This window comes from Eublepharis macularius, chromosome 3 (assembly GCF_028583425.1).
Source record: "Eublepharis macularius isolate TG4126 chromosome 3, MPM_Emac_v1.0, whole genome shotgun sequence".
NCBI lineage: Eukaryota > Metazoa > Chordata > Lepidosauria > Squamata > Eublepharidae > Eublepharis > Eublepharis macularius.
In genome coordinates this window covers 93,986,766-94,275,123 of record NC_072792.1, presented here as the reverse complement: position 1 = coordinate 94,275,123, position 288,358 = coordinate 93,986,766, and the positions used below count along the sequence as shown (strand labels likewise).

The 288,358-nt window shown below is 43.8% G+C and overlaps 2 protein-coding genes across 3 annotated transcripts; one reads left to right on the top strand and one right to left on the bottom strand.

Annotated features, from left to right (window-relative positions):
• The first annotated feature begins 41,835 nt into the window (after nucleotides 1-41,835).
• On the top strand, nucleotides 41,836-73,656 carry KCNJ15 (potassium inwardly rectifying channel subfamily J member 15). The gene is made up of 3 exons (XM_054973961.1): nucleotides 41,836-41,944; nucleotides 42,047-42,111; nucleotides 71,498-73,656. The coding sequence occupies exon 3, from the start codon at nucleotides 71,514-71,516 to the stop codon at nucleotides 72,636-72,638; it is 1,125 nt and encodes a 374-aa protein (XP_054829936.1). The 5' UTR covers nucleotides 41,836-41,944; nucleotides 42,047-42,111; nucleotides 71,498-71,513; the 3' UTR covers nucleotides 72,639-73,656.
• A 39,165-nt stretch (nucleotides 73,657-112,821) lies between these two features.
• Nucleotides 112,822-243,212, bottom strand: ERG (ETS transcription factor ERG). 2 transcript variants are annotated; one of them, XM_054974344.1, is made up of 10 exons: nucleotides 243,140-243,212; nucleotides 180,151-180,368; nucleotides 136,806-136,957; nucleotides 132,821-133,024; nucleotides 132,020-132,100; nucleotides 127,949-128,020; nucleotides 123,605-123,673; nucleotides 121,038-121,094; nucleotides 116,671-116,718; nucleotides 112,822-114,770 (listed from the first exon to the last, which is right to left on the bottom strand). In XM_054974344.1, the coding sequence occupies exons 1-10, from the start codon at nucleotides 243,155-243,157 to the stop codon at nucleotides 114,250-114,252; spliced, it is 1,440 nt and encodes a 479-aa protein (XP_054830319.1). In that variant the 5' UTR covers nucleotides 243,158-243,212; the 3' UTR covers nucleotides 112,822-114,249. The 2 variants fall into 2 exon arrangements, with proteins under 2 accessions (XP_054830319.1, XP_054830320.1); XM_054974345.1 differs by lacking the exon at nucleotides 132,020-132,100.
• Nucleotides 243,213-288,358: the final 45,146 nt, after the last annotated feature.

The window sequence follows — 288,358 nt, the reverse complement described above, 5'->3', positions numbered from 1 at the left end:
AAAATGGTGCACCATTTCCGCATCATGAAATAATGCAGAAGGGACACCACTGGACATATTGGGGAAACTTACATGTAATTTATGGAGTAAATGTATTTCCCCAAACAGCACCCCACTGGGTGAGAACTGAGAAGAGCCTGCAATTTACATATCATTGTGTTACATATGACACAGGATGGGGATCTCAGACCCAATCTGTGAATTCTTTAGTGTGTGAACAGACAGACTGAAACTACATTCATCTGATCCTTCTAATAGTAAAGTGGCTGATCTCTGCTATGACCATGAAGGCAGTAAAAGAAAGCCACTAGCTTCCAAGGCCCTCACATTTGAAGAATTCCCCAGGCATAGTGAAAAATATGGTTTTGTGAATTATCCCAAAGGGGGGGGGGACTTCCATCCCTTCTCCTTAAGATTCCCCTCCTCTTCTTGTGTTACATAATAATGGCTTTCTGTGTCATCCCCCTCCCCTCCGAGTCATGTTTTGGTGACAGTGGCTTTTGTTGGACCATAGACAAGTTCATCAGAATTAGAAAAAACAATCAGCACAGTAGGGCCAAGCTACAAGTGACGAATGACACTTGAACAGCAAATGGATTGAGTGGAGTGCAAGTGGAGGGCAAGTGAACAGGGAGAAATACACTTGCTGTTCAAGTGTCATTCATCACTCGTAGCTTGGCCCATAGAGGGAGCTGGAAAGCAGTGTTCTGGAGCCAATTGTGGTTGCTCTTGCATATTTTATCAAAGAATTCTCAGCTTCAGAAACAAGCAATATACTTGGACTTGGCAATGATGGAACCAAAGGAAACAGGTATGGTGTGACTTTCTTTCAATCAGTGATTGAACTACAGGGTTGGTGGTAGTCCTCCTTGACCTTTTCCTGATGGCCTCTTTAACCACTGTTTTTAAAAAGCTATAGGCATTAAATTTGCCCCTCACGCTAGCTATATTCAAGCCTTCCCCCACAATGGTCTGGACTAGGGATGTGCAGTTCAGGTTAATGAAACCCGAATAAAACCCGAACCAACCCTGCAATCCGAATCAGCATTTTCCGAATCAGACAACCACCCCCTGACACCCCCACCACCTACAGAGAAGGCTGGCCAGCCTGCCCCATTGTTCCCAATGTTGAGCTGAACCAACCTCACATCAAAGAAGGAAGGACACAAACAATGATTCAAGTTTAAAAAAACTTTATTTTCTCACTTTTAAAGTACAACAGGTCAACAAATCATGTCAAATCACACTAATTGTCCCCCACACAAAAAGATTACACAATTCACTACACATCAAAGAATCTGGCCAGCCTTCTCTGTAAGTGGTGGGGGTGTCAGGGGGTGGTTGTCTGTGTGTCAGGTCAGGTGCTCTTTCCCAGGGACAAGTTGGCACTCAGAAGTTTGCCCACCATTGTGGCACCCCCTGGGCTGTGCAGAATTGCCCAGGGAAAGAGAGTTTATAAGTTCCCAAAGGGGGAGGGCTGGCCAGCCTGTTCCTGGGGTTATGGGGCTGCTGGGGGTGGATTTGGGTCTGTGTGTGGCAGCTGGGGGGGAATTGGGTTTGTGTGGGGCAGTAGGGGGTGGACTTTGGGGGCTGAGAACACCTACTTGGGGAGGCCATGAAATGCCCCCCCAAGTGGGAGCAGGCTGAGCCTTGGTGGGGGGTGGGAGGAAAGGTGGGTTAAGGGGCCCTGAGGGTTGTGGGGCATTTTGCATGCAAAATGCCACCCTTGGCAAGACAAGCCTCCCCCAGCTGTAGGTTGTAGAGAAAAGGTCACCTACTTGGGGAGGCCATGAAATACACCCCCCCCAGGTGGGAGCAGGCTGAGCCTTGGTGGGGGGTGGGAGGAAAGGTGGGATAAGGGCCCCTGAGGGTTGGGGGGCATTTTGCATGCAAAATGCCACCCCCTAGCAAGACAAGCCTGCATGGCTGCATCTTCATTGTTTCCCCATAGGAAATAATGAAGATCAGCAGCAGCAAGCACAACTTAGGAGCTAGAGAACAGCAGCAGCAAGCTAAAGCTCTGCTCTTTTTTAGGCGAGGATAGGGGGACCTGGTTTGGGGGGCCATAACATGGCTCCCCAAAGTCTAATTGGTCTGAAACTTGGGAGATTGTTAGAGGGGAGTTAGAGGAAGGCTCCCACCAATTTTGGCTTGATTCGGTGGGAAAATGCCTCCCCCAGGCTTCAGGGAAGCCTGGGGAGGCTTTTTCCCATTGAAAAGCTTACCCAAACTCCCGAATCAAGCCGAATCGATCCCCGAATCGCTATACCCGAATCGGCTTGCCGATTTGGATATAGCTGTTCCCGAACCGGCTTCTCAATTTGGGTATACCCGAATCGGGAAAGCCAAACCACTGTGCCTTTGCACACGTCTAGTCTGGACCTCTGATCTTTTTTCTCTGTGGCTATGTGTCTGCCAGACAAGGGCTGCATGGGCCTTGCCTTTGGATTGCTTCATTTACTTAGTTGTTTCTCTTTAACTAACTGCCTACCCCTCTTCTATGCACTCGATTTGTTCATACAGATACCACTTTGCTGTAAATTGGTCTTTTGTCATACCTCAGAAATCTCAGCTGCCTTCAGTTGCACTCACACATTATGTTGTCATTGTGCTACAGCAGTCATTTAACTCCTGAATTGTCTTGTCCACACAAGAAAATCCAGCCATGAATGATTGCTATACCAGAACAATAGTGCAATATCCAGTGTTTAATAGATATAGCCATAAAGGCTATATGGACCCTGAATGGCTGAGGGAACATTCCTGCCAGGTGGAACAGCCTTACTAACTGTGTTTACCTTAAAGCTGGGACAATGTCAGGAGGACTCAAAAGAGTTCTGTCACCAAGCTCAGCACTTTTTCAAACTCCAATGGAATGAGCAGGAGAGGATGTGAGGTAGGGAGAAGGAATCCACCTCAAATGAGCTGTTAGGACGGAGTCTCACAGAGGGGAACTGAATTCTGTTTCTTTGGGCTGGAGGCCCAGATGGGAGATGAAGCAGAATTTCTGCAACAGAACAAATGCTTAGGCCAGGCTAGTATCAGCTTTGTGAAGATGCAGAATGAAAAGTGACAAATCAAAGAACAAATTCCTGAAAAATTTCCTTCTGCAAGGAGGAAAGGAGCCAGTGCAGAATAAGTTGAGACCCTGGTGAATGTTATCAGTTACAGTACAGAGACAGATTGGTGCAAAAATTTCAGTGCGTAGCAGATGCAGGGAATGGCCCATTAATAAAGGGAGCTTGTTTCGGCTGCGGATGTAGTCACAGAGAAAGGAAGGACTCTCCCCACTTCCATTTTCCCATCCAAAAACAGCCAAGAGAATATTTCCCCATTTTTGTTGCTTGTTATGTAGGATTATGGACACATATACCAGATTAGTAATGTGCTTTTAGAAGCCTAGGAAAGTTAATGCACTTTTATTATGTGTAGAGGTAACATCTTTGTTTATTTTGTAAAGAATGTGAAAATTGGCAAAATCATTGTCCCCCTTATAATCTTCAAAAGAGGGGCCATGGCTCAGTGGCAGAGCATCTGCTTGGCATGCAGAAGTCCCCAGGTTCCATTCCTGGCATCTCCAGTTAAAACGGTCAGGCAGTAGGTAATGGAAAAGTTCTCTGTCTGAGACCCCAGAGAGCTGCTGTCAGTTTGAGTAGACAGGACTGACCTTGATGGACCAATGGTCTGATTCAGCTTAAGAAACAAATATAGGAATATGTTCATGACTGTTCTTTGATCCTGATTAAATTATTCTGGTATTGGTATTGCTGGACAAAAAAAAAAAAGAATGATGGAACAGAGTTCAAATCCATGCTGTGCTATTTCTTAGCTCTCCTGCCAAACTTTTGCCAGTTGTTATTTCTTAGCTTAATTGACCTCATTTAATAATTTTATTTACTTCATTTATAACCCATTTTTCTCCCTCTATGGGGCCCTAAGTGGCTTACAACAATTCTCATCTCCATATTATCCTACAACAAGGCAGGTTAGGGTGAGAGTGTATGACTGGGTCAGGAGGATCACCCAGTGAGCTTCCATGGCAGAGGAGAGATTCAAACCTGGGTCTTCCAGATCCTAATCTGACATCCAAGCCACTACACCCTGCTGGATATATGACTTCCTGCTCTCCCTGGGGGAAAGGTCAGATTACATATTGTGGATTGGATCCTATTGTTGTGGAAATTGTTGCTCTCTGCAACCAGGGACTAGTCCACCAGCTGCTTGGGTTTGCCTCTTACCATAGGCATGTAAAGAGTGCAACCTCACTTGATCTTTCCCTAGTACTAAACTGATGTCTCTGCTGAGAATAATGTGTCAGCAGTGAGAAGGTCTTATGCGAGACTGGAAGTTCTTTATTTGTAAAGACATAATAATAATAATAATAATAATAATAATAATAATAATAATAATAATAATAATAATAATAAAAGAACAGTTGGGCAAGGCACCAGACTTGGGCCCAGCCTACTGACTACTAAAGCACTATGAAGATAGATACAGAATACAAGTTAGCATGCACAATACAACAACATTATAAGATAACTACAGAAAAGAAAACTTACCCTCCCCCCATTCCAGAGCTCTGGGACACCCCCATTGCACAGCCGCAAAGGCTAGCACTAGCCTTTGCGTGTTGGCAAGTGAAGGGTACCGAGTTCTTGTTCCATCCCTCTTTTATAGGGAAATATCAAAGACTTGCCTCATTAACGTGTTAATCAATCGCATTGTCTTTGTTCTTGAAAGACAGTTCCGTTGAAAGTCCTTCATGTAAACACAAGTCTACACATCCTTTACCTCTGTGATAGACTGCATCTTTGATATGTATTTGACTACATTGTAAATTACACAGGAATGTTCACACTTCACTGGCTGAAGATTTTAGACACCTTGTTTTCCTAAAGATAAGCTGTTTGTTGTTTACCCTTTTGGTGATTTATATGTAGAAGGCCAGAGGACCCTTAAAGAGGTCTCAAACAATTAACTTTTATGGTCTTAACTGTTTCCTGTGCAGGGGTGAGACCTTCCCAGGAACTGCGACTTTATTCTGCAGGGACAGAGCTTTTGGAAGATTTCTTTTTTCCCAAACTCTAGCTGGTTCTTTATTTCTAACATGGGCCAAAAAGGCCTGGTTCCGACCCACTAACAAAATTCTGACAACACCTATGAGGCATGATCATAAGGATGCTTATGGATGTGGAGCTTCCTTCCCTTACTAGGCCTTGTGACCTCTCAAAAGTTGGTGGTGGGCATCATGGGCAGCATACCATGGGGTTCTGGGGCTGTGGTGAAGAGGGTGAAATCACAGCTCCTTCTTCCACTGGAGATGCTTTCTCTGATACATGGCAGAGATGTTCACCAGGACATTTGCAACACTTTGGATTCAGAATTTTAAAAATTTTGAATATCTGAAGAGAGACCAACAAGATTTTAGAGTGTAAGCTTCTGAGAGTCAGAGTTCCCTTTTTCAGACACTCCTGCTGAGATCACTCTAAAATTATTACCACACTGACTCAACTGGAGTGTGGCTTTAAGATGAGTGTTTCAAAGGGGGGATTAATGAGGAAAAGAATGAACTTCGGACTAAAATGCCAAATCAAACCCGATAAATTCCAGGTTCATTCTTTTATGTTTATTGAGTCAAGGACAAAATCTTTCTTTGACTTTCCACTTCAGAGCAAGTCTATAAAGTAATTTATTTAATTCTTCTGTTGTTCTATTCTTCGTTTACAAAACAGGATTATTAAATTTCTCCAAGCAAATGCACATAGTCTGTATAGCTGATAAACTAGTTGGGATCCCGCTTTCGGGGAGGGTGGGATATAAATATAATTAATAACAACAATAATAATAATAATCTCAGTAGAGCAAGATTCTTCTGTCCCTTTTTCTATGGCTTATATAATATCTCAAGGGCAACAGGACATTAATCTTGGTTAAATCTTCTAGGTGCAACAGCGATAACAGTGCTAATAATTAATAGCCAAAGCTGTACCTTAGATTGAAATGAAATGTACTGACTGTTCTTAGGACAAATAAACAGATGATTTAACTCCTTTTGCACACTGGCAAAAGTGGCATATTTGCTTGGAAACCTACTTCTGAGAGACAAAAGTCTTCTGGAATCCGTATAAAGAATTATAGCCATGCAGCAGGCCAATGGTGAACATCAAAGAGATCTTGGATTTATTTTTGGTCACTGAATGTTGTGAAAATCCACCTTTTCTCCAAAGAAAAAACAAACAAACATAATTCTTAATCCTAATACTATTGGAATAGAGGCAACTCAGCATACTTGGATGCTGGTGGAGTGGGGTGCTATTTTCCCCTTTGCACTAGAAGCAGACGCTGTATCTGTGTGATGCCTGTTGTCTGAGCTTGAAGCTTCTCTCTGACTCTTCCTCCTCTTTCTTTGCCTCCCTCCTTGTGGCCTTGCACAAAACAAAATGATTTTGCAGACTTCTCATGTGAAAACATGCCAAAGACACACGCATGCTCTCGTATTCCCACTCAGGTAGAGCTGGATTAGCTAATCACTTGTAATAAGGAATAGCGTGATTTAGATTAGGTTTCTAGTTTTCCTCTTCTACTTTAAAAGTGCAGGTGAATGTGAATCAGCTTTAATAAAAGTAAATTTTATCTATTGCAATATATTGGCTTGAAGAGTGTTTTACCACATGCAAGTCCACACTTTCCTGACTGTGCAACTTTGCTACATCAACTAACAGCTATCCCCAATAAATAGGACTGAAGGCAGCATGGTACAACTCAATCTCGTCAGATCTCAGAAGCTAAGCCGGGTCAGTTCCTGGATGGGTGACTAGTACCAAGGAAGACTCTGCAGAGGAAGGCACTGGCAGACCCCCTCTTCTTCTCACTTGCCTTGAAAGCCCCTTGCTGGATAATTGCAACTTGATGGCACACACACACACATATGCACATCAATAAATACTCAAGACTTTAAAATACAAAGCTTATTATTACTAGAGATGGGCACGATCCCCAAAAAATTAACGATCAAGCTGATCGTGGATCGGTGCCAGCGGCGATCCCGATTTAACGACCCACACCGAGCATCTCCCGTTCCCAATCCATGGATCGTGGATCATGGATCGTGGATCGTGGAGGCAAAAGCAGAGGGGCGCCCCGCTGTTCCCAGCGATACAGGAACGGTGGGTGATGCCGGCGGCATCTGTGTTTGTGTTTGGCCGTCTGTGTTTGGCCATCAGAGCTGCCTATCAGAGTTTGAAGGGATGAGATTGGAGTGCCCATGGCTACAGAACACCCCCTTCCCCCTCCCTCCCCTGGGTGTCTTCTCCCAACTGGTGACTGCTTTGTTGCTCCGTGGTTGGAAGGAAGCCCTGCTGATCAAGGAAAGCTGGGCTTCCATTCAGGTTTCCAGGGCGACAGAAGGAGGGCAAACAGAGCTCAGGCATGCCCCTGGCTCCATTGCCAGGGGAATAGATTGCTGGAGCCTGAGTGTCTGGATCCCCGATCCAAGCCCAATTGCCCCGATCCAGGCCCCTCCTGATCGCTGGATCATTGGCCATGGACGATAACGATTCGCCGGGTCGCGATCGCCATTATCGTGGGTTTTTTTCGATCGTAATGCGGATCGTGCCCATCTCTAATTATTACATTAAGGCTGTAATTTTAATGAAAACACTATTAGTTATTTGTAGATAAAAATCTATTCATTTGTCAAGGTATTTTGTCCCACTGTATATCTCCAGAATATCCACTGGTGGTTCACATAACACCTGGTCCAGTATGGTGCTGTAACAAATTGGTAATGTTTCTAGTGTGTACACAGAGTGTTTCTGTAGTCACAGTGATGTGGCCTTTTGGACAAGCTAGTTTTAGTTTCATCATGAGTAAAATATATTCTTTCCCAGTCCATTTCCTGTCCTGCAATACTGACAAGGAGGATTCTGAAACTTCACTGCCTTTTGGTTCCTCATGCTTTGGTTCTCAAAATCAGATGCATCTTCAGTGCCAAGAGGTGTGGAATTTGCCAGGTTGTACCAGCCAGCCAGTTCTTCCTTATAACTTTTTAAAAAATCATTATAAAACTATTCACAGAACAAAGGACTCTTCAAACTATTCCTCCAGCATTGAATGGAGATTTTCCATTTCAGTTCTAGATGTCTCGTGGAGTCCTTCCTTATCTAAGAGATTAAAAGAGACACATTCATTTTTTTAATTATGTAATTTCTCATAGCTAGTGTAGTAGTATGTACATAAGCCCATGGAGTTGTTTCTATGGGTTCTGCAGGCATGCTTCTCCACACATTTAAGATACATTTAGATACCATACATCTGGGCTGATGTTTCCTCATAAACCCACTCAAACTTGTGATAGTTTCACATAACATTTCATCCTGACATAGAGATTAATCTCTTGTATTGTGCAATATGGGCACCATGTGAATTAAGCATTTTTACCTCAGTTACATTCACTAGTAAGCTATTAGATTAGCTTCCCAATGCATATATTATCTAAGGGAAAATAATACATGTATTGATTCCATGATAGAAAAGAAATATAAAAATCGTTATTTTGATAAAACACAGTTTCAGATTTCAATGATAATAATAACAACAGCATTCGATTTATATTCTGCCCTTCAGAACAACAATGCCCACTCAGAGTGGTTTACAAAGTATGTTATTTTTATTCTCACAACAATCACCCTGTGAGGTGGAAGGGGTGAGAGAGTTCCGAAAAGCTGTCACTGACCCAAGGTCACCCAGCTGGCTTCAAGCAGAGGAGTGAGGAATCAAACCCGGTTCTCTAGATTAGAGTCCTGCCGCTCTTAACCACTACACCAATCTGGCTTTTACAACTGCAATGCCCTATGGAATTGTTTGTGGAAATATCCTTGAAACTGACTGTACTAGTCTCACACTGTGTAATCCGCCTTGAGTCTCAGTGAGAAAGGCGGACTATAAATAACATAAATAAATAAAAATAAATAAATACTAATCACAGAAATTCTGAATCATGAATCCCCAAACTTGCTGATGGAAGAAGCTCCCTGCCTTTGCATTCTGCTATGGTGACACAGAGAGTAAAGCCCAAATTTGTATGTGTCTCAGTAGTTAAACTACTTGCAAAAATTGCATACACTGGTCCAGAAATTAACTGAAAATGTACATCAGTAGATGGTATAGGTATGTAGGGGGTGGGGGGAGTGTTGGAGCAAAAGATTGCCAAAAAATTTCCTCTGAAGGCAAGGAAGTTTTTTTGGTTTAATGAATTCTGCTTGCACTAGAGTTGAAGCATATTTAAAGGTATCAAAGGCAATGGAGTGAGAATACTGATGCAGTGATTAATACCTGTTGACTCCGTGCCAGGATCAAGTAATGGAGTTCTGAGACAAATTTCTTCAAGGCTGCTCTTGGTGGGAGCACACGGTACAGTCTACTACCACAGGCCCAGCTCCTTCATCCCGCATCCCCTGCTGCTGCTTTGCGGGCCAGCAGGGAAACAAACAGAGGGAACTGCAGGACTTACTGTGATGCAGTGGGCCCTTCTAGACAATGTCATGACTTCACTGATGACACAACGACTGCCAATTCCTGTATGCCTGGAAGTAACAAAATCATGTTGCCAGGTGAAGCCCTGGCATAGATATCACTAGAAGTGACATGAGCATGTTCAGGGAGATGAAGATGAAATGAACAAACCCTCTGAGGAGTGATCTCTGCTTTTTAAACTACCCTTGTCTCAGGGCCGGTTCTATAGGGGGCAGGGGGGTCGCCTCCCCCAGCACCGACAAAGAGGGGGTGCCAGGCGCTGCTGCCGGCTGGGAGCACACCCCGCAGAGCTGGTTGCAGCAGTGCTGGCGGTTGAGCGGGGGGCTGGGAGGCCGCCCGTGCACCGCCCCGGCCACCTGCCGCACCAAAGGCCATGCCCAGCCCGCAGCTGCAGCGCCCAGCCAGGAGTAAATGCTGGCAGCAGCAGCATGGGGCAACTGAGTGGGCAACCTCCCAGCCCTCCCACTCAGTTGCCCTGTGCTGCTGCCACCACCAGTGTGTGCTCTCAGCTGGGCACAATAGCTGTGGGCCAAGTGCAGCAGGCGGCCGGGGCAGCACTTGGGGCAACAGAGTGGGAAGACTGGGAGGCCAACCGCATGGCACCCCAGCTGCCTGCCACACCATTTCCACTCTTTCCTGACTATGCTCTTGCATTAACTAACTAATATCCCCAATACTGTGTAGTCTGGAAATCAGTTGCAGTTCCAGGAGAACTCCCAGCCTCACTTGGAAGTTGGTAACCCTAGTTATACAGTGGCCAGAGGTCAAGACAAGGATGTGAGAAAGTCTGTTTTAAATTTCAGCTTGTCCACTGATTGATTGGACAGATTTGGACAAATTATGCACAGTTGAGTATGTCAGGGGCAATTAAATTACACTGCATATTTACACTGCTCCATTTCCTATATCTAGAAGAGGCAACTCATGTACATGTTGGCTTCTTCTTAGCCTTAAACCTCATTTCTCTTCTGTAAATTGGGAACAATAATGGCTTGCCTCATAATAGTTATTTTTAGTTTCTGTGCAATGAGGAATGTTGGTAACATTTGCTAGGCCTCTGAGCAAGATAACACAGGTCATTTATTATATCATTCGAAACAATCAAGTCCTACCCAAACCTATTTTGAATAACTGATACAGATTTATGGTTTGAAAAAAAGTTTTGAGTTCTCAGTCCTATCAGTAACTGTTTAGCTTTCTCTTCAAATAATGTAATCATGAGGCTGTGCTGAGTTATATGAGGGAAAACAGCAATAAAAGAAAATTAAAATTTAACTTTCTCCAGAGTCTCTGCAAGAAGTTACTGAAACCACTTCTAAATGTCAAGAAACTCATCACTGCGGTTAAATTGTAAAAATGAAAATCCAGGTTTTTTGAAGGCTAAAGTACAAACACAATTTCAAAAACATTTAACAGATACTAAAAAGTGCTGTGCTTCAATATGATAAGAATGGACCTGGGGGAATTATTGCAACATTATATTAAAATTGTTCTTTACAAGGGAATATACTTTTAATGGTATAGAATGTTGTATGGCCTTTACTGAAGCCCATGCGACACTGCCCTTTGAAACACATAATTTTCACCCATTTAAAAAACACCAAATCTTAACTAGTGGGGTGTGGGAAGCAACAAGTCACAGGACAGGAAATTCCTCAAAATTGTGCCACTTTCCAGCAGAAAAAAACCCTGCCCCCCACAAGTAATTTAGAAACTAGCCATTGTTTTCCACATGCCTTGGCAGTCCATTGAAGTGACCAGATACTCCTATCTTGTTTGTTGGTGGCCTAGTTCAGCAATTTTCATTGTCCTCAGAGAGCCAGCAAGTTAAATACTAGATATAATGATGCAAAGGATACTGGAGTGGAAGCCTGAGCCCATCTTGTTGTTGGATTGAGAGACTGCATGCAGGAGTTCCTAATAGATTAGGCCCAATGCCCTTTAATATTTGGACATTTATCTGTGAGTCCCATCTGCCATGGGGATGGTAGTGCATAACTACAAATGAACAGTTAAATAGCCGAGTTGAATTCTGAACATTGTGTTTCAAATGCTTGTTAAATCAACTGACAGCCTAAACAGGAAAGGGTGGACAGCTTAAAACATAGTTATACTTTTATTTAAACTATTTTATATTGCATTATTTTGCTTAGGCTTTTTCTTCCACATAAAAAATATCCCCTCCACAGTAACTCCAATGAAAATCCAAGTATCAGTGTAAATAATTTACAATGTAGTTTAGAGCAGGATCCTAGTGGGAGCGGGGGGGGGGGGGGGGTACAAGAAAGCAAGGGGGATAGGACTGATTTTCCCATGATTTTCCAACCATTTTTCTCTCCAAAAAGAAGTGAAGGGGCATTAGCAGGAGGCTACCATTTAATTGAGGTGCTGTTAATTCCCCGTTTTTTTCCTTTGCAATTCTCTCATACTGCATATTTTGTTAAAAAAGAAAAAAACTACATGATTCACACTTTTCTCAGAATTCCTTAACTTGAGCCTATCATGGGATCATGAAGAAATGGCGTGATGCGATCAAAAGTATTGCTTTCCATAAACAGCACTACTCAAGATAGGAACATTCTGTGATATTCATTCATACTCCACAGTCCTCTTTAAACATGGAACTTATGAATAAACAAACTTTATGAAAATCAGTGAAACAGCATGCTATATCCACAGTGGGATGGGATTTTACATCCTCTCCCTAGGACAAGTACATTGCTGTCTCAGATTTCCTAAATTACATAAAGCTGTAGACAAAAGCTTGTAGGCCTGTGAAATGAGTACAGGCATGGTTACAATGTGAAACAGAACCATCTCATGAAGTGGTTGGCTACAGCTACCTTGCATGTTTTATGGAATGGGAATTAAAGTGGACCATATATTATATCCCCAAAATGTTCTTCCCTGCACACAAAAAATAAACTGGTGAACATTATCATTCTTCTCTAAATAGTATAGTGTGATATCATGGTTAAAGTGACAGACTTAAGACCTGGAAGACCAAGTTCAAATCCCTGTCCAGCACAATTCTGGGGAGGGGGAGCTGATGGAGCTGACTACTCCTTGCACTAATATATCTTGCACTTATGTTGATGTAAGCCCAAGTTACACTTGCACAGCTCTCCAGTTGCGCTCCGTCAGGCTCATATGCTGGCAGTTCCCTGTTACAACCAGCCACCAGCAGACCTTGGGCATAAACTCCTGTGCCAGCCTGGGAGTGGATGGGCCAGGGGGCTGGCTGGGATTTAATCAGCTTTCTAAGCTGCTCCATGCTGGGTAATGCCCCCCAAGCAGCAGCAGAAATCTACGCCATGCAAAAAGATGGCGTAGCCTATAGGCACCCATGCAAAGGGAAAAGTCAATCACCACTAACACCTGTGTGCCCCCCCCCCAGCTGGCCTGGAGGAATGCAGGATGCCAATCATTACAACAATTAATCCCCTCATGCCCCAACCAAGCCCCCTCCCCAGCACCCATTCATGCCCTCCCTGCATAAAACCTGGCAATGAAGCCCCTGAATTCATTAGATAGGGCATGCTGCATAGAGCTCTGTCTCAGACTAGCTCCCTGCCATGTGGACTTAGAGAACAAGGCACCACAATGGCAGGCAAACACACAGAGTGGGAACTTCACACTTATAATACTGGAGGATGGCAAAGTCCAGAATGTGCAGCTAGAATCTCTTATTGCAGTCCCTTACAAGTACCCCATCCCTGGAGGCTCGGCTTGAAGAGGCAAGAACACACTGATAGGTAAGCAGGAACTGAAGATCCTACCCCCCCCCCCTTGGCTGTCCACATCTTCCTCCCCCATTCCCCTTGCATGAGGCCAGGTACCACCTCCATAGTGCCTCTGCAATGGAGTATGGACCTCCCAGCTGTATGGCCCACATCATAGAATGGGACAGGCTTCCAGAAAAGCATACTTGGGAGAGCCCTGTGCAACCCCAGAACAGGGCTCTTTGCACACTCCCTTGACACAAAACCCTCTCCTCAGAAGCAGGGACAAGACTAGACATGGGCACGAACCACAAAAAAACAGAACCATGCAGTTCGTGGTTCATGGGGTTTCCCACGAACTCCCATGAACTGGGGCAAGTTCCTGAACCAGTTCATGGTTTGTGGTTCGTGGGGTTTAAATGCCCCTTTCTGGTTGTTTAGCAGCAGGGAAAGGGGTATTTGATCATTTAAAGGGCCCTTTCCTGCTCCTTGCAAGTGGCAGGTCCCTTTAAACTATCAGCTGGCAGGCGGTAAGGGGGGGAGTTTAAATGGCCATTTCCCTGGGGAAATGACCATTTAAATACGAACCAAACGAACTAGTAGACCAGTTCATGGAAGTTCGTGGAAACGAGCTTCCACACTGGTTCGCAAACCATGAACCGGGCTAGTTCGTGAGTTTTTTTGGTTCATATTCAGGTTCGTGCCCATCTCTAGACAAGACACAATTGTGGGTCAGGCGGCTGGGAGCTGCCTCTCTGTACTCCCTTGATAAAATGGACAAGCAACCCTGGAACTCATTTCCTTGCAGAATCCGAGCCCAATGCACTAGTAGATTGGTCTAGACTCCCAAAGTTGTATTTTGCTGCAGTTTCAGCAGTTGCCTTGTGGCAGTCTACAGCAGTAGTGGAATTGTGACTCTGAAGAACTGGAATGATTGCTTTAGATTTTGCTGCAACTCATCAGGAAGAGTCAGGTGGAACTAGGTACTGAGAAGATACTGTTACTGTGTCTACATGGAAAGCACTTCAGTACAGTCAAAAGCACTTATCTTCCATGGATAAATCATATGTAGTACTTCTTATCAGCACACATACAAGCAGTGAAACAGAAGCATCAGCAATCATAACATGTAACAATTCATGTTCATTTTGCTTATTTTTTTCTAATACAGAAAGTGTTTCTGCCCAGGAAAATAACTTTACAAGTGGCTATCAGCCAACATAGTAGCATAGTAGTTCTAAATATCATCTGAAAGTTGGAGTTTATGAAACCAGGTTGTGAATAAGATAAAGGACTTGCTCATGTCGAGTTTTTATCTTGGTTAACAATGTTCGATTTATACACCACCCTTCAGGACAACACCCACTCAGAGTTGTTTACAAAGTGTGATATTATTATTAGAAGTGGGCACGATCCAAAAAAAAATACCGATCAAGCTGATCTTGGATCTGCGCTGGCAACGACCCCATTTCACTGATCCACACCAATCAAGTCCCGTTTCCAATCTGGGATCAGGGATGCCAGAGGGGCGTCCCCCCCACACACACTTAGAGCATAGGGGGAAAAATGTTTTTAACCCGGTGACAAGCCACCTCCCCTCAGGGAGGGGACGTTCACACACACACACACACACACACACACACACACACACACACACACACACACACACACACACACACACTTAGAGCAGGGGGGAATTTTTAACCTGGTGACGAGCCGCCTCCCCTCAGGGAGGGGACGTTTTCACACACACACACACTTAAAGCAGAGGGGAAAAAAGTTTTTAACCCATCCCTGCCTCTCCAAATAGAGAGAGAGAGACACCCCGTCAACATGTTCCAGCCAGCTTTTAAAAAAAAAGCAGGGATAGAATCCTCCATTCCTCCCCACCCAATTTTAAAAGCAAGCAGCCAGTCTTCCAAAAGCATATTTTAAACAGGAAGAAAGTAAAACCAGGATCCACACGGATCCTCGCGGATCCTATGGTTTTTTAAATAGGAAAAACACAAATAAAACATCAAATCACATATCACAGCCAGGTCCACAGACTGAAATATAAAAAACACAGATCCAAAAATATTTGGTGCTGCCACGGTGAAAAAACATGAATCTGAGACATGGATCCTCATGAATTCATATGATTTTTACATTGAAACAAAACAAAAAGGCTGTCATATTTTAGATCTTTTGGTCCTGTTTGTGACATTGGACATGATCTGGGACAGTATACTGGATTTTGGGTGGCCCCATGTAAAAACCAAGAGGATCCATGAGGATCCGTGCTTTTGAACCATGTTTTTGCACCGTGGCGCTGCCACAAAGCGGTGGATGAATGATTTTTTTGGTCCCATTTGTGGATATGGACATGATCTGGGATTGTATGGTGGATTTTGGGTGGTCCCATGTAAAAATCAAGAGGATCCATGAGGATCCGTGCTTTAGAACCATGTTTTTGCACTGTGGCGCTGCCACAAAGCAGTGGATGAATGATTTTTTTTGGTCCCATTTGTGGCAATGGACATGATCTGGGATTGTATGGTGGATTTTGGGTGGTCCCATGTAAAAACCTAGAGGATCCATGCAGATCCGTGCTTTTGAACCGTATTTTTGCACTGTGGCAGTTCCACAAAGTAGTAGATGGCTGAATTTTTTGGTCCCATTTGTGGCAACAGACATGGTCTGTGATTGTGTGGTGGATTTTGGGTGGCCCCACTTAAAAATCAAGAGAATCCATGCAGATCCGTGCTTTTTTAACATGTTTTTGTGCCGTGGCAGCGCCATGGATTAGTGGATGCATGATTGTTTTGTTGCTGTCTGTAGACTAGGACATGATCTATAATATGACAGCCTTTTTGTTTTGTTTCAATATAAAAATCATATGAATTTATGAGGATCCATTTAAAAGCATCTGGATCCAGCTTTTACCCACTCCCTTTTAAACACACACACAGAGCCGTGAATGAGGTTTTCCCACAAAATACAGTGTTTTAAAAGCAGGTTAAAAACAGAGAGTGACAGACAGAAAAACAGCCATTCCTCCTACAAAGCCCCGTTTTTTTAAAAAGCAAAAAATATTTGGAGTGCCCATGGCTACAGAACACCCCCTTCCCCCTCCCTCCCCTCTCTTCTCCCAAATGGTGATGCGTTGCTGGCTGCTCTGTGGTTGGAAGAAAGCCCTGCTGATCAAGGAAAGCTGGGCTTCCATTTGCGTTTCCAGGGTGACAGAAGGAGGGCAAACACAGCTCAGGCATTCCCCTGGCTCCGTTGCCAGGGGAATAGATTGCTGGCGCCTGAGTGTCTGCAATCCCGAACAGCAACTGATCGATCCGATCAAGCCCGAACAAGCAAACCCCCGACCGCTGGATCGGTTGCTGTGGACGGCACCTATCAGCTGGGTCCTGATGGCGTGAACGCCATTATCGGGTTTTTTATCAAATTGTAATGCCGATCGTGCCCATCTCTAATTATTATCCTCATGACAATCACCCTGTGAAGTGGGTGGGGCTGAGAACTCAGAGAAGCTGTGTCTGACCCAAAGTCACCAGCTGGCTTCAAGCAGAGGAGTGGGGATTCTCACCAACAGGGAAGAACTGGTTGATGAGGTGAAAGTAGTGGGCAACCTGGGTAGTAGTGACCATGTAATTTTGGAGTTTAAGAGTAAGGGAAAGGCTGAACATAGTCAGATGTATAGGTTGAATTTGAGAAAAGCTCATTTTAACAAGTTCAAAGGCATGCTGCAAAGAAAAACTCTGAGAGAAAGGAGTTCAAGATGGGTGGGAGTTTCTTAAAAGTGAGATATTGAAGGCACAATCACAAACTATTCCAATGAGAAAGAAAAATGGGAAGTACCTAAAGAAGCCAGGTTGGCTCCATAAACAGCTTTTAAAGATCTGAAAGTTAAAAAAGACACATTTAAGAAATGGAAGGGGGCTGTATAAGCAACGGTGAATATAAACAATTTGCAACAAAGATAACCCCTGGGAGATTGTCCATCATAAGTAGGCCCATGATATGTATGTAAGTAGGCAGATGGCATGGATCAGTTTATGTAAGAGGAGAAGGAGGAGGAAGCATTTACATTTTTTTTAAATGAAAAGCTTAATTCAGTTTCAGCAATCAATTTCATTATGCCTAAGTAAGAGGCTAATTAAATCCCCCTTTCCCCTGCAGACCCTCCTCCAGTCATTCCTCAGGGTCCCTAGTTCGCTATCCCCCAGAAACAGTATTTCACGGATATCAGTGGGCTGCAGTAAAGGGGTGGGGAGGCAGCGAATTTCCATTTTGCCACTGGAAAATGTAGTCTAGATCCAACCCAAAGTATTTGTTCCTCTTTGGGGCAGACAATAATGATAACTCTTTGTGATCAGATTCAGCAAGCATACAGTAATATATGGTGACTTGCAAGAAACCCATCAGTAGGGGTATTCTTTTTTCAGTTTTGACATGTATATGTGTATTCCTTTGTCTGTACCCATGCACACAACTAAATTGAACATAAGAGGAAACATTGCAGCTTATTGAGATTTAAGAATGTATTTGTTGGCTGCTTATGCAAACTTTTGAAACAGTTTCCAACACCAGGCAATAAATGGAGTAGAGGTCTCATAGTCGAGCCCTTCAATAATTGGAACCACCACTAAAGAGTGATAGGTAATTGAACAAAACCCTAGTATATGATGTTCTTTAATCATTTTTCTTTTAAATTTTTCATTGCATCTGTCTTGCAGCTTTGATGGAGAGGGGAATCATAAAATTGAAACTGAAAAAATTGAAACTCCCTTTACATGGATTCTTAGCACATCATGGAGTAGAGGCTGCATTGCTTGATGCAGTTTTCCTTTTAAATTTTGTTTTATGTTATTTACTTCTTTGGTACCCCTCATTCTCCCCAGCAGGGCCCCAAAGCAGCTTATATCACTCTTCTCTCCATGTTATCCACAAAAAACCTGTAAGATAGGTTAGACTGAGGCTGAATCCACAGGAAGGCGCTGTCATTCCGACTGTTTCACGCTATGCCAGTAAGTGTGGATTCAGCCTGAGACGGAGTGACTGGTCCAAGGTCATCCAGCAAGCTTTCATGGCACAGTGGACATTCCAAGCCAGATCCTAGTCCAACACTCTAACCATGACACCACACAGGCTCTACAATATGTTGCTACCTCACCCTTTATTTTGAAATAGCACAATCACAGAAGACTTCTTTTTCTGAACATTTGAATTGCTGGGAAGAAGACACTTTTAAACAGTTAATTAAGGGTGGTGGTGGTGGTGGGGAGAGTAGGATATAAATTAAAGTACTGTTGTAAAATACCAAAAATGCAGCACTCCCGGCCGATGGCAACAGCCACTGTGGCTGGGGTCCACAATTTGACTCCCCAGAGGAGGATGAGGCAGTGGCACTTTCCCGCCATCCAGGCATGCTGTGAGGGGCGGAACCCAAGGCCTTATAAGGCTGCTCTGCCCCTCAGCGTCTCAGTTGTGCCTCGTGCTCGGAGCAGCAGGGAGCTTTTCTTGCTGCTCTGAGCTCCGAGGGCCATGAGACGCCGGCTCCCGCCGCCTCCGTGGTGGCTCATCAGTCCAGCTGATCAGCGATCCCTGCGTGCAGCCGCAGCTCTGGCTGCGGGGATTTCTTTTTCGCTGTGCTTGCTGCAGACACATGCCTTTGCTGTGGGCTACAGGTTCTTCCCTGGCGCGGCTTCAGCCCTACCATTCGGGTGGCAGACTGTATCCCCCCCTCCTTTACAACATTAGGGGCCGGCTGGGCACAAGCGGCTCCCAAGGCAGAGGGCATTTAATCCCCCTTGCCTCTCCTGGTGAGCAGGGTTTTGCTCCGTGGCATTTGCGTGAGTGTGGCATGTCATCCTCCCTCAGCCTGAGCCTTGCTTGTGCGGGCAGGCGGGCATCGGGGCAGTAACTGGGTGAGAGGCTAGGCTCTCACGGTGGTGTGTGTGTGTGGGGGGGTGGATTTCTGTGACAGGGCTGTTGGGCAGGCTCACCCTTAATAGCTCAGGGGGCTTTAGACAGGCAAGCCATTGGGCCCTACATATGATTTCTTCCATTATTGTGGGGTAGGGCAGTTGCTTCCCCCCCCAATTCCCTCCGGTTTTTGGTTTAGCCCCTTTTCCACTTATTCAAGGGTTATAAGGCCTTGTTGACACTATAGTTTTACCCAGGCCATCTTATTGAGGCCGGCAGCCATTTTGGCAGGTTTTCAATGGCTGTGGCTGCCGTTTTGGGATCCCTAGCTGCTTGGGTGTGTGATGGGGTACCATCAGGCCACTGCCAGATTGATTTCACTCATACAGAGTTCAAGGCCATTACATTTGCACCACCTAGGTGGCACTAATTTGTCTAGGTAGCTGTAGCACAGTGGTTAAGTGACTGACTGCTGTAACACAGTGTTAAGTGGTTTGGCTGTGAATCAGCACTCTTCTGGTTCGTGTCCCACCACTGTCATGAGCTCAGGAGGTGACCTTTGGTAAGCCACTCCTCTCAGCCCCAGCCAGCTCCCTAGCTGTGTTGTGGGAATAATAATAACACTAACTGGTTCACTGCTCTGGAGATGCGCCAATCTGTCTATAAGAGCAGTATATTAGCAGTTATTAGAGAAGCAGTATCTAAGCTCAGTTGCTCTGGTGTCCATTTCGGAAAGCCAGGGCCAACTGTGTGTGTGGTGGGTACCTGCAGGCCACTGCCTGATAGCTTTGCCCATACAGGGCTGGTGGCTATTAGATTTATTGCATCTTTCACAGGGCTGGTGGCTATTAGATTTATTGCCCCTCTCTGGGTGGCACTATTGGCTTGGGCAGCGAATATGCTGTATGTGTTCTTCAGCTGTCTATATTCCCATTTATTGGCTCTGCTGTCTGCTCGGGGCCATTAGACTATATATCACTGCTCTGGGTGGCACTAAGTTGTCTAGAAGAGCGGTATATATAAACCCAGTTATTATTGCTGGCTTGCTGAGTATTAAGCTGCAAGTATGCACATGAGCTAGCAATGCCCCCCCCCCCCCAAGATGGGAGCTGGGCCCTCTAAGGGCAAACAACCGGTGAGGAGTACTTTTCCCAATAGGCTCTAGCAGCCTTGGGGCTTACCCAGCATGATAATCTATCATGGCTGGAGGCCTTTGAATGGGTGAAGTCCAGGGAAGGTTCAGCCGTGGGGTGAACAAAGAGGAAGAGGCCTGTTCGGCTTGGTTTTGGCCTGCCTTTAATCTTGTTGTTTTGCCTTGCTTCCCTTGAGGGTCCATCGAGCCTGGTGGAGCTGGCTCAGGTGGGCTTCTGGGCAATTGGAGGTGCGGTGGCATTTGAGCAAGACCCGAAATTGCTGCCCAGGAGGGATCTGAAGTTGGCTGTGAGAGTTTTGCAACTGCTGGAAGTTCAACCAAGCAACAGAGTCAAGGTGAGTCATGGCCCCAGCAGGGGCAGATGTGGCCATGGGGTCCCTGGGGTCTGGCCACTTCCCCTGTGCCCCTAGGTACACCTCAGTCCACATACACTCAAATGGGCACTTCCATATATGACCTTCCCTACCCTGGTTCAGGGTGGGGGATGCCCAGCAGCAGGCGGGCAAAGGAACTCGGCCACAAGCCGATGGAGATGGTTGGCAGGTATGTTTGTTGCTTTATGTTTAAGGCAGTTACTGGTTGTGTTTCTCCCTAGGTACAGTTGTCGATGGGCTGGTAAGGACCCATGGACTTAGGGAGCTTGGCCTGTCAAGTCAGTCAGGGGAGACTAATGAAATTTGTTCCTTTACCCATTGTTGCAGGTTAGGGCCTTCCGCTTCTCCGCTGGTGTACCTGAGAAGCAGAGGATTCCTATGTTTACTCCATGCTTCCCCTCTGGGTGTGTGCAAGAAGTGTGGAAATGTTTTGTTTTGGGCCCATGGCCTGGTGCCTGGGTGCACATGGCTTCCCTGCCTATGGTTGCAGGGTTGAAATTTGTTGTTTTGGGCCCAAGGCTTCCCTGCCAGGTGTGTGCATGAAGTTTGGAGGTTTTGTTTTGGGCCCACGGCCTGGGTGCCTGGATGCACAGTACTTCCCTGCCTGTAGTGGTAGGAAGTTGTAGTTTGTTGTTTTGGGCCCAAAGCTTCCCCACCGGATGTGTGCAAGAAGCTTGGGCCCCGGTTTGCATTTTTTCCAAGGCTCCTGCATGTTGTGCAAGGAGATTGGAATTGGTCGAAGGGCTGGGCGGACTCCTATAGACTCCGCTTATAGAATTGGGAAATGGGGATTGCCCTCCCCCACCGTCTGCAAAGCAGGGCCACATTTCCTGACCTCTACTGAGGGGATGGAAGTAACAACAATTTGGAGGACATGCAGCAAGGGCGTGGGTGGTGTTATGCCACCTGTGGGGCGCAAAGGCCTAAGCAGAGGCTTGGCCTTACCAGTGGCAGGTTAGAAGTTGGGGGAAATGAGCAGGCCGGTGACCACCCTTGGCATAGCCCCATTGGTGGGGAATTGGGGTCTGTCAGGAGCGGCAGGCTGCTGTACAGCCCAGTTGTGAGGTCAGATGCCCTGGTGGGGATCCCCTGGACAATCCAGCCCCCCCTGCAGCTTTATGGCCAAGGGGGTGAACCACCTTGCCAGGCCAGACCAGGTCACAACCATATGATGGATGGCTCGCCCCCGGGGCAGATGGTGGATAGCCCAAACAGGTCAGAGTGGAGATCCAGGAGTGACCCCAGGGCCTGACCTGTACCACTAATTAGGCCTTTGCTGTGTTGACAGATATGTTGTTATAATTTTAATAAAGCGGCCCTTTGATTCCCAACACTTGTGTCTGCCTCTTCTTTCCAAACTGGGGCGGCGATACAAAATTTCAATTTAAAAAACATCACCATGTACACAAAAAGTTCCAGTGACATTAACCCTAAAACATCTTGCTCTCATCCAGCTATTGTTTGCACTAAAAGTAGCTGCCTTTTATCTGAGGAGATAAGGTAGGATATAACTGTTTTAAATGAATTAATAAATGAATAAAATAATTAGCAATTCAAAAGATTTAAGTGTTCTCCACAGGTGACAGCAAACACCAGGGCACAACTTGGCCCATAGCTAGAAACTGTGTAATTCGGCCCCTCCCGGCTGGCAGCCAAGGGCTTGAGGCCGGGGGCCGCATTTGCCGCTGCGGCAGAATAAGCGGCAGCTTCCCCCGGCCTCGCAGGGCCTCTTGGGAGGGGGCGGAGCTTGGCGCCCGCTCGGTGCAGCCTCGCCCCCTGCTCCACACTTGTCTCCTTGCGCTTGGCGGCCTCGGAGGGTTTTTTCCCTCCTCCAACGGGCCGTGGCCGAGTGCGCGAGAGGAGAGGAGCGGAGCGGTGCTGAGTTGCGACGAGTGCAGCTGCGGCTCCTCGGTTCGCCGTGGTTAGGCGCCTGTTCAGCCGCGTCTTCTGCGCGGCTCAGCTAGCGCGCTGAGTGTGCACCTCTGGGCTGAATTTTTTCGCGCGCGGCTGGGGGGTACTGAGTGGGCGCTTGGGTGGCCGCGTTTTTGTGGCTACGCCAATTTGCGTTGGCTGCTTGAGGCACTGCCGGCCAGGCAGCCTTCCCCCCGGGGGGCCATCGGCTTAGGGCCTGCAAGAGGCTGTGTTGCCTAGGAGGTGGAGCTGGGAGCATTTCGCCCCACTCCTTGGGAGGTTGGGTCGGGAGCACCTAGCCCCACTCCTTGTTTAGCTGGTGCCAGTTGCTGGGTTAGGGGGATCAGCAGACTTTTCACCATTGCCCCTGTCACTGGGCAGATATTGGCAGCCGTTTTAAGTTGGCAGCCATTTTAGTTTGGAGGCTGTGTTGCTGGGCAGAAATTTACCGGCTTCCTGCGTGGATTAAGTTTGCCCACAGGGGGCAGTGGTTCAGTCCTTGGCCCCTGTCGCTGGGCAGATATTGGCAGCCATTTTAATTGTGGTGGCTCTGTTGCCGGGCAGAAGGTTGGAAGCCCTTTCCTTTCACTGGCTGTAGACAGTTTCTTGTTACTTAATAGTACAGATTACTTAGAGAACCATGCCGAAAAAGGGGGCGGGTACTTCAAAAGGGAAGCAACCAGCCAAAAGGCCCCCACCCAAAAGGCCCCCCCTGCCTTGTCATCCTCCGATGAGGAGGAGAGCGCTAGTCGCCAGGCCATCCTGAACCGCATTGCAGCACTAGAACAAACACGGGGCGTGGGGGCTAGTGGCATGTCAAAGCCTAGTCGGCCTGTTAGGCGGTCCTTGGCGGCTGCTTTTCAATCTGAAGTACTCAAACGACTTTCTGCCCTTGAGGGGCCTTCTGTTTCTTCAGGTGCTGCCGGGCCTGGCACGGCAGAGACCCAAAGCAAGGAGGTTGAGCCTTCGAGTGCTGATCCTGGCTGGATGGCCGACTCTGAACCCGTGGCGGTTGTGGCTGACCCAGTGTGGGACGGTAAGTCTGCACTCACACAGCAGGGGGATGGTTGGCCTTGGGGACCTCAGACACTGGACCCTGCCCAAGTGCCGAGTGTGATGGCATCTCAGGGTGTGTGGCTAGGCCCTGCACTTAGTCAGGTTGAGTTTGGGGCGGGTCCAGCGTGGGGCAATCAGGTGTTCGGGGGTCCATATCCGCAGTCTGGTCCCGGTGCACTGGGCATCCCGGGCTTGGTAGGGCAGCCCGGCAGGCAGGGTTTTGAAGGGCAATTCATGCCTGGATGGCAGGGTTTCGAGGCTCAGTCACTGCTGGGCACATCCACTTCTTGGCCCGGCTACGCCCCCCCCAGTGGGCTCTACTTTTACTATAACCCCCTATGGACTGGTGCCTTACCGGGCGCTTCCGTTTGGAGACACTGCCCTCCCCTTGGGTGACCATCTTACGCAGGTCACTAGAGACAAGATTTTGCGGGGTGAGTTTGTCAATGTCTTCTCCCTTCTCTACAGGGAATTGGAGAAGAAAGACAAAGAGGAATTAGATGATAGGGATAAGGAGCGGATGAAACGCCGCAGGGTAGATCGGACCTGGGCCAATTGGCTACCCGGGTTCCTTATCTACGCAGGTGTCATTGTGCAGGGTCAGCCGTGGAGGGCGGCAGCTCTTTTCCAGTACCTTGATATTATCTACAAGGGGTACACTGGCTTCGTTGGTGCTGCTTGGATGCAGTACGACGAAGAGTTTAGGATGCGAGCTGCTATGAACCCTGACTTGCCATGGGACAAGATTCTGCAGCAGCTGTGGCTGCAGGTGATGGCCCCGGCTAAGGCCAATCTTACTGATCGCTCGGATAGCGGCCATTTAGTGCAGTGGTTATCCAATGCTCCCAGTTCCCGCGGGCCCGCGGGTCAGCCGGTTCAAGCACGGCTGTTGTGCTGGGAGTTCGCGAATCAGGGAACATGCACGTGGAAACCGTGCAAATACCGGCATGAATGCCCAACCTGTGGTGGTGCCCACTCCTTTAACTACTGCCCTAGGCGATATAAGGGAGGTTGGAATAAGCGTGGCGGTGGGGCCGGAGGTAATGCCCAGCATCAGGCTGGAAAAGGGCCCCAGCCCAATAAAACTGAATGAAATTAAGTTCCTCTTGGATATTTATCCCAAGCGGGAGGACGCAGCATTCTTGTTTGAGGGGTTTAAGTTTGGTTTTAGGATTCCGTTTCAGGGTCCCAGGACCCCTTTCATGGCAGCCAATCTTAGGTCAGTGGCTGGCATGGAAGGGATCGTGAGGAACAAAATTGCCAAAGAATGCGCTGAGGGCCGGGTACTGGGCCCATTTGGGGCCCCCCCAGTCCCGCGTTTGCGGGTCTCCCCCTTGGGTGTGGTGCCAAAAAAGGTGGCAGGTGAGTTCCGCCTGATTCACCACCTTTCTTACCCCAGGGGAGGATCCATCAACAATGCTATTCCTGACCACCTTTGTTCTGTGAGGTACACGTCCTTTGATCAGGCAGTCAAGGTGGTCAGGTGTTGTGGGCCGGGAGCTGAGTTGGCAAAATGTGACATTAAGTCTGCTTTTCGCCTTCTCCCGGTCCATCCTAAGGATTTTGAGCTGTTGGGTTTTTCCTTTGAGGGCCGTTTCTACATGGACAGAGCATTACCCATGGGGTGCTCGATTTCTTGTGCGGTCTTTGAACGCTTCAGCTCTTTCCTGGAGTGGGCACTGTGCCAACAGCTTCGCTGTTGGGACACTGTCCACTATTTAGATGATTACCTTTTTGTTGGCCCCCCCAGAACTGGCCAATGTGCTAGGCTCTTGGAGGGCTTTATTAATCTGGCTGCACGTCTGGGGGTCCCATTGGCTCATGAGAAGACTGAGGGCCCTGTCACGGCCATCACCTTTCTGGGCATTGAAATGGACACCGTCCATCAAACCTCCAGACTGCCACTAGAGAAGCTAGCCGACCTCAGGTTGCGGCTAGCCTCATTTAAGGAGCAGCATAGCGTATCGCTGCATGAGTTACAGCAGCTCGTAGGCCACTTAAACTTTGCTTGTAGAGTTGTGGCTCCTGGCCGGGCTTTCCTGCGGCGGCTCTGTGACGCCATGGGCAAGTTAAGGCTTCCCCATCATAGGCTCAGGATAGATGCTGGGATTAGGGAGGAACTTTTTGTTTGGGAGGAATTTTTACGGGCATTTAATGGAGTCTCTTTCTGGAGAGATAACTTCAGGCTGGAGGCAGAGTTGCAGATACACTCTGATGCCTCAGGGTCCCTCGGATTTGGGGTGTTTTTCCGTGGGCACTGGTGTGCCGAGCGGTGGCCTGCTGATTGGGTTGAACAAGGTCTCAGTCGGGACCTTACCTTCCTTGAATTTTTCCCCATTTTAGTTGCGGTATCCCTGTGGGGACGGGCCCTTGCCAATCACACCATGCACTTCTGGTGTGATAATCTGGCAGTGGTTCATGTGGTGAACTCACTCACTTCCAAGTCACGGAGGGTGATGAGGCTTGTCTGAGCTTTTACCTTTCTATGCTTGAAGCTGAATATTCTGTTCCTGGCCAAACATGTTCCTGGGTTGGAGAATGGGGTGGCAAACGCTCTGTCTCGCCTGCAGATAGAGCGATTTCATCAGCTTGCCCCAGAGGCCGACCTGATGCCCGCCCCGATGCCGCTCTGGCAGCTTGGAAGGTTGAAGCCTCCAGGGCCATCCAGCTAGCCATTGCCCCCAGCACACAGAGGTCCTATGATCGTGCGGTGAGGCAGTTTGTGGGGTTTAGGACGGAGCAGGGACTGCGACAGGTATGGCCGATCCCTGTGACGCACCTTATGCAGTTTTGTGTGCATCGTAAGGTGAGGGGCTGGCTGTAAAGTCCATTAGGGGACAGCTAGCCGCATTAGCATTTGCTAGCAAAGCCCGTGGCTTTTCAGAGGCCATGGGGGATTTCCTTCTCAAGAAAATGTTAGAGGGTTGGTCTAGGGAGGCAGTCAGATCACATGACATTAGGGAGGCTATGTCCCCAGACATCTTAAGTGGTCTTAGTGTAGTCTGGGGTTCAGTGTGCTGCTTAGGGTATGAGGCGGCTCTCTTTCATGCAGCTGCACTCACAGCCTTTTTTGGGGCCCTGAGGATAAGCGAATTGGTAGCCACCTCCATTAGGGATGGCTCTGGGAGGGCCTTAATGGCTTCTGATGTGAAGTTTGTTGGAGACAAGGTCACTTTAAGAATTAGGCGCTCCAAGACTGATCAGTTACAGCGGGGGTCTGTGATTCAGTTAGGGCCTTGTGCTGACACTGCCCGGTCGCTGCTCTGAAGCAATACATTGCACTTCGGGGCGATGACAGGGGGTTATTATTCCGTCATGAGGACGGAGCCCCCTTGACTAAGTACCAGTTCTGGACGGTTACTGGACGGGCTCTAACGCAGTTGGGACTGCAGGATGTTAAATTTGGCACCCATTCTTTCCGGATTGGGGCGGCTTCGACAGCTGCAGCCATGGGCTATCCCAGTCAGATTATACAGCAGGTGGGCAGGTGGAAGTCCAAGGCGTACCGGTCTTACATTCGTCCTCTGCCCACTGGGAAGCTCAACTGAATTGTTCTCTCTCTAGGTGCTGTGTTTCACCGCGGAAGGCTGCAGATCCTTGTGTGTGGACACAGCATGGTTTTTTGGGCTGCCCACCAAGCCAAGAGGACAACCATCGGGTCCCAGCTTGGGTTAAGTGAGTGGGCCACCATTGAGTGGCAGGGCCGACGTGGCCTGCGGTGGCCTGGGCTGCTACCTTTGCTGTTCGAGGGGAGGAGCGGTCCTCCGCCTGATATATTTGTCATTCACCTGGGTGGTAATGACCTTGGGCTTGTCAGGGGACAAGGCCTTATTTTGCAGGCACAGGCCAACTTGCAGTGGATTAGCAGGCGATGCCCTGGTGTCTTGATTATTTGGTCTGAGATACTGCAGCGCCGGGTGTGGCGTGAAGCTATGAATCCCAAAGGGATAGAGGGGGCTAGGCGCAGAGCTAATAGGGCCCTTCAGGTAGCGCTGGGGAAAGGACTGGGTATTTATCTTCCCCACCCCAGGATTAAGGCCCATTTGGCCGACCTCTACAGAGGTGATGGGGTCCACCTATCGGTGGCTGGCAACAACATATTTTTAGACGACCTAAGGCAAGGGCTGCGACTCTCTGTAAGTCACCTGTGGGGCGCAAAGGCCTGAGCAGAGGCTCGGCCTTGGCATTGGCAGGATTTAGTTGGGGGATGCTAGCGGGATGGTGAGCACCCTTGGCACATCCCCATTGGTGGGGATATTGGGGGCCTGTCAGGATCGGCTGGCATGCTTTGCGGCGGCCAGTTGAGAGGGCAGGCTGCCTGGTGGGAGCCCCTGGAAAAGTCCTGCCCTCATGCTCTGCGGCGGGGGTGCGTGGAGCTCTAAGGGGGAAACCATCCGCCAGGCCGGCCGGATCCAAGCCATGCAGTTGGATGGCTCGCACCCGGGGCAGTGGGTCTCGCCCAGACAGGTCAAGGCGGGGTCCAGGGCAGTGACCCCAGGGCTTGACCTGTACCGCTTAGGACCCTTGCCAGGTTTCCTGGGTTTAAGTTCATGTTGTTGCCATTAATAAAATTGGCCCTTTTTACCCAAGCCTTGTGTCTGCCTCTTTATTTCAACTGGGGGGGCAATAATCCTTTATGAGGAAAGCATTAGACCAAAAAAAAATATTTCTCCATTGTTACAATGCAACACCTTGCCTTCAGTCTGTGCCATGGTTTGAGATAAGTAACTGATCTCAGAAACAATATTTGTAGTAATATCTGAACACAGCAAGGTCTTTTAAAGGTGAAATGATAGTTAATTAAAAACAGCCCTTCAGATATAACTTCACCTTCCCTCCTCCCCCTCCAGCGGAAATGAATCTTGAAACTAACAGATAAGATACTCATTTTAACCTTTTTTTTAAAAAAAAAAAACCACACATACATACTTACACAATAGTATCATAACAGACTGTAACAAGCTGAAACTGATAAATACAGTTCATTATTTTTGGCATTCATGCCAATAATGACTAAAAATATTATTTACCGGATATTTTGCAGGAGCTCTTTTAGAATCACCACAGTCTATTAGGTAAACTTTGATTTTGTGATAATGCAGATGTTCTACAATCAGCTTCATGTGACCAAATATATTGCTTGGGTGCATAATTAAGAATACAAACTTAACTAATCAGATGTCTCATGCTGTTTGATTGTGTTGTTTTTATACTTTGTAATCCACTTTGGGTATCAGCAAGAAAGGTGAGCAAAAATAAAGTAAGTAAATACATAAATAATCACGGGAAGTAGTCTCTAAAGTCCTCTTGCAGTGCCATCACCATTCATTACAGAGAGGCTTGAATAGAGCTCAAAATAAAGTGGCTGCATCTGGAAGTATACTCAGATACTTTCCTCTAGAACAGGACTACAGATTTTAGCCACTGTTCCCCAAATACCTCTGCAATCATTACCAGTATCTTGCAGTCAAGGCCTTGAGGCCTTGGCCAGTTTTCACAACCTGCCAAACTCTCTGAAGCAGTTCTTTCACCTTCTTTGCATGAACTTAACTTGGAATTACTTATGTTGTCAATGGTAATGATGTGAGCTCTTAGTACTACTGTTTTAAAAATCACTTTCATACTCCTCAGTTAGGTGGCATATCTTTGAGCAACCAGTCACTCAGAATCTTAGTATCAAATGATTCTCTGTTAGCTATTCTGTTTTGGCAGCACCATTGAATACATCTGTCTAATCTACATTGTTCATGTTCCTAATCTAAATTAGTTGCTGAGAAGTGTTCATTGACTGTTCATTGACTTACTCTTCTGTCCATTTTATTTTTCTTGCTCTTCCTGGCTTAATGGAGTTCTATAGCAATGCTCATTTTTTTTGCTTAGTTTTTCTTTCAAGATTTTTTCCCATTCCACTATGGCCTTTGTAAAACTTATTTAGATCCATCTCTGTGGGTAGCTTACCAATATTTTTAATTCTTTGGGATGGATGGCCAAGTCCTGTATTATGGATGGAGTCATATTTGCAGGGCAGCACAAATCATTATCTTTTGGATCCTGGCATAGAATGTACAACCCCACTCTAAAGATAAAGATAGTTTCTCACTGTTTACCTCTCAAAGTGACTGTTTAAAGCATTTTACCAGTCTTAGGTTATGATGGCATCAACTTGAAAGGGAAACGTGAAAATTAGACAGAAAAATTAAAAATATTTAAATGCGGGTTTAAAATGAAATATTATTATTTAACAGCTGTCATTGTGTTCAAGAAAGAAGTTTATAGGACTATAGCTAGGAAGACTCCAGAGGCTTGGGATTTTTTTTCCTGCAACAGCTGTGTCCTCTGATATAGCCAGCCCATTAATTTCTCCTATTGCAATGAATGAAAGTCACTTGCTTTTGTAGGAGGAGACATATGAAATTCCTACAATTATGCCAGCAGTCATTTTGCTTGTGTTTAATAATGAAGGATGATTAATGAATACCTAATATTCAATAGAAAGACATTAGTTTGTAGTTATTGCTTTATTTATACCCCACTTTTCTCTTCAGCGGCAACTCTAAGTGGCTTACAACTTTCTTCCCTTCTCCATAAGACTTACACATCCTGCAGTTCTTAATATTATAGTTTCAATGTACTTTATAAGCCTTTAAGAATGGATGTTGCCTATTTTTATATTAGGCTTCTAATTCTATGAATGATATATGAGAAGTCTACAGGACTGAAAAATGGGTTTTGCAATAACCTGAAGCAGAAGCCCAAGTCCCTGAAGGGATTTTAATCAAACATGTATACCTTTGACTTTAGCAAGGGGAACACAGAAAACTTTACTCAAGAGGTCAATGTTTTCCAGAGTTTGGAGCCATGTAGAAATATGGGTTACAATGGAAACAATTTGGAAATCAATGTGTTATTGGATGTGCCTAGTACCTAAAACTCTAGTAATAATCTCCCTCAATTCTGATCGGCTTCTCATGAAGATTTTATTTTATTCTATAATTTATTTATTCAAATATATGAAATTTGTACAAGATCAAGCTAAATGATTGCTTCAGTGGAAGAAAAAATATTTTAAAATGGCTCTTGGGCCAGGGTATAACATCATTTCTTCTCCAGGAATCACTGGAAATTCTGTGGTTTTACCATAGAATTTCTAGTAGCCCTAGAGAGGCATGATGACATGTCCAGGTATTCCCCAGAAGTCACATCACACTTTTGCCAATGGTGCCCCCCATGTCCCCACCTTTTCATCTCCTACATCCTAGCCTTAAAGAAAAGAAAGAAGAATACGGGTAATTTTCCTGATTATATGCAGTAACAAAATCCTCTAAAAGTGATACACTCACAGGACAAGGGACATCTCATTTGGTGACGGAGATTGAAGAAGCAGTCTGATTCTTAAATTGTGATTCTTAAATTGTGATTTTTCCAAAATCACTAAATGGAGAGAGCTCCACAAGCATTGAAATTGTCTCAAAGGTTGAATATTTAACTGAGAGGGCCCGTCACATTTATGGCAAGCTTTAAAAGTCTAGCTGTCTGAAAAAAACTACGGCTTCAGAGTCTTGTTCACTTCTGGCAGCCAATGTCAAAAGTCATAATATAGGGAAAGGGGTGGGGGGAACCCGTACTCCCAGGATTCCTTTTATTGGAAATATTTTGTGACTTCATTTTAATTTTTTTAGGATGCTCAATCCCCAAGACTTTTTGCATTTCGGTAGGAGAAGATGAAAGAGAAGCTCTGTGCTTACAGAAGAAGCTTCAGAATAGGTTGAAGAAATAGGGACGTTATAGTTTGATGATAAATCCTTTCTTCCTTTCTCGGTTTCTCCTCATGCCAGTAAAACTTTTTTTAAAGGGGAGGGGACTTGGAATAGTTCACAATGCAACTATCTTCCTATTGCTAGTGTCCTCCAGTCTTGGCCTGCCTTCTAGAATCCTTGTGCTAGAATCGCACAGGGGACTTGCTGTGCAATATTGCCTCTCTCCATTTGTGTCACAGCTGTATTGAACTGAGGATTAAGGTGCCATTAATAAAAAGAAGGGATGTGGATTTTTCCTGTTCCATAATTGCCCTGTGAGTCAGCTTTGTCCTGTTTTCCATTTTACATTCCTTCCAATGCAACATGGAACATTTCTAAAATTTACCATGCTTTCAGGTGCTTTTGTTCATCTGTGTCTTTTTTGCCATCTGTGGTACCAGAGTATACACGTGTTTATACTGATGAATGAAACAGGACGTAAAGTAATCTTGGTAAGCATGATGCCATCAAGGTACCTTGTTGCATTGTTTCATCATTATACATAAACACTAGAAGGATAAAAGAAAATAAATAGAAGAATCTGTTTGTGGCATGCACAGCCATATATACAAAGTCTAGAAACAAAAGTAGGGAAAAGAGCAGATTGGTAACACAGTCCAGCTACTCTGCAATTGAGTTCAGATAATTCATGAGACTATAAAATCTGAGGGGGGAATTTGAATGAATGAGAATTTTGTAAGCATCACTGATAATATATTGTATGGGGTATCTATGTAAGTAATATTGATTTAGACCACAATTAAACCCCTACACAACCCACATAGAAACAAATAAGAGCTACACATGAACATAACATTCCTTACATTGTGCTGCTCCTATTTATTTCAAGGGAGCTTACAGAGGAGATATTCCTGGTGAATTGTAACCTTTTATGTGCAGAACCACTATAGGTTAAAAGTATATGAACATTTTTGCTCTGTTCCTTCTTCCTCTCGATTGACGGAGACAGTAGCAAGATCAGAGACTATTTTATTGGCCTGTAGAAACTTTTGCCTGATAAGAATGTATTGTTCATTCTAGTAATCCAAAGCAAAGCTATCTTTGGATATCTATGAATTACTAGCATGAGTGCTTTATCTACATAACCTCCTTAACTGTGTTTAGAGTTAGAAAAGTCAACTTCTAGATTCAAATAGCTACATTTATTTATTTATTTATATTTATTGATTCTATTTATAGCCCACTCTCCCCGTGAGTGGGCTCAGGGCAGGTTACAGCAGCGTAATATTACAAAAATAAATATTTAGATAACATTAAAACCATGGTTGTCAGTATGTATGTATGTATATTCAAAATATTACAGAATTACATTTACCAGTAATATTTTATCATTCAAACAAAACTGAATAAATAAAAGTACATATAACAGTGGTTATAATAATGGATTTATGAGGGTTAGGAATGAAGTAGAAAAAGAAGAATGAAAGGGCTTTTCTAAATGCTTGACTTACTTCTGATTTTCTTGGTAGTCAATCCACAAGCATTGGAATATGTTTGGGCACTGTTCTTTCTCATGTCTGTCCTGCTTCTGCAATTTTACAGTTGTGGAGTCACTTTATTTTCTACCTCACATGCCTTAAATAATCAGGATTTTCAAGGGAGGGTGCTGTCGTAATTAGTGACATCATTAGTGGTGTCTAGGGTTGCCAGCTCCAAGTTGGGAAATTCCTGGAGATCTGGGAGGTGAAACCTGGAGAAACCTGGAGAAAGTGGGGTTTGGGGAGGGAAAGGACCTTGGCATGGCATAATTCCATAGAACCCACCCCCAAAATAGCCATTTTCTCCAGGTGAACTGATCTCTGCGGCCTGGAGACCAGTTGTAATTCTGGGAGATCTCCAGCCACTACCTGGAGGCTGGCAACCCTAGTGGTGTCACAGCATCCCCCCCTTTTTATTTTTGGTACATGCTTATATTGATATATTGATATAATGGCTGAATTTACAAAAGATCAATAATGAATAAATACTTAGTATCTCATAAAAAAACAAGGAGGAATGAAGAGAAAGGCCATTTCCACACGCCCTTAAAGGGATGGCACACAAATGGAACACTGGCGACGTCTCCATTTGCAAAATGGATGTGGGCTGTTTGGCTTCCATTTTTTCGGTACCATTTCTGGGACCGCAGAAAGTGCATTCCCAAAAAAAGGCACCAAAAAAATCGGAAGCCAAACGGCCCGCAACCATTTTGCAAAAGATTCAAGAGAAAAAGCCATAAGCATTTGGTGAGTGGTCTGTCCCTTTAAGGGCATATGGAAATGGCCAAAAGAGTGGGGCTCCATTGACACCTGAAAGGCTGCCAGGGTGGAAGGATAGCATTCCTGGGTGGGGGGTTGTAGCTGGCTATAGGGTGGGTCGATGTGAACTGCCCCTTCCATACCTTTGCATGGGGAAAGTGAGTGAGCATGGGGAAAGTGCATGGGGAAAGTGAGTGAGCAGATCGAGGCTCAGGCTAACATTGGTAGGGTAAATAGATCTTTGTGGGGACATACCTTCTTTGTGGCTGTTGTTGGCTCAATGGAAGAAATACCTGGTTTAGGGCTGCTTCCTTCTGTCCCCTTCTCCCCCTTTCTTTTTCACCTGTAGTCTCTTTCACACACATGCTCTCACACACACATGTGAAGGCTGTGGAGTGGCAATGGGGGTCACCCCCTTTATGCCCCCTGAAAACAACGATTTTTTACTTTCGTGCATGTTTATATCAATATATAAGTTGAGGGTTTTTTTTAAAAAATAGAAAGTGAAAACACTCGTCTTCAGGACAGGGGTAATGGTTTGATGATGATAACAGTTCAACCATCAAAAACTGGGTTGGAGGTATGTGGGAGTAGGACAGACAAATAAAATCGAAAGAAACATTAGGAACTTCCATAGAAAGATCAAGGTAAAAGTGTTGTCAAAGAAACTGAGAAAAAATGGCGGGGTGGGGGGGGGTGGGGGAACTGAAGCAAAAACTAAAGGCACAAAAATGCTTGTGGAAATCAGGGGATAACAGAAGCAGTATGAGGCCAGAACCAATAACAAAAAGCCCTAGGTAAACAAAGGGTCTGGAGGAGAAAATAAGGCAGGAATCCACACTCTCTTTCTTCAGGGCTTGGGATAATTTTCAGAAGTAAATATAGTGTCCTCACAGATCTTTCACATTAAATTAGGGATATAAAATGGTAAAAACTGACCCATTAAAAGACTCTTATTTTATGAGTTCATTTTGTGATATAGCTAACAAATTCTACGGTTTCTGAGGAAATTAGAATTACACAAGAGGTTTGTCAGTTCAAAAATATGAACTTTAAAAGATGATAACAAAATGCTTTACAAGAAAAACACCCCCTCTAAAACTCTATATTAAGGAATATTTATACTGTCCATTCCAGAAATAATCAATTTTCTTCAAAAAAAACCCTGAGAATTTTTTAATGGGGCTAGCCATCTTAAACGCTTACATGAATTTATTTCTTAGTTCTTGACTTGAGTCTCTAGTATCCCTGTCTCTTGATCTCAGATATTTAGCATGTTCCAACATAGTCACAGCTTCAATGTACATAGCATAATTTCACACAGTAAATATACAACAGGTTGGATCCAGCATAAAATTTCCATTTGCACTAGAGCTCTTGAACAAGTAAAATGCAGGAAAAAGATCACATTAAGTATGTATGCTAAGTAAAACTTAGTCCCACTTGTGTTTCCACTTGCACAAGATATTATACAACCAGTCCCAGGTTTTCAGGAAATGAACCGCATAGGTTCTTCACTCTCAAAATGGCTCCCCAAGGTACTATATAGGAGAACAAGGAGATTGTTTCCCTTCATAAGGCCATTAAATAAAGCCCTGGAGTTTCTCTGCTCGTGAGTAACTTATTGACAGACCTCTACTGTGCACTAGGCTAGGACATAATGATAGGTCAGTGATATCAGAGGACAGTCCTCCAAATATGTTCCAAGTAGGGTGACTTCATGGATCAGCAGGAGATGTTGCATAAGATGTTGCATTGTGTATATGACCAAACTAGGACAAGAGAGGGGCATGTTGCTCAATCGCTTCTGTAAGCAGAAGTACACTAAGTATATTTATTTTTCCATTTGCACATCATTGGATACAAACCATTATATGTTAGTATTTGTATGAACTAGAACTGAATTAAAATGAGTAGTGTGTCTTGCTGCTAACCCTTACCTGTGGTTACCTCAAAAATTAATTTCATTTCTGAGAACTTTGGAGCTATATCATTGGAGGGCAAAAAGAGGGGGCTGTGTTATTGATCACTCTGCTCACCATCATACAAGTTAAAATATTGGTTGAAAACATAGTAGCAGGAGAAACAAAGAAGATACACAGATGGCTTATGAACTTATGAAGGATCTTCATATGCAATCAGACCATTGGTCCAAATCCAGAACTGGCAGTACTTCTTCAGGGTCTGAGGAAGAATGTTACAGAGAATGGCCTGCCTGAGGAGGTCAATAAATCTCTCACTCTGCTTTCTACAAACTATGCAAAACTGAATTATTTAGGAGAGCCTAGATTATAGGGCTATGTCATAAGAAATAGTTCAGAGAGAAGCTTTGGTAGGGACAGGGACTATATGCTACGCTATTGGGTACTGTTTGCTCTAGGGAGTTTCCATGTTGCTTAACATGTCATGTAAATTTGTTATGCATTGTTTCACAAAGATTTCATCTCTGTGCTTGACTTCATACTTTTCAAATTTTCTGCTACCTTACCCTATTGTATCTGTTACCGAATGTCCTAACTGTTTTTCATTATTGTACTTGTTCAGTGAATGTCCTAGCTGTTAATTAAATTGTATTTCACTTGCACTGTGTAATCTTCCTTGGATCTCAGTGAGAAAGGTCGACTACAAATAAATAAATTTAAAATAAATTTAAAATATAAGGACAGAACAAGGGCAAGTAAATGTTATGGTTTAATTGTACTGTAGGGTAGAGCAATATGGTGTGGTATCTACAGTGCTGGACTTAGGGTTGCCAGGCCTCCTCAACCTCCCGGCGGGGGATAGGGGCCTGGCACCTACCTTGGGGGAGCGGGGGGTGCATGCACGCAAACCGTGTGCACCCTCACGAGCACGATGACATCACTTCGGGAGTGACATCCTCACGCAGCCCCTGGGAGCACACCCAGGCTCCGCAGGGGCTCAAAACGGGCCCAATCCACACCGAAATGGGTCCATTTTGAGCCCATGCGGAGCGCAGAAGCACTCCTGCACTCTGCAGCACCTGAAAATGGGCCCATTTTGCCACAGATCAGGCCCTTTTTGAGGCGTTGTGGATCAGGAGCGCTCCTGCACTCTGCAGCGCCTCAAAACGGGCCCAATCTGTGGTAAAATGGGCCCCAAATGGGTCTGATTTTGGCCAAAACGGATCTGTTTTGAGGCGCTGTGGAGCACAGGAGCACTCCTGCACTCCACAGTGGCCCTGATCTGGGCCAAAATGGTCCCAATCCCAGTGGCTGCTGCGCACGGGAGCGCACAGTACCATGGGGGAGTGCGCACGGAAGGTGCGTGCCCCCCCCGGTTAGGTAAGCGGGGGCAGGGTGTGGGGAGTGGGGGCGGGGGATCCCTCACCCCCACCAGGGGTCTGGCATCCCTAGCTGGACTTCATCCAAGGAAGCTGAGAGTAGAGTTACTGTGATAATCATGCAGCCATTGCTGAAAACAGCAGTCCCAAACTGAATATGAAAAAAAATCCTGTCTATGTCTAATTCAATTTACTTCATGATAAATATGATACACACTTTAAATGTAAATAATGAATTAATTGTGCATAAAAAACCAACAACATGAATACACAATACAAATGAACTGAAAGAAACCCACTAGTGAATACTGGAAAACAGAAGTTGTTGATGAAAATACATAGAAATATTTTTTAAAAGAAAATAGGGGTCATTTGTTTGTAGTCACTTTCCACAGCTTTATCCAGGAGAATACAAAGTCCTCTCCATGTTACATGTTTATTGTGCAGCTCTGGTAATAAATGGGGATCTCAACAGCTGAATTATTGTTGGAGCAGTAAAATGTGCATGTAAGATGAACTCGGGCAACCTGGAGAGAAAAGAGTATCAAATGTTCAATTAGTATTGAATGAACAATCAAGTGTGCAGAGAATATCTGGATGGTGTTCAACAATAACACTGGCAAAGTGGAATTTGAAGAAGAATTTTATCAAAGCAAATTCATTTCACCTCACATGTAAATGTGTGAGATAAATATTTGCACTTGAGTCACCTCAGCACACACCCCTTCTTGCCCCTGACATCTGTAATCTTATTATACTGTCAATGCTAATGCAAATATAACATGCAACAGTTGGTAATACTACCTTCAGCGCTTTAATTGCTGTCACCCAAAGTAAATGTTAGACAAGGCATAATCTGTGGAAAATGAAAGCAGAATCCTATTTCAGTTTGAGAAGCAGAGTTGTCTTAAATGTTTATGATGTTCAGGGGTGGACTGAACTTTACGGGAAGTTTCACAGTGGTCCATTGCTCTGGAGGGCCACTGGTGGCCAGGAGCAAGCAGAACCAAACCCCATGAATTCTGCTAGTGCCTCCAGGGCTACTTGAATCAGAATATTCATCAGAAAAGCAGTTCAACTCAGCTCAGCAGTTGTCACTTCTTGTACTGCTGCCAGTTTGGGGAGGAAGCATTGGATACGCTGATGGCCCACTGTTGGTAACTTTGAGCTGAGTAGCCTCTGCAACACAGGGATCAATCAGCTTTGCTGCTCTCATTGCATGTTCATAGATCTTCCAATGGGCTTTGTAGCACACTATCAGTTTCAGTGCAAATTTTCCACCAACACCTTTCTAGGCACCTTCCAGCTCTCTTTAGATCACCGAGCTCCATGGTAAACCACAGAGCCAACTTCTATCCCAAGGGTAGGATTGGTCCGCAAGGAGCAGAGTTGTCAATAGCTTCAAGGAGCTTTGCAATCCAACCTCATATAGAACATGAGTATGGAATCCTAAAACCCCCTGGGGCATTTTGGAATCTAGAATGATCCATGAACCTTTGTGGGTGAATCATTTTAATACATCCCCCCTTTTTGTGGGGTATTGGGGCCATATTCATTTTTGGCTTGACCGACTGGGTTTTTGTTCAGCAGATGATGGTCAGACCATGGTTCAGGTTGAATCTCCAACCATGAAACAAGACTTTCCCTCAAAGATTCAGTGCAAAATATTAAGTCCAAGGCATGGCCTCTTTCACGTATAGGGCCTGTTATTATTTGAGACAGGCCCAGATTGCAAAGGAAGTTATATATTCTGAGGCTTGTCTTCATGTGGAACATTTAGCATGGATGTTGAAGTGTTCCAGAAAAATCAGTCTAGGTGTCTCCAACACCACATCAGAGAGCACCTCTGCCAACAGAAAGGATGCTTACTGGGGAGCTTGGTGGTCAGTAAACAAGCAGAATACCTAATCTGCCTTTAGTTCCCAATGAAAGGAGTATACAGTAATTTCCAGCTATGGGTTGTACAGGAAGTCTGTGGAAGGTGAAGGATGAAGAATGATAGCAATCCCTCCTCCCTTGCTACAGTTGCAAGGTTGGTGCAGGACCACATATTCAGGTGGAGTTAGTTTCTTCTTCTGGCATTGATTTCCTCTTCCTGCCGCATCCCAGTAATACATGCAGCTTTGTTCCTTATAGAGCTGGTCTTGAATAGTATTAATATAGCAGTGGGAGATGTAGTGGTCCTTGCGTTGTCAATTCAGAATGCTACAGAAGTTGAATATGCAACAAGCATCTTTTCCTGATACTGGTCACCTTTGATAAATCCCACCTCCATATCTACCAGCTTCCATCTGCATCTTTACCATGCATCCTGCAATGGATAAAGAGAGTTAAAAAGTGCACCCCCAAACCCACAGATTCACATATCCAACATGCTAGTAGCCTGAACTCAAACATCAGGTGAGGGCTATAACCATGTTGCACTGACGTGAGGATTGTCCAATAGGTGATGCTCCAGATGCTTCTTGAAACCATGTACATAACTGATGGAGCTCTTCTTCTCCTTTAGCATCCTCCACTTGGTACAGGCAATGTCTGCACTCTGGCTCCATGCCCCAGGCTAAGAGCCACAGGACAAGAGACCTTCTGATCTCACCCTTTGGCTTGTGACAAGTGGCTCACACCTTCAGGGGACAGCTCTTGCTTAAATACACACTGCCCCCCAAACATCTCTGGCAAATTATTCACAGGCTCCAATGGGACTACTCTGTATTCACGAAGTTCAACCACAGAACATTCCTCGTGCTTACACGCTGCCCCAAAAACATACCTGGCAAATGTAAAATCATAATGACTGCGATCCATACACCGCCATGCCTCCACAAAAGATACTTTCATAGATTCATGGGCTGCTCACTTTTTATTGCCCCAGCCAGGCAATGTCTCCCTGTTCTGTATTGAACCATATTCTATAGCCCCTCCCCGCAACCTTCAGTTCAGAGAGCAGTTTAGGGAGTCATAAGAGGGAAAGGGAGTCTAGAAAAAGTGTCCATGTGAAGATCTATACATGGATCAGAGCCATCACATGAAGAGTCACTTGACCTTGAAGTAAATGGCCTTAAGGCACAGACAGGAAAATCCATATTGTTCATGTGTGCAGCTCTCATTTAGACTGGAGCTATGCAGGGAGGTGGAGAACAGGTTTAACCCTGTTCCAATTCTTCATGTGGTGACCACCTTAAATTGCTGTATGTGGTGGTTGTTTCCAAGGGATGAATCATTCAGTGGATCAGGTGTTTTCTCCCACTTAACGGAAAATATTGAAAAAGAAAAGCCACCATGCACACATTTCTATAGAGGCAGCATGGAAATAGTTTTTCCATTTTTTAATCCTACATAGCTCCAGTATTCATGTGCATGATTCCACTACAAGGTGTGTTTTGGGGGTGGGGAGCCAGTCATGTACATGTTTCCCATATGATTTCTTCCCTTCCTCCGGCTGGGTGACAGACAACAAAAGTTCACATACTGGCCCCCCATCCATATGGGTCCAGTTTTCTTTCTAAAGTGCCATTTACGTTTTAGGCCTTTTCCTATTGCTACAGTGGCTAACAATGCAATCCTAAGCAGAGTCTAAGTCCATAGATTTCAATGGGCTTAGACTGGAGTAACTCTGTTTAGGATTGCACTGTAAATCTAAATGAGAAACTCAAAACTTTTCAAGGAATGAATGTGGAACATGTGTGAGTGGTGTCAATACTTTTATCTATGAGAAAGAAAAAAGGCACAGTTTACTTATATCCTCTCAAATTTAAGGCAGCTGTTTCATTTTGGCACAGGCTACATACTTAACCATAAGAGTGGCAGCAGTCCAGACCTCTGGGTTCCTATGGTTACATATTGATGACATTATTAATGACTGCTTGTTGATGCTGTTCTGGAAAGAAATAGTGTTTTGCTGACATTTCTTTCTCCTAAGAGATTTTTTTTCACATAACAAGGCATATTAAACCTCTCCCAACATGACCATTATCTGGTCCTTTAGAAAAGCCAGTACTTGCTTGACTCACCAGTCATGATATAATTTTGATTGTATGGTACATGGAGAGACACGTATCAGTGAACAAGAACCTAGCGTTTCTGAAATGTTTCCCCTTTTCTTTCTATGTTTTACTGATTTATTTCTGGAAATTCCATCAGACCCATAGTGCCTAAGGCATCCTTGGCATTAAGGCAAGACAAAGCATGCTCTCTCTGTGTACTCAGTGTTTCCTGATGTTTAATTTTGTTGTCTTGTAAATAGCAAAGGAAACGCTACACATGAGAACTCAAAAAGAAAAAAAAATTAGCTTGGAAACACTGATATTCTAGGATATCAGCTCTGATTGTGGCTATTACAGAAGCAGAACTAAACTTGATGTATATTTGTTTCCAAATGAACCTGCTACTCTGTCAATGGAAATAGGTGTTTGGCAATTTTTATCTCTCTCTCTTTTTGAAGAAAGATATTTAAGTTTATTCAAAGCCTTCTTGTCTTGTTTATTTGGGCAACAATTCTTGAAGGGACTTTGATCAAGTTTCTTCAAAGATTAACTGAAACTCTCTAAAAGTACATTGGTTTCTTTTAAAGCAGGTATTTGCTTAGCTCAATACAGGGTGTTGAATTCTATGGAATTATACAGTTTCCTGGTCTTTGCTGTAGGTTTCCTTAAGACATACTGCTGACATCACAAAGTCTCCTCTCAGATTCCTTCCCCTCCCTCTGATTTCCTCAGTCAGGTAATTCCAACTCAGTTTTACTAACTTGTTTTTGACTGACAGCGAGAACAAGAACACTTAGGGTGGGAGTGGTGGGGAAGGAGGGTTTTCAAAAGCTCACATATATACATTTCATGAAGAACACACATCTTCGAAGAAGGACCATCCAGCTTGTCATGAGAGTAACTTGAAGAAAGGAATTTGAACCTTGCTCCTTTACAGGTAAGAGGAAATTATAACAAGGAACGCATAGCTCTTTTGTGATAGTTGAAAAACTTTGTGTAGAAATTCAAAGCTTTGACTAATGATCTTAACCTTTTTAAGGTTACACAAAATACCTGGGAAGGAAAACTTGCCTTTGAGCTTCTGTCTGTGGAGAATATATAAAGGTATGTAGTGCTGATGGAAAAGCACAGACTGTACTGCTTCATTCTACTGATACGATGATACCTGGGGCATGACTGATCTTTTGATATGCTTGTGAATGGTGGTGGTGTCAAACACCAGAACTTTACTTTGCAAGTCCTTTTTCTATTATATGATTTTTGAAAGTGTTTCCAAATGTTCATTCTGCTGAAAAGGTTCTGCTGCTGCTTTTCTGATCTTTTTTTCTTTTTTTAAAAAAATCAACTTTATTTGCTCTTTTATTTAACTTGATCAGAACACTTCAAAAATCTTTATTACCTATATGTACAAGAGAATATTCTGCAAGAAGGTTTTATGGGGTGGTGGTGGTATGAAAACAGTCCTCACAAAACATGATAAATTTACTTTCTAACTTAGGAAAGCTGAGATCTGAGTTGCAATTAATTTGCTGCAATTTGATTTAGCATTATCATTATTATTCCATTTTTCAATGTATATCTTAAACAGATTTATAGCTAATATAATATCCATGTTATGCTAGTTACAGAAATCAACAAATTTAAATGTTTAATGAAGACATGCTATATTTAATTTTAATAGACTATTGATTTGCCGGGTGTTTCAATGATATTTATTTAATCCTTTTTAAAATCTCAATTTCATTTCAAATAAAATCTGATACAGATGTCTATGCTTGAATCTATTTTCATAAATTACTTGGGGGGGAAACGTATCTGAAAACAGAATGAAGTAAAATAAACACCTTCATGCACTCAGTTCCTATTGATTTCTATGGAAGGGTTAAGCATTCTTCCAATAAAATCAATTGAACTCAGATGTTTCCTGGATTATGTAATTAATTTTCACTGTTGTCTGATGGTGCCAAAACCTCACTAATTAATGGACATTTAAATATGTAAGATCATTTTGGTTATGTGCTGTGACCTGTTATTGTTATTATGAACAAGGCCTAGAGACAAATCTGTATTTGATGGCTTAGGCTCTTACAATCCAGAAATCTTACTTGATTCTAAGATCTATGTTTCTCCAATGTGTATGTAAAATGAATCCCAAATGTCCAGAACATCTTGATATTTCTAAGCTAACATATAAGAACCATCCTACATGTGCACAATGAGGTGGAAGACTTTGACCACCAAATTTTAGATATTCCCTTTTCAGCCTGCAAGTGGGAGGCAATATTTTTAAAGCTCTCCATATTAATAAGGTCTCCATCTACTAAAGCATGACATCTTGAAGAAAGGTTTGGCATTGAGCTGGGTTACTGCTCTCAGAAAGCCTTTATCCAAGGGCGAATGACTACCTGTTGTCTTCTGAAGTTATATGGTCCAGAATGCTACCACTTCAGTGTGTAGTAGAATGGCTCTTAGTGATCAAAATACAAACAAAATAATTGTTCTAGAACTGCCAAGTCAGGTGTCCTAGAATTTGTAATGGGTTAACCCAGAAATATACTGTTTCCAACCAATACATACCCACATACATGCAAGATTACACATTTTTAGGTTTGGCTGGGGTGGCAGAAGAGTCTAAGATGCAGGCTTTGCATTCAACCCTGGTTTGAACAGGTTAAAAACAAACCTTTTAAATCTGTTTAGTCAAGCAAAGAGACTATAAATGCAATAATCTTCAACTTAGAGCGGCACCAAACTTTGTTGTTGTTTGCACAGATTTTACTGATAGGGCTGTTTCTTCCTTTTATTACTTGAGAGATGTTTAACTGATATAGACAGAGACGGTCTGTAGCCTCTGGTAATAGGTAGTGAGCTAAACTCCAAAGTACCAGAATGCACCCAATTGCAAAGCCAGGGAACAGAGAAACTTAACTGTTTTGTACACTGACTCAAATAATGTGTTTTAAAACCAGTCTTTGACACCAGAAAAACCTAAGATTTTGAAATTTTTACAGTGCTTTTTAGAAATGAAACCTCTGTATTTCTAGCACAAATATGTGTGTGTTGTGTAAAGAGACAAACATTTGTTCTGTACTGACAAGTTTGTGCATTAAAGTGTTAAAATCAAACTTTCAAGTCTCATAGAATCTATGGACTGTCAAGTACTTGACAGTGCTGACCTGCTGTTCTGTACCTAACAGATTGGAATGAAAGGACACTCATGAATGAATTACTAGAGGGGAACTTTAACAGTTTGCTTAAATTAGTTTACAGATATGTTCCTGACATTGATATATGTGACGAAGCAATATCCAGGGCCAATATTTATTTATTTATCTGTTTACTTGGAGACTTATACCTTGCCCATCTGTTAAAAGTAACATTCAAGGAAACTTCCAAAATCTTAAAGCAATCCTAATTAATACAGAGAACATTTATTTATATATTTTCCTAATTTGAATGCTGTCTTTCTCCCCATTGGGGGTCCACCGTTGCTTACATCATTATCTTCTCCCCCATTTTATTTTCACAACAACCCTGTGAGATAGGTTAGGCTGGCAGTGTATGACTAGCCCAAGATCTCCTAGCAAGCAACCTGGGCGTCGCAGATCCTCATCTGACACTCTAACTGCTATATTACACAGTCTCTCCAATAATGTAGTAAAATATCTAGCAGTAAAATATACTTCATTTTAAAAAGCAAATGGTGATTTCAGTTTAGAAGTCATTAGAAGTGCAGGATAAATTCACTTGGTAACTAAAAAAGTGCCAGGTGATGGAGTTCCATAACCAGAGTACCATCACAGGAAAGGTCCTTTCTTTAGTTATCAACAAGCGAAGGGCCAGTGAAATTCTTTCCATATTGGAGGAAAAAATTTCTGGCGGCTTGTCCTAGTCAGTTATCTGGATGCTAGTTCTGAATCAGTTCAAGTTTATGAAGGATCTTCAACAGATCCCCTATATTACAGTAACCAAGCCTCGATGGTATCAGTCATATCAGTAGCAAAATCATTTTAGTCTAATATGAGGCACCGCAACTGAAGATGGCCCATCATTGCAGCCAAACATTAGCTCCAATTATATAGAATGTATGTGTGCCATCAAGTCACAACTGACTTATGGGGATCCCAACAAGAGATTTTCAAAGCAAGTGAGAAGCAGAGGTGGTTTGCCATGGCCTTCCTCTGTGGAGTCTCCCATATAAGTACCAACCCTGCTTAGCACCTGAAATGATATCAAACTATATCATGCCATTCCTCTCCCCCTACAATCAGTTTCCAGCAACTGAAATGGTAAATATAAATAAAATATTAAAAAGTGGTCGAAAAAGCAGGACTGTTGGAGGAATGCCTGGCTGCTGTACTTATATACTTTTTCTTTACCTCTCAGAGTGGTAAATAAGGTCAGTATAATTATTATCCCTCTCAATGCAACTGGGGAGCTGGGGCTGAGAGGAGGGGCTTACCCAAGGCTACTTGCAGAGCTCGTGGCAGTAGTGGGATCCAAACCAGCGGAGTGCTGATTCACAGTCCAACCACTTTACTGCTAGACTACAGCAGCTCTCTTCCATTCTTTCTCTGATCTCAGGAAAGGCAGCAAGTAAATGAGAGGAGCTTGAGCTGGGCATGATGGCAGGGTGCCTTACTACTTTACAGTGCAATCCTAAGAAGAGCTAATCCCTTCTAAGTCCATTGGAGTCAAAGGGCTTAGAAGAGAGTAATTCTACTTAAGACTGTACCGTTACTTTAGAGTCTCTAAATGTGGGGAATACAGTGACTGGACAATGACTGACCATTATGTATGCTAGATAATTCTGTACTGATGCCTAAAAAAGATTGACCACAGGTGCCCCTTGTGTTTGTCTAATATGAATCAAGTGTAATAATATGGGCACTAGTTCAATGTCTGAGTACAGTGCAGATAAATTCAATACTTTTTGGTCCCATTAGTGGCAACCAGACAGCATCAACCCAGTTGTTGCAGGGCTTGCTTGCTACCTCCCTCTCCCCTCTCCCTCCTGTTCTCACATGCAGAGTCTGATTTTAGACTTCCTGGTTTCAGAAGTCTTTATTAAACCGCCATGATGCCTGAATGCATAGGGCATAGGGGTGTAGACTTCTTCCCTTCAAACAAGTTTGTGCTCATCATGAACAAACAGAGGTTTACAGCCTCTGGTCACAAAGGCAGATGATTCTGTTGTAAGCAATGAGTTTTAACAGTGATGGTGTGTATTTATTGTTGTTGATTCATATTAGTTTTAAACATTTTAGTTATTTTTAACTACTATTATTAAACGGGTTCAATTTTTTTCTTCTATTCTTTATTTGTTTCTATTTTGTGTTTTCCACCCAACTGTGGTAACATTTTCAAGGCCTGTATCCTTGCCTAAGAGATCCAACCTGCCATATTTCATATAATCAGGATGAAAGTTCACAGCTTTATAGGCAATTAAAATTTTCACTTGCATCGCAGTCAAAGACAGACATTTGACAATGGAAGAAAACTGACACTGGGAAGAAACAGTAACACTGAGGTTCTTGTGAATTCATTCCCATCTGAAATGGGATCAGGGAGCCGTCTAGTGTTTACACAAAAAGGAGGGTAGAGCAGACAAGGCACTTTACCTTGCTATATTTTCAGTACTTTTCTTTGGGCCCAGTTCTGAGACTACTCATACCCAGTGAGTGGGTATGAGTACGGTTCCCAGTCCCCAGGTGAGACTGGGGGATCACCCACTCCCAGCCTCTGCTCCCTCCCACCGCCTCATACTTGGCCGACAGGGGGGTGGGGGGAGGTGCAGGGAACAGGTTCAGGAGCTTTGTTGTCAGACCAGGAATGAGGTCATTCCTAGCATGACCACAAAGGCTCTGGAGCTTGCGCGCAAAGCATGCACATGAGTTAAGTATCCCCCTGAGCATGTCCTCTGAAGACACGCCCCATCCTCCAGTTTGAATCCTGAGGCACCTGGCCACCCTACTGTCTGGGGCATCTATTTCCGTTCTTCTCCTGGTCTGCAGCCCTGCTTACCTGTGCCCCAGCATATTCAGGCAAAGCATTTGCCTATGTTTGGATAGCAGATGCTGCCTGTCATTGCATTTGCCTACATTCTCCCTCCTTCTGTTCTGTGATGCTGGCTACGTATTTGTCAGTGTTTATAAACAAAATGGCTGGCTACCTTTGAATAAGAACAGAATAGCAAACAAACAGGATCCATGTAGTCAGTGCTATAACAACACTTTAGAAAGAGTTTGTAGCAAGATCTGTGTGTAACTGTGCTGACTAGTAAACATCATTATCACATATTAGCTGGGTTTAGTGTTGACAACCTCCAGATGGGGGCTGGAGAACTCCTGGAATTACATCTGATTTCCAGACTACAGTGAGAAAATGGCTGCTTTGGACAGTGGATTATATAGCATTGTACTGAGATCCCTCCCTTCCCCAAGCCCCAACTTCCCTAGGCTCCACCCCCAAGACTTCAGGAATTTCCCAGCCCAGAGTTGGCAGCCCTAGCTGGGTGAGTCTCCTCTCACTCTTACTTGATTTTGTTGAACTCTAACCCAGATAGTCACGTACCACAATAACAAATGAATATTTCTTAGCATTACTGACAGTCATTAATTTCCCAGTATTGATTAGTTATAACAAGTGTATTAAGTAATTGGTGTATTCAGTTTGGGTTTGGGTTAGTAACTGTCCATGCACATTCCTGCTTAAAAGTGCTTATCTTTCTCTGGAATGTGCCATCAGTTTCAAGGCCTCCAAACCTTTTAGAATTAGACTGTGGCATGGTACTTCCCCTTCATAAATTTTACTCAGAAAGACTTGATGGATGGGTTTCTCACAAGTAATGATAAATTGCCACATTGTGGGTCAGGGAGGAATTTTCCACCTGGTCAAACTGGTTAGTGGCAACTTGATGGGTTTTGTTGTACTTTTTTTTTTTTTGCTTACCCCCAGTAGCCTAAGGCTCGGCTCATTTCCTTGAATCAGGAGGAGCTATTGCTCTTATCAGTAACTAGTTGCCATACTCTGATCTCTTTTTGCTGAGCTGATTCAAGTGATCTAGTGGGTGGGAGTACAGGATGAAAAGGAAGAGGGGGACCCAGAAGGTAAAAGGGTGAGAAAAATTACACCTATAAAAATTCTCTCCCTGTTAAACACACAGAAGCCTTGACCTCCTTTGTTCCTGATAATCATATGGTTGAACAGCCCTGATTTTGTATGCAGTGAAGTAACATTTGGGCTAGATAGAGTTTGGGTACCCTTTGCTTCCAACTTTGCTTTATGAAATATCTATCAACCACATTTTTGAAGATGATTGTTGCTTACTGTTTTTCTCATGTCTTTTAGATGATTGATACATATAAAATAATAATTTTTTAAAAATCCTCTGATGGCCACAGGTTTCTTAAACCTTTCCTGTCTCCATTTAGTTGCATTGATGCAACATTGATGAGATTTAATGATTCCCAGTACTCTAGTATTGTCAAATCAAGGTTTACATGTGGATCCCACCTCATAGTCCCACAAACAGAGGGTGTGATTTTTGCTGATTCCCTTCCACAGCAAACCCAAGCTATTCCTGAGGGCTTTCCATATCCCATTTCAGAGGACATTTGGGGCTAAAGTGGGAGGAGGTGGAGAAGTCACTCCGTGGATAGAAATCTTTCCATCCACAGAAATTTTAAGTGGGATCCAAACAATGGTGTGTAAAGGAACTATTGTGGTACTGTGTTTATCAAATTAATTCCATGAATTAAGATGTTGCAATAATTCATGGAATATTAACTACCACCCCTCTGTGCTGATTTTATTTTTAGGTTCTTTTCTAATTTTTTTTCCTGATAGCCATCATGAACCTATTACATAATTAAGGTAGTGGCAATGCTAATAAATATTCTGTTATAACAGATGTCTTAACACCATCACAGCTTCTCACCTTCCTTATGTTCTGAAAAGACAATGAAACAGATCAGTTAAAGAATTCATTTGTACTCATTGCTAAATTACAGGTGTATTGTTCTTACTTCTGACTAAAGGATAAACCTGTTCATCAGCAAAACATGTACATTGTTTAGCATAATCATTTCAGAAATCAAAGTTGGACTTTCTCAAGACTATTGACCTTTTGAGCAGAGACAAGGTAATAAACGAACAGTAATGAAGATAAGATAACAAAGAATGTAAATAAATAAGCAGCTCACACACATACAAAACCTCATTTTGCAATAGTTGTGTATGCTTGATAATGTGCGGGTTTGGAGGTTTTTTTGGAGGGGGGGACAAAATAACATTGGAAAACTTCCACAATAAATAATATCACTTAGGAATCAAGACCACACCTGTGCTCCCTGAAGGACATTGAAGGGTATATTTTAGCTTTGTTCAGGTCCATAGAGTTCTGTGGTGGCTCTTTAACACAGACATTTCTCTCTGATTTTAGGTTTTGATCACATTCCTAAAGTTAAGAACGCATTTAATTGCTTTTTTCAATGTATAGACTTGAAATGCTCAGCATCCTTGTAACACCAAATCTATCATTCAGACAATGGTTCAGAGCTCTATAGCAGACAAATTTTAACTAGTCAGGTAAAGCATATACAATGGAGTTCTTAGTGCTGATTATAGAGAGCCTCTCTACTTCTGCATATAACGCTATGTGCATAAAGGATAGCAGGACCCACTGTCCCTATCCTGGACACTCTGTTGGGTTCCCTACTTACGTGCAAATTCTGTATGCATCATCAGACCCCTAATTTTGACAGTGTTCCCATTTACTTGTCTACGATGTGAGGGGTTACCTACAGATGTTTTCTTTATTTTCTTATATTTATTTTATACCTTGCCTTTCCACATAGTTCAAGGCAGCTTACAAAATGATTTAAAAAATTCTAAATTAAAATCAAGATAAAATATTTCCCTCTTCTATTTAAAAGATGCCTGCCCTTCACATCCTCTTAAAAACCCTGGCAAACAAGAATGCCTTGCAACTCTTCCTGAATATCTCCAAAGAGGTTTGTCAGTATATGCAGATATCCAGCGGTGTGCCAGCAGGTGTGATCCCAATCCACTTTTCATGCCCACAACCATATATGTTTTGAATAATATAAACACTAATGGTGAGGCATACATTTATTATGTTGATCAGAAGAGGGCATAACTAGGCGGTTTCTATTAGCATCCATACATTGGGAGTTCAAAGAGGAAATTGTGCTACCCTTGGCAACTGTTTGCTCTGCCTCAAGAAGGTTCACCTTATGAGGAAAATTATCACTGAGGATCAGTGAATTGCTGTCTTAGAGAACTAATGGAAATGGAGTGAGGACTTGATCATTTTATTTCCCTTCAACGTTCATCAGTCACCCACACTCCAGATAACTAGTAGTAGCCGCGCACATAGATCACTACAATGTATCAGCACGACATCTGTGTCAGAAGTATTGGTATCCAGCTATTCTTGTAACCCTACAGAAACTAGAGTTTAAAGGAAATTCTCTCAGAATCTTGTGGAGTGAGACACATGGTGTGGCTTTGATGGACAGGTAAGGAAGCATCTCCAGGAATCATTCTTTTTCAGGTTCAGTGTTTTAGATTTTATACTAGGAAAGGATGGGTTAGAGCACAGTTGGACTCCTCCAGCTCTTTCCATGCGTTTATCCCTGTATTTCCATGGCACATAGACATAGATAAGCCCACAGATATACAACACAAGTAGGAATCTAGTTCTCTATAAGGAAGCTAAACAGAACTGCAATTGTACTGGTTTGTCTGTTGGAAGAGAATAGAATTGTTGCTGCTGGAGAGAGAAGCTATCCTGATTTGGGTAGCTAAGATAGGTGTTTGTCAGTTGAGCAACTCCAGGAAATCCCAACCATGCCAAGAATCAGAACATGCCGCTTATGCCAACTGGAGCATCAATGGCAATGGACCAAGTTCCTTATAATAAGCTTATTTGAAAAGCAAAATAGAAATTGCACGGACCTCTGAAAATGCAGAATGTGCCAAGCAAGACAGCAGCTTTCCCTGCCTTCCACAAAGCACTGCAATCTATTAACTTTTTTCATTAAAGAAAGGATATGAAGTGGCATCTGAAAACTATTATTTCATTATAAAATGCTCAATATTCTTCCTTATTGGGCTTTGATGTTTTCACCTCCCTCATAAAACATCAATGATTTCAAGAGCGTTTTTCACATGGGTAGTAAAATGAAATAAAGAATCATGGCATCTCCTTCTGTTTTATAACTATTTTGCTATCATGATAACTGTCTCCTTTGTTTCTTTCTACACATCATATTCAATTTCAAATGGTATTTGATTTTCATACATCAAACTTTTATATAGAGAGAGTACTTGAAGCACTTTCATGTTCCCAATTTGTAAGAACAGGTATAACAAAATTCCTCTGGAGGCCTTTCCTTCATGTTTTCCAAGAATATGCAGAAATTGAAAGGGGAGGGGGGCATTTTCCATTCATCGCATGGAGAGCAAGAAATTTGGCATACTTACCAGCCTTGAACTGGAATCTGGGTGGATCTCGGAAAAAGCACAGACTCTAGTGGAAAACATATATGGGTGTGCATGTGAAAAACATATTTTAAAGCATAAATTGACCACATACATAGATGGGTGAGAAAAATATTCAGAAGTAAATCATGGACTATTGCTAGCAGACAGTCCTGAAAATGAACAAACTTACTTATATGAAAGCATTATTGTCATTCCAATGTCTATATTTTAAGGAGGAGTGGTGCTAAAACTACACATAAGTGTTTTGCATGTTTGAGGAACCAAGTTTGTATTTCTGTACTTAAAAAGTCAAACCACATGTATGTTAAAATGTCTTTTAAAAACACTCCTTTCTCTTATGCATGATAGGATGCCTTTTAAGTGATGATATAAGAATATAAGAACAGCCCTGCTAGCTTAGACCAGTGGTGCATTTAGTCCAGCATTCTCTTTCACATAGTGGCCAACTAGTTACCCTGCAGAGCCAACAACAGGTCATAAAAGGCCAAGGCCTGCCGTTGATGTTGCCTCCTGGCACTAGTATTCAGAGGTTTACTGCCTCTGAATTTGCTGGTTTCCTTTAGTCACCATGGCTAGTAGCCACTCCATGACGTTGTACAATCCCCTTTTAAAGCCATCTATGCTTGTGGTCATCACTATACCTCACTCAATGAGTGATTAAAAGGTAGAATTGAGTAATTTTTTTGTCCATCCTAAATCTATTGCCCATCAATGTCATTGGGTGCCCCCAACTGTTAACATTATAGGAGACGGAGAAAAACTTCCCTCTATATACTGTATGCATAATTTTATAAACTACTATCATGTCCCCCTTTCACCATGTTTTTTGAAACTAAAAAGCTACAGGCTCTTCAGCCTTTCATCACAGGAAAGGTGCTCCAACCCCTTAGTCATATTCAATTGACCTTTTCCAGTTCTGCAATATCCATTTTGCGATACAGCAACCAGAACTGCACATGGCATTCCAGATGAGAACACATCATAGATCTATGCAGGGGCATTGCCATACTGGCCATTTTATTTCAGTTACTTTTCTACTAATCCCCAGAATGGAGTTGGTTTTTTTCATTGCTCCCGCACACTGAATTAACATTTCCATTGAGCCATCCGTTATGCCCCCATCATCTCTTTCAGTCTCAGTCCTAGCCAGTTCAGACCCTATCACTATATATATATTTAAAATTAGTATTTTTGTTCTAATGTGCATCATCTTACACTTACCAGCATTAAGCTTCATTTGCCACATTGCTGCCCACTCACCCAATTTAGAGAGATCTTCCTGGAGCTCTTCACAATCAGCCTTGGTTTTCACCAATCTGAATAATCTTATATCATCTGCAAACTTGGCCATTACATAGTTCATCTGCAATTCCAGATCATTTATGAACAAATTAAACAACCAGTCCCAGCACCAGTCTTTGTGGGACCCACTGTTCACTTCCCTCCATTGTTAGAATTGTCCATTTATTCCTGCTCTTTTCTTCCTGTCATTTACCCAATTTTAATCCAGAAGAGGACCCATCCTTTTAGTATGACTGCTAAGTTTATTCATAAGTAGGATGCTCAAACACCTGCTGGTTCAGCTCACATCTGGTTCACCAGTCATGAACGGGGACCTGATTTTTTTGATGATTGATATGAAAGGTCATTGATCAGTTTGCTGGTGCTAGATAAGTTGTTTCACCATATTCCTTCTAAACCATACAGTACAACTGGCTTTTTGCACATGCTTATTCTCACAATGGGAAGACTTGCCAAACAGAGGCTTCCCCAAATACAGTGATTTTGGAGATGAGGTAGGTTAGAAACTCTGCTCCACTAATCCACCCATCTTCCAATTGCTATGTTTTGTGGGACTTATTTTAAATGGATCCTCACGAAATAATAGGATTTTTACACTGCAACTAAGCAAAATTGTCATTGTACCTTAGCTCATATCTTGGTCCAGACAGCAGCATAAAAATCATAGGTCCTCATGGTCCTCATGATGTGTACATGGGATCACTCAAAATATATTGGAAGATTACATATCACATCTATGTTCACATATTGCACAATAGAAAGCCTTGATCCAGTGTGATGTACTCTCTAGGAGAGGGCTTCTGGATTTTTTTCCTCAATCACTCTGTTTGGGGAAGGTTGAAATACAACAAATTTGAGATTTGAACTCTCTGATCTCTAACTTTGCCATGTTTCAGCTTTTCCCAAACATAGCAATTGGTGGAGGGATTAGAAATCCATTCCTAGAGTGGCTTTCTAATCCACCCCTCCCCCCATAATGATGATGCCCACCAATCAGTTTGAACTAGCAGCACCTTTGTTCACACACAGCTTTGTGAAAATGCAACGCGAACCAGTTCAGCAGGCATTCCAATTTGCATCGGAGAGACACCTTTGAATACGGCATGTTCAACTGTTGAACATGTTCATTGTGAAATTTGCAATCCCTATGCTGGAGTGTTTGGTGAGACACCTCATCCAAGTCCCTTTGGAAGTCCAAGAATATACTGTTTATGGGATTACCCACACCCACATGCTTGTTCACTTTCTAAAAGAACTCCAAAAGGTTGGTGACTCGTGAATTCACTTTGCAGAAACTATGCTGATTTTTAACTCAGCAGATTTTGCTCTTCCTTATTAATTCTGTCTAATATCAGTTTCTGCTAATTTACTTAGGACAGATATTAGGCTAACTGATCTGTAATTTCCTGGTTCATTTATAGCCCCCTTTTAAAAAATCAGTGTAACATTTGCTACTCTCCAGTCCTGTTATTCAAAGACCAACGTTAACTGCAAGTTACATACAACGCTCATCTCTGCACCACTGCAGCTAGTAGCCCCTTCAAATGAGGCTGTTTGCATCATTTAATTAATATACTAAAGGTGACTTCAATGAACTACTGAAAGCAGGCAGTTTGGTTATTGATATAAGCTTTGTTATTATTTCATTCTTCATTCCACAATCAAACTCTACTAAAAAACCAGAGAACAGGCATGAGAAATAACTTGCCCATGTCCATTGGGAGCATGACTTCTTTAGACATCAGCCCCTGTTCTTGTAAATCACTTTGTGTAAAATTTCTCTGGATCTTACAATATAATGTTGAAAACTACCAACAGTAAAATGTGTAGAGCTGGTTGCCTGGATTGTGGCTGGCAGGCAAGAGCAGCTAGCAATTGCTAATTGATGCTGGAATTCCAGTAGAAAAACTGAATTGCCTCTCTGCAACAGTTGCATGTTCATTTCAGTGAAGAGACCTCCTCAGTACATATATGTATAAAAGAATAAACATACTACTCATATATGTCCATTGAAAATTGGCCATTTAGTGCATGCATGCATTCTGTACTCATATCTGAGTGCTGCCGATTCATAGACCCAAGTGAATTGTGTCTGTTAGTGACAGCTTAGTGAATACAGACTTTGCAAGGATTCCATGGGGTAACTGCATAGTTCATTCTGAATTAAGGTTTCTTGTAGTCCCATGTTAATCATACTCTCTTTTTTGAGTACTTAAGTAACATTTAACTCTATGGGTTTTTCTGTGTTGCTTAGTCTGTGTATTAAATGGAAGTAAATATTTTCATAATTTTTATTATATATCACACAATGCCCATTAAGCACAGATATGTAAACAGTGTTCAGCTTTAGGAAAATGGATATTATCTTTAAAAATGCAAGGAAAATAACAAAAAGCCATACTATGGGATCAACATGCTGTTCACTCCTTTTAAAAAGAACTATGAAACGGGTATCCTGTCCATTTAGCTGATCAGGAAAGTTCCTGGTGAGTTGATGTTCTGGAGGGTGGTAGCAAGTACAGCCAAGTCCTAATAGGCCTGTAGGCATAGCAAGAACTGCTTTAGTTTCCTCTTTTTTCATCATCATCAGTTAGGGTTGTCAGCATGAAGTTGGTAACTAGTAGGAGCCTCACCATTGGGAGAGCCCTCAACAGTGACCTAATGATGTCACTAGGGAATCCTTTGCATTCAGCCAAAACTCTATGGTTTAAATTGAATGCTAGATTGTCACTAGTGTGACACAATGATGTCACTTCTTGGCATGCCTGACCAGACTTTAACTGGGGAAAGCCTGCAATGGGGAGAGGAGGAGAGAAAGCTGCAGATGGGGAGGGTTAGGTTGGTTAGTGGGTGGGAAGGAGAAAACAAAGCAGGGTTTGCAGACTACAGCCAGCAAGCATCGCAACATTTAGGGGGCTGGGATTGGTGCACTAGTGTCATGCTGGCATGCTGATGTCACTTCCATGGAATGTTCTAGGATTTGCAAAACTCTATGGTAAACCATAGCTTTTTTGCAAATGCTAGAGCATCTCATAACATCACCTCTGATTTTCACCAAAAGTGATGCTGCCGGTAAAGATGGTCATGAACAGAAAAAAAAACTGAACATGATGTTCGTTGTTCATTGCCATCCATGAACAGAAACTCACGAACAACCATGAGCATGGCCCTGTTCATGAATATGTTCATGGTTGGCTGCTCGTGGGGGCCAGCAGGCTCTCCTCCAGCCACCATCCAAGTCAAGATCCCTACTGCACTACTTCCAGAAACCTGACCTGAGCAGGCAGCAGGAAAGGTACCAGTAATAAATAATAGCTTGGCCCAGAGCCTGGCAGCAGCCATGGAACTTGAAGAGGTAGATCCCTATCCCACCACACACAAAGAAAATTCAAGCTCCAATGCACTCTCCCTCTCTCTCAAATTGCCAACAGTAACTGTCTCTCCCTCTCCAAAGTCAGTGCTTTGTTCCCTTGTAACAAATTTGGAGCTCCTCACTTGAAAGGAAGACCTGCCTATCAAGATAAATTAGGCTTAGATTGGGGTTTCCAGGGCAACAGCAGGAATTCAAACAGAGTTCAGACAATCCCTGCCTAAGTTGCCAAGGGAATTGATTGCAGGTGCCAGACTGTTTAGCTTGACAAACAGCAACGAACAGCAAAGAACAAGGCTTGCAACGACCACTTGTTTGTTTAGAATGGGGCCTCATGAACAGCTTGTTTGCGATTCGCGAACAGCAGATTGGGCTGTTCATGGCTTTTTTTTGTTCGTATTGCTGTTCATGCCCATCTCTAGTTGTCAGTGCACACCCCATTCCTTTCCCCTATTTTCCATTGCTGATGCTTCAAGTGCCAGTGGGCAATGAACTAGGTTGCCCTGGCAATCCCAGGGTCTCAGGGAAAAGTAATCATGGAGGATGGGAAAATAAGATTCCCCTCCCCCCACAAGTCCTTGCAGGTCCCCTGCTTGTCAATATAGCTAATTCTCAATGTGGTCAAATCTGTGAATACTTAAACCCAGAGTCTGGTACCATGAACAAAGCAAGTCTTTCTACAAACCTGAAAAAGTGCCCTAGTTTTGCAGAAAAATCTGAAATCTTTAAAAATGGGGGGGGGGGGGGTGATAAAAAGCACCTGTATCATTAAGAAACAGGGCGAAGCTACAAGTGACGAATGGCACTTGAACGGCAAGTGTATTTCTCCCTGTTCACTTGCGCTCCACTCAATCCACTTGCCATTCAAGTGTCATTCGTCACTTGTAGCTTGGCCCTCAGACACCCTCAGTGGCACTTGCTAGGCAACCACAACAGTACTGCCAGGTCAAGTCTTGGTTTCTGTCAGTAAAAGGCAGGGGGATGCCCTCTTCCAGGACAGTTTTGGCCTTTGAGGGAGGATTCACTGGAGCCATGTCCAGGAGCAACCGCTGGGAGACTTACTATCACTCAAATTGTGTGACTCACCTAAGACTCACAGCTTGCTTACTACTGTTCCACAGTAGCCACCCCATGAAAACCAGTGTATTGAAGTGGTTAGAGTCTGAGGGCCAAGCTACAAGTGATGAATGACACTTGAACAGCAAGTGGATTGAGTGGAGGGCAAGTGAACAGGGAGAAATACACTTGCTGTTCAAGTGTCATTCATCACTTGTAGCTTGGCCCTCAGTGTAGGGGATGGAAGAACCAGCTTCAAATTCCCACTCTGCCATAGAAGCTCACTGGTGGGTGACCTTGGGCTAATCACATATTCTCACTGCACAGGGAGGTTGTGAGGATAAAACTGGAGAGAGAAGAATGATGTGAGTTGCTTTAGGACCCATTATGGAGAAAAGGAGGATATAAATGAAATAAATAAATAATGAATATAGCTAGAGAAGAGAGACAGATAAATTATTTGTGTTGCAAAGGAGAAAAGGAAGCTGTCCTACACAGGGCAGACAGGCCCAGTTTTTGTAAAACACACACACACACACACACCTCAATTGAGCCTCTATTGAGCCATTTTTTCCTTTGGGATAACAATATTAACTTTAACTTAAAGACCTGTTGTGAAGGTTACTGAGAATGTATAGAAAGTGATATGAACTTTTAGGGAAAATGTCAAATAAATACTAGTTATCATGATTATTATGATTTGCGGCATCACAGCAAAGATGCCACAACATTCACAACAATGAACATTACCTCTATGGCACAATTCAAGTAATCATAAACTTGTTATCAAACTTCTTATCAACAATTATAACTCTATGTACTTCAGTTTTGAAGCAAAAGCCCAATGAACTTTAACAACAGCAGCATGTAAAGATGGTAAAAGGGTAGTCTCTAACCTTTGTCCATATTATTCTTGATTCTCCTGTTTGTCTACATCCTTTAAAAATTTTAATGTAATGCTGATACAAGCAACAGCAAACGGTTATGAAAGTCAACAAAAAAATACAAATCTACCAGCCCATCAAAATTATATTCACCTCCATAATCAAGACTGCCTAACTAGAGAGTGTGACACGCTGATCTACCATGAAGAATTAATATTTTCTCTAGGTGATTTCTAAATACAAGGCTTCAGACGGCAGAAAAGATCTAGCTTTTCTGAAATGAAAATGAAATGACAATGAAAAAGACTTACCAACAAGATTATGAGTATGGAGTGTAAAGTTTTATCTTGGAATGTAAATGGACTAAACTCACCGAATAAGAGGAAAAATATTTTCCACTGGCTATTAAAACAAAAATGTGACATTGTTTGTTTGCAAGAGACCCATATTCGAAAGCAGGATGTAAAATATTTAAAATTGGGAAAATTGGGCAAGGAATTTGTAGCGGCCTCCAACAAGAAAAAAAGAGGAGTGGTGTTGTACATAAAAGAGGAGCTACAGCCAAAATTTGTAATGGAAGATGTGGAAGCCAGATTTATAGCAGTGGAATGTACCTGGGACTTAAAGAGAGTGTTGGTAGTCGGAGTTTATGCACCTAACGGTGCAAAAGAAAGCTTCTTTGAGGATTTGAGGAAGCAACTAGATGATCTTTCATACGACCAGATAATTCTTGCTGGAGACTTCAATGGAGTGACAAATTTGGAATTAGATAAAAAGACAACTACGGCACAAAAGAAAAGAGGACTATTACCAAAGCTCTTTTTTGAGTTGATACAACAGGAGACTCTAGAAGATGTATGGAGAAGAGAACATCCTAAAAGTAGACAATTTACTTTTTACTCTGCAAGGCACTGTACACTATCAAGAATTGATATGATCTGGGCCTCAAAAGACTTAGCGTTATGGACTAAGGAGGTAGAAATAATGCCAATGGTAGGCTCAGATCACAATCCAATTATGTGGAAATTAGGGAAAAGGAGAAAAAGGAAAGCATGGAGAATAAATGAGGACTTGCTACAGGAAGGAGAGAATATGGAGATGTTGAGAAGAGAGACAAAGTTCTTCATACAATACAACGTAAATAAAGAAGTACCAACTGACAAAGTTTGGGACGCTTATAAGGCGGTTATAAGGGGCATACTAATGGACTTAAATGGTAGAGCAAGAAAAAAGAAAGAGGAGAAAAGACAAGAGATCGAGGAGAAAATAAAAGCTAAAGAAATACAGTTAAAAAAGAGACCAGGGAAAAAGAAATTATATCAGGAAATTAAAATACTTCAAGAACAGTTAACAGCAATGAATAATAAAGAATTGGAGTGGAACCTTAAAAGATTGAATCAGAAAGCGTTTGAAGGTGCAAATAAACCTGGGAAGTATTTGGCATGGCAACTGAAGAAGAGAAGGGAAAAGAAAATAATAAATAAAATTTGCGAAGACAATAAAACGTATTTGGAACAGACTACCATTAGTAGAGCCTTTTACAAATTCTACGCTAAGTTGTACAATAAGAAAGAGGTAAATAAAGAGTCAATAGCGTCATATTTGGAGAAAATGAAACTTCCAGTAATTTCGGAAGCTTGGAGAAATAAACTGAACAGTGAAGTAACGGATGAGGAACTAAGCAAGGCAATACAATCTGCAAATCTAGGAAAGGCACCAGGGCCAGATGGACTTACGGCTAAATTTTATAAGACAATGGCCAATGAACTGACACCATTCCTAAAAGAGGTGATCAATGGAGTTTTAAGGGATCAAAGGATTCCGGATACCTGGAGTGAAGCGAATATATCATTGATCCCCAAAGAGGGCCAAGACTTGACTAATGTGAAAAATTATAGACCCATATCGTTACTTAACAACGATTATAAAATCTTTGCGAAGATACTGGCGGAGAGACTGAAGGGGTGGCTTTCGGAAGTTATTGAGGAGGAACAAGCAGGCTTTTTGCCAGACAGACAAATCAGAGACAATTTAAGGACAGTGATTAATGCTATTGAATATTATGATAAGCGTTGTGATAAAGAGGTTGGTTTCTTCTTTGTTGATGCTGAAAAGGCGTTTGACAATTTAAACTGGGACTTTATGTTTGCCACTATGGAAAAGCTACAATTGGGAGAAAGATTCATTAGAGCAATTAAGGAAATTTACAGAGACCAGACTGCAGCAATTGTGGTGAATGATGAAGCGACTAAGAAATTGATTATAAGTAAAGGAACAAGACAAGGTTGCCCGTTGTCTCCACTGCTGTTCATTTTGGTATTGGAGATCCTGATGATACAAATACGACAAGATGAAGAAATTCGAGGAATAAAAATAAAGGACTATTCATACAAGGTCAGAGCATTTGCGGATGACATAATGTTAATTGTAGAGGACCCATTGGAGAACATGCCAAAAGTGATAGATAAGATTAAGGAGTTTGGAGACTTGGCAGGTTTTTATATTAATAAAAAGAAGTCAAAGATATTATGTAAAAACATGACTAAGCAGAAACAACAATTGTTAACGGAAATAACGGATTGTGAAGTAACAAGTAAGGTGAAATATTTGGGAATCGAACTGACTGCTAAGAATATAGACTTATCTAAAAACAACTATGAAAAATTATGGACTCAGATAGAGAGAGATTTGATTAAATGGAACAGACTAAATTTGTCATGGTTGGGAAGGATTGCAGCAGTTAAGATGAATGTGTTACCAAGAGTAATGTTTTTGCTACAGACAATACCAATCATCAGCGATTCTAAGCAATTTGAAAAATGGCAGAGGAAAATATCAGACTTTGTATGGGCAGGCAAGAAGCCTCGAGTGAAAATGAAAGTTTTACAAGATGCAAAAGAAAGAGGCGGAATGCAACTGCCCAATCTAAGACTTTACCATGACGCAATTTGCTTGGTGTGGTTGAAAGAGTGGATGACGTTAAAGAACAAGAAACTACTAGCCCTAGAGGGATATAAAAAAATATTTGGATGGCACGCATACCTATGGCACGATAAAGTAAAGGCGAACTCGATGTTCCTGCATCACTATATACGGAGAAGTTTATATACAATCTGGAAGAAGTATAGAATCTATTTACAAGAAGGAACCCCTTTGTGGGTAGTTCCATATGAGGTGATAGATCCGAGAGCTGTTGATAATGAGCAACAATGCTTAACTTACAAAGAAATAACTAGAACTGAAGCATCTAAACTCAGAATAAAGACTCAGGAGGAACTATTACCTTATTACGATTGGTTCCAGTATAGACAGATAAGAGATTTATATAATTCGGACTCTGTAAAGGGAGGTATACGAACAGAGAATTCGGAACTAGAGCAGACCCTTCTTAAAGAGGACAAGAAAAGAATATCCAAGGTATACCAAGTACTGTTGAAATGGTATACTGAGGATGAAATAGTTAAAGTACAAATGGTGAAATGGGCCATAAACTTCAACAAAGAAATAACAATGGAGGCATGGGAATACTTGTGGAAGACTACAATGAAGACAACGATATGCACCAGCATTAAAGAGAACATTTACAAAATGATTTATCGTTGGTACATGACACCAAAGAAGATTGCGCTAGGGAATTTGAACACCTCTAATAAATGCTGGAAATGCAGGAAGCACGAGGGCTCCCTCTACCATATGTGGTGGACGTGTGAGGTAGCTAGACAGTACTGGGGGGAAATAATAAGAGAAATGAGTGAGATTTTACAATTTCAAGTAAATAAGAACCCAGAACTCCTGCTACTAAACTTGGGAATGGAGGGAATTCCAGCCCATCATAGGACGTTGATATTTTACATGACGGCAGCAGCTAGACTTTTGTATGTGCAAAAATGGAAAGTACAAGAAGTGCCAACTATTGAAGATTGGATTTACAAATTGCTGTATATGGCAGAAATGGACAAAATGACAAGAAAACTGAGAAATCTGGACCCAGGACAGTTTAACACAGACTGGGAGAAGCTGAAACAATATTTGGAGAAGAAATGGGAGGTGGGAGGAGAACTGTGGCAGTTTGAGAACTATTGAAGTATAATACATTGCAGAGGGGGGTGACTTTACCGGGGGGGAGAGGAGGTAAAAGTGAATCTCTAAGCAGCTATGTTATTAGATTGATATATATAGAATAATAAATAGAATATTGATAGAAAATAATTAATCATAAGGGTTAATTATAAGGATTGACTAACCAATAATATTTTCTTTCTGATTTTGTACAATGTACCAAACTGAATATGTTTATCTGAAGGTATATATGAGTCAAATTGATTGATATTATATATAGATGTATGATTGAAGGGAATAGAAATATTAATGTAAACAAATATAACTAAAACAGAAAGAAGAAGATAGAATGAATAATATACAGAGTATAAGTTAAGCTGGTTGATTTATATGAATGTATGGCTTATATAGTTTACGTTATACAGAAATATTTGAAAATGGAATTATGGGATAAATTGTTTATCCATTATGGAAAAAGGGACTCATAGTTAGGGTACAGAGTATTAAAAATAGTTAAAGAAGTATTGCTTAGAATAAAGGGAGAATATACATTTGTAAGATAGAGGTATATATAAAGAGTAAGGGAAAAGGGACAAAGGGTTGGAAAACTGTTGGAAGTCAACAAAAAGGGGGGGGGGAAGGGAGGGGGTTAGAAATTGGGAAATGGGAAAATTGATTGTAATGTTTAAATATTTGATTCTAACCCAATAAAAATTTTCTCAAAAAAAAAAAAAGTTCTCCCTCAAAAGCCAAAACAGCCCTGGAAAGGGCTGTGCCTACTCCTACTCCTTGAACCTTTTCCTAACAGAAACAAAGGATGGAAGGCAAGCAATACAGTTGCCTAGCAATGGCCACTGAGGGTATTTATTTTTTAAGGCTACAGGCACTCCTATTATTGGGGGGGGGGTTAGCCCTCCATTTTTCCCCTGAAGTTTCATGGGCTTTTCTCAGGTCTGTAGAAAGATGTATCTTGTCTGTCCATGGCTAGACAGAGCCATATTGAGAATTAGATATATTAATTGAGTAACTGTACCTTCATACCTTTGAGAATTCCACAGCAGTTCTTGTCAGGCCATGATAGGTCAGTGTCTTTATGTGAAGAAGCTCTGAGACGGTGGTTGTCCAGAGTAACTATTCATCATTCTTAGAGAACAAGCTGTTTGATTAAAGGAGAAACAACTATGTGTCTGATTAGACAATACGTTAAACACAAGTTGGTTGGGGGAAACACCAACCCAACATATGTTTAACATGGGACTCAGAACTAACCCTAAAAATTGTGTGTGTGGGGTGGGGTGGGGGAATGGCTCCTGAGCATGCATGCAGCAGCACAAGAGGCTTCATCTCTTCAATAGCAGAAAAAAGCCATGGGAGCAGGTTGTTTGTCTTACTGTCAGTCCCATGTGTCACCTGGGCAGAAATAGTTCCCCCCTCCCCCTCACATACACTATTGTTAAGGTGAGTGCTAGGTCACAGGTTAAATGTTAGTGGGTTGAGGTTTCCCCCAACTCAACTTGCATTTAATATATCAGCTAATCAGACCCTATGCTGAGCTGAGCAGATCAACCGGCTTAAGTGTAGCAGGGGAAAACCTTTGCATATCTGTAAATGGAAAACTCTGAAAACTCTGAAATGGAAAACTCTGAAAACACAATGCACACTTAGAGACAAAATGAGAGGCCTGGGCATGGAAAAGAGGAGAGCAGCCTCACCCTCATCCTTGACAATAAATGGGGAATGAAAGTTATATACAAAAAAAGAGTGGGGGGGGGAAGAGCTCTGCTACTCATTCATTAGAGGAATCTGTATAGGATAATGACCACCTTGGTTAGTTTCCTTCTATGTAAGTGAAATGGGGATAGGATACTTGTCTTCTGTGCAGGACTATGGCAACAATAATTAATTAGCCCTTTGAAGATGTAAAGTGATATAGGACTGAAGTGCTCAGTATTATTTTTGTAAGCACATGTAGATGATAAGATTTCTCTGTAAGCTGCAGTTTAAGTCCAGCATTTGGAAAGTTAAGCCCTTTGATGAGCTGATGTATGTATACAAATTTGCAGTCTTCAAGAGGCAGGTAATATTCACACAGCATGAACTGGAGCAAGGGTGAGGCAGGGGTGGAAAATCACTGATTTCTGCTTTGGATGTCTAGCTGTGTTAATGAAGATCCACTGTTTGAATCTGAGGAAGTTGGAAATCATAGCCCGGCAAGATAAATGCAAAAAAGTTCTGACTGTTTTATAACTCCGGAATTGTCATTCATAAAAAATATCTAAACACAGCAGGGTTGGGGAGACTCTTTGCACAAAGTGTTTGTCTCTCTTCCAATTGCATTTTTTAGAAATGCTGTTATTAAAAATTAATAGCAGATGTAGAAGTTATAACCTTCTTTATTTCAAGATGAATTTGATTCCTGTTTTTAAATTTCCAGATCAATAAGCATCAAGTAAAGTAAAGCCTGCTGGTCAGTGAACAGTAGCTGTGGCAAGCCTGTTCATGTTGAATTGATTATGGCTGTAGTCTCAAAGTTTTTACCCATAAGTAAATCTAACTGAAGTCAATGGATTTGTCTCATAACATACATGGTTTATAATCACTGGATATGTGTTGTCTCATAAACATACATGGTTTATAATAACTGGCTATGTGTTGTAAGCCTGTTGGTTTAGCTTCGTGCATTGCCTGTACATCGTTCAAGTGTAAGCATCAGACACTGTTTTTATAAGTCTCTGAGTACAAATATATGAACATTCTTTGATTGCCTTTAGAGAATGCGAATAAGTGAACTATTAAATAGCACTCCTTTCATAGTTGACTTAGGAACAGTTGGAAAATGTTTATAAAGCAGTAAGGAAGGCAGCATGTCTGTTTTAAATAAGAAGAGTATTTTAAAAGGTATTTAAAAGGATCTCAGAAAGAAAGTCCTGGGAAAGACTTTTCTCTGCCAGAGACCTTGGTGTAGACAACACTGAGCTGGATAGACCCGTGGTATGATTCAGAATAGGGTATGTTCCTATAATCATGTTCAAAATACTGAAGCTGATCATCATGCTATTGTCAAGGATCCTGCTTCAGGCACCCCCTCCATCAGGTGGATGGCTGTGCACGACAGAGTCTGCTTCATGGCAACAGTCCCTCATTAGAATGCCCTCCCTGCGGCTGCATGCCCACTGCCCAGCTTTTCTCATTTCAGACGCTGGGCTCAGGACAGTTCTGTTCACCCTGGTCTATGCTTACTGGGCTGGTTGTATTCTTGATTGCTGGTTGCTGGCTTTTAAGAAGTCTTAGAGTGTGTTACTATATGCTGTTTTAATCATTGGTTTTAATGTTTTATTATATTTCTAATGTTTTGGTTTGAAAGCACCTGTGGGTGAGAAATGTAACAGAATCAATCAAATAAGTAAAATAAGACTATAAACATGTTGTGCAGAAACTTAATTTGTAAACTGAGTCCAGTCTGCAACGCGCAGTTCACAGACACAACATAAGCAACTCAGCACACACCAATACTACATATAAATATCAGTCATTCTCTATAGTAATGAATGAAATCCTGAAGATCTGTCTCATTAGTGATTTCTTTCTTCCAAAATTCAAACAATTTGTTCTAAACGTGCTTTGTCAAAATTCTCCAACTTCATCTGGAGCCCTTAGAGTCTTTCTTTGGTTCTTTTCTTTAATGTTCTTTTTCCTGAAGGCAGGAACATCTGAGATACCCAAGTCATATTACTAGTCCTGGAGCTCCAACTCTTACACAAATAAAACACTGAGTGTTCTCCCAATGCATTAATAATGAAACTGACTTTCAATAACTAAGCAAGCCTTGGTCAATTTCATTTTCAATATACTGAGAAAGTACTTTTGAAATCCTTTGAAGCAAAATGCAATCAAGTGAGTAGCCCAGAGGGAGGTAGGGTGATTTCATGACAAAATCCTAGTATATCAGATCATCCCTAAGTCTTTCTTTGCAGCCTATCTACCCACCCAGTCAGCCAGCCAGCCAGCCAGCCAATCTTTTGGCTAAAAAGTAACATTTGAGATGTTACCAGGAATTCCAATTCTGTACATGACTTGAGGTGCAAGGATGGTGTTAATAGTTCTAATGGATAGTTCTCAATAACTCACTAAATTTCGATTCCCTACCATTCTTCAGGCCATTATTATTAGACTGGTATAAAAATGGTTGTTAATATACAGACTGCCATATATTAAATACAACATACAGTGCTCTCTCTCTCTCTCTCTCTCTCTCACACACACACACACACACACGCGCGCGCGCGCGCGCACGCACGCACACACCACATAATGGGGTTGCTAGGCCCCCATACCCTCCCAGTGGGGGGGGACACCCCCAGCACTCACCTTTTCGTTGCTCCTTGCCCACTGTGAAGCGTGAGAGCATTCTCGGTGTGGCATGGTGACATCACTCTCAGGCATGACATCATTGCCCCACTCCAGGAGTGGGGGCCTGTTTCCCCACCTTTCCCTGCTGCTGGCCAAGTGAGTGGTGGCAGGGGACAGAGGGCAGGAGCAAGTGATTCCCTGTCCCCACTGGGGAACCTGAGATCCCTAACACAGAGAGCGAAATGCACATCCCTTGCATATGGCACTTGTGGCTCACTTTGATTTTACAAACCAGGTCCATCCTCACTCAAGTCCAGCCCCTCTTTCATTGCAGGTGCCTCCCAGCTTGGTCTTGCGGAACTATGTTATTCTCTCTGCCTGTCTCACTCCTCAGTTTTCACTGAAACCTTTCCTACAAGCATATTTACTCATACCGCAGTAAGAGATGGATATGGACAGTACAGGCCCATCGTTTTCTTTCCCTCTGCTTCCCTGCAGAAGAATAAGAGATCACTTGTCAGCAAGAAAATGAGGATGATGCTAATCTGGCACAGGGAAATTTTTTCCATCTCTACACAAAATCAAGCTGGAGAATGCATTGGCCCACCATGTGTCGTTGACAATGAAAAGACTAGAAAAACGGACTGTATATTTATAGGAGTAACTGGAATATCCAATGTTACGACAGCGAATATTGGAATAAACAAAGCAGAGGTTTGGAAAGAATGCAATCTTTCATGGTTCCAGGCACAAGTCAGTCAATCTGGGAAGAAGGAGGGGGAATGAGAATTGCCTTTAAGGATAAACTCACTGTCTGCCTTAGGGTCTTTTCCTCTGGTGCAGACAGTATGGGCTACAATACTGAAACAGAGTGACTACTGACCTGATGAAGCAGATCAAGCCAGGCAACTATCTGTTCATCCGACAAGCACTGCAGAGAACAAAGGGGAAGTTCTTCATTCAAAAGAATCCAACATGAATTTCTCTGGATTGTAAAGATATGAACAACAGGAATTCAGAATCACATGAGAAGAGAAATGATGAAGGAAACAGCATGCAGGAAGTCAGGGGGAGAAATGCCAGGATCGGATGGGATCCATTCCAGGATATGACTAACTGGTACATGAATGCTCCCTAATAAAGAACACAAATGCAGAGAGGAAGGTACCAAGGACTGGTGAGATACTATTCTAATACTTATTTAATAGTGTAAGATCAAGACCCAGAAATTCTTTGCTGTGTAAAATTGACAAGAGAGGAGATGCTGCCTGGAAATATCAGTGAGAAAATGAAAGATCGCAGGAGCCAAGGAGCAATTGAAATGATGACAGCAAGGCCTGTTGTACTCATAGGTCATGTAGAGATAAGACTGACACATTAACTCTGGCTCTTTGGAAGAGATAGCTTGAAGCTGTTCCACCTAAGGAAAATTGCACTGCTTAAATCACAAATTTTCTTCAAGTTTATTCAGAGATGAATGTAGGTTGATTTGACATGCTAAAGCTCTAGAAGGCTTTGAGCCCCTCAAACTACTTCTGTGTTCCAGTTAGATCTCTTATGAATGCCTAAAAACATTTGGGGTCAAAGTTACAAAGCATGAAGGACACATCCAGTATTCTTGGTGACTGTTCCTGAGACCTGGAGCTTCCATCCATTTGTGTTCTTTTTAAATTTTTTTTAAAAAATTTACTAAAAGATAAGGGGTACAGAATATAGGGGCATGGGAAAAAGAAAATCATATTATATATCGCTAATACATTGCACCATACAATCTAATATATTTCTTCAATGTGTTCAGCAGATCAGCCACTAATTTGCAAATTTTTCCATTCGTTTTAAATAATGTCCATAAAAGTCTTCATCCTAACTAAAAGGTAGATTTCTTCAGATTTCCTCTGTATCCAGCTGTAAAATGACTCCCAAATGTCTTTATATATTGTATTGTCCATCTCTTTCAATAAACTCAACAATTTATCCATTTCAGCTGTCTCAAGAATCCTTTCAATCAGATTATCTTGAGTTGGGGTGACTGTCGTTTTCCGAATTTTCGCATATAGTATCCTGGCTGTTGTGATTATCCATTTGTGTTCTTAAGGCACAAACCTTTACTGGGTTTAATTTTTCTCTCTCTCCTCCCGAGTTTGATTCCTCACTTCTCCACTTGAAGCCAGTTGGGTAACTCTGGGTCAATCACAGAGCTCTCAGAGCTCTCTCAGCCCCACCCACCTCACAAGGTGATTGTTGTGAGGATAATTATAACACACTTTATAAATCACTCTGAGTGTGGTGGCATTAAGTTGTCCTGAAGGGCAGTATATAAATCAAATGTTGCTGTTGTTGTTATTTAAGAAATACAGATGTGGGTGAGAGTTGGGTCTGTAACTTTGACAGTTATGGATGGGAAGAGAGGAAGAACTAAGGAAAAATCTGTTCAAATTAATGGGAAAGATTTGGGGGAAATAAGGATAAAATGGGACATGGATTCCTGGTGTTTTGACAATCTTCTCTAGAGTTCAAACCATTCTTCCCAAATTATCTGCTTCTATAGAGTAATAAGATTTTGGAACACACCAGCCCCTTTCCTCGGGCTGATTCAAACTTTCCATCTTGCAAGGATTATTGTATCCAGACAGCTGGTATTTATGGGTAAAAGCTGTTACTCAAACCTAGTCTTTACCATAAATCATGTTTTGCCCCTGATCTCTGCTCCATGTTGGGTGGTGAGAAGTTTCTCACTATCCATTGCTATCTCCACATTTGTGGATAACATGATGCAAAAAGGATTGTTCCAAGCTAACTTTTCGCTTGAAGTAGCGTGCTAGGGTGCTTAGTCAGTGCACAATTCAGAGAATAAGCTGGCTGGAGCTATCTTTGCAAATACCTTTCTCTTGGAGCATTCCTCATTTGGGGGTTTACGTATGAGTAAGCAATCCAGAGTTTTTAAACAGTAGGCTGTTGTACTTGCTCTAAACCAGTTCCTGTGAGAAAACAAATGAAGGGCTCAGCCCTAGTAAAAGAACTTGTCCTATGTGTGACTCCAGACAACCCAATCCAACAATTCCTTCTGGATTTAGGGACTCCGATGGGCACATGGAGCTTCCCTCCCTTAGGGCCTTCACCTTCACATTCTATCCACACAAAAGAATTTGCTGCCTCTTCCCAGTGACTGGGTAGATACATTTGAGCATCAAACCAATGTAGACCATTGCACAGGATGTAGAAACTAAAGTAGAAGACATCACGGGAGAGTGAGGGGAATGTAATATTCAGTAACAGGCCTACTTTCTATTGCGTTGGAAAAAAACGTGTCTTTTCTTGTCCAAAGGGTGATCAGCTGTGGATCCTTTTGAGTCACCATGCCATGTATTTTCTTTCCTAATGGTTTTCCCTGCAGGAATCTACATGTTCTTACATAAGCTGCATTTCCTAATTTCTATGTCCACATGTTTAGCTTGTCTAAACAGCATTTGCAGATGGGTTGCTACCCCCACTGTTATGCTCTCCCTCTCTATTGTTCTTGTGCAGATCACTCAGGTTTTGCAATATCTTTTTCCTGTTTATTGTCTGGATATGTTGTACAGTGTATGTCTTTTGATTTGACAGTCCTACTATTTTTTTCACTCTGGAGTTTCTCAATGAAGCACTCCTTATTCTACAGTAAAGCTTAGAAGAAATTTCAGTCTTAATAGTTGTAGCTGCTGAAGGAAATAAAACTAAAAATGTCATTTACCTTCATCCTGCCAGCAGTTACTCAGTCATGGGTGTAAACATAAATATTCTTCTACTGACAAAACAGGAAAGTTACAATCATGAATAATTACATTGCTATCCTGGGCTGGCACACATCTCTACTACAACTACGTCTTTGGTTTCCAGAAATGATCTTTTAAGTAGTTACAAAGGAAAAGTATTTTTTTCCTGTGGTTCATAAAAATGAATCACTTATTAAAGCTCTCTCTTGAAGCCAAACAATGGAACAAAACAATACTAGCCGCACGAAGCAGCAGACTACAAAGGATGCAACTTTGGGAGCTTTTTTTTTTAAGAGCAGGAAGTTTTGTTATTGGAAACTCCTGTTAACTCGCTCTGGCCTTGCACTACGTAACCACTGTTTGATCCTGGAAACTGTGTCTTTTTTTGTCTTCAAGCTGACAAAGACAGTCTCCTCCCATGCTCTCTACTTTGTTTGTCCTGGATATAGACACACTTAATCTCCATCTGGACTGAACTGGGAAACACAGTAAACAAACGTGGAGAATTTTTTGGTGCAGTGTCTTCTGTGGTTGCTCAAGGCTGGGCCCAAATCCTATATTTGAGTATTTGTGAATTTTCTCCAGTTTTCCACTTTGAAAGTGGAGAGGCACATGATGTAAAAGCTTTGAAGAGTTTTCAGGTGCAAAGATTTCTTTCCCAAATGTTTCTCTGCATTTGTGAGACTGTTAGATTTCTTGACCCTTCAACGCATTTGCATGTTCAATGAAGAGCTAGAAATTATTTCCCTTGTCAAAATCACAGTCAAAATTGTTTTTTAAAAATATCTTTGCCAGCATTTTCAAGGAGGCATAAGTACAAGATTGGTTTGGAGGGACCAAGTTAAATAGATCTAGTGTTGAAAAAAGAACATTCTCCTGTGTGTCAGAACATTTGTCAGAAAAGGAGTTGCCTTGTTTCCATACATGCTATGTTTGAGAAACATTATAGTACAATGAAGAGTTGATGCAATACAATTCTTTTCTAGACTGTGAGACAGATCATTTATATTGATGCAGAAATCAGTAAGATTGTTTTCTGATAGGTACATTTCATGCTTCTGACAATTTAAAAATCTAGTTGCGTTCTGACTATATAAATGTAATCATAAGCCTTCATTTTAATGTGGAGTCTAGTTATCATGCCGGTACTAATGTTATCTTAAATAACCATTTCCCTCTCTTTTTAGGTCTGAGTCACTGACAATGGAAGCAGCACCAATCAACATGTCACAAAGCCCACTAGTGAATGGGGCCATTGGTGCTAAACTGAAGAAATGCAAACCTCGTGTGATGTCCAAAAGTGGCCACAGCAATGTCAGGATTGATAAAGTGGATGGCATTTACTTACTTTATCTTCAGGATCTGTGGACCACTGTCATTGACATGAAGTGGAGATATAAACTTACTTTGTTTGCAGCTACTTTTGTAATGACTTGGTTTCTTTTTGGAGTCATCTATTATGCCATTGCATTTCTTCATGGAGACCTGGAAGGAAGCAAATACCCACGTAAACATGTTCCCTGTGTCATGAATGTAGACTCCCTAACTGGAGCATTTCTCTTTTCTTTGGAGTCACAAACAACCATTGGTTATGGTTTTCGTTTCATCACTGAAGAGTGCCCTCATGCCATTTTCCTCTTAGTTGCTCAACTGGTCATCACAACTTTGATTGAAATCTTCATCACTGGTACCTTCCTAGCCAAAATTGCCAGACCTAAAAAGCGAGCAGAGACCATTAAATTCAGTCATTGTGCTGTCATCACCAAACACAATGGACATCTTTGCCTGGTGATCCGAGTGGCAAATATGAGAAAGAGCCTTCTGATCCAGTGCCAGCTGTCTGGAAAGCTTCTGCAGACCTATGAAACCAAAGAAGGAGAGAGGCTCCTGCTTAACCAAGCTGCTGTCAAATTCCATGTTGATTCCTCATCTGAAAGTCCCTTCTTGATTTTACCTTTGACTTTTTACCATATATTGGATGAGAACAGCCCTTTAAGAGATCTTACACCCCAGAACCTAAAAGAAAAAGATTTTGAACTTGTTGTCCTCTTGAATGCCACGGTTGAGTCAACAAGTGCAGTTTGCCAGAGCCGAACCTCATACATTCCAGAGGAGATCTTCTGGGGTTATGAGTTTATGCCTGTAATTTCTCTCTCTCAGAATGGGAAATACGTTGCAGATTTTAGTCAGTTTGAGCAGATCAGAAGTGCAGATTGCAACTTATACAGTATGGACTCTGAAAAGCAAAAACTGGAAGAGCAATATAGAAAGGAAGACCAAAGAGACAGAGAACGCAGAACAATGTTATTTCAGCAAAGCAATGTTTGAATTTTCATTCATCATTAACTTTAATAAAGTATATATTCTTCTGAAAAATGGATAGGCTGCAAAGTCTTGTCTAAACAGCCATGATGCAGAGAGTATCTCAATGCATGATGCTTACGTTTGTTTTAATTGGATGGAACTGTTTGGGCTATAAAGTGGCATAACTAAGATGGCTTTCTCTTAAGGAGTTTTGATATGTTGAACAAATGTCTCCAAATACATATTCAACGTAGTTTAGTTTTATAAGTAAGACAAAACAATTGCTTTTGAAAGGTAATCTGCAGGACTTTATTTATGTAGATTCGCATTAGTTAAGAAAATAAAAATGTGGTTCAGTCTGTGCAGAATAATAGTGAGGTTGGAAATCAGTTTTTTTTTTAAAAATCATTCTTCATTGAGAGAAAGCTGTTAGTCTGATAATAGCAGATAGACTCAAAGATGGCTCCACAGTGCAATGAGAGCTTAAGGTGGGGGGGTGACATGACCACTACTTTTATGCCAGTACAGATCTGCTTTCAAAACTTGTAAGCCTCCCAGCTGTAGAAGAGTTATCCAGAAGGATCCACCTAGATAAAATGATCCTCTCCAGAGCTAGAGTAAATGTCTGTGTTGTGTCCAAGGAATGAAGGAGCAGGTCAAAGGATGGAGGAAGATGCTACCTTTTTATGACAAAGGTGCTTGATGACCTAAGGAAAATGCCTGCCTCTAGTTCACAAGCAACTTGCTCTGCTCTCCTCCCTCACACCCCAATCAAGCATGGGAAGCAGGATCTAGCATATTTTCTTCCCTATCTGCCATCCAAGTCTGGTAGGGAAAACTACCACTCACCAGTATAACTGATCCGCTGTAAGTTAAATAATTAAAAAGATCTTGGGTGTTTTAGAGAATAGTTTGCTTTGTGGTGCTATTTTGAGTAAGCAGTCTAAGCATGGGGTTAAAAAGATTTTTTTTTAAAGTGCAACTAACAATATTTGTTTTTATGCAGTGTATATAACATTATAGTAACGTTGTAAAAGGTTACTTGCTTTGCTTTGGACCATTGTTTAATATTCCCAAATAAAGCTTTCTGAAACGTTTACAGTCAAATGTTTCACATGGCCTGTTTAATGTTTAGCTAGCCTATAAAGCAGAATGGTTTAGATTCTACTATTTAGTTGATTCATGTGGCACAGTAAGGCCAACCTTTTAACTTAATATTGTTCTACTATATTTTATTGTGTATCAGTTGCTTTTTAAAAATAAGTATCACATGTAGGCAAAGATCCATGCACACAAGGGAACATTTTAGGATGCAGCGGGGAGAAGAAGTCATGCTTCTATGCATGGAATTTAGATGGGATCCAATCCATATACTTAAGTGTTGCACCAATTTTTTTATCCACCAAAGTTTTCAAATCTAAATGTTGATGCTAGGGGACAGTATGTGACAGAAACTTCTTTGCAAGCAGTTTCCCAACTGCTCACTACTTCGAAGCTGCTTCTCTCACCAGACTGCAGTTCTACATTTTTTTTTAAAATGGGCTTCTTCCCGAAAAGTTGTTAGCCAGTCGGAACCACATACTGACCTTATATCATCATGTAGCTAATGAGATTTGGATGCCATCACCAAGCCAATCAGAGGATGGAAGAAAAGCTCCACTCTGAACAGGCTTCTTGATGATGCCACATACCTAATAAGATTTAGCTATGTGATATCATCACAAAGCCAGATCAGAGTAAGGGTTTCTTTCCCAAGCTCTGAATAGTCAAGTGTTTTCACCCTGCTTTGCAGACTCTAGGGATGTTACCAAGTTTTATGAATACATAGTTTTGATTGAAAAAGGCCGGTATCTGTGATGGGTTGACACTATCCACATAGCACTATGATGAGAACCTTGGAAGGATGCAACATAAAAGAGAGATTTAGATATTTATACTCCACTTTTCTCTCCAAAGAAGACCAAAAGAGGCTTATAACACTGCTCTCCCCTTCCCCATTTTATACTCACACCAACCTTATGAGAAAGGCTAGGCTGAAAGAGAGAGGCTGGTCCATGGTCAACCAGCAAAGTGGGTATTTAATCTGGTTTCCTCAGATCCTAGGCTTTTTCCAAACACTTGACTTATTCATGATTTTCTTAACAGTTGATCCACAAGCATTGGAATTGGTTTTGGTATGGTTCTCCCTCATGTCTGTCATCCCTCTGCATTTTTACAGTTGTGGAGACAAATTATTTTGTTCTGCACATGCCTTAAATAATCAGGATTTTCTAGATAGTTTCAGGCGGATACTACAGGTGGTCTGTGATAGAAGAGAAAGATTCTGGCCCAGTAGCACCTTAAAGACCAATTAGATTTCCAGGGTTGGGAGGCCTTACTCTCGAAAGCTCATACCATGGAAATCTAGTTGGTCTTTAAGGTGCTACTGGACCAGAACCTCGCTCTTCAGGATTTTTAAGTGAGGATGCTGTTGTCATCAGTGGCATCATGGACGATGTCATAGTACCTCCCACCCCCTTTAAAAACATTTTGTGCTTGCTTATACTGATAAAGTGCTGAATTTCTTTAAAAAGATTGAAAATGAACACATTGCCAGCCTTTGCATAGGGAAGCCACCACCCATACCTAAGCCTCCTTCTCCATGATCCAAACTGGAAAACGTCATCCAGATTGATACAGAAGCAGAGGCCAGTACAGGCAGGGCAAATTGGCCTCTGTTAAGACAGATTCCAGAGCAGCAGTAGCTATGCACTTTGTAAAATGCATTGTTTTTTCTGGCACCAGAAGTGGCTACCCACCCTCCCTTTGGCCACCAGGGTTTTTGTATTTTTTTAAAAAAACAATCTTCATTTTTATATCACTATATTAACCTACTATTGTAATAAAAGATGCAGCAGGTTCTCTGAATTCCCAGCTTTCATTTTTTAAAAATATATCTAGTCCCTTCCCTTGCAGAGATATAAGGGGAAAGGCATATCTCCACAATGGAACAGGCTAGATACTTACATTTAAAGTAAGTAAGTAAGTAAGTAAGTGGGAGTGGGCAGTACAAACAAGTAAAAAATAGACTCAAAATCAAGTTCCTGTAAAAGATCAGGGTAAAAGTGGTCCCAAAAGAAGTGGAAAAAACTGGGACAGCCCCACCCCACCCCACACACACACAAAGCAAAAACTAAAGGTGAAAAAATCATGTGGAAATCAGGAGATAAACAGAAGCAGTATGGAGCCAGAACTGACAGTAAAAGCTGTGTGGAAAACCTCCTAGTCTGACACCCACCAAGCTACAAGTGACGCCTTACACAGGTTGGACACTTGTCAGCTTCCCTCAAGTTTTGATGGGAAATGTAGGCATCCTGGTCTTGCATCTGTAATGGAGACCCAAGCTGTAAAACCAGGATGCCTACATTTCCCATCAAAACTTGAGGGAAGCTGGCACGTGTCCAACCTGTGTAAGGTGTCACTTGTAGCTTGGCTCTAAATGAACATACCTGGCTTGAGAATACAGAGAACACAGAATGATTCTGGGACTTACATTATGCCAGAAAGCTTGGCTTAACTAGTACTAGTGAGGAACTACAAAATATCCCAACATAACTCAAACATTCCCATTCTTAGACCTTGCTAAATTTAGGCCTGGTCTAGATATACAATTCGTCATGTGAGACTGCTCCCAAGTTGTACCACTTTAGGTTGCAAGTGAGTTTGAATCTTGTACATTAAAAAACATTTCACTATACATAGAAAGTTGAAATATCAGAGAAAAGAGTAGGCTAGAAGTCTTCTTTCAGTACCTACTTTTCTAAATACATGGGAAGTTCTTTAAAAAGGAAAACATTCAGTTATGTGATCAAAGTCAAACATTCCTTGAACATAGATCCAGAGGAGTTAGCCGTGTTAGTCTGTAGTAGCAAAACAGAAAAGAGTCCAGTAGCACCTTTAAGACTAACCAACTTTACTGTAGCATAAGCTTTCAAGAACCACAGTTCTCTTCGTCACATGCATCTGACGAAGAGAACGGTGGTTCTCGAATGCTTATGCTAAAGTTGGTTAGTCTTAAAGGTGCTACTGGACTCTTTTCTGTATTCCTTGAACAGTTTCACCACAAGATGAACCATGTTTCTACCAACCTTAAGATTCCGTTATCAAAATGAAACCAACTTTTGTAGCATAGTTCAAGTGTGGCAAGGATAAGTGAGTTAAATGGATTATTAAGTCAAAATATTATTAAAAACGCCCAGTCAATTTATGATAATAATGACTTTTACAGCAGCATTGTTCCTGTGTTACTTGCTGCTGGTAATAATCTATGATACATCATGGAATGAAAGAACATGATGTTCTTTTAAGTATTGTGGATGTTTTGTGTGTTCAAACTTCTGTCATAAAGTCATAAAATAGCCAGATTTTTTTTCCTGGGGAAAAAAGACATTCCCGAATCTTTGTACCCCACAATTGCCATTGCACTGGCACTTTTAGTTAACTCATTTTGATTTTTAGAGAAATAAATTAATTAAGAATTGGAATAAAAACTGGAAAAAAATACATATATCTAGTTTCTGAACAAGGTTTTTTAAAAGAAATGTTATGAAAGGATCTGGGAACAAGTGGCACATTGTACTACAACTTCAGTCTTCCAGAAGGGCAAGACAAGTCATGCCCTTCTAAGCAGCTCAATTTTTTAAAAGTCAGTGTGCAGGGGATGTTAGCTGATGAGTAACATGTTCATATTTCTTTGAATTATTAAAAGGACTATTGTGCAATGCTATTTCAGTTTTTAAATTATGCAAATGTTTTAAAGATTTTAGTTTGTAGTGATTGATAAGTACTAATGTTATCAGATACATCACTGATTAGGTTATTTCCCTCATATTTTTCTTTCCATTATTTGATGTGTTACAGTACTATGAAAATATTAAAGAAACCATGAAAATGCTCCACAGTGGAGTGCTTTGCTGATAGTCCTTTATACTGAGTTAATTTAACCTCATTTAAAATTGCAAACCCTACATATATTGTAGACCTACTTACGACTGAGTGTTCTGTTGAATTCCTGGAGGTAAAGGGGTTATAAAAATGTCTTGGAATTTGGGGCTCTTTTATACACCACAGTCTAATTTGTGCAGCAAACAGGAATCCAAACTTTTTAAACACATGAAAGAGGAAGGGTGGAGAAGTACTTTCTTTCTCTAGGAAGTTATTAAGCATGTAAGAGCCTGAGAGCCAACTGGCTCTGTTTCCTTTGCTTTCTATTCTACCACATCACCTCAGCAACCTGATCCTCAGAAAACAACAGAATACTTCATTCTAGACCTTCATCACTTTTGAAAAAGATGAGACAGAAGCATTGGGCGGGGGGGGGGGGAATCCCGATGCTGCAGTAAAATATATAGGTGCCTTTTTTCTGCAAGTATGATTTTGGAAATGTTTCCTTTACATGAGTGTTATTTCTCTACCCATGTGTACCTTCCTTGACTACCTCCCAAATGAACTTGTAAACCTCGTCAAATCTGGGAAGTGTTTTAAAAAAATGTTGTGGGAGTGTAGTGGGGAAAGTTCATTTTTTTGAAGCTGAACACACAAGGTATTGTTTAATCTCTCTGGAAAGCTTAAAAGTAATAGCATGCAACTTTCACACTAGTGTCTTAAGTATCCTGTTCTCAATATGTGAATTATTTGGGAATACATTTGAGCAGAAATGGATTATAGTTCAAAGTGTTAAATTCTTGTACTTTTGATGGTGTAATTTGCAACCTGATCTTCTCCACCATTTAGCTGCACATATGTTTAGCTGCATGTACAGTTTTAGCTTCATGATATATATTTGTGTGAGGATGTTAAAAAGCCTGTTCATAAGATCTGGGGTGGCAACTCAACCCAAAAAAACCCTGAAATGGTAAGGAGAGTCCTAAAAATTTAGAGTAACAAAAAGCATGCCTTTCCCAAATCCAGATGCAACATTAATCCCCCCTTTTTAAAATATGCACACCCTTGTTGTAGTTTTGCTTAGATTTGCATGATTAGTGAGGTTTTTTTGGAGACCTGGACCTATATTTTCCAATGAGTTCAGAACCTGTTTATAATAATAGCTGGCATTTCTAACAAAATTTGTGAATGTTCAGAGCACCTGGTGTTCATTATCTCAGTAATCCTGGCAAACATTTTGTTACAGAGGTCAGTATTTTTTATCCCCACACTGCCCATGCAGGCAACTGATAGGTCCTGGCTTGCGGACAGCTACCTGATGAGTTCATGGCCATGGTAATTCTTAGCTACTGAACTACAGTAACTCAGCTTTGCTTAGTTGTTCCCTAAACGTTAACTGATACTGCAACAAGAACTTGTGGCACCTATTTCTTTCTTAAATCTGCCCTTTGCTGTGATGCTTTCTTAGAGGTATAGTATTTCAGTCTTTTATTTTACATTATGCAACGCTTTGATGAATAGAGGAACAATTACTTAAGCATGGATTGACTTCAATGGTCCTTTTCATATGAATGAAGTGCAAACCATCAAGAGATGATGGGTCAACCATGTATCATCAATATGCATTCATGTCTTTGTCCTTTACATTATCTAAATGAGATTTTATGCTGTTTTTCTCTGCAATGGTTCTACATTGAAATCTGTAGGCTATCTCTGCACGGCATACTTTCTTTTCTGTTAGCTAAAAAGTCTGAGCATGCAGTCTTGAAATCCAGCAAGAAAAATGATATGTGCTTTGGGATGTTTATGTTCCTCTAAGGCTACCTCCAGAAGTGGAGGGATGTGACCAAGCAAAGTTCAAGCAAAGGGGAAATGATAATGCTTCATTATCTTGGGCATTGGGCCTGCTTCACATCCAGAAAAGGTCATACAGGTAAGCTCCTTGTCAGGTTTTCATCAAAGTAAATGTGTTCTGATTCTGAAACTTAAAAGGAAACAAATGTCTGAGTTATCCATGGAAAAAGGAAATGGTATGGCTGACTTGTACCTTCAGGGGCGGCGCAAGGGTTTGCGGCGCTCACGGCCGGCTGTCCGGGTGCCCCCCCATGCGCGCACACCAGCCTGCGTGATGACATCACGTGCAACATCATCACAGGAGCACGTGCGCCACCACCGGGCCAGTCGCTGCGACGGGCAGCCTCTGAGCTCTCCCGCTTGGTTGCCTGCACCGCCGCAGATGCCCGCCCGCGGCGGCTGTGCCCTAGCAGGGGCTTGAACTGACAGTGGCGGTGGCATGGGGCGGGAGGGATAGGAGGCTTCTGCTTTGTGGCATGCGCTCCCGCTCCCCGCGCCTCCTCCGGCACTCCCTCTGGCACCCCGCGCCTGAGGCCACTGCCTACCTGGCCTCAGTGGGCACGCCATCCCTGTGTACCTTCATTGTCTTTTCTCTTCTTGCAAGCAGATGCATTGTTAAAATGGATCCAGGAGCAACCTGTGTCTGTGTGAAACCATGTATCAGATACCTCTTCTCAGGATTCTGGCACTTCTCTGATGCACAGGGAGCAGCCAAATCCAGAACAGTAACAATGATGGCAACTATTCATAGAATTATACTTTTGCACATGAATGAAATCAGAAGTCCACCGACACCTTAAAAAATAACATTTATTGAAGTCTGAACATGTGACCACATTCCCTTTCTCTCTTCACCTACCTTTCCCCATCAATTCAGATGAACATCCTGTGCACCGCTGGCTATTTCTTTGCACTGTGCACTTAGCAAATATATTGTAAAGAATTTTACTCAGAAGACAGAGAGCAGGAAACTGTTATATTTACTTCCAGTTGGCACCTCTATAAGGAAATATCAGTAAAATATCAGTAAAATGCATTGTCAACAATAATGGAATGTGAATCACCTGTATAAACTAGATATCAGATACATGTTCACAGGAAATCTGTTTAGTAATATATGGAGTCCTTTATATTGTAAATACCTTTGGCCATTGGCCACAGTAACTAATGTGTACATGAGAGCTTTATAGGAATTCAAACCTGTAATATGTGCCACTGCATGTTTTTCAAATCCTCCACAAAAATCCTTTTTTCAGTACTTTCTGTTCTGATGTTGGTGCATTCTTCAGAGTAAAAATTTGACTAAAGAGCCTCATGCACAGACAGAAGTCTCATTGCACTAGAGTAATTCACTAATCTGGGCAGCAAGGGGTGGAATGAGGGACAAACTAGTGATTGCTTTCAGGGTAGGCATGTGCACTTCGGGTATCTGATTTGGAAAAAATACCCGAATCAGACCCGATTCAGAAAGATTCAGTATTTCCAAATCAGGGCCAGCATGTTGGGCCCACTTCGGAAATACCAGAGCGGGTATTTCCAAAGTGATTTGGAAGCAGCCATTTGCTGGCTGTTTGCATTTGCAAACAGCTAGCAAAGTTCTGCAGGAAGCTAAAGCTTCCCGCCCTTTCTTGGAAGAGGGGAGGGGGAAGAAGGAGTGAGTGACTTTCTACCTCCTACTCACCCCTCCCATCTAGCAAAAAAAGGCAGGAATCTTTGCTTTGCTGGCTGTTTGCATTGCAATGTTCACAATGCAATGCAATGCAAAGCAAAGCAAGCAGCTAGAGATTCCCGCCTAATTTTCAGGTTGGGAGGGGTGAGGAGGGGTGAGTGTTAGACTATAAGTACAAGGGGGAGGAGGGAGGGGATCAGGGAAGGAAGGGGGGAGTTAGGAGTGTCTAATCCCACTGCTGCATCCTCCTTCCAGCCAATGGATTCTCTGGAAGGAGATGCAGCAGGGGATTTAAATTAGAGGCTGGCCTTTGGGTCAGCTTCCATTGTGTTCCTGCTGGCTTAGAGAGAGATTGTGAGAGAGAGCCTGTTTCTCACTGTCTCTGTGTTGGCCTGCCCTACCTGGAGTGGACTTCTGCCTGTGGATCATCTGACTGACTCAGCACTGGACTTCAGGAGACTGGTAGGAGAGATTTTCTATTTAGAGGTGAGGTGGGGAGGAAGGGAAGGGAATTTAATTTGAAGCTTTTTGCTGTTTAATAACTTTATATGTTTTTGGGGGGGTGGATCCTTGTGTGTGTGCTTCTGGTGGCCTTTTGCTTTGAGTGGCTGCTGGCTGGGCCATTTGTTGTCTGTTTAAAGTGTTTTACTATGGCTTTAATTTTCCAGTGGGCCTGGGCCTTAAGGCTTTACTGGGTCAGGCCAAGGCCTTGTTTTTTCCCAGTTGTTGGGCGAGGATAGTTTTTGGATTACTATACTAACCTGCTTCCATTCTGTTCCTGGCCTAGAGAGACTCCCACTGGGGCTGCCGGCTGGCAGAGGCTCTTGTTTCCAGTTTAGCTGCAGCCTGCCACTGAGGAGAGGACTTCACCTAGGGGATTCCTGCCTGCCTGCCTGACCATTGCTGGACTGCAGGACTGGTGAGAGAGTCAGAAACTCACTGGGTTTTCTATTGGGGGGGCTTTTGCTTCTGGGTGGGGGGAAGGGAATTTAAAGTTACTGTTTGTTGAGACTTAATTTCAATTGTTGCAAGGGGAGTTAAGTGTTAGTGCTGCTGTTAGTTTAGCTGTATTTGGTTCTACTTTGGGTTTCTCAGAGTAGTTTAAATAGTGTTTTTAGAAGGTAGGCTAGTTGTAGGCCACTAGGCCTTTACTGAATATTTGCCCTCTGAACTTAATTGATACGGAACCAAGGGTAGTAAATAGGCTTCAGTAGGAAAAGAATTAGTTAGAGTTAGGGTCTGTTCAAATTATATAAATTTTATATATATATATAAATAATTATATAAATAATTCATATAAACAGGCTGCCCATTAGCTCTCCCCTGACTAGGGTTTCACTGCCCAGCCACCCTCGGAGCCAGGCAGGGCACATTAGTTGTAATAGGCTTTCCTTTGCATTGGGTTTAGGGCCAGCTTGATTCCTGAGGAGGAATTCAGCTGTTTGGTAGGTTTAGGTTCCCAAAAATAAATAGGGTTTAAAAAGATATTTAACTGACCATCTCCAGTAGTAACAGAGCCAGAAGAAACATCTATTTAGAAATAGGTAGATAGGTTTTGAAACCAAATTGTAAATGTTTGGTTCTTTAAAAAAAATTAACAACAGGTAGTTAGTGTAGGTTCAAGGAGGGGAAAGAATGGCTGATAGGAAAGCTGAGAGGGGCCCTGGGGGAAAGGCTAGAGGTAAGTCTAGAGGGGTGGAGGGGAGTGGGAAGGGGAGTGCTGTGGTTGTCCCCCATCTGAGCGGAGGAGGCCCTCCCCTGTGCTGCTGCTGTTCACCAGCCTGGCTTCTGGTGACAGGAATTTTATTTATTTATTTATTTATTTATTTATTCAATTTATATACCGCCCATCCCAGGGGCTCTGGGCGGTGGGTTCGCAAGGCCCTCTTTCCTGAGGCAGCTGCTGGAGGGCCACCCCCAACCCAGGTGTTTGAGGTGGGGACTGGCACTGTGTGGGGACCTGCTGCTGAGGCTCCCCCTCCTCCAGCAGTTGAGACCCAGCTGCTGAAAGAGGGGCAGCATGTGGTCTCTCCTGGGATGGATGTGGGACACATGACTTTTCCTGCATTGTCATCACCCCAGGGACCCAGCGGATGTTGGAGGAACTGAAGTAGGAACCCCCTGCTGGGTGGTCCTCCCCTGTTTTCTCTGAGGCCATCAGAAGGACTCTCACGGCTATGCAGGAGGATAGGGTGCTGGATGAAGAGGAAGAGACTGTGGTGGAAGAGCCCACATCTCAGCCCCTTCATCCTCAGCCATCCCCAACTGCTCAGCCGAGAGTTGGACACGGTGTGACTGGTCCGAGCATCTCACAGGAGGTGTCTGCTGAGAGGCCCGTAAGCACCTCCCCTGTGCGGCATGGGGCCCCCATTACATCCGATATCTGGAATAACTTCCAGAGAACGGAGGACCTCCAGTTTGCCCAGTTCCGGCTTTGTAGGCAGCGCATCAGTCATGGCAGGGATGTGAACCATCTCTCCATGTCTGGAATGAGGAACCACCTGAAGAGGCAACACTAGGCGGTGCTTCTTCAGGGGGAGAATTCAAGTGGCACCACATGGCTGCCAGCTAGCCAAAAGGAGGCAGGCTCCTCTGGTGCTCTCTTCCAACAGGTTCCTGTAGGGCAGGGAGGCCAAGCCTCTCTGATGGAGATGCTTGGTATGCAGGGCACTAGTGTGCCCAGGGAGGAGATCCAGAGGGTGAACAGGTGCATAACGCGCCAAATTCACCCTAGTCGATCAACTCGACTTCCAGGAGCTGCTCCAGGATCTTGCTCCCTGGTATGCAACTCCTGCTCACATGATGTTGAGCAGGGCCATGGTGCCCTCGTTTCACAGGGCTGCCCAGGACCACGTAAAGGCACAGTTGTCCTGCACTGCCAGGAGAACTGTGCACTTCACGTCCAGTATCTGGACCTGCTTTAGTGTGAAGCATTCGTTCCTCTTGCTTACTGCACACTGGTGGCAACCCGAGGACCTTCAGGGTGGGGGTGGGGTGCCCAGAGTTAGGCAGGGACAGATGGGAGACTGCTGGGCCAGCTATTGCAAGGCCTTGCTTCATGCCGAGGTTCTCAACATGTCACACATGGCAGAGAACATCGCTGACACCTTGAGGAGACAGTTGAATGACTGGATAGGCGAGGGCCCCATCACCGTGGGATGCATGATGACAGATGGTGGCAGCAACATGAGGGCAGCGGCGTGTCAGGTGAGCCACAAGTGCATTTAATGTGCAGCTCACAAGCTTCACCTAGTAGTGAAAGGCACGCTTTGGGTGAGCTCCTCCCCAGAGCCCCTGGACCCAGCAACTCGTGACTTCCAGTATCTCCTGCAGAAATGTCGGAGGCTCACGAGTCACTTCTCACACAGTGTGACATCCACTCACGAACTGCGCCAGAAGCAGGCCAGGCCAGGCGTGCCAGAGCACATCCTGATCTCTGATGTAGCCACTTGCTGGAACTCCACCTGTGCCATGCTGGAGCACTTGGTGGATCAGCAGGCCACACTCCAGGCATGACTCTCAGAGAGTGACTCTGCGAGTCAGATGGGTGAGTTCAGCCAGGAAGATTGGCTCATCATCACCCAGACAGTGGAGGTCCTGAAGCCCTTCAAGGACTTCACTGTGGTGGTCTCGTCAGACGCGGTGACCCTGGATCTGGTCATTCCTCTGGTGCACGTGCTCCAGAGTTCACCGGCCCCCTTTGTGGACTCAGATGCACCACGTGCTGACACTGTTCCGGCAGTGTGTGCACTCATGAGAAGGCTGCAGCAGGGCATAGCTGCCAGGCTAATGCCTCTCATGCAGAAGGAGTTGTACATGTTGGCGACCATGTGCGACCCATGCATTAAAGACACTTTCGCCGAGCAGGACAGGAATCTCACCCAAGCCAGACATGCCCTCTGTGCGTGGGTGAGGTGCAGGCAGGCCAAGGGGAGTGCCTGTCATCAGAGGGGATGGGTGGGGGACCCAGCCCTGTGGGTCCCTCTTGCACCCCTTCCGAGCAGGCTCCCCCCCACCACAGCCACCACCGGAATGTCCATGGAGATGGAGATGCTCTGGTGGCCCCTCAGCCCTCTGTGATCGTGAGTTACATGAGAGATGATTCGATGGAGGCAGTGGTCAGGGATTACCTTGCGGAGCCCTGCGGGTTGCTGTCCACTGATCCGCTGAGCTACTGGGCCAAGAAGGAGGCAGTCTGGCTGGACCTCTCCTTCGAGGCACAGTGGCTGCTTTCATGCCCTCCGACGAGCATGGAGAGCGAGCGCATCTTTTCCTATGTGGGCGACATTGTCAACCCACATTGCTCTCGCCTTCTTCCATGGAGAGTTGAGCAGTTGGTCTTCCTGAAGGTCAACTCTCAGCTCTTCGATTTCTCAGGAGTGGACTTCCAGAGTGAATGAGGTGAGCGCACCTTGTGGTCTGCATCCTCTGAGAGTCTAGGACCTGGGGACCCGCACCCTTCCCTACTTTAAACTTGTAGAATTAGATAAAAATGGCCAGCAGAAGGAGGGTGGGACTTAGTGGCAAAGGGAATGCACCCTGCAATTTGGCTCCCCCCCCAACAGAAAAAAATAACCCCAAACTGTCACAGACCCTGTGGGCACAAATTTATTCTGATAATTAATTACATACCCCAGAAATGTTGATTGCCTCAGGACGGAGAGACAGATTAGACAGGGACTGGTTAGGTTAGGGACTCCCAGCAAGAAACTCAGAGCTGCCAAACTTAGCTATGCTGCAGTGAGGGAGAATGTTGTTGAATGTTGTTTGCAGTTAAAAAACATTGATGTTGAAGGGGTGTAGGGGGAGTGGGGCAGGTAGGGATGGTGTGGGTGGGGGCTACTGCCAGCTGATGATGAAGGCATCCCAACACTAACTCACAGGTGTTTTCCAGTTCAGCCTGAAGCTGGCGGGGGGTGGGGGGGACCTCTGCAACCGTGCTCCGAAAATGTCATTGTGTTGTGCTTGTGGCTAGGTACTGTTCTGCTCTGTGGTGTTTCCCCACTGGCTGAACTGAGAGCCCAGCTGCAGGAAATGACAATGGTTCTGCTGGACTAAGTTGCAAGAGTTTCCCCCAGTTCAGTTTGGTTTGGGTGGAATGGATGTGTGACAGTGTGGTTTGACTTCCTTGGAGTCAACTCACTATAGTTATGTGGTGTGTGTGTGATGTTGTGCTGCTGTTGATGTATGCTGTCTCCCACCCTCAGCCCAGGAACTCCAAGAAATAACGTTTTTTTGCAAGTGATTGTGTGTGTGTTGGTGATTCTCTGATGTGAGGATAGTTGTGGTGCTACTGCCTAGGAGACGGTTGTGATATGTTGTGATGTGCCTGTCATTCTGTGTAACTTAAAGCCAAGAAATAAAATCTTTTTGCAAGTACTTCTGTGTGTGTGTTGGTGATTCTCTGATGTGAGGATAGTTGTGGTGCTACTGTCTAGGAGATTGTTGTGATGTGACACTAGTGTCGTGTGCCTTTAATACTGTAACTGAAAGCTAAAAAATATTTAAAAAATGAACTTGATTCAATGTGCGTTTGTGTTTTTCCCTGGTGTTAAGTTTGGTTCCCATCATAGGGAACAATGGGGAGTGGCTGGCCAGCCCGCTCTGGGGGGGGACTTGGGGGTGCATGTTTGTGGTTCAGGTGTGCTTTCCCAGGGACGAGCTTGCACTCAGGAGTGTGCCCTCCACTATGGCACCCCTGGCCTGTGCATAATTGCCCTGGGAAAGACAGTTTAAAAGTTTCCATCATAGGGAACAATGGGGAGTGGCTGGCTAGCCTGCTCTGGGGGTGGTGGGGAACTTGGAGGTGCATGCCTTTGGGTCTATGGGGCTGCTGGGGGGATAGATTGAAAGGGGGATTATGCCTGTGGCCATGGATGTCACATTCCATGGTTTCCTGCTGTGGGAGTCTGGATATTCCCACAACAGAAACCAATGGAGAGTAGCTGGGCAGTTACTGCAGGGGTGGTTAGTTTTTTGTGGGAGGGGGAGTTTGGTTCTGAGGGGCTGCTTGGGGTGTGTGTAGTGTAGCCATGCTGTGGCTGCGGCCATTGGCAGCCACAATCCATGTGTTTCTGCTGTGTGGAACTCTTCCCCACAGTAGAAATAAAATGGTGTGGTGGGAGAACCACTTTTGGGGTGCCATAATATGCCCCCTCCAAAGTGCTATCTCCATGAAACTTGGTAAGGGCATGGTAGGACAGGTAGGAGCAGGTCCTCTGAACATTGGGTGCATTGTGCTTGCGAAATGCCACTCCTAGCTACCTAGAAAGCCCCTTTGTTTTTCCTCATAGAGAATAATGGAGATGGTGGTACCTTCTTTGGGGGCCATAACATGCCCCCCCAAAGTCCAATCAATCTGAATCTTCGGCAGGTTGTTAGAGGAGACTTAGGAGAAGCTCCCCACCAAGTTTGGTTTGCTTCGTAAAGAAATTGCTTCCCCCAGGCTGCCAGAAAGCCGGGAGCATGTTCCCCATTGAAAACAACGACCGAATCTTTACGAAGCAAACTCTAATCTTTCTGAATTGGGTATTCCAAAGCGGCTTCCTGGTTTGGAATTCCCTTTATTCCAAATCTTTTCCCCAATTCGGGTATTCCGAATTGAGAAATCCGAATCACCCTGGCCCTGCACAACTCTAGTTGCAAGTACAAACTGGTTCCCAAACAACTGACTTCCTGTTCGATTTTTCACCCCCAGACGAGACAAAGCCAAGGACTTGTTCCCCATGCCAAGCCATTAGAGATGTCATTGGTTCAAAATTTAGCCACCAGATTGCTGATTGATAAGGATTATAGGGAACACATTTTGCTAGGATTGAAAGAATTATCCTAGTGCTAATCCATTTCCAGGCAAAATTCAACGTACATTCTAAGTATTCCTGGATTGGGTTGTACATATGAACCCAGAAGATGAACCCTTCCTCAGAAGCCCTGCTGTTCTCTCATCACTTCAGAGCATCAAAGAAAATACAATAGCCATGAAAACTACCTAAGAAATCAATCAGAGATAATCTAAGACAGACTAAACAATCTGATACTTTGACTAGCCTGGAGCAATTTAAGTATCAAAAATGCAGTCATATTTATTATGTTTAACAACCAATTCTATATTTATTTAAGCTATAACAAGGTCAAACTGAAAATACTTTCAAAGGCATGCTGGCCAATGTGTGTAGTGGGTAGAGTGTTGTACTGGGATCTAGGAGACCCAGATTCAGTATCTCACTCTGCCACAGAAAACCTGCTGAATGACCTTTGGCTACTCACAGCCTAACCTACCTACGGGTTGTGAGGATAAAAGGGAAGAGATGATGACAATAGAAACTGCTTTGGATTCCCATTGAGGAAGGTGGTATATAAATGAAGTAAAATACAAGCAAACAACTCCAGTGAGTATCCCAGAGCAAGTAAGTATAATGATGAAATATATCAAACCAATATTTTAGTCTAGTCAGTCATTCAGTTCCTCCCTACCAGTTGATCTGAAGCTGGTATTTTGGAATCATAAATGCTGAGAAACAGAAGGGTGGAACATGTAGCCAGTTCTAACTCTTGGGGACATTGAGGTAGTCTTGAACGTGACCATTAAAAGGATACAAATGCTGAACATTCATGACACAGAGTTAAGATGTCTTTGTTCAACCAAAGGGTTAAGTTTATGAAGGTGATACTGGAGAAGCAATAAAGCAACATTAAGGATGTAGTGGCCTTTAAGGATTGCTTTCTCAGGAGATGCACTTTCATTAGAGATATTGCCTTTGTGGTGCCAAGATATTCAAAACATATATATATGTTGACTGTTGGATTATCAGCTAGGCGTTTCCAGTAACCTGTGTGTGTTTGTTCAAACTCCCTGCTCATTTTTCCTTCTTTTGAACTCTCTGACACAAAGTTCAGATGCAGCAACTCCAGTGTTTCTACTAAGCAGCTGGCCAGAGAAAGTGCTGTTCCCTGAGGGCTGATGATCATCACTTCACTAAAGAGGTCTACTGAAAACTTATAACTGTTTTAAGAGACATACTTCTCGTTTTAGTAGCACAAGCCCTTCACATTTGCACAGGCACATATTTTGTACTCAGTCCACATGCCTGAGAACATCAACAACAAAGTTGAATGAGAAACTGTGACTGCCTGGTCAAAGAAGATGTATCGGACCAAGCACAAATGCTCAGGAATGGTGTCATTCATGGACCCCCTACCCCCACCTTGGGCATGAAAGGTGATGAATGAGCTGGAACTCGCCAGTTGCTTTCTTGGGAACCACATCCAGTGGGGAGACCTGTAAATTTGGGACTGGTGTGGAAGGAAACAGCTCCAGAACTCTACCCTCTACACATTCCTTAGCAATTTTAGCCCAAACCACAACCTCCAAGCCAATCACCAAACAAAGGTCGGATGACATGAAGAGGGATCTAGGTCCCTGAAATGGGATATGGAAACCAACCATGAAACCTTGCAATAAAAACTGGGAGTCAGCCTATTTGGGGTAGTGCTGTAGCATTGCCTCAAGGACCCTCAGTTTTAATCAGTTTTACTGGGCTGGGGCACTTGCCTACTTGCTGAGTGACTTCTGTCACTTGCAAGTGGTGAATGGGTGGAGATCTTTGCATATGGGGCATTCATACCCAAACATACAAGCTTTCCTGCTGCAAACCCCTTGGGAGGTAAACTCCCAGCAAAGCAGCTGCTGCTGAACCGACTGCCCTATGGAGGTGGGGTGCCAGTGCTCACAGAGGCCCTTTGCCACTACAGCTCACTGAGTTTCCACATGGCCACTAGAGCTCATGGAGGCCTGATGCACCAAATAGGCACTATCAGAAAGATCACCTGTGTTTGGCCGAGCTGGGGACATAACTTGCAGCCACAGCTAGTGGTGCACGAGCTGTGGAAGGGTAAAGGGCTGTGTGCATTCTAAACTCTTCATCGTAATGCAGCCAAGCTGCACCAATGGAATCAGAATATTCCCTGTAGATAATGTCCATATACTGAAATAGAGATGCCTCCTTCTAGGGCTGGGCCCAGGCGACCATTCCTGCATATATTAAGAAGCCAAGCAGCCAGTTAACCCATGTCTGATCAACCCTATGGCACTTAAGTCACTCTTTATCAGACTTAATTCACTCTTTATTGGACTTCAAGGGGCATGTTATGACCCCCAAAGAAGGTGCCCCTTCCACTTCCAATCTCCATTATTCCCTATGGGGAAAACTAGTGGAGATTTCTAGGAGGCTGGGGGTGGCATTTTGCAAGCAAAATGCACCAAATTAGCAGGGGAACTACTCCTGCCTGTTCTCTCAAGACCCCCCTCCCCAAAGCCCAGCACCACCAGAGCAGGCTGACCAGCCACTCCCCATTGTTCCCTGTGATGAGAACTTTTGAAATGTCTTTCCCATTGGGCACTTACGCACAGCGCAAGGATGCTACGGCTGAGGCACACTCCTGAATGCAAGATGATCCCTGGGAAAGCCCAACAGAACCAAACCACACACACACACTCCAAACCCCTAGCATCCCAGAGCAGGCTGGTCAGCCAGTCTCCATTGTTCCCTATGAGGACCAATCTTCACATCAAAGAATCACACTAACAAAAAATTAATTTAAACATATTTTATTTATTTCTTGCACACCCTCCCCACAAGTGGGCTCTGGGCGGGTAACAGCATTGTTACATTTACATTACATTAATATTAAAATACAACATACAACATATGGATTGGGCTCGATTCAGGATATTTTGACATTCCCGAATCAGCCTCAGCATTGCTGAAGCGATTTGAGAATGCTGAAGCAAAGCCTACCAAAGCACTTCAGAATACTGTGGAATGCTTCAGGTAGCACAGCAGCACTTCCCCTCTTGCCGTTCCTTTTGTGTACTTAAGCACTGCATTGGCCACAGATGTCTGTGTTAGGGAGTCTTACAGTTGCCATACGTCTAGTGGCAGTGGGCAAACTCCTACCCTCAACCTTGTTGATCTGAGCAGTGGTAGAAAAAATGGGAGGGAGACCTTTCACCTAAAAGAAGTCCCAAAGCTGTGGCCTGGCAAAGGGGGACAGAGTTTAAAGGCAGGAACATTGAAGAAATGATCAATTTAGGTTCTTTCAGTCATATATTCAAGAGTATCCACCTAGGAAAGTGAAAGTGCCTAGCACTTTAACAAGATAGCTTTAGGTACAGTTTTTGCTTCTGTAGAGCCTTGGATACAATAACACATAATGTCCCTTATACCTCTGTACTTTGATGATTCCATCTAAGAAACAGCCAAAGGACTCTGCTGATAATTGCCCTAAATAAGGCACAGCTACACTTGTAAACTTTCCTTTGCTTAATTATTTGGTTTTCTTCAGCATTTCCTCTGCTATCTAAAATTTCCCAGACGGGGGCAGGCAGGGGGAGGCAAACAAAACCATTGCTTGCTTTTTGAATGCTGATCAAGTATTTACCACTATTTGAGGCAGAGCTACCAAGCCAATGGCAACCTTCAACAATAGACAGTTGCCCTTCCCAGTTAAATATTTGTTCATTTGTGAGGACAGACAATAGTATCGTATGAAAATGGGTTTCCACCCAGACCTTGACAAAAGCATGTCTACAAAGCTACACACCACAATGTACAAAAACAAACTATTCAGAAACACCCCCCTTCTTTTCCAATCTAGCCAAAAAACCTCACCCCTTTAAAATAAATTCTCTTTGTAAAATCCATTCTAAACTGCCCTTTGATCAGAAGGTGGGTGGGCAGGCAGAGACCAGCTCTTGGAATCTTCTATTTACTAAGATCCAAGCTGCCAATATTTACTTGTTTATTTATCTGAAGTATTTAGATCTGTTCATTCACTTTGTTTACACCCTGCCTTTCTTCCCAAGGGGGACCCAATCCCACTTATACAATTAACCTCTCTCCCATTTTATTCTCACAGCAACCCTGTACAGCATCTTAGGCTAAGAATATGTGACTGTCCCAAGGTTATCCAACAAGATTCTGTGGCAGAGTAGGGATTTGAACCTGGCTCTCCCAAATCTTAATCTGACACTTTAATCACTTCGCCACATTGTCTTAGAGATGTGCCATCTTAGGTGAACTAAAATTAGACCCCAAATTAGCTGTTTTGGGACAACTTGGGGTATGGATGCCAGCATCCCCCTCCTTGGCCTGAGGCGCTGGCAAAAGAAAACGGGGATGGAGGGAGCGCGCACCAGTGTACTGTTGTTACTTGCAGTAAAAGCTAGGCCCACCACTCAATTTTTTCAGGGGGTTGCCAGCTGCAGCCTGGTAGTCCTAGCTTGGAGATATCTGAAATAATCCCAGACACTCCAGAAATTAAGGAAGTAATTCCTCTCTTGGAATTTTGGGAGTGCTTGGTTTCAAGGAGGCACAGGATTGGGAAGGAAGACATGGGAAGCTGGCCCACCAAACAGCAGTGTGCATCTCCATCCCTTAAAATGTTAAAACGATTAGAAGCAGGCCTACCAGCTGGCGCCTAATAACAGCTGACAGGCCACTAGATGGAGGCTATTATTTCCCAGGTGCTGTAGAAAGGCCAGATCTACCTATAGGAAATAGTTGCCATATTGGTCGGTCAGGCCTCTATCCCCACCACCATCTGCTGTTAGAGAGAGCTTATAGTCCATTTGAAATATAAAAGGTGTGGGGATGTCAACTAACAGCTGTTTGGTGGGGGTTAAATGGGGGGAACTGGAGAAATGGTCCCAAATTTTCAGGTCTCAAAAAGTACCCCCAAAACATGCCTAAGCAGCAACAAGAGTCCAGGAACTTCAGAATAACCAAAACAATGCCTTTCCCCAAATCTGAATCCAAAATTACACTTTTTTTAGGTGCACCCCCCACCCCCCCAATCCTGCTTTTCAATCATCAATTACGAAAGTGGCCAAGATCTTTACAACAATATATCTGTCTCTTGGAGGGGTGACTTTGTTCTCTTTCTTTCTCTGTTGTCCATATACTTGCATATAAATATCTATGCAGTGCCTGCATGTGCAACAGAATTCAACCAGCACTCTCATTTCAACTGTTGCTGCCCCTTTGATCACAGTCCCTTTGATCTGTCTGAAAGCATCACTGTGAGCAGTGGCTGATGTGATCTAGTAAACTATCTAGAACATCTTGGATCTGAGCTCTACAACAGCTCTGCATTCCTCAAATGGTTTCATCAGGCCTCCAGCCCCATCAGACCACTAGCATGTTACTTTTTAATGGGACTGCTTTTCTCTTTCTCCTTATGCTCAGTTATTTCAAGTCTTCTATGTTGATTGTGCAGGTTTGCCAACATGTATATTTCAAAAATGCAGATTTAGGAACAAATTTTAGCTTTTTGAGCATTCTGTAGATTATGCTGTCTCTGTTAAAGCAAGAACTTATGGCAAGCTAATGGAACCCTAACCCCCTTGGCCTCCAGTGACGGCCAAGAAGATTGAGAGCTTGATTAACAAGCTCAAGAAAGGCAAAGCCCCAGGTCCCAATATGATACCTCCAGAGCTATTACGGGACAATGTAGATTGGTGGGCTCCCCTTCTGGCCTCATTATTCACTTACATCGATTCAACTGGGACTATCCCAGAGATCTGGGGAGAAGCCATTATTATGCCTATATTTAAAGCAGGCCGAAGAGATGATCCAGCCAACTACAGACCAATAAGCCTCCTGAGTATCTTGGGTAAATTATATGCAAGCCATCTCTTGGAGAAATTATGAAGTTGGCTTGTGCAGGAAAATCTATTAATTGATGAGCAGGCTGGTTTTAGGGAGGGGCGATCTACCATTGGACACAATTTGATATTGTCCCACTTGGTGAACAAATATGCGACCAATAATACAGTATTGTTAATAATACAGTATTGTTATATGCAGCCTTTATAGATTTAAAATCTGTCTTTGACTCCATTTCCAGAGATATTCTCTAGAAGAAGCTAAGTGCCACTACAACTGACAGAAGACTCCTACTCCTTATACAGGCTTTATATACCAGCACTGTTGTCAGGGTAAGATGTAACAAACAAGGACTCCTGACTAACTCTATTCCAACAACAAAAGTAGTAAAGCAAGGCTGTGTCCTGGCTCCTACCCTTTTTGCTATTTATATCAACGATTTGGTTAACAACCTTCGCTTAGTTGACACTCATCTTCCTTCCTTGGCGGATTGCCACATAGTGGCTTTTCTTTTTGCAGATGACATGGTTCTGCATTCTAGGACACCAGTAGGTTTGAGAAGGGCACTAAAGCAGTTTGGTATTTATTGTGATCTAAACCATCTAGAGATCAACTACCAAAAAAAAAAAAAGGAATGGCTTTTGGCCCCAAACCCAAGCCAAGGGAGTGGAGCATAAAAGGCTATAAGTTACAACAAGTGTCAACTTACAAGTATTTAGGGGTTATGATTCAATCTACTGGAGCAAAAAAGGCCCATTGTGAATATGCTGCAAATTCTGGTCGCAAGTCTGCTCAAGGAATCATTAGGTTCTTCCACACCAAAGCAGGGCAGGACATTCCAGTGGCTCTTAAATTATATCTCTTGAAGACAGTGTCACAACTCATATATGGGACATTACTAGGCCCGGTACACTCAAGTCTAGCTCTTTTGGAGAAAACTCAATGTAAGTTCTTAAGAGCTATATTTGGATTTCCATGTAGAGTCCCAAATGCAACTTTACGTTTGGAAACTGGACTGCTGAGAATAGAGGCCAGGGTAACTCTGGCTTCAATTAATATTTGGCTTAAGCTCAGCCATTGTCCATTGGATATTACTTCCCTAATTCTTAGAGATAGGTACTGTTCTGCCTGGCTCGGGACCACCCATCAGAAATTAACAATGCTGGGCTTCTCATTTGAATCCCTACAGATGATGGCCCTGGACCAGGCAAGGGCCGTGGTCAAACAGCATATACTGGATGTCGAAAGACAGAGGGGTCTCGCAAGGGTCCTCAATTTCCTAGGCCCCCCCCTTGCAAACAAGATATGTGGTTTCTCCAGCCTCCTATCTATCAAGCCTGGAGATCCCGTCCCATCGTAGGGCTTTCTCATTGGCCCGATGTAATACATTTCCATCCGCAGTACTTGAAAACCGTTATAAGAAGGTCCCAATGGCTGAGCGAGTTTGTCCATGCAAGGCAGGGAAAGTAGAAACAATTGAGCACATTATGCTTGCCTGTAAGTTCTACCACGAAATACGTATAAAACATATCCAACCTGTATTGAAGAAGCTTTCGAGTCTCCCTGACACAGAGCTAACTAATAAGCTCCTGTTAGGTGTCGATCCCCAGATCACGTTGGCTAGTGCCAGATTTTTAGCTGCGGCTTGTAGAATCCGGAGGGAATGTGCAAAGGAGTAACATCTGCTTTAATTTCTAACCCTGAAAGCCCACACTTTTGTATTTATATTGCCAAGTTTTTATATAATTATATATTTATATAATTATTTTTACAACGTGGTGTATTTTGTGTATGATACTCACTTACGTTTTTATAAGTCTGTACTAGTTATTAACTGTAAATAAATAATCTGATTAATGGGACCCTGTTATCTGTGGCTGGCTTAGTGTTGGTCTTTCTGACATATCCTAACCAGATTAGACCAAATGTCCACTGACTGTCATTTGAGGATCAGGACCCTCTGCTGAAGATGTGTCTGGCCCTCACATAGGACATATCAGTGGGGGCATATCAATGCCAGACATGGGACATATCACTGCCTTCAATGTCAGGACAGTAGCCATTTGATACTGTTGTAAGTGCTAGACTCTCTATCAGAAAAAAATGCTGGTTTTCTCACAATGGTAGTCTATCTTACCTTTTTTGGAATATTCAGATATTCAGTGTGTTAACTTTTGCTGATAACCAGAAATGTTGAGTTGAGGGGGTATGAGTACACTGAAGGGGAGGACTAGGGTTGCCAGGTCCCCATCATCCTAAACACTCATTGGGTAATGCCCAGTGATGTCATGGGTAGGGTCCAGTAATGTCATGGGGTGGGGCTTGATGATATCACATTGAATAGTTGTATTAATAGTAGTACTTCCATACATTACTAGGTCTGTACCAAATGGTAACTGTGCATGTGTAGATGAGCTATTTACTAGACTAAAAATAAAAAATAATGTAGAAATGAACTATGTACGAAATTTAATGCAGTTGAGTTTTCTGTGGCAATTATTGTCTCATCTTCAACTTACATATGCAGCAGTTAACACAAAAAGGTGCTAGAAAAAGTCATATCTGCAATACGGCACACTGTCAGCTACCCCAGAGAAAGTGGTTTGTAATCATTCTAGGAGGTGTATCTTGACTAGGGTACCTATTTGCCTTTTCTGGGCATAAGACTGGGGGTTAGGATTCTAGACTGTGCTGGAGAACTGGGGGTTGGGAAGAGGACAATTAATCAGTGCTTTGATTACTAAAATGGGAGATTCCTACATGATACCATCAACCTAGAAAGTAGAAATTACCTCCTAAAACCTGGTAGATAGATGTGTGTGGCTATTGTGTCATGAAGGAAAAGCACTCTGCGCATGTGCTTTTTGACTTTCTATAGTAAAATACTCTTTAGCCCTAACCTGCTTTGTGATGCCCTGTTTCTTATGCAGCAGATGCACTCCGGTAGGTTTCCAATGCTCTGTTTTCAGGGAATCCTTCAGCTTGGGAACCACTGCAGAACTGCCTTATGCTTTAGCAGAGGATGCTGGGATGTGTTAGTCTTCTCAACTCGCACAGATGAAGTCTCTTTGGCCTCTCTATCACTCCTCATTGATGGAGTGTGTGACATAGACCACAACAAATCCCTCACTTGTCTGGTTCTGTGTTTTACAGGGGAAGAAGTGAGCAAAATGTCTTTTAGGAAAGCTAAATGTATATATGTAGATTCCATCTCTGTGACTTGGAATGCTATTTTTCTAATGTTCCTGACTTAGGCACGTATAGTTTGTACACCCGTAGGTACTATGGCCACATTGGGTCAAATACCCTTCATGTGTTTTTGAAAACCATTGGTGTATTCTTTTCTAAGCACTTATTGGCCAATGCCCATTGTTGACTTTACTAGGAGTAACTCTAGCTGCATTATTTTTTTAATGGTACAGAGGAGGAGGAAACTGCATGCAACATTGTTTCAGCTGTGAAAGCAGACAAAACCCATTAAAAGAATTTGTGAGTTTTTTTCCATAAAAAAACAACAATGAAGCATGAAGAAATTAGAAGTAAAATGATTTAGACAAGTTTTTCTATAAGACTAAAAGACAAATGACCAGTTAATTAGCCAGAAATCTCTAAGGTGTCTCAACACTGTCATACTCATCCTTTCAGGAAACATTTGCTCTAAGAAGGCAGCTTGAAGGAACTACATATTTTAGTTAGACAAATGATGATGATTAAGGAGGAACTTCATCAGTTTGCAAATATCAAAGTGCTGCTTTAAAGACTCAGCTGGACACCTGCTTGCTAGAGAAACTGGGAAGCAGATAAGAAATAATAGGTTGATGGATCAGCAAAATCCACTCTTCAGCTTAACAACAAACGGCTGTAGTCCTATTTATGCCAAACTGGCTGCTACTGACTTGCAATGCTTGTTCTACAAATGTTCAGTGTCTGATCTGAAAGCAGTGTATGACTATATTCAACAAAATTTAGCCCATTCTATATAAGCCACTATTATTTCAAACCAAAGGGCACAGCAGACCTGTGGTATGTGCTGTCAAGTTACAATCGTTTTATGGTGACCCCACCAAGAGGCTTTCAAGGAAAGTGAGAAGCCGAAGTGGATTGCCAGTGCCTTCCTCTGCAAAGTCTTCCTTGGTCATCCAAACACAGACCATGCTTAACTTCTGATCTGATGAGATTGGGCTATACCATGCTGTCTTCCCTCCTACAACAATTCTAGGGAGTTTAAAATAGGCCCCAAACAGCTTCAGAAATGAGAATTTGTGTTCTAATCAATTGCACCATCTAGTGGCCAGATAATTTAAAAACACTTTACAAGACCTTAGATCCTGAGGAGTTAGCCGTGTTAGTCTGTAGTAGCAAAATCAAAAAGAGTCCAGTAGCACCTTTAAGACTAACCAATTTTATTATAGCATAAGCTTTCGAGAATCAAGTTCTCTTCATCAGATGCCTGATCAAAACTGGGCAGATACAGAAGAGGAGGGGGAAAGAGAGAAAAAAAAAGAGAGAGAAAAGGGAGGGGGCCCCTCCCTTTTCTCTCTCTTTCCCCCTCCTCTTCTGTATCTGCCCAGTTTTGATCAGGCATCTGATGAAGAGAACTTGATTCTCGAAAGCTTATGCTATAATAAAATTGGTTAGTCTTAAAGGTGCTACTGGACTCTTTTTGATTTTACAAGACCTTGTTTTTGCTAAAAATGATGCCGATAATAGCTCCGTTGAAAGCAATAGGACACTCTCTAGTCCTCATGTGAATGACTCATTTGTTGCATTAGTTTCAGCAGAAATGAGGCTCAGCTTTAGCTGGAACGGAGCCATTGAGCATATACAGTTCTTCCAGCCATCTTTCATGTTTGAGTTTTTATGTCCTTTTTACTCTTTTAATCTCCTTTCTGATTATGGTGTATCATGCCTTAGACAGTTTTTTGTTTGCATTGTTTTTTAACTCAGCAGTTCTAATACTTTTGCATTGTTTATTATCTTATGCTGTCTAGATGAATAGTTTTCTATATTTGTTAATCCATCTTGAGTCTCAGTGCAAAAAGTAGACTGAAAATGAAAAAAGAAAAGAAATGAATGTCTCTGTATTGTTCTGGATGACTCTCATCAGTACTGATTCAGATACAGGCATGTACTTAAGAAGCCCTAGGAGTCTAGTTATAGCTTTTCTATATCAGATAATTTAATTCTTGGCAATAGATACACCTCAACAATATTTTAGATTTGTTATGGGTACAGTACACAAATGATACGATTAGAGAATCTTTATTTTTATTTTATCCTTTTATAACAGCTTAACTATTTTGCATCTTTACCATTAACTAACTCAACAGAAAATTATACCATCCATTACTACTACATAGATAATTAAAGGAGAGCAATTGCATGAGTCCATAAAATTATCTAACTCAAAGAGAAGCATGTCACAAACAAGGAGCTCTTCTGAAAAGAGCCTGCCAACCAATTCTGCTTCTCATATTTATAGGTTTCTAAAATCATCTTCTAACAATAACAAGCTCTTACATTTGATAAGGGCACACATTCTTAACTAATTATGTTATAATTTCAAACACCATACAAATTTATCTATTCCTGAATATTTTAAAACTGTTAGTTCATTCTTGCTACTTTTAATTATAACGAAGTCTGTTGTAAAATTGTGTTTACAAGTTTCTTATGCATATGAATATCTGTTGGCCCTCAGCCAATAGACCCCATCTTTGTCTTCATTTCTGTGAATTCGGACATGACATTCTTAGACACTTCTGCACCTGTGCCTCAATACACAGTATCGACTGGGTTTGATGATTTTTCATCCACACTCTTTTGTTTCATAGCCTTCTCCAAGGCTATTCTGTTCTGGGTCTCTGAACTAACTTTTTGGCATGTTTAGCTGAGAGACTAGACCAACACTGTTTCTGGTTTGCAAAAACATCCTGTATAATCTTTTTGGCCAAGTCCAGCAACTATTCCTCTATATTCCTGGTCACATCCATGATAATATTGTAGGTATCACCTGCCTTTACTGCATTGTCTTAAAACTGGGAGTTCTCTTTCTGTATTGTTTATAGTATACCTTGCGTTAGACAGTTTGTTGTTTGCATTGTTCTCTAACTCTGCAGTTCTAGTCCTATTGCATTGTTCACTGGTTGTCAGATACACTATTTATATCCCGTAACCCATCTTGAGTCTCAGCAGCAAAGAGGAACTATAAATAAATAAAAAATAAAATAAAATCATAACATTTGATATATAATTGGGTGTCGATATGCTAGTAACTTATCAGGGAGGATTACTTGTGGCTTTATCAAATGGGAACTTGGAAGTCATTAAATGCTAAAATGGTTTAAAGCCATACATACCATAAATGAAAGAGGATGCATCTGGGAAATATACTTGGGGAAATTTCTGTAAAGTATTACCAGGGAATTTTATATGATTCCAGGCCTGATTTGATGACTCAGCCACATCAGAAACTAATTGCTTGTGAGCTGATACTACTGCAGTGATATAACAGTAGAATCTGTTACATCATAGTGATGTTACAAACTCTGGACAGGACAGCCAGCTGCCAAATTCAGACTTGCAACAGAAGTGAGTAAAATTGGGGCAAGAAAGAGGCTTGGCCATCATGGATCCATGTACTTCTCTATGCTTGATGTGGAGTCATAATTTATAATGTAGTTGGAAAATGCAAGCATAGTAGGACAGAAATGAATGGTGCTCTCAACATGAATTGACGGGTAGGAACCCCAGCCTTTGATTTAGAGTTGTATGCATGCATGAAAGATGAACAGAAATTGTGGGGAGGGGGAGAATAATGGGACCAGGGGATCCCCTGTGATCAGCTCCTGCCCCGTACCTCTGCTCACATGCTGGGGGGGGGGGAGGCATTCTCCTTTATCATGATGGAAAATTATATCATTTTCTGCTGTGACAAGGAAGCTATAGAGCATGCTGGGGGGGCATGATTCATTACCAATTTCCCCACAGACTTAGTTTTTGAAGGTAATTTTTAATGGGTCAGTCCCTGGTGTGACCTGTAGTTTCCCCATTGTGCTGGAAAATGATGTCATATTCTGGTATGATGGTGGAGTGCAGTAGTATAGTAGTGTGTACACACAAGATAAGTACCCCACTGCCACCCAGCCTCTGCCTCCCTGGTTTGGCGTCTGGGGAACCCGGCCAACCCTAGTCTCAGGGCATTTATAGAGCAGCAAGTCAAGGATGGAGAGTATGCCAGGTAAGGTTGTTACCATGGAATGAACAGGGCTTTAATAACTATGTGAAAGGAAGAATATGAGCAGCTGCACCAATGACATCACAAAGTTTGTGCACGCAACAGTGATTATTAAGTGACACCACTAAGACCTGCAATTTGTTACCAGTTTGGATATGACAGAAAGGGCAATAATCAAGTGGCATCATTCAAACAGAAAGTTCTGGTTGCCCCAAACTTTGGTATGGAAAATTGGTTCCAGTCAGTTCTATGGGGGCATTCCTCCCCCCTCCGTCCTTTTAGACAGCTAGGTAGCTTTGCCAAATGCTCTCATCTTCCTTGACAGAACAGGCCATGGCTAAAAAACAAATTTGGTAAGGCTTTGCAAGTTAATTTTTGCTCCCTCAATTTTATTCAGAAAAGTTTGGGAATCAAGGGTTGTCTGAGTTGCTGTGTACTCAGAAGCTACAGTCACTGCAACTTCTTTTCCCATTCCTCCACCAAAGCAGGAGCGAAGTGGGACAGTAAAGAAACAGAGAGGAATGAGAAGTTCTGAGTTACTGACTATGCAGTCATAAGTAGACATGGGCACAAACGGAAAAAAACCCACGAACAAGCTGTTCGTTGTTCGTTGCTATCCATGAACAATGAACAACGAACAGTAACGAACATGAGCCTATTCACAAACATGTTCATTGTTCGTTTTTCATGGCCCCTTAAAGATCCCTTTAAACTATCAGCTGGCAGGTGGCAGGGGGAATCCCCCCCTGCCACCTGCCAGCTGATAGTTTAAAGGGCCCTTTCCTGCCAGTGCAAGGGGCAGGGCTCTTTAAACACTCCACAAACTGACCTTCCCAATGTTCAATACCCACCAAATTTGCAGGGGACATAGTCCTCACTGTCCTCCGAAGACCCCCCCAAGTTTCAGAGATTGCACCCCAGGAAAGGCATGATCCATAGGTCATTCCCTTTGTTGTCATTTTCTCTTCACAGTGGCAAAAACAGGACTCTCTGGTGGAAGTTACTTTGAGGGGTTACAAACTGACCTTCCCAATGTCCAATACTCACAAAATTTGCAGGGGACATAGTCCTCACTGTCCTCCGAAACCCCCCAAGTTTCAGAGAGATTGCACCCCGGAAAAGGCATGATCCATGGGTCATTCCCTTTGTTGTCATTTTCTCTTCACAGTGGCAAAAATAGGACTCTCTGGTGGAAGCTACTTTGAGCGGTTATAAACTGACCTTACCAATGTCCAATACCCACCAAATTTGCAGGGGACATAGTCCTCACTCTCCTCCGAAGAACCCCCAAGTTTCAGAGAGATTGCACCCCGGGAAAGGCATTTTCCATGGGTCCTTTCCCTTTGTTGTCATTTTCTCTTCACAGTGGCAAAAATAGGACTCTCTGGTGGAAGCTACTTTGAGGGGTTACAAACTGACCTTCCCAATGTCCAATACTCACCAAATTTGCAGGGGACATAGTCCTCACTCTCCTCCAAAGACCCCCCATGTTTCAGAGAGATTGCTCCCCGGGAAAGGCATGATGCATGGGTCTCCCCCTTTGTTGTCATTTTCTCTTCACAGTGGCAAAAATGGGAGTCTCTGCTGGAAGTACTTTGAAGCGTTAAAGCCAGAAGGAAAGCCAGAAGGAGTTCAGACAGAGTTTAGTCCCTGCCGTTGCCAGGGGAACTGATTGAAAGGCCCCAGACTCTGTCTTGATGAACGGCTGACAAAGGCAACAAATGAGGCTTGCAACGACCACTTGTTCGTTCATAACAGAGCCTCACGAACGGCTTTTTCGCGAAAAGACGAATGGGTTGTTCGTGGGGTTTTTTTTGTTCATCATGCTGTTCGTGCCCATTACTAAACATAAGCAGAGTTATGCCTTCTGAGTCCATTCATGTCAATGGTCTGAGAATGTGTATGTTGTTTAGGATTGAGATGTTGATCTACAAACATTGGTTCTAGCACAGACACAGAATATAATGTGTGTGTTGTATTGTGCTCATAGAGATTCTGTACCTGTGGGGTTCCTAGGTCATTTCAGTGGAGGAGACTGTTCCATGGGAACAAAGATATTTATATGCAGACCTGACTGTTTGAGGAATTAGAAAATCCTTGCAGAAGATATGGGAGAGTTGATGCTATCAGGCTTGGATTCAGTAGGGATATGGGAATGATTAGCGTGTTACAGAAGGTAATTGACCCTCTTCACAAGTTTATGCACCCTATTCCAAATCCAAATTCATCCTACTGCACTACTTCTTCAGCAGAAGAGACTGGTGCACACCAGATCTGATTGGTCCTTTGACAGGATCTTCTTTTCATTCGTGTTTTATGGTTGAACACATGAAGCTGCCTTATCCTGAATCAGAGAACTTGTCTATCAATGCCAGTGTTGTCTACTCAGACTGGCAGCAGCTCTCCAGGCTCTTGGGTTGAGCTCTTTCACAACACCTGTTACTCAATACTTTTTACTGGAGATGTTGTGGATTGGACCTGGGGCTTTATACATGCCAAACAGATGCTCTACCACTGAGCTATGGCCAGTCAAATGCAGCACACCCATGTCATAGAAAACTGGTCGCTTGGGTTCCCTGCCTCCCCTCTATTCTTGTGACACATCATTCATCTGATGAAGCTGGGCTCTGGCCACAATAAATCCATCATTTGTTAAGATGCCATACAAATATTTGTTCTTTGGGCTTCAGCAGACTGGCATTGCTACCTCTTGATTTTTTTTAAAAAAAAACTCGTTTAATGGCCTCACACAAACAGAAAGTCTGTTTGGTCTGGCAATTATAGAAAGCAGGTATTTGGTACATATATAGTCAGACACTGATTACTTGAAAATATAGACATTTAAATTGTATCTCATGGTCAAAAATGGAAAAGAGACTGAAGCATGAAAAGTATCAATAATAACACTATTCTGCAGTGTTTATGACTAATCATAATATGTAACTGCAGAAGGGCTCAAAAGAACAAAAAAGAGTGCCGTTCAGAAGCCTTTCTGATTGCAGTTATTTGTGGTGGTAGCTGATTACTATACCCCCCCCATTACCTCTCTATTTGTTTGAAACAGATTTGTAACAGAAGTTGAGACATGAATTGTGCATAGAAGTGTTAGTAAAACATTCAATAAAATATTTCTAAAGTTGTGAGAAACCAAAATAGTGCATAGCATTTTTGGATAATCTGCAATCTTGTCAGTTCACATTGCTTCAGCTATCATATTTCTGCTAATAGGTTCTATGTCCATGAATTGCAAATGGATTTCCTTAGCCACAGCTCTCATTAGATCACATCTCAATTATGAACACATTACTCAGAAGGAATACTGGAACCAGTAAGATATACTCCCATGATGGCCCTAATCTGAGAAAGCAAGTGGAAATAGTCGAAGGCTTTCACGGCCGGAGAACGATGGTTGTTGTGGGTTTTCCGGGCTGTATTGCCGTGGTCTTGGCATTGTAGTTCCTGATGTTTCGCCAGCAGCTGTGGCTGGCATCTTCAGAGGTGTAGCACCAAAAGACAGAGATCTCTCAGTGTCACTGTGACACTGAGAGATCTCTGTCTTTTGGTGCTACACCTCTGAAGATGCCAGCCACAGCTGCTGGCGAAACGTCAGGAACTACAATGCCAAGACCACGGCAATACAGCCCGGAAAACCCACAACAACCAAGTGGAAATAAGTTATACATGTTTTAAAAAATTTAAAGGCTTCTTGGAAGGTGACTTTGTTTTTATTTTGCTTTCACATTGACTTTTGCTTTCCTACTAGTTTAATTAATGGTATGCATGTTGGTTTATGTTTTACTATTTTTGTTTAATTGGTGCCTAATTGGAGCCAATTCATTCGAGCCCCCAATCTGATGTTTTGGAAGTTTCTGACAGAGCAGTGTATGAATAGAGAGGTTCTCTGAAACTGAAGAGGTGGGGATGTTCCTGCTTGCATAGAGCTGTGTATATAAAATGTATAAAGCTCTATATTCTAAGTTCAGCCACTGATTCTGGTTAAATGTGTATTGCATTAAAGTCTTAGCATTTTGACATTAGATTGTTAGTACAAAATTGGAGATCTGTCAGCCATAACAATGAAATCTAAAGCATGTATTAAAATATCTAGTAAAGGGAGTATGATGGCATGTGGGTAGAGCCACAAGCCTTTCACAGTCCTGCCATCCAGGCAGGTAAAGGCCAGGAGTCCCCCTGCCTCATGCTACCTGTCTAGCTGCCACTACAGCAAACAGAGAGCCCAGACCCAAATCTTCACAGAGTCCCCTCTCTCCTCTTCCAGGGGCTCCACATTCGTGTACGCACCCCAGAGGCAGCATGATGATGTCACTTCCAAATTGGCCCCAAAGAAAGTGTGGAAATGCTCCCATGAGTGGCACAACAACATCACTCCCAGAAGTGACGTCACCATGCCAGTTGGGAGCATGTGCTCCTGAGGTGCCTGCCAGTGGCAGGCAGCCTCTGGGAGCATGTCCCCTCCCACCAATTGGACAAGGGGGCAAATCCTCAGGAGTTTGCCTGTCACCAGCAGGCTCCTGGTAAGCCTAAACATACTGGGGGAAAGTATACATACTGGGAAAACATACAGGAAGAATTTCAAAGTAAAAGAACAGATTAACAGCCAGCTATTTTTCTGCTTCCTCTCTGAGTAGTGTCTAAAACTCGCCTCTCTCTCAGTCACTCAAAAGCCCTCTTTTCCCTCCAATGGACTTTAACTCTGATTGGCCCAGCATTTTACCTGCTCCTATTGGCTGTCGCTCTGGAGAGGTGGAGTTGGAGCCAGTCCTGTCCCTCATAGGGAGAAACAAGGACTCTCAACAAGGGGGAAGTGGGCAGTTGGGAAGTATGATGTAGATCATAAAAGAGGTAAATGCAGGATGTAATTAAGCAGCTGAATATAGCACAGATAAAAGAAATCAGGGGGACTGACCAAGCTCACTCTGAAGATGCTTTGAAACTAGTATTCTCTTTCTTTCAAAAGCTGTAAGTCCAGTTTAGCTAAGGATTTGCTAAAGGGCAACTTTTGGGAGGGAGTTTAATGAACACACACACAAAAAATGAAGAATATGAAAATCATTGTACATAATTAAAAATGCCATTATCTAGTGGTGAAATGGATACACTTGGCCAATGAGCATTTTTTAAATGAGATAAAACTATCCAAAACAGTAAAATCAAAAAGAGTCCAGTAGCACCTTTAAGACTAACCAATTTTATTTTATTGTAGCATAAGCTTTCGAGAATCAAGTTCTCTTCATCAGATGCCTGATCCGAACTGGTCAAATATTTGACCAGTTCGGATCAGGCATCTGATGAAGAGAACTTGATTCTCGAAAGCTTATGCTACAATAAAATAAAATTGGTTAGTCTTAAAGGTGCTACTGGACTCTTTTTGATTTTGCTACTACAGACTAACACGGCTAACTCCTCTGGATCTATATCCAAAACAGTGAATAGTTCTAGAGTGGCTCTGAATGGGAGCTTCCTCAACAAGTTTTTTGGGTTTTTTTCTTTTCATGATTTATAATAAGAGAAAACTTTCAGTTTTTCTGAGTGTTTCACACAAGATAAAGTCACTATGAGAGGGGAAAATTCCAGTAATTATTCCATCTTCCCCCTCATGACTGATCAAATTAAAAAATTGCATCAAATTCTTCCATTAAAAACTACTTATGTAGCATTTCATAAATGGTCCCACCTGATGACGCAGATACATGAAGTGTTAAAGGAACCACTGGGATTTCTAATATCTCAACAGGACTCACTTTTAAAGTTACCTTTGGGATGTTCTTAACATGTTGTATCATACTGACTGAGGTCAGTTAATGTTCTTATGCTTCTGGCTGCTTTTTCCTTGATTACCTGTTGCTTATCCTGCTTACTTTCATTTATCTGCACCCCAAGAGAGGGAGGCTGAGGCCTCTTTCATCATTTGGCCTCCCTCATCATCCATTATGTGCAACAACCTAGCCCAGTCTCTCACACGGCATCACACCTGAAAGATTTATGGTGGGATTTAAACAAAGCCTCTCTCTGCCTCCAGCTCCCCCTTCACCCTCCCCTTCTGTAATTTTCCTTATAAAATGTAGGAAATGATTTCCATAGTATTTGATGAAGTGAGCTCTGATTCATGAAAGCTTTAACATGAAACTGGACTTCTATTTCTTTATGAAAATAAATGTGTAAATTAATTATGACTCAAGAAGAGAGGCTGGCAGTTTTCACATGGCTGAGATGTACATCAGAGGGAGAGATCATGTTCTGAGGGTCAGCAAATATTTCACCTTGCTTAGGAGCATATTGGCTCACGCCATTTCCATGGACACGGTGCGCGTCAAAAACTGCAGTCAAGAACATACAGCCAGTGCTTTACACCTTACTCGGAAGTTGGAGGGAGAGGTAGTTCCTGGAAAATCTTGATGCATTAATGTAATAATGATAACCAAAAATCATGAAAACTGACATATTTAATGATACTAGTGTTTTTTTCATTCCTCCTTTTAAAAAAATCTAAAAGATTTGAGTAGAATTCTACATTTTGTAAAATGCTTTCGTGCTCAGTTGTGATCCATAGACTGTAAACTAACCAACTCTATGCTATGATGTACAAAGATTTAATAAGTGAAAAATAAATATATCAGTCTATCTTATTTTTAAATTTTATTTTAATAAGTGACTTTTCAAATATAGAGCCAAATATACAGATAATTTCAAAACCATATACAAAATAATACTTGGATAATGTGTCATAATTTCTGGCCAATGAACCAACATATTTCAATTGCAGTCAATGATGCTATTGCCCCAGAAAATATGGTAAATAATAATCACTTTAAAAATGTGTCTCATAAAACAATAAGTAAACAGAATGGATGAGAGAGAACAGCTAATGCACAGAGAACAGTTTGTGTTAATACTTGCATTCATATTTAGAGGACAGGTAAATTTCAGCGGCGTTCGCCTTCATCAAAAATAAGGCCAGAATTCCTGCTTAGGGCACCTTCTATTACTAATAAATAGAAAATTTTCTACAATAGCAAATTTGAGAGATATTGTATAAAAATCCATGAGATGGGTAGCAAAGTACCAGTCAACCAGTTAAGAAAATAGTCTCATTAGATGTTAGCTGTGACATGAGATACCTTATGGCATGGTTTTATGACACCAGAGAATGTCATGCTGTGCTGGCACTAGAATCCCCTTGCTCTATCCCCAGGATTAGCTGCATCTTTCCTGTTCCTTCCCCTATCTCCTCTCATTGGATTTGGGATTCTCTTACCTTTACTCTGCAGCCACTACTCCTTGTCAGCAAGGTGTCTTCTACTACCTGCCAACTTTCAGGGTCGGGCAGAAATCCTATAGCATGGCTGGGATAGTTCTTATATACCATATGAGCAGAAGATAATGAGTCAAGCAGGCTGTGAGTGGCCAAAACAAGATAATTCTTACAGCACCTCTTCCAGGAATGAAAAAAATTGCTATATAATATACACATGCATCTACAGACTTTTGAAATATAAAATTCATACACTAAGAAAAGTAAAAAGATGTCACTTGAAGCCCAATCTTATACATGTTTATTTGGAAGTATGCCATATTGTATTCATTGTAGATAAGATTGTTTATAAAGATTGTTTTCTATTCAGACCCTAGGTTCCAAAGGATCATATGTTTAAAATGTAGCTGGGAAAAAACCCAGCATTTTTGGCACACTGTGAACTTTCAGCACAGTTCTAATTCAGGTTCTGTTGGATCTTCTTCAAGTGTTAATTTTAAATGTGAGAGGGAAAATTAGCTGCATAAGTGAATCATAATCAGTGTGTAACAACAAGGCAAGGTGGGGTAAAAATGTTTTAAGAAAAAAAGCAACATCCACATTTATTTTAACAAAGCTGATACAGTAGAAAGCTGGTAGGCTTTGAAATTGAGGAACTATAGGATGGCAATAGCAGCAGCAGCTCTTAAGAGAAGGTGGAACAAATATATATTTTTAATATCAAATGTTGTTTTTAAAGTTTATTTTGTCCTAAAAGTTAGGGTACTTCTTTATATAAGATGACCAGGCACACGATAGTGCAGGATTCCTCTTGTATTCTTTACGATTATGTAGTAAAGTATAATGTTTGCCAGCTGGAACTTCATACATCCCTGCAACACTGAGATAAGTTATACCTGGCAAAACTCCATCTTCTACATGATTGTTAATTGATTCAGGCACAGTATAGTAACCTCCAATGCTTATAGTCACAGAAGGTGTTTTTTCAAACATTCTCAAAAGAAACAGCTTATCCAAGGATTTTGAAACTTTATCCATTTTCCCACTGAACTAATTTGCTGTTGCTGTATTTCAAGTTTAAAGTACAAGATACCTCAAAGCTTTTTTAAAAAAAATCTTAATTTTGACTGAAAAGTCAGTAGACAAATAGAACAAGATTAGTTTTAGGAATAAATAACCCACCTATAGAAAGAAAAAACGTTCCCAAGTTTAAGGCGGAGTGGTCTCTTGTTATCTTTAAATGGATCAAAGTCCAGACATCAGTAGTTCAAATAATCCAGACATGGGATCATGGCTAGATAGCACATGATACTGCTCAGCAGGGGAGTGAAAAATTTATTCTGCCTTTAATTTCTTGAGAAAAGACTGAAATGTCTCCAGGAATTAGCAGATTATGGGCAAAGGAATTTTGTAAACAAAGTTGTTTGTCTTTTTGACCGTACTTTGCTATATGAAAAAACTACGTAAAATGGCCTAAACCCACTTAGCTCTGCCAGACCTTAAAGATAAACCATTGATTGTTCCTCCATAAGTTTCTACAGGCTAAAGATGACTATATCAAATTCAGCAACTTCTGCAAAGTTTAGTATTACAGGCCGCCTAATCCACAAATCTGTTAGATCAGAGTACTTTGATTTAAACATCGTCAATAGGCTGATACTCTCTTTGTATTTTGGGCAGGAAATGCAGAATTTAAAAGACAATCTCACTTAGGGTTGCCAGCTCCAAGTTGGGAAATTCCTGGAGATCTGGGGGGTGAAACCTGGAGAAAGTGGGGTTTGGGGAGGGAAAAGACCTTGGCATGGCATAATTCTATAGAGTCCACCCCCAAAAGCAGCCATTTTCTCCAGGTGAACTGATCTCTGTGACCTGGGGACCAGTTGTAATTCCGGGAGATCTCCAGCCACTACCTGGAGGCTGGCAACCCTAATCTCACTCCTGTTTTGATTTGTGATCCTGACTTTACCTTTGCTCTGCACAGTTTTATTTCCACTGCGGTTTCTTCAGCAAACGTATTTTCAATTACCAATTCTCAAAAGGTTCAATTGCTTGTCTGAGGGTCAAACAAAAGGCAGGTCTGCTTTCTTGCAAGCTGTGCAAGGTTTGGACATTTAACATTACGTTACTAATTCTGAAATAACCAGTTGTTCAGTTTAGCAAAGTTTCTCTGTGCAGAGTAAAACACTGTTCAGCCCTAATTACAGTTCAGCCTATGTGTCTGGCAATATGAAATACTTAAATTGTTTTTGTTTTTAGCCAATGTATATTTTGAATGAGTACAGTGGTTGTGTTCCTTTACAGACTTGCTTGGGGAAAAATCCAGTTAATCCTTATTTATTCTTTAGCAAATGTGCAAAACATAACATTCTAGGAAGAACACAAGATGTATATATGAAAAATTCAAAAATCTGAAATGGTCCCAGTAAATGGTAGTGTTAGCAAGTGATTAAAACAAGCGGTATTGACACCAAGACTTAATTCCATGGGATTTCCCACTCTACATCATTTACAAGTGTCTAACAATGCCATCCTAAACAGTTATACCCTTCTAAGCCCATTGAAGAAACCAGGCTTAAATGAGCATAAAATAAACCGAAAGTCCAGTGGCACCTTGAAGAATAACTTTTATTTCAATATGAGCTTTCATTATCTCCTGCAAGTAAGAATACTGGCCTAAAGTTAATAAAAATATGCTGATAGAGGTTGCTGCTTAGTTTTAAAAATAACCGAGTTTCTTCACTAACTATTAAATAATAGTGCAGGATGCAGGGATAGTTTGAGAGTTACTGAATATTTCTAATGTTTAGATTCAAAGCAGAGGAAAGCACAATTAACTAAAGGGCTTTGGGCTCTTTGCGTCGCAGCTTGTGTTTTAAATCTGCAGGCTATAATCTCACTTGGGTTCTTTTTATGAAAAAATGGCCTAGATCAGCATATTGAAAAAGATTATCTGACAATAAGAACAGAATGGCTATGTGCCACTGGTGAGAGATGGGAAGATAGGTTAAAGAAACTATAGAACAGAGAAACTGGTATCGAGTGGTGTAGAATATGGATTTAAAATTATTTTAGTTGCACTTCTTCAGCGCAGAAGACATATGCAGCATGCATGGCAGCTATTAAAAGTGGCAGTTTTCTATTTGTCACTAATAAGGTATTATCACATTGAAAGTTTCCCTGTTCCTGCAAATTACACTCCATGAATTGACACAGTTGTGGGTAAACTCAGGAAGTAATGACATCACATCACACATTTTGGTTTACTGTATGTTAACCATGGAAGGAGGAGATGTGTGGCTGCTGGTAGCCATGCCTTCTCTGTATTTTTAGGTCCACCCTGGAATGGAATGTTCAGTAGCCACAAACGAATTAAAGCTTTATCATAAATAGAGATGGGCATGAACAGCAATACTAACCAAAAAAAAGTCATGAACAGCCCGATCAGCTGTTTGTGAGCAAGCTGTTCATGAGGCCCCATTTCTGACGAACACGTGTTTGTTCCAAGCCCTATTCATGGTGTTCATCAGCCATTCATCATCAAGCCAGACAGTCTGGCGCCTTTCAATCAATTCCCTTGGCAACAGAAGGCGTGGATTTTCTGAACTCTGTCTGAACTCCTGTTGCCCTGGAAACCCCAATCTAAGCCCAGGGACACTTCACCCCTGACTCAGCCGCTTGTCAGGGAAAACCCTGACAAGGGCTGATTGCAGCCTGCCAGGGTTTAAATTTCCCTTTCCCTGCTGCTGTGCAGCACAAGAAGAGGGACATTGAAATCCCCCCCTCAGCTGCTTGTCAGGGAACCCCCTGACAAGCGGCTGAGTGCAGCCTGCTGGGGTGAAATGTCCTTCTCTCTGCTGCTGCATAGCAGCAGGGAGAGGGGCACTTCACCCCCAACTCAGCCGCTTGTCAGGGGTTTCCCTGACAACCAGCTGAGTGCCACCTGCTGCGGTTTAAATTTCCCTTTCCCTGCTGCTGTGCAGCCAGGGTGAAATGCCCTTCTCAGAGAGGGGCATTTCACCCCCAACTCAGCCGCTTGTCAGGGGTTTCCTGACAAAGTCTCCCCCCTTCCCTCCAGATGGCTGGAAGGAGGGAGACTTTGAAGGGAAGGAGGTTCCCCACATGGTTTGCAAACGGCGCAGGGAACTTTCTTCCCTTCCAAGTCTCCCCCCTCCCTCCCACGAACAGCCAACCACGAACATGTTCATTAATAGGGTCATGCAGGGCTTTTTTCCAGCTGGAACGTGGTGGAACAGAGTTCCACAACCTCTTGAAAATGGTCACATGGCTGTTGGCCCCGCCCCCTGATCTCCAGACAGAGGGGAGTTTAACTTGCCTCTGTCTGGAGATCAGGGGGCAGGGCCACCAGCCATGTGACCATTTTCTCCTATGGCAACCCACTGAGTTCCACCACCTCTTTTCCCAGAAAAAAAGCCCAGGGGTCATGTTCGTGGTTGTTCATGATTCCCTGTTTGTGGATGGCAACGAACAATGAACATCGTGTTCATTTTTTTCCCTGTTCTTACCCACCTCTAATCATTAACACTTTTGAAGACATTTTTTAATCTAGAAATAATGCTTCTGGAACACAACATGGTTAGCATCATTGTCATAAGAGATGAAAATGCAGACTACAGTGTCTATCGAAATTGCCATGCTAGGCCAAGCTTATTTTATTACATACATTCTGCTTTCTAAGTACTAGTTAAGTTCATAATGTAAACATGAAGCATACAGAGTTAAAATTCAAGGCCACAGTATTTCTGATTGTCCCTTTCTGTGTCTTTGGTTGGCCGAGATCAACTCGTAGTGTATAAATGCATAAGTTATATAATTATTATATAAAAAGAAAAAAAGTTGACTTGTATATTTCATTCTGACAAACGCACAGCGTTCGCGACTCAGAAAAGAAAAATGGGCACTGCCTAACAAAAATATCTATACGATTTCAGACTTTGGCAACTGGGGACTGTCTCTTACCTTTAACCAGTAGAAAACAAATTCCCTTAAGAATGAGGTCCTAAATGTTACTTTTAAATATAAGACAATTCCAGTTTTATATTTTTATAAAGAAAATGCATACTTTGATACTACTACTTTCCACTTTTTGGACTTAAAAAAATCAAGTCTTTTCTTTGTTAACACTGGAAATGGCATCATACTGAATACAGTATTTCTCATGTCCAAATCTGTAATTCTTCAATATTAAAAAACCTCCAGTTTTGAGTTTCCCACATTTCCAGAGAAAATGTCTCCTTCATTCTTATCACCCTTGTCTTCCTCTCACCCCTTTCTACTTCCTACATCAGATACAGGGCCACAGTATTCCTCCTGTGCTGTTCCCCTTTATTTCAGTACGGCTTATGTAGGAGAACTTCCTGTTGGATTGGCCCCATAGCCTATAATCATACACTTGCCCCTCAGCACATTCTCAGTCCCAATATTTGGCTCAGAGCTCTTTAACACTGTCAAGGAATCTTAAAGCTTGCATAGTCTTCACAGTTTGAAACAGCCGATCCCTTCCTCTTAATGGAATGTATTAATTTCATTCCAAATAAAACTGTTGCATTAATAAAAATCAGGTCCTGCTCTAGACAAATATTTATGACACTTTCGCATTTTTGTTAAAAAATGCAGGGTTTTTTTTTATAAATCTGTATGTTCACATAATGTATCTTAGGTCATAATAGAATTATCCTTATATTGCTGTAGTAGAATCCCAGTTTACATTAGCATAATATCAAACATGATACAAAAGCTTATAAACTTTGTCTTCCCTCCATTACATATTACATATATTTATCTAGAACAGTATTTCATTGTTTGATTTGATGTCAACATTTTTACATAATACCATCTTTAATACTCTCCAGTAATTATCATTTTAAAAAATTATGATTGACATCTTTTGTTCCCAGTCAACTCTGTTATGTCTTTTAGGCACTTTTTGTTCATGTTCTCCAATACAATTCCTTGTATTCCATGGAGAAATGTCCTTTTAAAATAGTTTTCTTCCTTTAGTAGTAAGTGCCAAGGTGAGAAGGCATGTGTGTGGCTGGAAGCCTAGTATTAGGGTAGATACTTCCAGTTGGTGAATTCCAGTATGGAGTGGGTCCAGCAAAAAAGTTGGAAGAAGTGACAGGTAAAGCAGGAGCATGAGGAGCAACAAAGTTCATTTTCTGGGGGTGTGCATGATAGGAACTCATGTAGGGCAGATCTGAGGGATATTTGTACATGGATGACTCTGGAGGATGTGGCTGGAGGGCTTGAGCAATTCCATGGAAGTCAAATTTATAGGCATAACGCTTACCATGGACTTTAGTCATAATATTTTTGTCATAATAGTAACGGAGAGCACGGCTGAGCTTGTCATAGTTCATGTTGGGCTTGCTTTTCCTTTCCCCCCAGCGCCGAGCTACTTCATCAGGGTCAGTCATCTTGAACTCTCCATTGGTGCCCTCCCAGGTGATACAATTAGAATTGGAACTATCTGACAGGAGCTCCAATAAGAACTGCCATAGCTGTATCTGCCCACTCCCTGTGAAAAGAAAGGAAGAAAAATGAGCAGAGAAACAACTAAGTACATGCACCTTTGAATTGCTAGCAATATCGACCCCTATCTGAAAAAATTTGAAGGACTATTTGTCTACCCCAATCAAGCTACTGATCCATGCCCTGTAGGTTAATGGCGTGATGACATCAGATAATGCACCATTAAACAGGATCATGATGGGAAATTGAGCTAGGAAGACGCTTCATGCCATGAATTTTGTGTGATTTTCCGAAGCATAAGGGCGGGTGAAAACGGCCATTGTTGCTATCTCAGAAATATTGCAAATGGGTGAAAGTTTCAACAACTTATTTTCCTACTATAGGTTTTGATATATATTGAAGAATTAACTAAATAATATCATGTTAGTATTTTGGAATCAATATTAATATCATGGAAGTAAAGGCTATTCATCAGACTCCAGAGATTGCCTAAATTTCACTACCACCAGTTTAGGCCCCAAACTATAATTTTATTTTAAAACATTTGTGTGCTACCTTTGTACCTAAATAGGGTCCCCAAGCTGGCATACAATAAAACATTGGAAAATGTGAAGCATTCTTAAAAGTATAAAAACATAATAAAATCGATAAAATCGATAAAAATACACACAGTGATATGGTCCCAATGACCCAATCAGCATCTTGGCTGCGGCATTCAGTACCAATGGGAGCTTCTGGGCAGTCTTCAAGGCAGCCCCACATAGAGAATATCATAGCAATCTAATCTAGATGTTACAGGGCATGTATTTCACCGGTTAGATCTTTCCTGCCCAGGAGGGGCTGCAGCTGGGTCACCAGCCAAAGCTGGTGAAAGGTACCCTTGGCAACTGCTGCCACCTGGTTATCCAGCAAGAGGCCTGGGTGCCTCAAGCTACAAACCTGCTCCTTTGGGGTGAATGCAACCCCATCTAGAACAAGAGATAACCAATTTCCTGAGCCAGGTACTTCTATCTTTTCAGGTTTATGTTTCATCTTGGTAGCCCCCATCTACTCCAAAACTGCCTCCAGACACCTGTTCACAGTATCCACAGCCTCACTGTGATCTGCTGGCAGTGCAAGATGGAGCTGTCACCCACATACTGGTGGCAACTCAGCCCAAATCTCTAGATGACCTCTCCCAGTGGCTTTACATAGATACTGAAAAACATGGTGGACAAGGTGGAATCTTGGGCCACTCTGTAGGCCAGGGGCCAAGGGACATAACAGCAGTATGCCAGCACTACAATCTGAAACCTACCCTTGAAGTAGGACTGGAACCACTGCACAACAGTGCTTCCCAGTCCCAGTCTTGAAAAAGTAGTCCATAAGGATACCATGATTGATGGGATCAAAAGCCACTGCAAGGTCCAGGAGAATTAACAGGGTTACACTCCTGTTATGCATGCTTTTATGAAAAATTAATTGGAATATAGCCTTTCCAAATATGCAAAACAATACATTCTATACTGGCTTACAGAACATGGATATGTTATATGATTGGAAGAGGAAACAGTTATGTGTTATATAATAGAAACTGAATTCTCTATTTTTCACAAATAGCAATGCCAGAACAGATTAGTGATGTGTTGTAAGAATGATCACTTTGGTCGTAAAAAAAGTCTTTACCTTATATTCTTCAACAATTTCGAAAGTGTGAAAATCTAGTGGGTAGGAAATATTATAAATTGATCCTTTACATGTATGTCCATTAAGTTCAATATTTTAACTATTCAAGGCTATTCAGGTGAATTGCCCCAGAACTGTGCTACTGATTTTATGAGCCCAAGGACATTATTGATTTGTTTTTGTTTTTTAAACTGCCACCATTCCATTTACTTCCATTAGCATCTGCATGTGAACTTTGTAGATTAATTTTAACCCTGTGAAGCAGAAATATTTCTTCATACCTGGATTTGCAAGACGGCTGCTGGTTGGTCCAAGTATTTGGTAGGGGTCTACACAAAGATAGATACAGGCCAAATTATGTATGAACATTAAGACTAATGTTAAAATTTAGGTTATACACTAATATGTGTAAGATTAGAATATCATAAATCAGTTCAGCAAACATACATGCACGTGCATGTGCGTGCGTGCGTGCACACACACACAGAGGAACCCACAAGCCCTTGTGGGGGGAGGTGACTTCATTTCCCTCTGTATTCCCTTGTCCATACTATTTCCTTTTCCCCTCCTCCAGGCAGACCCCATATCCTCTCCTCTTTCCCTGACTCCTTCTCTCCAATCAGTTAACCTTTTATCTGCCCCCACAGTCTTATTTATTATTTTGGTGTAGTGGTTAAGAGTGGTAGAACTCTAATCTGGGTTTGATTCCTCACTTTTTCACTTGAAGCCACCTGGGTGACCTTGGGTCAGTCACAGCTTCTAGGAGCTCTCTCAGCCCCACCCACCTCACAGGGTGATTGTTGTGGGGAAGACAATAACATACTTTGTAAACCGTTCTGAGTGGGCGTTAAGTTGTCCTGAAGGGTGGTATATACATCAAATATTATTGTTATTATTATTACCTCATTTATACCCCATCTTTCTCCATAATGGGGACCCAAAGCAGCTTACATCATTCTCCTCTCCATTTTATCCTTACAACACTGTGAGGTAGATCAGACTGAGAGTGATTGGCTCAAGGCCACTCAGCAAGCTTCCATGGCAGAGTAGGTATTTGAACCTAGGTTTCCCAGATCCTATTCGGAGACTACACCATACTGGATTTCAGCTTTCTCTCTTTCCCTTCTGTAAGAACCTCTCCCTGGAAAAAGTCTGGCCAAGCTGCAGAAGTTATGGGGTAGCAGGTAACTCAAGTGAGGGTTGTAGTGGCCACAGCTGGGCCTATTCAAGGCATGCAAGTTGTGTGGCATAAAGTTATCTGAAAGCCACAGTACCTGGATGAGTTGCACAAGTCATGCTGGCTAAGTCATCCAAGGTTGCATCTGAGCCAAGGCAGAAGGGAGGGGAGCAGGGGTGGACTGGGAGATCAAAATAGCCCTGCCCCCTCACCCTGCCTTTTACTGATAGAAAGAAACCAAGGTGAGAAGGCAGGCAATATTGTTGTGGTTGCCTCGCAACCCATAATAGCCACTGAGATCTCAGAAGGCATTACTTTTTTAAAGGTACAGGTTCTGCTTCTATTTTTGGAGTGGTTTAATCCCCCTCCCTGTTTTTTTAAAGATTTCAGATGTTTCTGCAAACAAGGAGCCCTTTTCAAGGTTTGTAGAAACATCTGTCTTGTTTGTTCATGACTCTAATCTCTGGATTTAACTATCCACACATGAGGCCACACTGACAGATATATTGACAAGGGGCGATCTATGAGGCTCATGGGAGGAAATTTAGCTTGTCCATCTCCTGTTCACCCCTCTGCCTGCCTGGCAGTATCCTTCCCTACCTCTGTGTCTGCCCAGCCACCCCCTCCCCATTGATATGCCGACTTGCTCCCCTCCCTGCCAGTCTGTCCACTTGGACCCATGCCCCCTCCCCACTCTATGCAGCTGGCCAACTAACTGGCTCATGCTGTAACAATGGCAGCAGCTGCTGTTTCTGGCAAAAATGGTGGCAGAAGGGGAAATGTTGTGGGGGAGGGGGCAGTGTCAGAGGCTCTTCCCCACGAACCTGCTTGCCTCTATTGCCACTGCCTTAGTGGCAGAGAAAAGTGGGTTATTAGTGTATGGGGGACGTTGTTGGGGACAATGCCTACCTGCCTCTGGCACCACCATCTCAGCAGAGAAGAGATGTGGGTTGGTGGCAGATGGGGAGTGTTGGAAGGCTCAGTGGCAGAGGCTCCCTGTAATGATTTCAAGAAATGGGTGCATGTATCTTTAAATGTTTGGTGAGATAGGTGAAGAGTGGGGGGTGAAAGAGAAAGATGAGTGAGTGATATGATTGGTTGATGACAGAGAGTGGGCGGAGTGAAGGCAGTTTTCAGTTATTGAGAGAGAAAAAAAAGTTCAGTTAGGGCAAGAGAGGCGAGCTGTGTGCAGCCTGAGTGTGTTCATGTATTTGTGAGGGAAAGGCAACCTGAGTGGAAGCCTGAACTGAGTGTGTCTGTGAGACTGTATATTCATTCTATTTGAAGCAGGCAAACTGTGTGTGCGCCTGAGAGAGAAAGAATTGAGAGTGAAAAGAAAACAGGCTAGCTGTGTGCTGTCTGAGGAGTTCTCTGTGAGAGAAATATAGAGCCTAGAGAAAGAGGCTAACTGTGTGTGAAGCCTTTCAAGAGATCTGTGTGAATGAGTTTGGATGAAGCAACTAGAAGAACTAAGAACTACTTTTATGTAACCAATACGCTTCTTAAAAAATAAACTTTTATTTTGTTTTGTTATATCCCGGAGTAGCAGTCATTGTTATCTCCCATTCCTATCCTCAGGGCCACATAGAACCACGAAGGAGTCTGACGCATAAACACGTTACCAAAGGGAAAACTTAAATAAAATATATTGGAATTTAATATTCCTGGTGGCAGCTAACTACCTAGAGGGTGTGAGGGGAAAGATTAAAGCAAAATCCACCCTAAAGAAAGTGAAGATCATAACACTCCCACTCCTCCTCACCCACCTGCTTACATCTAGCACCACCTTAGTCGTGGGTGGAAGAGGAGGCTCCTGCTCCTCCTCCCTTGCCTACTCCCAGCAATTTTTGGTTCCCCCCCCAAGGCATGTTTTTTGAGGTTTGGGATTTTTCTGCCATATTGGGGGGGGGGGAGATTCCCCCAAGTTTGGAGAAAAATTTGCCTACTTTCAGTGTGTCCCAATCCATGGATTTAAGTATCTGTAGATGGGGGCATGTTGACTATTAGCTACATCCATCTATCCATCTATCTATCATTCTGAACTAGGCCATAAAGTATGGATTAATAGATCTGCAAAATACAGGTAGGTACAGATGGGGGGATTTTCCCACAAATCTGTAGGAGGTTTTAAGTTTGCAGAAAAAGCTGAAATGTAAAAAAAAAATAATCAAGGAATTAAATCTCCCTCTCCAATAATAGAAACAATGCCTGTAGTTTTAAGGAAAGAATGCCACTGAGCTCTCAGTTGCCATTTTGGAGGTTACTAGGCAACTGCTGATCCTTCCACGCTTTGGTTTTTGTAAAGTCAGGGGACAGGGGTGGACTTAAGGGTCAAAACAACCTTAGAAAGGGTACCTTCCCCCTCCCGTGTCATGTCCCCTGATGGAGGGGGACACTTTTGGGACAAGCCCAGTGGCAACCACTAGAGACTCATTACCTACAGCACTGAACCCAGCATGGCACCAGCCAAAATGCAACTGGACTCAGCATAGCATAATCTACCACACAACAGGGCCAGATTTTTCCTGGGGATGGGCTGTCAGGGGGGCAGAAGGAAAGCTGAGGCAGGTAGCAGATAAAGATAAGTTGGCTAGTGGGTGAGAAAAACAGAAGGAAGCAGGAAAGGGGGAGAGGATATGGTGGCTGCCAGGGAAGGAAAAATACATAGCGGGGGAAAGGAGACTGAGGAAAATGAGATGCACCTCAACATCCTTGCAGGTCCCCAACTTGTGTGCATATTCAAATACAAGACTTCTTATAGCAACTGAAAGCAATTGATATAATATCAGAAAGATCTTTTTAAAACAGCAGGCATATTGCAATTTTGTCCTTGACTTCTGTCAGCTGATGGAGGAGAAAATGGCAACTAAATCCTATCCCCAGCATAAACCCAGGTTTTGATGGCAGAATAAAATTATGCTCTCACACTGATGTCATAACACTGTCAGTTCAACTGCTGTGCCATTGTAATTATGATGACATAAAGGGGAGAAATGGATAAAGCTGAGGACATGGTTGCAAAGGTTTGGAACATTGGTCAGTTTCGTGAAGATTTTAACCTTTTTAGGGCTGCCTCTCTTTGCTGGAATAATTCAATGGGCAGCTGAAGACAAATCTCTCTTTACCTCCACTACCACAATAGAGGCTAGGAGATCCTAGGAGCTGGCACAGCGCTAAAGCATACAAGCCACCAACAAGAGAACACAGCTCAGATATGTTAATGTATGGTATGGAGTTGCATCAATTTTCCTGTTTCAGAATTTTTTGTGCTGAAAGCTTTTCTGATTTTTGTGACTGGAATGGCAAACCTTCCTTCTGTACGGAACCAAATAATAGTGATTACATAAAATAATTTTTTAATGCAGGAAAGAAATCCAGAGAACACTGACATTTGTGAGGAGTCACTGACAGATTGAGATTTTCTAGTCATTCATAATGTACAGAACAGAATGACATTAATTATAGACACACCTAACTGAGGACGCTGATCTTCTGTTTTGGATACTGTTGAAGATGATGATTGGGCAGCTAGAAAAACAAAAATGAATACATTTACAAAAATAAATGCAGTTGAAATTACCTATAAGAACTTATTTGTATTAGGGACTGACATATTCACCTTTTAAGTAAAGGAAAGGAAATATCCTTAGGCTGATTTAAACATTAAAATAAACTACCTACTTCTGCCTCCTCACATGACACATCAAGACTGAAGTCTTCAAGTAACTTAAATTTGTAGTAACATCCCAGAAGGTAAAGGTAGTCCCCTGTGCAAGCACTGAGTCATTACTGACCCATGGGGGGACGTCGCATCACGACGTTTTCTTGGCAGACTTTTGTTACGGGGTGGTTTGCTAATGCCTTCCCTGGTCATCTACACTTTACTCCCAGGAAACTGGGTACTCATTTTACCGACCTCGGAAGGATGGAAGTCTGAATCAATCTTCAGCCAGCTATCTGAACCTGGCTTCTGCCAGGATTGAACTCAGGTTGTGAGCAGAGTTTGGGCTGCAGTACTGCAGCTTACCACTCTGCGCCATGAGGCTCCTAACATTCAAATATGAGTGACTTAACAAACTCAGATTTGCCCTCAAATTGCCTTCTCCATAGGAGAGTTTTGGTTTTCTGCAGATACCCTGAGGCGAGGGGCAAGCGTTATCCCACACAGTTTCCTCAGATCAGTGCATGTAGCAGCAGAGGATAGCAAGTAGTGTGATTCCACCGATAATAACCCGAAGAACATCAACTACAAGTAAGCAACCTGTTTTACTTTTTTGTGGTCTTTATGCAGTCCCACATATAAGGCATTACCAAGCAGCAGACACCACAAAGAGAAAATAGCATTAAGTACAGGCTGGCCAAGAGCCATCTTGTTATGCCCTAATGTTGACTGCATACTGGGACATGAAAGTAGAGGAGGTTGCCCATGTCACAGCTCTGCAAATCTCCTGGAAAGATGAATCTTGCATGTAGGCACAGGATACAGCAAAAGCTTTTGTTTGATTTTTGCTCAGAGAGGTTGTTGCAGTAACTGTTTGCCAAGCTAGTAACATAAGCAAACAGTGAATGCTACCCACTTCCAAAGTAAGCAGCAGAAGACTTCACACTCCTTCTTTGAACCACTTCAGCAGAGGAAAAGGTTATGGTCCTTTTGGAACTCTTTGGTCTAAGATAGAATGGAGTTTTCTGTTCTTTTTCAGGACTGTTGGACTGATATGATAAGAGAAACCTATCTGTTGCTGAGATAGTGGTACTGAATGTATAACATCTTTCTCAAGAATGGAGAGGACCTCTTCTTGAAGATGTAGGGTGTTAATGATGTGGTTATGAAATATGGAGGTGGAGGTACAATGTTAAACCCAGTAAGATATCCCATCCAAATGATGGTGAGAACTCCAGAGTTTGTAGCAAAGGAGTCCCATGTTGTTTGGAAATGTGTTTAGTATGGTTTAACCTGGTTCTACAGTAGGGAGTTAATGATGAAGAGCTGTGAATGAAATACAGCTGGGAGAGTCAAAGACTATGCTTAGTCTCTAACAGTCATGGTTGTGCGCAAAATGTTTGAAACTGGAGTAGTACTGATCCTTGATGAACAGTTGCTCTTTCTTCCATTTTTTGCAGTCTGGAGATGAACTGGAAAAAGTTCAATATAGTAAGGATAAGATTTGAGAAACCCTGGGAATTCAAGCTGTCCACTTTCTCTAACATCTTGTTTGTAGATGTCTGGAACAGTTTCACACTAGTGACAGATGCAGAGTACAACCAGTGCTGTTGAAGAGCAATGACAGAAACCTTCCTGAATATTAGGGAATCTATCTTCCATCCTTCCTTGTCAGTGGGAGATGTATTAAGTGGTTTGTCTTCCTTTGCTGGAACATGGAAGCCAGGTGCAAGAAAGGGGAAAACAATCCTGTTCTTGAATTCAATATTTACTTTCCAGTCTTCTAAATGTAGATAGTACTGGGAATTGTTTCATAAAATAGATCTAGAGGAGTTAGCCATGTTAGTCTGTAGTAGCAAAATAGAAAAGAGTCCAGTAGCACCTTTAAGACTAACCAACTTTACTGTAGCAAAAGCTTTTGAGAATCACTTGCATCTGACGAAGAGAACTGTGATTCTCGAAAGCTTATGCTACAGTAAAGTTGATTAGTCTTAAAGGTGCTACTGGACTCTTTTCTGTTTCAGAAAAGATTCTAACAACATGGCTAGGATTGGTTAGGCCACTAATGATATGGCCTCAGACTGAACAAATTTATGTGCACATCAAAAACATACGTGAAGGTTGAAGTACTTTCTCCATTACTATAGACCAACAATTAACTAGGTTTGTGTCCACTATGAACAAGTCTGATTTATTATGTTTCAACTGAGCCTTAACACCACACTTGTTCCAGTTCCAAGGTTCAAATAATATATATGCATGCTTCATTATCTAATCAGGCCAATCAATACATATAGTATCTCTTGAAGCCCTTTATATATTGTGGATTTGTCAAAGCCAAATTTTTCTAAAGCAGTTATGGTACAAGATACTTTACCTTTTGACTGAGAAGTAGGATGACTGTGGCTTGTCCATGCTGACCTCCTGGCTGGTTCATATGGTATATCTGTACAGAAAAGAAATCATTTCAAATATATACATATGACAGGGAATGAAAAAAACCTCTTAAAGGCCACATTGCTCAATGTGTGATAGTTAATAAAATAAGCAAAATACTTACCAAGACAAGCTGCACAGTAACAAATCTAAAATTTAACTTCATTTTTACACCAGCCCATCTAATTGCTACTCTGGAAAATAATCTCTTTTCAGCTATAACTTGCTTTGTTTTTCAGTTTTTATTCTCCATCCAATTAAGCTGAAATCTTTATCCTAAAGAGTTCTAAATTCTTTTTGCTTGCCTATCTTACTCACTCTCATAAATTGAAACACACAATTGCCATAAAAGATACAATGATGATTTCATCTCCATTCTTATGCTGCAAACTTGTGCAGAGACAAAAGACAGATGTTTAGCACCTGAGCCTATTAATTCTATTTTTAATTGCAGAATTGAACCGACATTGACATTGTGAAAATCCTCTTGCTCCAGTTATATCTTCAGTCCCCAACAAGAATAGGTTGTAACTCATTTTATCTGAAGCAATCTTTAAACAATTTCATATGGAAATGAACCTGATAAGAAAAGCTAATACTTCCTCCACACTGTACTTTCCTAATTCATTCTTCATCTTCATTAATTTAGAACTTACATTCTCAGATTATACAGGCCCTCAAAATGGTTTAAATGGCTGAAAAAGCCGATTGAACTAGCTTATATATAAACAGAAGAAATAGACGGAAACAACAAAATAAATAAAATGCTTCATTTTATTTTCATTGATGGTTTTATTTGATTTTGTTTGCTTTTACTTTGCTAGCTGCCTCAAACATGTCTCTGTAGAAACAGCCTATAAATCTCCTAAATGGATCAATACAAATAAATCACCTCAGGGCTTCGCAAATTTTCTTTGGATATAGGAGCCAGCCCAAAGTTTTAGGGGCCAGGCGCATCCATAAGAAATACAGTATTTTCAGTTTCATGTGAATCACCTCAAAAATCAACATATTTAAATACATACAAATATTGACTTATGTAAGCTGTGATAATGTGAACATCTTTCTAAATCCAATTATAGACAAAACACAGAGCTATCTTTTTAATAGAAAATGTGCTTACTTTTGTGGAAAACTTGTAAAATGAGTGGGGTTTTTACATTGTATTAATCGATCACTGTCATCTTTCTAAAAGAATATCCAACAAGAGTTAAGAGCTCCGCCTCAAAAGGAGCTGGCTTGCACTCTGGGCATGCAGGAGCTGGCTTGCTCTTTGGGCTTGGCTTGCACATGGTACCCAGAGAGAAACTGCAGGTGCAACATAGACTTATGGTGCCTTGCTTTTGTTGAAGCCCGGTCTTCTGATTGTTCTCTTTCATTTCATGTTTTGACAGGTAGGCACTGAAAGCTGCAATGGAAGTAGCTCAGGAGCTACAAAAGAGCATCTGAAATACACATATCTGATTGTTTTGATTCACTACCTGTATTCTGGATTCACCACCTGTACTCTGGACAGAATATGGGGAAACAGAATGGTTTCCAATTGGCAAAAGGTGTCAGAAAAGGATATATACTATCTCTTTGTCTGTTCAACCTATATGCAAAACATATCATAAAGAAAGCTGAATTTGATTTAGATAAAGTTGGAATGAAAACTGGTGAAAGGAACACTAACAATTTGAGTTATGCAGATTACCTGTCATATTACTGGCAGAAAATTGTGAAGACTTGAAATGACTACTGATGAAGTTTAAGGGAGAAAAGTGCCAAAGCAGGATTACAGCTGAACATCAAGAAGACAAAAGTAATCAGCACTACTGAGGAATTATACAATTTTAAGGTTGATAATAAAGAAGATCAAAAATTTTCTATTCCTTGGCTCAATCCTCAACCAAAAGGGAGACTGCAACCAAGAAATCAGAAGGAGATTGAGACTTGGAAGGGCAGCTGTGAAGGAACTAGAAAAGATCCTTAAGGATAAGGATGTGTTGCTGGGGACCAAGATCAAGATAATGCATACTATAGTATTCCCCATTATTATGGATGGATGTGAAAGCTGGACAATGAAGGAAGAACATTGATTCATTTGACACGTGGTGTTAGGGAAGACTTTTACAGATACCAGAGACTGCAAAAAAGACAAACAACTGGGTTCTTGATCAAATCAAGCCAGAATTCTTCCTAGAAGCTAAAATGATGAAACTGTGGTTGTACTCTGGCCACATCATGAGTACTCAAGATTCACTGAAAAGACAATAATGCTAGGAAAAGTGAAACTCAGTGGAAGGAAAAGAAGACCTAAAAAGAGATGGCTCAACTTAATAAAGGAAGACATGGCTTTTAGTTTGTAATACCTGAGCAAGGCTGTTAATGATAGGACATTTGGAGGGCATTCATTAACAAGGTCAGAAATAAGTTGGAAGTGACTTGATGACACATAATATGCTCACATTCCCTATGGGGCACTTTTTTGGGAGAAGGGCACAAGAGTGGCTGTTTTTCAACCAAATGATAAACTTGCAGGGGACCTAGTGCTGCCTGCCCACTAACCTCTCTCTCCAAGTTTCAAGTGAATTGGACCAAGGAGCCCAGTTCTGTTGGCCCCTGAACAAGGTACCCCCAGCGAGTCTACTTGTCTCCATTGTTTCGGGGGGGGGGGGATTCAAAGTAGCCATAAGAAATACAATAGCCAAACACAAAAGAGCAACCACTGGCCAAATGCCTCCAAATGCAACAGAACCAACAAGCCCTAAAGAGCCAGAGATTACAAACCAATTGTGTTTTTAAAAATTCCTAAACACTCACCTACAGTTAACTCTTATTAAAACCTAAGCAGAATTTTTTTATTCACAACTTGATGCAACAATTAAAATTTAAAACCGAAAGGAACACCCCAAAACTGCACAAAACCACCCCCTCCAAAAACACTATTCAGAAAGATCTTTCAAACAATTCTCCCATCTGAAACCAGAAGAATGCATAAACTTTTTAAAACAGTAACAACTTGGAAATTCCCCTTTCCTGAAAAGCACAAACCTTTTAAAAAATAAAAACTTTTAGAAACAGAGAAACTGCAAAGAAATTCTAAAAGAAACCAAGAAAGCAGCACAAAAACAGCGCAAAACTATTTTTAAAAGCACCAAAAGAGGAAAAAAGCCCCCCCCCCACTATACCCTCCCAGGAAAACAAAAACATAGAACAACTTGAAGTAATATTTTAAAATAAATCAGTTCAAAAACCAGTCCTGAAGTTGTCCAGCAGGCAGGCACAGGACTAGAAGGTTTTCCCAGGAAGGCAGCACTACTAAGGCAAAGACCAGAGCAGTAACAGCAGCAAAACTGGCAGTAGTACTCCAAAAGATCTAGCCATGAAATGGACTCCAGCTCCATACTTTGGACCCTCTTTGCCCATGGAGGGATGAAATAATTATCATGATGGGGCAGACTGTTCATGCTTCCCCTAAGTTCTGATCCCATTCCTTGGGAGAGCTGCCTGTGTCCTCACTCCTGTTGCCTGGGTGTCCTGTAAACTTGAAGAAAAATATAATAAAAACAGTACTGGGAGTCTTAAAATGGCAGCCCCAAATATTCTCATATACACCTGAATATTTCTGTATTTTTGAGGACCCAGTAATTGGTAAACCCAAAAAATCCCAAATACTTTCTGGATACCCAGTAAGATGTTTTTCAGGTATATATTTGGGATGGATATATTTGAGCGCACATCCCTAGATGTATCCGTGGATGTTACTAATGTAGGAATGTAGTACAGGAAATATGAAGAACCTCATATAGACTATAGGCTGGAAGAAAATTTGCATTACAGTATATAATCTTTTCTTTCTTTCTGGCCTGAATGAATATGTAATAAAAATCTGAAAGAGGAAGAAGACTGTATTTTCAATGTGTCATCAAAATTTAAGTATTCCCTGAGGCTTTTTTTTAAAAAAAATGTATGTTAAATATTAATTATTAATTGGAAACAGTAAAAAGAAGTTTTGAGATGTTCACAATGGCAAATACTTTCAATAATTACAAGAATATCTCTTTTTCAAATAGAAAATGTTTTAACAGAACTGAGTCACATTTTTTTGGCCAAGGCTCCACAATATGGGCATGGAATTACTAACATAGTTGAAGCAGCTTCTAGGTTGATTTATATATTATGTGTTGGCTATTGATGTCCTATGCTTAAAGACAGCAGGATAGGAAAAAGATCAGTAAACCAGATTGTAACAAGCAAGCAAGCAAACAAGCAAGCACAAAATATTTTGCAACCTGCATACCTGGCCTGGTTGTAATTCTTTGTGTTGCTTCGGGGTAAACTGAAGTATTTGGGAAAATAAAAGCTGCACCTCCTGGAGACAAGAAGATGACAATAGCAATAAGAATAATTTTTGCATTGGCTATTATTTCCTACAGCAAAACTTATGAATAAATAAATTGGAGTTGGACTACAATAGAGAGTATAATCTCCCTATCAGGTGTTCAATCAAATAAAATTCAATTCCAGATTAATACATTGGTAGAAAAGCAAGCTAGGTAGAAGAAAATCACATCCAAGTAGGAGAAGCTGTACTAACTTTTCCACAAATTACATATTAAGTCTGCCAGGCATATCAGGTACACCAATTATTTCTCCCACCCTGCACAGCCCCACATGTGCTGTGTGGTGGCTCACCATAGGCTTGGTGTTCTGAGGCACACTGAGGAAAATGGGCAAGTTATATATGATACAGGCTGTGACTTTACCTATTTTTCAGCTGATGTACATGCTTTCATTCCTGTAATGCCTGAACTCAAGGTTAACCTTTTTTGTCATCTGTTTGGGGAAATACAAGTTTTTCAATATGCAGCATTAGAAGGGCCAGACAGTGTCCTTACATTACTTTTGCATGTGTACACACACGCACACACATTTTGGTGTGTACGGACACTGTGAAAATTAATAAAGACAAAGTCTATACAGTTGAAATACTAGACTGAAGTCATTAGCCTTATGGTACTTTAGATCTGATTCAAGGCTTGTTTCCCATGTCACTTTTTAAAATCATGGGTTAGGTTACATTCAGACATCACAAACATACCACAATCTGTGGCACGAAAAAACCTGTAATCATTTGCTGCCTCTCTTCTCCCACTTCCTGCCTAGAACAAAGATGGAAGGAAGTTTAGCAAGTCTTTGATCTAACCAGAATTTTGTGATATGCATATTCAGACACTTTGACAAACTGGTGTTTGTTTCTTATCACAAACCTTGGTTCTAAACCAAGATTTGTTAGGAATTCTAGTTTGTGCAAGAAACAGTGATCCCAGTGCCAAAATCCAGACATCATAACACATTCTGGTTATAGCAAAGACTTCTTTAACAAACTGTCTTAGTATGGCAAGTAAAGAGAAGAAGGTAGAAGGATTTCAGGGTCATTTATACTTGAAAAATTGTGGTTTGCTCTTGCTGTTTTTAATTTTATGAAAATATGAAAATATAGTGAGGATGAGTGTGTCAATTTCTGAGGCGACATTTGAATACAGCAATATGGAAAGTGTGGACTCAAGTTATTTAACTACATACACGTGTATTAAATGAGTGAGTTTCTAAAAATGTACCCAGCGTTAAGATTAATATCTCTGTTTCTTATAAAGCTGTTATTTCTGGTCACTATAAGTCAGGAAAACCCTCAGGCATGATAATGAGATATCCCAAACTTTCTTTTTGTCAGATTAAAGATATGTTTTTTTTATAAATCTATTTTCAGGTGGGTAGCCATGTTGGTCTGTAATAGAAGAGCAAGACTCTGTTCCAGTAACACCTTAAAGACCAACTAGATTTCCAGAATATGAGCTCTCGAGAATCAGAGCTCCCTTTGTCAGATATGTTGCTCTTGAAAATCTGTATTATCTTCACAAATTCCAGAATGGGGTAAAATTTATTTTAGCTGCCATATTAATAGCTTAAATATGACCAAGCTTATTTCTAGATACTGAAAACCAATAAAATGTTCCTTTTTTTAAAAAAATGATGATTGAATCCTCTGAATTGCAGCATGGTGAATTGGCAGGAAGGCGTCAGAGTCTTCCCTGGTAGAGGTCTTGTCTGATTATGAACACTAACTCCCAAAGAAGCATAAAAGGCCTCTGCATGAGACAGAGAAGGGGCAAGAGGAGGAGTAAGGGACTTGAGCTTCCTCACCTCATGCTTCCGATTTTGTGCAATGGCAGCAAAACCTGAGTTGAGATGTGTTCTTTCCCTAATATGGACAGAAAGTGCACCTTGCTTAAGGAGATCAGCATGAGTCTCTTGTGCTTCTTTCTCTCACTGCTTCTGCTCCTAGCAGCAGCCCTTCAGGATGGTGTTTGATCCTTGTTCCTATCATGATGGCACAAACATGGCATGGGAGAGGATAAGAATCCCCTATAGCAACCTTGTAAGGCAACCTTTGAGATGCAGGAAGATTTACTTGGCAGAACCAGACAGTTCTGTACCTCTTGCGAAATACAAATGCTGCAGAGTAGCTCTAGCTAGAACTGCTATGGCATATCAACAGGATTAAGGAGACAGACCTGTGCTGGACAATTAGATACATTCAGGTAGACACCTACTTTTAGTAATGCTTTTCCTGGAAACAGGCTAAGCAGGCAAACAAGCAGGAAAGACTTCTTATGGCTGAGCTTTATTTCACATCTCTGTTCCAGGGATAGCCTCTCTCAGTGGCCCACTGCAAACAACTTTAGACCTTTTTCATTGTTACAATTTTGATGGTCAAACCATACCTCAGGGAGATCATACCACCAATATTCCTCTTGAATATGCATGGTATGTACAAGTGTGTACACAAAAAGCTCCCTGAATATTTAATCATGTGTATCAAAGCTGGAAAATATGTACACTGACCTATTCATGCAAAATACAACCATAGTAGCAGGAGGATCATGGGTAGTGCAATTTCTCCTTATGTGTAGTTTGAGCACCAAAACTGTAATAACTGAAACGGGCATTATGTGCGTTGGTCAGTGTGCACAGAGGGGGAGTACACCACCCCTGCACTCCACCTATTATATGACTGCTGGCTCACGAGCCTGGAGTCTATGAACAAAGAGCGTATGTGTATAGGCTCAATCCCTATGATTGGTTACTAGAGGTGGGTATGAACCAAAATACTAACTGAAGTTCATCACAAATCAGGCCAGTTTGTGGTTCATGAACAGGCAGTTCGTGAGAGCTCATTTCTCACAAAGCGTGATGAATTTAAGGCCAGTTCGTTTGGTTCATATTTCGGTTCATCACTGCAGACAGCCTGGCATTGACCAATCAGTTTCGTAGCTAATGGGGGAGGGGGAATGGGCTCTCTGCAGACCTTCTGTTGACCCGGAAATGACATTTTCATGAACCGGTTTGTGAACCGGGGCAAGTTCATGAAAGTTTGTGGTTTGTGAAACACGACGAACCATGAACCGCACGGTTCGGAATTTTCCTGGTTTGTGCCTATCTTTATTGGGTACATTTGGACCCAAGCAAGACATGCCCTCTCCTCCTCTATGTGCCCATGTCTATAGAGGACTAGTGTCTGTGGAGGGTTATTAAGAACCATTAAGAAGTACTATACAGGAGGGCATTCATAGCAATGGAAAAAGGAAAAGAATCAATGGAAGTGATGTTTTATTGATGTATTTTTGTTCCTGTTTGTGCACTGGATCCTTGCTAATGCTATGTCTCTGTAAACTTGTATTCATCTACCCTATGACATTGTTTATGGAATTGTCCTTGACACTGTATGGAAATGCCTACCCTTGTCCTTGCTACTGATTGTACTGATCTCACACTATGTAATCCACCTTGAGTCTCAGTGAGAAAGGCGGACTATAAATGACATAAATAAATAAATATATGCATAGGGGATTTGTAGGAAGTATCAGAAATCAAAATTTCTTTCCAGGTGACTGATGCAGAGCACTGCCCACAAGGATTTAATCGCTGCTACACTGAGATAATTTCAGGTGGATAGCCATGACAGTCTGCAGTAGAACAGCAAGATTCGAGTCCAAGGACACCTTAAAAATCAACAAGATTAGGGTATAAGCTTTCAAGAGTCATGCTCCCTTCATCAGATATCTAAGAAGGGAGCTCTAACTCTCAGAAGCTTACACCCTGCAAATCTTGTTGGACTCGAATCTTGCTGTTGTTGTGAAGTTACGTGTAGCTCTAAATGGTCTCACTAGTAGATGGAGTGTGCGTTAGAGAACTTCCCATACTTACTATAGTAATATTATACACTTAAGCTCTGTCAATTTTCTTAATTTACAGTTAGCACGCACATAAAAAATATGGCCTACAGAAAGGGGAGCAGTGACAGCATTACCTGTATTTCTAGCATGCATTAACCGTGGAGAGTTTTGTAAGGCCTTATCAACATCATCTGAAGTCAAATGTGGAAGAGGAGCTACAAAACAAAAAGCAACACCAAAATTTTTTTAAAAGATACCCAAAATTATCTTAAGAAGCACCTGATTTTATCCTATATGGCTTGTTTTGAGGCAATTCTAACATAATTCTGCTCTGTATGGGCTGAGTTTATGATACCGCTGCAAGCGGGGAGTTAATTTAATTCAGAATATTAGAGGGGGAAATCCTGAAGAATACTAAGGCTAAGAAAAAGACAGTATCATGTTGGTGTTGCATTGTCTGATTTTTAAAAAATAGAATTTGATCTTTCACTTGTTTACTATTGTGATCTGCAACATTTTCTATATGCTTCAAGTAACACATTTTCTCTTTCCCTCCCTATTTTCAAATGCTACCTACAATTTTTTAAATTTGTACTTAGGGGACTCATTACCAAAAGGTCAACTCCCATTTCAATGGGAGTCATATAAAGTGCTCCTTTGTGCTGTACTGAACACATATTTAATCATGCCTGGAATTTCTTTATAAATCAGTAAGTCTATCATCTCATTTTGAATTATCATTTAAGTAATGGAAAGCAGAAAAAGATCATGTGACCAGAAAAAACATTACTACAAATTCTCTTGTATATGGTGTTCACGCTGATTTTCGACCTTGGTGAATATAAACATTTGTAACTTCAAGAATGGCATTTGAAGCATTACAGTGGGAAAATTTTATGGACATAGCCTTTTCTAAAAAGGGGGAAAGTACTTACTTTCTCTGAGGTAGTGTAGGTGTGAGAGAAGAATGTCTGCATTATAACTTGGTGTGAGTCTCTGGAAGTCATCTTTGGTCATCTTACATAGCTCTTTCCCATCAATATTTTGGAACAACAAGATGTCTACGTCTGGGAGACCATATTCTTTGATGGCCCATTCCAACCACTGGCGTACATGGTCTGTACTCCATAATGTGGGATCTGTTTTAAAAAGCAGAAAGTTTTATCATAGAGAATTAGCTTTTTCCTAGCAAACTTTCTAAAACGACACTGATTAGTATTAATTATTCTGCTTTAGGAATAAATCCTAGATTAATCCATCATTTTTTCTGCATGATTCTTGCCACCAAAGAAGGAATGAGGATATGGGTACAACTAGCACCTGTGTAATAATCTGTATTTTGCTCATCCCTGTCTGGAGTTATCTACTAAAACAAGCAGTACATTATTTTTAATAGTTTCCCAAAAGCCTGATTGATAAGCTAACAAAAGTTATTCCAGCAAAGTGCCTTTATTTTCCAAGAATATTTTTCAATTTAATAGCATAAGAATAAGCTCAATTTCCATCAGCTTTTTTTGATAAGATACACTGATGGACCAAATTGATACAGAGTCAGTCAAGGCCTTTTCCTTGTACAGTAGCACTTGGAGCATGCCTCATTGAGAGCACTGGGGGATGTACAACAACTGGGAGTTCAGGCATCTGGATGCATCCTTTTGATGAAGCCAGTTCACTTGCAAACTATATTTACAGGAAAAGCAGCACTAATGTTATCTTTCTGTGTATGCACATTTATTATCTTTCTATTCAGGTAAGAAATTTTAGTATGTAAAGCAAGCCCTGTGCAGTGAGCTAGCTTAGTTGGGAATTATAAATCTTGCTTTCTCTCTCCTTTTTTGCTTTGCCACAACATCCTGCATGCTGAAATTGCTGTATAAATGAAAACATCTGGCAATCAGACAGCACAGCTTTATCCAACTATTTCTTGTGCAGCTCAGCCAACAGCTGTTTTTGCATACAGACCTCTTGCTCTCAGAAGAACTATTGAATTCATTTCCAAATATATTTATTAAAAGAGATGTGGATGGGAGAAAAGCTATTTATGATCGCCTATATTTCAAACACTGGAAAAAGGTAGCTATGGTAAACTCCACCTACACCCTATTTCTTTAGAGGCCCATAGGGCTGTTTATGAATATTTTATCATTCAGTAAAGCAGTTTTGCTGTAGCTTAGAAAAGCATTGTCTGAATACATGTGGGAGATTATGCAACAAGAGTGTAGCTTAACAAATAACTGACAGAATTACAGCTTGCAGTTTTAGCCACAGCTAGTGTTCATGCAGATCTTTGCCACTGTATAACTGTAGGAACATTAAGCAATGCTCCAAAAACAGAACAGTAATTATGGAACAATGGTAATAAAAGCAAATGCTTCCTTCCTGCTAATAATTGGCTTTGCATAGAAGCCCACAAGTGTAAACTATTGGTAAAGGAATATTATTGATTTATTTATTTTTTTACCAAAGGTAGTGTGTTTACAATTCCAGAACTGTGCATTAACCAGTGAAGTTAATTATTCCATTTGATGAATAATAACAAGATAACTCTGGATAATATATATCAACAGTGATCAAGCACTGTTTATTATTTGATCTTAGGAATTAATACTATGGGTGGAATAAAACCAGTTATAATAAGTTGCATATATGGAGCCATTCTATTGCGTGCACCCTTAATCCTGAAAATAACTCCCCTGTGTCATATGGAGGGGCCATGTCTTAGTGGCAGAGCGTCTGCTTTGTATGCAGAAGGTCCAGGTTCAATCCCTGGCTTTTCAGTTCGAAAGGTAGTGGGAAACACATCAACTTGAGTCCCTGAAGAGCTGCTGCCAGAGAGGACAACACTGACTTTGACTGACCAGGGGTCTGACTTGGTATAAGGCAGCTGCTTGAGTTTACCACAATTGTTATAACTACTGTTAAGGGATACATAGTACTTCTTCCTATGCACATTTCCAAAAGAAGTTACCAAATTATATGGTATATATATCATGCAGCTAATGAATTGGGCTCTGACTCACAAATGGCTGTGCTGGAATAAACTTTATTAATCTTTCAGTTTTTTAAAAGTGGTTTCATGTTTATAAGGTATTTTCACAGCTGTCTGAAATGGATATGCATGAGGCTAATATGCTACAGGCACCCAATGTTGAGACCTAACACTTACTTGTAAAAACAAATAAATAGTTTATTTGATTCCTGCCATACTCTGTGGAGTTCAGTGCGGAAATTTAGTTCCATACAAACATTTGAAGGAGGTTAGGCTCAGAGACAGTGTCTTGCATGTGTGGTGATTTTAGCTGAGATTCATACTAACCCAGAACTGAAATGGAAGGCCTTCTTTTATGAAATTATTTGTGATTTCTAGGCACGTGCACAAAGAGGAATGAAAATGCTGATTTCTTTAATACGGTAACTGTTACTTTAATGCAGATATGGGATCCATATCTTTCCCCTTTTCTTGATAAGTGCTTTGTTGTATGTTATTTGGCATGAAAATATTTTTGTGAGGAGTGGCTTGCCTCCCTGAAACAAAAACTGAGTCTTATTTGGTGAGAAAAGAGATCTATACATACAAATAAATAAAATTCCTAACACCCAACCTGAAGGACCACCCAAACTTATTATCTACTTTCATATCACCACCACCACCTACTTTCAGCAGAGTATGTGCACAAACTAATTATTATTTTGAATGAATGTATTATTTTGCATTTTGGAATTTTATAAAAAAGTGTACCAAAAAGGCATGGTTGTAAATAATTTCTTGACCATATAAATCCCCTTATGTTATGGAATATTCTTATCTCACAGTATCATAAAGTTCCAATCCATATTCTGACCAACAATTCATAAACTTCATTGTGTTGCAGATCTCTACTCTGGAGTACACTTTTTCTTTGCAGATCACCACATAGTTATATTTGTGGCCATTTTATTACAATCCTTTTGAAAGGTCTCTTTTTTTCTGCATGCTGTATATTGGTAGAAAAGTGTCTGAGGTTGAAATCCCAAGCACACTTAGTAAGGAGTATGTCCCATTGAATTCACTGAGATTTAGTTCTGAGTATACATTCTTAGGATTACATTGTGAGTGACACAAAGGTTAGAAATTCTGACCCACTATTTAGCATGCTTCCTTTTCTTCCCATATTTGGTGCTGCCACATTTGGATGCAAGCTGAGTTGACTTTAATTTCATATTTATCACTGTTTGCTCAAGAAAAGATCTTCAGCAATTCCCTGTATTATATTTAAATGTCATCTTGTAAACCACATGAAGTACACAGTGGCCACTATTGGTCTGTACTCACAGCGTAAAATCACTGATCTAAGTATTGGTTTATTTAACAAATATACACATTGCTTTATGTATAGACACTGGACCTCCCTCATTTATTATTTAAGATCAGACTATTCTAAAACTAGCTCAAAATATACCTCTGTGTAGAACAGTACCAAGGAGCCTGATTTCCTTTGTATATTATATACAATATCTAAAATAAAAACTATCTTGATAGTATGGATACAATCTATATCTATATTTTGCAGGTACCTTTATAAGATCCATGAAAGAACTGGCAGTTTCTGCCTTCTCCCTCTGCCACAATGTTTGTTTCTGTCTACTTTCAACAAAATCTCAGAAAAAAACCCTATATAAATACATTGACTAGTTCACTTGATTACTGTTCATATGCTAACCGGCAGCAGTACGTGGAAACTAGCTCATCTGAAAAGCAGGAAGCACTATCCAACCAAAAATTAAGAACTTTTAAGTACAATTAATTTCAATGGAACAGAGTTAAACTTATACTTGAAGTCTCTATTTAATCAGTACTTTGCTTGATGGTTTATGCCCGTTGTATTTAGTGATGGGGCAGATCTTGTTAAATCATCACCATCATGTACAGAAAGATCTCACCTGCTGGAACGATAACTCTCCGTTCATTGGTGGTCATGTTTGGTGGTGGGATATGTTTTTCTTCCATATAACTTCCGTAGTTCATTCCAACATTTTCTGTGTTGCTGGCAATTTTTCCTCCTTTTGCCACACTGCAGTTGTCAGGAGAATTCCTAAAGAAACAATTTAGGTTTTACTGGATGACAGGCCACAACTTTTAAATGTTTAAGAAACCAGAATTCATTTTTCAAAGAGGATTTTTGGCATGGTGTTCATTTTAAAATCTCAGTCTCTCACATAAACCTGTTTCTGATCATGTTACTGGTTCTAAAGATACATGCCAATTTCTCAACTAGTAACTCTTTATGTTCATGAAAATTGGAAATACTGGGTTCCAGAGAGACAGGTATATTATCTGTTGCAGCAAATATAATCAGGAGTCTTCTGGCACCATAAAATTAACAAAATTATATTTTAGCATAAATTTTCATGGACTAGAGCCCTTGACTTCAGATGCAATGATCATATGCTGGAAACTTTTTTTGATTTTTAAGGTACCGTATGACCCCTGAGAATCTGGAGAATATTGGAGAATCTGACTCTGTGTACTGGAGATCAGTGGGAGAGGGAGTTCCACCAGGCTGGTGCCAGGAACAAAAAGGCCCTGGCTCTGGTCAAGGCTAGGCAAATGTCCCTGGGGCCAAGGACCACCAAAAGATGTATATCAGCATAAGAAAGTGCCCTTTGGGGAACATATGGTGAGAGATGGTCCCGCAGGTAGGTTGGTCCCAAGCCACTAAGGGCTTTAAATGTCATAACCAGTACCTTGAACTTGACCTGGGAGCCAGTGCAGCTGACACAGAATAGGTCTCATATGCATCCTAACCAAAGGTCTGGTGAGAATCTGTGCCGCTGCATTCTGGACCAGTTGTAACTTTCAGATCAGTTTCAAGGGCAACTCTGCGTAGACCGAGTTGCAGTAATCTGGAGATGATCATTGCCTGGATCACTGTAGCTAGGTTATGGGGAACAAGATAGGGAATAAACTACTTGGTCTGGCGGAGATAAAACAATGTCAATCTGGCAACTGGCATGACCTGGGCCTCCATTGAAAGGGAGGCATCCAGGACCACACCCAAGCTCTTCCCCATTGGCATAGGTGCCAATAGTGCCCCATCCAAGGATGGGAGCTGAATTCCCAAACTCGTCAGCCTGTGGTCCAAATACAGGATCTCTGTTTTCTTGGGATTTAACTTCAGTCAACTCTGTTTTAACCATCCAGTCACAGCTCCCAGAAGCCTGGCCAAAATGTCTGGGGCAGTATCCAGTCAATCATCTACGAGTAGATATAACTGGGTGTCATCTGCATATTGGTGACACCCCAAACCAAAACTCTGAGCCAGTTGGGCGAGGGAGCACATATAAATTTTAAAGAGTATAGGGGACAGTATTTCCCCCTGAGGGATGCCACATACTAATGGGTAGTGTGTAGGGGTGTGCAAGGCCTGCCTGTTTCGTTAAACCTGATTCCGATTTAACTGAATCAGGAAACCGTTTCGTATTCAGAGAATACCGAAACAGCAAGCCGATTCAGAATTCGCTTTTCGGCTTGATTCGGCCATTGTTTTCAAAGAGAAAACTTTCTCCCAGGTTTCCGGGAGTCTGGGGGGGGCATTTTCTGTCCAAATCACACCAAACTTGGTAGAGACCTTCTGCTAACTCTCCTCTAACTACCCCCCAAGTTTCAGAAAGATTGAACTTTGGAGGGCCATGTTATGCCCCCCCAAACAAGGTGCCCCCATCCTCCTACAATCTCCATGGTTCCCTATGGGGAAAAACAAGTCATCTTTCTAGGTGGCTTGGGGTGGCATTTTGCAAGCAAAATGCACACAACTTTCAGGGGACCTGCTCCCACCTGTCCTCCCACCCTCCACCACGGTTCAGGCGGATTCCACTTTGGGGGGCCATTTTATGGTATCCCCAAGGAGGTGCCCCTATCCACTGCCACTCCACTATTCCCTATGGGGGGAATAAGAGAAGCTTGTGTGGCTAGGGGTGGCATTTTGCATGCAAAATGCATCCAAACTTCAGAGGACCTCCTCCTACCTGTCCTCCCACCCTCCACCAAAGCTCAAGCAAATCTCACTTTGGGGGGGGCCATTTTATGGCCTCCCAAAGATGCTGCTCTTAACCCCACTTTCTCCATTATTTCCTATCAGAGAAATAAGACAGGCTTGTGTGGCTAGGGGTGGCATTTTGCATTCAAAATGCACCCAAACTTCAGGGGCCCATCTCCCACCTGTCCTCCCACCCTCTACCAAGGCCCAAGCTGATGCCACTTTGGGGGGCCATTTTATGGCCTCCCAAAGATGCTGCTCTTAGCCTCACCTTTCTCCATTATTTCCTATGAGGGAAATAAGACAGGCTTGTGTGGCTAGGGGTGGCATTTTGCATGCAAAATGCCCCCAACCTTCAGGGGCCTATCTCCTACCTGTCCTCCCACCCTCCACCAAGGCCCAAGCTGATCCCACTTTGGGGGGTAATTTTATGCCCCCCCAAAGGTGGTTCTCCTGCCACACCACTTTGTCTTTCTACTGTGAGGAAGACTTCCACACCGCAGAAACACATGGGATTGGGGCTGCCAATGGCCACAGCCACAGCCACAGTCCACCTGCACCCAAACTGCCAAATACCACACACCCCTCCCCAAAACCTAACCTTCCCTGTCCTGTGGCCAGCCACTTTCTATTGATTCCTGTTATGGGGAAATCTCCCATAGCAGGAACACACGGAATGTGGCATCTGTGGCCACAGGTACAGTCCTCCTTTTAAATCCACCCTCCCACAGCCCCACACTGACCCAAAGACACCCTCCCCAACATTCCCACACTGGCCACTACCCCAGGAGCAGGCTGGCCAGCCATCCCCCATTGTTCCTTGTGATGGGAACTTTTAAACTCTCTTTCCCAGGGCAATTATGCACAGCCCAGGAGTGCCACAATGGTGGGCACACTCCTGAGTGCGAGCTTGTCCCTGTGAAAGAGCACCTGAACCACAGACACCCTCTCCCAAATTCCCCCACCACCTACAGAGATGGCTGTCCGGCCAGCCCCATTGTTCCCTATGATGGGAACCAACTGCACAACAATGAATAAAACCCACACACTGAATAAAGTTTTTTTTTAAAAAAAAATATTTTCTCACTTTCAAAGTTCAAGTAGGCAAAGCATTGTAACATATTACACCAGCAGTCCCCCACACAGAAAAATAACACAACTCACTTAACATCAGAGAATCACAAAAAGACAATTCTTGTCAAAAACACTTTTTTCTTTAACAGCTGTAGGTTACACAGCAGGGGGGCACACCAAAGGGCATGCCAGCAGTATCTTACACAAAAATAATACATCTCACTTCACATTAAAGAATCACAAATACACATTTCCTGTCAAAAACACTTTATTTCTTGAACAGCTTTAGGTTGCACAGCAGGGGGCACACCAAGGGGCATGCCAGCAGTATCTTACAAAAAAACCCACATCTCACTTCACATTAAAGAATCACAAAAACACAATTCCTGTTAAAAACACTTTATTTCTTGAACAGCTTTACATTGCACAGCAGGGGGGCACACCAAAGGGCATGCCAACAGTATCTTACACAAAAATAAGACAACTCACTTAACATTAAAGAATCACCCAAAACACATTTGCTTTCAAAAACACTATTTCTTTAACTGCTTTAGGTTACACAGTAGGAGGGCACAACAGGGCATAAAAGCAGTCTACTACACAAAATAACACAACTCACATCACCATTTTTGACAGCAATTGTGTTTGGGTGATTCTCTTATGTGGACTGAGTTGTGTTATTTTTGTGTGGTAGACTGCTTTTTTGCCCTGTTGTGCCCTCCTACTGTGTAATCTAAAGCAGTTAAAGAAATAAAGTGTGTGTGTTTTATTCTTTGTTGTGCAGTTGGTTCCCATCATAGGGAACAATGGGGCTGGCCGGCCAGCCATCTTTGTAGATGGTGTGGGAATTTGGGAGAGGGTGTCTGTGGTTCAGGTGCTCTTTCACAGGGACAAGCTCGCACTCAGGAGTGTGCCCACCATTGTGGCACCCCTGGGCTGTGAATAATAGCCCTGGGAATGAGAGTTTAAAAGTTCTCATCACAGGGAACAATGGGGGATGGGTGGCCAGCCTGCTCCTGGGGTAGTGGCCGGTGTGGGAATGTTGGGGAGGGTGTCTTTAGGTCACTGTGGGGCTGTGGGAGGGTGGATTTAAAAGGAGGACTGTTCCTGTGGCCACAGATGCCACATTCCGTGGGTTCCTGCTGTGGGAGATTTCCCCATAACAGGAATCAATAGAAAGTGGCTAGCCACAGGACAGGGGAGATTAGGTTTTGGGGAGGGGGGTGTAGTATTTGGCAGTTTGGGTGCAGGTAGACTGTGGCTGTGGCCATTGGCAGCCCCAATCCCATATGTTTCTGCGGTGTGGAAGTCTTCCTCACAGTAGAAAGACAAAGTGGTGTGGCAGGAGAACCACCTTTGGGGGGGCATAAAATTGCCCCCCAAAGTGGGATCAGCTTGGGCCTTGGTGGAGGGTGGAAGGACAGGTAGGAGATGGGCCCCTGAAGGTTGGGGGCATTTTGCATGCAAAATGCCACCTCTAGCCACACAAGCCTGTCTTATTTCTCCGATAGGAAATAATGGAGAAAGGTGAGGCTAAGAGCAGCATCTTTGGGAGGCCATAAAATGCCCCCCCAAAGTGGGATCAGCTTGGGCCTTGGTAGAGGGTGGGAGGACAGGTAGGAGGAGGTCCTCTGAAGTTTGGGTGCATTTTGAATGCAAAATGCCACCCCTAGCCACACAAGCCTCTCTTATTCCCCCCATAGGGAATAGTGGAGTGGAGGTGGATAGGGGCACCTCCTTTGGGAGGCCATCAAATGGCCCTCCCCAAAGTGGAATCTGCCTGAAACTTGGTGGAGGGTGGGAGGACAGGTGGGAGCAGGTCCCCTGAAAGTTGTGTGCGTTTTGCTTGCAAAATGCCACCCCAAGCCACCTAGAAAGATGACTTGTTTTTCCCCATAGGGAACCATGGAGATTGTAGGAGGATGGGGGCACCTTGTTTGGGGGGCATAACATGGCCCCCCCAAAGTCCAATCTTTCTGAAACTTGGGGGGGGGGTAGTTAGAGGAGAGTTAGCAGAAGGTCTCTACCAAGTTTGGTGTGATTTGAACAGAAAATGCCCCCCCCAACTCCCGGAAAGCCAGGAGAAGGTTTTCTCTTTGAAAACAATGGCCGAATCGTTTCGGTAATCTCTGTTTCAGTATTACCGAAATTTTTTGGTATTCCGAAAAAGTTTCGGTAATACTGAAAACCCCCAAAACGGCCCTGATTCGGTATTTTTAACCTAATCAGAATACCGATTTGCGCACCCCTAGTAGCGTGGTGACGTCTGCTCCCCCAGTGCTACCCTCTGTCCCCAGCCATGGAGAAAGGAGATCAGCCACTGCAAAGCAGACCGATGTATCCTCACATTGGTGATGTGGTGGGTCAACAACTCATAGTTAACTGTATTGAACACTGCTGTGAGATCTAGCAACAACAGCAGCACTATTCTCCCCTGATCCAAATGCCTACGGAGGTGGTCTATCAGGGTGACCAGTGCTGCCCCTGTCCCATGGCCTGGTTGGAAACTGGACTGGAATAGATCCAGGATAGAGGCCTCTTCTAGGAATACCTGCGGTTGTTCTGTCACTGCCTGCTCAATCACCTTACCCAGGAACGGGAGGTTTGATACTGGGTGGTAGTTCAATGGGTCAGTAGGGTCCAAAGATGGTTTCTTCAGGAGACGCTTCACCATTACCTCCTTCAAGGCTCCAGAAAAAACACTGGAGCTCAGTGACAGGTTGATAATGGCCTCCAAGGAAACCTGAAGTCTATTAGCACTGGCATTCACCAGCCATGACAGAGAAGGGTCCAAGAGGCAAGTGGTGGGCCTCACCAAGAAGCTTGCTGACTGATCTTGAGCCAGTAAATCTTACTCTGAGCCTAACATACCTCACAGGATTGTTGAGAAGATAGAGAAAGAAGAATTATGTAGCCCATTCTAAGCTTGTTGAAAGAAGAATAGAATAAAAATATCCTAAATAGACTGAGACAATAAATGAGTGTCTGGGTTGCACCATATCATACTGTAGGAAGCTCACGTGATAGAATGATCCTCCCTTCAAAAGAATTCCTCCATGCAGAAAAACATACTTCAGAAAAATGGTTATAGGCTAGCTTCTGTCTTCATATCTAGTTTACTATCTGCAGGAAATTGTGCATGCATGCATGCATGTGTGTATGGAAGAACACTCAGTCATATAAGCCCCTACATGCAGTCTTAAGTGGTACAACTCAGAAAAGGCTTTGTCAACTGGTCTGGAGAACAAAATGTCCTGTCCCTTTAATAGAGGCTTAATGGGATGTTACTTACTAGGTGATGTAATATACCTCCATAACATTAAAAGCTTCAACTTCCCATTTGCATCCATTAAGCCTCAATTAAAGGGGCAAGACATTTTTCTCCAGCCCAACTGGCAACACTATGCTCAGTAAAAATTAGGCCTGTGTTTTGTATGGACCCATCCAGCCATTAGAGTATTCAGACACTTACTTAAGGACCACACGGTCATTCCTGGATTGAATGAAAAAGAAAAATAGAATTCGAGGTCACTAGCATAATGATGAGGCAACAGTATGGCTTGCCAACTCTTGAAAAATAAAATTCTGGTACCTAAATAGCATTCCAGACAGAGACTGTCACAAGCACAATGCTAGAGGGTCCAGCTGCATGTATATACAACATATTATTAATGAATTATGCATTGTAGAAAATTCTGTACACATTTTACATATTGATAATACTGAGGGTGAGAATCTCTTGTCCAAAAGATGATCAGTGAATCCATGGCAGAGAACTCAAAACCCAAGTGAGACAAATGTTCATATAATTCGAGTAAAGTCACAAGATGCACAGTGTACATAAGGGCAAAATCAATATAATTTAATATGTTAAAAATAATCAATGGCCACAGGAAAACTTAATGGGGACAGGAAGATTGGCTTCCCCCACTTTTGAAAATGGAGGATGATGTCCTAAATCAGAAAGGCTCTTGTTTTCTGACTCTAAATCACACTTTAAATTTAGGAATTAATGATAGTTTTCTTCCACTTTCTGTTAACATCATTCAGGTAGGCTCAAACAGTGTGAGAGTAGTTCAAAGGGACAAAAGGATTGCACTTATCTGCCACGATTGTTCATTGAGGTCTTCTGAGCAGGCATACATGGGACTGCGTGTGCACAGTGCTGCCAATTGATAGGTTCTATAACTAACAATTCCTCTAGGAGGACATCTACCCCTTTCCAAAGTGCAGGCACACCTTGTTTCCTGCTGAAACAGCCCACTCTCTGGGAGGAGTGACACCCCAGACCCTCAGTTCCTCCTTAGCCACTGGACTTTCCAGGCAAGTAGTGAAGAGCAGACAGTAGGGAAAGGAGGGAGGGTATGTGTTCCTGCATAGAAGACCTCAATGAACAACAGCTACAGGTAAGCGCAATCCTGTTTTCATTTTTGGTCTTCTGTGCAGTCCCACATGAGAGATTAACAAAACACTTACCTATGGAGGAGGGGCGTGCTCTTCATGAGAACAGCATTTGCAGGATTGCTTGATCCACGGCTGTTTCCCTCCTGTTATGTACATCTAGTGCATGATGAAGGAATAAGCTGAAGTTGATGTGGCAGCTCTACAGATGTCTTGTAGAGGAACACCTTTGAGCAGGGCTGCTGAAGATGCTTGTGACCTGGAGGAAGGGGCATGAACTCCCAAGTGGACAAGGTAAGTCCGTTTGTTCATGAACTACCCATCTGGCAATGATTTGAGAAGTAGCCTTTTTACCTCTATTTGGGTCTGCATGACCAACAAAAAGTTGGACATCTGATTTAAACAATGCCGTGCAGTTTAAATAAAAGAGTACAGCTCTCCTCATGTCCAGAGTACATAGTGTTTTCTTTGCCTCAGACACTGTAGAAGGGAAAGATACAGGCAGTATTAATTCCTATGAGTTGTAAAATTTAGAAACTACCTTCAGTAAGAATTCCAAGCTAGGTCTTAGTACCAATTTTTTTGCACGGATCTTTAGGAAATGAGGATCCATGCATAGTGCTGCTAATTCACTTAGTCTCCTGGTGTAGGTGATGGCTACTAGGAACGCTACTTTAATCGAAAGGAATCTTAAGGGACAAGTGGCCAGCGGCTCAAATAGCTTAATCATCAGTCTTGCCAATACCAGCTGCAATATGTTGGGCTGGCCTTGTGTCTGCTCTGGAAATTACAACTGGTTGAGAATGTAGCAGCATGTATTTTGACCAGAACTCTGTTCCGGTCACATATTATACCTGTTCTGTGCCAGCTGCACCAGCTTCTAGTGGAGTTCTGGGTCAGGTTCAAAATTCTAGTTTTGAATTTTAAGGCCCTTAGAGGACAGGGACCGACATATCTATGGGACCAGCTCTCACCCTATACTCCCCGGAGGCTGCTTCGATCAGCAGATAAACAAGTACTAGTGATCCCTAGCCCCAAGGAGGTTCGCCTTGCCTCAACCAAGGCCAGGGCTTTTTCAGTCCTGGCACCTACCTGGTGGAACTCTCTGTCTGAGGAGGCCCAGTCTCAACAATATTTACTATCATTTCACTGGGCCTACAAGACGGAGATGTTCTGCCAGGCTTATGGGCGTTGAGGCAGATGAATCATCCAACCAGCCCCTCCCGGGGGGGGGGGAGATATGCCTAACCCTACACTGGCTGAGTTTTAACTGCCCTGTGGGCTCAAATTGTTATGTAGGGTGCAAATATGAGCTGCCTTATTTCTGTTTAAATGCTGTACTTTCACAATTGCTACCAATGTTATTGTTTTAAATGTTTTTTGTATCTATGTCCTTATGATGTAAATCAGCTCTGAGCCCACTCATGGGGAGAGTGGATTACAAACAAACAAACAAACAAACAAACAAACAAACAAACAAACAAACAAACAAACAAACAAACAAACAAACAAACAAACAAAATGATCACTGAGGTAGTATTTGAGCTGCCGGAGGAAACAGGTTCTGAAGACATTTCAGAAACAGTTTAGACGTATAAAGTGAAAAGACTGTCTTTTTACCTACAGGGGAGTGAAATGCTGAAATTGCAACCAGATATACCTTGATGGAAGATAAAGAGAGCCCAGCATGTTTAAGACTCAAACAATATTCCAGAACAGAGCTAGGGGGCACGCATATGGATTAAGATCTCTACTCTTGAACCATCCTACAAATGTATCTCATTTATAAGCATAACATCTCCTAGTATTAGACTTTCTAGCATTCAGTATAACTTCTGCTGCCTCCTAAGGGAAACCATCTACTGCAGAATCAACTATGCTGTCAAATCTGAGTCTGGGTATGTTGTGATACATCACACCTAGATATAGTAGGAGATTCGTTACAAATGGTAAGTGTCAAAATCTGCCCTTGCCCATTAGAAACAATCTGTGAAATCATGCCTGATGTAGCCAGAATGGTACTATAACAATGTAATTCATCTTTTCCCTCTGACCTTTGCTGATAGTATGAGGTATGAGGTGTATGGGTGGGAAGGTGTAAAACAGGCACCCTGACCGTTTACTGAAAAGCGATGCCCAGGGAACCCGAACTAGACGTGGGGGCAAACCAAAAAGATTTAACAAACCAGTGGTTTGCGGTTCGGTGCCAACGACGATCCTGAGATCGCAAACCGCAACGAACATTTTCCGTTGCCAAACTAGTTCGCGGTTCGTGGTTTGTTGGGAGCAGAATGGCCCCCGTGGCACTTAGAGAGCCCATATTCCCGGGGAGTCTTTTGCAGGCTCTCCTACAGCCATCATCCAAGTTTGGACAAGATTACAAAAGGGATCTTGGATTCATACCCTCTCCAATCCAAGGCCCCCAGGAAACTCCCACTCGACACAATTAGAGCCACTGGTTGACGTTGACCCAGTGTACAGAAGGTGGGTGTTGATGGCAGCTTCCGGGCCTGGTGGCCATGGTGAGACAGCAACGAGCCACCTCCCATTTAGTGGGCGGGGGATCTGGCTGCTCACCGGCAGCACCCCCCATGTGCCCGTCCGCCAGGTCAAAGAGGAGCGTGCTGGCATTCCCAGCGTGGGTGGGAGAGGACATGTCATTCGGAAAGGGGACTGATCCCTCAGCAAGCGAGGGTCCTCACCCAAGGGTCCCACTGAGGAACAGTGCAGCAGCAGCCAACAGCACCCACCTTCCTGCCTTGCCGGAATGGACGGGAGAGGACATGTCATTTGGAGGGGAAGTGGGAAGATCCACCAACAGCCGCGAGGCCTCCTCCGAAGCTCCCACTGAGCTACTCTGTGGCAGCAGCCGATAGTACCCACCTTCCTGCCTTGTCAGAAAGGACGGGAGGGAGAGGAGATGTCGTTTGGAGGGGTCGGAGTGCTCCAGAGAGGGACAAGTCGAAAGAGGGTCTGTGAAGTTGGAAGATCCCAACAGCCATGAGGCCTCCTCCGAGGATCCCGCTGAGGAACTCTGCGGCAGCAGCCAGCATCAACCACCTTCTTGCCTTTGCGGAAAGGATGGAATAGGACAGGAGCGAAGAGGTCGTTGGGAGGGGACTGAGTGTTCCGGAGAGGGCGAGGTGAGAAGAGGGACCGTGTACTTGTGTGGGAGAGGAGGGCCAAGCCCAAGGCTTCCTGGTCACATTGCATAGCAGGACTGGGACGGAGGGACCCCACACCCACCCTGAAGGAGTGCGCAGACTGCTGGGGTGAGGGCTTGTCCACTCCTCCTGTGTCACAGTGGAGGCTGTCACCAGCATCACTCACTTTCCTGCCTTCACGGAAAGGACGTGACTGGTCATGGGTCCCGTTCCCCCCATGCACAGAGAGGACAGCAGGTGCACATGGATAGGGGTGCATCGTGCAGCTCAAACCTGTCAAGCTCAGCAAAAGCTTCTGAGCTGCCCCTCGGGTTCCAAAGCGGCGGCAGCAGACAGCATCCAACTTCCTGATTTGTGGAAAGGGTGGGAGGGACCCATTCCCCCCTGCTCAGAGGGGACACCAGGTGCCATGGAAGGGGGGGTACCGTACGGTGCCACTCTCACATCGGCAACAGCAGCAGAGCTGTTCCTCGTGGCCAAAAGCAGCACCAGCTGGCAGCACCACACCTTCCTGCCTTCGCGGAAAGGACGGGATGGGAAAGACAGGAGAGGTTGGGAGGCATCTGAGCAGATCTAGAGAGGGAGAGGAGTGAAGAGGGAACAGGAACTTGTCTGGGAGAGGAGGGCAAAGGGTCACCAGCCATTGAAGCAGCCCCGAGAACTGAGGGAGGCTTGAGCCCGATGTGGAAGAGCTGGGCCGGCTACAACCCCAGGGTGGCTCAGAGCCCAGGTAGTTCCAGGTCCACAGGAGGGTGCCCCAGTAGGTTGAAGTTCACCTTGATGAATGTCAACAGGTCCACCAGGTCCGAGTGCAGATGTGCGTGGCGAGGACGGAGGAGGTCTCCCAGGTGGGAGAACACCCGCTCTCTCTGCACACTGGTGGCAGGGCAGGACAGGATGTTGGTGGCGATGATGGACAGGTCCGGCCATCGGTCAGATTTCCTCACCCAATACTGCAACGGGTTGGCATGGGGGGGGGCTCGGTGGGCTCAGAAAGGTACTCACGCACCATGTCCCCCGCCGAGTCCTCCACTGAGAGGGACGCGCCCGCTGTGCAGCGGCCAACCACGCAGCCCACCAATGAGGCCCAGAGATCGAATGTGGCTGTTGGGGTGGCTCTTCCCTGGTGTGGCTCTCTTCCCACCTCCTCCCCCTCCCCCTGTACCTCCTTCACCGCCTGCCCCTCGACGCTGCCCGGTTCTTTCTCTCCTGCCCTGTCTCTGGAAATGGATCACCGCTCTGCGGAGCTCCTTTTTCCAGTGCTGCATCTGACCTGCCTGCGTCGCGATGCTGCCCTTGATGCAGGGGTCACAGAGGGAGGCCAGTTGGTATGGTGCCTCACAGCGTACATGATGCAGGCATTCAGCAAAGCAGGCCTGGATCCTCCGGACAAAGTCCCGGACCCTGGGGAGCAGTCCTTGCCTGCTTCCCCCTGACTCTGGAACAGCTCACGGGAAGAGTTTATGCTGCAGGAGAAGTGAGAAGCGATGCGACAGCAGCTGTCCAGCAGATTGCGCATCCGCAAGGTTCCCTTGTCTTAGCTGTCCCTTGGCTTGCTCCCCAGCCCGAGCACGTCCCGCATCACAAGGTGCAGCTTGTGCGCCATGCACACCAGGCCCTGGAGGGATGCCTCATTCAGGGCTGCCAACATGTTGGCTCCCGCGTCCGTCACCATGAAGCCACGGACAAACCCTTCCACCTTGGATGTCCACTCCCTCAGAGCCACCTTGACGGTGGTGGCAATGTTCTTCCTGGTGTGGACCTCGTCCATCCCCCGGGCCTGAAGAACCGCCCTGTAGCCCGGTGTAAAGCTGGGCACCTTTTATCAGGCACTTACGTGATCCCTTTTTACAGCTGACAGATCTTGGCCCGGGGAGGCAGAGGTCCTCTGGTTGCCACTAGTGCGCGGTGATGGCAAGGTACCCGTGATGGCAGCCGCTCCACAGGTCGGCTGTAAAGTGCACTGTTCTGCCTTGGGCAGCCAACAGGTCTCTGCGCACCATGTCTTGCACTGCCTCATACATGGCGGGCACGATTCAATGCCTAACAGTGCTCCGTGACGGCATGGAGAACCATGGGGCAAAATGCTGGAGCAGCAGTTGGAAGTCCATGCCCTCCACGCCCTTGCAGGGCAATCGTCTGTGCCACCACACTAACGCCTGCCTCCTGAGCCCTTGACCTCACCTTTTTCAGCGGAGCTACCCCCAACCCCGGTGGAACAACTTCCCCCAGGGTGGCCTGCCTGACCCTTCCGCTCCCACAAGCTGCACTCCTGAGTCAAGGCTTCTTGCTCGGGGTGCATTCAGGAGACCCTCCCATCGATCCCGGATCAGACAAGCTGGAGGCCCTCAGACACCCCCAGATGGATGTTTCGCTGGCCAAGGACGGAGACCACAGGCTCAGGTGGCGCCTCTTCAGGTGCCTCTTCAGGGCTGTTGATGACAGGTGCTTCAGGTCATTGCCCCTGCGAACCAGGCACTCACACACACAGCACCAGGCCACATGGGGGTCAGTAGGAAGAGACCGAAAGTGCCTCCAAACATTGAGGTTGAACTGTGGCCCACTAACGGTTCCAGAGGAGGGAGGATGAAGGGTTGCTGCTGGATGTGCCATGGAGCTGGCAATGGAAGACGGAGTGATGGGTGGACTGCAGGCAGGGACAGCACCACCGGTAGTTTGCGAAGGGGATGGGCTGGATGTTTCCTCGAACCGCAACCATTCCTCCAAGGATCCCTCGGCCTCCTCCTCCCTCCAAATTTTCAGGAGTTCCTCTTCTACCGTTGGCAAGACCTTTTCGGCCTCCTCCACAGCCGCAACTGGTGATTTTGGGGGAGCGGGAGTCTCTGTTGCTCCAGAGTCCTGCACAGCACTGCTTCCCGTGCTGCAACCGGGATAATCTCTGCACTTCCCCCCACGACCACTCTTATACCCCACCCAAAGCCTCATCGTGCCAGCAAACAAGTGAGAAGAAGAACGGAGATGACACTGTGAACCCTCAGCCGAGGTGCCCACGAAGCTTGGCCCCAGGGCCTGGCAGCAGCCCTGGCACCAGAGGGAGGGAGGGACTAGAGCCCTAGCCCACCACTCCCACAGACCTGAACAGATCAGGCACTAATGTGAGCCCTTGGCTGAGGTGCCCAGCGAGCTTGGCCCCCAGGCTTGGCAGCAGCCCTGGCACCAGAGGGAGGGAGGGACTAGAGCCCTAGCCCACCACTCCCACAGACCTGAACAGATCAGGTTCTGATTAATAATCAATGTAAGCCCTCAGCCGAGGTGCCCACTGAGCTTGGCCCCAGGGCCTGGCAGCAGCCCTGGCACCAGAGGGAGGGAGGGAGTAGAGCCCTAGCCCACCACTCCCACAGACCTGACCCGATCAGGCACTGATCAATAATCAATGTGAGACCTCAGCCGAGGTGCCCAGTGAACTTGGCCCCAGAGCCAGGCAGCAGCCCTGGAACCAGAGGAGATAGATCCCTATCCCCCAAATCCAAGCTGAATTATACTCTCAGTCTCTCTCCCCAAAAGCTAGCAAGTGGCAAGCAAGAGCTCTGTCCCACTCCACTGCTCGCTGAAAGTGAAACCCAGCCTGGGAACCCACGGCTATTTATAAGCACAGGTCCCATTGAGCAATGCAGGAGGTCTGTGTCTGGCCATCAGAGCTGCCTATCAGGGTTTGCAGGGATGAGATTGAAGTGCCCGTGGCTACAGGACACCCCCTTCCCCCTCCCTCCCCTGGGTGTCTTCTCCCAACTTGTAACCACTTTGCAGCTCCGTGGTTGGAAGGAAGACCTGCCGATCAAGGTAAGCTGGGCTTCCATTTGGGTTTCCAGGGCGACAGAAGGAGCGCAGACAGAATTCAGGCATTCCCCCGGCTCCGTTGCCAGGGGAATTGATTGATGACACCTGACTGTCTGGCTTCCCGAACCGCAGCTGAACGCACCGAACCAGGCCTCTTCCGAATGCTGGTTCATTGGCCGTGGACAATCACGAACCGCTGGATCGCGATCGTGTGATCGCCATTTTCGTGGTTTTTTGAAGTTTGTAATGCGGTTTGTGCCCATCTCTAACCTGAACCCATTACCCCTCTGGAACAGTACAATGGAACCTTTCTATTCTCCTCTGTTGCAAACAGGTCTATGTCTGGGAATCCCCAGTTTTGGAAAATCAGCCAATTACATGACTCCTTCAGTGACCACTTGTAAGTGGAAAAACATAGCCTGCTCTGTCTGTCTGCAATGAGACTGGATGTCCCTGGAATGTGGATGGCCTGGAGGGAGTCATTGTTTTATACTGTCCAATCCCAGATCAACATGGATTCCAGATGAAGAGTCCTGGAAACACTGCCTCCCTGCCTGTTTATACAGAACATGGTGGTACAGTTGTCCATAAGTAATTGGACATGTTTGTTTTGCATGATATCTGCGAAGGAGATGAGCGCGTAACAAACTGCCCTCATTTCTAACACACTGATATGTAAACTTCTCTCACCCTTCAACCAAGTACCAAGAGTTGCGAGATGGTCACAGTGTGCCTCCCAACCTTTCAGCATCTGTAGTAACTGTGGCCACGATTTTTGGAGAACCATCTAAATGGATGGGGATCTAGCAATCACCAGCATAGCGACTAAACCACTGCTCAGGGAATGGAATACTTCCTGTTCTGTGAGTGTATTGAGGGGTTGTGGACAGAAACAAGCCACAGTTGTAAGCCTCTCATATGCAGTTTTGGTAGGGAAATCACTACTGTAAGTTGCAGCCTTTAGTCCAAAAAGCATCTGAATTTTCAGAGCTGATAGGAATCTACAGCTTATCACAGATTTGACTATGGTCTTTAGTTTTTGCTCTCTCTCCAGTGGGAGAAAAGACTTATTTAAAGAGAAGTCTTTAAATAGTAATGCACCAATAAATAGCAATTTTCTAGAGGGGTTGAGGTTGGATTTTTTAAAATTAACCATTAACCTCAAGCGTTGACAGATCTCTAAAGCCAAGTTTATGTGCTCCTGTAAGGCCTCTTTAGAATGGGCAGAAATCAGTCATCTAGATATGGGTAAACTGAACAACCTCTAGTTCTCAGATGTGCAACTGCTACAGCCATGCACTTGATAAACACCCTTGGGCCATAGCCAGTATGAATGTTAGAACCTGGTATTGATATGTGGTCTCCCCAAACTGAAATCTTAAAAAAATGCAGTGGGATATATGGATAGAAATATCAAAGTAAGCATCTTTAAGGTCCAAGACTGCAAACCAAGAATTATGGGGTAGCAACTGCAATACCATATTGAGTGTTACCATTTTAAATTTACATATTCTGACCAATTTATTCAAGTCCCTCAGGTCTAATATGGGTTGAAGCCCCCTGTCCTTCTTCTGGACTAAGAAGAACCTTGACTAAAATCCCAGGCTAGGTTCAGATATTCATATTCATTGTGCCACTCCCTTCTCTAGCAGCACTGACAACTCTCCTGGGCACCATCTCGAATAGGTTTATGAAGAAGACAGACAATGGGAACTGTTAAACTCAATTTTATAACTACTCTTGACAAACATCTGTGGTGATGGATGCCCAGGCTGCGTAAAAGTGGGTTAGTCTATCACTGAAAATAATAAATTTCTCCTGCTGTAGTCAGAATTGCTTCTGACTTATAGATCCAGAGGAGTTAGCCGTGTTCGTCTGTAGTGGCAAAATCAAAAAGAGTCCAGTAGCACCTTTAAGACTAACCAATTTTATTGTAGCATAAGCTTTCGAGAATCACAGTTCTCTTCGTCAGATGCATGGAGGGCCAAAAGAAACTGGTCAGATATAGAGGAGGAGAGGGGAGGGCGGGTTAGATGCAAACAGCTCCTTCTGATATGTAGATGCAAACAACTCCTTCTGATATGGAGATCAGTTTGCTTCTGTAAAGCTTCAGAGGAGTTAGAAGTGTTAGTCTGTAGTAGCAAAATCAAAAAGAGCCCAGTAGCACCTCCAAGACCAACCAATTCCACTGCAGCACAAGCCTTCGAGAACCACAGCTCTGCCCGCCAGATGCATCTGACAAAGAGAACTGCGATCCTTGAAAGCCCACACCAGGTGCCACTGGCCTTCCCCTGACCCCGCTTGTGTAAAGGAAATCAGTTACCTGTGATAATGAGATAACCATTCATAGTCCCTATTCAGTCCCAGCTTGACAGAGTCAAATTTACATATGAATTCCAATTCAGCAGCTTCCCATTGGATTTTGTTTTTGAAAGGTTTTCTGTTGAACTACAGGGACCTTTAAGTCTTTGATGGAATGTCCTGGTAGACTGAAGTGTTCTCCCACTGGTTTCTGGATGTTGCCATTCCTAATGTCAGATTTGTGTCCATTTATTCTTTTGCGTAGAGGTTGGCTGGTTTGTCCAATGTACAGAGCAGAAGGACATTGTTGGCACATGAGGGCATATATCAGATTGGAGGATGAGCAGCTGTAAGAGCCAGAGACAGTGTAGTTGATGCCATTGGGTCCTGTAATTGTATTCCCTGGGTAGATATAAGGGCAGAGCTGGCATCTGGGTCTGTTGCAGGACCTGGTACCTGTGCTGGTGACTCTGCTAGCCAATTCATGATTGTAAGTGAGAAGTTGTTTAAGGTTGGGGGCTGTCTGTAGGCAAGGAAAGGTCTTCCACCCAGGGCTTCTGAGAAAGAGGTATCATTTTCCAGGATGGGTTGTAGCTCACTGATGATACGTTGGATGGGTTTGAGCTGGGAACTATAGGTGACAACCAGTGGTGTTCTGTTGTTAGTTCCTTTAGGTTTGTCCTGGAGCAGGCTGTTTCTGGGTACTAGTCTGGCCCTGTTGATTTGTTTCCTCACTTCATTTGGTGGGTACTGTAGCCCCAAAAACGCTTGTTGTAAATCTCTTAAGTGGGAGTCACGATCAAGATCATTGGAACAGATACGGTTGTAACATAAGGCTTGGCTGTAGACAATAGACCGAGTGGTATGTTTAGGGTGGTAGCTGGAGGCATGTAGATATGAGTATCGGTCTGTTGGTTTCCGGTATAAGGTGGTATTTATCTGTCCATTATGTAGTTGTACAGTGGTGTCCAGGAAGTGTACCTGTTGTGTAGAATGGTCCAGGCTCAGGTTGATAGTAGGGTGAAAGTTGTTGAAGTCCTGATGAAATCTCTCAAGGGCTTCCTTCCCATGGGTCCAAATGATGAAGATGTCATCCAGGAATCTTAAGTATAGTAGTGGTTCCAGTGGATGGGAGCTGAGGAAGCGTTGCTCCAAGTCCACCATGAATATGTTAGCATACTGTGGTGCCAAGTGTGTGCCCATGGCTGTGCCATTAACCTGTAGATATAAGCTGTCACCAAATTCGAAGTGAGTGAGTACAAAGTGACAAAGTTCAGTGGCGAGGTGTGCTGTGGTTTTGTCCGGGATAATATTCCTTATGGCTTGCAGTCCATCTGCATGTGGGATATTGGTGTATAAAGCCTCCACATCCATGGTTGCTAGGATGGTGTCATCTGGTAGGTTGTCAATGGACTGTATTTTCCTGAGGAAGTCAGTGGTGTCCCGTAAATAGCTGGGTGTGCTGGTGGCATAGGGCCTGAGGATAGAGTCCATGTATCCTGAGACTCCTACTGTGATAGTGCCTCTTCCTGAAACAATGGGGCGTCCTGAGTTACCTGGTTTATGAATTTTTGGTAGTAGGTAGAATCTTCCTGGTCGTGGTTCCTGGGGTGTATCCGTATGGATGCATTCTTGTATGTCCATGAGGAGAGTCTTTAATATTTTATTGAGTTCTCTTTTGTATTGCTCCGTAGGGTCAGAAGGTAGTATTTTATAGAATGTTGTATTGGAGAGTTGTCTTTCTGCTTCTTGTAGGTAGTTTTGTTTGTCCATGATGACAACTGCTCCGCCTTTGTCAGCTTCCTTGATTACGATGCCAGAATTATTTTGGAGGCTGTTTATGGCATCTCTTTCTGTTTGCATCTACATATCAGAAGGAGCTGTTTGCATCTAACCCGCCCTCCCCTCTCCTCCTCTATATCTGACCAGTTTCTTTTGGCCCTCCATGCATCTGATGAAGAGAACTGTGATTCTTGAAAGCTTATGCTACAATAAAATTGGTTAGTCTTAAAGGTGCTACTGGACTCTTTTTGATTTTGTTTCTGACTTAGGCTCAGATCCTTGCTCCCCATTAATAAAACACCTTGTCTTGACTTATGAGTGGGCTTACGTCTCTGATACTGCCGTTGACCAGTAGATGTTGGGTGACTGTGAGGATACTGATGCTGGTAAGGTTGGTACCTGGAGTAGTGACCTGTGTACTGGTGTTGCTGCTGCTGCTGCCTGTAGAAAGGTCGAGAACTGGATTGCACTCCATAGTGATCTGCCAATCCTTCTGCTTTTGGCATAAACATTCATTAGTTTTTCAAGAGAATAATGTCTCTCCCTTGAACAGTAAATCTTCCACCCTGCCTCTTATCTCAATACGTAAAGCCATGGACCGGAGCCATGCATGCCTCTGAAGAACTACTGCTGATGCTAGAGCCCTGGTGGAAGAATGGGCCATGTGCCTTCCGGCATTTATCTGCTGCTTAGAAAGCCTTATCGCCTCCTCTGGGATCACTTTGACTAGGACCTTCTGGTCCTCTGGCAGATGCTCATTATATACCACCATCTTATTCCAAAGGAATATATGGTAAGGCCCCATAATAGCAGCATAATTAGCAGTTTTTATGTTGAGGGCCACAGACGTATAGACCTTTCATTCCAGGTTATCCAGCTTCTTTCCCTCTCTGACAGCAGGCATAGAATGGTGACCTTGCCTGTGTCTTGATTGCATCTCCTCTGTAACTAATGATGATGAAGGAGGATGGATAAATAGAAAGGGACATTCGTCTTCCTTGGTCTTATAAAGCCCTTTGGCCTTCTTAGATGTAGGGGGAATAAAAGCTGGCTTCTAACCAAGTGTAATTATCAAATCTACAATCCCTCGATCATGGGGAACGTGATGTTAGCAGGGTTCCCAGAATAGAGATGTTGCAATATTTTGTCCTTCGGTCTTGGGTCAAAAGAAGTCATGTTTATGTTATGGCCATTCAGAGCATCTGCTTGGCATAGAGTCAAAAATCATCCATGGGAGAAACAGGTTCCCTGTCTCCCATAGTCTCATCTGGTGACAGTTCAGATGGTAGGCTTGGCCTCCACTCCCCCAGGTAGGGCTCTGGGTCTGATTCAGGTAGATGAATTGCCATGAATGACTTCAGAATGGAGTACTGTTAATGGTGCACTTTAGGTTGTATAACATTGGATGTGAATCCTACAGTTTCTACTCCATAGGGTTCAACCCAGTTGATTCCCGAAGGTGGAAATATTCCCTGATACTACACTGGACATTTGTGCGCACAGCAACTCTGGTGTGAAATTTGTTCATGCCACCTGTGGACTGTGTAAGATGGTTCGTGAGTAACTCCTCTTTCTCTTCTGAAGAGTAAGCAGAGTGGGAACCTGATGAGGGGAAGGAGTATGTGGGATATCCGCTACTTCCAGATCTCCAGCCTCCAGGTCTATGACCTCCATCCTGTGAGAACTCCTCTTATGTTTGGAGTGCTTTGTTTTAGACTTGGTCTTCTTTCTAAGTGGTTCCACAGACTCTACAGTCGGCCCTTCGGATCTATGCCCTATCAGTCTTGAAGTTGGATGCAGATCCGTAAAGGTGGGCATGGAATTCGTACTCTCTGATCCCATGGCTCTCTAGATTTGGAGCAGTGCTGGATCTGAGGAGCTGTCAAAGCTCATGGACTCAGAGTTCTTGAAGGTCAGTGGTGTTGTCAGATTTGTGGTGTTGCCTGATCTGAGTGAGATTGGGGTGACTGAAGCTGAATGGCAGATCCAAGATGAAGTCAGATCCGATGAGCTCAGTACACTTGAGGTCAAGCAATGTTACCAGATCCAAGATGATGTGCTCAGATCCGAGGGGCTTGGAGCCTCTGAGAGCACAACAGCTGGTGGTGTCAGATCTAGTCGATTGGCAGCTCCACAAGGGTAGAGGACTTAGCTGATTTAGTAGATGGACTAGTCACAGCCAACAATACCTGTTCCCATAAAGTAGCCTTGAGTCTGGTAGCTCTTTCTGCTCTGGCCTTATGGGTGAGTCTCTGGTAGGTTTTGCACAAGCTAACATTATGCCCTTCTCCCATGCAGACAAAGGACTTTCCATTTTAGACATTTTTGTATTGCACTGAGTGCATTTTAAATAAGTTTTTTCGGCCATTCTGATCACCTCTCTCTCTCCTGTTTGTCTAGGCAAAGAATGAAATTGATGGAAGATCACTAAGAAAAACCTCTCCAACTGGCAGCAAAAAAGGAACTGAAGTCAGGGGTGATGCTCCTCTCAGAGAGCAGGCTGTTTTGCCGGGAAACAAACTGCACCTGCACTCTGGGAACGGGCAGACACCCCTTAGAGGAATTTTTAGCTACACAACTTACCAATTGGCAGGCCTGTGCATGCGAGGTCCCATGTGGGTCTGCACAGAAGACTAAAAATGAACTTTAATATTACGCTTCAAAACATATATCAGATATCACCAGCGATTAATTATAGCATGGTGAGCCAGTGTGGTATAGTAGTCTGAATGTCAGACTAGGCTCAAATCCTCACTCAGTCATAAAGTTCATTAGGTGATCTTTGGCCAGTCATTTTCTTTTATCCTAAATGCCACACAGGGTTGTTGTGCAACAAACTGAAGTTGGAGAAAATCATGTATGTCTGAACTCCCTGGAAAAAGGGCAGGATAAAAATGTGATGAAGAGATAGATCTGTAGCAATAAAACATGTTGATTATTCAAATGTTAAGAACAGTGGTATGTGTTTTTTGCTTTTTAGCTATGTACTTACACTGGAAGACATAAAATATATCAGCTTCATCAATACATTCAAATATTATACATAACTTTCCAATTCAAAGAGTAATAGCATAAGCATAATAATCATAATGACAGACATATTTATTAACTTCTTCATTGTAGAAAGATATTCATGACTCATCTATAAACTGTGAATGGATACACACACTTATGACTTCTATTACTTTTGGACATTACCACTTATTATGCCAGACTTACAGTACAAACTGAGTTTTACTAAAGCCATGCTCCACAATGTCAAATGCACAACTGGGTGAAATTTAAAACTTTCCTAGTACAGCGTACTTGATTCTATAAGTTCACTCTGAAAATCTGCAGGGGGGTTGCAGCCAGACACCTTTCTTTCATGTACTGAACAGAGCTTTAAAGATTGCACAGGAAATTCCTTAATGTCATTTTAATGGCAGTGCATTTTTCCTGCCAGAAATAGACTTAACCTAGTTGTCTTTATCTGTGGTGCTTTAAAATACAAACAAAAATGGGTTAATAATTCAGAAGCTAGAACGTAACACAAGAATGCTCTTAAAAGAAAGAAATGTTGCCTTTGTTAAATGATAGAAACCATTTTTCAGAATTTCAAAGACAAAACATTATACCAAAGCTAGGGGGACGTGTCTATACTGATGAGCCACAGGATACAACACAAAATATACTCAGATTTTACTGCATTACACCAGATAGCGAAATTTTGTGCCCTGGTCGTTAAAGCCCATTAGAGTGTAGGCCTCCATTTCAGTTGCTTGCTTAGAACTATGCTGACTTCCTGGTTTTTACAAATTTTGATAGATATCAGGAAATTATGTTTTTAAATTGTATATACTTATATGCTTCATGTTTCAAATGGTTGTAAAATGTGCACTTAAATTTTATGGTTAATGTACAGGCTAAGTGCTGTAATAATAATAATAAAGAACATAAAATATACCCCCAGTTCTGCCTTTTCCTCTTCTCTCTCATTGACTCCACCCCCACCCCCCAATCTTACAGTGCTCAGTTAGTCATTCACTGAGCCCAGGTACAACAGTGCTGGTGATTACGCACCCCCCCCCCCCACACACACAGAAGATAGGAACCATTTGTTACACTACAGAAAGGGTACAAATATTCTTATCATCAGTACTAGGAACTTGGACTTGGTGGTACTATCCTACAAAATCACAGGCTCTCACTATTAGATCTTAGAATTTTGAACTTCTCTCTTAGTACACATCCAAAAATAAATTAATTATGACAACCTGTTAAAGCTGTTCATTTTTAAAAAATCACTTTTCCTATCTGTTAAATTTGTAAGCTTGCAACTACATTGTTAATTAGGAAAGGTTTACCAAAATGTAGTCTGCCTTTTAAAAAATGTAAATAGAAATACAAACACAAACTGAATCAACATTTCCAACACATTTTTATTGTTGGACATACTTTTATTTATACTCTTGTAACTCTTCTACATTAAGGTAAAGTACATTCCATTCTGATAATGCTGATGATATATAAATGCAGGCAATGCAGTCTGATGCATTTTTGCCAATGAAAATGATTTTGAATTATTTAAAAGGAAAAGGATGCTAATTACTTCTTTAGCTCTTTTTGTAAATTTGCATTCCTCTGTTTTATAGAAAAATCTTTAAAATGTAAAGAACATATACCTCTTGTAGCAATAAAGTATATAATCAGTTTTGGACTGTAAATGGGCAATTGTGTATTAAAAAGCACAGTAAATATTTTTCAGTGAATTTTGTAGACTGAATGGTAGTAATCAGCGTTTGGCAGACTTCTTAGAGCTGCTAGAGTTAGGTTTTTAACTGTATATAAACAAAGCAAGAGGGAAAATATGCCATATTAGCATTTCTCATTGGAATCTGGGAGATGTGGCCTAGAATTTTGTGTTTACAATCAAATGCTGTTTACAATCATACTGCTGAAAAATGAACAAGGGCCACAGAGGAAGTGCTATATGTGCAACAGTAAAATCCCTTGTACCATTGGACAAACCAATTCTGAAACTCAGGGAATTTTTTTGAAACAGCCTCTGCTGCAGCAATGAAGGATCCTGATGAAAAAAAAATGAGAAATTGGAGATATCCTGCTTGGCACATTAACATGATTCCTTGGAGTGCACTTATAACTTAACTTTAAGCAAGGTAGAACGAACCTCACTACTGCTGATTGATACTTTCCTTTCAAACTGTTTAAAATGCTCAGACATCTCTGAAATAAACATAGAAGCCATGATTACTCCTTGCTTTTATGTTTATTACTTGGGAAATTCAGCCACTTTAACAATTTTGAGCCATTACTGTGCATGTATTCTTGCCTTTGAAGCCAGATACTTTTATGTGCCAGTTTTAAATGTAAGATATGAATCAGCTCTAATTTTAAAGGGTCTGCATACCCATTTGTTTCTGCTACTGTAGAAAAAAACACCCTAAAGCATCAACTGCCACTATTTGTAGAACAAAAGGGCTGCCTATAGCAAGGACTAAGGGTAACTCATAAGTAGGGATGTGCGTTTCGGCATTCTGAATGCCGAAAGAATGCCGAAACAAAAGTGTTTCGGCATTCTTCAAGAATCCCGAAACGTTTCGGGGAATGCCGAAACGTTTCGGGATTGCCGAAAGAAAAACCCGAAACGTTTCGGGATTCTTTCGGCATTCTTTCGGCATTCGAGAATCGCCATTTTGATTTTGCTAGCCGTTTGCCTTAGCAAGCGGCTAGCAAAATCCTGCTGGAAGCAAAGGCTTCCTGCAGGCTCTTAGAAGAGGGGAGGGGGGGAGAAGGAGTGAATCACTCACTCCTTCTGTCACCCCCCACCCCTCTTGCAAAGGAGGATAGGGAATCCTGCTTTGCCTTGCAAATGCAAGGTGCAAGCATTGCATTGCACTTTGCATTTGCAAAGCAGCAGAGATTCCCGCCAAAACTAACAGGTAGGGGAGGGGGAGCAGGAGGAGGGTGGCTCTTGGAGTGTGGGTGGGGAAAGGCAGGGGACTGGGGACTTTAGGAGTCACCAATCCCACTGCTGCATTCTCATGCCAGCCAATAGATTTAAATCTTTGGCTGAGGCTGCAGCAGGGGATTTAAATTTGGAGCAAGACTGTCTGGAACACTTCTGTTGCTGCTGCTGCTGAGCTGTGACCGAGAGAGGAGAAGAAGAGAGACTGCACCTGGAGCCTGGAGGACATCTGCCTGGAGGATCAACTGTGCTGGACATCCTGAGAGGACACCTGGTAGGCCTTTTTAAAATTTTTGTAAATTTTTTTGATGCTGGGCAATGTGCTGCTGTGGCCTGCCTCTGCAAAAAGGTGTTGCAGTTTATTCTTGGCATGGCCTGGGGGACAGGTTGGGCAGACAATGTTTGATGGTGGGGTGGGGGTTTCAGCATTGGTTGTTGTGCTTGCCTTCTTTAAGCTTGATCCACTGTTTGAAGATTAAAACCAGAGTGTGCCAGCTTTGGGCCTACACAGGCCAGAAGCCTTTCTTCTGGCTGGCTCTCACAGTTGTGCTCCACAATCTGGAATGGTGTGGCTTGCTTTTCTGTGTCTGGTCCCCTGCTTGCAAGGATTCCCAACAGGCTCCGTCCTGATCAACTGTGCCAGCCTGTGGGCCACACACAGGTATGGCCTGGGGGACAGGTTGGGCAGACAATGTTTGATGGTGGGGGGGGGGGGTTTCAGCATTGGTTGTTGTGCTTGCCTTCTTTAAGCTTGATCCACTGTTTGAAGATTAAAACCAGAGTGTGCCAGCTTCGGGCCTACACAGGCCAGAAGCCTTTCTTCTGGCTGGCTCTCACAGTTGTGCTTCACAATCTGGAATGGTGTGGCTTGCCTTTCTGTGTCTGGTCCCCTGCTTGCAAGGATTCCCAACAGGCTCCGTCCTGATCAACTGTGCCAGCCTGTGGGCCACACACAGGTATGGCCTGGGGGACAGGTTGGGCAGACAATGTTTGATGGTGGGGGGGGGGGGTTTCAGCATTGGTTGTTGTGCTTGCCTTCTTTAAGCTTGATCCACTGTTTGAAGATTAAAACAAGAGTGTGCCAGCTTCGGGCCTACACAGGCCAGAAGCCTTTCTTCTGGCTGGCTCTCACAGTTGTGCTTCACAATCTGGAATGGTGTGGCTTGCCTTTCTGTGTCTGGTCCCCTGCTTGCAAGGATTCCCAACAGGCTCCGTCCTGATCAACTGTGCCAGCCTGTGGGCCACACACAGGTATGGCCTGGGGGACAGGTTGGGCAGACAATGTTTGATGGTGGGGGGGGGGGGTTTCAGCATTGGTTGTTGTGCTTGCCTTCTTTAAGCTTGATCCACTGTTTTAAGATTAAAACCAGAGTGTGCCAGCTTCGGGCCTACACAGGCCAGAAGCCTTTCTTCTGGCTGGCTCTCACAGTTGTGCTTCACAATCTGGAATGGTGTGGCTTGCCTTTCTGTGTCTGGTCCCCTGCTAGCAAGGATTCCCAACAGGCTCCGTCCTGATCAACTGTGCCAGCCTGTGGGCCACACACAGGTATGGCCTGGGGGACAGGTTGGGCAGACAATCTTTGATGGTGGGGGGGGGGGGGTTTCAGCATTGGTTGTTGTGCTTGCCTTCTTTAAGCTTGATCCACTGTTTGAAGATTAAAACCAGAGTGTGCCAGCTTCGGGCCTACACAGGCCAGAAGCCTTTCTTCTGGCTGGCTCTCACAGTTGTGCTTCACAATCTGGAATGGTGTGGCTTGCCTTTCTGTGTCTGGTCCCCTGCTAGCAAGGATTCCCAACAGGCTCCGTCCTGATCAACTGTGCCAGCCTGTGGGCCACACACAGGTATGGCCTGGGGGACAGGTTGGGCAGACAATGTTTGATGGTGGGGGGGGGGTTTCAGCATTGGTTGTTGTGCTTGCCTTCTTTAAGCTTGATCCACTGTTTTAAGATTAAAACCAGAGTGTGCCAGCTTCGGGCCTACACAGGCCAGAAGCCTTTCTTCTGGCTGGCTCTCACAGTTGTGCTTCACAATCTGGAATGGTGTGGCTTGCCTTTCTGTGTCTGGTCCCCTGCTTGCAAGGATTCCCAACAGGCTCCGTCCTGATCAACTGTGCCAGCCTGTGGGCCACACACAGGTATGGCCTGGGGGACAGGTTGGGCAGACAATGTTTGATGGTGGGGGGGGGGGTTTCAGCATTGGTTGTTGTGCTTGCCTTCTTTAAGCTTGATCCACTGTTTTAAGATTAAAACCAGAGTGTGCCAGCTTCGGGCCTACACAGGCCAGAAGCCTTTCTTCTGGCTGGCTCTCACAGTTGTGCTTCACAATCTGGAATGGTGTGGCTTGCTTTTCTGTGTCTGGTCCCCTGCTTGCAAGGATTCCCAACAGGCTCCGTCCTGATCAACTGTGCCAGCCTGTGGGCCACACACAGGTATGGCCTGGGGGACAGGTTGGGCAGACAATGTTTGATGGTGGGGGGGGGGGGGTTCAGCATTGGTTGTTGTGCTTGCCTTCTTTAAGCTTGATCCACTGTTTTAAGATTAAAACCAGAGTGTGCCAGCTTCGGGCCTACACAGGCCAGAAGCCTTTCTTCTGGCTGGCTCTCACAGTTGTGCTTCACAATCTGGAATGGTGTGGCTTGCCTTTCTGTGTCTGGTCCCCTGCTAGCAAGGATTCCCAACAGGCTCCGTCCTGATCAACTGTGCCAGCCTGTGGGCCACACACAGGTATGGCCTGGGGGACAGGTTGGGCAGACAATCTTTGATGGGGGGGGGGGGGTTCAGCATTGGTTGTTGTGCTTGCCTTCTTTAAGCTTGATCCACTGTTTGAAGATTAAAACCAGAGTGTGCCAGCTTCGGGCCTACACAGGCCAGAAGCCTTTCTTCTGGCTGGCTCTCACAGTTGTGCTTCACAATCTGGAATGGTGTGGCTTGCCTTTCTGTGTCTGGTCCCCTGCTAGCAAGGATTCCCAACAGGCTCCGTCCTGATCAACTGTGCCAGCCTGTGGGCCACACACAGGTATGGCCTGGGGGACAGGTTGGGCAGACAATGTTTGATGGTGGGGGGGGGGGGTTTCAGCATTGGTTGTTGTGCTTGCCTTCTTTAAGCTTGATCCACTGTTTTAAGATTAAAACCAGAGTGTGCCAGCTTCGGGCCTACACAGGCCAGAAGCCTTTCTTCTGGCTGGCTCTCACAGTTGTGCTTCACAATCTGGAATGGTGTGGCTTGCTTTTCTGTGTCTGGTCCCCTGCTTGCAAGGATTCCCAACAGGCTCCGTCCTGATCAACTGTGCCAGCCTGTGGGCCACACACAGGTATGGCCTGGGGGACAGGTTGGGCAGACAATGTTTGATGGTGGGGGGGGGGGGTTTCAGCATTGGTTGTTGTGCTTGCCTTCTTTAAGCTTGATCCACTGTTTGAAGATTAAAACCAGAGTGTGCCAGCTTCGGGCCTACACAGGCCAGAAGCCTTTCTTCTGGCTGGCTCTCACAGTTGTGCTTCACAATCTGGAATGGTGTGGCTTGCCTTTCTGTGTCTGGTCCCCTGCTAGCAAGGATTCCCAACAGGCTCCGTCCTGATCAACTGTGCCAGCCTGTGGGCCACACACAGGTATGGCCTGGGGGACAGGTTGGGCAGACAATCTTTGATGGTGGGGGGGGGGGTTTCAGCATTGGTTGTTGTGCTTGCCTTCTTTAAGCTTGATCCACTGTTTTAAGATTAAAACCAGAGTGTGCCAGCTTCGGGCCTACACAGGCCAGAAGCCTTTCTTCTGGCTGGCTCTCACAGTTGTGCTTCACAATCTGGAATGGTGTGGCTTGCCTTTCTGTGTCTGGTCCCCTGCTAGCAAGGATTCCCAACAGGCTCCGTCCTGATCAACTGTGCCAGCCTGTGGGCCACACACAGGTATGCTGCTTTGGCCAAGGTAACCCTTTTTGGTTGCTGGCCTGGCACTCACAGTTGTGCTCCACAATCTGGAATGGTGTGGCTTGCGTTTCTGTGTCTGGTCCCCTGCTTGCAAGGATTCCCAACAGGCTCCGTCCTGATCAACTGTGCCAGCCTTCGGCCCACACACAGGCCTGCTGCTCCGGCTTTGGTAACCCTTCCCGTTTGCTGGCCTGGCACTCACTGTTTTGCTTCACATTCAGGTTGTTTATCGTTGGTGGACCTCTTCTGGACTGGACTGCACTTGGTGGACATCGGCCTGCAGATCTCTGCGTGGAGGATCAACATTGCTGGACATCTGCACTGGTGGACTGGTAGGGTTGTTGTTAAATTTGGTTTTTGAGCTTATGTCTGCTGCTGTGCCTACCTGCGAGCATATGCTTTGGCTCTGTCTTTATGGCTTGGGCCGGGGGGGGGGGCATTTTCTGGTTGGGCAAGAGGATATTGTTTGGGGGTTAGGGGGGCCAGCATTGATCGCAGTGCCTGCTTTCTTTCATGTTTCATTTTTCAAGTTTGAGTGTGGGGTGGGCATGAACTGCTGTTTCACAGGACTAAAAAATGAGTGTGCCAGCTTCTGGCCTGCACAGGCCAGAAGCTCTGCTGGGTGGATGTGTTTTGTTTTGCTGCTGGTTGGCCCTAGCCTTTAAGGGGGGGGGGGCTGACTTGGCTTGTGCAACGGGGCCTTGAATTTTGGGGTTGCGTGTGCGGCGTGTGGTGTTGACTCTGCTAACATTTCCAATTTTCTTGACAGCATCGTGGAGGAGAGGAGGACCAGCTGCAAGACCGCCTGAACATCGCTGGACTGCAGGACTGGTGTTAGTGTGAGCGAGTCCGGGTTGACATTTGGGTGGCCTTGGGGGTGGGTTCTTGCTAGCTTGGGAGGGGGGAGGCTCATCTTCAAAACACCACATCCACACCCCACACCGACATACCACAGATACATCGGTCCCGCTAAATAGTGTCTCTTAGGTAGGTAGGCCAGTTGGTAGGTGATCAGTGGATAATTGCCCTCAACATAATTATTAGGGAAACCGAGCCTAGTTTTTTTTAAAAAACTAAATAGGGACTCAGCAGGGAAAGCATTAGTGAGTGAGTGTTAGGTTTGAATTCTATATATATATATATATATATATAAAAATTTGTAATAGCTGTCAATAGGCTTCCCATTAGTGCCCCCATAACTAGGGTTCCACTGCCCATCTCTGGCACACGTGGTGGTGCCAGGCCGGCCCGGGCATACTAGTGTGTGAGTGTTTAAGGCTTTGTCACCTGTTATTGGGGTTTAGGGCCAGCTCAATTCCAGAGGAATTCAGCTGATTGGCAGGCTCAGGTTCCCTGACATAAATAGGGTTGCTTAAAAAGGCACTTGATTGTTCATCTCCAAGTCACAGAGCCACTAGAAACACAGATTTATAGCAGGTTAGTTAGGTCTTGAAAACAAAGTTGACCTTTGTTTTCTAAATCTTTTCTGATTAGTTAGGGTTGAATTTGGGAGGGGAAAGTATGTCAGAGAGGAAAGCGGAGAGGGGACCCGGGGGAAAGGCTAGGGAGAAATCTAGAGGGGAGGAGGGGAGGGGGAGGGGGACTGCTGCGGCAGCCCCTCCATCTGAGCGGAGGAGGCCCTCCCCTGCGCTGCTGCCGTTCACCAGCCTGGCTTCTGGTGACAGGAAGAGGGTTCGCAAGACTCTCTTTCCTGAGGCAGCTGCTGGAGGGCCACCCCCAACCCGGGTGCGTGAGGCAGGGGCTGGCACTGGGCAGGGGCCTGCTGCTGAGGCTCCTCCTCCTCCAGTGGTTGCGAGCCAGCTGCTGGAGGAGGGGCAGCATGTGGTGTCTCCTGGGATGGGCGCGGAGCACATGACTTTCCCTGCGCTCCCGCTCACCCCAGGAACCCGGAGGATGTTGGAGGAACTGCCCGTGAGACCCCCCCTGGGGCGGTCCACCCCAGTTTCCTCTGAGGCCAGCAGCAGGCCTCTCGCGGCTGTGCAGGAGGAGAGGACGCGGGAGGAAGAGGCAGAGACTGTGGTGGAAGAGCCCACATCTCTGCCCCTTCAGCCTCGTCCATCCCCACCTGCCCGGCCGAGAGTGGGACACGGTGTGTCCGGCCAGAGCACCTCACAGGAGGTGCCGCAGGGTGGTCCCGAACGCGCTTCTCCTGGGAAGCGTGGGATGCCCTTTTCCTCCGAACTCTGGAAGCACTTCCAGACAACGGAGGATCCCCGAGCAGCCCTGTGCCTGCATTGTAGGCAGCGCGTCAGCCGTGGCAAAGATGTGTGGCATCTCTCCACGTCTGGGATGAGGTACCATATGAAGAGGCACCACCAGGCGGTGCTTCTTCGGGAGGAGGGTTCGAGTGGCGCCGCACGGCCGCCAGCTAGCCAGAAGGAGGCAGGCTCCTCTGGTGCTCTCCCCCCAAGGGTACCTGCAGGAAAGGGACGCCAAGCCTCTCTCCCGGAGATGCTTGGTATGCAGGGCGCTAGTGTGCCCAGAGAGGGGATCCGGAGGGCGAGCAGGCGCATCACGCGCCACATCGTCAACATGATAGCAGTGGATGGGCAACCGTATTCCGTAGTTGAAGACTTCGGCTTCTCAGGGCTGCTCCAAGATTGCTTTCCCTGGTACGCCGTCCCTGCTCGCACGTCGTTGAGCAGATCGGTGGTGCCCTCGTTTTACAGGGCTGCCAGGGATCATGTGAAGGCACAGCTGTCCCGGGTTGCCGGGAGAACTGTGCACTTCACATCGGACATCTGGACCTGCCCAAGTGTGCAGCAAGCGTACCTCTCGCTTACTGCTCACTGGTGGGAACCCGAGTCGGTTCTGGGTGGGGGCCGGGGGGAGGTGCCTAGCACAGCTAGACAGGGAAGGATGCGAGACCGCCAGGCCGGCTACTGCAAGGCCTTGCTTCACGCCGAGGTGCTCGACGTGTCCCACACGGCGGAGAACATCGCTGCCACCTTAAGGAGACAGTTGGACGAGTGGATAGGCCAGGGACCCGCCACCGTGGGATGCATGGTGACGGACGGTGGCAAGAACATGAGGGCAGCGGCGCATCTAGTGAGCCGAGAGAGCGTCTACTGTGCCGCTCACAAGCTTCACCTAGTGGTGAGAGATGCGCTGGGGTTGGGCTCCTCGAAGGAACCCGTGGATACCCGGACCCGTGAACTCCAGTTACTTGTCCAGAAATGTCGGAGGCTCACGGGTCACTTCTCGCGCAGCGTGAAGGCCACGCACGAACTGCGCCAGACACAGGTCAGGACAGGTGTGCCAGAGCACGCTCTGATCACTGACGTCAGCACTCGCTGGAACTCCACCTGCGCCATGCTTGAGCGCTTGGTGGAGCAGCAGGCCGCACTCCACGCGTGGCTCTCCGAGCACCGCGGTGCGAGTCAGGTGGGTGAGTTCAACCGGGAGGATTGGCTCACCATCACCCAGACAGTGGAGGTCCTGAAGCCCTTCAAGGACTTCACTGTGGCGGTCTCGTCAGACACGGCGACCCTCGGTCTGGTCATTCCCCTGGTGCACACGCTCCAGAGGAATCTGGCCACCCTTGCAGACCGGGTCGCGCCCCGTGCTGACCTTGTTCCAGCGGTGCGCGCATTAGTGAGAAGGCTGCAGCAGGGCATAGCTGCCAGGCTAACTCCTCTCACTAAGGAAGAGTCATACATGTTGGCGACCATGTGTGACCCGCGCATAAAGGGCACTTTCGCCGAGCGGGACGGGAACCTCACCCAAGCCAGAGACGGGCTCTGCTCTTGGGTGAGGCGCAGGCAGGCCAAGAGGGGACGCCTGTCGACAGGGGGGACGCAAGAGGGGCCCTGCCGTGCGGGTCCCTCTGACGCCCCCTCTGCGCAGGCCCCCCCCGAGGCCACCACCGGAGTGCCGATGGAGATGGAGATGCTCCGGTGGGCCCTCGTCCCCTCTGGGGTCGTGAGGACCGTGAGAGAGGATCCGGCGGAGGCGATGGTCAGGGACTACCTCGCGGAGCCCTGCGAGTCGCTCTCCACCGATCCGCTCAGCTACTGGGCCAGGAAGGAGTCGGTCTGGCCGGACCTCTCCCTCGAGGCGCAGCGGCTGCTCTCATGCCCTCCGACGAGCGTGGAGAGCGAGCGCGTCTTTTCACATGCGGGCGACATTGTCGGCCCACATCGCACTCGCCTTCTCCCATGGAGAGTCGAGCAGTTGACCTTCCTGAAGGTCAACTCTCGCCTCTTCGATTTCTCAGGACTGGACTTCCAGAGTGACTGAGGTGAGCCCAACTTGTGGCCTGCATCCTCTATGAGTCCAATCCTTTGGAATCGCGCTCTCCCCTGTATAAAACCCTGTATATACAGTTAAAACCGGCCAGTAGAGGGAGGGTGGTTAGGAACCAGTGGCAAAGGGAAAACACCCAGCAATTTGAAAGCCCCCCCCCAGGGTATTCAAAACATCTCCCATCACTGAGACATACCCTGTGGGACCAAATTTATTATGAAAAATAATGCCCCAGAAACATGGATTGCTACTGGAGGGAGAAACAGGTTAGATAGGGATTGCTTAGGTGTTTTTATCAGATGAAATCATTGTAAAAAAAATTGTAGAAGAATTGTTGTACTGTTTTTTGAAAGTTGATGTTCTGTTCATGTAAAAAAAAGGAAAAAAAACCAAAAAAAAAATGTTGTGATTATGTTTTTTAAAAGTTGATGTTCTGTTCATGTAAAAAAAAGGAAAAAAAACCCAAAAAAATGTTGTGATTATGTTTTTTAAAAGTTGATGTTCTGTTCATGTAAAAAAAAGGAAAAAAAACCAAAAAAAATGTTGTGATTATGTTTTTTAAAAGTTGATGTTCTGTTCATGTAAAAAAAAGGAAAAAAACCCAAAAAAAAATGTTGTGCTTATGTTTTTTAAAAGTTGATGTTCTGTTCATGTTTAAAAAAAAAAATTTGATGTTAATGTTGGGTTTGCATGGTTGGGGGATGCGGGAAGAGTGGTGGATGGGCACCGGCCGATGATGATCTCTCACAGATGTTCCCAGGTAAATTCTGAGGCTGGTGTGGGGGTGGGGGGAGACCTCTGCAGAACTGCTCCAGAAATACCATTGTCCAGTGCCTTGGAAGTGCCCAGTTCAGCTTTGTGTGTCTGAACTGAAAGCACAGCCACAGGAAATGACATAGGTTCTGCTGGACCCTGTTGCAGTGGTTCCCCCCCATTAAGTCGTTTTATGGAGGGAGAGTTGTATTAGGCTGGTAGTTATTATGATCATCTTCTGTTTCCATGCCCTGTTGTGCCCGCTCACTATGTAACCTGTTGTAATGTTCAAAACTTTACTGTTTGTCCATTTAAAAAAAAAAATTGTGTTTAAGATTCTCTGATGTGTAGTTAATTGTGTTGTGTTGTGCTATGAGGGACAATAAGTGTAATATGTTGTGATTTGTTGACCACTTGTAATTTGAAAATGAGAAAATAAAGGTTTTTTAAACTTAATGATTGTGTGTCTGTGTTCCCTTCTTTGATGGGAGGTTGGTTCCCAGCATAGGGAACAATGGGGCAGGCTGGCCAGCCTGTTCCTGGGGTACTCGGTGTGGGGCAGCTGAGGGTGGTTTTGGTTCTGAGAGGGGCTGAGTGGAGGATTTGGGTCTGTGTGTGGCAGCTGGGGTGGGGGAACTGGGTTTGTGTGGGGCTGAAAGGAGTGGACTATGGGGGATGAGAGCACTGGTCGTCCCTTTTGCCCAAGTAGGCCCCTGCTACTGTCCTGGTGTGGGCTTCCATGCCTCTATCAGTTGCTGGCCCTCCTTTGCCATCTTTTTCAGAAATTTTCCTAGGGCTGCCAAACTCCTGGTTGGGCTTGAGTTCAGGTTAGAGAGAGTAGTTCCCTACAGATAAACTGGCTGCTTCCAAGGGCAATCTCTTTAGAGGGCAAATGCGGACCATGGATTCTGGGGGAGATCCCTACTCAGATTTTCCTTTGCACAAGTCCCACCCCCAAATTGCCAGTAACTTCCAAGGCCAGAGTTTGCCACCCCAGAGAGATCCCGTTCCCACCCTCTTAGCCTTGGCATGAAAGTTGTAGCCCCCATGGAACGCTTCCAGGTTCCTGATTCCAAGCCCAATGACACCAATGTAAGACAATCCAGACCTCCATCAAAAATGGATTTTAAGTAGCAGTGGGATTGGGCTGCATTTCAGTCATTCACATATCTGGTTGTGTTCCCAAACATTTAGCTTATGGTTTTTTAAATCGGCGTATGGCACTCAAGGACACTTTTAAATGGTTCTAAAAACATATTTTTATTATGAAGTATTTAATGTGGCATTGATCAAGGGCAGGCCTTTTGGCCAAATGAGCAGTATCAGTACAGTAAAATTTAGACAAAGCTCATAGGAGGAAAAAGCATTCACACTGTGAAGTGGGAAGAAAGTTTCAATTTACATGTACCATGGACTCCGAAAAAGACATGTCCAGACCAAATCAGGCCTGCTTTCTCCCTTGAAGATATCAATTGATGATAGTGCTTATGTCACATCATGAGAAGACAAGGTTCACTAGAAAAGACAATAATGCTAAGAAAAATTGAAGGCAGTAGGGAAAAGAAGAATACCCTAGATGTGGTAGATTGACTTCGGTTTGCAATACATGGACAAGGTTTTTGGGATACTGTGGAGCTCAATATAATTCTAAAGTACACCACAAGTGATTTGAATGCATAAAACATACAGACACATACACATAAAATGTATATACCCCCTCCCCACCAAATTAAAGGTTTATCTTATGCCCCGGTTTTCTCCCCCATGGGAACCTAGAGTGGTTTACACATTGCTGTTCTCCCTTGATTTGTTTCACCCTCATCACAACCAGGCTAACAATAGACAGCTGCTCCATGCCTCACATTGGAGTGACTCCACCGATGGCCTTCTTAGTTGTATGAGGGGGTGGAGGGGGGGGGGAGGAAGGAAACAACGCACTCCTGCCCACTCTATCTGGGGCCTAGGTTGCCAAATTGCTTGGCCTTGGCAAGGAGCCAGTGGTGGGGCGGCACTGGTTCTGGGGCCCCGTCAAGAACATTTGTCCAGGGCCCCAAAATCACCTAGACTGCCTCTGGAAAACACAACACAATTGTTTACTTAGGCTGAGCCAAGAACATCCATCAAGCCTACAAGGCACAGAATCAGAGTCTGCCAGATTCTAGACCAACTCTCTAGCCATTGCACTACAGTGGATATCTAAAAATTGTTCATACCCCCACCAGCAACTTGAACATTTTTCTCCAAAAGGCACACAACTTGGCTGGGTCTCAAAAAGGACTATGATGCATGGGCCTGTCAATGCATACTGGTACTAAGGCTCTGGCCGGGGGGAGGGGGGCATTGTGCCAATGCCACCCTGGCTTTGGAAGGGGACAGTAAAATAGAAGAAATAATCTAGCTTCAGTGCCTCCCCCCCTTCTCTCTCTCTCTCTCTCTCTCTATAATGTGAGTGAAAACATTACTATACCATCACTGAAGCCTACAGGATACATAGGGTCTGTTCACACACGCATGATCATTTAATGGCAATGCTCTGGCATGATGATGTCTGTTCTAGGAAGTGATGTGATCATCACACAAGGCTGGGGAGCACGCACAATTCACAGCAGGCAGATTTGGGCCACAAGGGATCCTGCTTTGGCCTGCAGGGCCCAAATCAGCCCACTGCAAAGCACAGGCATACTCTCAGGGCAGCCAGATGACATCAGTGACATCACGGCAGCAGCCCCTGGAGCGTACCTTGAAGGCTCATTCACTGACTTTCCCCCTTCGGGGTGATAGGTGAGAGTGGGGGATCCCCCACCAAGGGGAAACGGATCCCTAATTGTGTCTGAGGTTGTGGAAATCAAATGGGTCATATTGCTTCTGTCTTTGAGGGACTTACATGCACATTATATTTAACTCCAGATTTCTTGATTGTCAAGGAATGCATGTGGTGGGGGGTGGGGGGAAGGGTGGGAGAAGGGCCCCTGAGGGTGAGGGTGGCATTTGGCATGCAAAATGCCACCCCTGGCAAGACAAGCCTCTCCCAGCTGTCAGTGGTAGAGATGAGAGCAGAGCACCCACTTGGGGAGGCCATGAAATGGCCCCCCCAAGTGGGAGCAGGCTGAGCCTTGGTGGGGGGATGGGAGGAAGGGTGGGAGAAGGGCCCCAGAGGGTTGGGGGGGGGATTTTGTTGCAGTGGTTCCCCCCCATTAAGTCGTTTTATGGAGGGAGAGTTGTATTAGGCTGGTAGTTATTATGATCATCTTCTGTTTCCATGCCCTGTTGTGCCCGCTCACTATGTGACCTGTGGTAATGTTCAAAACTTTACTGTTTGTCCATTTCAAAAAAAAAATGTGTTTAAGATTCTCTGATGTGTAGTTAATTGTGTTGTGTTGTGCTATGAGGGACAATAAGTGTAATATGTTGTGATTTGTTGACCACTTGTAATTTGAAAATGAGAAAATAAAGGTTTTTTAAACTTAATGATTGTGTGTCTGTGTTCCCTTCTTTGATGGGAGGTTGGTTCCCAGCATAGGGAACAATGGGGCAGGCTGGCCAGCCTTCTCTGCGGGTGGTGGGGGGGTCAGGGGGGTGGTTGTCTGTGTGCCAGGGCAGGTGCTCTTTCCCAGGGACGATTTGGCACTGCCACCATTGTGGCACCCCTTGTCTGTGCAGAACTGCCCTGGGAAAGAGAGTTTAGGGGTTCCCAAAAGGGGAGGGCAGGCCAGCCTGTTCCTGGGGTTATGGTGGGTGTGGGGCAGGTGGGGGTTGATTTGGGTCTGTGAGGGGCTACTGGGGGGATTTGGGTCTGTGTGTGGCAGCTGGGGGGGAATTGGGTTTGTGTGGGGCTGTGAAGGGTGGACTTTAGGGGCTGAGAGCACCTACTTGGGGAGGCCATGAAATGGCCCCCCCAAGTGGGAGCAGGCTGAGCCTTGGTGGGGGGTGGGAGGAGGGGTGGGAGAAGGGCCCCAGAGGGTTGGGGGGCATTTTGCATGCAAAATGCCACCCCTGGCAACACAAGCCTCCCCCAGCTGTCAGTGGTAGAGATTAGAGCACCTACTTGGGGAGGCCATGAAATGGCCCCCCCAAGTGGGAGCAGGCTGAGCCTTGGTGGGGGGTGGGAGGAGGGGTGGGAGAAGGGCCCCTGAGGGTAAGGGGGCATTTTGCATGCAAAATGCCACCCCTGGCAAAGGAAGCCTGCTTCTTCATTTTTTCCCCATAGGAAATAATGAAGAAGATGCTCCTTTATGGGAGGATGGGGGGACCTGCTTTGGGGGGCCATAACATGGCCCCCCAAAGTCCAATCTGTCTGAAACTTGGGTGGGTGTTAGAGAAGGGTTAGAGGAAGGTCCCCACCAATTTTGGGCTTATTTGGTGGGAAAATGCCTCCTCCAGGCGTCCTGAAAGACGGAGGCATTTTCCCAGCAAAAAAACCCGAAAGAATCCCGAAAGAATGCCGAAATAATGCCGAATCCCGAATCCCGAAAGAGATTCTTGTTTCGGCATTCGGCTAATGCCGGTAGAGAATCTTGTTTCGGGTAATCCCGAAACAAGAAAGCCGAAAGTTTTTTCCTTGCACACCCCTACTCATAAGTCTGCTTTATCTCCAAGGAGATAAGGAACAGAGGACATCAATAGCAAAGTAGACTATAGGACTATGCAGTCTGGCTGTCATTCATTCAGTGCTCCAGGAGGACTGAATTGTAACAGGATATGCTTTCCTTCACAGTGGCAGGTTATTCAAGTGTTCCCTTTACTTCAAAACACCTGGAAAATACACAAGAATTCTACTCTTGTAATGCACACACCACATAACTTGTAACCTCTTATACTTAGAAAAACTAAAATAGGGTGATTATATTCCAGAAAAGGAATACAAGAGTTTCCAGGCAGGAGGAGTGATTCAGTAGGCATTATCCCAACATTATAAATGCTTGCAATGGAAGAAGCTGCAGCTGCTGAGCCCCAGCCTGCATCAGAAGTCTTCTGAAATACCATCACCCTAGAAACATTTTTTAACTAACTCACCAAGGGCAGTTTAGTTAGTGCAGATACTGTTTTGATGTCATAAATACTGAAAACATCTCTCTTTTTAGCCTAACGTAACATAGGCTCCAAAAGTAGATTGAAGTGGCTTTCTCTCTCAATAGTCAGGGAATGCACAATTTTGCTACTCAAGAAAGAACTGAGAGAAACATTTATTTCTGAGTAATAACAGCACCATCCTAAGCAGAGTTAGTCTTAGAAGGATGCTTAGGATGGCATTGTAAAAATATAAAAATACTGCAATATATTATATTGCAAATATGAAATTAAAATTCTCTACATGCTGGAAATATAAAATTCAAAATATTTTCAGACATCTAGAATCTTATTTTCCAAAATAAAATATTAATTCAACAACATCTTTTATTAATGGAAAGGAATATATAAATTATATATTGTAATTGTTGTACTAATTGTGTACAGATTACTCAATTTTGTTACTACTAATTCAGAAAAAAAATATTTTGCTTATATAAGATAGCACTAATAGTTGGTCCTTAAAATATTGTATTTAAAATATTTCTATGATATCTTTCCATCAGAAAATGGTATTCAGTGTGTTTAAGTTCTCCAGGAAAGGCACAAATGTGGAATTAGAGACAGTAGCCTAAAAGAGACAAGTAAGATTGTCTTGCAGGATAGCATTTATTTTACAAAAAAGAATGAATAAAGGAATATGAACACAAAATCTTGGCACAGTATCAAGTGCTAGTCTTACAAAATTTAAGTTTTACACAGGGCAGAAATAGGCCTGAAACAGTGTGACTCATAAATTTTTGTATTTAATATTGTGGACAGCAGAAAAGTACCAGAGCTGGATACAGACTGTTAGCCAACTTCTCTTACTCTAGGTAATACTGTTTCACCATCTGCAAAGCTTTAAAGTCCGAACTTTTATCTGTGAGGAATGAAATGAGGCTTATCTTTCCCCCCTCCCCTCTACCCAGCAGCTTGTTTCAAAATGCAGTAGATGAACAAGCATATCACAGGCTTTTCACTGGGGCAATGGACTGAATCCTTTCCACTTTCCCTGTGAAAATTACCTCCTCCAAAGCTGCTACTTGCCCCAAAGAGGAAAATATACTGATATTAATATAGTTACCTCCACCCCACAAAGAAAATTAATTGTTGTGGGGGTAACTGAGATTGTAAAAATTGTATGGGGGTAGGTTAGCCTCCCTTCAATACACCACAGTCCCAATCTGCATTGGAGAACCCCCTAATTGCTAATTGTTATTCCAAACATCACAAGATATCGTGGAATCTCTTACATCAATGTCTAGCTTCACCCTAAGGTATTAACACTTTAATTTCAACTGTATCTGTGTTCTTTGGCTACTGTAGATGTGGGACCCAAATACCTTCAACTAATTTGTAGCTGAGAGGCCAGCTGAAATAACAGTTGCATACTCTAGACTCCAAAGAGATCATAAACTGTAACTGTTATATTCTCATTGCTTTTCAAGTGCATGGTGTAAAATTGTTTTAGGGGCTCCATACACTGATGTAGTTATCTAACATTGTATTACATGACTGATTGTTTTTCCAAACAATATTTTGCATTCAACACTTCTCAGACTCTAGTACGCAGGAGGAAATTTGCTTCCAAACTCAGTACAGTGTTCAGTGAGCAAAGGAGTCTGCTATAAAGTGGGTACAAAAATAAATTACAACCCTCAAATTTAAAGTGGCTTGTTTTTAACATGGAGGTATTTGTTCCACATTTTTCACAAATAAAAAAAATACTGAAAACAGCAGAAGAAACGCTATTTCAATACTTTTTCTGCAGTACTTTCAGATATGAGATAGAATTTAAATTCTGTTCTCTTCTCCAGTTTATCCACCCCTCGCTTTGTTGTCTTTATTTTTCAGCTGTAAGGTCCCAGTACATAGACTCATTTTCTTGTACCCTATAAAGCCCCGCATGCATTCATGGTGTAATATCTACTTACACACATTAAATATTCTAGGGTGACAAGTTACTAGGAGTTATCTGAATTGGATGAATGAACCAACCAACCAACCAACCAACCAACCAACCAACCAACCAACCAACCAACCAACCAACCAACCAACCAACCAACCAGGGAATAGGTGAGTTTCTGCACTGAACTGGAGGAGCAAACTGGGTGTCTAGCCTGGGAGACAGTATTGGATGAATTATAGAAGCCAGTTTCAGTGTGAGAGATTCACCAAGGGGTATGCAGAGAAGGGCAGTGAGATTATGACTCCAGCATGGGAAACCTGGATGTCATAGTGATACAACTGGGGGTGGGGACTCAGACAGGCAAGCTAACTGAGGAATTCATATCTAGAGTGAAGCAATCAACTTTATCTATTGTCTAGGGTACCAAAATACATAAGGTCAGCCAACAGTTTTGAACCCTATTTGCTCATGTTGATCTGTTTGTTCAAAACTGTAATGGATGATTTAAGATTCCACCACACATTGAAATGACAAGCAAATGCTGCAAAGTAGCAAGTAACTCCAAATAATACAAAGGAAGGTACATTGATGCATAAGCAAAGGCCCATATGTTTCTAAAAATGTATCATAGCATCACTGGCTCCCTTGTATTCTCCAGCTGCTATGAGCTTTAAGCCTATTACAGCAAATTAAGAGAGTCAACATCTGGCTCAGTAGAGATGAAGTAAGCTATATTGCCAGCACTGCTCTTTGTTTTTGCAGTGTAGGGAAACACTGGCCCCAAGACTAACCTGCGGAAGCCATTGTGGACCATGGGTCAAGAGCAAGGTGCATAGTGGCTGCACTTGACTCATGGCCTGTTTCCTACCCAGCCCTCCCTTGAGCTTTTCTTCTTGGGATTCTGAGCACGGTGTGTGGTTTTTGGGGTTGGTTGAGACTTGTTATGGGTGCATATGTGAGATGGTTGTACTTGTTTTTTTCACCACATTATTTTATAGAAATTCTATTATAAGGACAATGGATTGTATTTTTCATGTTGTATTTCATTGCAAGAACTTGTAAGCTTATAGTGCTTATGGTTTCATAAAACAATACCGTCCAGGAAGCCATGGCTACCTTATGCCTGCCTTTATGGGTAGATATTGCATGTCATTGGCATGCTGGTCATAAGAAGAAATGAATTCTTGTGTGGAAATCAATCCCACATTTTTGGTGAGATTTCTGCAAGTTTTACTTAATAGTGCAGTCATCTGTTCAAGGATCCTAATGTGAACCAAAATTACCAAAATAATGTGAAGCAAGGCTATTCATGTCATTTAGAATAGCATTTTACAAAGAACTTGTTTCCATAATGATTTTCTCCTAGTTGGGTACAAGCCACAAATTTTGTTGAAGTCTGTGGCAATGCCAATTTTAAGAAGTTCAGACTTCACTTAAGAGTTAATAATTTTACCCAAATGGATGCTACTAAACACTGATTGGACTAGCCCTCCATCAGCTAATTTCCAATTTATGCTGTCATACGGGCACTAGATTGTACCTCACACAGCTCCTATATGATTAGATGCCTGCCATCAAATCAAGGGTCTGAATGTTAAGTCTTCACAATTTTGTAGAAGTCATTATTTGGAATAACTTAAAGATAACGGGAGGCAGGACCTGGAAATGACTTATGCTTCCTGCCTCTCTCTACTTTCCTCAACTTCAGATATCTAAAGGTAACATTGTACTAATGCACGCATGAACAATGCTAAACTTCTGTAGTCTGGAGGATGCTGAAATTTCTCATGCAAGCCTTCTAAAGAATGATATGAAATGTGAAGAAATAATGTTTCAGTTTCATTATGTAAAATACTCTAAGTGAATAAAGGTGTGTTTCTTCCTGTTATGAGAATATGAAAGCTTTTGCACCACTTTCCTCCACACGCTTCAGTGGAAACAGTATCAGTACAAGTGGCCTCTGTCAGATGTGAGTACCAAGACTGAACTGAGAATCGTAATTATTTACAATGAATCGAAGTGCATTCAGATAATGGTAATACATGGATGCTGATTGAAGCATACATTACTATTAAAGCTTATGAATGCATGTTTCTGCATGAAAGGAAAAAAGACTGCCTATAGGTTTAAAAGGGGTTTTGTCTCAGATTCTATAACTCAAATAAGGGAATACTAGTAAATATATTGCCTCACAGCCTGATTTTGAAAGTACAGAGCTGATGCAAGTCCACTTCACTGTAAAATAGTTTAAAAATCAGATTTTCTGGGAGATTTGCAAAATGTGGCCTTACAATCTGAAGAACAAAATGTGGAATGATGGTTGTTGTGGGCAATACCACGGCAATGCAGCCCGGAAAACCCACAACAACCATCGTTCTCCGGCCGTGAAAGCCTTCGACAATACATAAAATGTGGAACAATTAAAAAAACCTAAACAAGACTCATACTTCTGACCTGCAAACTGCTAAACCTATTATAATGTGCTTTTCTTGTCAGTCCATTGTAGATCAATACAGACTTGGTGCATTTGCCAGAGGCACAGATATTACGGTTACTTGGATTGCACAAACACAACATTACAAGATGATACAAAAGGTCTGTGGGGACATTACTTCCTCTCACTCCCAGAAGGAAATGACAGCAGGTGCTTCAATCAATATTTTAATCTTCCAAGGTTATGAGTGATCGCATGTATAAATAACCACTAGATCTCCCATTGGTCATTCACCTGTCCTCATAACAGCAAACATGCAAGCTTGAAGCTAACTCTCAGTCCCTGACTAAGGAGAATCCTCAGAGGAAACGTCTTATCCAAACAGGCCTAAAGAGTTTCATTTCCAGTCTTTAAAAGTTACTTCTTTACCTTGAACCATTCACTTGACTTGGATTGCATTCCATCTTGATGGTGACTCTGGCTGGAGGTTGTGACAACCAATCCTGCTGGGGGACACGAGGACTCATCTTTGATGTTTGCCCATATTCACTGGAAGAGGAGGCTGTCATCTCGGTTTTAGCAAGGTGGGGAGTTCCGTAAGCACACTCAAACAAAGACTGATCTTCACTCACAACTGATAATGCTTCCTGAAAGCCAGAGAAGAGAAGGAAAAAGATGACAATCAGAAAAACAAACGGCACTGAGCGTATACTGTATTCAGATATTTTTCCAAACAATTATAAGGCGTACACTAGGGAGAACAAACTTTTAAAACTTAGCAATGGCATCTTTCTTCAGCAGCAGTGGCAACATCAGCTAAAGTTCAAGCTGTGTGAAAGGCTCTTGCTCACATGCATATAACACCTCTTTAACTACCAACCTCAGCATATTCCAAATAATATAAGAAATTGCTTTGCTGAACAGTGAGAGGTGTGCCTTTCTCCCTGTTTAGAACACTAAGGTTCTGGACAGAAGAGAGGAAAAGTTTGAAACGTTTGTAACTGCTGCTTCAGGGAATCTCCTGTTTCTTTTTAATGGAATCAAAATGTAATCCAAGCTAACCTCTCATTGGAGGGTCTTTCACCCATGAATCCTAACTTTTAGGCTTGTTAACAAGCACTGAGAAAGCAGCATTCCAAAAGCCTATCTTGGAGTGTCTTGTGGTTATAAAATTCAGTTGCTTTGCTGTTTGCTTTTGTAGCTTTGACTACTTCAGACTCTCAGGCTCTGTAAGTCACTGTTCATGTGAATTCAGATTCTCTGAAAAGACACACAGGCTTCCTGCATGATTGCAAGCAGCACTTTCCAGACAGGAGAGCTGAACCTGGAATTAGTGCAAGAGGCAAAGGGGTGCATGTGTCTTTTGCCTCTAGGTTATTTGGTTCCTGAGCTGCTTGGGGTCTGTCTGTCTGTAGCTTGCTTCTACCTCTTGCCATCTGCTCTAGTTGCACAGGAGCCTCCTGATGGGACAGAGTCCTGCTGATTGAGGTGAGCATACTATCCCCTGCCTGATCAAATGTTTGTGGCTGATCTGGAGAAAGAGAAGGAAATAAAGCAATTTAAAATAAATAAATAAGGCGATTAAAGCAGAAAACATTGCAATACTGGGTGACTTCAGCGACCGTCACAGAGACTGAATAAATGTGTCAAGTCAGCTCAAGTCATGCTGTAGAAACGGTAACAGATTTTTATCTGTACCCAGTTCAAAGGATTACCTCATACCCAGTTACATGGAAACTTAAGAGGACTCTTTGTAACGCCATTTGGGGTGCTGTGAATGACACGCTCCATCATTTTGTAAAGGATTTTTCTACTCTATCTTAACTATTTTTTTAAAAAAATCTTATCAGTTAAAGTTCCCTTCAAAATGAAAACAAGTGAAACACCCCATATTAAGGGCCACCAAAGTATGCATATTAAACACTGTGCGACTTGTTCTAAGTTACATACTTTTTCCTCCAGTTGAAAAAACTGGGCTTTCATAAGCTTAGAATGCATTTAGGAAAAAACAAATTAAAACTCTTTGCCTAAAGGTGTTAAAATGAGTCATTTAAACAGCAGCAGATGCAGGAAATGAGGCTCTCCAATATGAAAGATGCATCTTGCCTGAGAAGTACTCACAGAATGCGGTACTCTCCAGCCGCAGCAACAACCGCTGGGCTGGGGGGTCAGGATTTGCCTCCCTGAAAGAGGGGTAGGCAGACAGGGCTTTCCCGGGCATTCGGGAATGCTGGGGGGGGGGCGCGGAGACAGACCTTATAAGGCCACTCCCCCCCCAGCAGCCAGTTACGCCTCGTGATCGGTGGTGGAGGAGAGACTGTACAGCCTCGGCTTCTTCCTGACACATGGTGTGACATTGGTCCTGCCTCATTCAGCTCTGCAGTACTAGGGTCAGCTTTGCCCAGCTTGGTGGTGCGGTGATGCTGGCTAGCCCGGTGGCTCAGCCCAAGTGCAGCGCTCGGCTGGCTCATACCTCATGGCTTCACATAGAGACGGTTGGAGCTTTGCGGGGGAGGGCTAGCTTCCCTTGGGGGCCCTCGCTGGCCCAGCTGCTCTAGCCTTGGCAGCAGCTCACCATCAGCTCCCAGCTTGCCCCAGGATCTTTGGCAGATTGGGAGTCTGAGGCTTCCAGGGCAATTCAATTAGCTATTTCACCCAGCACTCAGAGGGCCTATGACAGAGCAGTTCGGCAGTTCACAGGGTTCAGGCTCCAGGTGGGTCTCCGCCAGTTGTGGCTTATCTCTGTGGAGCACTTAATGCAGTTCTGTGTGATGCAGAAAGGTAAGGGGCAGGCAGTCAAATACATTCGGAGCCAGCTGGCAGCCCTGGCCTTTGCAAGCAAAGCCCATGGCCTGGCCGACACCACCAGGGACTTCCACATCTGGAAGATGCTGGAGGGGTGGGTCCGCGGGGTGGTGGCACCCAGAGATCAGAGACAGCCCATCTCGCCTGAAATCCTTAAGGGACTGAAGTCAGTGTGAGCCACAGTCTGTTACTCTAAGTTTAAAGAGGGCCTGTTTCACTGACTGCCTTCTTCAGGGAACGCAGGGTCAGTGAGTTGGTTACTCAGTCCCTTAAGGATGAGTTGGGCCAAGCTTTGCAAGCCAGGGATGTTAAGTGTAAAGGGGATCAGTTCGTGATAATGATTTGTGCTCAAAAACCCGATCAGAGGCAGAAGGGAGTGGAGGTCACCCTTGGCCCATACACAGAGAGGACTTGTGCTCATCAAAGCTAGAGGCAAGGAGCAAGGGGTTCTATTTTGCCACCTAGATGGGGCTCCATTGACCAAATATCAGTTTTGGATGGGCATAGACCGGGCTCTTTCCAAACTGAGCCTGGCAGGGGTCAAATTCAGCACCCATTCTCTCTGCATTGGGGCAGCATCCACAGCAGCAGCCATGGGATACACAGGGCCTGCAATTTAAAGGGTGAGTTGGTGGCACTCCTCTGCATATCAAGCTTGTTTCCCCCTTGAATCAAGGGAAGCCCTGCTAACACTATTTTCTTTTAGATGTGAGTGGCCAGCAAGAGAGGTTGTGGATCCTTGTCTGTTGCTACAGCATGTTTTTGGGGTGGCACACCAAGTCAAGAGGACACAGATCAGGTCCCAGCTGGGCCTGAGCTGGTGGGCCACTATTGAATGGCAAGGCCAAAGAGGCTTGAGATGGTCAGGGTTGCTGCTTTTGTTTGAAGGGAGGACTGGTCTTCTGCCTTACATCCTGGTCATGCACCTGGAAGGCAATGACTGAGGCCTGATTAAGGGTAAGGCCCTTTCCTTAAAGGTGCAGGTTGTCGGAGACCCGCCCCAGCGGGGCGCTCTGCCTGCAGATGATTCCTCCTCTAAGGAGGAGGGGCTGGAAGAGCCAGCGCAAGACGCACCCCCAGCCCCTGAAGCTCCAGATGGCAACCAGCAACCCGGCCCCTCAGCGCAGGATAGTGGAGGTGAGGGGGCACACGGAGAGGAGGCGGAACCAGCACCTCGGAAGACCAAGCCCGGAGAGCCAGCAGCGAGGCGGAAGGCTCATGCACGCAAGGCGGTGTGGGAATGGAGGAGGAGTGCACGGCTGCAGGCACAGCGGCGGGCGGGGCTGACCACCGAAGATGAGGCAGAGCAATCAGGCAGCGAGACACCTGGCCCTCTTATGCCGCCCTGACCTTATAAGTGGGAGCAACTTTGTTCACACTCCTTGCACCCGGTGGCTCGCCTCGTATCCTGCCTTGCTCAGAAGGATTTCCTGCGACCTGACCTCAGCTCCATCCCTGACCACCCCTTGCCTGTCTCCGTTTGTAACTGACTCTCTGGCTCTCAGACCTCGGTACGGCTCCTTGACTCCTTGCTACCCGCGCCCCTGATGGACAGACCCCCCGGCTCTCAGACCTTGGTACGGCTCCTTGACTCTCCCCTGCTCGCGCCCCTGACAGACAGACTCCCCAGCTCATGACCTTGGCGTGTTCTGGACTCCCGCTCACAGCCTGACGCTCAGCTCAGCCCTCGCCTTGCCAGGAGACCTTGCCCTGACCGTGACACAGGTAGGCTTGCAAGAGATAAGCAAGCACCAGCCTGGTGTCCTGATATTTTGGTCTGCAATGCTTCTGCATTGCATTTGGCGGGAAGCGTTGGACCCTACGGCAATAGAGGGGTGTGTGCTGGAATGCAGGCAGGGAGTCTGCCACGAGCCTCTCTGAATGTCCGGAGTTCAACCAAGCCAACGGGGGAGCAGACAGGAAGCGTAGTCCAAGGAGCCGAATGCAAGGGTCAGAGCCAAAGAGCAGTCAGAGCAGAACTGAGCTGCAGTAGAACCAGGCGGGTCTGTGCACAGGTGCTTCTGCAACGAGGGAAAGGGCGTCCTGGCTTAAGAGCTCTCACCTGCAGGGCAGTGCTGCACCCTGTTACAACTCAAGGTCGTTACATCATTGTTTGAGTGCCTGAAGCCTTGCACTTTGCCTCCTTTCTTGTGCAGCAAGACGCTGTCTCCCTCTGCACTGCCTATCAGGTTCAGGGGAGCTGGGTGGAGATTCTGCCCTGGTCTCAGGAGCTGGTGCAGGTAAGGGAACAGCCTCTGTCCCTAAGTCTGCCCTGGATTCCTCAACCTGCTCTGGCAAGGGTTCCTGCTGCTCCATTCCCTGCTGGTCTTCCAAGCAGCTGCCTCTGGAGGGGCTTGGAATAGTCCCACTCCTGTCATCCTCCCCGAGGTCTTCATCCTCTGAGGACTCAGAGGCCACAACAAGGGGTAGGCAAAAGGTCAACAGAGACCTCTTTGAACTTTGGTGGACAGTTTGGGAATTTACCTGCCCCATCCACAAATCAGGGCTGAATTTGCAGACCTCTGCTGAGGGGATGGAATTCACGTGTTGGTGAAGGGGAACAAAATATTTCTGGAGGACCTGTGGCAAGGGCTCAGGGTGGCTTTAAGCCACTTGTGAGGTGTGAAGGCCTAAGCAGAGGCTTGGCCTTAGCGGTGGCAGGTTAAAAGTCGGGGGTGAGCACCCTTGCCATATCCCCATTGGTGGGGAATTGGGGTCTGTCAGGACCGGCTGGCTGCTTTATGGCCCAGTGGCCCTGGTAGGAAACCCCTGGACAAGCTAGTCCTCCCTCAGCTTTGTGGCCAGAGCAGTGGAGCTTTAAGGGGAGGAACCATGTCACCTGGCCAGGCCAGGGCACAGCCATATGATGGATGGTTCACACCTGGGGCAGAGGGTGACTCGCCCAGACAGGTCAGGGTGGAGGTCCAAGAATGACCCCAGGGCCTGACCTGTACTGCTAGTTAGGCCCGTGCCGTGTTTACAAGTTATGTCATTATTCAATAAAGTGGTCTTTTAGTTTCCAACTCTTGTGTTTGCCTTTTCGTTCTGACTTGGGGTGGGGGGGCAATGGATTGCCACTGTTTGTTCATTTCTCTGACTTTCATGTATGTTCCTTAGATATAAAGTCATTCCACAGCTTTAAAAAGCCCTTCAGTGATGATCAGTAGTAGATTTCAAGTAAACTGAAGAATACACATGCATTCATTGCAAAAGATACCACTGTGGGTATGTTGTTCAAATGTTAAAAAAAAACAAACCTGTATAAGCTCCTGCTGCACCAGAATGAGGTTTGTGGACAAATCAGTGAATTAATCATTTTACAATGCCATTCTAAGCAGACTTACACTCTTTTAAGTCTACTGAAGTCAATAAGTTTAGAAAGGTGTAACTCTGCTTGGGATGGCACTGACCATTCACTATTAATTTGACTACCTAACCTAGGCAACTAAGATCTTTCTTCTATCTTTTCACCCACTATCTTCCCACTAGCAAATAAGTTCTAATTCCACAAATCACACAGCCCCCCCCTTTGAATCCAGAACATGTCACTTATGAATATTGTTCATGCAGGGCAGAAAGTGGGGGACAGTCATTTTAAAACATAGTGTATAATCTACATTTGAATTACAGATGTGAGAAATGAAAAAAATTAAACAACTCAAATACCATGATGAAAACAATCACACTATGCTTGCAGATGATACAGTTTAAAATGCAGGCACCTGTGTCAAGAATTTTAGCACACATCTGGAATACATTCGCTTTGAATAAACTGAATCTTGAAATGAGACAAAATGCCACGTAGTATACTCATGACAGCAATGATGAACAACAAAAACAGTTATGAAGAAAATCATGAAAGACAGATGTGTTCATCCCGACATAAGAATTTTATTGTCATTTTGGAAAATACCTACTTAAACTGTTTAATCAATTATAGAAGTGATTGATTAACTCAGTAAAGATATGAACAAGAACACAAATTGCTTATGTAAAAGAAAATTTGAAAGTTGATTTTCTACTAGCAAATATGATTGCTTGGACATATATAAAAATGAAATTAGAAAACACAGGTTCAGCATCAGAAAAACCATAAGAAGACCATGAAACTAGGGATGTTATGTCACACTTATCCCAGGATCCCTGCTAGAAGTAGGATGTCAATTATCAGGAACACCTTTGATTCAATAGTAGACAATTGAGTTTGTTCTATCCACCTCTATTTCTACTGGCATTGTTTTGCTGGGGCACATGCAATTGTGAATTACATTGTTGTTATGCTGACATAGCTGTGGTGAAATGGCCATTATAACATTAGCCTATCCAAATATCTGGAACTCAGTCTTCTGTTGCACTAGTACAGAAACATTAGTTTTCTCATGTTTTCTAATACTGGATAGTCCCATCTTGAAAAACAGCCCACTTTCATTCCATTCTATGATTTGAATGCTCCACTGGCCAAAAAAACATTTTTGCTATTTAGATCGGATTGTGAAAAGTCCTTCTCATGGTCAAAGTAACCATATAATCAAGTACATGCCCTTGTCAGGCAATACTGGTCTTAGTATGGCAAACAGCAGCCTTGAAATCAATATGCCATCTGTAACGTTTTGCATATAAATACACTTGAGCATTTTATTTCTGCTAGTTAATGTGGATTTTAAAAATATGTGTTACTGTGGGTTTAAAAGCAGGCCTCTGACGAAAGGAGGGGGCTGGATGGAAAAGTAGAGTCTGCTTTGATTGGCCAGTAGCTGTATGCTAGGGGGAAGAATGAACTGCAGTTTTTAGTCAGTGTGCTGAGAGAAAAGGAAGTGGCTGACTCACCAGCAAGCTGAGTTGGCACCTGGGGCCGGACGGAGTGGAGGCGGGACAAAGAGCGGAGGTGGAGTGTCCATCCCGCGAGGGGTCCAACTGCATGGTCGGCGCCATTGCTGCTCAAGCATCTGCAGGAGCAACTTGCAGGTAAGTACAGATGCTTGGGTGGGACAGTTCCCCCCCCCACCAGCGGGGCTGGAGGACGAGCCCGGGGTTCTCCCCCCTTCCCTGGGGGCCCACACATTCCTGGGGTGGGGGTGCAGGGGCCAAGGGGTTCCCCCGCCCCCCCATGATGGCCCGGGTGGCCTCCGGCCTCGGCGGGCCCTGGGGAATGGGAACCGTGCCTGGGGAGGTGGAATCAGGCCCCCTTGGAGCCTGGCCAGGCGGAGGCGCGGGGCGGCTGCCCCGGCCGCTGCCTGGGCGAGCTGGCACGGTGCTGCCACTGAGCAGCCCGCATAGAGGCTTCAGGCCCCCAGGGGGACCTCTCCGGGCGGCGGCCTGAGGCAGGCTGCCCCGGCTGCCGCTCGAGTGGATGGCGTGGCGCCAGCACCGAGAGGCCCGCACCACAGCTCCAGGCCCCCGGGGGGGCTTTCTTCTCGGCGACAGCACGGGGTGGGTTGCCCCAGCCACCGCCTGGGCGGGCTGGCGCGGTGCCACCATTGAGCGGCCCGTGTTGGGGCTTAAGGCCCAGGGGGCCTTCCCTGACGACGGCACGGGCTGCCCCGGCCGCTGCCTGAGTGGCTTTGAGCCCCTGGGGGGGGCCTTCCCGGGCGGTGGCGTGGATCAGGCTGCCCCGGCCGCTGCCTGAGTGGGTTGGCACGGCGCCGGCACTAATCAGCCCGCGCCGTGGCTCCAGGCCCCTGGGAGGGCCTTTCTTCTTGGCAGCGTGGGGCGGGTTGCCCTGGCCGCTACCTGGGCGGGCTGGCACGGCGCCACCGTTGATCGGCACGCATCAGGGCTTCATGCTCCGGGGGAACCTTTCCTGGTGGCGGCGCAGGGGTGGTCTGCCCCAGCCACTACCTGAACGGCTTTGAGCCCTCCTGGGGGGGCCTTCCCTGGCGGTGGCATGGGTCGGGCTGCCCCGGCCGCTGCCCGAGCGGACTGGCGCGACGCTGCCGCCGAGCGGCCCGCGCTGCAGCTCCAGGCCCCCAGGGGGCCTATCCCAGCAGCAGCGCAGGGGCAGGTTGCCCCGGCCGCCGCCTGAGCGGGTGAGCGTGGTGCCACCACGAATGGCTGGTGCCGTGGCTTCAGGCCGTCGGAACCGCGAGTGGCGGGCGCTGTGGCTTCAGGCCCCGGGGGTGTTGCTTGGCGGCAAAGCAGGGCAGGCTGCCCTGGCTGCCGCCTGTGCAGGCGGGTGTGGTGCCACCGCCGAGTGGCCTGTGCCACGGCTTCAGGCCCCGCGTGGGGGCCTCTCTTGGCGGCAAGCAGGGCACGCTGCCCCGGCCACTGCCTGAGCAGGTGTGCAGGGTGCCGTGGTGAGCGGCCCGTGCTGCGGCCTCAGGCCCCCCCTTCCAAGGGGCCTTTCCTGGGGGGGCCTTTCTTGGGGCTCCAAACCTCCGAGGGGGGTTCTTGGTGGCGGCGCGGGCCGGTGCCCTGGCCGCCACCTGAGCAGGTGGGCGTGGCGCCGCTGTTGAGCGGCCCGCGCTGTGGCTTCAGGCCACCGGGGGGGCCCTCTCTTGGTGGCAATGCGGGGCGGGCTGCCCCGGCTGCCCCCTGAGCAGGCGGGTGCAGCACCACCTCCAAGTGGCTCGCACCACAACTTCCTGTCGGCGGCGCGTGGCGGGCCCCTCCGGCCGCTGTTTGAGTGGGTGGGCGCAGCTCCACTGCCGAGTGGCCCACACCGCGGCTTCAGGCCCCGCCAGGCCTTCCCTGAGCGGGCGCGGCACTGCCACGAGGGCCTGCGCTGCAGTTTCAGCTCCTCTGGGCCTTCCCGGAGCGGGCAGGTGCGGCTCCACGGGAGCGGCCTGCGCCACAGCTTCAGGCTCCGGTGGCCCGTCCATGAGCAGTCTGGCACGGCGCTGGCTCGAGCGGGCCGTGCCACAGTTTCAGGCCCTGCGGGCCTTCCCACTGGCCACCGGGAGGGGCCTCGCTCGATTGGCAGTCATGGCCCCCGTGGGGGCCGTTCTTCAGGAGGGTGCGGGGCCAGGCGGACGCTGGTGGCAGGCCGGCGGGGCAGCCTGGAGCCAGGCGCTGGCAGCCCCCCGGCTCCGGAGTGACAGGAGACCACCTCGCAAGGTGGGTTTTTATTCCTTTCCCAGGCAATATGGCTCCAGGCACTAGCGCGAGCGGCAAGACAGTGGCTAAGGCCTCACACCAGGGCCCGGTGATGAGGGGCGTGGCGGGGGTCCCTTGCAAGGTGTGGGGGGAACCCCGCTGGGTCACCCACAAGGCCGGGGCTGCGGGCAAGGTGACCAGTGGGGGGCCACCTGTGGCCCCAGGGGATCTTGGCGCATGCCGGGCGCCTCCCCCCAAACAAGGGGTTGACATCCAGGCAGCTTGGCAAGGCATGCAAGTGAGCATGGCTGTACTCTCCACCACGTTTGGCGGGGGCGGGGCATCCACTGCGAGCCCCAGGGCCGTCTCGGGCGGTGTGGCCGCCACCAGCCCCCCTCCTGTCCCGGCCTGCCAGAGCCCCCCTCAGGGGATGGCGGCCAAGCGAGGGAGCGATCGTTCACCCCCCCGGGGGTTAGGGCAGAAGGAAGCCAGGCACCTTACACCTAGGAGCTTGTCGCTGGAAGTCGGAGATGTGACTGTGACGGAACAGGAGGCAGAGAAGGCAAGCTCTGAAGGCGAGTGGGAGAGCGAGTCGGAACAAGGACGGAGCAGGGGTTGGCCCAGGGCGTCGGGCCGACGGTCACGCAGGTCCCACCATAGGAGCAGGAGCCGCAGCACGTCATCATCCAAGGAATCGAGAGGTGAGTCGTCCGGGGATGAAGATTGGGAACGGAAGACGAGGGACTACTGGGAGGTGGCTGCCTACGTCCCGGGGCTGGCTGAGTGGGCTCAGCGATGCAGGCACCGGGGCAGGGCTGCTACAGGGGCCCGGGCAGCATGGGAGCACTCCTGCTCAGCCCGGCGCGGAAAGTCCCCACCACCAGTGGGCCGGGGGAGGTCCCCATCGGGTACCACTTGCCAGCCCGCGTGAGGGAGAGGTTCTTGAATGGGTACTATGTGGAAGTTTTCACCTTGCTGCAATCCGAGGAGCCGGTGGGGGACATCAGGTCCCCGAGAAAACGCAGGCATCAGGACAGGGAGAGGCCTGCCGAGCACACATTCACTAATTGGGTTCTGGGGTACTGCGAGTACGCGGGGGTGGTGCAGGCGGCATACCCTGAGCGGGCCTGGCACCTCACCATGCACATGAGGGAGGTGGCACACATCAAAGCCACATCAGGCGAAAGGGCGGCCTTGAAGTATGATGAGAACTTCCAGAAGAAGGCATCAAGCAACGAGCTCACGCGTTGGGACCAGCCAGACAGCATGGGTTGGCTTAGGGCGGTTAACAACAGAGGCATGGGGGAGCGCGTCAGGGCTGAGGCTTCAGGGTATAGACATCACGCCGCAAAACGCCACTGCTGGGAGTTCAACGCAGGGGGTTGCTGCAAGGCGAGGTGCCGCTTCGACCACGTGTGTGAGGATTGCCAGGGCCGCCACCCACAGTGGGACTGCCCCAGAGGCTCAGGATCCCAGCGGCCCTTTCGGGGAGGCACTGGTCGGAGTGGAGCCGATGGCGTTGATGGAGCCAGAACACCAACAGCGGGGGGTCGGGGCGCCACCTCGGGCCCTGGAAAGAAGTGAGAAGGTCGGCGCAGGAGACTGGCGTTCTCTCGCCCGGACACCAGTCTCACCGGCAGCGCGGCAGCCTTGGCTGCCGCGCTACACCAACGGGGATCCAGCCCAGATGCCAGCCCAATGCTCCATATAGCTGTAATCAATAAAGTTGTGGCCATTTCTAACCCACACAAGTGTCTGGTGTGTTTACTTAGCTGGAGCGCAGTCCGACATAGCCCCTAGGTGACAAAACGTTGATTCTAGTTGAGTCAGACAAACTGGGTGAAGCCTGAGAGCCTAATTCTAAATCAGGCAAACTGTGTATATACCTAGGTCAGTCTGTGTATATCTGACAGAGAGATTATTCTATCTAGGTCAGGAAAGCTGTGTGGAAATACCTGAGAGAATCTATGTCTTTGTGGATGAAGACTTGTGTGTAACATTATGTACAAAAAGGATCTAGGGGTCTTAGCAGACCATACATTTAACATGAATCAGCAGTGTGATGTGTTAGCTAAAAAGGCAAATGCGATTGTGGGCTGTATCAACAGAAGCATAGTGTTGTGGGAATTATGGAGTTTGGTTCTGAAAATCCCGGGCCATTAACAGTGTTCAAATCCAGGCCTATGCGGAAAAAACCGTTTAAAACTCCTAAAGCGGAGGCTTTTCACCTCTGCCCTCCCTTTCTCTTAACTTTTGTTTCCTCTGACTCCCCCACAAGCAAGCTAGTGAAAGAATGTAGCACACTGGGACCTCGTGACACCCCAAGGTCCTTTCGCTTTTGCCCACAGAGCACATCAGGTTTTTTTCAGCCTGAAGCCTTTTTGCTTTCTGCTGAGCACACTAGAATGAGTGCCAAAGGTCTCTGCCCCACTAAGAGAAACCGACAAGCAGAAAGGTAGGATTCAAGAAGTCCTTGGCATGAGAACACTCTAGCAGTGATGACACAACGCCTGACAAGCACCTTTAAAAGAAGGTGCTCGCCATTAGAACTTGGCTGATGCCCTGGCCAAGCAGCTAGAGAGGTTCCAGCTTGGAAGCCCCTCTGCCCGGCTGAGCTCAGTCCAAGGGGACCCTTGTTTCTGTCATGACTTAGGTTAAGTATTATAGCGTTAAGCGTGCCTTATATTCATAAGTTTAAAGTGTTAAACTGTATTCTGACTTAGAGTAAAATGTTAAGTATTCATCTTTGTATAGAATTGCTTTGTGGTCTTAGCCTCTGTAAAGAATAAACTCTGTCCTTTAAGTGCTCCCGTCTAAGGGTTGCCCGGCTGGGGAGCCATGGAACGAACCAAGAACTGGCAGGATCTGGTTGGGAAATAGGCTATGTCCGCTTGCCCACTAGTGGTGTGGGGACCAACACTTGCCCTCAATAAAATTCATTCCAACCAGCTCCCCCAAATCTTTAAAATTCTAACAACACATAGTGTCCAGATCACATGAAGTGATGGTATTGCACTACTCTGCTCTGATTAGACCTCACCTATTGTGTTCAGTTTTGGGCACCACAATTTCAGAAGGATATAGACAAGCTAGAATGTGTCCAGAGGAAGGCAACAAAGATGGTGAGGAGTCTGGAGACCAAGTCCTATGAGGAAAGGTTGAAGGAACTCGGTATGTTTAGCCTGGAGAGAAGACGAATGAGAGGTGATACGATAACCATCTTCAAGTACTTGAAAGGCAGCCATATAGAGGATGGCACTGAGTTGTTTTCCGCTGCCCCAGAAGGTTGGATCAGAACCAGTGGGTTGAAATTAAATCAAAAGAGTTTTTGGCTAAGCATTAGGAACAACGTCTTGACAGTTAGAGTGGTCTCTCAGTGGAACAGGCTTCCTCGGGAGGTGGTGGGCTCTCCTTTGGAGGTTTTTAAACAGAGGCTAGATGGTCATCTGACAGCAATGCTTATTCTGTGAACCAAGGCAGATCATGAGAGGGAGGGCAGGAAGGGTTACATTAGTGCTTAGTTCTCGTGGCTCCTTCTTACATGCCCAGGGTAAGGCCGATCGCCACCTTGGGGTCAGGTAGTAATTTTCCCCAGGCCAGTTTAGCTAGGGATCCTGACAGTGTTTTGCCATCTTCTGGACATGGAGCAGGGGTCACTGGGGGTGTGAAGAGGGGAGGTAGTTGTGAATTTCCTGCACTGAGCAGAGGGTTGGACTAGATGACCCTAGAGGTCCCTTCCAACTCTACTCTGTGTGACTGAATGTATTAATATACATTTAAGTAGATATAATTATTTTTGAAATCACCAAGCTTAAGAACTATTCTGAAACCAATACACTTATCAAAACTCTGCAACCATCACATTTACATTCTTATAAATAAATTTTACTTTTGTTTAACTAAGAAAGATCCCTTCCCCCCCTCACAACAACCCTCACATGCTGACCATTGTGCCAAACTACCATCTATAACAAGCCTTTCTACATTACCAGTTAAACTAAGGAGGTCTAGGGCAAAAGCCTTTGGTGGCAGCAGAATCCTTTGAGGGAATCAGGGAGGCAGCAATATAAAGGTCACACAAATACAAAACGGAAGGTGTTCTTGAGGTAAAAGTTTGGGTAAAGGAGAGAACACCTAAGCTCTGTGTGAGTAGAATTAAAATGTGTATTGATTGTGACCAGAACCCTCTGAGGTATACGCTTAAGGTAAAGTAAGGAGGAACTGAAGGTCCAAAAGCAAAAGTTTAAAAAGATTATATAAAAACAAATCAAACAAGCAAATCATTACACTTTTTTGAGCTCTATTTGCCCTCTTATTTGCCCATGGAGATTCCCTTCCTACATGCATGTTTATTTCATTGGTGGGAGCTGCTCTATGTATGCAAATCAATTGATGGAGCAAGCTGCCTCTTCACCGAAATGAATGGGAAAACGCTTACAGGAAAGAGATGGATCAGTGAGAACATCAATCCATTCCTTATAATATGGAACTACTACAAGAACAAGCAGTTCTGATACACTGCTGTATTATTTTTAGGGTAAAAAGGTAAAGGTGCAAGCACCGAGTCATTACTGACCCATGGGGGACGTTGCATCACAAGGTTTTCTCGGCAGACTTTTTACGGGGTGGTTTGCCATTGCCTTCCCTGGTCATCTACACTTTACCCCCAGGAAACTGGGTACACATTTTACTGACCTCGGAAGGATGGAAGGCTGAGTCAACCTTGAGCTGGCTGCCTAAATCCAGCTTCTGCCAGGATCAAACTCAGGTCATGAGCAGAGCTTGGGCTGCAGTACTGCAGCTTACCACTCTGTGCCACAGGGCTCTTTTTTAGGGTTCCCTCCAAAAAACAGACATGTGAATTAAAATAGCCTTTTATAGTACGTTTCAATCTTTTAAATTCTTTTAAATTTTTTAATAAAAATAATAAATCTTTGCTGTCTTGATCATTTATATCCCATCATAGAAATATTTTGCAGATAGATGTATAATATGTTAGTGATATTATTTTAAAAAGTGATATTAGCCTCTGTAAAATGTGATTTGAGAAATCTGAAGTTAATCAAAGTATTTACACCTTGCCTTTCCTCATGACAGCTTAGAATATATAAATAAAAACATCTAGTAACAATAAAACCCAATTCAGCCCAACCTAATAACTGCTTGCAACTTATACTTCATTAACAATTTGTGTTTGAGAAAATAATAATTTAAAAATCATGGCAAATAAAATAGCCTTACATTGCCTCCTGAAAGATTCCAGTAATGGCACTTCCTTAATCTTTACCTCCTTGGGGAGCCTATTCCATAAAGTAGGAGCAATTATGTGTCCTAAATGATGCCAGGAAGTACATTTAGTCGGGTAACACCTAGCTGTAGACTGCAGTTAGTGCAAGAGGACAATACAGTATGGTTTCCAGTACCAGATTGGCAACCAGAGGGAGATTGGGGCAGGGGGGAGGATGTGGGGTGGCAGGAAGTGATGGCATGGCATCACTTCTGGGAAAATCCTGAAAGTGCTATCATGGCTCCACAGAGTTTCCAGCGAGCCCTACAGAGGCATGACGGCACTTTCAGGGTTTTGTCAGAAGTGATGTCACACCATCGGCCTGACGATTATTTTTCATTTTATTTTACTCCTGCTGCTACTCTGAGCTGGGGAGGGATCCCCTGCCCCCATTGGGGACTGGCCCCTTCCCCTACTGGGGGACTGGCAACTCTACAACACACACAATACAGGGACATAGTATTCACATTTAAGTGGAAAAGCAAGATTTGGGTCCAGTAGCACCTTCAAGACCAACTAGATTTCCAGTGGTCTTTAAGGTGGTACTGGTCCCAAATCTTGATCTTCTACTACAGATCAACACAGCTGCCCACCTTAAACATTTAAGTGGATCATCATACATATCACTATTGTTTACCCCTTCCCCATTAGTTCCTGTGTATGAGAATATGCACACAAAATGCACCAGGTCATTACAGTAATTGATAGGTTTATGCACAACAACTGTGCATTCATTCAGAATATAGGTGATATATTTACACTAGGATGGATGTGCCTATTTTAGGGGTTTCATATCAAATATTTATCAGAAGTGCTGCATCATATTTCTCTATTGTAACTATTCAAATCAACATACAGAACCAAATGTTGGCTATTGTAGGAGAGGAAAAAGTATATGATACACCCCTCCTAGACTGTATCACTTCAGATTAAAGTGTGGAAACTGAATGGCTTCCCCACATGTAAAACTTCCCTTCTGTGGAAACTAGCCTTCTCCTTTGTTTCCCACAGACAGGGAGTTTGTTTTTTTTAATATGAAGGAACATTCATATATATTGTTCCCATGTGCATTCTAAAGTGATACAGTCCCAGGAGAATTTTGCCATGTATTTTTTCTGAGAATGCAGAATGCATCTTAGCCTGGGATTTATTATTGATGGACGCTAGCTATACAACTGCCATAGGTGTAACAGAGTAGTCAAACAAATGTTAAGATGCCTCCTTTTCCATACCGCTAAGAGCACTGTAATAATGAAGAAAATAATTCCTCAATCGTCATCATTCTATCAAAAATTTTCTGCATCTTGTAAAATAATCTGCTTGTAAGATAGATAAATTGAATGATAATGCAATAAATAATTCAATAAATTGAATGATAATTCCCCCCTCCTGGCTCGATGAAGGCGGGGGAGGACGGGTATTGCCACCTGCTCTGTGCCTGATCCCAGCCAACTGAAGTGGGGCAGGCATTGCCACCTACTACACTCCTGATACCAGTGGGGTGAAGGGGTGGGTGGGTATTGCCACCTGCTTTGCTCCTGATCCGAGCTGGGTGAAGAGGGGATGGGCATTTCCACCTGCTCTGCTCCTGATAACAGTTGGGTGATGGTGGTAAACAAGCACTGGCACCTACTCCACTCCAAGGGTCCTGACTGGTATACCTTACCAGTCACACATCACACCTGTCCTGCGCCAGCTGCACTGGCTTCCGGTTGAATTCTGAATCAGGTTCAAAGTGTTGGTTCTTACCTTTAAAGCCCTGAGTGGGTTGGGACCGGCATATCTTCGGGACCGCCTCTCCCTGTACGTTCCCCAGAGATCGCTTCGATCAGCGAATAAATATTTACTTGTGGTCCCCGGCCCTAAGGAAGCCCGTCTCGCTTCAACCAGGGCCAGGGCCAGGGCCTTTTCAGTCCTGGCCCCAGCCTGGTGGAACGCTCTGTCAATGGAAACCCGGGCCCAGTGGGACATATTATCGTTCCGCCGGGCCTGTAAGACAGAGCTGTTCCGCCAAGCGTTTGGTGATTGAAGGGGGTGGTGCCATGTCGGCCTCCCACCTTTGGGGTGGGGAAGGTTCTCCCCACCACTGCACCTTGTTAATTTGTTTTATTATTTGTATATTGATTTTAGTTTTTGTTTTTATCGATTTTAACTGTTCACCGCCCAGAGCCCCTGGGGATGGGCGGTATATAAATTGAAATTGAAAAAATAAATAAATAAATAAAAAATCATAGCTGGGTGAGGGCAAGGGTTGGGCATTGCCACCTGCTCCGCTCCTGATCCCAGCTGGGTGAAGGTGTGAGGGGGAGGGCATTGCCCCCTCTCTGCTTCTGATCCCAGCTTGGTGAAGACGGAGAACAGACATTTCCGCCTGCTCTGCACCTAATTTTGGCCTGGGCTTCCCACCACACCACGCTCTCTGGAGATCTGGCTGCCTCATCTGGGCTTCCCTCCATTGTAGCGCCCTCCAGAGGTGCACATGGGTAGGAAGTAAGTTGTCTTGAATATGCTTAGCCTTTTATATAGTAGGATTCTTTTGTGTAGGGAATGACCTGGGCCGATTCCAGATGACTAACCTGAAGGCGCTGCATGCCGCCATGTTCTGGATCGCGATGGGGAAAACGTGAAATATCGTGTTTTCTCGCGCGAGTTTGGCGCGACGTCGCGCCAAACTCGCGCGAGAAAACGAGGTATTTTGCATTTTCCCCGTCGCGATCCGGAACATGGCAGCAAGCAGCGCCTTCAGGTTAGTCGTCTGGATTCGGCCCTGTTTGGCCAGTGTAGAACATACATTTGGGAAGTATGCAACCAGTCTAGGGTTGCCAGCCTCCAGGTAGTGGCTGGAGATCTCCCGGAATTACAACTGGTCTCCAGGCCACAGAGATCAGTTCACCAGGAGAAAATGGCTACTTTGGGGGGTGGACTCTATGCAATTATGCCATGCCAAGGTCTTTTCCCTCCCCAAACCCCACTTTCTCCAGGTTTCACCCTCCAGATTTCCAGGAATTTCTCAACCTGGAGCTGGCAACTCTAAACCAGTCACTGTTTTATTGCTTCCCTAAACAAACCTGTTTCTTACAAATTATCTCTATGTCTATTGTATTGCAGCCAACTTCCCAGTAAACCAGCAGGAAAACCAAAAGTGAACTCCAAGCATCCCACTTCCACAGAACAATGCGCAATACCTAGAATAAAAACCTTGTTTTGGTTTGGCCAAGGGGCTTGATGAAAAAAGAAAGGAGGAACTTTAAAAGTTAAATGGGAAGACTTGTGTAACTGTAAATATGCCGCAGGCAGGCTGCCAATGATTTCAAAGGCTTTGAGGTTTCAAAATCACCCAGAAGCCCAACTGAAGTTCACTAGAGGTTTTGAACTTCCAGGAAAGTTTGGTAGGTCTTAGTAGAACCAGAAACCAACTTAACTATCTATGTGATAAGGAGGTTGTACTTATGTCACAAATGCAGTTACTTATATAAGCAATTTAAATGCACAACTGATGTAGATCATGTCAAACAGTACATCATTCTGTGCAAATAAGCTTAATTTAAAAAGGAAATTTAGTTTCAAGGTAACTGAATTTTTGAACAAAATAGATGTTCTTAAACTTAAGGCACTGTCAACAAATCTGTGAAAATACCCGTGGAAAGCCAGGTCTGTATCATCTCAATTGCATACTGACTAGAAAGCTCCAACCTTCTAATGTTTTCTCTATGCATATTATATTACATAAATCAGCAAGTCTCATTATTTCCATAAGACTTAGAAAGCTCTTAATTACACCAAAGATATTTAATGTTAATGACTATTAATGACAGTGCAAATCATAGCTAAAAAGAAAATTAGACATACCACCAATCTACTTCATGTATTTGTATTACACATATTTTTATTACTACATCCATCATTTGCTATCATCAGACTCCAAGATGATTCGAAAAGGCCAAAAGAGCTCTGAAATAAATACAATGTATGGAAATGACAGCAAAAAGGGAATTCTACATATGGAGAAACTGGGGGAGGGAGTGATCTTTTCCTTAGGATCAACAACATATGTATCAAGTACCCCCAAAAGTCAACACTATACATAAGTGTCCGTTTAACTTGTCCAATGTTTCCATTTTCTAAAAAAGATGAATGGAATAATACTGTGTAAGGTGTGTAATATTTAAATTCAATAAGTAAGAGGTGAAAGGCAAACAAAATAATTCTGCTAGAATGTAGGTTTGTGTAGTAAAACCACACGTTAAAATTTTTAAAAATCTTGCATGAAAAACAAGCTTTTCTCAAATTAATTACAGGGCAGCTGAGAAAATGATTGTACCATCTCTATTTTGTAAGTTCCACTAAGTAAGATCCTTTATAGTATACATTAACTTTTGACTTCAAAAATACCAGACTTCAAATTAAGCCAAGAATAACATTTGAGGCATCTATTCCCTGCTACAAAGAACATAGCTTTTACATAGTAAGTTAGCTGGATATGTGCCGACTTTGCTTCCTTTCAGATGTTCATTGAAAATAATATTTAGCCTCTCATGCCTGATGTTTTAGTCCGAATCCCTATTTAAGACCATAAAAAGAACTCTGCTGGATCAGAACCAGTGCTCTTCTAGTCCTACATCCTGTTTTCGACAAGAGCTAGTTAGATGATTCTGGAAAACCCAGAATCAAGACAGGAAGTCAATTGTTTTCTTCTCTTGTTTGAATCCAAGCAAATGGCATTTACAGGTATAATGCCTCTGAGGATGGAGGTTCCATTTAAGTATCCTGGCTAATGTCACTGATCGACCTATCCACCATGTCTAATAATCTTTTGAAGTAATCTAAGTAATCTAATGGATATCACCACATCTTCCAAATAACACAGAATGAAGAAACACTTCTATTTTGTCTGTGCTGAATCTACAGTCAGTCAACCCCATTGAGTATGTTTCAGTGTCATGAGAAGGACAAAGATTTCTTTTCATCTACCCCCTCAAACCCAATTCATGATTTTATATCATCTTTTATCCTAAATGTAAAAGGCTTCCATTCTCCTGGCTTTCTGCAAACTAGCAAACCAGAATTATTCAAAAGGGCTTTTTTATGCAAGTAATAGGGCTGCACTGTAAGAAAATGGTTCAGACAGTGCAATCCTAAGAAGAGTTACTCCAGTCTATGCCCATTGAATTCGATGGACTTAGACTAGAGTAACTCCTCTTAGGACTGCACTGAGAAAGATGCTTTGGTAAATGGATGGAGACTGTAGACTATACTACTGCGTACTCTCTGCTGCAGTAACTATGCTCCTACTGGGTAGTTTTCATGTCATTTAATACATCATGTTATATTGCTTATGTTTTTTTTGCATTGTTTCAGCTCTATATCAGAATTTCTGTTTGTTATTCTCAAATTTCTGCAATCCATACCTTATGGTATTGTTTATTGAATGCCCCAGCTGTCGATTGTATTGACTTACACTATGCAACCTATGTCGAGTCTCAGCAAGAAAGGCAGACTATAAATAAATACATTTCTCCATATGGATGATGCTCAAAATTCTTGATCTGCTTTTTTCACCTCTATTTCTTGAAATGGATCAACGAAATTGTATACAGTATTCCATATGCACCAGTTCAGAGAGATCCTTTCGTAGCTCTCTTCAGTCCAGTTTTCATCATCATGCATAACAGGGCATTATATATGGACATGACTACTTTACTGACTTCAGATCATATGTGAATTGGTTAAATGGCGCCAGTCTTAAGACAAAGGCTTGGAAAATCCCACTGGTTATTTCAATCCATTTTGGAAACTATTACAACTAAAAACTCCACTGGCTCTCCATTCCTACATAAAGTACTTGATCGAAATATCCTGCAATTGGGAGTGTGACCTCCATAGTAACTGACAGAATGGTCCCTATGCTACTATACTATTCTTCTAGATTTAACATCATTTATTCATAACCATTAGAATTTTGTTCTAAGATTCTTGATGTCATATTCTGCGGTACTTAAAAGTGTCACTGTCTGGAACAGTTCCAGCTTGGGTATTAGATATTGCTTAGGGTTGTTTCTCATTTGACATTGAATACAGACAGCCTGTGGTGGAGTGCCCTAAAGTCATAGCTGACTTATGGTGACCTCTGGTTGGGTTCTCATGGCAAGAGACTAACAGAGGTGGTTTGTCATTGCCTGTCTCTGCAACCCTGGTCTTCGTTGGAGGTCTCCCATCTAATTACTAACCAAGGCTGACCCTGCTTAGCTTCTGAGATCTGATGAGATTAGGCTCACCTGGGCTATCCAGGTCAGGATACAGACAGCCTGTATAAAGTGCATAAAATGCACATCACTTCTGAATGGCACAGATATTTGATAGATATTTTTTGTCAAAATATACAAAACAACCAGCTATGGAAATAATTACACCTTTGTTACCAAGCATATTTCATAGAACTTGCACTGGCAGGTGAATTAATTTTTAAATGTCCACTTTCTCTAAAACAAGAATTAAAATAAAGAGACAGTATAATTGAGTGAGAATTAACATTTGCTTCCAATTACTCTGCTTTTTTATCCTGCTTTTCATTCTATCAGAACACCTTTGGAATTTACTCCACCTTAGACTGAGCAAGGCTACTGCTACTATAGGACATCCTATTTATTGCTTCACATTCTTTCCACTTCCAAAAGGAAAATCCACATGGACAAAAGCATACTGGCAGCAGAATATCATCTAGCTGGCTAGACAAAGGATAAGGCAGCAATTCATATAAGCATAGTAGCTTGAACAGGTGCGGCAACGGTTGGATAGACTTGTAGATGATAAGCCAGGTCACATGCTATGCCTTCCATGTCATTATTGCCACATATGTGATTAAGGATCGGTCAGGCCATACTACATAGAAGGCATTTCGATCATATGAACTTCAAAAACATCACTATCATTCAGATATAATATTTTCATATACTGCTTCTCTTTATGTAGATGTACATAAGAGGTTCTATTTTATGGCAATTACTCCCTCAAAATATTTATAAAAAAATTATATCTTGAATTTCTGCTTTAAAGAATCCTTAAGGCAAGTTATAAATTTCCCTTAGGAGATGTAGGGGTTTGCACCAACAAAAAATTTGGGCAACCTGGATCCAGGTTTCAGAGAAACGAAAGAAATCTGGGTTTCCTAAAATTTGGGTAAGATTCTCTAATTTGGTCCGACAAGATTAGAGAATTCTGGATTTATCTGGCCATTATTTTCTATCAGGAAATCTATCCAGGATCTATCTAGAAGGCTGGGGGTGGGGTCATTTTTCAAGCAAACTCCAACAAATTTAAAGGGACCCAACACCTGATTTCCTCTAAAGGACCCCCCCCCCCCAAGTTTCAGGAAGATTGGACCCTGAGGTCTATTCTATGGGCCCCTGAGCAAGGTGCCCCCAGCTACTCTCCATTGTTTCCTATGGGAGGAAAGTCAAAGCTGACACCCACTGCAGAAACACACTGAGGCAAGGCTGCCACTGGCCAGAGGCACACTCCCAAATGTAGGCTCAACCCAGAGAGATCCCAACAGAACCAAATTGAAGCCAGGAAATGGAATCCCCCTAAAACCAAAGTGAAGCAAGACCAACATGAAACCAAAGAATCATGTCAAAGCAGCAAATTCGAGCCAAACTATACTGAAGTAAGGAAATGGATGGACCTCTCCCTCCGCCCCCCAGATCCAAAGTGAAGCAAAGGGACCAACATCAGACCAGAGAATCAAGTCAAAACAGCAAATTTCAGCCAAATCATACTGAAGCAAAGGCCACTGTTACAACTTAGCTCAACTGAATCAGTGCCACTCACAGAAGCAAGGGAGACAGAAGAGCTCCTGCACACTCACTCCCCTTCCCTGCCTCCCTCCCCCTCCCTCCTCTCTTCTTGGAAAAAAATGCAGGAGAAGCCCAGGAAGGAGCCAGTCTGAAACTGAAGCAACATTTCCTGGATAAACCTGGATTAACCCGGATTTATCCAGGGGTCTGAATCTGGGTTCCTGGGCTGGATCTGGGATTCTTTGATTTGATCCAGGAAAGGAGGATTTAGCTGGACTGGCAAAAATCTGGTTTTCTCAAATCCCGGACTGTGCACCCCCAAGGAGATGCCTTCTGAACCTATTCAAAGACATTTAAATCATGGAGGACAAAGTGTAAAGTTTTGTGGCAGGCTTGAGTATCAAAGAACATTTTAGAAATTAATCACTCTGGCAATCTGATTGTATGCCCTGGAATAACCCTAGATATTCTCCACTAATTTAAAGTATTTTTATTCTGGTTTTCTACTTTTAGTATACACAAAACCATTTTTAATCCAATTAATAAACCATAGCTTTAACATACAATACAAAACCAGAAATGATTCAACTAGCTATAAAATCATATATTTCAAAAAGTGGGAGCAACATCTGGGGCTAAAAACAAAGATAAACAGGACAGACTTTATATGGCATCTAAAAGATGTTTATGTGGGCATCAAGAGAATCTGAGCACACAGGGGGTTAACTCTACCACACAAAGTTGACCTGCCTAATATCAGAAGATGAATGCACCCAGACAGCCTCTCAGAAAGGTCTTATTAGACAGGCAGACTCATATGGGAGCAAGAGATACTTCAAATACCCCAGTCCAAGACAATTTAGGATTTTTATCTTAATTGGGCCTGGAATCAGGCTAGGAGCCAGTGAAGTTCTTTCAAAAATAATGAATGATGTTCCGTAGAGCAATCCCAAATTGCTATCAATTTACCTGCCATGTTATGGATCACCTGAAGTTCTTCAGCTACCTTCAAAGGCAAACCCACACACAAAGCATCATAATGATCCATCTTGGATAAGTGTCAAGATAGTTTCTAACCAGGGATATGTAGCTAGTACATACCAAACAAAGATGGTGAAAGATACTTCATGCAAGGTATGTTACCAGAGTATCCAGCTATGGAACAAAGAATACTCCCCCAATTGCCCAGCTGATCCTTAAAGGGGAGTGCAACCCCATCTAGAACAGGACAAATATCACTATCCTGAGTTCACTGATCACTTTCAAGTAGCACCGTCTTGTCGGTAAAGCTCCAGTTCATTAGCCATTATTCTACCATTACTGAGTTAAAACATCTGATAAGAATGGCCACAGCTTCATTTGGAAAAAAGGAGAACTATACCATACTGAAATGGGCCTAGGTAACTGGCTCCATCCAGGAGAGTTGAGCTGTACAGTGACTATCTGCTTCAGCATCCTATACAAGAATGGGTGGTTTGCCACCGGGCAATAGTTGGATGTATATCTAAGATGCAGTGATCCCGCCCCCCTCCAATAGCAGCGATACTTCTCTCTCACGGAGACATTTACCACCTCTGAGACACAACTGGCTATTCCTCCTCTGTAGATATTTTGACGCAAGGGCAAAGCATACAGTCATCCCCAAACTACAACAGAAATTCATCCAACAAACTAGGATTAGACAGTAATTTAGCCTCTCCTGTACTAAATTCATTATGGCATCTGAGTCAGCTGGAATGCAATTTAATCTGCAAAGTGCAGATAAAATCTGAGAGCCAGTATAACGTAGTGGTTAAGAGTGTTGGATTATGATCTGGGAGAACCAGGTTCTAATCCCCACTCTGCCATGGAAGCTTGCTGGGTGACCCTGGGCCAGTCATGCATTCTCAGCCTAACCAACCTCACAGGGCTTTTGTGGGGATAAAATGGAGGGGAGAATTATGTGAACCACCTTGGGTCTCACTGGGGAGAAAGGTGGGGTATAAATAAGCTATACTGGGCTGCTGAAGGTTCAGGTTGGTCATTCTGAGCTTCTACCTGAAAACAGCTCATCACCGCTCATAAAAGTTCTGCTGTATGACAGTGGTGCAATGGTGGTATAAAAGCAGCTACTCAGTTTTATTTAATAAAGAACTGAAACATGCTTTCAGAAAACAGCTGTGCCTGGTATCTTTGTTTCCCTTATCCTGACGATATATACAAAAGCAAGCTGCCAAAAACACTGCTTGAAACTTTTTTCTTATTCTCCCTTTTTTGTAAGATCCATAATATTCTTAAAACCATGGACAGGCTTCTTGTAGCAACAATGTTTGATGCTGACTAAAGGCCAGGACAGGAAGTTCTATGGAAACAAAAAAGCTGGCTTGTTGACTGGTATGAATATTTGTTTTCTGTTTGGGAATTTACTGAAGTTGCACGGAAGGAACAGAATACCCATTACTTTTGCCAAGTTGTGTTATTTTTGTTATATCAGAACTCCCAAAATAAAATCTAGAATTCTCTAGTTTTTTGTTTCAAGGAGAGATCTCATGTACTGCAGTAGGCTACTTTTGCCTAAAATTCCCAGATTATTAATGATTAAAACATTTATACTCTACTTTTCCTCTTGGCTCAGGGTGGCTTATTATCTGTAAGGGTAGGTGATCCACCCTATAAATATGTAATCCATAGTTATGTATGAATTCACCAAATCTAATGATTTCATGACAAGAAATGTTTTCCATGCCACTACTCCCATACAACTAGGTAAACTGTTGTGTATCTTTTGAGGACTTTGTAGAACAGAATGGTCCTAAAGACTTTGCAGTTTTTTCCTTTGTTCAAGATCTGATACCGGCATATAAACAGTACCATTGGTGCCCTAATCCTAAATATGTTAAATACAATTAGAATAATGGAAAGTTGCATAAGTATACTTTTATATATAATTTCTAGGATGTAAAAACCATCCAGTTACTCTTCAGAGAATGAAATAAAGGTGAAAAGAACTATTAGGTTTTGAATTACGACTGTTTCACTTTCAGGAGTTGTACCTGTTACTACAAACACATAAAAATGCATGTCAGAAATGCAAACATTGATGAAAATATACTGTAGAGCAAAACTTTGGAAGCTGACCTGGAATTTGCATGTTTTCCTTGTGTAGTGCTGGCCTGCATTGTTTTGCAGAGCAACCATTCATCTGAACAGAACGTTGACAAATGCACATTGAATTGATTGTATCCTGACCATGTGCAGTCTAGGTGATAGCTGTTTCAGGCATACACACCCATGTATTTCTGAACTATTTTATTCATTAACTTATGTGGTGAATATTGCTTCTGATATGCATTCAGTATTTGTAGGGAGAAAAAGTCACCTGCCCAGATTGAAATCAAAATTTTAGGAGCAGATATGTTTTTATTTATAGTGTATGATTCTTAAAAACTGCTTCAGTAAAAACAAAATTCATTTGTAATAATGCTTACACAGAAGCAGCATTTCGTGCTTTAGACACTTATACTTCATAGCTTATGAAATGTTTTCTGACCAAAAAAATGTTAACAGAATCTCAAGCGTTCCCTTTTTTCCCGCTTGGGCTACTCCAGAGTTGTTACAGAGCTCTTTGAAAGAGATTTTGGAAAATGACAAGAAAATGTAGTCTTAAAATTGGAACCAAAGTCTGCTTCTGACAGTGTTGACATTTCAAAGGAGGTCTTCAGAAGAATCTGCTTAAGTTTGTGTTAATTAAGAAGGTTAATTCAAATTCATGCAATTGTTTCAGTTGTTTATGAGTTTCGACCTTCATAATACTATGAAAATGTGCTGTCTCTTAAAGATGTTCTTTGCCGATATGACACACATTTTGTATTGTTTCATAGCACACAAGCATTAAATATCCTAGAGGTAATCCACCCTTTTTTAAAACGGCTGATGACAGGTCCAATGCCTGAGCAAAATCAGTTGAAGGAAAGGGAAGTCTTGTCGGAAATGAGATTAATCTTGTAACAAGTGTTCAGCCCTGATAACCCATCTGTGCAGTGAACTGCTTTAACTGGAGCACAATTAACCTTCACCTGACGAGTTCTATCCAAACTACATAAACATTTAAGATGCCCCCCTCCTTCTCAGAAGACTACAAAATCACATTTGAATACTATGGTTACAAATATGGACAAGAGGGTACTAAGAATAATTACAGAGAAAAATATTGAACGATCAATAAACATACAGCACAATCTTATGCAGAAGCATACCAATTTAATAGTGCCATCCTAAGCAGAGTTGCACCTCCCTAAGTGCATTAAAGTCAATGGGCTTAGAAGTGTGTTACTCTGCTTAGGACTGCACTGATAGTTTGAGCAGCAAAACCATGCAGAGAGAGACCCCTTTTCCTCTACCACTGATCTAATATGAACCAGAGCTTTCCACAGCTTTTTTAACCTTAAAACAGCTTTTTTATCTTAAAACAGCTGGGAAGTTCAGATAATAGATTTTCCTGCATTTTATCTGGTTTTGCCGGAGTTGGATTCAATCCTTGATTTCTTGTGCCCAAGTTCAAGTCACTTTCCACTACACCATACTGTCTAAACTATAGTCCGCCTCTTGTTATTAACATCAAAAAGAAAATAAGTGTCTGAATAGTAAGAAGGAATAACCTTCTACAATGTTATCTTAGGAATATTTTTATTCTCAATAATTTTAAATATTTAAATGTACTCTGGCTGGATGTTTTTTCATAAAGTATATGCTATGGATATGAACAGGGTAAACTTCAAACAATCCATTCACTTGTACAGAATCAAGATTTCACCCTTTCTACTTAAGTCTTACAAATTTTCACATATCTAACTTCCAAGTTAATAAAATATAATTCATTGTTTCTATTCATACTGCTACTGAACTACAGCTTCAAAATTTGCTTTATACCTGTAATTGTTATAACACTTTTTTAAAAAAAGGTGCCTGTACATTGTTCTAGGAGTTAATCTTTAAGAATCAACAATAAAGTACGCATGTTTGCACATCAAATCTAAAAAGCAAGTAGAGGTCTTTATAAAGTTTGCTCTTCTGAAGGAATTAGATATTAGTGGACAGGAAGCTCCAACTGAAAGCACTTCCTATGTATTGGTAGTCCCTGATCTGGTAAACGATCACAATAGGAACTCATGCAGGAAATATCTGTCTACAGCCTTGTTACCAATCTCATTAAGTGCTGTTGTAGCATATTTACTGTTTATTAAAGTAATAAACATATTTATAAAAAAATGTTTTTCAGCCTATCTAAAAGAAAGCTTTTCAGCATTCTTCAAATGCCAGGGTTTTGTTTGCTTTCTGTCCAATAATTAAAAATCAGATGGGATGTTTTCATCTAGCATTCAATGAGAGCATTGTCTAGAGAGAGAACACAGACTGAAGAGTCATTTGATCCTCTTTCACTCTTCCTCCTTCCCACCTTTACTTAAACATTTCATTTACATTTTCATTTTACCTGTCTGTAAATGTTTACTAGCTGATCATAAATGCTGGGTCTCTGGGTACTGTGCATTTAAAAGACTCTTATTTCCCTAATAGCGAATATTCCCTATGAGTTGTGAATGGGAGAATAAGACACTGGACAAAAAAATAAAGTTAGATATAGAAAGGATGAAAGTGACTCTTCTGACTCTGACCCCCTTCCCTCAGCTTTCTCTGTCTCTAAAGAAAAATCTAAAAGTCTATAACATAATTCACAATCCATAAAAAGCAAAAAGGCTTTTCTTTTTAAAAATGGGAGTTCTGCCCCAATGAATCAGAGGGTCTGGCAAAAGAAATATAAGTTAATAAAAAGGCATGCAAAAAGAAAATGTGAGGAATAGATTGCTAAAAGCATGAAGACAAACAATAAACATCTATTTAAATATATCTAGAGGTGGAAACCAGTCAGAGAAGCAGTTTGGCCTTTGGATGACCAAGAAATAAAAGGACTGCTAAAGAAAGATGGGAGGATGACAGAGAAGCTCAATGCTTTGCAGTCTTTCAGTCTTTTCTTAATACTCATAGACCAACAGGTCATAAGCATATAGGAAAGATTATATAAATATACAAACATTGTGAAAAGCATAATTATACAATGTGGGTGACATAAGTATATAATTTTAAGTATATAGTTTTAGAGAGTGATGCCATTTAATGCCATAGACAAAATTTTACTTCTACCAGAGTCACATTTGGATCAGTATCTGATAATAACTTAGCTACAACATCTTGTTTTGTGGCAAAGCTCCATTTTTGGATCTAGATTTTGATCCATTTGTCACAAGCCAAATTGCACTTATTAAAATCTATTTAAAATGCCAAATAGTGTCCAAGTCACCGGATTTACAGTCACATAGCTGCTCAGAGAAAGGAATTCCTAGGAATCTGCCTGCTAGTTCTCTTAATGGCAAGTCATTTAGTCTTGCTTTGGAGATAAGTATTCTGTATTTGGGAACCGTTAAAAACTTACAATAAGCAGGTAGAGACTTTGGGATTGATAGACCCAAGTACTGTAAGGAACGTACTCTTCAAGTTCTGCAGCCCGTGCTCCATTTGTCAAAGAGTAAGACAATAGATTTAATCAATTTGTATGCAGAGGGTTAAAGAAGCAAGAAGCAAGCCAATTCTCTGCAACTTGTCATCAACTAATTTTTTAACCATGAAATTCAGAAGTCATCATTAGCTAGCTCTCCTCTCCACTGAAGAGTAGAAAATTTTAAATCTAAAGAAGAAAATTGCTATCAATGCTTTAGCTTCAAAGGATGGTTCAGTAAATTTCTAAACAGATAGCTGGACCAGAGTCACACCTAGGGAGATTTGGCAGTGAGCATAGGAATTAAGAAGGAATCATACTTGTCATTGACCTTAGCTGTGGCCAGTGGCACACCATACTACCTTCGACTGGAAGGTACAAATGGCAACAGGTACATAATTACTTCCTGTGGTCCAAAAAAATCTCAAAAGGGGTGATAAGTGCATTGATGCTAGCTTCTTAGCAGTATTGATATGGCTTGCCCAAGACAAATTGTAGGAAAACAAGACATCTAGGTAATGAATGTTGTTTATCTGAGTAACTGGGTGTAAAGGTGCACCTTTACAAAAAAACCCAATCACTTTCATCTTTTGATAATTTATATTCCACAACTCCTGGAGGCAATAGGAAGTAAAAGCATCTTAGCCCAATACAGGATCAAGATAACAACATGGCATCATTGGCATAAAACTGGACCGTATAAACTAGGGACCAGAAGTTCAAGGCATTGTGGTTATTGATGACCGTAATCAATTTATTCCAGCCTTCTTTTAGAAACCTTTTTTTGTATATTGAATAAGGCTTTTATATTGCCTCTTACAAGTAATCAAAATGGCCAATAGTCTCTTAGTGTGTTTAAAAGCTCCGTAAATTCTACACATTTCTTGGAGCATATAACAACAATATCTATCAAACCAATGTTTATTTCTGGTTTAGTGGCTATGTGTTGGTTGCCCTAGTCTTTTAACCAGCAGGTGGTTAAAGAGTTGAAAAATTTGCTCCAAGACCGATGATTGCGTGATGGTTGAGGGCTCATTAATAAGTTGGCATATGAGAGTTTGGCATGCATTTGAGTAATAGATATTATAGGCTTCCTTGGATTTATTAGATTCCCAGGGCTCTTTTCACAACTTTACCTGGACAAGTTAAATTTACCTCAGGTTATTGAGCTAGTTTCTCACCAAAAGGCAATGCTAGTTCTATATAAAGTAGTAGATGGTCACCGGCCATCGTTTCACCCACCCTAAACATGGAGCAATAGGGTAAAAGATTTGGGGAAGCCAAGCAAAAATCAACTGCACTGACTCTCTTCTCACTAATTTGCATGAATTTCCTAAATTCCCAAACTGAGAGCCAGTTTGGTGTAGTGGTTAAGAGAGCAGGACTCTAATCTGGAGAACCAGGTTTGATTCCTCACTCCTCCACTTAAACCCAGGTGGGTGATCTTGGGTCAGTCACAGCTTCTAGGAGCTCTCTCAGCCCCACCCACCTCACAGGTTGTTTTGTTGTGGGGATAATAGTAACATACTTTGTAAACCACTCTGAGTGGGCATTAAGTTGTCCTGAAGGGCAGTATATAAATTGAATGTTGTTGTTGTTGTTAAATCTCCCAGACTGCTAAACAATTCAGGATATTAAATCATAGCTTAAGAGTAGAATGGAAAAAAAACCTTTCCTCTAATATTTATTTTGAGATCTTTGGAAGTCCTTTCCAAGATTGGGAGGTCTAAAACATCAGCATCTGTTCTGTACAGGGAAAAAAGAATTGACTCATTACTACCCCCTATACGGGCATTCCTATCACCAGTTACTAGGGATGTGCGTTTCGGCATTCAGAATGCCGAAAGAATGCCGAAACAAAAGTGTTTCGGCATTCTTCAAGAATCCCAAAACGTTTCGGGGAATGCCGAAACGTTTCGGGATTGCCGAAAGAAAAACCCGAAACGTTTCGGGATTCTTTCGGCATTCTTTCGGCATTCGAGAATCGCCATTTTGATTTTGCTAGCCGTTTGCCTTAGCAAGCGGCTAGCAAAATCCTGCTGGAAGCAAAGGCTTCCTGCAGGCTCTTAGAAGAGGGGAGGGGGGGAGAAGGAGTGAATCACTCACTCCTTCTGTCACCCCCCACCCCTCTTGCAAAGGAGGATAGGGAATCCTGCTTTGCCTTGCAAATGCAAGGTGCAAGCATTGCATTGCACTTTGCATTTGCAAAGCAGCAGAGATTCCCGCCAAAACTAACAGGTAGGGGAGGGGGAGCAGGAGGAGGGTGGCTCTTGGAGTGTGGGTGGGGAAAGGCAGGGGACTGGGGACTTTAGGAGTCACCAATCCCACTGCTGCATTCTCATGCCAGCCAATAGATTTAAATCTTTGGCTGAGGCTGCAGCAGGGGATTTAAATTTGGAGCAAGACTGTCTGGAACACTTCTGTTGCTGCTGCTGCTGAGCTGTGACCGAGAGAGGAGAAGAAGAGAGACTGCACCTGGAGCCTGGAGGACATCTGCCTGGAGGATCAACTGTGCTGGACATCCTGAGAGGACACCTGGTAGGCCTTTTTAAAATTTCTGTAAATTTTTTTGATGCTGGGCAATGTGCTGCTGTGGCCTGCCTCTGCAAAAAGGTGTTGCAGTTTATTCTTGGCATGGCCTGGGGGACAGGTTGGGCAGACAATGTTTGATGGTGGGGTGGGGGTTTCAGCATTGGTTGTTGTGCTTGCCTTCTTTAAGCTTGATCCACTGTTTTAAGATTAAAACCAGAGTGTGCCAGCTTTGGGCCTACACAGGCCAGAAGCCTTTCTTCTGGCTGGCTCTCACAGTTGTGCTCCACAATCTGGAATGGTGTGGCTTGCTTTTCTGTGTCTGGTCCCCTGCTTGCAAGGATTCCCAACAGGCTCCGTCCTGATCAACTGTGCCAGCCTGTGGGCCACACACAGGTATGGCCTGGGGGACAGGTTGGGCAGACAATGTTTGATGGTGGGGGGGGGGTTCAGCATTGGTTGTTGTGCTTGCCTTCTTTAAGCTTGATCCACTGTTTTAAGATTAAAACCAGAGTGTGCCAGCTTTGGGCCTACACAGGCCAGAAGCCTTTCTTCTGGCTGGCTCTCACAGTTGTGCTTCACAATCTGGAATGGTGTGGCTTGCTTTTCTGTGTCTGGTCCCCTGCTTGCAAGGATTCCCAACAGGCTCCGTCCTGATCAACTGTGCCAGCCTGTGGGCCACACACAGGTATGGCCTGGGGGACAGGTTGGGCAGACAATGTTTGATGGTGGGGGGGGGGGGTTCAGCATTGGTTGTTGTGCTTGCCTTCTTTAAGCTTGATCCACTGTTTTAAGATTAAAACCAGAGTGTGCCAGCTTTGGGCCTACACAGGCCAGAAGCCTTTCTTCTGGCTGGCTCTCACAGTTGTGCTTCACAATCTGGAATGGTGTGGCTTGCTTTTCTGTGTCTGGTCCCCTGCTTGCAAGGATTCCCAACAGGCTCCGTCCTGATCAACTGTGCCAGCCTGTGGGCCACACACAGGTATGGCCTGGGGGACAGGTTGGGCAGACAATGTTTGATGGTGGGGGGGGGGGTTCAGCATTGGTTGTTGTGCTTGCCTTCTTTAAGCTTGATCCACTGTTTTAAGATTAAAACCAGAGTGTGCCAGCTTTGGGCCTACACAGGCCAGAAGCCTTTCTTCTGGCTGGCTCTCACAGTTGTGCTTCACAATCTGGAATGGTGTGGCTTGCTTTTCTGTGTCTGGTCCCCTGCTTGCAAGGATTCCCAACAGGCTCCGTCCTGATCAACTGTGCCAGCCTGTGGGCCACACACAGGTATGGCCTGGGGGACAGGTTGGGCAGACAATGTTTGATGGTGGGGGGGGGGGGTTCAGCATTGGTTGTTGTGCTTGCCTTCTTTAAGCTTGATCCACTGTTTTAAGATTAAAACCAGAGTGTGCCAGCTTTGGGCCTACACAGGCCAGAAGCCTTTCTTCTGGCTGGCTCTCACAGTTGTGCTTCACAATCTGGAATGGTGTGGCTTGCTTTTCTGTGTCTGGTCCCCTGCTTGCAAGGATTCCCAACAGGCTCCGTCCTGATCAACTGTGCCAGCCTGTGGGCCACACACAGGTATGGCCTGGGGGACAGGTTGGGCAGACAATGTTTGATGGTGGGGGGGGGGGGGTTCAGCATTGGTTGTTGTGCTTGCCTTCTTTAATCTTGATCCACTGTTTTAAGATTAAAACCAGAGTGTGCCAGCTTTGGGCCTACACAGGCCAGAAGCCTTTCTTCTGGCTGGCTCTCACAGTTGTGCTTCACAATCTGGAATGGTGTGGCTTGCTTTTCTGTGTCTGGTCCCCTGCTTGCAAGGATTCCCAACAGGAACCGTCCTGATCAACTGTGCCAGCCTGTGGGCCACACACAGGTATGCTGCTTTGGCCAAGGTAACCCTTTTTGGTTGCTGGCCTGGCACTCACAGTTGTGCTCCACAATCTGGAATGGTGTGGCTTGCGTTTCTGTGTCTGGTCCCCTGCTTGCAAGGATTCCCAACAGGCTCCGTCCTGATCAACTGTGCCAGCCTTCGGCCCACACACAGGCCTGCTGCTCCGGCTTTGGTAACCCTTCCCGTTTGCTGGCCTGGCACTCACTGTTTTGCTTCACATTCAGGTTGTTTATCGTTGGTGGACCTCTTCTGGACTGGACTGCACTTGGTGGACATCGGCCTGCAGATCTCTTCGTGGAGGATCAACATTGCTGGACATCTGCACTGGTGGACTGGTAGGGTTGTTGTTAAATTTGGTTTTTGAGCTTATGTCTGCTGCTGTGCCTACCTGCGAGCATATGCTTTGGCTCTGTCTTTATGGCTTGGGCCGGGGGGGGGGCATTTTCTGGTTGGGCAAGAGGATATTGTTTGGGGGTTAGGGGGGCCAGCATTGATCGCAGTGCGTGCTTTCTTTCATGTTTCATTTTTCAAGTTTGAGTGTGGGGTGGGCATGAACTGCTGTTTCACAGGACTAAAAAATGAGTGTGCCAGCTTCTGGCCTGCACAGGCCAGAAGCTCTGCTGGGTGGATGTGTTTTGTTTTGCTGCTGGTTGGCCCTAGCCTTTAAGGGGGGGGGGCTGACTTGGCTTGTGCAACGGGGCCTTGAATTTTGGGGTTGCGTGTGCGGCGTGTGGTGTTGACTCTGCTAACATTTCCAATTTTCTTGACAGCATCGTGGAGGAGAGGAGGACCAGCTGCAAGACCGCCTGAACATCGCTGGACTGCAGGACTGGTGTTACTGTGAGCGAGTCCGGGTTCACATTTGGGTGGCCTTGGGGGTGGGTTCTTGCTAGCTTGGGAGGGGGGAGGCTCATCTTCAAAACACCACATCCACACCCCACACCGACATACCACAGATACATCGGTCCCGCTAAATAGTGTCTCTTAGGTAGGTAGGCCAGTTGGTAGGTGATCAGTGGATAATTGCCCTCAACATAATTATTAGGGAAACCGAGCCTAGTTTTTTTTAAAAAACTAAATAGGGACTCAGCAGGGAAAGCATTAGTGAGTGAGTGTTAGGTTTGAATTCTATATATATATATATATATATATATATATATATATATATATATATAAATTTGTAATAGCTGTCAATAGGCTTCCCATTAGTGCCCCCATAACTAGGGTTCCACTGCCCATCTCTGGCACCCGTGGTGGTGCCAGGCCGGCCCGGGCATACTAGTGTGTGAGTGTTTAAGGCTTTGTCACCTGTTATTGGGGTTTAGGGCCAGCTCAATTCCAGAGGAATTCAGCTGATTGGCAGGCTCAGGTTCCCTGACATAAATAGGGTTGCTTAAAAAGGCACTTGATTGTTCATCTCCAAGTCACAGAGCCACTAGAAGCACAGATTTAGAGCAGGTTAGTTAGGTCTTGAAAACAAAGTTGACCTTTGTTTTCTAAATCTTTTCTGATTAGTTAGGGTTGAATTTGGGAGGGGAAAGTATGTCGGAGAGGAAAGCAGAGAGGGGCCCCGGGGGAAAGGCTAGGGAGAAATCTAGAGGGGAGGAGGGGAGGGGGAGGGGGACTGCTGCGGCAGCCCCTCCATCTGAGCGGAGGAGGCCCTCCCCTGCGCTGCTGCCGTTCACCAGCCTGGCTTCTGGTGACAGGAAGAGGGTTCGCAAGACTCTCTTTCCTGAGGCAGCTGCTGGAGGGCCACCCCCAACCCGGGTGCGTGAGGCAGGGGCTGGCACTGGGCAGGGGCCTGCTGCTGAGGCTCCTCCTCCTCCAGTGGTTGCGAGCCAGCTGCTGGAGGAGGGGCAGCATGTGGTGTCTCCTGGGATGGGCGCGGAGCACATGACTTTCCCTGCGCTCCCGCTCACCCCAGGAACCCGGAGGATGTTGGAGGAACTGCCCGTGAGACCCCCCCTGGGGCGGTCCACCCCAGTTTCCTCTGAGGCCAGCAGCAGGCCTCTCGCGGCTGTGCAGGAGGAGAGGACGCGGGAGGAAGAGGCAGAGACTGTGGTGGAAGAGCCCACATCTCTGCCCCTTCAGCCTCGTCCATCCCCACCTGCCCGGCCGAGAGTGGGACACGGTGTGTCCGGCCAGAGCACCTCACAGGAGGTGCCGCAGGGTGGTCCCGAACGCGCTTCTCCTGGGAAGCGTGGGATGCCCTTTTCCTCCGAAATCTGGAAGCACTTCCAGACAACGGAGGATCCCCGAGCAGCCCTGTGCCTGCATTGTAGGCAGCGCGTCAGCCGTGGCAAAGATGTGTGGCATCTCTCCACGTCTGGGATGAGGTACCATATGAAGAGGCACCACCAGGCGGTGCTTCTTCGGGAGGAGGGTTCGAGTGGCGCCGCACGGCCGCCAGCTAGCCAGAAGGAGGCAGGCTCCTCTGGTGCTCTCCCCCCAAGGGTACCTGCAGGAAAGGGACGCCAAGCCTCTCTCCCGGAGATGCTTGGTATGCAGGGCGCTAGTGTGCCCAGAGAGGGGATCCGGAGGGCGAGCAGGCGCATCACGCGCCACATCGTCAACATGATAGCAGTGGATGGGCAACCGTATTCCGTAGTTGAAGACTTCGGCTTCTCAGGGCTGCTCCAAGATTGCTTTCCCTGGTACGCCGTCCCTGCTCGCACGTCGTTGAGCAGATCGGTGGTGCCCTCGTTTTACAGGGCTGCCAGGGATCATGTGAAGGCACAGCTGTCCCGGGTTGCCGGGAGAACTGTGCACTTCACATCGGACATCTGGACCTGCCCAAGTGTGCAGCAAGCGTACCTCTCGCTTACTGCTCACTGGTGGGAACCCGAGTCGGTTCTGGGTGGGGGCTGGGGGGAGGTGCCTAGCACAGCTAGACAGGGAAGGATGCGAGACCGCCAGGCCGGCTACTGCAAGGCCTTGCTTCACGCCGAGGTGCTCGACGTGTCCCACACGGCGGAGAACATCGCTGCCACCTTAAGGAGACAGTTGGACGAGTGGATAGGCCAGGGACCCGCCACCGTGGGATGCATGGTGACGGACGGTGGCAAGAACATGAGGGCAGCGGCGCATCTAGTGAGCCGAGAGAGCGTCTACTGTGCCGCTCACAAGCTTCACCTAGTGGTGAGAGATGCGCTGGGGTTGGGCTCCTCGAAGGAACCCGTGGATACCCGGACCCGTGAACTCCAGTTACTTGTCCAGAAATGTCGGAGGCTCACGGGTCACTTCTCGCGCAGCGTGAAGGCCACGCACGAACTGCGCCAGACACAGGTCAGGACAGGTGTGCCAGAGCACGCTCTGATCACTGACGTCAGCACTCGCTGGAACTCCACCTGCGCCATGCTTGAGCGCTTGGTGGAGCAGCAGGCCGCACTCCACGCGTGGCTCTCCGAGCACCGCGGTGCGAGTCAGGTGGGTGAGTTCAACCGGGAGGATTGGCTCACCATCACCCAGACAGTGGAGGTCCTGAAGCCCTTCAAGGACTTCACTGTGGCGGTCTCGTCAGACACGGCGACCCTCGGTCTGGTCATTCCCCTGGTGCACACGCTCCAGAGGAATCTGGCCACCCTTGCAGACCGGGTCGCGCCCCGTGCTGACCTTGTTCCAGCGGTGCGCGCATTAGTGAGAAGGCTGCAGCAGGGCATAGCTGCCAGGCTAACTCCTCTCACTAAGGAAGAGTCATACATGTTGGCGACCATGTGTGACCCGCGCATAAAGGGCACTTTCGCCGAGCGGGACGGGAACCTCACCCAAGCCAGAGACGGGCTCTGCTCTTGGGTGAGGCGCAGGCAGGCCAAGAGGGGACGCCTGTCGACAGGGGGGACGCAAGAGGGGCCCTGCCGTGCGGGTCCCTCTGACGCCCCCTCTGCGCAGGCCCCCCCCCGAGGCCACCACCGGAGTGCCGATGGAGATGGAGATGCTCCGGTGGGCCCTCGTCCCCTCTGGGGTCGTGAGGACCGTGAGAGAGGATCCGGCGGAGGCGATGGTCAGGGACTACCTCGCGGAGCCCTGCGAGTCGCTCTCCACCGATCCGCTCAGCTACTGGGCCAGGAAGGAGTCGGTCTGGCCGGACCTCTCCCTCGAGGCGCAGCGGCTGCTCTCATGCCCTCCGACGAGCGTGGAGAGCGAGCGCGTCTTTTCACATGCGGGCGACATTGTCGGCCCACATCGCACTCGCCTTCTCCCATGGAGAGTCGAGCAGTTGACCTTCCTGAAGGTCAACTCTCGCCTCTTCGATTTCTCAGGACTGGACTTCCAGAGTGACTGAGGTGAGCCCAACTTGTGGCCTGCATCCTCTATGAGTCCAATCCTTTGGAATCGCGCTCTCCCCTGTATAAAACCCTGTATATACAGTTAAAACCGGCCAGTAGAGGGAGGGTGGTTAGGAACCAGTGGCAAAGGGAAAACACCCAGCAATTTGAAAGCCCCCCCCCCCAGGGTATTCAAAACATCTCCCATCACTGAGACATACCCTGTGGGACCAAATTTATTATGAAAAATAATGCCCCAGAAACATGGATTGCTACTGGAGGGAGAAACAGGTTAGATAGGGATTGCTTAGGTGTTTTTATCAGATGAAATCCTTGTAAAAAAAAATTGTAGAAGAATTGTTGTACTGTTTTTTGAAAGTTGATGTTCCGTTCATGTAAAAAAAAGGAAAAAAAACCAAAAAAAAAATGTTGTGATTATGTTTTTTAAAAGTTGATTGAATGTTCATGAAAAAAAAAAAAACCCAAAAAAATGTTGTGATTATGTTTTTTAAAAGTTGATGTTCTGTTCATGTAAAAAAAAGGAAAAAAAACCAAAAAAAATGTTGTGATTATGTTTTTTAAAAGTTGATTGAATGTTCATGTTTAAAAAAAAAAAAATTTGATGTTAATGTTGGGTTTGCATGGTTGGGGGATGCGGGTAGAGTGGTGGATGGGCACCGGCCAATGATGATCTCTCACAGATGTTCCCAGGTAAATTCTGAGGCTGGTGTGGGGGTGGGGGGAGACCTCTGCAGAACTGCTCCAGAAATACCATTGTCCAGTGCCTTGGAAGTGCCCAGTTCAGCTTTGTGTGTCTGAACTGAAAGCACAGCCACAGGAAATGACATAGGTTCTGCTGGACCCTGTTGCAGTGGTTCCCCCCCCCCCATTTAGTCATGTTATGGAGGGAGAGTTGTATTAGGCTGGTAGTTATGATCATCTTCTGTTTCCATGCCCTGTTGTGCCCGCTCACTATGTAACCTGCTGTAATGTTCAAAACTTTACTGTTTGTCCATTTCAAAAGAAAAATTGTGTTTAAGATTCTCTGATGTGTAGTTAATTGTGTTGTGTTGTGCTATGAGGGACAATAAGTGTAATATGTTGTGATTTGTTGACCACTTGTAATTTGAAAATGAGAAAATAAAGGTTTTTTAAACTTAATGATTGTGTGTCTGTGTTCCCTTCTTTGATGGGAGGTTGGTTCCCAGCATAGGGAACAATGGGGCAGGCTGGCCAGCCTGTTCCTGGGGTACTGGGTGTGGGGCAGCTGAGGGTGGTTTTGGTTCTGAGAGGGGCTGAGTGGAGGATTTGGGTCTGTGTGTGGCAGCTGGGGTGGGGGAACTGGGTTTGTGTGGGGCTGTAAGGAGTGGACTATGGGGGATGAGAGCACTGGTTGTCCCTTGTGCCCAAGTAGGCCCCTGCTACTGTCCTGGTGTGGGCTTCCATGCCTCTATCAGTTGCTGGCCCTCCTTTGCCATCTTTTTCTGAAATTTTCCTAGGGCTGCCAAACTCCTGGTTGGGCTTGAGTTCAGGTTAGAGAGAGTAGTTCCCTACAGAGAAACTGGCTGCTTCCAAGGGCAATCTCTTTAGAGGGCAAATGCGGACCATGGATTCTGGGGGAGATCCCTACTCAGATTTTCCTTTCCACAAGTCCCACCCCCAAATTGCCAGTAACTTCCAAGGCCAGAGTTTGCCACCCCAGAGAGATCCTGTTCCCACCCTCTTAGCCTTGGCATGAAAGTTGTAGCCCCCATGGAACGCTTCCAGGTTCCTGATTCCAAGCCCAATGACACCAATGTAAGACAATCCAGACCTCCATCAAAAATGGATTTTAAGTAGCAGTGGGATTGGGCTGCATTTCAGTCATTCACATATCTGGTTGTGTTCCCAAACATTTAGCTTATGTTTTTTTAAATCAGCGTATGGCACTTAAGGACACTTTTAAATGGTTCTAAAAACATATTTTTATTATGAAGTATTTAATGTGGCATTGATCAAGGGCAGGCCTTTTGGCCAAATGAGCAGTATCAGTACAGTAAAATTTAGACAAAGCTCATAGGAGGAAAAAGCATTCACACTGTGAAGTGGGAAGAAAGTTTCAATTTACATGTACCATGGACTCCGAAAAAGACATGTAAGTGGCATCCAGACCAAATCAGGCCTGCTTTCTCCCTTGAAGATATCAATTGATGATAGTGCTTATGTCACATCATGAGAAGACAAGGTTCACTAGAAAAGACAATAATGCTAAGAAAAATTGAAGGCAGTAGGGAAAAGAAGAATACCCTAGATGTGGTAGATTGACTTCGGTTTGCAATACATGGACAAGGTTTTTGGGATACTGTGGAGCTCAATATAATTCTAAGTACACCACAAGTGATTTGAATGCATAAAACATACAGACACATACACATAAAATGTATATACCCCCTCCCCACCAAATTAAAGGTTTATCTTATGCCCCGGTTTTCTCCCCCATGGGAACCTAGAGTGGTTTACACATTGCTGTTCTCCCTTGATTTGTTTCACCCTCATCACAACCAGGCTAACAATAGACAGCTGCTCCATGCCTCACATTGGAGTGACTCCACCGATGGCCTTCTTAGTTGTTGGAGGGGGTGGAGGGGGGGGAGGAAGGAAACAACGCACTCCTGCCCACTCTATCTGGGGCCTAGGTGACCAAATTGCTTGGCCTTGGCAAGGAGCCAGTGGTGGGGCGGCACTGGTTCTGGGGCCCCGTCCGGAACATTTGTCCAGGGCCCCAAAATCACCTAGACTGCCTCTGGAAAACACAACACAATTGTTTACTTAGGCTGAGCCAAGAACATCCATCAAGCCTACAAGGCACAGAATCAGAGTCTGCCAGATTCTAGACCAACTCTCTAGCCATTGCACTACAGTGGATATCTAAAAATTGTTCATACCCCCACCAGCAACTTGAACATTTTTCTCCAAAAGGCACAACTTGGCTGGGTCTCAAAAAGGACTATGATGCATGGGCCTGTCAATGCATACTGGTACTAAGGCTCTGGCCGGGGGGAGGGGGGCATTGTGCCAATGCCACCCTGGCTTTGGAAGGGGACAGTAAAATAGAAGAAATAATCTAGTTTCAGTGCCTCCCCCCCTTCTCTGTCTCTCTCTCTCTCTATAATGTGAGTGAAAACATTACTATACCATCACTGAAGCCTACAGGATACTTAGGGTCTGTTCACACACGCACGATCATTTAATGGCAATGCTCTGGCATGATGATGTCTGTTCTAGGAGGTGATGTGATCATCACACAAGGCTGGGGAGCACGCACAATTCACAGCAGGCAGATTTGGGCCACAAGGGATCCTGCTTTGGCCTGTAGGGCCCAAATCAGCCCACTGCAAAGCACAGGCATACTCTCAGGGCAGCCAGATGACATCAGTGACATCACGGCAGCAGCCCCTGGAGCGTACCTTGAAGGCTCATTCACTGACTTTCCCCCTTCGGGGTGATAGGTGAGAGTGGGGGATCCCCCACCAAGGGGAAACGGATCCCTAATTGTGTCTGAGGTTGTGGAAATCAAATGGGTCATTACCTCCATATTGCTTCTGTCTTTGAGGGACTTACATGCACATTATATTTAACTCCAGATTTCTTGATTGTCAAGGAATGCATGTGGTGGGGGGTGGGGGGAAGGGTGGGAGAAGGGCACCTGAGGGTGAGGGTGGCATTTGGCATGCAAAATGCCACCCCTGGCAAGACAAGCCTCTCCCAGCTGTCAGTGGTAGAGATGAGAGCAGAGCACCCACTTGGGGAGGCCATGAAATGGCCCCCCCAAGTGGGAGCAGGCTGAGCCTTGGTGGGGGGATGGGAGGAAGGGTGGGAGAAGGGCCCCAGAGGGTTGGGGGGGGATTTTGTTGCAGTGGTTCCCCCCCATTAAGTCATGTTATGGAGGGAGAGTTGTATTAGGCTGGTAGTTATTATGATCATCTTCTGTTTCCATGCCCTGTTGTGCCCGCTCACTATGTGACCTGTTGTAATGTTCAAAACTTTACTGTTTGTCCATTTCAAAAAAAAAATTGTGTTTAAGATTCTCTGATGTGTAGTTAATTGTGTTGTGTTGTGCTATGAGGGACAATAAGTGTAATATGTTGTGATTTGTTGACCACTTGTAATTTGAAAATGAGAAAATAAAGGTTTTTTAAACTTAATGATTGTGTGTCTGTGTTCCCTTCTTTGATGGGAGGTTGGTTCCCAGCATAGGGAACAATGGGGCAGGCTGGCCAGCCTTCTCTGCGGGTGGTGGGGGGGTCAGGGGGGTGGTTGTCTGTGTGCCAGGGCAGGTGCTCTTTCCCAGGGACGATTTGGCACTGCCACCATTGTGGCACCCCTTGTCTGTGCAGAACTGCCCTGGGAAAGAGAGTTTAGGGGTTCCCAAAAGGGGAGGGCAGGCCAGCCTGTTCCTGGGGTTATGGTGGGTGTGGGGCAGGTGGGGGTGGATTTGGGTCTGTGAGGGGCTACTGGGGGGATTTGGGTCTGTGTGTGGCAGCTGGGGTGGGGGAACTGGGTTTGTGTGGGGCTGTGAGGGGTGGACTTTAGGGGCTGAGAGCACCTACTTGGGGAGGCCATGAAATGGCCCCCCCAAGTGGGAGCAGGCTGAGCCTTGGTGGGGGGTGGGAGGAGGGGTGGGAGAAGGGCCCCTGAGGGCTGGGGGGCATTTTGCATGCAAAATGCCACCCCTGGCAAAGGAAGCCTGCCTCTTCATTTTTTCCCCATAGGAAATAATGAAGAAAGATCAGCAGCAGCATGCTAACAATATGCTGCTCCTTCGCTTTCTTATGGGAGGATGGGGGGACCTGCTTTGGGGGGCCATAACATGGCCCCCCAAAGTCCAATCTGTCTGAAACTTGGGTAGTTGTTAGAGAAGGGTTAGAGGAAGGTCCCCACCAATTTTGGGCTTATTTGGTGGGAAAATGCCTCCTCCAGGCGTCCTGAAAGACGGAGGCATTTTCCCAACAAAAAAACCCGAAAGAATCCCGAAAGAATGCCGAAATAATGCCGAATCCCGAATCCCGAAAGAGATTCTTGTTTCGGCTTTCGGCTAATGACGGTAGAGAATCTTGTTTCGGGTAATCCCGAAACAAGAAAGCCGAAAGTTTTTTCCTTGCACACCCCTACCAGTTACCAAGAGAAATGCTTTGGAATAATCATATAAAACAGAAAATAGCATTTTCTCAATGACCTTCCACAAAGAGAGGTAATCATTAATGGGCATCCCTGGAGAGATATAAATAGAAATCAAAATCAGAAGATGACCCTCAGATTCAAGTTTAACCTCCAACATGTGATCTAGGTCTAAAATCAGCTCTAGGCTTTGGCATCTAAAAGAAGAAAAAATCAGACAAGTGAGGCCACCCTTAGTCTGCCTCCCTTTGAGCTTGGAATAGCAGGACTAATAAGATACAAACCAGATTCCTTGCAACATAATGATATCATAGGCACTGATGAACTCTTGCTCCTCATAGGATGAAATATAAGGAAACCAACCAGCTAGATTCCAGGAGAGAACTTTCAGAGCTAATCAGCTTGATGATCAATCAGCAGATTAGGTATGATTAGCTGTATTCTTCTCGACTATGGTATGTATTTCTAGAGGAATCATTGATCCGGAAAAAGGTGAATCCTCAGTTTCAATAGGGACAATAACATCAAGATATTCTTGTTCATTTATAACAGTAGTTTAAGAAGAGATATATGGAAGAAAGGGTTTTTTAAAAGCTAGCACTGTAACAGAACCAGATTGCCTCTTATTGTCACAATTTACCAATGCGATAGATTTCAAATTTGAATGCAATCTGGTTAGCATATGAGATTGATCAAAGGGTGGTAATCTACTAAAGGGACAATGTAAAATAGAGTCAATTTGGTCGTAACAGGCAGCTAAACCATTTAAATCATCAAAATTTGCTTTTGCTGGAAGATTATCGTGCTTCTGATGCTTCTTATGGGGGGATGGTATTGTCATGTCAATAAGCAGTGACGAGTCATGATTGGGCTTCATACTTGAAGACAAATGAGCATTTATGGAAGAATCATTAATCATCATCACTGGTTTTTGATTAAAAAACACCATTGTTTACTGGTAGGACACTTCAGATATTCTTGAAAGAGTGGTTTCACCTCTGTATCAGTGAAATGTCACTTAACAATAATGTTAAAATCTTCTATAGAATCCCTCCTATTTAAATGAAGGGAAGGGATAAATTTTGAGTAGAACAACAGCACCAGCTGTCCAAAACTCGAAAAGTCCACAAGTGTAAGGAACCACAAAAAAAAAAATCAAGGCCCAAGATCAAAAGAATTGTTTAAATTATTGTTTGAGTGCTATTAACATGTTAAAAGTCAAACCCAACAGTGTCCAAATAATCCTATCAAAGGCTATATAAGCATACAAGAGCTTTCAAGGCTAGCTTTGCTTCTCCCCAATCATGAGCACAAGCTAAACAAGCTTAACAGGCATAATACAGTCTTATCAACAAACTAAAATCTAAACAAACGGAAACCTAAACAAGCCTAGTCCATGAACCTGATTAACAAGCCAGCAAACTACAAGTTAGCAATGACAACATATAATATCCTAATATATAAAAGGCAACTCATGTTGCTGACAACTTTTTATTCTGGCACAGGCACAGTGAGTCATCAGCAAAATTGCGCATGCGCCAGGATAAGCCCGGCAAAGCAGCCCTCCCAAGGAGGCCTCCAGAGGGCCTTGTCAACATGGCATCCTTCTCCATCACTGTGGGTCCTTGGGAGGGGCGTGGTGCTGGGCCTCTCTGTGATCACAGAGGCAGAGGGAAGGCCCGGTGCACCAGCCTAGCCCTCCTGAGGCCCAGGGAGGCCCAGCGCAACAGGATGGCTTGGACATGAACCTCCACACGGGTTGGGAATGTGACAGGTGGCCGCAGCCACACCTTGAGGATTTGCCTCCCTCCCTCTGGACAGTCATGCTCAGCTGCGGAAAGCCCAGAGAAGTCCAACCCCTCCTGGCCCCCCTCCATCCTCATGGGGGCCCCGGCTGGTGGGGGATACCCAGTGCGGCTTCCAGAAGGGGCGCACAGAGAGGCCCTCAGGAGGAGTTAGTAGGGTGGCAGCAGCCAGTCAGCTTTCCTTCCTCTGACCCAGGCCCAGTACTAGGGGTTCCGCGAGGGGGAGGCCACCCTGCTGGTCCCACCCACCCACTGCTCTCTTCAGACATGGCGTGGTGAGGACTGCCATTTTCTGCAGCCTGTTGTTTGTACACTGGGCTTGGTTGCTAGTATATAAATAAACCAAATAAAAAGAAAAAAAAGAAAACACAAGTGAAAATTTTACTAATAGAACAGAGCACAGCAACAACATTTCCCTTTGCCTTAAAATCAGAAGAAATTCTTTACAACTTTGTTCACTGTGGAAAATGTGGAGCAGGTACCCATGCTACAGCCATGATTTTAAGGATGGGAGGCTGAAGAACTGTCAAGCGGAGGTACTATGTTCTTGGCTTTGGGAATTTTACTTTTGAAACAACATGGCATAAACATCTTGTCTCTGAGAAAGCCTTCAGAATTTCTACAGGCAAAACTGAACTATATATGGCTACTTTCAGGTTAAATCCAGCTGGCCTCCACCAGGCCCAGGGCTTTTTCTGCCCTGGCCCCAGCCTGGTGGAACACTCTCCTGCTGGAGATCCGGGCCCTGCGGGACCTATTACAGTTCCGCAGGGCCTGTAAAATGGAGATGTTCCGCCAGGCCTTTGGTTGAGGACCAGCGGGTGTCCCCCCCCTTATCCTATCTAAGATCGCTACCTCTTCTATGATTGCCCTCGGCTATGCGTTTTACCCACGGCTATGACCTATGCAGGTATTTTATTACTACCCAAAGTAGTAATTAAGTTTTTAAATCTGTTTTTAAAGTTGACTATTGTATTTTAATTATGATGTGAGCTGCCCTGAGCCCATTCATGGGGAGGGCGGGATATAAGTCAAATAAAATATATAATAAATAAAATGAATGCTGCTTGGTTCTTAGGAATAACAGCTGGAAATAACAAGCAAGTAGATCTGATTCTTACAAAGCTAAAATTGACTGGAGAGCTTAGTGCCTCCAGTTACATGTACAAATACAGTTAAACCATTTGAAGACCTTGATCTCAGAGGGTTCCCTATCTTTTGTTAAGCTCAGTATTTCTCAGGTGTCCAAGAATGCTGCCCCTGCACCACCCAGGAGTGTTCCCAACCTTCCAGTCTCTGCCCCTAAAAAGCTCATTGGGGCAGTTGGGGGAAAGATGCTGTGGGAACACAAGCTGCTGGCACCTGAATGCCACTTGGCCGGGATGCCGAAGTTGGGCCATTCTGGAACCCTGTGGCAGAGTTCAATTGCTTCACTGCCAGCCAGAAGACATCAAGGCCTTGGCCCCAGTTTTCAGAGCTGATGCACCCACCGGGGTCACTGCTGGAGAAGGGCCATCCACATGCACTGAGATGGCCCACAACCACAGCTGCAGGGGTGAAGCAGGGCTGAGCCAGCCAGGCTGCACTTGGGAAATATGGGGGTAGGGCTAGTGTTTGAACAAGCCAGAGCCAACAAAGCAGGGTACAAGGCAGCTGACAGAGACCAAGGAGAGTGACCTGGCTTCCCTCCTGCATATGAAGTTGTTACGCCTCAAATGGAATGGGGTGCTGGAATGGGAGTGACAGAATCTTGTCCTCTAGAAGGGGGTTTCTCAAACTAAGATGAACAGTGTCAGGGATCATGGCCGCTGCCGCTGGGCAGGGTGCCGGATGGACCGGTCCTGACATCAAAGGGGTGCCAGGGATGCTGCAGGACCCTGCTCTGTGAAAGGAGGGGCAGTATACCTCACCCAGACTCCCTCTCAGTCCACTCACTGGCCTGCTCAACCTGTGCTACTCATCCCCTTTGACCTCCGCCACCAGCAACTCTCCTCCTTGCCTTCACTCTGCTCCACTCCATCACTCCTACTCAACCCACACCCCAGTGGTCTTCCGAGCCATCCTTTATAGGGCTTTCTCTCCCCGTCCCGCCCTCCTTCCAGCAGTGTCCTGGGCTGCCTCAAGCTGTTGCAGCTGGGGTAGCTGATCTGGCTGCGTTGGCTAGCAACAGCTGTGCCTTGTTGTCTGGCTGCCAAACCTCTCTGGCTAAGCTGATTGCTGAAGGCAGGCCCAGCTGTTGCCCCTTGGCTGGCTGCCCAGCTCCTCCCATAGAATGCCTGGGGCTGCTCCACCTGGGGTTGCTTTGCTCCTCGCATTCCCTGAGCCAGGTTATTGCCTTCTAGCTGGTGCATAGGCTTGGGCGTGGCTCTGAGCTGTTGGGGCTGCTTCTCCTCCTCGTCAGGTAAGAGCTCTGTTTGGGCAGCTGCCGGGTCCCTATTCCCACTGCCTTTGCCCCCTCCCTCTGCTCTGCCTAGCTCCCTGTCCTCCCCCTGGAGGGTGGGTCTACTTGGCCTCCCCTTGCCCCTTCTAGCCCTCTGAGGCTTTGGAGCTTTGTCCCTTCCTCCTGGTACAGGCCGGTTCTGGCCTTGTTTGCCGGCCAGGGCAGCTGGACAGCTGTCTCCCAGCTGCCTTCCATTGCTTCCTCCCGGCGAGTCCGGGGGCTGTGCCTCAGACCCAGGACAAACTGGAAGTACAAGGTCAGGTCGCTCCCCATACTAGAGGAGGCAACTGATCTGGGGCCACCAGAAGACTCAGGTGCAGCTAACACCATTCATGACTCTTCTGAGGTTTGGCGAAATCCCTCCCTATCCCAGTTGTCAAGACAGCTGACAGATGCTGGGTCAAGGTAGAGCAGGAGGAGCTTCTTATCAGGGTACCTGGGAACACTGGCTACACTACATTAAATATTTATACTGCGATGCTGAGGTAATGTCTACATAACTAATAACTACATATACTATGGGCTTTTCTGCATGGGCCATTTTCTCTGGTTCTGGCCCTATACTGCTTCAGGTTTTCTGCTAAATTCCACATGCTTACCTCCCCCTTCAGATTAAGATGCAATGTTTTCAAGTTTTCTGTGACCGCTTTTCCACCAATGTTTTTCTTGACATGATTTGGAGTCAGATTTTTCTATCCTGCAGAATTTTCATTTTTCCCCCACTTCCACCCTGTGTTCCACCATCTTTTCAACCTTCCTGCTCACTTCCCACTGACTGGTCTTTCTTCCAAGTTCTACCACTCCCTCTCTCCTCCTCTCAGCTCCTCCTTTCCCCTTTCCCCCTCCTTTCCTAATGCCAAGATACACTGTATTTTTGAAAAAAACTTAAAAGCTATTATGCTATAAATGTTGGTATTATTGTATTATGAAAATTATCCCTCTCCCCCAGATGTTGACAGACAGACAGACAGATGAATTTATTGTATCTGGCCATAAGCCACATCAAACTAAAAACGTATTTACAGTTCTAAAATTTTAAAATTTCTAAAATTGCAACTTTCTCTAAAAGTTCACACCTGGACCCAGAAATTACCTTTCATTTCAACAGAATGCTTTCTTAAGAACCACATTTGCTCTTAATTTTTCTGGTCGCTGGAGCAAAAACTGTCATCCTGTTGGAAACCATGGGATCCACATCTGCCACCCCCAACGTTGCTCTTGCCTGTAAAACCTCATGTGCTGTCCATGATCCCATATGTTCCGAGGCGAGGCACCAAGCATAAACAAAAATGTCAACAGTATTATCATGGTGTGTCAAAGACAGATTTTTTTTTAAAACAAGCTTAATAACATCATAAAAATATAACAGAGTTATTTAGTGTTGTAGTTACATAGATCTCTTTTGGTTTTCAAAGGCTTGCTCTAGCTGTCTGACCAATAAGTTCCATGTTTGGGGTTACTCTGTGTGATCACTGCATGCCTGTCATGTTTTTTCTTTTCCTTTCAAAACCTTTTGTTTCTCTTTTGATTTTTTTGGTATTTGTATTGCTGCTGCCAGGCATGCATGTAGATCAAAGAATTGCCGAAGAGAGAAACTACAACCAATCCACTGAGGTTATAATCTGCCAGTTCTGAGCAGGAACTGGCAGTACTTCTGGGGCAGATGATTATCACATGAATCAGTGACAACAAAACCCCTTTAGGCAGTTCCATGGCACACAACTGAAACCACAAAACCTGGCTGCCTGAACCACAATGGCTACCAGAGGAGCTGGAACATTAAAGATTCTTTACCTCTGGATGTCATAATGCAATAACACAACTGGGCATGCACAAAAATAGAAAACAGGGGTGGTGATGTGATGGCACCAGTGATATCGACAGCGACACCAACAATGACTTTTATACCTTACCACAGAATCCTCTTTATTTCATGACAGTGCAGACAAAAAGGCTGATGTCACACCAACTGCACACCAGGATTCAAAGAAATGTGTGGAAAGGTAGGTGGCCAAACCAAATCTGATCCTTGAGGGCTGAATACTCAAAAAGAAAGGAGTTAATCACCCGTAAACAAACAAATAAATAAATTGAACCTCTGTATCCAGAAGTTTCCGTATTTGTTGACAGATTCTTATTAAGATTCTGATGTACTCCATTTCTGTAGCTTGAAGTAGCTCTATTGATATTCCATTTACTCCAGCTTTATTCTAATTTTTGATATTAGCAATTCATGATCTGTATTGCAATCAGCCCCTTGTCTTGTTTTAGCAGAGAGAATAGAACTTCTCCATCTTCTGCTTCCAATTATATAATCTGCTTCTTTTATTGGTCACTCAGTGATTTATTTTATTTTATTTATGTTATTTATATTCCACCTTTCTCACTGAGACTCAAGGCGGATTACATAGTGTGAGATTAGAACAATTAGTGGCAAGGACAAAGGCAGGCATTTCCATACAGTGTCAAGAACATTTCCGTAGATGCAGAGGAGTTAGCCGTGTTAGTCTGTGGTAGCAAAATCAAAAAGAGTCCAGTAGCACCTTTAAGACTAACCAATTTTATTGTAGCATAAGCTTTCGAGAATCACGTTCTCTTCGTCAGATGCATGATACAGAGACTGGTCAAATATAGAAGAGGAGGGAGGAGAAGGGGAGGAGAGAGAAGAGGCAATTAGGGGGGGAGGGGGAAGGTGCAACCAAAACATTCCTTTGCTAGTATATGTAAACATCTCCTTTTGGTGTGTGGATCAGTTGGCTTCAAAGGAGTTTGCCCTGTTAGTTTGTAGCAGCCAAACAGCTAGACCATCCAGCCAAACAGCTAGACCATCCAATTCCAATGTATGAGCCTTCGATAACCACAGCTCTCCTTGCCAGATGCATCTGACAAAGAGATCTGTTGTCCCCGAAAGCCCACGCCAGGTGCCACTGAGCTCCCACAGACCCCGCCTCTGTAAAGGAAATCTGTTACCTGTGATAATGTGATAACCATTCAGTCCCTATTCAGTCCCAGCTTGACAGAGTCAAATTTGCATATGAATTCACTGGCAGATGTTCACCAAAACCAGAGGAACTATTTATTGCACACTATTTACTGAACTACAGAACAAGAAGGAGAAGAAATTCTCAAAAATCCTGCATGCAACAGAGAACAAGAACACTTTGGATCCACCCAGCAACATCATCAATCTATCCAGCCATAAACTGAGCCCAGCAGAGGAATCTGTCCTCTCACGTGGACTATCTTTTTGCTCAGCCAGACCCACACAAACCAAACAACTTTGTGGAGACCTGGAGGCCTATTTCAGATGCCTAAGACTGAAAGAATTCTTCAACTACTCTGCTGAACAAAATGAGGAACAAAGCACTGAACAGACACCATCACAGCAGCCATCACCCTCCCAACCCAGCAATACACAATCATCGTTACAAAACTCCAGAAAAAAGAATTCCACATGGACACCCCCTGAGGGCCGGAATTCTTCATTGGACTTTTACATTGAATGCTTCCGTCGACGTGCCCAGGCTGAAATAATTGACAAACAACAACACCTAAAGCAGAACCTCAGCCATGCAGAAAGAGATGCCATAAACAGCCTCCAAAACAATTCTGGTATTGTAATCAAGGAAGCTGACAAAGGCGGAGCAGTTGTCATCATGGACAAACAAAACTACCTACAAGAAGCAGAAAGACAACTCTCCAATACAACATTCTATAAAATACTACCTTCTGACCCTACGGAGCAATACAAAAGAGAACTCAATAAAATATTAAAGACTCTTCCCGTGGACATACAAGAATGCATCCATACGGATACACCCAAGGAACCACGACCAGGAAGATTCTACCTACTACCAAATATTCATAAACCAGGTAACTCAGGACGCCCCATTGTTTCAGGAAGAGGCACTATCACAGTAGGAGTCTCAGGATACATGGACTCTATCCTCAGGCCCTATGCCACCAGCACACCCAGCTATTTACGGGACACCACTGACTTCCTCAGGAAAATACAGTCCATTGACAACCTACCAGATGACACCATCCTAGCAACCATGGATGTGGAGGCTTTATACACCAATATCCCACATGCAGATGGACTACTAGCCATAGGGAATACTATCCCAGACAAAACCACAGCACACCCCGCCACTGAACTTTGTCACTTCGTACTCACTCACAATTACTTTGAATTTGGTGACAACTTATATCTACAGATTAATGGCACAGCCATGGGCACATGCATGGTACCACAATATGCTAACATATTCATGGCGGACTTGGAACAACGCTTCCTCAGCTCCCATCCACCGGAACCACTACTATACTTAAGATTCCTGGATGACATCTTCATCATTTGGACCCATGGGAAGGAAGCTCTTGAGAGATTTCATCAGGACTTCAATAACTTTCACCCTACTATCAACCTAAGCCTGGACCACTCTACACAACAGGTACACTTCCTGGACACCACTGTACAACTACATAATGGACGGATAAATACCACCTTATAACAGAAACCAACAGACCGATACTCATATCTACATGCCTCCAGCTACCACCCTAAACATACCACTCGGTCTATTGTCTACAGCCAAGCCTTACGTTACAACCGTATCTGCTCCAATGCTCTTGACCGAGACTCACACTTAAGAGATTTACAACACGCATTTTTGGGACTACAGTACCCACCAAATGAAGTGAAGAAACAAATCAACAGGGCCAGACTAGTACCCAGAAACAGTCTGCTCCAGGACAAACCTAAAGGAACTAACAACAGAACACCACTGGTTGTCAGCTATAGCTCCCAGCTCAAACCCATCCAACGTATCATCAGTGAGCTACAACCCATCCTGGAAGATGATACCCCTCTCTCAGAAGCCCTGGGTGGAAGAACATTTCCATAAACCTTCGACAATATATTAAGAACATTTCCATAAACAATGTCATGGGATAAAAGAATATCAGTTTACAAAGATCTAGTATTAGCAAGGATCCAGTATGTGTTTGAGGAGTTGCTGAAACAGAATATAATCAATTCCAGGACTTACACTGAACAACGTAAAGCACAGGTGGAATATAGGAGTACATAGTTAAAGTAATAGATAGTATGTAAGGCAACATAATTTCCATGTATACAATCATCTTATGGGTTGCCTGAAGCATGTATTAGCAACGAACAGGTTGTTGGCATCACAAAATCCTATGAGTCGCTTTCCTGCTTCATTTCGTGACCCTAGTCCAAATTTTCCAACTATGTTTGATTCTGCTTTATCTCCTACCTTTGCATTCCAGTCACCTATGATTATCAGTGTATCTTGTTTATGTGTACGATCAATTTCTTTTTGGACACTTGTGGAAAAGTTTTTGATTTCTTCCTCCTCAGCAACTGTAATTGGAGCATAAATCTGAATGCTGATTATGCTAATAGGCTTCCCCTGATGTCTGATTCATATTACTTGGCCAGACTTTGCGTTGTAGCTCTTGACTGCTTGTGCTATGTCTCGCCTCACTATTAGAGCAACACTGTTTCTTTTTAGGTCATTTCCGCAGTAAAACGTTGGCCATTTCCACATGTTGTTAAAGCAACAGGCTACTTACTCAATGCTGGCATTATTTTTTTTTACAGATGCCTCCGATTTCAAAGCGGAAGCAGGCAGTTTGTCTTTCATCTGATCAGTGTCCTTGACCCGGCACAGGAAAGAGCGGGAAATCCTGGTCTGAGAAAAGACACTGATCAGACGAAAGACTGGGTGAGAGTCACACTCACAGCCTGCAGCACTTGGAATCAGCCCCAAGGTTTTGGAGAGGCAGGTAGGGGAGCAGGTTCTTCAATGAGTGACAGGAATGCCCTTTTGAAACCCCGCGAGAGGTCAGAAGGCCAATTGGAGATGATAGGAATGAAAGCACCCACAGACTTGAGGCAGAGCCATTTGAACACATCACTGCATTACAAAGATGCAAGTAGAACTTGGGTTGGACCTTGAGAGCCATGCTCTTGTCCTGGGGTGACACCCTCAGAATGGACTGATGGCCTGTGGGACCACAGAAACTGCTCCAGGGGCCATCATCCACCCCCTCCCACACCAGATTTTCCAAGTTCATCCCTGCCTCCACAAACAGCAAAAAGGAAGGTGAATCCATCTTCCTGGAGGAGAAGCCCAGGAGATCCCAAGATATCACTCCGCTTTGAAATCAGAGGCATCTGGAATCTGTAAAAAAAAATGCCAGCATTGAGTAAGTAGCACGTTGCTTTAACAACATGTGGAAACAGCTGCTGTGTGGTTTTCTGACTGAAAATGTCCTGAATCAGTCCACATTAGTTCACTCACACTCAGGACTGCAATGTTTAAACATTCTATTTCTTGTGTTATGATTTCTAGCTTACCTGGCTTCATACTTCTCACATTCCATGTTCCTATTGTGTGTTACAAAGCTTTGGATGTCCCTTTTGCATCTATTCACATTCGCAACTGGACATCCTTTTGGCTTTAATCCAGTCCCATCATTAAGAATAGCGCTATTCGTACTTTTCCTCAGCTCTTCCCCAGTAGCCAATTGAGTGTCATCTGACCTGGGAGGTCCTGTCTTCCAGCACTATATCTTTTTTTTTTCATTTTGGATTGTCTCATCATAGGGTTTTCAAGGTAAGAGATTAGCAGAAGTGGTTTACCATTGCCTTCTTCTGCTTCTCAGTACTAACCAGAGTTCACTGAAATGACACTGCTGTTGTCTGTGAAAGATACTCCGTCAGTGTTACCTTCCGCTGCTGCTGCCCAGTAGCTAACCTTCAAGAATTCCTCCATTCCCATCACCATTCGAACATTCAATTCTCTTCTGCTGATGTGACCATTGATTCCTGAAGGGGGTGGATGCATCTTAGTCTGCTGTCTCAGCTTTGACCATTCCACCTTCAGTGACTCTTCCAGGAGTTTAGACTCTTGACCAAGCCTGTGCTCCTGATGGTGTTCCTCTCCACTTCTCTGGCACACTCAACTTCCATCACCTCGTTAAGGTGTGTATCCACATCAACAAATATGGAAAACAAAACAGTGGTCCACAGACTGGAAATGCTCAGTCTATATTCCAATTCCAAGAAAAAAAAGGGGATGCTAAAGAGTGCAGCAACTACTGGACTATCACATTAATTTCCCATGCAACCAAAGTGATGCTCAAAATTCTACAGCAAAAACTCTTACCATACATGGAATGAGAAATACCAGATGTTCAAGCTGGATTCAGAAAAGGAAGAGGCACTAGAGATCACACTGCAAATTTACAATGACTAATGGAACGTACTAGGGAATTTCAGAAGAAAAGCAGCCTGTGTTTTATACATCACAGCAAAGCTTTTGACTGTGGATCATGAAAAGCTATGGAGAGTCTTAAAAGAAATGGGGGTGCCACAATATCTGATTGTTTTAATGTGCAACCTGTACTCTGGACAAGAGGCTACTTTCAGGACAGAATATGGGGGAACAGAATGGTTTCCAATTAGCACGGGTGTCAGACAAGGATGCATATTATCTCCCTACCTGTTCAACTTCTATGCAGAGCATATCATAAGGAAAACTGGATTAGATCTAGAAGGAGTAACAAATGATGGAAGGAACATTAACAATTTGAGATATGCAGATGACACCACGTTACTGGCAGAAAATAGTGAAGAAATTAGAAGAAGACTGAGACTTGGGAGAGAAGCTGTAAGGGTAAGATAAGATCCTTAAAGATAAAGATGTCTATGGATGTGAAAGCTGGACAGTGAAAAAAAGCTGACAGGAAGAAAAATGATTCATTTGAAATGTGGTGCTGGAGAAGAGTTTTGCGGATACCATGGACAGCCAAAAAGACAAGTGGGTATTAGATCAAATCAAGCCTGAATTCTCCCTGGAAGCTAAAATGACAAAACTAAGGCTATAATACTTGAGTCACATCATGAGAAGACACGATTCTCTGGAAGTCAATAATGCTAGGAAAAGTGGAAGGCGGTAGGAAAAGAGGAAGACCTAAAACGAGAAGGCTTGATTCAATAAATGAATCCATGTCTTCCAGTTTGCAGGATCTGAGCAAGTCTGTTAGTGATAGGATGTTTTGGAAGTCTTTCATTTATATGGTCACCATAGGTTGGAGGCGACTTGACGGCACATAGCATACACATCCACAAGTAGTAATCAGTGCTGCAGAGCAACAACAGGGGGAAGTTTTGGCCTCTTTGACCTGTCTGTAGGACTTCTGGGGGCATCTGGATGGCCACTCTGTGGCACAGGAGTCTGGACAAGAGAGGCCATTGGTCTAATCCAGTACAGTTGCTGTTCAACCCATATGGTCTCACTGAAAAGAATAGAGAGTGAGCAGTAGCTAGGCTCGGATGGAGTTTTCTTAGTACCATGTGTTGCTAGCTATGGCACTCTGACACAACACAAAAAGTGGCAGAAAGCAAGGGCTACAACTTCACTGATTAAAAACTAAGGAATAACCCAGCCCAAGATTAGCACTTTCTATCCTATTAATTTCAACAAAAGAAATGTAAGCATGTACAGAACTCTCCAATGGAAATCAACTGGACATGAAAATGTAATATTGACTATTGCTTCTCAATTTAACTGTCTCCTGGTCCCAGTGCAGGCAACTATTTTGCAATTTTTGTTACACGGGGCAACTTTCTGTGAGGATGTCAATAAATAATGGAGAAAAAAATTGAAAAGAATCACTGCCAAGCTTGAACACGGGACTGATGAATCCTTTTTAAAAAGTTATAGCTGAGAGGGAAATTTTTGTAATATTCTCAAGTTTAATGTTCCTCAGATGATCCTGTTAACTTATAATGTAGAGTGTAAAGACAATACACTGCAAATGAATTCTATTTTGAAAGGCTTGTGTTATCCACCACACTTTGTATGAAAAAGTGAAGCCTCCTATATTTGGTAATGGCTAGATTGTATTCTTAATAACATGGGCCCAACCAATTTAAAAACAAAATTACCTTACCTACTTTGGCATCCTGTATGCTTTGACCAAAACTGCAGTGACATCCCTATATTACTAATGTAGATTAAAACATTCACAAAGAAGAGGTATATTGAACTGAGGTACTTACAGAGCAAATAGCTCTAGATGGCTCAAGAAAGCAAGCCAGTCCTTGTGCTAAGGGTCTGTGAAACATTCTTGCATGATGGTGCAATTGAATCCTTATGCCACCTGGCTAATTGCAATTACATGCCTTATGCTAATGCAATGCTATTGCAGCACAGTGTAATTGTTATACTGTCATTTCTCCATCTATGTAAGAAATATGCAATTTAACTATGTTGGCATAAGGGTGGAAGGGTGGAGACTGGAAAAGTGGTGAGTTTAGTTTGCATCCTATTTTCCCTCAGGGTTACATGCCACATTCCCTGGCAACATAAAATTATGATAGCAAAGTAATTCTTGTAATTGAGTAAAAACACTCCCATAGGAATAAATAGAGAATGTATCCTCCACCCAGTAAGCTATATTAGAGGACCAGATATCCCAGCACAAAGCAGGAGAGAACAGAACTGGGACAGGAACATCTGTGGCTTAGCATCTTCCTCACCCCTTTATGCAGGTACATTTAAAGCTTGAACTAAAGGGACTGAGCAAAAAGGCTGTTTGCTTGTGGCTCTTAGATTGTTGTCCTGTAAACTGAGAGACAGCATGTCCTACAACAACAGATCATAATCAGTTTGGTTCAGCTTGCCTGGAGATTTTGCTACCTGAACACTGATAAAGGAGAGACAGGCTACCATTTTACATAACTCCCTTTCTGGAATTTGTTCTATATGGAATGTCTCAAGAACAGAACATATTTCCTCCTTGCAGAAGAAATTCTGCATCCTCTTTGTTTTTTTCCCCCTGTCTGCTTATATAAACAGTATTTTGTTGATTTAAATTGTATTTTTGTTAGCTGCTTTGAGTTTCCATTTGGGAGGAAAATGAAATAAAGTGCAAAATTGTTACATAAGGAAACAAATAAGAACAAATAGTACCAGGAACATAAGAGCACAGGCATAGAGCACAGTTCCAATATATCAAGATGCAGGAAGGGACTACACATTATGCGTGTCTAAAGGATTATGAAAACACATGGGGACTTTGATTGTGAGAACCTTTGGCAAATGAGCGATTGTTGTGCTCTTCCTTATCCAAGTGATTCCTTTCCCTTTACTTGTTCCTTCGCACAGAAACCAACACAGGCAAGCACAATTTCATTAGACACAATTTCATGTCTCTGCATGAAAACTTTCCCCGCAAAGAGGGCCCTAAGAGGGCCAATTCACACATTACAGAGTACACAAGCTGCTCAAGTCCCACCCCAATGTATTACGTAACAGTCTCATGTGAGTTGCAGGTTCATCTCATTTCTTGAATTTGTAATACTCAGTTTGCATCACAACTACAGAAAGCAGGGAGAAGGGGCTTATCATTCCCCCTGCACCATTTACCTGATCTGAAATGGAACAAGAGGGTGCTCTTTGGCCTATTGGGGAAACCCCTCTTTATACATGCCCCAATCCCATATGCAGGTACCAAGGAGAAGTGGCCAATCACATGTAACTGCTACTCAGGACACAGGGAGGGAAGCTTGGACCCAACCTGTGTATTCCCTAGTATGTGAATCCTGCCACTGTATTTCCTACATGCAGGATTCCAGCAGGCTATGGAGCTATTTTGATTGGAATTACAGTCCTTACTTCTTTGAGTGGCCTTGGTGTTTTCTTTGGTGCAAAGTGGCTTTGGAGGTTGCTGCTATTTGGGTTGCCAGGGGAACTTAAACACTTGTTTGAGATGCGAGTGAGACCTAATACTTTAGCTTCAGGCTTCCCTCTTAATCTCTGAGCGATGACATTTCCAAGATCTGGGGTATGTAAGAGTTATGGAATAAACAAGTAACCTCCTTATGGTGTTCATGTAATCACTGTAGGTTGATTCGTGTCTTTGATACATGGCTACTATAAGGACACTGGAGAAAACATAAGTGATGTGTGGCAACAGAGTTGCTAGGGGCTATATGACAATTGCTGACATAGCTGCATTGTCTCATTCTCTACTGCTTTGACTGTGCTTTTGATCTTGCTACTGGGAGAGCTTAGGATATCAACTACCTACACTGGTGTAAGAGCCAGAGTAGTGACAATTATCTGTAGGATTTCCCAAGCTGTGATGACTCCTTCCAAAACCAAAAAATACCTTCAAATCCCACACATGAGGAAACTATTTCAATTGGATTTAAATATGGGATAGCTGTGATATTCTCCCCCCCCCCTATTTCCTTTCAACTTATTGAATTCTCTATAAAAATGATTCCTTCAACATGGTAAACAGCACTTAGCTGAACTATGCTAATCATATTTATTTATATTACCAACAATCATCTAAAAATAAGAAACTATTTTTTCTCAGCATTTTCAAGAGCCTTCATGTGTATTATTGTAAAGTATAATCTTGTGAATAGGCCTGTTGAAATCTCTTGGGAAAATATTATGCATAAAGACAATGTTATTTCTTTTTTAAAATAATTCAAGGACTAGACATTTCTTATCCTCTTTTCTCTACTTGGAAAAATCTCATTTAAATGAAAAACCAAGAAACAGCATCAAATTCATCGCTGGTATAATCAGCAATAGGCTAGCACTAAATTTAATAGTTATTTGATAAACAATTCAAGCATTCCTGCTACATACATCAAATACAGTGCTGAAAATTCCTGCTTATGGCCTCTAAAGCGGAAATAGTTAAGGCCTGATCCTTACTTTAAAAACAGTCGAGGACAAAAAATATTTATATAAAGTCAAAGCAAATGCACCATCTAAATAAAATGAAAGCAATTTTACTCACTTGAAAAGCAAATTCCTACCAAATGTGATGTGGCCAACATTTTACAAGCCCAAAGAAATGAACACTTGCCTATTCAATTGTGCATCCTGATATTTCCATGGGAGCAAAATCCAGCTATTTTGTGGTTGTACCCATGGATGTCGCAACTGCCATTTATCTTGTTAAAGTTAGATGTGTGTAAGTGGATTGAACTAACGGAGAATGATAAAAATAACAGAGGAAGTGTATAAGCTTGTTTCTATGCAAATGTGTATATAGTAACTTTTCGAATAAGGGGAGGGAAATAACTGATAATATTTAACTCTGCTCTATTGCAGTCACACACCTCTAAATATAATCTTTTTTTCAGCTCTCAAAATGCAGTGCCATCTGCTTTTTATTAATGCAATTTAGTGCAGCCTAAGAAAAATAAACAGGGTTAACTGTGGGCTAACTATGAAGATACATTTTCTATAAAAGAATATGACAAAAATTAGTGAGTTCTTTTACTGAATTTATAACCTGAATTGATTTCAACACTATAGCAATTAAGCAGGAAATCAACTATATAACACCTCAAATATTCCCATCACAAATATGTAGGAATCTTTTTAAAACTTAGATAGCAGAACAGCCAACCCAACCACAAAAAAAGGAAAGCAGCAATTAAAAGCTAACTGGGTATATGTCTGAGGCAGATTAGCTTGAGCCAACTATCCACAAATGTAATCAGCAACCCATTTGCAGTATATGCAGTACTAACTAAGCAGCCTTTTATCACAATACTGTAATTGCACCAGCAGCAAAAGAAGCAAAATACCAGGGCCAACTGAGAGGGGGTGGGGGGAATCAAACAGAAATTAAGAATTTTTCTATTTGCCATTCATTCCTTCACTTTTGAGTGGCAGGAAAAAATAAGCAGCAAAATAGCTGTCCTTACTCTAATCAGGTAGCAAGACTGAATGTTTGGGTAAGTAGGAAGGAAAATCGATTGCTTTCCATTTATGTTATATGGATTACAAAGAGTATGTAAACTTTGGGTTTATATTTACTACACAGTATGTCTTCACCTCCTGTATGGCAAAAAGGCCATAAGCCTTTCCAGTTGATATGCAGATAGAACTCCTGTACTTTTGAAAGAGCATTTAAATTAGACTGCAAAAAGTCGTATCCCTAATGTGACTATCCCCCTTAGATGTTATAAAGTAGATATGGATAATTAACAGGATATGCAGGAATCCACTTAAGAAATAGGAGGAATTCCACTTCTTTTTATCAAGCAACTAATATTTTATGATCATCTGATAAAACTTTCAGTCCTTCAAAAGCAACTGGTGTTAAATATTTTTCAGAGATATGATGGTAAAACACAGATAATGCTTTTCCAGTCTGAGCTTGGATCCAGACACAAGAAGAAGGGAAACTTTTGCTGAACTCTCCCCCCACAATGAAATACCTCTGATCCTCCCTAAGCTATTCTTAGTGGGTTCCTTTCTTCCAGGAGCAGCATTTTGAGTTGCCCATGGGAAAGAAAAATCAGAGAAAAATCACAAACACACTCCTTTGTATGTGTGGAAATGTAGGCAGGATCCAGCCCTATGTCTATTATGTACCAAGGCTGCAGCTTGTAACACACCTGGGAACTTTCTCAGAATTTCTACAAAAATTGATGAAACTATCCATTATAGCATTATAACATCCTAGTATTAATACCCTAACCATATTTCTGGGACACTAAAACCAGAGTAAATTGTATTTTTAACAGCAGTTGATTAGATTTTAGTTTTTTTTCCCTATAGACAGTGATCATTAGATAAAAAAGATCAGTTGCCAAGTATAAAAACTGAGGACGTGGCTTATTGTACTTTTTAAAGTACAGATGATATTGAACCAACCCTAATATATTTAATACTTGGATATTGTTGTCATCACTCTAATAAAACCAAAGCAGTTTAATAAAAGCTGGTTTAGCCCTCTTTGATTTTAGTAAGACTAAGCTGTCTTAAACACACTTCTACAGATTTAAGCAAGCAATTATTTAAATAACTTATCTGATTACTACAGTACATGAAAGAAGAATGTAATTGATCCAGACAAAAGATTATCTTTTTACAGGAATGTTTTCTAAGTGTTTCCTATTTTCATTATAATATTTTACATTTGTATGTCTATAAACTGTACCTGCAATTTCCAACTGTAAATAAAGTTGATCTAAAGAATGAACAATGTACAAATGAACAGGTGGTGAACACATATAATTCATTTGCAAAAACCCCAAGAATGTGACCTAGAATATAGCTTTATATTGACAAAACCAGAAGCTAACAAAATACAAAAGCATCACACTGTTCTATTACTTGGCTGCTAACATTTTTCTACATAGCAGAGTTAGTAAAGGGCCATGGCTGGAGTGCACGCATGTCACAATTTTAATTTTAACTCTATAAAAGTGGCCTAAACCCCCCACTAACCAATTACAACTACTAATAGATACAACCTATTTAAATTAGTTATATAGATCTAATTTAATGAAGGATACCACCTGTAAACTAATTTTTATCATGTTCTGCAAGAGATCCTTATAGAAACTACATATGTATAAATTTTACTCTAGGTGCCTTGAGATTTCCATAATGCTTAAGATGCAGAATGCCATTATATTGACAGTAAGGTCAACAGAAATTATTCAGATTTGGCTGCACAGATTAGACATTTTTTTGATGGACTGCCATGCAAAGCAAATTTGGATTTTAACCTCAATAGAAAGAATTATGAAAACATCACTGATTATAAAAGAGAAAGGAAAGGTTATTTCAAGACAAACAATTAAAATTTCAATAGCAGACATTTTTCAGTATTAAAAAAGCATTGATAGACTATTATATTACCTTAGAAAATGAAGTAAAGATTAAAAAATAAGAAAATCTCTAGCTTAAATAATTTACAGTACAATCCTATGCATGTTTAATGAGTACCACTGAGTTTAACAAGTCTTCTCTTAATAAGCATGTTTAGGAGTACAGCCTTAAAGAGCATCTCTAAGTGGATCTACTCAGAAATACTGACTTTTTTCAATGGGGCTCACACTCAGGAAAGTGCTCTTAGGATCACAGTCAGTTGTTATAATTTTGTTGCTGTTAATATAAATGTAAATATCTCAATTCACTGAGAAATGTATGAAAGTGTTTAAAGCTTTATATGAATGAAATCTGTAAGTAAATGGAAAATCTCCCATTCATATAAATCCTGTTTCATTTTCATCAGGCTTTAAATTACACGTCTTGTTACTTTAACATCTAATCACAGCTTATTGTCACACATACATGTAACTACTAGTTATTGAAAGTCATACTTCGGAAGTATCAATTTAACTGGACAACAAAATACTCTAAAACTCAGTAAAACTGTCATGCAAGAGTTATTTTCTAAAGCGACTCAGAAATGGGAGTCACAAACTTAGGAGAATTTTATTACTTTTAATGTTCCTTAAAAACATATACCTTAAGAAAGCAACTGAATTACTACCATTATGAACATTTAACATATTTCTTGTATATTAGAAACAATACCAATAAAACTAAATCAACAATATCCAAATCAGAGCTAGTGTTCCTTTATTCCAATTTACATATATTTATAATCATGTAAACAAAGGAAATTTTCAAAAGTATCCAAAACTGTGTCATTTTTAATGCCCAATAATTACTTTTCCCTGTTACGGCTGTCCAGATTCTAATCCAGATACATATCCAAATTTGTTTAAATGATGTCAACAAGAAAATTCAGGTCTTCCCTCAGGGCTTTGCAAGTATAATCCACAGCACTGATCAGTGAATTTAAAAAAAACACCCAATTTTTTCTGAGTTTCAAGTTTTTAAGCCTTGTGGACAGTTGGAATAGGAAAAAGGAAATTTACTAGGCAGTACAAAGGAAATCTTCTTGTCCTCTATTGTGGCTGTGGGGGTGTTGCCCAGTTCTACACATTGCTGTTCGAAAAGGAAATCAACAAGTATTATTTTTTTTAAGAGGCTAATAAAAAGACATTCCCTTTCTTACCTTAATAGTGCTCGCCATAATGTGATCTAGCTTATTGATTGCTAATAATTGTCAATAATAATTATTGCTTCACCCTGACCAGAAAGAAGTTTTTATGAAGTTATTTAGAGCGGATGAGATTGTGCTAACTCTGGGAAATGAAGTCAGCGAGTGACAGGAAGAGGTTTCTATTGGTCCTGGCTACTGCAGTTTGAAGAAACAGGATATTTGGGAGCTAAGAGATAAGAGGTCCTAAAACAATGTTGTTTTTCTTACCGATATGCAGCTACAAGATTTTTTTTTTAATGTCAATTGGCTATGACAGTGTCGGCAGGTGTGATACGATGTGCAGTAAATATGGTCTGCCACACTGAAGCAGGATGCAGATGTTTCATGAACTGGGCCAAGACTGATATGGGGCTCCGCAGGGAATTACATGTTTAGGGCCATAGTTAGATTTGGGGTAAATTGTTGCAACCTTATTGACATTAATGAAAGGTGGCATGTCTACAACATGTCTTACCATTAACTTAGTGCCTAGAGTCAGTTGTTTATAACCTTTCAGACCTACTTGAATGTGATTATTAGCAACATACCAAGACTCAGAATAGAATATCAAGCAAGTCTGAGGGTGTGTTGAGGGGGAGAGAGACAGTGTTATAACAAGGAAAATGGCCCTTGCCTTCAGAGATGTGTAGCAGTTCTGCAGAGTAGTTAGACAACTAATACAGTGTTGAATTAACAGCACTGGATCTTTCATGCTATCATGCCTTCGTGATGGCTCTTCTCGCTTTCCACTAAAGGAAGATTTTGTTCAACTGAAGGGTCCTTATGCTAATGAAATGGAATCCTTGAATCTAACCTTTTATGTATTTGGCTGATCCATAAGTAGTGCCAACTTCCATGTTATTACACTGAGTTGACACAGTGCAACCCTAAGCAGAGTTACTCCAGTCTAAGCTCATTGACTTTAACTTACACTGCAATAACTCTGTTTAGGATTGCTCTGTTTAAGACAGTTTGGAACTTTCAGACACAATCTCTAATGCTTTCCTCAACCTGCTTGGTCATCTGAGAGCTCGACTGCCATGGGCATTTCTTTCCTAAAGTACTTCAACTTTGGACATGTAATTTATAAAGTACAGTAGATAGTATATTGATGGATTCCTCTTACAAACTGTTAGAATTAAAATAAAGCACATTCCCAGAAAAAATAACAGTATAGTATAGTATAGTATAGTATAGTATAGTATAGTATAGTATAGTATAGTATAGTATAGTATAGTATAGTATAGTATAGTATAGTATAGTATAGTAATAACGGGATAATATAATAATAATAACAGTTGTCTTTCAGGACAACTTAACACCTACTCAAAGCTGTTTACAAAGTATGTTATTACTAGCAACAGAGCTTGTTGTAAAAATGAATACAACAGGCTCTAGCAGTGGGGCCTTGGGAGGTCCCACAGCTGCTGTGGAGATGGTGGGAAGGCTGCAAGGCAGGGGGCATGGCTTCCCCACACTGTGCCTCCCTGCTAGCTCCACAGGCAAGCATCTGAGAAGGTGGTATGCATTTTATGTTGTTAAAGCAATAATACAAGTTAGGGCTTGATAGAAAAGTACTAAACATACTTCAATTGTTACATCTCTAAACTAGACTGGAGATGGTCATCATCATCTGTTTTAATTGATTTCTCTCTCTTTCTACCCAAGGAATAGTCAGATATTTTGGCATCTCCTTTAAAAGTAATCCTTGGGTACAAATAATTTCCTCTAGCTACAGTCCTACCTGCCAAAGGTAGGCAGAATGATAGACCAAGCAACCGCATCTCAACACCATTCTTTCCTGGATGAAACAGAATTTCCTGTTCTATTCTAATATTTATTTATTTTTATTTATTTTTTTCAATTTATATACCACCCATCCCCAGGGGCTCTGGGCTCTGGGCGGTGAATATAAATCTTTCCCACACTATGCTTTTTCATTTGGCCCCATAATGCATTGATTTCTCTCCAGAGTTCTACATGCATGGTCATAATACTGCAATTCATTCTCTAAATTGCTCAGATTTTTTTGCATTCTGCATAGAGAAAAGCTGCATCTGCTGAATAACGGATCTTTCCCTGGCTTTTCTGCAGCATTTCTCCCTGAGAACATACCCCAATCCTCTTTTTCCCAGCAAAGTCAAAATGGGGCTTTTTTGAAATGCAGAATGCTTTTTTCAGTGTGAGGCTTGGCCCTGGTCCTGCCTTTCCCCCACCCTCCCCTTTATCCCTCTGCATCCTGATTGGTTGAATAGCAACCAATCCATTTTTCCCTGGTAATTAACTTTTTTTAAATATCATTGTTGCAATGTTGGTGCCTTAAAAAAAAGAATCTTGCAACTGACAGAGAAAAAACACTGCAATATAATCAACAGAAAAACTCTCCAGAGAGCACTGAATCCCACTTGATATTTTAAACTTTCCTTTGGTGCTTCCTGTACTTTTAGTCCATCCTTTTTTGGTGTTCTTTATTTTTTTTAAACAGCAACATTGCAAGGTTGCAATGTTTGTGCCATTAAAAACAACCACCACCACCTTGTAAGTTTCCTCAGCCCTTCACTTAGGAAACTGACCTGTCCACAGCTGTTCAACTGATGAAACTGACGAATCCTCATTGGATCAGCTGATAATACCAACATGTTCCCAAAAAAGCCTGTAGCAGAAACTGGACATTTTTCTAGTGCATAAAAAATAAACAGACACTCCTTTGGTTCAATCCCTTTCAAGTGTGGAATTATAGAGGTCCACAAAGGATCTGATCCTCATGAACTGAATATCCAGAAAACCCTGTGTAAGTGTGCATGCTGAAAACACCTGTTTCTGGCTCAGCTATGGGAATTATTGATGTTGTTTATCTGTGGCTCACAACAGAATATTTTTTCTTCTTTGAGGAATTAAATTTGAATTTGTACTTCATGAAAAGAAATAGCAGAGGAACAGAAGAAGCAATAAGAAGCCATGCTCCAAGACTCTCCATCCAGGATAGTAGGGAGGGACTGACTGCCCTACCCTAGGACCACCAAGAAAAGAACTTTATCGTAAGTGAACCAGCAGATGCCTCCTTGTCAATGTTCTCTCCTGCTTAGAAGTCACCAGAGGCACCTGGAGGACCATTGTACTAAGTCCTGGAACCATGCTGAGGAAGCTCAGGGGGTACAGAAGAAACCTCAATGTTCTTATATATGGCCAGGTCATTCCTCCTTGTCACTGGGTGAAAATATCCACTGACTTCCACGTAGTTGTCTGGCAGACTACTTCTAAGGAAGGGAAAGCCCTGTATGCTGCAGAATTAGCCATCCCCTTAAAGGAATTATCTGTAACCCCTACCAGGGCTCCCAATCCCCTAGTTTTATATACTGGTTCAATTCAGCCCAGGATCCATCTTCTCAGGCTGGACACAAAACCCTAGAGTACATACAGGGTTTTCTGAAAGAGACACACAGAGTCAGATTGTCTCATGGCTTGAGTTTTATTGCTATAATAACTTAGGGTCCTCTTAACATCCAGGCAATGATGCTTCCTTTCTTGAGGGTACTTGTGATTAGGGCAAAAGGACAGCAAAACAATCCTCAATGCTACTTTGTCAATGTGAATGACACAAAGGTCTTTGTCCACAGAAAGAGCATGTGCCTCAGAAATTCTATGAGTGGAGGTGATTCCCATTGAAAAGAAGGTTTTGAATGTGAGTTCCTTCAATGGACATGAAGCCACAGGATCAAGAGTGCCCTAACGAATGTCTTTATTACTGAATTCAAATTCCATATGGGGGAACCTATGAGTAACTGTGAAGGTTCAGCAGCAGCACCCCTCTGAGGAACCTCTTGACATGGAGACAGGATGAGAACACTTGAGCTTTCTTTGCACCTACTAAAACCGAGATGGCCAGCATCCGATGTTTGAGGGTACTAGTGCTCAAGCTTTTGTCCAGCATCAGTTGAAGAAAGCCCAGAGTATCCCCGATTTGGGCCCAGAGGGGGTCTATACCTGCTCCCCACACCATAACCAGCAGATAATACACTCTATTAATGAGCCTTCTTCTGGAAGCTGTCATGGTCTTAATGACCCAATTAGGATTGCTTATCTTGCTAAATGGCTGCTGTTCAGCCTCCAGACTGTCAGCTTTAACAGATCTAATTGAGGATGGAGTATGGGACCCTGGAAAAGATGTTCTCTCCTGCTTAGAAGTCACCAGAGGCACCTGGAGGACCATTATACTAAGTCCTGGAACCATGCTGAGGAAGCCCAGAGGTACAGAAGAAACCTCAATGTTCTTATGTATGGCCAGGTCATTCCTCTTGACTCAAGGATCCCTGGGTAGATTGGCCAAGGTAACAGTTTTGGAAGTCAGGTCTGGCACTGGAGCATCAACTACTGAGGGCCTGAAATGGTCCACTGCCCCTGAAACCGGAAAATAGACAGGAAATAATCTGATGGTTGGCCTTAGGCCTCGCAGAGGATTCTTATTCTATCCTGATGACCTTCTCAAAGACTGAAAGGGAGGAAAGTTCTTGGGAAGGAGTCTTTGCATAAAAGAAGAACCAATCCTATGAGTCTAGCTGGGTTTGGTTTGTCCAGTTCCTTTTTGCTGCATGGGATCTCCAGGATAAGGAAAACCTCAGGAAGCAATCTGGGGAAAACTTCCTGAAGGAAGAGGCAAGTTGGCATGGTTATCACCAATGACGCTTCTTCCTCAAAGAGCTATCCCTCCTCCCTAGCTGTTGAGCTGTTCCAAGACTTGCAAGTCTTCCCATTCATTGTGACTGCCCCACCCTGGACCACCACAGAATTTATACTAGCAGAAGCTTTCATGACGAAGTAAGCTCTGACTCATAAAAGCTTCTAATGAAATAAATTTTATTAATCTTTAAGATGCCACTAGACTTTTATTTAATTTTCCTATCACACAGAATAACTCTGTACTAGCAATCAGTCACTGTGAGGAATGCCCGTGGCTCGTGTGGTAATTCCCATCGTAACAGGACATGCCAAGTGTTGAACTGATTCATACTTTATACATAGAAGAATGTATTGCTGGAATTTACTTGGTCCAGTAATAGTTGCATGTACATACACAAAAATATAGTAGTCTCAAAGAGCAGATAGTCATCAGGAGAGGAAATAGAAACCCAGATGTGAAGTTGCCTGTCAAAAAATACTTTGTATATTTGTTAGGGCAGACAATAGGTCTTCTCAAATCTCTGACCTAGCATCCTGATATTTCTGATGAGTGCAAGTCAGATTCATTCAAACAAATGGGAATCCTGCCATTCACTTCAATGAGGTATCAAATGTGTCTTACGGTCCTTAGTGTTACCAAGAACCCCCTTCCTAGACATGCACTGTCCATCTTGGCTGAACTCACATCTTGGCAGCCTCTTCAGGAGTCAGCAATGCCTCGTTTTAGAGAAGACAGTGTCAGGGCTTGCCGCAGCTGCTGCTGGGCTTGGCACTGGGCGGTCTGCTCCTGACGTCACAGGGGGGCCAGGGGTTCTGCAGGACCCTGCTCTGTGGAAGGAGGGGCGGTATACATCACCCTGACTCCCTTTCAATCCACTCGCTGGCCTGCTCAACCTGGCCTGCTTACCCCCTGCATCTTCCACCATCTCTTCTTCCCAGTACTCTCCTTCAAGCCTCCACTCTCCTTCTTGCCTTTTTCTTGGCTTCTCTCCACTCCCACTCCGCTACATCATTCCTCCTCAAACCCACCACCTCAAGGCTCTTCCCAGCCAGCTTTTATAGGGCTTCCTTCTACTGTCCCACCCCTCTTCCAGCCTGGTCTTGGCCCGCACCAAGCAGTTGCAGCTGGGGTAGCTGATCTGGCCCCACTGACCAGCACCAGCTGTGCCTTGTTCCCTGGCTGCCCAGCCTCCCTGCCTTGGCTGATTGCTGAAGGCCTGTCCAGCTGCAGTCCCCTGGCTAGCAGCCTGGCCTCCCTGGCTGAGCTGATGGCTGAAGGTGGGTCCAGCTGCGGCTCCTTGGCTGGTTGCCCAGGGCTTCCTGCAGAGTGCCTCCAATAGCCCCACCTGGAGTGGCTTGGCTTTTGGCAACTCCTGGGCCATACTATTTTCTAGCTGGGGCGTGGCTTTGGGCTGTTGGGGCTGCTGCTTCTCCTCCTCAGGTAAGGGCTTTGGGTGGATGACTGCTGGGCCCCCAATCCCTCTGCCCTTGCTCCCTTCTGCCTTGCTTAGCCCCCTTTCCTTCCCCAGGGGAGTGGGACTAGCTGGCCTCCCTCTGTCTCCCCCTGCCGCCTGGGGCCCTGGGCCTTTGCCCTATCTCCCTGGCACAGGCAGGTTCTGGCTCCGTTTGCCCGTGAGAGGGGTTGGTCTGCTGTCCCCCGGCTGCCCCCTCTGCTTGCCAGTCAGACCGGTTGACCTACTGTCTGCTGGCTGACTGGTTGACCTGCTGTCTGCTCCCTCTGTTTGCCCGTCAGCCCGGTTGACCTGCTGTTCCCTCTTGTCAAGTCTGGGGGCTGGGGCTCAGACCCCGGACAGACAGAGTCATGGCTCTCCTTAATCAGGCTATGCAGTTCCCCTCCATTAGGCTAACAAGCAGCCAACTTCTTGGAGCAGCTGCATGTCTGTTACATTGAGGGCTTGCACAGCTGGGCACCTACCTCTGTCTATCAATGTGATCTCATCAGCAAATCCAAGTCTTCCTGACCCTAACCCTACCTCCCCCCACCCAATCCACTCAGAGCTAGGAAATCCATAGATTTCACCCTGAATTTCTTTATTTTCCATGTCTTTTATTTGATATGCCTTTTGTGCTGGCTCTTATGATACTACTGCTCTGTTTGCCACAATTTGTTAACACAGTGTCACCCCGTCTGCTGGCTCACAGGCTGTCAACTCCATTTTCTTTTGGAAATTTGAGATATCTCCTTCTTATGAAGGAAAGTCTCTCCGCTGCCTTACTCTTCATTATTTTCTTAGAACCTTTGGGATTTCTGCCTAAATGCTATTCTATCATTTTTCCCTGGGCTTTCCAGCAGCTAACCCCTATGGCAGCCTTCACTCAGGCACAATTTCTGAATCACTGCCCTTCAGTTCAGTTTGCCATCAGCAGATGGAGGATTGATAAACTTCTCTTTTGCTGGACTTGAGTTTTTCATTTCTTTTCTCTCAAAACTCACATGCTCTCCTTGCCATTTCTTAAAATCCTCCCACTCTCACCCCCATTTCCCTGTGCAGAAATCTTGCTCAGCCATGCCTTGGCTTTCTCTTTCTCCTCTTTAATTTTTCAGATGCATATCCTTCTCAACACAATCATTTCATTATTCTTATGCCTAAGTTCCTTTCAAATATCCTATTTTTTCCTATTTGCTTGCTTTGGAAAATATTTGATTATTTAATGGTTACCGTAGCCTAGAAGAGGCACTTTGAGGATGCATGCCCACTATCTAAGCAAAGATTCCTAAAGCCACCCATATTGCTCCTCTTAACTGGTGTAGTATGTCAGTTTTCCAAGCTAACCAGGTTCATAGAATCATAGAGTTAGAAGGGGCCATACAGACCATCTAGTCCAACCCCCTGCCCAGTGCAGGATCAGCCTAAAGCATCTCTGACAAGTATTCATCCAGCCTCTTCTTGAAAACTGCCAGTGAGGGGGAGCCCACCACCTCCCTAGGCAGCTGAATCCACTTTTGAACTACTCTGACAGTGAAAAAGTTTTTCCTAATATCCAGCCAGTACCTTTGTGCATGTAATTTAAGCCCATTGCTTCGGGTCCTACCCTCTGCTGCCAACTGGAACAGCTCCTTGCCCTCCTCCAAATGACAGCCTTTCAAATATTTAAAGAGAGTACTCATGTCCCCCCTCAATCTCCTCTTCCTCCAAATTAAACATTCCCAAGGCCCTCAGCCTTTCCTCATAGGGCTCAGTCTCCAGACCCCTGATCATCCTCATCGCTCTCCTCTGCACCCTCTCGATTTTGTCCACATCCTTTTTGAAGTGAGGCCTCCAGAACTGCACACAATACTCCAGGTGCAGCCTGACCAAGGCAGTATAGAGAGGGGCTATGACCTCCTGCAATTTTGATGCTATGGCCCCTTTGATACAACCCAAGATTGAATTAGCCTTTTTTGCTACCGCATCACACTGACTGCTCATATCTAGTTTACAGTCCACTCTTACCCCAAGATTCTTTTCACATATACTACTGCCCAGAAGGGTATCCCCCATCCAGTATTTGTGCTTCCCATTTTTGTGGCCCAGATGTAATACTGTGCACTTGTCTTTGTTGAATTGCATCCTATTCACAGCTGCCCACTTCTCCAGAGTATTCAGGTCTTGTTGAATCTTAATTCTATCTTCTTGGGTGTTTGCTACTCCTCCCAATATGGTATCATCAGCAAATTTAATGAGCAGCCCTTCCATTCCTTCATCCAGATCATTGATAAAAATATTGAAAAGTACCGGGCCCAAAACTGAGCCCTGCGGCACCCCACTGGACACCTCCCTCCAATCTGATGAAACGCCATTGACCACCACTCTTTGGGTGCAGTCCTCTAACAAGTTCCCTATCCACCGAACTGTCCTAGAGGACAGTCCCAGTCTTCCAGTTTGCCCATCAGAATGTCATGGGGGACCTTATCAAAAGCTTTACTGAAATCCAGATAAATCACGTCAACAGAGTTCCCCCGATCCAGAAAACTGGTCACTCGATCAAAGAAGGAAACCAGGTTGGTCTGGCAAGATCTGTTAGGGACAAAACCATGCTGACTTCCCCGGATCACTGAGTGGTCCTTCAGATGCTTACAGATTGATCCCTTTAAAATCTGTTTGAATATCTTCCCAGCAATAGAAGTCAGACTGACCGGCCTGTAGTTTCCCGGGTCATCCTTCTTCCCTTTCTTAAAGATTGGGATAACATTCGCTCTTCTCCAATCTTGTGGCACATTCCCAGTCCTCCAGGAGGCCTTGAAGATGATGGACAGGGGTTCTGCAAGTTCTCTAGAAAGTTCTTTCAGCACTCTTCGGTGCACCCCATCTGGCCCAGGGGATTTGTATTCATCCAGTGCAGCTAGATGCCTCTCCACTACCTCTCTGTCAATGTCAATTAGCCACTCAGGTGTCCTGTCACATTTTCTACTATCTCTAGATGTGCCTGAATTCTTCAGGGAGAAAACAGAGACAAAAAAGTCATTAAGCCTGTCTGCTTTTTCTCTGTCCTGCATCAGAGTTTCTCCATCTACTCCCAACAGCAGTCCAATTGCCTCTTTTACCTTGCGTTTGCTTCTCACATATCTGTAGAAGTTTTTCTTATTGTAGCAAGCCCTTCTGGCCAGACCCAGCTTGTACTGAGCTTTGGCCTCTCTGATGGCTGATCTGCAGTACCTAGTAACCCTCATATACTCCTCTTTAGAGGTCTGTCCTTCTCTCCTTTTCCTGAACATTTCCTTTTTCTCCCTTAGCTTATTCTGGAGCTCTCTGTACATCCACATTGGTTTCTTGGAGCCCTTACCATGTTTCCGTCTTGCTGGGATAGCGAGGGCTTGAGCTTGCAAAAGCTCATGTTTGAGAAGGGCCCACCCTTCACTCACTCCTTTCCCTTCCAGCACACTCCCCCATGGAATGACTCTCATCAAGCCTCTGAGTTCATCGAAGTTGGCCCTACGAAAATCTAGCCTACGAGTCTGGCTACGAACTTCCTTGGCCCCCCACAGCAACTGGAATTCAAGGAGGACATGGTCACTTCCCCCTAAGGTCCCCACCACCATCATCTCATCTACCAATTCTTCCCTGTTAGTTAATATCAAGTCTAATATGGCCGAGCCCCTTGTAGCTTCCTCTGCCTTTTGAAAAAGGAAGTTATCAGCCAGGCAGGTCAGGAAATTCCGTGATTCATGATGCTTTGCTGAGCCTGTCTCCCAGCACACATCGGGGAAGTTGAAGTCACCCATAATTACAAGGTTCTGATGTCTGGATACTCTACCAATCTGTTCAAAGGGGGCAGCATCCGTTTCTTCTCGCTGGTCAGATAGTCTGTAGCAGACTCCAACAATAATACCCTTTGTCCTTCCTCCCCTTATTTCTACCCATATGCTTTCCACTGGGCTGTCCGCCCCATTCTCCATAACTTCTTGACAATCAAGCCCTCTCCTCACATACAACGCCACTCCACCTCCTCTTCTACCCTTCCGGTTTTTCTTGAACAACTCATACCCATCCACTAGCACATTCCAGTCATGGGAATCATCCCACCAAGTCTGTGTAATTCCTACTATATCGTAGCCCTCTGTTTGCAATAGAAGCTCAAGCTCTTCTTTCTTATTACCCATACTTTGGGCATTGGTATATAGATAGACACTTGTAGTCTTGTACCTTTGTTTGACCTGTCCTACCCAGGTGGGTCCCCACTGTTTTCACTTCGTCATTGAAATCACCATGGCGATCATCCCCTTCCCCTTGCGGCATCAGTTTAAAGCTCTCTTGATGAAGTTCTCCAGGTTGTGGAATGATAAGAGGTTTCTCCCTAGCACTGAGCTTAAAATTTCCCCAAACTGGTCATGGTTCTGGGTGAGCAATCTGAACTCTAGTTAGAAAGTCCACATGTGGCTAAGGATAAACATGGAAGGGAACACACATGAATATTTGATCTGAGCTAGGATATCTTTTTAAAAGGATTCTTTTAAAAAAGATCTTTATTGTCAGGAGCTAGGCAGAGCACGTATATTACTCTACTGTTCAGTTGCTCCACTGGCTACCCATCGGTTACCGGGCTCAATTGAAGGTCATGACTATTACATTCAAACCCCTGCTTGGCCTTGGCCCCTCATATCAGCAAGACTGCCTCTCCTCTTATGCTCTTCCATGACAAATTAGCTCATCTGAACAGGGCCTTCTGTAGATACCATCCTGCACATGGGTAAACTCAAGGGCTGCCAGTGCCAATACATGTGCCTTCTCTGAATTAATCCCCATCTTGTGGAATGGCCTGCCCAAAGAGGTCAGTAAAGCTCCCTCTCTCCTGGCTTTCTGTAAACTGTGTGTGTGTTATGTGCTGTCAAGTAACCTCTGACCTATGGCAACCTTACGAAGGAAAGACCTCCAAAATGTCCTATCATTAACATACTTGCTCAGATCCTGCAATCTGGAGGACATGGCTTCTTTTATTGAGTCAAGCCATCTCATTTTAGGTCTTCCTTTTTTCCTACTGCCTTCCACTTTCCCTAGCATTATTGACTTTTCCACAAAATCTTGTCTTCTCAATGATGTGACCAAAGTACAATAGCCTTAGTTTTGTCATTTTAGTTTCTATGGAGAATTCAGGCTTGATTTGATCTCGTACCCACTTATTTGTCTTTTTGACTGTCCATGATATCTGTAAAGCTCTCCTCCAGCACCACATTTCAAATGAATCAATTTTCTTCCTGTCAGCTTTCTTCACTGTCCAACTTTCACATCCATACATAGTAATGAGGAATACCATAGTTTGGATTATCTTGATCTTGGTTCCTAGAGAGACATCTTTATCTTTAAGGATCTTTTCTAGCTCCCTCACAGCTGCTCTTCCAAGTCTTAGAGCAGAACCACAAGTGACAAAAGGCACAGGTTGGACACTTGTCAGCTTCCCTCAAGTTTTGATGGGAAATGTAGGCAGCTTGGCGGAATGTTGGACAAGTGACAGTTGAAAAGTCCATTGGACAGCAGTCAGAGAGCCAAGCTGCAAGACTAGGATGCCTACATTTCCCATCAAAACTTGAGGGAAGTGGACAAGTGTCCAATCTGTGCCTTTTGTCACTTGTGGTTCTGCTCTCAGTCTTCTTCTGATTTCTTCATTGCAGTCTTCCTTTTGGTTGATGATTGAGCCAAGGAATAGAAAATCTTAAACAATTCCAATTTCCTCATTGTCAACTTTAACATTGTGTAATTCCTCATTAGTCATTACTCCCTGTAAACTATGCAAAACTGAATTATTCAGGAGGGCTTTTTTACACAGGAAGCAGGATTGTGCTGAAAGGAAATGGTTCGGAGAGAAGCTTTGGTAATGTGGCAGGGACTGTAGACAATACTACTGCATACTGTCTGTTGATGTAGATATGCTCTTATTGTGTAGTTTCAACATTGTTTAATATGTCATGTTTAAATTACTTATGTTTGTTTTCAAAAATAGTTCATCTCTCTATTCTGTTTAAGGAGGATTTTATTTCTCATGAAGCTAAATCTTGACTATTAAGAGATTAAGATAAACAATTTGTGTATGGATACATTTTTGGTGGCTGTAGTAAAATCACATAACTCTGGCAGTAAACTCTAGGTTTGCCTTTTAGTAGATGATGGCTTGATGTTTATGACTTTGGTCATGAAAACAGTAATTAAGAAGAGACAATCTCTGTATTCCTGTATTTGATTTATGCTTCTTTCCAAGTTTTTGCAATGCATATCATATTGGATTGTTTATTGAATGTCCCAGCTGGTGATCATATCAACTTACAGTATAAAACTCACCCTGCGTCTCAGTGAGAAAGGTAGAATAAAATAAATAATAAATCTGGCTTAATCTATATTCTTCTATATTGTGTTCTATTCAAGTAAAGTTTCAATCATTCTCTTACATTCCAGTAACAGGCATTTTACAAATGCTAATTTTGTGAACTATCACAAGTATGCCTTCTCTTTAAATCATATAATGAAGGAAAGGTCGATTGCATGTAGCATAAAACGAAATCATATTAACCCCAATAGGTCTGTTTGAATTCTATGAGTGCAAATATGCACTCATGCATTTTGGTCAGTAGATGGTGCTCAGTGTTCTTCTAAACTAAAAGAGTCCGTTGAATACTTGCATGGTCAGTGCCTATAATTTCTCTCTCTCATAGGACTACTTGATTCAATTATCTGCCTTCAATCTAACCATCTGAATATTGCCTCACTTGCACTCCATAGGACTACATGGTAGCTCTTCCGTCTTACCTTATCAACCATGAATTCTTAGAATAATTTTCTCCACAAACAGACTTCACCTAGAGCATTCTGAGAAGAGTTTCTGAATCAGCCTTCTTCTCCCCAGGGACCAATCACACACATTCCTTTGTCGCTACACTCCTTCCTAAAGTCCATGCTTATATCCATCACTTAAAGTAATTGATTGGCATCACTGCTGAGAGTCAGCATAAGTATATAAGAGCCCTGCTGGATCAGACCAGAGGTCCATCTAGCCCAACATCCTCTTTTACACAGTGGGCAACAAGTTGCCCTGCAGGATCACAAACAAGGACAAAACATAAAAAAGGGGGGCTGACCTCGCCGAAATAAGCCAGGTAAAGAGGGAAAACCTGCGAGGGTTAAAAGCACTTATGCACCTTTCTTATAACCCCAAAATTGGTCTTAATTCAGTAATGCAATGATACAATAGCAATTTATACAGTTTATACAGAATAGACCTTTGGAAATCAAAATAGACCTTTGAAAATCAAAATAGCCCGTCCAGTGTATTTCTTTACAGGCTAAACATATATACAGCCAATGCAGTTGAGTAATCAGGTGTGTAGGCAGTCCAAACGGTGGCAACGGTAAACCTACTGAATTGAGGGACAACCCCCTAATTCAAGTCCACTTCAGTGCGGGAGCCAACCGGTCAAGATGAAGAGATACGCCCAATCTGGGGCCGGCTGAAGCACAGATTTTGTCCCACACCTCGTCAGGGGCGTTTATCTCTGTTGTTATTGGCACCCAGAAGCATGCATTCTTTATTTCTAAAAAGCAAATAAATCTTTATACAAATCAAATTACAATACCTGCCCCGCTGGATTGACTCACCTCCTGCCTGAACACTAACCTGTACATTCACCTGGAAATACTCATAGCCTGCATACCATCAAGATATTTACAACATATTTCCACACTGGTTGCACGCGGCGGCAGTGAATTCTCTTGCACGCCTCGTGTGGATTGGGACACTCACCTTTAAACCTATTCCATCAGCCCACTCACAAAACTTAAAGGCCAGATAACTCTCTAATATCATAAATTAAAGGAAACAATTCAGGGAAAGTTCGTTGTTCAATCCCTGTGGCCTCACAGACCGTAAGTGCAGAATCCAATAGGCTTCTCTGCGTAGAAGAGCAGTTTGATTGAAGCTTGCCCTTTTCAAAACCTCCAATACCACAACCCTAAAAGAGTTATCAGCATGTTTACAGTCCACAAAGTGTTGCACCAAAGGTGCTTCTGTCACTTTATTCCGAATACGAGAAAGATGTTCCAAAATGCGAGTTTTTAGTGGTCTAGAAGTACAACCCACATATACGGACTTACATGGGCATTCTATCAAATATACCACTCCTGCTGTGTAACAAGAGGCAAAATGGTCAAAGGTGAGTCTTTTACCCTTAACCCAAAACTCCCTTCCTTCTAACATAAGATTACACATAGCGCACCTTCCACATTTAAAATTACCGTGTGGTAGGTGGGCTTCCTCTTTTGGCGAATCCAGACGTGCATGGACCAAATTATCACAAAGGCTGGTTGTTCTCCTGAAACCACATAGTGGTCGCTGTTCACAGCCCTTAATATCCTGTACAATAGTCCAATGTTGGTCCACTACTCTCTTAATGTGGCTGGTGAAGGGAGTATAGTCCAATGCCCATTTAATCCTGTCTGCCATCTCTCTGGTGCTAGACTGGAACAACTTTGTCCTATCTGTCATCTTAGCATGCAAAAAGGCTGTGTTGATAAGTCTTTGAGGATAATTCCTGTTTATAAAGTCCCTGCATAAGGATCTTCCATCCTTTAAGAAATCCTGGGGAGTGGACGAATTGCATTTAATATGCAATGACTGTCCATATGGGTTATTCTCTTTTAAGTGTCTAGGGTGAAAAGAGTGAAAATCCAAGTATGAATTGCGGTCAGTGGCCTTAGTAAACGTTCTTAGCTTTACCTTGCATGAGGAGTGTCTATATGTAATAACATCCAAAAAATCAATGTGTTCTTTGGCGTAACGCCAGGTATATCGGACATTCTGATCCCTACAGTTCAGCCAATTGCAAAAGGGCTCTATCTGGTGTGCACCAGAAAACAAAAAATAAATGTCATCTATATACCTCCTGTAAAAACTAATGTTACTCCTGAAGGGGTTAGCCTCACTCATAATGTGAATCTTCTCCCACCGGGCCATAAAGAGGTTGGCGATGCTCGATGCGGCCGAGCATCTCATGGCCACACCATTCTTCTGGAAATAAAATTGGTCCTGAAACTTAAAATAATTTTTCTCTAGGACTAAATCCAGCATTTGTAACAGAAGCGGTACCAATAGGGAACATGGAACATCTGTGCCTTGTCTAAGTGATTCTTCAACAACTCCCCTGGCGGCCTCGTAAGGAATGATTGTGTAAAGAGAATTCACATCCATTGTTAAGAATACTACATCCTCTTCCAACGGAAAATCCTCTACTTGATTAATAAAATCCTTTGTATCACGCAGCAAATAATCTATCTTTTTTTTTTTTGAAAATTTTTTTATTGGGTTAGAATCCGTTATATTTACATTACATTCAATTTTCCCCAAATTTTTCATTTCTAACCCCCTCCCTTTCCCCCCCTTTTGCTGACTTCCAACAGCTTTCCCACCCTTTGTCCCTTTTCCCTTACTTCTATTAAATTCCTCTATCTAAAACAAATATACATTCTCCATTATACTAAGCAGTACATCCTTAACTACTTTTCTTGTTATATACCCAAACTGTAAGTCCTTGTTTCCATCTTGGATAAACAATTTATCCCATTTTCCAGTTTTAAATATTTCTATATATCATAAACCTATATATCATAAACCATAAAAATCTTACATTTAAATCAAACAATTTGACTTATTCTCTATAAATTACTCATTGTATCTTTTTATGGTAATTCTATATAGCTCATCACATAGTCAATCAATTTGACTCTTCTGTACATTCAGTTTGGTGCATTATACAAATCTTATCAAAGAAAGAAAATATTGTTGGTTACTCAATCCTTATATTTAAACCTTATCATTAGTTATTTTCTATCAATATTCTATCTATTAACCTATATATATCTATATATATATCAATCTGTTAATCTAACTGCTTATAAATTCACATTTATCTCTTCCCCCCCCCGGTAAAGTCACCCCCCTCTACATTTTATTATACTTCAGTAGTTCTCAAACTGCCACAGTTTTCCTCCCACCTCCCATTTCTTCTCCAGATATTGTTTCAGCTTCTCCCAATCTGTGTTGAACTGCCCTGAGTCCAGATTTCTCAGTTTTCTTGTCATCTTGTCCATTTCTGCCATGTACAGCAATTTGTAGATCCAATCTTCAATAGTTGGCACTTCTTGTACTTTCCATTTTTGCGCATACAAAAGTCTGGCTGCTGCTGTCATATAAAATATCAACGTCCTATGATGGGCTGGAATTCCCTCCATTCCCAAGTTTAGTAGCAGGAGTTCTGGGTTCTTATTTATTTGAAATTGTAAAATTTCACTCATTTCTCTTATTATTTCCCCCCAGTACTGCCTAGCTACATCACACGACCACCACATGTGATAGAGGGAGCCCTCATGCTTCCTACATTTCCAGCATTTATTAGAAGTGTTCAAGTTCCCTAGCGCAATCTTCTTTGGTGTCATGTACCAACGATAGATCATTTTGTAAATATTTTCTTTAATATTTGTACATGTCGTTGTCTTCATTGTAGTCTTCCACAAGTATTCCCATGCCTCCATTGTTATCTCTTTGTTAAAATTTATAGCCCATTTCACCATTTGTGTTTTAACTGTCTCATCCTCAGTATACCATTTCAACAGTACTTGGTATACCTTGGATATTCTTTTCTTGTCCTCTTTAAAAAGGGTCTGCTCTAGTTCCGAATTCTCTGTTCGTATACCTCCCTTTACAGAGTCCGAGTTATACAAATCTCTGATCTGTCTATACTGGAACCAATCGTAGTTCGGTGATAGTTCCTCTTGCGTCTTTATTCTAAGTTTAGATGCTTCTATTTTAGTTATTTCTTTGTATGTCAAACATTGTCGTTCATTGTCAACAGCTCTCGGGTCTATCACCTCATATGGAACCACCCACCAAGGAGTTCCTTCTTGTAGGTAAATTCTGTACTTCTTCCAGATTGTGTATAGACTTCTCCGTACAAAATGGTGCAGGAACATCGAGTTGACCTTTACTTTGTCATGCCATAGGTATGCATGCCATCCAAATATTTTTTTATATCCCTCTAGGGCTAATAGTTTCTTGTTCTTTAATGTCATCCACTCTTTCAACCAAACTAGGCAGATTGCATCATGATAAAGTCTCAGGTTGGGCAGTTGCATTCCGCCTCTTTCCTTTGCATCTTGTAAAACTTTCACTTTCACTCGAGGCTTCTTGCCTGCCCATACAAAATCTGATATTTTCCTCTGCCATTTTTCAAATTGTTTAGAGTCTCTGATGATTGGTATTGTCTGTAGCAAAAACATCACTCTTGGTAACACATTCATCTTAACCGCTGCAATCCTACCCAACCATGACAGATTGAGCCTATTCCATTTAATCAAGTCTCTCTCAATCTGAATCCACAATTTTTCATAATTATTCTTGAACAAATCTATATTCTTTGCAGTCAGTTCAATTCCCAAATATTTCACCTTACTTGTTACTTCACAATCCGTTGTTTCCATTAACAATTGTTGTTTCTGCTTAGTCATGTTTTTGCATAGTATCTTTGACTTTTTTTTGTTAATGAAGAAACCTGCCAAGTCTCCAAACTCCTTGATCTTATCTATCACTTTTGGCATGTTCTCCAGTGGGTCCTCTACAATTAACATTATGTCATCCGCAAATGTTCTGACCTTGCATGAATAGTCCTTTATTTTTATTCCTCGAATTTCCTCGTCTTGTCGTATTTGTATCATCAGAATCTCCAATACTAAAATGAACAACAGTGGAGACAACGGGCAACCTTGTCTTGTTCCTTTGCTTATAGTCAATTTCTTGGTCAATTCATCATTTACCACAATTGCTGCAGTCTGGTCTCTATAAATTTCCTTAATTGCTCTGATGAATCTTTCTCCTAATTGTAGCTTTTCCATAGTGGCAAACATAAAGTCCCAGTTTAAGTTGTCAAATGCCTTTTCAGCGTCAACAAAGAAGAAACCAACCTCTTTATCACAACGCTTATCATAGTATTCAATAGCATCAATCACTGTCCTTAAATTGTCTCTTATTTGTCTGTCTGGCAGAAAGCCTGCTTGCTCCTCCTCTATAACTTCCGAAAGCCACCCCTTCAGTCTCTCCGCCAGTATCTTCGCAAAGATTTTATAGTCATTGTTGAGTAACGATATAGGTCTGTAATTTTTCACACTAGTCAAGTCTTGGCCCTCTTTTGGGATCAATGATATGTTCGCTTCAGACCAAGTGTCTGGAATCCTTTGGTCCCTTAAAACTCCATTGATCACCTCCTTTAGGAATGGTGCCAGCTCATTGGCCATAGTCTTATAAAATTTAGCTGTAAGTCCGTCTGGCCCTGGCGCCTTTCCTAGATTTGCAGATTGTATTGCCTTGCTTATTTCCTCATCCGTTACTTCACTGTTCAATTTATTTCTCCAAGCGTCCGAGATTTCTGGAAGTATCATTTTCTTCAAATATGACGCTATTGAGTCTTTATTTACTTCTTTCTTATTATACAGTTTAGCGTAGAATTTATAAAAGGCTCTACTAATGGTATTCTGTTCCAAATACGTTTTGTCATCTTCACAAATTTTATTTATTGTTTTCTTTTCCCTTCTTTTCTTCAGTTGCCATGCCAGGTACTTCCCAGGTTTATTTGCACCCTCAAACACTTTCTGATTCAGCCTTTTGAGATTCCACTCCAATTCTTTATTACTCATTGCTGTTAGTTGTTCTTGCAATATTTTAATTTCCTGGTATAATTTCTTTTTCCCTGGTCTCTTTTTTAACTGTATTTCCTTAGTTTTTATTTTCTCCTCAATCTCTTGTCTCTTCTCCTCTTTCTTCTTTCTTGCTCTACCATTTAAGTCCATTAGTATGCCCCTTATGACCGCCTTGTAAGCATCCCAAACTTTATCAGTTGGTACTTCTTTATTCACGTTGTATTGAATGAAAAACTTTGTCTCTCTTCTCAATATTTCCATATTCTCTTTTTCCTGTAACAAATCCTCATTTATTCTCCATGCTTTCCTTTTCCTCCTTTTCCCCAGCTTCCACATAATTGGGTTATGATCTGAGCCTACCATCGGCATTATTTCTACATCTTTAGTCCATAACGCCAAATCTTTTGAGGCCCAGATCATGTCGATTCTTGATAACGTGGAATGCCTTGCAGAATAAAAAGTAAACTGCCTACTTTTAGGATATTCTCTCCTCCATACATCTTCAAGAGTCTCTTGTTGAATCAACTCAAAAAAGAGCTTTGGTAATAGTCCTCTTTTCTTTTGTGTCATTGTAGTCTTTTTATACAGTTCCAAGTCTGTCACTCCATTGAAGTCTCCAGCAAGTATTATTTGATCATATGAAAGATCATCTAAATGCTTCCTCAAATCCTCAAAGAAGCTCTCTTTTGCGCCGTTGGGTGCATAGATTCCGACTACCAACACTCTCTTTAAATTCCAAGTACATTCCACTGCTACAAATCTGGCTTCCACATCTTTCATTATAAATTTTGGTTGTAGCTCCTCTTTTACATACAACACCACTCCTCTTTTTTTTTTACTTGAGGCCGCTACAAAGTCTTTGCCCAATTTTCCCAGTTTTAGATATTTTACATCCTGTTTTCAAATATGAGTCTCTTGCAAACAAACAATGTCACATTTTTGTTTTAATAGCCAGTGAAAAATATTTTTTCTCTTATTCGGTGAATTTAGTCCATTTACATTCCAAGATAATACTTTACACTCCATATTCATAATCTTGTTGGTAAGTCTTTTTCATTGTCCCTTATAAATCGCTCCATCTCCCGCTCAGACCTGATACGCTTTTTAGCTCCTTCAAATTCGAAGGACAAACCCTCTGGGAGCTCCCATCTGTACCTGATTTTCATGTCCTTCAGCATCTGGATTAGCCCTTTATATTTTTTCCGATCTAGTAACACTGATCTGGGTAGTTCCTTCATTATGATAATTGTCTTGCCGTCGATCTCCAATGGATCTTGAAACTGTTTAGTCACAATCTTCTCTTTCATGTTTCTTGTTGTAAATTGTACAATCACATCTCTTGGTAGTTTCCTCTGGGTTGCAATTCTCGAATTCACACGATATGCCACATCTAGGATAGCCACAACATCCTCCTCCTCCTTCCCCAGGTATTCAGCTAACACCTCCGTCATCTGTTCTTGCGCTGTCTTTCCTTCCACTTCCGGCAGGCCGCGAAATCTGAGCTGCTTCTCCATATGTCTGCTTTCCGCAACCGCCATCCTTCCCCTCATCTGCCTCATCTCTGTTTGTTGCGTATCTGCTAGGTTCTCCATCGCTCCTTCTACTGTTTTGACTCTCTGCTGCGTCCCTTGTAATTCACTTTGTATTGTTTCCATACCTTTCTTCACTTCTGACAGCTCCGATTTTACTTCTGACAGCTCCGATTTTACTGTCTGTTTAACCTCTTTCATCAGCTCCAATTTCATGTCTTTAAATTCTTTAATCACCTCCAAAAGTTTTTTATCCAGGTTTTCTATTGCCGATTGCCACTCTTTCTTCGACATCGTGGGGCTTGCTTTAGCTCGCTCCCACGAGTCCGCTCTCTTCCTTAACTCCGTGGCGTTAAATTTAGTACCTTTTTTATTTCAAATGTCCCGGTCTTCTTGCATTAATTAATTTTAAAGGGTCCAAAATGTCGGGCGTCTTTTCTCTATGGTCTCTCTATGATTTTATAATCCAATATGGCCTACTTCCTTTTCCGCTGAGGCCGCGGCCCTTCCCCTCTCAAAGATGGCGATTCCCTTCTTCCTGCCCTCCAGCCAGGGCCGCTTCTCTCCAGCCGCTCTATTGCCGTTACGCACTTCCTGTCTCCCGTCTTCCCACAGCAGATCTCGCGATGGTGTCTTTTTCTCACAGCTCCAAAGCCACAGGTATTCAAAACAATAGTCCGATTTCTTTAATAACTTCTTTAAACTTAGTCTCTTTTCTAATACAACTCCTGCCGAAGCTTCCCCTCCTTTTCACTAGTCTGTTGCAGTTTAAAAGTCTACTTTTTTTCCTCTCTGTTTTTATCAATCTGTCCCGTATCGGAAGATAGTGATCTTTACCTTCACTTCACTTTTCTCGGGTTGTAATCGCTGTTTCGATTTCAGATTCTCCTTTCCACTTCTTCCCCCAATCGAAGCTTGGGTATGTAGGTCTTTTGCCAGCCGAGTTGGCCCCAAAACTGCCGCAGAGATTGTAGCCGACCCGTCTCAGGGTGGGACCTCAAGGATCGGGAGGGGACCCGTTGTGTAGAGCCCCCCCTCGTCCGAGATCTACGCGCCCTAGGGTCTCGAGCATTCTTTGCCTGCTCTCCGCCTGAGAGCAGTCGGCCGCGGGCTATTTTCACCCCGCCGGCCGCTTAAAACGGCAGTCCGGTCAGCTCCGCAAATGGAGCTGCGTTAGACCTCCATAAATCCCAAACCGGAAGTCAATCTATCTTCATCACAGATGGTTGAAGAACCGAATCCAAAAAAAATAGCTAAAGGTTCTAATATAGAACCGCAGCCCGACACGATTGGCCTGCCTGGTGGGGGGAACCCTGGTTTATGCACCTTTGGTAGTATATAGAATAACGGAATTCTTGGACAAACAAGGAGCAGAGACCAAGGCATTCCCCTCATCTTGCCTCCTAGCACTGGGTCTCAGAGGTTTACAGCCTCTACATATTAAGGTTACCCTTAATAACTATGGCTAGTACCCATTGATTCACCATCAATGAATCTGTCTAATCCCCTTTTAAAGTCATCTATGCTTTAAAAATGCCACAATTTAATTGCTCATTGAGTAAAGAAGTGTTTCCTTTTGACTGTCCATATCATTGGGTAGTTCTATCCTCTATCCACTTTCTCTACCCGATGCATAATTTTATATACCTCCATCATGTCCTCCCTCTTTCCCCCCCAAGCTATAAAGTCCCAGACTCTCCAGTCTTTCCTCATAGGGAAAATGCTCCAACCCTTTCATCATCTTGGTTGCCCTCTCCTATACTTATTCCAGTTCTGCAATACACTTTTTGATATACGGCAATCAGAACTGTATAGAGCATTCCAAATGAGGCCACACCATGGCTCTAAACAAGGGCATTACAATGTTTACCATTTTGTTCACATTTTGCCTTTTTCACCACTGCTGCACACTGGGTTGACATTTTCATTGAGCTATCCACTATTACCCTGAAATCTCTTTAAATATTAGTCTCAGACTGTTCAGAACCCCTCAGTATATATATGAAGTTAGGATTTTTTGTACCAATGTGCATTACACTTATCAACATTGAACTTCATTTGTAACTTAGTTGCCCATTCACCCGATCTGGATAGATCCGCCTGTAGCCCTTCACAATTCAGCTTGGTTTTCACCATTCCTGAATAAGCATTAGACACTTGAATAACTCTCTTATGATGCTTTAGGGAAACAATGTATGTATAGTGATGGAAAATGACATCAAGTCAAAGCTGACTTATAGCACACCCCTGCTGGAGTTTTCAAGGCAAGAAACTAACAGAGGTGGTTTGCTATTGCCTGGTTCAACCCAGGCCTTCACTGGAGGTCTCCCATCCAGTTACTAATCAGGGGCGACCCTGCTTAACTTCTGAGATCTGACAAGATCAGGCTTGTTCATTAAATCTATTGTAAATTTAAACAGTAAGTACTTAAATTACAAGCTTACTGACATTTTTACACCATGGATAAAAACAAAGTAGAGCACACCATATAAAAATAAAACTATTTAAGCTTAATTGCAAGGTGGAGTTTTTCCTTAATTGAGTTTTTTAAATGACATTTTTTCCACACTTTTGCACTTTACAGTTCAAGGATGCATACACTTGTGATCTCAAGTAATTGTGCAGAAACAACCTTAATTTGAAAACCTGTAGTATGGAAATAATTATATTTATTTAGACGCAAGTTAAATTCCTTCTGGAGTAGACACCCGTCTAATACTGGGATGGTATACTGACTGTGTTTCTTAGTGACTACAAACATAAAACAGATGTGAAATATTTTAATTTAGATCCTAGTGAACCAGAAAGTCTGGGACTAATCCAGATCATTCTTAATAACTCAGAGTTGTCACACTTTGGCCACCAAGACTCCCCACCACCACCACCACATGCTGTGGCTCTTATACAATGTGATTCATATCCAATTTTTTTTCTCTACAAACATGCCCAACAATGTTCCTTTCAGGCACAAATATGAAAAAAATAATTTTCTGCCACAATAACCTGTTCTGAAGTTGAGTAATTTCAATAAACAACCTCATTTTTGGACTTTTTGAACAGCAGGCCCTAAATTCCCCTTATATTTCATAGCATTTTCACCAAGTAATCTTTATTGGAAATCAAGTTATATCACAAACTGCCTATGTGACTCCAATAAAAGGAGACCATTTTGGCCAAAGTCTAATGTTACAACGTCCAGTTCAGTTTGTCATGATTGGCACTCCATTCAACACTGACTCACTAACAACTTGTATTCATAGTGAAGCATTTTAAACAATGAGTAGACTGCTGCCATGACTGCTTCCGACCACATTCTGACATATGAATACATTCACATAAACTGGCCTTAAATTTGTATGCCATGGTATGTGTTCTGGCTCAAACACAGCCTACTATAAGGATCACATTTCAAGCAACATGCTTGTATACTGTCTACTCCATTCAAACTATAGTGGCACACTGAGCTAGCTTCAGAAAACAATTGCTTTTCAGTAATGTGAAACAGCATCTTCAAATACCACATTTAGTCAGTACCCTAATTATTTCCCACAATGGCTGCAATCCACCCAAGGGCTTATGCAGCTGGTTCCCATTGTCAACTATGGCAGGCAAAGAACCACAAATGCAAGCTGTTCAGTAGTCCTACAGCCGCAGTGTGAAAGTTCTTGTGGTGCCTGTATTGTACACACACTGGACTATATCTAATGCCTTTTTCTGGCATAAAATGTTTTCCTTTTCTCCCCAAATTAGGTTCATACATGCCCTTTATGCAACCTTCATTATTTGTTTGCATTCTGTCACCACTTTTCAATGACTTAGGAACTATCTCAGTCTTTTTCATAAATACGACAGGCTTCTAAATATATTCATATCTACAGTGGCACACAGGGAAGTAGTTTTCTGGACTTAGGGAGCCTGGGCCTGCTGCACTGCCAGTTAGTGGGAATTTTTTTATAAAAGACATCTGCTAAACAATAGATACATAGGATTTTTCCCATTACAGCCAGTTTCAAGATATTAACCTTCTCGTAAGTGTTCTGAACCCAATGAGATGTCCACTGCATTACATGGCAGAGCAACATCAAGGAGATGCTGTAGTTTATATTGTGTGTGCTGTAGCCAGTTTTCTGCACTCATTTTCTATTGCAGCAAATCATAGAGAAACAGTTATGAAATGGGAATTAAGAAAAATTATCTCATAAAATTATTGAAAGGCATTAAATGGCTTCCTTGTACCCTGGACTCAAAAGGGACTACTGGGGGCAGGGGGGGAGGGGAATTGGGGAAGATCCACGACTGTCAGCTCATTCCACTGCTGGATTGCTGAATTCCACCCAATGATCAAACTGTGTTCTTTGAAAATGGTATCTCCCCATCCACCTAATATATCCTTGAAAAGAACATAGAAAGTGTTTAGATGTGTGTTCCAACCAATATCTTTCCATGGGAAGAATGGAGGCATTAGTGATGTGGGGTCTCCACCCTGTGTAACATTAACACTTAAGTTGCGGGTTCTCCTTAATCCCTGCACATGTGGTACCCAATTCATGCCACACCTACAGTGTGCACAGAGAAGAGGGTTCAGTCTTCCTCCAAACTATTTCCTCAACCTGAAACTGTCCTGTCCTACTTGGCCGGTTGAGGAAACTCGCAAGAGGAAAGCCACAAGTGTACACTTGGGTTTCCCCAATGAACACAGCCCCAGGGTCACAGAAGACTGGGGAAACAGCATGGAGAGGGGAGGCTGAAGCACCTTGTCCTTGTGTGCCACAGTCATGATCTGGTACTATACACATAGAATTTGAGGAGAATCCGCAACTTTGTGTGACTGTTATACTACTATCCACCTTGAGTCTCAGTGAGAAAGGCAGACTAAAAGTAATGTAAATAAATAAATATGCAGGATATAGAGGGAGGATCCTGGACCCAAACTGTGTAGTATGTGATTCAGCCACCATCACACCAGGCTGAGCATTCCTCAGAATGTAATGAGTGAGGAGATTCAGAGTTCAATGAACTGGATTTTCCACAATTAAAAATTGTGAGCATCAATATCTGTGTAGAGATGGGCACGAACCGCATTACGAACATCAAAAAACCACGAAAATGGCGATCGCAATCCAGTGGCTTGTGATCATCCACGGCCAACAAACCAGCGTTCAGAAGAGGCCCAGTTTGGTGCGTTCAGCCGCAGTTCGGGAAGCCAAACACTCAGGCGCCAGCAATCAATTCCCCTGGCAATGGAGCCGGGGGAATGCCTGAACTCTGTCTGCGCTCCTTCTGTCACCATGGAAACCCAAATGGAAGCCCAGCTTTCCTTGATCAGCAGGTTTTCCTTCCAACCATGGAGCTGCAAAGCGGTTACAAGTTGGGAGAAGACACCCAGGGGAGGGAGGGGGAAGGGGGTGTCCTGTAGCCACGGGCACTCCAATCTCATCCCTGCAAACCCTGATAAGCAGCTCTGACGGCCAAACACAGATCTCCTGTGTTGCTCAATAGGACCTGTGCTTATAAATAACTGTGGGCTCCCAGGCTGGGCTTCACTTTCAGCGAGCAGTGGAGTGGGACAGAGCTCTTGCTTGCCACTTGCTAGCCTTTGGGGGGGGAGAGACTGAGAGTATAATTCAGAGTGGATTTGGGGGATACGGATCTATCTCCTCTGGTTCCAGAGCTGCTGCCTGGCTCTGGGGCCAAGCTCGGTGGACACCTCGGCTGAGGGCTCACATAAGTGCCTGATCTGTTCAGGTCTGTGGGAGTGGTGGAATAGGGCTCTAGTCCCTCCTTCCCTCTGGTGCCAGGGCTGCTGCCAGGCCCTGGGGCCAAGATCGGTGGACACCTCGGCTGAGGGCTCACATAAGTGCCTGATCTGTTCAGATCTGTGGGAGTGGTGGGAAAGGGCTCTAGTCCCTCCTTCCCTCTGGTGCCAGGGCTGCTGCCAGGCCCTGGGGCCAAGATCGGTGGACACCTCGGCTGAGGGCTCACATAAGTGCCTGATCTGTTCAGATCTGTGGGAGTGGTGGGAAAGGGCTCTAGTCCCTCCTTCCCTCTGGTGCCAGGGCTGCTGCCAGGCACTGGGGCCAAGCTCAGTGGACACCTCGGCTGAGGGCTCACACAGTGTTATTAGTGACTGATCTGTTCAGGTCTGTGGGAGTGGTGGGCTAGGGCTCTAGTCCCTCCCTCCCTCTGGTGCCAGGGCTGCTGCCAGGCCCTGGGGCCAAGCTCGGTGGGCACCTGGGCTGAGGGCTCACCAAATGATTCTTATTATTATCACAATCCTAATCATTTTAATTATGATTCTTATTATTATTCTTAGTCTCTGTGCCAGTTCTGTCCAGGCATCTTGGTGTGCTGGGCTATGGCTGTAGCCCCAGCCTCTGGTTCCAATGCTCCTGCCAGGCCCTGGGGCCAAGCTCAGTGGGCACCTCAGCTGAGGGCTCACACAGTGTTATTAGTGCCTGATATGTTCAGGTCTGCGGGAGTGGTGGGCTAGGGCTCTAGTCCCTCCCTCCCTATGGTGCCAGGGCTGCTGCCAGGCCCTGGGGCCAAGCTCAGTGGGCACCGTGGCTGAGGGCTCACATTAGTGCCTGATCTGTTCAGGTCTGTGAGAGTGGTGGACTAGGGCTCTAGTCCCTCCCTCCCTTTGGTGCCAGGGCTGCTGCCGGGCCCTGTGGCCAAGCTCAATGAGCACCGTGGCTGAGGGCTCGCATTAGTGCCTGATCTGTTCAGGTCTGTGGGAGTGGTGGGCTAGGGCTCTAGTCCCTCCCTCCCTTTGGTGCCAGGGCTGCTGCCAGGCCCTGGGGCCAAGCTCAGTGGGCAATGCGGCGGAGGGCACACAGAGTCATCTCCTTTCCTGTCCTCCTTAATTCTAGTTTGGTGGTACAATGAGTCTTCCTCTTGTGTTGGCCGCCAAGGGTGGTTGTGGGGTGAAGTGCGATGGCAGTCCTCCTGGTTCAGTTGTGGAAAGCAGTATTGGGTGTGGCTCAGGGGCAGCAGAGAGTCCTCTCGCTCCCCCCAATTCACCTGTGTGGGCTGTGGAGGAGGCCAAAGAGGTCTTTGCGCAGGGGGAAGATAATCTCTCTCAACATTTTGAGGAGGGGTGGGTGGGAGATGGATCCCTGGAGGAATGGTGTGTGTGTTATGAAAGATCCCTCCCATCCCAAACTCTAGGTGGTGTCCCCGCCTGCAGTCCACCCGTCACCCCGTCATCCGTGTCCAGCCCCGCAGCGCAGCCTGTAACCGTTCGTCCTCCTTCCCCTGGGACAGTTAGCAATCGATGTTTCAACGCCTCCGTATGAAGGCACTTTCGGGCCCTTCCTGATGACCCCCATGTGGTGCAGTGCCATGACTGTGATGTTCTCGTGCGCAGGGTCAAAAACCCGAAGCACCTGTCTTCAATGGCCCTGACTTGGCACCTGAAGAAGCACCACCTGAGACTGTCTCCTCCTCACCCAGTGAAACATCCGTTGGGGGGAGATAGGGGGCCACCAGCTCTTCTGAGTGGGGGTTAGTGGGAGGGTCACTTTGCCCTGAGGGTGATGCTGGTGAGAGTAGAGCGCTCTGGCAGGCCGCGCTCACGGAGGTTGTCCCCTTGGGGTATAGGACAGCACCGCTTACAACCTCGAGGCTGATGGCTCAGGAGGCGGCTGCCGCCGCACTGTTCCTCAGTGGGACCCTTGGGTGAGAACTCGTGGCTGGGGAATCAGGCCCCCGGTCCGAATGACACGTCCTCTCCCTCCCACATCGGGAATACCAGCATGCTCCTCTTTGGCCTGGCAGTTGCGGGGGGGGGGATCTTCCCACTTACCACCCACATGAAAGGTCCTCTCCCTCCCATCCTTTCCGGCAAGCCAGGAAGGTGGGTGATGCTGATGGCAGCCTCCTTTGGGCACTTGCGCAGCAGCTCAGGAACTGTTTCACATATAGTTCAGCCGCACGGTGCCCCCATCCATCGCAAACGCAGAGCCCTCTGAGCAGGGGGGAACGGGTCGCTCGACTCGTCCTTCCCGCGAAGGCAGGAAGATGGCCGATGTCAGCTGCTGCTGCTGTCACATTTCTGTCTCCCCCTCTCAGGAACCACTCTGACCCATCCAAACAATGTCTCCTGTCCTGCCTATCCCCTACTTTCTGCAAAGGCAGGACAGCAGATCAGGTCTGACCCTGCTCCACGAGGGACTATCCTGTTACTGCTCCCTCCTTAGTTACACAGCTCAGTTGCGATCGTGCAGCCAATTGTATTGTATAGGGATACAGTCGGTTGACAACGTGGCAGCTCCCCTGTCAACGGGACTGATAGGACCCCTGTCAGCTGGGTGGGAATGTCTCCCGTCCTTTCCGTCAAGGCAGGAAAGTGGGTACTGTTGGCTGCCACCATATTACTTCTCAGTGGGACCCTCAGGTGAGGACCCGTGGCTGCTGGGGGAATGTTCCCCCTCCCCCTCATCATGTCGGACAGAACAAGACAGAGAGACAGATAGAAAGATGTATTGAAAAACAAAAACAAAACCATTGGAAAAAGATGGACACACAAGCCTACATATGGATGATGATAGAGAAAGGAAAATAGAAAATAACATAGTTATTGAAAGAGAAAAAAAGACAGCTAGAGATGGAAAGAAATAATAAAGGACAGATATATACGTAGAAAGAGAGTGATTCAGATAAACAGCGGTGGAATCACATAGGAAGAGACAGAGAGAGATAGAAAGTTGCAAACAGACAGTGAGAGGGAGAAATAGAGAAACAGATAGAAAGGGGCACACAGATATCAACCGTTCTAGAAGCAGAAATAGAATGCGAATGCATCAAGGAGATATAGAATCGAACAGAACACGCCACATCCATGGAGAAAAGGATTGAAAATGCACAAACATTAGCGAATGAATTTTAACAGTTAGAGAATGGTATATGGTTGGAGAACTGTATGTAGAGACAGACAGAGATTCCCGGCCCCTCCGCACCAGGAATACCAACACGCTCCTCTTTGGCCTAGAGGTTGGGGGGGTGATCTTCCCACTTACCCCCCACATGACAGGTCTTCTCCCTCCCATCCTTTCCGGCAAGGCAGGAAGGTGTGTACTGTTGGCTGCTGCCGCCACACTGTTCCTCAGTGGGACCCTCGGGTGAGGACCCGCAGGTGCTGGGGAATCTTCCCCCTCCCCCTCCTCATGATGACATGTCCTCTCCCACCCACTCCGGGAGTACTAGCGCACTCCTCTGGCCTGGAAGTTGGGGGGGGATCTTCCCACTTACCCCCCACATGACAGGTCCTCTCCCTCCCATCCCTTCCGGCAAGGAAGGAAGGTGGGTACTGTCGGCTGCTGTCGAAATTTTCCTCAGTGGGACCCCGAGGAGATGACCCACAGTTGCTGAGAGATCTTCCCCCTCCCCCTCCTCATGATGACATGTCCTCTCCCTCCCATCCTTTCCGGCAAGGCAGGAAGGTGGGAGCTGTTGGCTGCTGCCGCTGCACTGTTCCTTAGTGGGACCCTCGGGTGAGGACCTGAGGATGCTGAGGGATCTTCCCCCTCCACCTCCTCATGATGACACATACTCTTCCTCCCATCCTTTCCGGCAAGGCAGGAAGGTGGGTACTGTCGGCTGCTGTCAAAAATTTTCCTTAGTGGGACCCCGAAGTGAGGACCTGCAGTTGCTGGGGGATCAGGCCCCCATCCGAATGTCATGTCATCTCCCACCCATGCCGGGAATACCAGCACGCTCCTTTTCGCCCTGGCAGGCAGGCACATGGGGGGTGCTGCCAGCGAGTGGCCAGACCCCCCTACCCCGAGGGGAGGCAGCTCAACACCGCCTCCCCGTGCCCGCCAGGCCTGGTGGCCACTGCCAGTACCTACCTTCCTGCCCTCGCTGGGAATACCAGCATGCTCCTTTTTGGCCTGGCGGGTGGGCACATGGGGTTGCCGCTGGTGAACGGCCAGACCCCCTGCCCCCTGAGGGGAGGCGGCTCAATGCCGCCTCCCCATGCCCTCCAGGCCCAGTGGCCGCCACCAGTACCCACCTTCCTATATAGCTGGGAATGCCAGTGCACTCCTCTTTGGCCTGGCAGGCGGGCACATGGGGGGGCCACCGGCGAGCGGCCAGAACCCCTGCCCCCTGAGGGGAAGCAGCTCACCACCGCCTCCTCGTGCTCACCAGGCCCGGCGGCCGCCAGCAGTACCCACCTTCCTACATAGCTGGGAATACCAGCACGCTCCTTTTCGGCCTGGCGGGCAGGCACATGGGGGGTGCCGCCGGTGAGCGGCCAGACCCCCCGCCCCCTGAGGGGAGGCAGCCCATCGCTGCCTCTCTGTGCCCGCCAGGCCTAGCAGCCGCTGTCAGCACCCACCTTCTGTACACTGGGCCAACGTCAACTGGTGGCTCTAATTGTATCAAGTGGGAGTTTCCTGGGGGTCTTGAATTGGAGAGGGTGTAACTCCAAGATCCCTTTTGCAAACTTGTCCAATCTTGAGTGATGGCTGTAGGAGAGCCTGTAAAAGACTCCCTGGGAATGTGGGCTCTGTAAGTGCCACGAGGGCCGTTCCGTGTCCCACGATCCACGAACCGGTTCAGCAACGGAAAATGTTCGTTGCGGTTCGTGATCTCAGGATCATTGTCGGCACTGAGCCGTGAACCGCTGGTTCATTAAATTTTTTTGGTTCATGCCCATGTCTATACCTGTGTATAAAGTGAATAATGACATGACCAAAGAAGTGAACACGAAAAAGGCAGATTTAACTTTCACTCCCAGAACATCTAGTATACACAGTGTCATGACATTTTTTTTAAATATACATTTTATATAAATTCTTGCAGCCAAATTATAGCTCGTACCTTTAGCTGCCATGGTGTAAGCAAAAAGTTGCACTGCTGTAGCTAAACTGCCCTCCTATTTTAGGCAGTGCCCCCTGAATACTTATCACTTTCAGCATTTTAAGGGCAGTCCAGCTAAGCTAGGTCAAGAGCTCTGTGCAAGTCCTAGTGAACAGCACCAGCCAGATGTACTAATGACAGCTGCTAGACCAAGGCTGCAGTGCGGTGGGGGGGGGTCTGTTCAAGTGTTAGAATGAAGACAGCTACTATGTCCTGTTGCTCTTTTTGGAATCCTTACACCTTCTACTATGAACCACTCTGTTAAGGCAACAGCTTAGGACTGGATGTTAAGAACTATATTTTTATAGTCTATATATTAAAGCCAGCCTTTTATTAAACAAACATGTTTCTCCCAATATTAGAAATGTAATCCAGCTAGCCAGAGCAAAATGTGCCCCCGCTCCAAGTCTCTCTAGGAGGGAAAAAGCATGGAATGTAGTATTTGACTTAAGCCCACATAATTGCATTAAAATTTGCTAAATGGCTTTAGTCAACTGCCAAGAAGTAGGGGTTTTGTGGTTCCTGAATTTTCAGGAGATACAGCAAGTGCTCTGAAATGTTGCTAGAAGCTGGAAGTAAATCTTTTGGGAGAGAACATGCTGAAGACATACACTTTCCACTGATCTCACTCAAATCAGTGGCTGCTGGAAGTCTCAAGACGACTTGGGATGCAGCCCATTGAGAGTTACAGCTTGGAGCCTCAATAAGAGGAGGGAAGGAAGCCGCTGCTTTATAAAAGCCAAACAGGTCTTATAAACAAGAACATTGTGTTGGAAAACACCCAGCTCCAACACAAGCTTGAACACTCTCCGGCACTACTTAGAACAGCAAATTCACATAACGTAAGGATTTCCTAAGCTAAACATAACTGGTCTAATTATCAGCAATGCAACTATAGGCTACAAAGGGAGCTTTGAGTCTCAAAAGCTCATACCCTGGAAATCAAGTTGGTTTCTAAGGTGCTATTGGACCCGAATCTTGGTCTTCTACTACAGACCGACCAGCCACCCACCTGAAATACTCATTATATAATTAAATTTAATAAAACTTAGATTTAGCACATATTTAAATTTACTTAAAAAAATTATTATAGCAGGTGGCTTTAATGTAAGAATGCTAAACAAGAAGTCCATGGTAACTTCTTGATATTTCATGCAAATAGATTCTGGTTAACCTTGCAAGCCAAGTACAGTGATGGTAAAAGAATCCAATGTGCTTATCTATCAACAATACTGAGACCATAAGGCAGGACTGGCCTCATAAGTAAATCCTGGAACAGAACCAAATTCTGACTACACATAATGCCCACAGAATGAAATTTCATAATTTCAGGCACATCCACCTAGGGTTGCAGTGGCTGATTCCCTTCCCTCTCACATTTTGTTCTTGCTGCTCCATGGCACATTGAGAGCCTGGGGGTGCAGAGCCTCTCGGCCTTGAATAGATTTAAGTAGGATTCAGAGTAGATCTTCTTAGGATTGCTGTCATACATCAAGGTTTGCGTTCAAGTGTTTAGTTCAAGGAGATCTAGAAATATGAATGCCAGGGGGGGGAACCCTGCAAAAATTAGGGAGGATTTTTTTCTCACCACCCACAATGATTTTTTTTTTAAAAAAAAAAATTTGGAGCACTGAAAAATCTGCTGTGAAGCATTTTCTCTTTTGGAATGAGTGAAATGTTTCTCACACAGTATGCAGTATGAATTTCTTACTTCTAAAAATGGTAATTCTTATTAGAGATATAAAGGCTAGGGGGGGAAGGAAGAGGGAAATGGAGGGTGGGTAGTTCCTCCTCCAAGAGGTTTGGAGAGAACTCAAAAATAAACTCTTTTGGAATGAGCGACCAGGTTTTACTAACTGAAAGTGTGTAGCATGGTTTCTGGGGTGGCAACCCCACTGCCACACCCACCTGCAATAGAGAGATCTTTGCAGCAGGCAGAGAAGACTCTGGTGGGGGGAGGGCAGCCTCACTAGAGAAGGGCTAGAGAAAGAAATAATGGTGATGCTGCACCCAGAGACACGGCTGCAGTGGTTTCAGAGCCTTATGGACCCAGCACTTCACAGAAGGAAAGTGGCACTCAGAAAGTAGACTGCACCTAGGTGCAGGCCAGAAGAGGAAGGCAGCAGCAGGTTGAGACTCCAGTGCAGGCTGGCAGAACAACCTTTTAAAACATTAAGGGAAGGCGTGTAGGAAAGGGGAGGGCCCAACCACGGAGGCCATTGGCCCAAATTGCCCTCACTTGCCTTGAGACAGTGCCAGAAGAGAGGATATTGGCTTGCCCCCAGACAATCTTTTATTAGGCTCGCTCAAGGAGGGCTGGGGAAGAAGAGCCAGGTCATGCCTTCATAAGCAGAGGACTGGTTCAAGGCTGGAGACAGGGAGGGCTCCCGGTGAAGCTGAACCCTCCTCCTCTCCCTAAACTAAGGCCCAACCCGAAGGCTCACTGAAGAAAGGATGCTGGAGAACATGCCAGCCCTGGACTCCAGCACACAGAAGTTGGAGCCTGACACATGGAATTTTTTACAAGATAATTTACAGCATTCAATAAGAATTCCTATAAATATAGTAGATACATACAACACATTTTCTAATAATGTGTTTATTATTCAATTTTTGGCAACCATTAATATACTATAATGTATTTCATAAATTATTAAAAGAGATCAGTCTTAGTAATCTTACTATGATCATATGAGACTGCTTCTCTCCAAATAATATACTTTACAATTTAAATTGTTTTCTGATTTCAACTATTTCCCCCCGCCCCAATGGCAAAAATTAAGTTATGTTCACTAAGGTAGCATAGGATTCAGCAGTTTGCTGCTTACTCTTTAGTGCTATATATATTTTTAATTTTGCTCATAGAAAACCTTTTAAAAGAAAGGGGAGGGCCCTTTCTTTTAAATTAAAAGGTTTTAAATTAAAAAAAGCTTTTACATTTCAAAAATACGTCAAAACAGCATAATTTTATATGCTAAGTTATAAGTGACTCATTTCATGCTGTTAAACATGTAATGTAAATCTAGCTTTTATAGGAACATATTACATATATTTCCATTTCCCCCCAAATTTCAATTTACCCTGAAATACAAAACTTGGGCTTGGATCTTATGACATGACACTTCCCTCCATCCACTGCAGAGACTTTCCTTTGCCATGGAGTCATGACTCTCACTTCCTCTGCTACCAGCACTTCTGAGAGAATAATGGCTCCTTGAAAGACATTGATCATGTGCATGCAGATATGTAGCAGAGGAAGCAAGTGTTGAAGTGGAGAAAGGCTCCACAATGTCCAGTGAGAAGCACAAGCAATACACAGGATTCAAGAAAAACTTTTTCTCTGGTGCAAAATGTATGAAAATCTGACATCTCTAAAGAGCTTTCATATGGCCTCACCATAGGTCAGAGGTGACTTGACAGCACATAACACACGTGAACATATACTAAGCAGTAACACTGGCCCATTCATTGTATAGCTTATCATTTTTGGGAGCATTCTGAAGCTTACCTCAAAAGAGACTTTAACAGGAAAGGCAGGATATAAATATTTTCATTAATGAATTAAATAAGGATCTTTGTAGCAGATAAAGCAATACTACAAAGCCTGTGCAAAGAATCTACTTCAGACACAGATATGGAAAGTAAGGCACATCAAGGCATGACATGGCAGAACAAACTTCAGGGAGCAAGGAACCAGCTGTTCAAAATTATCTGGCTATGTAAAATCTATGATTTTTCAGAATCACAAGAAAAGCCTTGTTTAATCAATCCAAAGCTGCCTTTAGTCTAGCATCTGGGAAGCCCACAAGCTGGTTCTAAAGAAAATAGCCTTCCAGCACTGTTTGCCTTTCAGAGGTATACTGCCTTTGAAGTTGGAAATTCCACTTAGTTCTCATGAGTAATAGATCTATCCGTTGCTACCCACCATGCATCTGTCTAATTTACCCAAGTTAGAGATACTCCATTTGAGCTTGCTGCTGTTTGCTCAGGTTTTTACAATCTTGAATAATCTGGTGCCATCCCAAAACCTGGTTGCCTCATTCTTCACTCTTGTCTATGGTAGCCAACCTTAAGGTAGGGCTTGGAGCTCTTCTGGAATTACAACTGCTCTCCAGACAACAGAGATAATTGAAAGTGGCTACTTCAGAGAGGAGACTCTATGATATCACATTCCCATGGAGTCCCCTTCTTGGCCCAAGCTCTGTTCTCGCCAGGCACCACACCCAAAGCTCCAGAAATTCCACTGGCTAGATCTGGCAACATTAATATTGATTTCAAATCATCCATGAATAAATTAAATAGCACTTGTCTCAATATAGACTCTTGGAGAAACACTGCATATTTTCATCCACTGTGAGTACTACTATATGCTTTCTGTTCTTTAACCAGTTGCTTACTGTAAGGAAATCCTAAATTTAAGACCTAAGTCCTGGTCAATTCAGGAGTTGTAAGTGTTGGTGAGATTCTAGCCTAGCTAAGAACGTGCTGGCTATGCTATTTGAAAACACCTGCCGAGCAGTCTCTGTTCCCTAGAGATTCAGCCTTAAGAGACTTTCTCACAGAGCCACTATCTATACTCCCGTTTCCCATACAGTTGGAACATGAATTAACAGCTTTGCCCTGATTGGCTTTTGGCTGGTAAGGTGGTGTGTTAAAAAGATGGCTTCTCTGCTCACCATGTTCCTTCTGCATCATGCTCTACTCCATATCATCATGTAAGAGAGAAGCTGGGAGCTTTGTGCTGTTTGTCACTTCAGCATGCTCCATGCAGTCTGGCATGAGAGAGAGCACACATGCTAACAAAGAGTGCTGCTATTTTTTAATATTTTTGTACAATGCTTTTAAATGTTTTATATGAAACAGCATGTTTTAATGCTGTTATCCGCCCTGAGCCTGCTTGCGGGGAGGGTGGAATATAAATACGACAAAATAAATAAATAAATAAATAAATAAATAAATAAATAAATAAATTAAATAAATAAATAAATAAATAAATAAATAAATAAAATAGGTAAGACAACCTACCAAGAACGCCAACCAGAGATGCTTAGTTAGTAAGCTTTATAAGTTTTAGATAGGCAGCTTTTAGCTAGCAACAGGATAGGTTTATTTGTTTTGAATATGTTGCCTGTGTTTTGAGGGCTTTATGTTTTGCAAACACTCAAGACAATAAACTGAAATTATATTTAAGCCTGTGTCTGGATTCAAAGCTTGTACGTGGATACACCCAGAGTGAACCTAGAGACTAAAAAGTGTCACAAACAAATGAACAGGTACCACTCTCTGCTAGATTGCTGTGCGTGGCTGTGATCAGCGCCCAGAATCAGGAGGTTGAGGGTCTTGGTTCATGCACTTACCCATGAGACCCGTTATTTATTTATTTATTTAATTCGATTTCTAGCCCTCCCTCCCCACAAGCAGGCTCATAACTGCTTAAGTTTGCTCAGGGGCTTTCTGTAAATGGCTTTATCAAAAGATTTTTTAAAAATCCACATATATGCTTACAGATTCACCCGTATCAATTACTGTCAAAGAATTCCAAAATGTTTATGAGGTGAGGCTTCCCATTGCAGAAGCCATGTTGATTTTCCTTAAATATTCTTATCTTTAATAATGTTTTCCACCAGTATACCCAGGACATACTTTTGTTTACTTTACAAAATTTCTACCCCATCTTTCTTCCATCACAACGTCACCAATGTGGCTAACAAATTAAAACATACATAATGAAATCACATTTTAAAACAATCAAAACTACCCTGTCCAAAAAAACAACACAAATTAAGACAGTTAAAAGCAGAGCTAAAATGCATACAAAAACATAAAAACAAACATTAAAACAGTAGGCAGGAAGGAGGAATCACTGAGGGAATGCCAAACAAAATAAAGGAAGTCTTCACTCTCAAGGGGAAGATGGCAACAAAAGAGGACACATGAAGCTGTTAGGATAATAAACTGTAATTCCACCCTCCTCACACACAAACCAATCTTTTACAAATATATGGCAGGCCTCACTAATGAGGAATAAGTGATGGCAAAGCAGTATATGAGATCTTTCTTGGCTGCCTTCAGTGTCACTGTCATTTCTTTGCCAAAGCTCACAATCTGCATCAATAACCAGAAAGGGGTGGGTGGAGAAATAAGGGATTTTGCAGAAAGGATGAGGAGAGGGCAAACCAGTAAAATGAAGAACAGTGATGAAAACAAGGTGGGACAAGGGTGGTTTGGAGTTTTTTTTCCAGATGGATTCTTTGTTTATGACAACATTTTAAAAACATAGTGTTAATATACTGCAAAGTAAAACTTAAACATTGTAGATTTTTAAGAAGAGATACAATGTAGTTACTTAGACCTTTGTGTTATATTCGCTTATGGGTCTAACTTCAGGAAAGATCACCTAAATAATAAAAACCTGTTTCCCGGGGGGAAATCCCAAATATATACACCATCAAAATCTTGTGTACAAAAATTATTTGAAGAGAACCTTCCAAAAAGAGATTCTGAAGACGCTTGCCAATAGGACATTGTGCCTCATAGCTATAATATCATAAAATCCATTTGATTCAAATTAATATATTTCAGCAAACTGCTATATTAGAATTCTTGTTGTTCTTTCTGTTATAATGGTAGCCTGTCATCCTCAAAAATCTGTTGAGTTATTGCTTCTCTTTTGCCTAGGGTGTATCACATGTTTTTGATTTCAATAAGCTGCAAGGCACTGCCTCATTAGAAGAAACACTTATGAAAAGTGACATGTATCACAAAACAAGGCAAATTTGTCAGCTTTCTGAAGACTGCCTTGCTGCAAAGAAGAATATTAAGCACTTATAGCTATAGTCAATATCTGTATCTCTATATTGGGCCAACCTGAGTTAAATGTACAAAATAACAGATTCAAAATTAGAGTGACAATGGAGAATACAGAGGAAGCAACGAGAAACTGAACCAAGTTGTGGGACCCCTCATATGTTTAATCACTTCATCTTAAGGTTCCCAGTCCCCCAGTGGGAGTGGGAGATCCCAGCCTCTGCTCCCCACCACCTCTTACCTGGCTGGTGAGTGGGTGGGGAAAGGTGAAGGGAATGGCCTGGGAGGTTGAGCTGGGAATGACATCATTCCTGGTGTGACAACAAAAGGTCTGGATTGCTTGAAGACAATGGGTCTAATAATTAGATTGGGCAATGAGAACATGGGCAGCCCAATCCTAAGAGGGACAGGGAAAGTGAAGAGGGCCCAAACTAAGGCTAGCACCAGCAGAACTAGCTCCTGCATGGGCGTAAATGCCGTTCTGTCAGCGGTGGCACGAAGTGTGCTAACGCTGTCAGGCCACTGCCGCCGGGAGCGAGAGGCGGACGGACGGAGGCAGAGAAATGGCGCAGGGCCCCATGCCAGTGCAGGAAGGGGTGGGGCAGAGGGCGGCGTCAGAGTTAGTTTGCTTCCTAAGCCCTTCTAGAAGCGGGAATGCCCACAGTGGCGCAAAAGAGCTACACCATGAAAAAACAAGGCATAGCCCATAGGCGCCCATTGAACAGGGAAAACTCGGCCCCCTCTCCAAGCGCCCCACTCCGCCCCCACGGCCTGAAGGAGCATTGGATGGGAACTATCACGGGGGCCAATCTGCATGCGCTTCTGGCGTGGATGAGCCCCCCTCCTCGCACCCAATCACCTGCAGACGCACCGTATAAAGCATCTGCCAGTGCTGCCCATGACCTCAGGTAAGTTAGCACTTGGCTGAAAGCTCTGCCCATTTGCTTTCTGCCGTGGGTAGTTTGAACACGAGGCGGGAGAGAGGGTACCCACAGTGGCAGGCACTGAGTGCACTTTGGAGACTTTGTGAGAAACATGGGAGAACTTTGCACTCACTCAAGGGAAGAAGGGCAAAGTCCAGACTGTCTGGATAATAATAACCACTCAAGTTTCCTTGCAGGTTATCTGACTCTGACGTTCCATCTCAGTAAGGAGTGAGGAAACACTTACAGGTAAGAGGGAGATGGGGTGGTTGCTAACCCAGCTCGCTGATTTGTGCTGGCTGCCCCATCACCTGAACTTGCCTTGGCTAGCCTTGACGGGGGAGAGGATGGTGGCCTGCCCCAGAGGCAGATGCCAAGAAAACTACTCTTGACCAGGTGTTTGTAACTACCTGCTCACTTTCTCCCTTAAAGGTAAAATCACCCCAAGGCAGAGCACTTCCTCGCCAGAGGGTCTTGCATCAGCTGGTCGCCAGCTGCACCTGTGGAGCTCCTGCTGCTGCTCTCTACTATGTGCATTTTCTCAGATGTTGGAGTGTGGACTTTGGCTCGGCTGCACATGTGTGTCTTTCCCTTGCAGGCACGTCGCAACTGTCCAGGAGACAACCAAGCATGACTGCTTCAGCCCCCCCCCCCCAATCCTCTGCAAGTGTCATTCAGATCCAGCCCAGGAAACGATATCTCAAGGAAGTCAGCATCTCCACCCCACCCCTGGGAGCACAGAATGAGGGCTGCTCAAAATGCGTTGGCTACTGAGGGAGGGTGGCACTTTTTCCAGTTTAATAAAACGTGTTCAAAAACAACAAACTTCAAACAGAGATGTGAAGACCCAGAAAAGAATTGGGAAAATTCAGGGGGGAAAGTGTTTTTTCCATATATTTCTCGTGAGGAACTTTCTAATTCCTTCCAATGGAAAAAAAATGAGATATTCTGGGGAGCACTGCAAAAAAAAGTTCAATGAAATAATTTCCCTTTGGAATGAGTGAATTGAAGGATAAAGATTTACTGAAAATGTGTAGTATGGATTTTTTTATTTAAGACAATATAAATCATTAGATAATGATAATTCACATATATACCGTAGAAATATACATTTTAGGGGTTTTTGTTTAAATAAAAATTATTTTGCTAACAATATATGAGTGATAATACATTATTAAAGAGTTCAGTGTTTTCTGTGTTATAAAGGTTAACTCTCCAAATATGCCGGTAGTCCTGCCTACTGTGATTGTATGCGAGTATTTCTGTCACACTCAGCCAATTTATATGGAAAATATTTTAAAATTCGAGTAGTTCATTTTATTAAAAGAATTCCAGAAAGAGAGAAAGGATTACAATTGTGTCAGTAGTCCAGCAGTAATGATATTAGGCTCATGAGATTTCAGCAAGAGCAAGACAGGCACAATCACAGAAGTAACTCTCACATTCTCAGTAGATACTAAGCATGCACCCCAATATCTATGCATTCAAGATCTATCCACAAAACTAGAGCTTCTGTATAGATTTCTGTAGGAAAGACCAGAACAAACTGAACCTATCCATACTTCTTGCCAATATTGAAATCATAGTGAGTTATACTTGTACAAGCCAATGAAAAGCTATTACGCATCATCTAGTTATTCTCAGGACTGAGGCAATTGCGGCAACACACCACTAAACTTCCGCCCATTGTTTAGGAACCCCCCTCAGTCATCCATCTCCATATCATTGCTTATTTTTTCTGCCTTAAAAGGAACAAGCAGGGCTTCAAGAAACTGGGTACTGACAATCACCAGGGAAGTAATTGCTAACCTTTTTATTAACATTAGAAAGTATAATGAAATTCAGTATCTCCCCATTAAAATAATCTTTTTCATAGTTATTAAAGTCTCTTTGCATATTTTCTCCAAAATTCCTAAAAGGTATACATGTATGTCTGAGGGAAGATTGTTTGTAAATGCTAATTCTATGATTTATATGTTTCACTGGGGGTCCTCAAGCTGTTTACAGGACAAATTACATCATTATTACTCCAGACTTAATAAAGTTTACATCAACCACATTTTGGAAGGCTACAAAATGTCAGAGAATCACTAAATTTGTTCAGTACATTTCCAGTGTTGCTACAGATGCTTGTTAAGTGTCAAAATATAAGATTAATGGAGGAAATCACACTAATATTTGCACTGATTTGTAGTTTTAACACTTGCCAACATTCCTTTTTAATCTTTTTGGAAGTGAAATTAAACTGGCAACAAATTATGCAACCATTAACTTGACAAAGCCCAGATACTTTCTTATAAAAGTCTTTAAAACAAGCTACTGTAAAATGAAAAAAATGATATAGAATGAAGTAGAAAAGCCATCCTTCTACCATGAATTGATATGCTCCAGTGACTTTAATAGACGTTTGGCAATTTTACACCTTAACTTTTCTGTATTAATTCAATTTAATGATCTTGCAGTTTGACTATTAATGCAACAGTCCTAATACATTATTTCAGTACATTCTTATACAAGATTCACTGCATGATGTATGGAGAAAACTCAAATTAATAAAATATGTTATCAATATGTAATTACAACAGCAAGTCTAAAGTTACTAGTTACAATACAATATCATTGCATTAGATGATATAATGAAATTAACCATTAATGATTTGGTGATCAAATTACTTGCTTAAAAGATTCCTTTCTATACCCATTTTAGATAGTTATTTCTACAAACAATTTCAGGAGGTTTTCCACCTTGAATAAAGAGTTTTCTTTACCTACCACACAACATAAAAGGTTTATATCTCATAGATGTAAACATGTAACTATCATACCCTTTCTAAAAATAATTTTTATTTTATTAATAAGATTAAAAGCCCAATTAAGGAGCAGAAAAAAGTGAAAAAAGAACAAGGGAATAAAAAGAGAGAGAAGAAAAGAAAGAAACAAAAATTAAAGGAAAAACAAAGAAAAAAAACAACAACAACAATTAAAGAAAAAGAACCAAAAAAAATACATATTCCATTTTCTATTTTTCTCTACAACACCTATTATATCTTTACGCACATTATATTTGTAGTATTAATACCTCTAAAATTTACCTTTTCAATACTGCCCCCTTCTATATATTTTTCCCAAGTTTGTTTATTTACATCATTTATAGTCCGCCTTTCTCACAACTCAAGGCAGATTATACAGTATGAAGTTAATACAATCAGTATCAAGTACATTTCAATACAATACCGTAAGGTAAACAAATACAAGTTTAAAAGACATAGCATTAGCAAGAATCCAAGACAGAGTAGAACAAATACTGAAGCAGAACATAATCAATTCTAGGACTAACATTAGACAACATGGAGCGCTGGTTTTACATAGGGGTACATATTTCAAGCAACAGATAATATATAAGGAAAAAATAGTGATGAAGTCTATGATCCCCAACTCGTTAGTGAAGCATCTGAGACCCTTTCCCTACAATACAGCCCTCCCAATTGACTAGAAAGCCTTTTTGAATAGTTCGGTTTTGCATCGTTTACAAAAAGCCAGGAGAGTGGGGGCTCTTCTGACTTCCTCAGGCAGGTCATTCCACAGGATAGGGGACACCACAGAAAAAGCCCATGTACGGGCTGCTGCTGACTTCACCTGCGTGCAGCCTGGTACCTGCAGGAGACCCTGTTCAGATGAGCGAAGCTGTATAGAGCATTACAATAGTCAAGCCTTGATGTTACCATAGCATGGATCCAAGTGGCCAGGTTAGCTGTGTCAAGATAAGAAGCCATCTTCCAGGCCAGAATGAGGTTGTAGTAAGCATTTTTTGCTACTGCCTTAACTAGTTTTTCTAGTAATAATGTTGGTATAACCCCTAGGCTCTTAACTGAGTCTGCAATGGTCAGATGAACTCCATCAAAAGTGGGAAGTACAATGTTCCCAACAAGCATCACTTCGGTCTTGTCTGGTTTCAATTTCAATTTGTTGTTTTTCAACCATTTCACCACGGTTGTTAGGCAGCGATCTAAGATTTCCACTGCATCCTGTGGGGACCTGGATAGTGAGATATAGAGTTGGGTGTCCGCATATTGATGACCTCCAACTCCATAGCTGTGAATGAGTTCTCCTAAAGGCTTTACATAGAGGTTGAATAACATGGGAGATAAGATTGCGCCCTGCGGAACCCCACAAGATAGTTCCCATTCTGGAGATGCTGATCTCCAACAGCCACCCTTTGAGTCTGCTCCAAGAGAAACTATTTAAACCAGTCCAGGGTACATCCTTTGATGCCCACTTCTGTTTCTAAACACCTCAACAGGATGGCATGGTCTACTGTGTCAAAGGCTGCAGACAGATCCAATAGCAGCAATAAGGAGGCATGATCTTTGTCTATATTCAGACGGAGATCATCCACTAATTAACCTCAAGTCCTTACTTGAGCTTAACAGCAAGGATGGGCAAGGATCAAGCGCACAAGTAGTGGTTTTCATAGACATCAAGATCTTGTTAAGATCTGTCATTGTGATTGGTTCAAAGCAGTCCAAATATAAGCTGCATGATGTATTTTGCATTTCTTCTATCTTGCTTGCATTGCAGCAAGCATCTAGATCAGAGCGTATTCGTGTTATTTTATCAGCAAAAAACTTAGCAAAGACCTCGTAGTTAATTGTCTGTTCTTGAGACTGTGAAGGTTCAGATTTAGGGGTTAGGAGGTGTCTGGATATCTTAAACAATTGCCGAAAAATAACGTTTCTTTGCCGCATTTATTTTTGCTTCATAGGTCCTCCAGTGGGTTCTGTAGCATATTCTATTTGCTTCTGTGTGAGTTTTTCGCCAGCGCCTCTCTAAACATCTTCCAACCCTCTTTAAGTCAGCCAGCTCCGTGGTGAACCATGGGACTGGTGTCCGTCCTAAGGGCCGGAGTGGCTGATAAGGAGCAATGGTGTCAATAGCTTCAAGGAGCTTTGCGTTCCACATTCCTACAGTAGCTACCACAGGGCATGTGTCTAGGATTTTAAAGTCCCCCAAGGCATTTTGGAATCTAGAAGGGTCCATGAGCCTTAGTCGGTGAATCATTCTAACTGGACCCCCAATTTTGTGGGCAATTGGGGCTATATTAACTTTTGCCTTCAGCAGATGATGGTCTGATCATGGTTCAGGCCGAACCTCCAATGTTGAAACAAGGGTTTGCCATAAAGGCTCAGTGCAAAATATTAAGTCCAAGGTGTCGCCTCTTTCATGAGTAGGGCCTGTCACAATTTGCGAGAGGCCCAGAGTTGCCAAGGATGCTATAAATTCCTAAGCCGGGCCTGACTTTGAACACTCAGCATGGATGTTGAAGTACCCCAGAACAATAAGTCTAGGTGTCTCCAGCACCACGTCTGCTAGCAGCTCTGCCAACTCAGAAAGGGCGCTTATGGGGGAGCTAGGTAGTCTATACACAAGAAGGATATTAAATCTATCTTTAATTCCCAGAAACAGGAACATGCAGTTGAAGTTGAAGGACGAAGAATAATAACAACCCCTCTTCCTCGGCTACTATAGCGAGGTTGGTGTAGGACCATATAGCCAGGGGGAGTTAGTTGGGACAGACACACCTTGTCATTTTCCTGCAGCCATGTCTCTGTTAGGCAAGCCACATCAATTTTCTTTTCCTGCAACATCCCCGCATGCAACCTTGTTCCTAACAGATCTGGTATTGCATAGGATTAGTGCTCAATGCTGGACACCTTTCATGAATCCTGCTCCCATATCTACCAGCTCCCAACTGCACTGGAATAGTAAATTTGCCTGACATTTCCTACCAAACGAATAAGTAGTATGTAAGAAGCACAGGATCATACCCTACAACCACATATTAGAATACCAAACTTACTGCTGGCCTCAACTCAGACAACAATTTAGGGCTATATATATTTACACAAGCAGTGTTGATCGGTTGTTGCAATAATCTCAGAAGCAATTTCTTCTTATCGTCTTTTTCCAATTCTGTTTTATAGTAGTCAAAGACCCATAATTTTTTATCTGATTTAAACCTTTCTAGCAAGTGTGCCTAGAAGAACCATTGACATTTATAGCCTTTAGCTATTAGATCTTCCCTTGTCTTCAATTTACAATCTCTTTGTGAGAACTCTAATAATTCTCCATACATCAGTCATCTCTGTTTAGTTGTCATTTCACCTCTATAAAAAGCTTCCTGTGTTGAAATCCAAAGCAGTGTCTTTTGTGATAGTTTCAGTTTAT

Excerpts from the sequence above, each read along its gene's own strand:
- KCNJ15 (XM_054973961.1), top strand. The coding sequence starts at position 71,514 with ATGGAAGCAGCACCAATCAACATGTCACAAAGCCCACTAGTGAATGGG.
- ERG (XM_054974344.1), bottom strand. Across the intron at positions 136,958-180,150 it reads AGTCAAGTGAATGGTTCAAG|GAATTCTCCTGACAACTGCA; the intron begins GTAAAGAAGTAA and ends TTGTTTCTTTAG. Across the intron at positions 114,771-116,670 it reads CAGCCGTCTTGCAAATCCAG|GGAGTGGGCAGATACAGCTA; the intron begins GTATGAAGAAAT and ends TTCTTTTCACAG.